Source organism: Equus asinus, chromosome 4, assembly GCF_041296235.1.
Source record: "Equus asinus isolate D_3611 breed Donkey chromosome 4, EquAss-T2T_v2, whole genome shotgun sequence".
NCBI lineage: Eukaryota > Metazoa > Chordata > Mammalia > Perissodactyla > Equidae > Equus > Equus asinus.
In genome coordinates, this window is record NC_091793.1 from 96,072,233 (window position 1) to 96,360,590 (window position 288,358).

General features: G+C 35.9%; 1 protein-coding gene across 4 annotated transcripts; it reads left to right on the top strand.

The window, feature by feature from the left end:
- Positions 1–72,222: 72,222 nt before the first annotated feature.
- KCNJ3 (potassium inwardly rectifying channel subfamily J member 3) lies at positions 72,223–216,103 on the top strand. 4 transcript variants are annotated; one of them, XR_011502817.1, is made up of 4 exons: positions 72,223–73,401; positions 83,873–84,089; positions 145,528–145,633; positions 211,808–211,928. XR_011502817.1 is itself a non-coding variant. In XM_014831268.3 (3 exons), exons 1-3 carry the CDS (start codon positions 72,700–72,702, stop codon positions 212,392–212,394), a joined length of 1,506 nt encoding a protein of 501 aa, XP_014686754.1. In that variant the 5' UTR covers positions 72,228–72,699; the 3' UTR covers positions 212,395–216,103. The 4 variants fall into 4 exon arrangements, 2 of the variants coding, with proteins under 2 accessions (XP_014686755.1, XP_014686754.1); XR_011502818.1 differs by lacking the exon at positions 145,528–145,633 and adding an exon at positions 211,309–211,371 and having other exon boundaries at positions 72,224–73,401; positions 211,808–211,926; XM_014831268.3 differs by lacking the exon at positions 145,528–145,633 and having other exon boundaries at positions 72,228–73,401; positions 211,808–216,103.
- Positions 216,104–288,358: the final 72,255 nt, after the last annotated feature.

Genomic DNA, 288,358 nt, shown 5'->3' on the forward strand with positions numbered 1-288,358 from the left:
ACAATAAACAAAAATCAAGAAAAACAAAACCTTTGAGGCAACATGTATTTGATTAATAATGATGAAGTGGATTCTGGTGCATGAAGATTTTGATGAGAACTATCAAAATTTCACAGTTCTTTCTTTTTATTGATAATTATTTATTTATTTGTTTATATTGAGGTAGCACTCATTTATAACATTATGTAAATTTCAGGTGTACATCATTATATTTCAGCTGCTGTATAGACTACATCATGTTCACCATCAAAAGTCTAGTTACCATCTGCCACCATTCTCATGTGCCCCTTTACTCCTTTCACTCTATTCCCACCCACTTCCCCTCTGGTAACCACCAGTCTATTCTCTGTATCTACGAATTTGTTGGTTTATCTTCCAAAAATGAGTGAAATCATATGGTAATTGTCTTTGTCTGACTTATTTTGCTTAGCATAATACATGCAAGGTCCATCCATGTTGTCGCAAATGGCAATGATTTTGTCTTTTTTAGGCTGAGTAGTATTCCATTATGTATGTACATATATAGACCACATCTTCTTTATCCTTTCATCCATTGATGGGCACCTAGGTTGCTTCCAAGTCTTGGCTATTGTGAATAATGCTGCAATGAACATAGGGTGCATATATCTTTTTGAATTAGTGTTTTCATGTTCTTTGGATAAATACCCAGAAGTGGAATAACTGGATCATATGGTAGTTCTGTTTTTAATTTTTTGAGGAATCTCCATACTGTTTTCCATACTGACTATACCATTTTACATTCTCACCAGCAGTGTGTGAGCGTTCTCTTTTCTCCACATCCTCTCCAACACTTGTTATTTCTTGTCTTTTTAATAATAGCCATTCTGACAGATGTGAGGTTATAACTCACTGTGGTTTTAATTTGCATTTCTCTAATATTTAGTGGTGTTAAACATCTTTTCATGTGCCTGTTGGCCATCTGTATATCTTCTTTGGAAAAATATCTGTACATATCCTCTGCCCACTTTTTGATCAGGTGGTTTTCTTTTTTTGCTGTTGAGTTTTATGAGTTTTTTATATATGTTGGATATTAACCCCTTGTGGGATATGCAGTTTGCAAATATCAGTTCTTTTTGTTTTGTTGATGGTTTTCTTTGCCATGCAGAAGCTTTTTAGTTTGATGTAGTCCCATTTGCTTATTTTTTCTTGTTTCCCTTGCCTGAGGAGACATGATATTCAAAAAGATACTGCTAAGGCTGATGTCAGAGAGCATGCATACTGCCTATGTTTTCTTCTAGGAGTTTTATGGTTTCAGATCTTACATTCAAGTCTTTATGATATTTTGAGTTAATTTTTATTTATGGTGTAAAATAATGATCTACTTTCATTCTTTTGTATGTGGCTGCTATGGCCATACCACCCTGAACGTGCCCAATCTTGTCTCACAGTTCTTTGGTGTCATGTTCATTATCACAAGCCTCAGGTCACTATAATGACAATTAAGACTTAGGATTTGATGTACTGCATTTTTCTACCTGTCTATTCCGTAAGAGTTTTAGGTTGTCCTTCAAATTTCTGGTTTTATCCACAACTCTACATTTTAAATTAAAATCGTACTTTTGAAAAAGAACATAAAAATTAATATTAAAATTGCTAGCTTCCCATTTTTTAATCTTTGCAGTTAATAAGTAACTCAAAGAGAAGTGTTACTAATTATAATTAATTGCAACATTCGCATGGAGTTTAACTGATTTATTAGAATATATGCTTCTTTAGAGGGTGAATCAAATCACAGCGAAAAAATGATAAATGACAAGGACATTTAAAAATGTGAATCTTAGTGAACTCTTAGGATTCACTAAGAAATCACATAATTTAGTGTCATTATTCAGAGGAGCCAAGAGTAGCTATTAGCCCAACACACATTGTCTGCATTTTACAGAGTTCGTTAACATGTAAGTTTCATGTTCATCAATCTGTGCTCATAGAAATGCTCCTTTTTTGACGTCAGAAAAAAAATGCTCCCACATCAAACCAGGATACTGATAATTTGATTACATGTATGTGGAAAAATTGTTTAAGGAAAAGATCAAAACTTCCTTTTATTCTCTCCTCAAAACATGAGCCATGTTTATCCCATAACTTCTGGTAATTCTTTGGCTATCATCTCATATCCTGCATGTTCACTGAAAAATCAAGTTGAGAAGAAAATCTAGCGTTAAATTTTTAGAAGTGGCTGTCATCACTGGGCAAAATGATACCCCCAATTAAATATTTGATTATTTTGTCAAATTGCCTGCTAGAGACTTAGTACAATTTTACACTTCCACGAGTAATGAATTTGAGTATCTGTTCTTCTCCCTGCACAACATAAGTGGGCTCTTCTAGTTTTAAAAACCTTTTCTTTTTTGGGGGGAGGGCATTTTTATGAGAAAACAATCCCTTATTATGAGGCACAGGCTTATGGACAAAATAAGGAAATATATTGTAAACAGTCACCATGCATCTTTATGTGAGAATCATGGAAAGAGCGAGGGTCTGTGTCTCGGATGTGATAACCAGGTGGACAAGACATACATGTGCAAGTCCCTAGGCCTTTTCAACAACTACCCCCTTGATCAAACCATCAGAAACTGTCAAAATCAGTAGCAAAGCTTTATTGTCATTACACTAAAACATTCTGGACAAAAAGTTATTTCTTCTTCACAAAGACAGTAAGCTCCATGCATTCACATGCCCAGTGAACTCCACAAGGGTGGAAATCATACTACATCTCATTTCTGCCCCACTGTACACCCAGAACCTGCCATAATATGTGGCATAAAGCATGCACTTAATACTGGAATATGTGGCTGGATAAAGGAAGGGATTAGTATATGAATCAAATGATAGATGGACTAAAGCATGTTATACTGAGTTAAAATGTCTAGTGTCTAGGCCATATAATGAAGGAAAGGGTAAATTTGAAAACTTATACATATATTTTGCCTGATTCTTTCGTTTGTTAATGACTTCTCAAAATTTGGAGTACACAAACAATAAATTTTAATGGTTTATTTTCTAAATAGAATTGCCTATATAGTGCTGAAAATAATAAAGGTAATTTACAAGATTTCACTTCAGTCAAAATGAAACAAAAAAATGCTTTTTCATCTCCAGGCCAAGGAATTATATTTTGAGGCAAAAGGTCCAGAGACATATTTTAAAATTCACAGTAGCAAAATCAGAAAAGCAAAAACATATATTTAAGCGCCCAGCATTTTTTAAACTTTTAATGTCAGGCATTTTACCTAAGTAAAAACATAACAAGATCCTAAACATCTGGAGAATTAGGTCTACAGATTTTCTTAATTTGGACAGGTTTGGTGTCACTTATTTTCACCTTGTAAATATCCCTAACGGATTTTATACTTTAAGATGTTTTTACCGATTTAAATCTCCTTTCTTTTTATTTCAGGTTATAATTAGTTTTAATCTACGCCTTCATCCTTTATTAAGTAGCTGGACAGATGACTATTTCTGAAGGGATTTCCTAATGTTAAATTGCATAAAAGAAAACAACATTTCAGAGGGGAAATTTCTGGTAGTTAGAAACCTAGGTACGGAGAAACACATTTGTCATTCCTTGTCCTGGAGCAAGGGTGGTTTAAAATTATTTCTGAAATGTTCAGTGATTCAGTCCTTAAGTATTGTTCATTTCTACCTTCTCTCATCAACGTTTACCTTGTTTCAATTTAACTCTATCTACAGCTGAATCTCTCATGTAAAATTAATAATAGTCAAATGCTAATATAGCATAAATAAAAAAGGACAAGTTAAGCATTAAGAAATATTCAGCTGAAAAAAATGAAATTCACTAGCTGTTTTGGTGTTGTGAGAGAATAGTGATTGAGAGTGTTAATCATATTAATTTTGAAAGCAGTTTCCAAAATTTTATTTCTAAAAGCTGGAATGTCTGTCATTGAATTGGAAAAACATTCATATTAAAATTAAACATTCTTTTCCTTACAATTCTACATAACATAATTCTAAAACTTTGACAGAACATGTCATCATTTTTTTCCATTCCTATGCTGTTTTCTCTATACGTGATGCTATTTCTCTCTATATATTTACAAAAACTATCTTTGAAATAGTTCTAATTTGAAACAATTTTATTTAATAAAATATGGAAATTTGGATAATCATACAACAAAGCAGTCCTTTGTGTGTGTATTTCTCTTGCTTGTTCTCTCCCTCTTTCTTCAGTGCATGCTGTACTCTATGTGTAACCGAACATCCTACTCACTTTCACTTAACTGTGTAACATTAACAATTCCTCAAGATCTTTAGAATTGTTCAAAACAATAAAAAGTCGCAGCATAATATTCCATCCTCAGAAATTCATAGTTAGGATGCATCTTATGTGAAACATAAAGTAAAAAAAATTAGATGACAAACTGAAAAGATATGCAAAAATGAAAACAAAAATCTTTATTTTTATATTTGTCGATTTTAGTGTTGTATTTTATATTACAATTTACACAAATGTTTAGTTTTTATGCAGTAAATCTATTCATCTTTTCCTTCGAGGTATTGGTGATATCCTCTATTGCTTTCAAGTTCAGAAAATCTTTATCTAAGGGGCAGATAAAAATATCTAAATATTCTTCTAAATTTTTATACATTTTATTGGTTTAAATTTTTTAAGCTATTAGAAAAGTGGTTTTTTAAATATTGGAAATACTGCAAAGATGTTTTAATGCATTTAATCTATACAAATCTAATAAACACACAATTGATTTTCACCAAATGGGTTTTCATTGCCTGCAACCTGTTACACTTAGAAGTAGGAGAATTTAGCTATTTAATTCATCTGGCATGAATGGTAAGACTAAATATGCAATAGAGTTCTGACCTACAACCTCTGCAGCAACAGGCCTAAAAAGCAAAGCCCAGCTTCTGTAGACCTCAGTGTAGAATGATCGGGGCTCGGTCCATGACTTCCAGCTTCTCTAATAGTTGCCTCCACTTCCAACTCAGGATCAACTAAAGGAATACAAGTGTTTCCCTAATCAAGCACAGAAGATGCCCTGCTTCCAGTTAGCCTACCTCCTCATGCCAACAACTTCTAATCAGAGCATACCTGAAGCATTCTTTTTTTTTTTTTTTCTTTTCCCTATAAAGCTTTCCCACTTCTTTGCCTGCCTTTAGGTCTCTGGCAAACGCAAGTGATGGTGGCTGACTTAGGCTCTGCATAAGTAGCCTCTGTTTGTTCCCATTTTATTCATCTTCATTTATTTCCAAAATGATGTGTATTTTGAGCTTAGATACCTTGTGGATTTTCATTTTCTACCTTTGAAATCAGAATAATATAAAATTATCATGATATGTCCAGTTGTAGATTGGTGTTTCATCATTAGTTTTATGTGGAATTTTGTGATTACTACCAAGAAGTATAGTCAGTCCTTTTTCATTGCCAGACATTTTTCCCATAACATCATATATCATTGCTTCTTTTCCTGTTTTTATATTTCTCACTTGGAAGCCAGGATTCTTGGTTGGGTTTCAGTTCTCAGAATTCCATATCTTTTATCTTCTCTGTCGTGGTTTCAACAATGTGCTTTTTACTTTCAACTTCTGTTCTGTTTTCTCCCCAGTTCATTTGCTTTTATTCTACTCTTATTAATGTTGATTCTGCCACTCTCTTTTGGGATTTCTCAAAACCTTTTATTTCTAGCCCATCCTTTTTGTCTCTCTACTCTCATTTAATTTTGTTTACATCTTACAGATATCGGGACTGTGTCCTTTACAATGTTTTTGAAAATATCAAGCAGAAATCTTCCAAATTTTTTTCTGTTTACTTACGGAAGTAGTTTTCAATCTGCTAGTTTCACCACCAGGGAAATAGTGTATATCTAGGGTTAAGAAAGAGAGAGTCTTCAAGGGCAAATAATTAGCAAATTACCTCTGACTCCTGATTGCACTGGGTTGGTCAAATCTCTTAATTCCTGTTTCTTCATTTTCTCATCTGAAAGTGGGAATAATAACACATATCTGTTTTGGACCATTGCAAATTCTACTTTTGGAGTTAGTTCATAGGATGAGCATGAATCAAAATATTTCCCCCAATCTTTTTGTGTTTGTGACAGTGGTTCTCAAACTTCAGTGGGCATGGAAACCACCTGAAAAACTTGTAGATGACAGATTCCTGGGCCCCACCCACCAGGTTTCCAATTCAGTAGGTGTGAGGCTGTGGCCTGTGAATTTGCTGTATTTGCATTTCTAACAAATTCCCAGGTGATGCTGATGCTGCTGGTCCCGAGGTCCCAGCACCACACTCCGAGAACCTCTGGTGTATGCTTTTTGTTTGTTTTATTCTTTTTGTTTCCCAAAGATAAAGCACATTGTGTATAACTCAGTCCTCTGCTTCTCAATAACTTATCACCAATAATAAAGTTCACAAACTTCCCTCTGCCTCTTGATGTATTATTTTAACTTTATCTTTGTTTCCAGTGCTACTATTTGTTTTGGCTTTTTGGTTACATTCATAGACATTTTAACGAGATGTGTAGAGGACAAGTGTTAAAGCTGGAAAATCTTGTACCGTATTAACTAGGGAGTCCTATATTTCTGTACAAAATTTCATCATATGTAGAAAGTTATTTTGCCTGTTTTGATTGTAAATTCATTGTTACAAAATCCATGCCTTAAATCCAGATAATGATGTATTATAAATTAATACTGACAGATGAAAATGAAAAGTAATTTTTACTATTGTTATTATTTGCCTAGCGTTTTATACTTTACAGTATAGTAACAAGAATGGTTACAAGTTGGTCTCACACATGCAATCTCACTTAATCCTTATCACAAATATATTATTTTGGTTTTGTTTTCCCCATATTAGAAGTGAAATTACTCCTGCTAAATCATAGCACATGACAAGACCAAGTTTACACCCACGGTTTCTAATTCCAGTGCTCTCTCAATCACAGAACAGTGGTGAGTTAGAAATGGGTCAACAACACCACAGAAAAATTAATTAATAAAATATGCCACCCTGTAGCATATTGGGGTGCAGAACTTTACTTACCACAGCATACTTGACTGCTGTCCCCTATAAGCTATCACAGAGGGAACCTCCTAGTGTCTTTTCTTATTTTATAAACCAATTTAACCTTGAACTTTGCATTTTTGGCAGTGAGCACTATAAAATTTGAAAATCATTGCTGAACAATTTGGCATTCATTGTATGACATCCAAAATGCCAGTTAAGACTCTAAATGTGTGGGTGTATTTTATATATAGTATGTACATGTGTGTGTATGCATATATATATATATATATATGTTTTTTTTTTTTCTTTCCCTTTTCTCTCCTTCTGAAAAAGCCCAGACTGCCTGTTTTGGTGGTTTAGCTAAATCACAGGGGGAAGATTACAACACATTAAACAGGTCTGAAATTTTGTCTCTATTTCCTTTAATCTTCTTTGGAACTAGTTCAGTTTCTGTGGCAGAGTGCCTTCGTCCCTTCCTTGCAGGGTTGATGTGGAAATTCCATTTCTAGCCCCTTCTTCTTTGCATTGAGCTTTCTACTGTATAAACATTTCATTCTCTTTCTCTGCGTGACTCATGTAAAGAGCTTTTCCTTACCCGAAATATATTAACTGAAGGTGGAAGTTGGCCTTGCTAAATTATGAAAAGATAGCATTGAAGTTTGGATTTCTGAAGTTGTTTTCACTGATAAATGGGATTTTCAAGCTTTAATGGTAGGTTTTCTATATTAAGCTCCTGGGATTTTTACTATTTGGCTTTTGAGATTGGAAGAGGATGTGTGTTTTTTGTTTGCTAACGAAAGATTAATTTGGTTGCTACGAGATCGATTTAATTCTGCTCTCTGAGCATATTTTGCTTCTCAGCTCCTGTAGGAAGTCGAAAACAGGATAGTGTTCCCTCCCTTACTGAGTTGGCATAGGGTCTCTTGACTTGATATGGAGATGTGCTAGCAGTGTTTTGATTCATATCTCCTAAGCTGAAACTTTCTATTTTTCGGTTTCTTTTCCATTGCTCATAATAGACTCAAGCTGATCATTGAAAAGCACTAATCATAATTTAATTGGATGATTTAATTGCACATAAGCAATGGCAGACTCCCTTTTGGGGTGACGGTAGAGGCCAGTCCTCTCTTCTCTGGGAATCACTCTTTGCAATTTTATTTGTACCATGTGATATTGTCCACCTGACCATGACTTACTGATTAGATTGGGTTTCTGTTGGACTTCAATATAACCTTGAATAACTTGCTTATTATTTTGGGGGGAAGTTTCAAATTAGCTGTTTGAATCATCCAGATCTTGTTCGCTCTTGTGCATTTTCTGGATTACTTTCAAATATACACTTCAAAGACCAAATTGTGTTAAATTAACAGAAGTTAAGTAAAGATAATTTACATGTAAATGGCTCCTGAATATTCAAGACTTGGTTATGTACAAGTGTAAATAGCATGATTGGAGGCTAAAATAAAGTAAATTTTGTATTTGGCATTATGTCTTGACCACAGCAACATTCAATAAACTTTTTTACCTTTTTCAGAAAGTCAAATAGCTCTTGGACGATACTGAAATAGAGAGTCAATGTGCATAGGGACCAAATATGTAGACCACGAAGTCAGACTGGATTCCATTACCAATTCTGCTACTGCCTAGCTGTGTGCCCTTGCACCAGTTACTTTAGCACCCATAATTCAATTTCTCGAAACTGAGTATTGTAGCAGTATCTTACTTCATAAGATTCTTGTGACAATTAAATAGATTAATACACTCAAAGTGCTTAAAATAGTATAATACTCAACACATAGGAAACACTCAGGAAATTATTATTATAACTATAATATTACTATTATGCACCCAGAACTATTTATTCTAGATTTCCCCAATTGTTTTTCTTACTAGACAAGCTTAGGATATGGCTACAATATATAAACATACCACACATAAAATATGGAGTCCTACAGCTTTATTCCAGCATAGACTCATCTGGGAACATTTGTATTATTCAGAATCGCCTCATGATGACAATCTGGTTCCACTTCAATCGAGTTAGTTTCATCATTTTCGAGAATGTGCCAGGCCTACTTGAAACTCGAATTACATTCTCATCAACCGTACAAAGCTTCCTGATCCATGTGCCAAGACCTTCATGCAAGGAAGGGCAAAGCAACACTTGAAAAGAATTTAGCACCATTGCAAAGCTACTTAGAAATATAGCACATAATATTTGGCTGCCGACCATCACCTCTTTTAGGAACCTTGGAAACGGAGTATCACTGTGTCCCACAAGGTGTTACAGCACATATGGTGAATTGCTCTTTATGACGGCTCCTGAGAGGCGATCTGTGTTTGGGTCAAGATAAGTTTGGCTCTGCATTCTCTGCACTGCTCTAGCAAAATATCCCCCTTTACTGTAAAAGGATTTTAGTCTGGGCAATACCGCTGCAACAGAGGGACATAAAAAGCATTATATCAATTTATGTCTCTCTATTGATTTGATTCAAACCTCATTACATCTTGTAGATGTGCATATCATGAATTTTGTACCTCTAACAGCCTTAGGATGTGACGGGTTGTTTATTAGAAACGAATTCATGCTTATCTTTATTCTTCCATTTAGATCTAGGACAATGATATGTAGTTTTTCAGCTTTTGGCTGGGAGAGGAGTTTCCAGGTTATTTGTGCTTGAGGGTAACCTGAAAGGTGAAGTGGAATTGCTAGGCTGTAGAGCAATGACAGAGTATGAATGTAGTTAGCACAAACTACAATCTATACAAAATCTAAACCTTTCCTGAGAAAGTACACATTTTCTATTGCATGGAGCCCTGAGAGGTCCTGCAGCTTTTTCCTTCCATAGGTTTTTATTGAAACATTATATACCAGATACTGTTAACTGTTCTGAGAGATTCCCAGGTGAATCATGCATTCTCTCCTTTTTTAACGTGCTGGTGGTTTAAGAGCAGATCTAGACTCACAAACTATAAATGATAGCACATTATGGGGAAGCTATATGATAAGTTATATATGATATATGATTTGAATACAGGGCAAGGAGAAATTAATTCTGCCTGAGAGCTGAGGTTGCCGGTAAGGATAGGTTTTCAGGAAGTTATGGAGCTGGATGTCGGAGAATAAATTATAGTTTTCCAGGTAGAAAAATGGGGTCAGGACATTTAAAGCAAAGGAAGAAACATGCGTAAATGCATGGATTCAAGAAGAAACATGGTGGGTCGGCCCAGTGACGCAGCGGTTAAGTTCGCATGTTCCACTTCTCAGGGGCCCCAGGTTCGCCAGTTCGGATCCCAGGTGCGGACATAGCACTGCTTGGCAAAAGCCATGCTGTGGTAGACGTCCCACGTAAAAGTAGAGGAAGATGGGCATGGATATTAACTCAGGGCCGGTCTTCCTCAGCAAAAAGAGGGGGATTGGCAGTAGTTAGCTCAGAGCTAATCTTCCTCAAAAAAATGAAAAAAAGAAACATGGCATGCTCGGAGGAAAGTGAGACATCTAAACCAAACATTTCTAGGTTGGAGACTAGAAATGTGTGAAAGAATGATAGTGGAAGAAAATAAGCCCAGAGAAGAGAAGTGGATTGGTGTCTTGTCGCCAAGAGCTGGGGTAGAAGACATGCTGAACTATTTGATTTCCCCATAGGGAAAAAGGGAAAGTTATTTTTTGATTTAGAAAGATAACTCTGGCATTTAGGTCTTGAGGATAGATGGAAGGAAGAGAAGTTCATGGCCGGGAGTTCAAACAGGAGGAGATTGCAACAGTTCATGTGAGAGGTAATGAAGAACTTGGCTTACAGAGTGATATAAACAGGCCAAACAGGAAATGGATTCAGGGATACTTCAGGAAATACAGAGACAAAAAGTGTTGGGGATTGAATATGAGCTGGAAAGAGAAGTTGAGAATGACATCTTGAAGTTTCAAGTTAGGTGGATGACATTGCTACAAACGATGAGAATATAGGTGAGGGAAGAGATAGTATAGCATAGATGAGAATTTCAATATTGGAATGCTAATTTTGAGAACCTGCTGGTGACTCAGGAAGAGGTGACTAATGACGTTTGGAAATATGAGTTTGGTGCTTAATAGTGAGGTCTGACATGAAAATATCAACACATAGAGGGTCATTAGAGCTATAGGAATGGAGGAAATCAACCAAAGAGGCATGCAAATCAAGAAAAGTAAAGTGGGGGCTGGCCCCATGGCACAGCGGTTAAGTTTGCACCCTCTGCTTCAATGGCCCAGGCTTGCAGGTTTGGTCCTGGGCACAGACCTACATCACTCATCAGCCGTGCTGTGGCAGCGACCCACATACAAAGTAGAGGGAGACTGACACAGATGTTGGCTCAGGGCAAATCTCCCTCAGGAAAATAAATAAATAAATTTTAAAAAAGAAAAGTAAAATGACTGCGATCAGAATGATCTGATCTGATCAGATGATTAAAAAAAAAAGGAAAAAGAGGGCCAGCCTGGTGGCATAGTGGTTAAGTTCATGGACTCCACTTCAGCAACCTGGGGTTCACCAGTTTGGATCCCTGGTGCAGACCTATGCACCACTTAGCAAGTCACGCTGTGGCAGGAGTCTCACATATAAAATAGAGGAAGATGGGCACAGATGTAAGCTCAGCACCAATCTTACTCAGCAAAATGAGGAGAATTGGCCGCAGATGTTAGCTGAGGGCTAATCTTCCTCAAAAACAAAAAAGAAAAAGAAAAAAGAAATGCAAAGAGTGGTTTTGACAGTTGAGATGCTTTGGAATGCAATGAACAAAAACCCTGATTCAAACTGGCTTAATAAAGAGAGGAGTTATCTCAAGTGGGAGGAAGTTCATAGCTGGGCTTCTAATTCTGGTCACAATGATTTTTCAACTTTAAACAATTTCTCCAGCTAGCTTCCCTCATCAACACCAAATGGCTGCTAGAAACAATTGAGGTTATATGCTTGGGAAGAGGGAGAGAGAGAAACACTCCCTTAGCCATGAAACTAAAATCTATTTCTTTCAGATCCATAGAACCAACTAGAGCATGTGCCCATCTCTGGTCAAATAACAGTCACTTAGGGAAAAGCCATTGTGATATAGGATTGCCATCACTGACATGTGGTATAGGATTGCCATCTTTGACTAGGAAGAATTAGGATCCGCGAATATGACTGACTCTGGGAGCTGAAAATGCTGTCAGCTTTGCTTGAGTCACATGGGCTGAACTGGGGAGGGGTAGATACTGAACAAAATGGTGGTCATGTTAAGAAGGAGTAAACAGAATGGATTCTACACAAGCAAGCAGCAGTCTCTACCATACCAGTATTCGAAAGGACAAAATGTGGCTTTATGATTACTAAAATTCAGGCATGTTGGTGTGCACTTTACATATATGATCAGGTATTTTTCCTTAGGAATAGTTTTTGCTGTTGTTCTTTCTTAGGGCAGAAAGGAAATAGGACAGTCTGTGGGGCACTGGTACCAGGTTAGTTTTCTGAGAGCAGGATCACAGGGGGTACTTGGAGATAACATCCAACATTTGTTAAATACTTTCTCAGTCCCATGGGTTATCTCAATTAATCCTCTCAACATTCCAGTGAAATAGATGCTCAATCTTGCACAGGATCATATTGCTAGTATGTGGTGGGATCAGTGTTCATACTCAGTTCGCATAATTCCACACATCACAAAGTCAAGATCTATTCCCACCTCTGACACTCCTATCATCATGCCCCTCCTCCACCCATCAACTGCACATGAAACAGGGGCTCAAAAGTTATGTGAGTTGTCCTGTACTCTAACAAATGAGTTGAAGTTCGGGACGGTTTTGACTGAACTCTAGCTGACAAAAGAGGAAGAAGCCAATATGGCTGAGGTTAGGAGAAGGCTGTTGTTAGGTAAACACAGAGTTCCTGCGGCTTAGCCGCATATTTGAGGCCAATGGCTGCTAAGACTAATGCCAAATTGAGGGATGAAAGCCCCTATTCGAGCTTGCATTGCCTCAAAGACTTGTAAAAAATTTTCATGTAAAGAACATAAATGTCTACAGTTGAGAAGGTGGGTTTTGATGATACTGCTCCATCACTAGTTGCCAAGCATCTCCAACTCTGGCTAATTGCCAGCCACGGGCATCCATCCTCTCCTATGGAGGGAGTTATTAAAAACTCACCAACAGGCTCAAACCCATACCAGTTCCCAAATCAAACCTTTTAAAGCACTAACTTGTTATGCTTTCTTAACCTTTTAACTCCCTTGTTTTTGGTAAGACTTCAGTATTTCCCCCACCAGCATTATTTAGAAACTGTAGCACAAGGCGCTTTTCATTTTAGTGTAGTTCTGACTTGGAACATCATATCCTAATGTATGGTGGAGTCTCACATTGTTCCCTGAGTTGCAACTCAATTGCCATCAGGGAGAACCTCTTCTGATATTTTGACCTCTGCCTCATGTTTCCAAGCCTGAATTTTCCTCTGTCATCTATTCATGTTTCAGATCCTATTTTGAGATTCTGTTCCAAAACTTGTAATGTTCCTCAATCTGCCTTTCGGAAGTAGACTTCCTTCTGGTCTCACTAATTATTCTCTCTAGGAACTCGAACCTGACTCCTACTATTTCAACTTGTCCCAGTTCTGAGTAGTGAATGGAGTTACTAAACAGCTCAATTGATGTGTTGACTATTCTAGTTACTCATTCCACCTCAGTAGACAATATTAGGTTAAACCTGGGCTCCTTCCTACACCTGGGATATCTGACAATAAACAAACTGCCCTGCCTCACAGATGAAGACTGAGAGAACACATGTCACTGTCAACTCCGGTGCCTCTGTAGCCTTATGCAGATTTTCGAATATTTCTATAATTCAAAAAGTTTTTTATCACTGATTTTAAAGAAAACATATTATTTGATATGTATTGATGGCTTAATATCTTATTTATTTACATAGAATTGAATTGACTTTTAAATCAAAGCCAGAAAATATACTATGATAATTTTAGGAAGGAATTCAGACCTTACTTGCACTCAGTCTATAATTTATGTGTTTGAAAATGGAGTACTGGTGCCAACCCCACGGCCTAGTGGTTAAGTTGACTCGTTCCACTTTGGTGGCCGGGGTTTGCAGGTTCGGATCCGATGTCTGGACCTACACTACTTGTTGGCCATGCTGTGGCAGCGACCCATATGCAAAATAGAGGAAGATTGGACAGATGTTAGCTCAGGGCCAATCTTCCTCAGCAACAATAAAAGAGAGAGTAGAGAGAGAAAAAAAAAGAAAACGGAGTACTTAGGCAGTTTGCAAAGCCAACACAAATTCAGCCCAGCTTGTACTACTGAAGAGCAGTGACTTTTGATGTCTGTCAGTTAAGCAGTCTTAAAACCAAAGCAAGCTGCAAACTCTAGACCCCTTCTGTAGGACACAAAGAAGAAGATATATTTCCCTAAACTGCTTTGATATTTCCAATCTGTCAATCTGAACTGATGTCACTAATTTGGTTATAGTTTCATCTGTATTAATTCTGGCTTGACAGGAGCTCAGGCTGCAATAACCAGCTCTTCTGCTGTCAGGAGGCCAATTTTTGTGACAATTTTAGAGAAATAATACTTACATAAAATGGGCACATTGTTCACGCAACTGATTGTACTTGATTTGTGTTCCTGTCTCTTTAACCAGGTAAATGTCTGAAACTGAATCCTTTTGATGATTTTCCTCTTTCAGCTCACCATTATGTGCAGGATGGTTCAAAAAGAATCAAATACGTCAAAAAATATATTACTCGTAAGTTGGATATATATAAATATGTCAAAACCAATTTGGAAAGAACAAACATGAATATCATTACACATGTTCAAAACGTATCCTTTGTTTCACAGGGCGCACATCAATGTTGTGATCTAATTCTTCCCAGACCCCGTTTTTGCACATGACTTTCCATGATTGAAATGGATTCCAATGTATGTTTCTGCCTTTCTTTAAAGCTGTGAGAAAGGAGTGTTACAACGTAAAGGTTATTAGTTTATCCCTCTCAGAATCTTGTGGTTTGCTATCTGGGGATTTGGGCATCCACTCTTCAAGGATTTACTATATATATGGGATCTATATGCATATGTATATGTTTTTACTTTTAAGATATATTATTTATCATCAATATCGATGATTACATTATAAAAGTAAAAATTGTTATATTTCTTAACCCCTGTGAGAAGATGCTGAATAAATGTTCATCTTTCTGATTTGACAGACAAGGTGGATAATTCCAGTATTATTTTATTCTGATTTTAAATATGTTACAAATGGGAAGAATAAAGAAGATAAGGAAACTATAAAAAGTAAAATAAATACTGTTTGAGATAATCTGAGAAATTAACACTTTTTCATCCTATGTTGACAGACCTGAGAGGTCTTGAATATGACCTTTCTCAGTAAAAATGCTGATCCAAAAAGTACATTTTAAAATGGATTTAAGTAATAGAAAGTGGGAAAATAGCGTTATTTTATATCACATAGATCATGAATTTGTCACCTTCAGAAATAATGTAGATTAAAAATAAATTTATAAGTTAGCAATGCAAAGACACCTTTGAGGAAAATCATATTTGTCATTAAAATACAGAAGAGAAGTGTATACAATATACCATGATTTATAAGAAAGCTTTGATTAATGGAAATGTCTCAAAATTACTAATTTTCATAAAACTAATTTCATATAACTAAGAGATGTACTGTATTTCAGAAATCTGTGTTTTGGTATAGTAGATAAAACACATGGATTATTGTATCAGAGCCAAGAGAAAAGATGTCTTTGAATCATTTTCAACTTCACAAGATGACTCTAATTATCATATATGCTTTGTTCTTTATTTGGTGATTTGCTTAAGAAAATCTAATATCCAAATTTAATCTTTGAATGACCCCAATGTTTAATCATTGAATATCTTAAAATTATTTTACCTAATATTTACATTCATGTAATAACATGCATGTAGTTATAAAATATGGTTGATTTGTTTAATATCAGAATACAGCATCCCTAATAAGAGAAATTTTTGAAAAAATTACAACGTATACTTAGGAGAGACCAACTCTAAATGTGAGAATAGTCTCTAAAAGCCAAATGAATGAATTTGGCTTTTCATCATGTTCCGTGAAAGATGCACATTTCTAAAACTTCTGTACTAGGATATGAAATTGTGTATGGCTATTAGAGAACAGAAAGTGAGGGGCACGTTAATGTTTAGAAATGGATTTTAAACACACATGAGGCAATTATTATGAACCAAAGCTACCAACTTTGGAAAACTCAGAAAATCTAAAATGTTCTGTGGGAGATCAAAATAAGTGGATGGTTATTGAAGTGTAATGGTAGAAAATGAAAACATAATTTCAGAATTTAAGAAAGATAGTAACAAGAAAAATGAAAGTACTGAAATGCAAATCAGTACTGCACGCTTTCAGAATGTACATTTTCTGTCATTTCTTCTCTCCTAGGGATAGATGCTAAGTGTATGTCACATACAGGGTTACCATAAAATTATCCTGCAAACCAGGACACATTTCATCATGAATGGGAGCGCTAGTGATAATTACTAGAAGGCAAACTGGGACATATGTTCACCCTAGGTGGCAAAGGTATTTTCAAAGAACGCCTAGGCTAAAATTTCACTCCAAATTTGACCAGTGCTATAACTTCTCTGAACATGTTGCTTAGTCTCCATATGCCTGTTTCCCCCGAAGTGTAACAGAAATAATAATAACATTTAGGATTGCTGTGTGGAAGTCTTCCAAAATTACTATATGATTTCCTGATACTACTTTGTTTTGTTGCTGCACAGTACTCCATAGTATTCTATTAATAATTGCACATAACTCATTTAGCCAATTTAGATTGCTTCCAAAATTTTACTGTTATAAACAATGCAGCAATGTCATTGCACTTATGTCATTTCACATACATGATAATATGTTTCTGTAAATTCCTAGATATGGTATTGCTGGGTCAAAGGATATAATCATAAATGGGTTTCTGAACTCTAAAAAGTTTGTTTGGGAGCACATTAAGATATACATTTAATGGTATCAGAGGTAGTCTATATGAAGAGTCATGTTGCATACATATCTGTTTCTGAAATTTCCCTCTTATAATGATTATTGAATCACTTACATGGAGACAATTTCTCCACGGCTTTAGTATTTCATTGCTAAATGATGATGTCTCATTACATTTTTTCCCTGGATTTTTGTCACTTCTTAAACTTTCATTGTAAGCTCTTATTTTAAGGAAGTGTCTGAGAGAATTTTGTGTCTGCGATGGGGAACATGGAATGGAAAAGAAAGGTAAAAGAACATGGCAGATTGGTTGTAGTAGAGAGAAGATGATTTGATGATAACATTAACTGCCTTTTAAATTCAGTTGGAGCATAGAAACAATTCATTTTCCTCCTGCTTGGCAGAATCATTTACACTTATTAAGTGATTTCTTGAGCCTTGCTCATATCCTTCCTAAAATGGTGCTCTCATCCCAATGGTGTGCTCTTCAAACTAAGTGCCAATATCCAGCAGATCACAGTAATTAATGCTAGTTAATTATTTAAAATGAAGCAAACATGTTGAGAGAAAAATCAATATATCATTATTATTACCCAAGCAAACTTTAAAATGCTGGGGCAACCAGAGGCCCTGGAAGGACGTGAGTCCAGTAACATACTTGGCCTTTCTGATTGGATTCCTTGTGACGCTTTAAAGCCTTGTTTTTGAGCTTTTTAAATGGGGTCTGGAGTAACACGTACTCTAAGGCTGGTTTCAATCCACTGTCAAGGTGTGACCCCAGTTGGATCTCTGCAGAATGTCCCATGTATTCAACAAGTCTCTCCACTCTGATTTGTGGGAACTCAAATGACTCCCGACTATATGATCTCTTAAAATTATTCGACTTACAATGACCTGGTAATTTTTCTTTATCTTAAAGATTTTTAAACTCTATGCATGTGCAGATTAATATTTATCCATGCCCTCCAAAACACCCTGTGCTCCCACGATCTCTACCACTTGGTGGTATGCCATATATGATACTCTCTCCTTAAGTGTGGGCAGGACATGTGACTTGCTTACAGCCAAAGAATGTGACAAAGGTGCTGGGATTTCATCGCCATAAATTTTGCGTTATAAAGGATACCTTCTTAGCAGACTAGAAGAGAGACTCACTCTTGTATTGGTTGTAAAGAAGGAAAAAGCCATGCTGTGAACTGCCTATAGAGAAAGCCATGTGGCAGGAAATTGTGGGTGGCTTCTAGGACCTGAAGGCAACCTCTAGCCAACATCCATTAAGAAGCCACAGCTCTCAGCTAAAAGGAGATAAATTCTGCCAACAAGCTGAGGAAGATTTGAAGCAGATCTTTCCTCAGTTGAGACTGTGAGGAGACCACAGTCCCAGTAGACACCTGGATGGCAGCGTGTTGACAACCTGAAACAGGGAAACAGGCTAAGCTGTGCTTGAGCTTCTTACCTACAGAAGCTCTGAGAAAAAAAATGTGTGTAGTTTTAAGTCACTAGCTTTGTGGTAACTTATTATGTAGCATAGAAAACAAATACAGACCCTAATGTGGATTCCTGGAGCTCTTTGCATACCTATCTCCTCTTTGGTGTCCTGCACTGCAAGTTCTAGCCACCTCAGGTATTCCAACCTCTCCAATCTCCATCTCTGCAAGGCATCAAGGTTGCCTGTTTTGGCTCCCCTTGCCTGTTCTGCATTCTAAAAATTGCCTCCAGATTGAAAGTTGATGCAAATATAGGGTTCACTCTATTTGTTTCCCTTCCTGCAGGTATCACAGTTCTGCGCTGCTTGTTGCCCAATGTTTGAACATAGTTATTATGTATTTTGCTCAGTTTTTTGTTTACAGCAGGGTTGTAAGTTCTGGCTCTGTTATTTCCTTATGGCAAGAAGCAGAACTTATCTGCATTTTTGAAAGATACATTCTCTGAGTATAGAATTTTAGGTTGGCTGTTCTTTCTTTTCAGTGCTTTGAAGAAAATCCATGTATTCTAGCTTCCGTTTTATCTGCTGACAATTCAGCTGTCACCTTTGTGGTGGTTTCTTTTTTATCCAATTGTTTTTAAGATTTTCCCTTAGGCATTTGTTTTCAGTAATTTTACTATGATTTTATTAATTTTACTTTCTTCACATTTATTGTGCTTTTGATTTGCATTGCTTCTTAAGTCTGTTGGCTTCGTCTTTCATCAGTCTGAGGAAATTATAAGCCATTATCATTCTTTCTCCTGCCTTGTGCTGTGTCTCCTCTCTTTCTGGGACTGTAATTACACTTATGTCAGACACTTTCACTGACTCTCACAGCTTATATTTTTTTCTGTATTCTCCATCCTTTTGTCACATCAGGTATCGATATGGATGTTTTCTTCTGACCTATATTTTAGTTCACTAAATCTCTTTTCAGCTGTATCTAATTCTCTATTAAACCAATACTTCAAGATGTTAATTCCAGTTACTGTGTTTTTTAGTTATGGAGTTTACATTTGGTTATGTCTTATGGTCCAGTTTCTGCCAGGCCTTTAAATCTTGTCTTTTATTCTTCAAGCATATTAAGTATGGTTACATTTAAATCTACGTCTGTTAATTCCATCATGTGTGCTCCTTGGGTAACAAATGCTGTTAGTGCTCTGCCCATATCTCCTAGGTGTGTCTTTCTACAGGCCCAAGTGCTCTTCTGCCAGCATCTCTTTCTCCCTGCCTTTTCACTTTTGCCTTACCTGTAGGAGCATGTTCGGCCTATGGATGGTGCAAGTTGGAAATGTTGAAGAGGTAATGCCTGTAGAAGTAGCACTCATTCAAGGATTATTTGGAAATTGATGGATAAAAACGCCAGCTTTCTCCCTTCTTAGTGGAGATCACTCTGAGACATATTTTATAATATCTCCTGAAGTTCCCTAGGGAGAGTGAACTTCAGTTATCCTCAGAGGTAATTGGCTCAATAATGCATCTTTTATTAGTTTTCTTCTTTTTCTCTTTCTTACCTCTCTACTCCTCTAAAAAAGTTTCCTGGGATCATATCCCCTCAACAATATTTGTGTACTTGACTCCCTTTTTCAGGTTCTGCTTGTAGGAAGAACCCATTTTACGTTGCTCTCTGTCTCCCTTTGTGCTTTGTTCATTTTGATTGAGTTAGAAGTTGTATGTAAGAACTTAAAGGAAAAAATTGACAGTGTGAATGATCTTATCTTCCTCCAAAGATGATTTAAGCTATTTTTCAGCAAGAAACTCCTCTCTAGAGCAGGGGTTGGCAAACTTTTTCTGAATGGGTCCAGAGGGTAAATATTTTAGGCTCTGAGTGCAATGTGACCTCTGTCACAACTGCTTAACTCTACCACTGAAGCGAAAAAGCAGCCATAGTCAATATACAAACAAATGAATGTGGCTGTCTTCCAATGAAATTTAATTTATAAAAACAGGTAACAGGCCAGATTTGACTCATAGGCTGTAGTTTCCTGACCCTGAGTCTACAGGAACTTGCAATCCCATCTCATCTTAATCAAATCAGACAATAAGATAAAGCTGAGCTTCCGTCTCTGTGAGGGCCAGTATGTTTCTGATTGAGACTTACTCTTGGTAGAATTTTGGGGATCCCATCCAAGGCCTGGGGATTTTTTTTCAGCACCTCTTCCACCCTACCCTTAGCAAACATGGAATTTCAAATTTGGACCTCTATCCTTAGGTGTATTATAAAATCTTCACTCATCCTTTTCAGCTAACTTTTCAAATATTGGCAGGCATCTCTCTGGGAAAAGCAATCTCAAATTCTGCAGTCTGCTCTTTGGTTTCCCTGCTTATTTCTGCTCATGGCTCATAAATCTTCACTGCCTCGGTAACTCTCTAATGCTTCTAAATAAATTTTGTTTTTTGTTTTAAATATCCTGAACAGCTCTTCCAGCTCCTCTCAGTGGGAGAGTGTGTCCATGTTCCCTAGTCTCCCATTACTGGAATTGGAACTCCTATACCCTCCTTATAGTCATTTTGGTCAGTTCCTCTCATTCTTTGAAGATTTCCTATTTCCCTCTTATTAATTCTTGCTTCAAAATTCATATATATGATTCTACCAATACTCTGGCCCCTCAGACACTCGATCTTGTTTCTGCCAGTGATCATGTCCTTCACTATGAATCTACTGCTCACTTTCATGGCCATGTCTCATCTAGATCTTGCCATTATTAGTAACCGTTTCAATCTCAAAGCAATATCTCTTTTTCTAGTTTGTTGCCTCTAGAACCACTTCTTGACCTTTAATAGTATGTTTTGGTGGTTCTGCCTCATCTCCCAGATGAAAGACTTTACTGTCTCAGAGTTCAGTGCCCTCTTTTCTATCTACGCTCACTCCCTTCGTGACCTATTCTAGGCTCAACGTTTCCCCTCAAGGCAAGGCAGGAATCCACAGGAGGGTGAGTTAGAGCAAGGGAATTGTCCACAAACTAGAAGCTGAGAATTCTTTTTGGAGTTGAGGAGTTAGTTGCAGGCTAGCTGTAAGACTGAAAAATGCTCAGAAAAGAGATGGTAAAAAAAAAAAAAGAGAAACCTTGAAACTGGAGGAATTCCTGCCTCAGAAAGGAAGCTTCCTAGACACTTTCTGTTTCAGTGGAAGCAAATTACTGAAATCTTAGGGCATTATTCTGGGATATGAACTGTTTAAACACATTAGGAAGATAATGAACAGACTTAAGTAAAATGAAAATGGTTCTAATTGTTTGCAAACAAATTTCCTTCCTCTTTCCTACTCTTTCAACACACCAACTAATTAAGAAGAATCCTCTTCTATAGTTTTGGCCCTTGGAATTTCCAGTATATTCTATTGAAGATAAAGAAAAATATTGCAGATATTGCCTCCATGAAGTCTGATAGTTACACTGGAGCAAGCGCTAAGTCTTCTATAAGTTCTAACAAATTCTTTCACTGCAACATCTGGAAACTTTTGTTCTAGTTTAGTCCCTTTCCACTACCATAATAACAAAATAAAATCAACCTGTAACTAATGGGTACTGTCTGGAGACAAGAACTATGCCCTTCATTGCACTTCATTTTGCCCCTTAGAGGTATTTATCCTTGTAGTTTTTGGTGAAGAATCTTAGTTTATTCTTGTGAAATTTTGAAATTTTATACACATAGTACCATTCCTTCCACCCTGGAAAAAGTTCTAGATCCATCCAGGCACTCTGATAACTCGGCTGTAGAGTTTTGCCCAGGAATACCGAGGTACTAATTCCTACGTGTCAAGCTGAAGATCCAAAAAGGAATGCAGATTGTAATCTTTTCATTCCATTTAATAGACTGCAGTGTTATACAGAAATGTATACATTCCTATTTCTAAGAAGGTAGGGGAAAATACTAATTAAATCTCATTTGACATCAGACATCTTCTTCCCCTCAGATTCCAATGAATAATTGCCCCTATCATGTCTCTATAGAAAGTTTTTATTATTTAGAAAATTATAATAGACTGGAGAATCTAGCTGGTGTGAATACCTGGTTATATCACATAATAGCTCTATGCTTGAGCCAATATTTAAACTCTCTTTGCCTAAATAACCCCATCTGTAAATGGATTGTGGGGATTAAATAAGATAATTACCTCCAAATGCTTCCAATAGTCCTGGCATATGAGAAAGACAATTGATCTAATCAATCATCATACCCATCTTCATGATCATAATTTTTTATTATCATCAACCTTTGTAAAGAGTAGTTAAAATCTTACAAAAATGTTCATAATATATTAACTGGGAAAAATAAAAATGTAGTATATTTAATGCAGCTCCATAAAATGTGTTAGCAGATAGGAAAAGATTATATAGATATTTGCAGTATCGAAAATAGTTGTTATTACCAGGAATGTTTTCCTAATAATAATGCTATTATTGTTTTATTATCACTTTATGTTGAATTTTGTCAGTGAAAATGTGCAGTGAACTTCCTCTCAGAGGACCTCTAGATCACTGCCCTGATCCTCTGTGATCACCTTGAAAGACAGTTCAATGTCCTGGTGAATGCTGCCAAGTCACTCTGTCCTAGAGCAGAGAGTTTTCTTTGTTACAAAACTGTCTCCTTGTACTGAGCTTAAATCCATCTCCCAGTTATGGACATCAGTTGATTCCAGTTCTGCCTTCTGAAGCTGTACCAGTAATTCTAACGTTTTCAGGGAAACATCCCTCCGCTCTTGTAATACAGGATTTAAAATAAGCCTAATCAAACAACATGTCTGTGGGTGTATATGTCGGTTTTATTCTGAGTTTCAATCTTGAGTAAAAAATAGAGCATTTCTATACAATGCTATGGCTACTTTTTATTCATTTTAAGATTCTAATTTTAATGTGGTTTATAATATTAATTACATAAATAAGTTATTTCAGTGAATCCTGGTATTAAAATATATTACTCTATTTTTTTTTTTTTTTTAAAGATTTTATTTTTTCCTTTTTCTCCCCAAAGCCCCCCGGTACATAGTTGTGTGTTCTTCGTTGTGGGTTCTTATAGTTGTGGCATGTGGGACGCTGCCTCAGCGTGGTCTGATGAGCAGTGCCATGTCCGCGCCCAGGATTCGAACTAACGAAACACTGGGCCGCCTGCAGCGGAGCGCGCAAACTTAACCACTCGGCCACGGGGCCAGCCCCATATTACTCTATTTTTAAATTGAATTTAAATTCAAAACTAAACTTAAATATGCAGTTGAAATATTTTAAAAGCATTTCCTATTATTAATTATGTATGATGTTCATTTTAGGATATGTGTTACAAGTTTCTAAATTATACAAAATGAAGTTTTTTATTATCTTCGTTTTTGGATCTGTAAAAAATATATTTAAATTTGTTTTGGAGCTTTTGAAAGGAGAAATGTTTTTTGGTACAGTAACCTTGCAAATGTCAGCCCAGCAGGAGAATTTTTGGATCTCTCTGAGTAATAGAAAACACAGCTTACTAATCATAGTTATCTTGCTGGTAGGGTTTTCTTTTGCAAACACTGTTATACACAATTCCGAAGATTACTAAATTGCAAAAAGCAGTCATAAATGTGGATCTGAAGTATTTCTCTTCAATTTTTGGTAGTTTATCTTCAACTCGAGTTTTACTTTGGAATATCTTAGAAGTATAACACTGTTTGAACTTAAAATATTATTCTATAAATACAGTGTTTTGCAGGAGTTTATTGTACTTATTGTTCTAAAAAGAGGGCATTTTATTGAGTTATCCATTTTTTATAGGTTTTAAAATTTAATTAACTGGAGCATATTTAAAATGATATTCTAACATGGTGATGCTACTTCTTGCCAAGATTTTGTGATCCTTAAGTCATGTTTAGAGATTTAGGATTATTTTTCCTTCCCCAAACATATAAAGATGAAACAGAGTGAAGAGAAGATAGAGTTCTAGAACTATATTCTCTAACAGTTAATATTTTAAGGTAAAGGGCTTTATTTTACAGTTGAGATGAGAAAATTAAGGGCCATTATTGTCAGCTTCATGATAAAATTATCAGGTGTGAAGTGTTTGTTTTCTATAAGCTTTTTGGGTTTTTTCCCCCTAACTTGCTCCATTATTTAGAATTTGGAAGAAGAGTGATCAAATTATCCAAGAAAGAGACTTCTATGTGTTTTCACGAAGCAATTAACACTTTATTCAATAGACCATTGGGCACAACCGATATTTATTAAGCATCTGCTTTGTGGTAAAATAGGCATTTCCATAAGTATATTTAATCCTGTGGATGAATGGTATGATATCCATTATTCAGATGAAGAAACGAAGGCTAAGGAATTATACAATTTGCCTGAAGTCATATAATGCATTGGAGCTGCAATTTGAACATAAATAAACCTTACCTCTTTTATAGTTGTGGCAATTCCCACTTTACCATGCTGCTACTGTAAGAAGATGCCAGAAAATTGAATTAGTTATGTACAAAACCAGAGTTCATATGAATCATTCCTGATGTAAAACCTTTGGAAATTACACATACTGAACTTGTCTGACGCTCTTCTAAACAATTATAACATGACAATATTTAATGTGTTATACTGACACAAAATCCGTTTTGCACATGGGATTAAAATTGATTACTGCAATAAGTCCATGAATTATGTGGGATGATTATATATTGCTCACATAATTAATAGATGAGGAAATGGATACAAAAAAGTTTCGGGTTATGCATATAGAAAGAAAAGTGTGAAAGTTTTAAACTTCTCCTCCCTTGTATAAAGATTCTTGTATAAAGAATCATTGTATAAAGACCATTCTGCATAACCACCGTTCACCATCGCAAATACAGACGGTAACTTTCTCCTCACTCTTCTCTCTCTCTCTCTCTCACAAACACACACACTCATACAGGTTTTTGACTTGATAACTTGAATTCAGACGTGGTGCCAGGCTCTGTAAGTTTTGTGGTAAGGATGGGCAGAATTTCTTCCCCAGGAGTTATTATTTAAAGGAATGATTATAAGCAAATTTAATGTCCTTTTTGGTTGATATTTCCACCTTCAATTTGTGTGACCACATACACTTTGAAAATTTCATCATGATTTCCCTAAAGCAATAAACTTGAAGAGGAAGTAATTCACCATTGATTAATTTTTATAGAAAAATACAAAACAAAAAACCCATGCCAAGAAATATTGTGGCTTGAGTAGTCATAATATTGTTTGATTGTTCTCTTTTTCAACCCAGTTCTGAATATGGGCACCTCTGTGACAATGTGATGCTGACATAATGTTTGACAGTGAAGGGTGTTATTAGGCCAATAGATCCAAGAGCCCTGAAACAAAACTTAAAAAGGTTTCCTTTTTTCACCTTCACAAGAAAACTGTGGAATGCAAAATGACAACTGTGCCTTAGGCATAATTTTTGAAATTTATCTTTCTTCCTCTAAGAACGATTTTTTTGAACATGCATTCTCAGCAAATATCCTGCCCTTGTAGACATGTCTGAGCAATCCAACTTCTTACTTGGTTCAATAATTCCCTAAAATGTCTCTATCTTATTTAATATAAAAATAATATGATAGGTACTACTATTGTCCCGATTTTCAGATAAGACAACTCAAACTTAAAAAGATTAACTAAATTGCTCAAATTTCATTATAATTGAATGTTTATGTCTCCTCAAAATTCATATGTTGAAGCCCTAATCCCTAAAGTGATGATATTTGGAGGTGGGGCCTTTGGAAGGTAATTAGGTTTATATGAGGTCATGAGGGTGGGGTGCTTATGATGACATTAGTGTCCTTATAAGAAGAGGAAGAGACAGGAGAGCTCTCTCTCTTCTCCAGGAGAACACACAGGTAAAGCCATGTGAGGACATGGCCAGAAGGCAGCCATCTGCAATCAAGTAAAGGGCCCTCACCTGACACCAAATCTGCTGGCACCTTGGTTTTGGACTTCCAGCCTCCAGAACTGTGAGAAACATATCTCTGTTGTTTAAGCCACCCAGTCTATGATATTTCGTATAGTAGTCTGAGCTAAGATAAGTTACATGTTAGCAGATCTGGGACTGCAAATTCCTGTCTTCCACATTTCAGAACCCATGCACTTAACCATTAAAATATAAGTGGGCAAATAGTGTTGTATCTTCTCACCGCTCTGGCTAACATGGTTTTGTTCCAGTTCTCAGGATAAAGAAAAGAAGGGAAGGGATCAATGAAAGCATCTGTTCCACTGTCTACTTTATTTCTGAGTCATTCCTAGAAGACCTCTAGGTATTTGGTACTTTTGTATTCAATTCAGATTTTGAGAGTCCTAAGGCTTTGCATCCTGGCTGCCACAGTATTAAGGTTTTACCAGACAACTAGTTTTCCAGATACAAACTCTTTGTTTCTGGAAATGTATAGTCTACCCCATTATAAATGCTACTTATCAAATTTCAAATGAATGCAAGGTGGTTGCTGTAGATTAAATGTTTATGTCTCTCCATGCTCAGATTAATATGTTGAAATCTTAAACCTCTAAGGTGATGGAATTAGGAGGTGGAGTCTTTGGCAAGTGATTAGTTCATGAGGACAGAGTCCTCAAGATTGGGATTAGTGGGGCTGGCCCTGTGACCAAGTGGTTAAGTTCACATGCTCTGCTGTGGTGTCCTGGGGTTTGCCAGTTTAGATCCTGGGCACGGACCTACACACCGCTCATCAAGCCATGCTGTGGTGGCATCCCACATAGAGGAAATAGAATGACTTGCAACCAGGATATACAACTATGTACTGGGGCTTTGCGGAGGGAAAAAAAAGAGGAAGATTGGCAACAGATGTTAGCTCAGGGCCAGTCTTCCCAAAAAAAGATTGAGATTAGTGCTTTTATAAGAGGCCTAAGAGAACTTGTTCACCCCTTCCACAATGTGAGGACACATTGAGAAGACCTCTAGGAAGCAGGCTCTCACCAGACACTGAATCAGCAGGTGCCTTGATATTGGACTTCCCAGCCTCCAGAACTGTAATAAATAAATTTCTGTGTTTATAATCTACCCAGTTTATGGTATTTTGTTATCTCAGCCGAAATCGACTAAGGCAGTGGTCTTGGATAAAAATGTAGCTATAGAGTTTGTCAGAGAGGATGAAACACAGATATTAAATCAGATGCTATTATTTTCCTTGCAGTTAGAGTCATCCTAAGTAAATTAACCAGTTAATATTTCAGAATGTTGGTAGATTTATGTTCTTGTTTGGGGCAGATTCAATTTGAATATGCATTCATTTGTCACTTGTTAGATTAACAAATATTTAATGGGCTCTTACTATATTCAATGCATTGCAATATTAGAATCATAATGATAATGCAAATATGAAGTCTAATGAGATTAAGAGAAAAACTTAGCAAATATTAATGTCATAAGTTTTGTAAATAAGTAATCTTTTGAATATCTTTGGCAAAATAGGGCAAAAATTATAATAAATGAGAAAATAAATTCTGGAAAATCCAGTGTCTTTATTTTAGTTATGTAAAAACTTCTTTCCCATAAACTTTTACTAGCTTTGCTATAATGCAACACATATATTTGAATTTCAAATTTCATGCACTTTCTCGTGAATATTAATGTGAATATTGCTAAAAAACTTACCAAGATAGGCAACGGTAGGAAAAACGATGAGAAGTTACTGGCTTGCATAAATCTTAGATTTCCTAAGAGTGAATCAAATCAAGGAGAAGTCAGACTCTGATTTGTAGTCTAAGATTTCAAAGTTTAAACCTCACCAACCAATGGAAGAAGAGACACAGGAGTTGATCTAAAAAAAATTTTACAGTGCAATGATACATCAGAAGTTTTATTGGAAACTTTAGTCTCAAATGTCTAAGAGGCTAATTGGGAGAAAAAGAATGGCAAATGTCTTTTAAGCAGATAATAGGGATATGAATTGTGGGAGTGCAGTGGGAATTTTGGTCTTGTTAACCAGATACTCTTCTGCATATGGTGCCATCTTCTCTAAAGATTCCTATAATGAGGAAAAACTAGTGGAGGGCAAATCCAAGATCAAGGCACTGTCAATCCACTCTAATCCTGTAAATGGAAAACACAATTACACAACATGGTACCACTTCCACTAAAAACAAGCTCTAGGGATCATAGATCTGTTTATTGCTATAGTCCCTTTGCTTTCCTGTGCTTCTGATCATCCTTTGCTCTATTCTTATGAGTAACTGAATGCTGAACCTAAGACTTTCCCTCCTATTCCTTATTCTTGGCTCACGTTCACCCTAAGAACATTTTTCTGCATTTGATCTGTTAGACACTGTATCTAAGATAGTGCTTCTGGCCTCATTGCATTTGCTCTTGGCAACTCCGTGTAACCATAATTGGGGGATAAAAACTCACTATTTTCTGTCGAATCCTAATTGTCTGGCATTCTCAGCAACCCACTGCCTTTCCAACCTCAGCAACGCACACTTCCCTCTTCCACTTTCATGCACTCCACCTAAAAATAACCATTATCACAACTCAGCAATATCTCTGAATTCTAGCATTCCCAAAAGAGGATGAAATGGAATGTGATGAGAGATCAACACTTTCGGGAAGGTAACTGAAAAATGGTGGGTCTTGAAGGCAGCAGGTAGAAGTTGATTTGATTTGAGAGATGATTGGGAAAGTTCTGCAGAGTGGAATAGAGATTTCCAGGTACCTATGTGTGCATATCTTTCAGGGACAGTTAGCAGGGACTACTTTAGCACAGGAGGCCAGCCATTGCATTAGATAATGTTTAGAGTGATTAGGAATTAGACTAATATGTGATTGAAGAATTCAAGAGACTAAGCTAAATAACTTGAACTCTGAACCAATTTTCATGTTTTGTTCTAGCTATCTTTCACCTTTTCTCCATCTCTGGCAGAAAAGAGTCATTTCCATCTAATCCCAAACTGCTTTTGTTAAGTACATACTATGTAGACCTTGATACTCAATCTAATTCCACCTTTGAAACATACAGATTTTATTTTCATTGCAATTGTAGCTCATTTTTAAATTTAATTTAATTTTCACCACATCACATGCTTTTATTTCTATGAGTCAGATTTATTTTGCTCCCCAGTGAGGTGGCTACAAATTCATCCTCAGTCCCCTCCTGGGCCTGCTCCATCCCTCTAGGATCCCCAGCACACCTGGGTGTTTGTGGGGCAGAAGCAGGTTGTTGGCTGGGCCCTTGCTCCCTTTGCTCTCTCCCTGTAAGGTCACCTCTCTGCTACTTCATGCTGGGGGTCAGCCCTGGAGTCTACCCTTGTTTCTTGGACACTCTTCTCTAGGAGGGCTCAAAATGCCCCTGGCAGCAGCCTTCTTTGCTAATGAGCACCATTAGTCCCTGCCACCCCATCCCCATTTCTGCCCTGTCTCAGGGAAGCACCCGTTCTCTCCATGATCTGCCTCATCCACCTCCCCTACTCAAAGTATTTCCCTCCTTCCTCACCTCTTGCAGGATCCCTGCACAAAATCCCACATGGAGGGCTTTTAGAAGCTGACCTCTTCTTGATTGGGGCAGCAAAATACATCATACGTTATCTTGTTAACTCTTCTGTTACTCTTGTATTAAAACAAAGAAACAAATATCTGAGCCTGTGACCTGACCCAAAGATCAGTTTGAGTCAGAAATTAGCTCTGACTTCCATGTAGGTTAATGTGATCTGAAGTGGAACTAATAGGAAATTAGTGTTCAGAACAAGGAAGGCACAGGTCCTACCCATCCCTGTGTTGTCACCTGGGAGCTGGGTCTATTTCTGGGCACCTTTCTTAATATCTTAGTTTCTTTTTTCTTGATTGAATCAATATCATGATAGATCATAAACATGCCATAGATATAATACACTTGGATTTTAGCAAGGCATTTGACAATATGATATGAAATGTGGGATGGATGAAAATACAGTTAGAGGAACTTTATTTCTGCATGTACATGTGTGTTTTCACATTGGTAACAGCTGCAACAGAGATTTTATAACTTTCAGTATGGGAACCACATTTTGAAGATGGTATTAACAAATGAAACTTGTCCAGAAAGTAGGCAGACTGACGAGAGCACTTCAAACCATGCCACCATGGAAGGGAGCCTGAAGAGAAGACTCTCTTGGGGAAAAGGAGTTGGGCTTTCTTTTTTCTAGCATGTGACTTCAAAGGACAAAACTAGGACCAATGAGTGAAAATTATATGGCTCCCAATTTAACCTCTAGTTCAAGAAGAACTTTCTAACTATTGGAGGAATCAGAAAGTGAGATGTTTAAAATGTCCCAGTGGATGGTGAATTTCCTGTGACTAGAGGCATTCAAGCAAGAGGTTGATTCCTTGTCAGGAACATTGAAGTGAAGAGTTGTACATCAGAGAGGAGGTGAATGAGAAGACCTTAAGGGTCTTCTGATCCTGTGATATGGTTGTTCTATTTTTTTAGCTTTTTTCTTTTGGAAGTTTTGAATACTTTTTTTAAGCTAAATTTCAAATACATGACCTGTTGGCCCCACATCCACACCCGTGCTCCCACCAGTCTGGGGATTCAGTCACCCACTTAAGCTCACATGATCTCACTTTGGGGTAGATTGCAGCTATGTTCTTTTAAGAAGAAAGGAATTGAGTTGGGCATATAGATTAAAGTTTTTAATTTTGTCTTTTCTCATTCCCCATTCAAAATTATCCCCACTTAATTACTTTCACTATTGAGTTCTTTCTGCCAGACTGATGTTCATTTCCAAACCTGCGAACATGCCATTCCTGCCTGCTGCCCAAGGTGAGCAGGGCTGAGAGCTTCAGGCTTATATGATGTTTTTTCATGGGGCTCCCTGGACGTAGTAGGATATAGAACATAATCTTTAGAGGTTTGATCCTAGCTCCACTTCTTATTAGCTATACAATAATCATGACATAATAGGAATAGTTAACATTTATGGGGTGTTTATGTCAAGCACATTTCTTATTTCATAAACTGTTTGATTTGATAGGCCCAACTCTCAACATCTGAAATGTGCCTTCAAACACATCTCATGTTCTTTTTTTTTTTTTTTTTATCACAGTTCCTATGATAAAGACAAGGCTATTACTTGCATGTTTTGCAGAAGCACAAAGTCTTGTCCAAAACCCCAGAGCTACTTATGGGAGCTGGGATGAAAGACCGCATTCCTTGGCTTTTCTCATCCTGTCACCCTTAGCTTGATCATATCAAGCTCTGCATGCTTATCAGCTGATAGGACAGTCACATTATGGGGTGTCAAATTAATGCCATGCCTGAATTTGCTTTGTTGACTTTAGTTTGAAATGACTGGATCACCGCCTGACGCCTACCAGTCTTTCTATCATCCATGTCTCATTAAGCCCTACCTTTTCTTCACATTTCCCAAGAATTGATTATCTTTCCTTTGGTACCTGAAGTATTACTGGTCAGATCATTGGTTCCTCTTTCAGAAAGTGTGTTCTCTCAGCTGCAAACTCAATAAACAGAGTTAGCTGGTGAATTAGCTTTGTAAAGAAATAGCACACCCTGAAAAAACATAATGCCCTTTGAGGAAGAAACCAGATATTGCCAAATCTGCCTTGCAGGTTGCTAGAGCAACCTTCCTGAAGCCTACCTGGAGTAATTCAGTCAAATAGCTCTGGAGCCACCATTTAGCCCCTGTTGCTATATTGAGCACCTGAGAGAACACAGTGAGACAGGCCAGAGTTGTAAACTTGCACCCAATGCCAGCTTACAAATATTCATACATTACTGGTCTGGGTTTTCTTTCTTTTTTTCTGTCTTTAATTTATTTAAACTAAAAACCCCCAAAAAGCAATTCACCCATTTCTCCCACTCCCTACCTCCCACCTCTGACAAGCACCAATCTGTTCTCTGTATCTATGAGCTTGTTTTTTTAGATCCCATATAAGAGAGATCATCATATGGTATTTTTCTTTCTCTGTCTGACATTTCACTTAGCATAATAATTTCAAGGTCCATCCATGTTGAATGAAAATGACAAGATTTTATTCTTGTTTATGGCTGAATAATAATCCTTCAAATATATATCTATATCTGTATCTATCTATCTATATACTACAATTTCTTTATCCATTCATCTATTGATGGACACTTAGGTTGTTTCCATATCTTGGCTATAGTAGATAATGCTGCAATGAACATGGGAGTGCATATATTTTTTCGAGTTAGTGTTTTCATTTTCTTTGGATAAATACCCAGAAATGGAATTGCTGGATTATATGGTAGCTCTATTTTTAATTTTTTTAGCAACTCTATACTGTTTTCCATAATGTCTGCACCAAATTACATTCCTGCCAACAGTGCACAAGGGTTCTCTTTATTCCACTTCCTCATCAACACTTGTTAATTCCTGTCTCTTTGATAATATCCATTCTAACAGGTGGGAGGTGATATCTCATTGTGGTTTTGATTTGCATTTCCCTGATAATTAATGATGTTGAGCATCTTTTCATATACCTGTTGGCCATCTGTGTGTCTTCTGCAATTCTAGTTTAAACTGCTAGAAGTTCATAGTAAAATGACTTTTGTACTTACTGTTGAGGTGAATTATGATTTTACCAAAATTCACTTAGAGAAGATATTGCCTAGAGAAATATATACTTATGAGTCACCAACTATTTTACTTATCACATTTTATTCTTTTTGAGTTATTACTCCCCTAGATTATCCTTGTAACTGTGAATAGGTGGTTTTACTTTTGTAAATGAGTGACCAGGAAACAGCAAAGCTGTCAGACTGTCATGTCCAATAAAACTTGCTAATATAGAAAAAGTAGGATTCACTGTTATTTTTTGGTAAGATTCAAGATATTGTAGGTCAAAGAGTGGAATTAAATGTTGGCTGGGTAACTTTGTCAGGGCTTTTGTGGGAAAAGGCACCTTTGTAACAGATATGATTTACAACTCTCTCAGATAATCTTAAAACAAGGAGTAATCATCAATAATCTTCCAAGTAAAACTTAAATAAAAATGTGAAGATGAAAATGGGTACATATACTGATTGACGTATAATATGATAATATGTTTTGGAATTCAGTGTAAAAAGTAGAAGTAAAATGTCCATTTCAAGGTAGTCATCTATTTCTGAAGTACAATTGCTGTGTATAAATGAATCCTATTGACTTAAAATTGTTAGATGAGTCCTGATATTGCAACAATATATACTACATTTTTGGAGAAAGATGTCCTTTGAAAAAAATGGATCCCAGGCCACCTAAAAAACCAGGTCCCTAAGAGGAAATCAATGTATTTCTGAGTACCTTCTTGATTTTCAAGGTGTTTGGAAATATTTTAACAAATATTGTGGCTTTAAAGAATTATATAGGCGAATTAAAACATCTTCCTTAAAATTAACCTAATTTGCAGTAAATACAGTCCTAAATTATCCCTTATTGCATCATGAACTTTCATGCTTCTATGACTTTGCTCCTTAGCTTCCAATGACCCTTCAACTCTTCACAGGGTTTGTAAAACCTACATATATTTCAACGAGCAGCCCAGAAGACAGTTCTTCCTGGATACTCTTTATGATTCATCTTAAGAGAGAATATTTGTATTTATTTTTAATTGCAAGAAAATCCTGAATATAATATCCTTTGTTAAGTTAAAACATCACCATGGAATTTCTGTCTCCGAGTAGGATGTGTTGCAGGAAACCAATTCTCAGTCTATATCAACTAAAAAAAGCCAGATACATTACAAATTATGTTTGTAAAAGTGTCAGAGAGCTATGAAAGCAATGGGGAATATATGAACAATAATTGTGGATAGAGGAGAACTTTTCTGAGGTCGGTTAATAATAGCCAGCTAGTTTTGCCTTTGAGAATACTGGTGATTACAAAGGCCAAAAGACCTCTGCCGAGGAAAAGAGAACCCAGAAAAGTGTGTGGTGGTTGGACAAGTTTGAAATGACAAATCTGATAAAGGAGAGATTATAAATGCCATGAATGCATAGCTGGTTTTTGCTACTGAACACTCACTTTTTCACAAGGTTACAAGAGAAATTGGCAGGTCAGGCTGAATGCTTCCAAAAGACAGAGGAAATATCTTATAGTTCCATGATGCTTAGGAAAAAAATCTTCTGTGGGAGAAACTTTGGTTCAAACATGTGATGAAGCTCTCACTCAAAACATTTTCCAGATTTTGAAGTTGCTTGGGGCTGGTGGCAGGAGAGCTGGGTCAAGAAAATCTGAAGTGCATAGCTTGACTTCTCATAGTCTTTAAGGACTGGAGAAAGCTCAGAACTACACTCAGGCATTGAAGCAAATCAGAGGTAGACTAAGCCTTGCTAGTATGTAGCAGAGCCCCTTATCAGCTTAACCAATGATATAGAGGAGGGGACCAATCTTATCTGCTTAACACAGCAAAGGAATATCTTCTCTTATGGAGATAATATCACAAGGAGCTTTTTGGTTTTATTATACATAATATCTGGTCTAAAAATTTTAATAGATGTAAGAAAATTTGAAAATAACCAATATAAAACACAAGCAATTGAAATAAGCTCACAGATGATCCGAATATTGGAGTAAATGGAAATGGATATTAAAATAATTGTGTTTATTATATTAAAGGAGGAAAAGATGCACAAAATAAATAAAAGTGTGGATAATTTCAAGAGATAAGTTAACTTTATAAAAGTGAACCAAGAGAGTAGATCCTAAGAGTTATCATCACAAGGAAAACAATGTTTCTTTTCTTTTTCTTTTTTTGTATCTAAATGAGATGATGGATGTTAATTAAACTTATTGTAGTAATCATTTCATAATGACTACTGTCACCTTAAATTTATATAGTGCTGTATGTCAATTGCATCTCAGTAAAACTGGGGGGAGGGGAAGAGAGATGGAGTCTAATTTTTACCTAAGTAGATCATATGCCTTGCTTTGACCAATAGGCCTTTAGCAAATACAATGCAGCCAAAGATTTGAGAAGTATTTCCACACTAAGGTTTGCTCTGCACCCCTATGTTAATTGCATTATTTACCATATCCAAGACATGGAAACAACCTAAATGTCCATCAACAGATGAGTGGATAAAGAAAATGTAACATACATATTTTAAAGAAAATGTGATATATATATATCACATTTATATATAGATATATAACAGAATATCATTCAGCAATAATAAAGAAGGAAATCTTACCATTCATAACAACAACATGGATAAACCTGAAGGCACTATGTAAGTGCAATAAATCAAATGGAGAAAGACAACTACTGTTTGATCTTAATTATATGTGGAATCTAAAAAAACCAACTCACAGATATAGAAAAAAGACTGGTGGTTCACAGGGGTGGGAGGTGGGAGAAAAGAAAAATGGGTGAAAGTGGTCAAAAGGTACAAACTTCCAGTTATAAGATGAATAAGTTGTGGGGATGTGATGTATAGCATGGTAACTATAGGTAACAATACTGTATTCGATATTTGCTAAGAGAGTAGATTTTAAAAGTTCTCAGCACATTCACAACAAAATTGTAAGGATGTGAGATGACAAATTTGTTAACTAACGTTATTGTAATAATCATTTAGCAATATATACGTATATAAAATCACTACATTGTATATCTTAAACTTACACAATATTATATATCAATTACATCTCAATAAAACTGAAAAATTTAATTAAAAAGGAAGATAAAAAGGTTTTCTCTTTTGCTATGCTGGAATATGAGACCACCATGAGACCACCGGGTTGCCTACTACAGAACAGGAGACCATGAAGGAGAATTAAGATGTCCGATTCTATAGCCAGCCAGCCCCAAATATCTGAATGAGACCATCTGAGACCAGCCGGCTTCAAGCCAAACCATCAGACCCACTGGCTGGCCACAGAGACATGAGTAAGCCCAGTTGAGAGCAGCAGTAGAACCACACGACTGAACCCAGCCCCAAATAACAACACATGGAATTGTGATTTAAGTAAATAATTTTTGTTAAGGCACTAAAAATAAAAAAAAAAGAACCAAATGTACAAAATGTACATTCTAGAAGAAAAAAATATAGTATTGGAAGTTAGTAACTCATTATATGTGTTGAATTGCAGTTTGGACTAAGAAACAGACAGAATTAATAAACTAGAGGACAAATCAATAGACGTTACCTAACTGAAGCAGAGAGAGAAAAAGAATGAAAAAAAATCACAGTGCAAGAGACATATGGGATCTAACAATTATATACATATACAAGATTATATATACTACATATATGCCAGATATTATATACATATAATATATAATAATTATAAAAATTTATTATATATCATAGTATATTGTGATATACTATGATATATTGCAGTATATAGTATATATAGTACATATTATATAATATATGATAAAATTAGTAAAGCATATTATACTATAATATGGTATTATACTAAAATGTTATATATCATATATATATGTATATATACATATCTCAGAAGGAGAGCAGAGAGCAAACGGGGAAGAAGTACTATTGGAAACGTAAATGACTAAGAATTTTTCCAAAATGTTAAATTACATATGCCCATAGATTAAATAATCTTCGTCAACCAAGAATAAACATAAACCAAGCCACACTTAGTTACAACTTGGTAAAATTACTGAAAACCAAAGACAAAAAAGAAAATCTCAGCACCATCCAGAAAAGACACATAGTCAGTAATAAAGCAGACAGCTGGCTTCTCAAGAGGGACCCTGGAAGCTAGAAGAAAATAGAATGTTGTCTTTAAGAATCCAAAAGAAAATAATCATCAATCAAAAATTCAATATCCAATAAAAATATCCTTCAAAATAAAGGCAAAATAAACCATTTTTAAAAAGAGAAAAACTGAGAAAATAATCAGTTTCCTGAACTAAAATGAATACTAAATAAAATTCTTCATAGAAAAGGAAAATAATCCCATTCATAAATTTCAAATGAAATGAAGAACAACAGAATGAGTAAAGTGTGGGTAAATATAAACAAATATTGACAATATAAAACAATTATTATATTTTATAAAATTCGAAATATACCCAGAAATAAAATGTATGGCAACAACGATGAAAATGGTAGAAATGATATAAAGTTAATGGCCTAAGTTTCTAGCGATAACAAGGAAGTGTTAAATTAATATTTCATATGAGACATTGGTATAATAAGGTAGCATTCTGTAATTTCTAGTTTAGTGGTTCTGATAGTCCCCAGACCAGCAGCATTAACATTAGCTGAGAATTTGATGGAAATGCATATTCTTGGCCCCACTGAAGACCAGCTGAATGCAGGATAAGGCTTAACAATTTCTGTTTTAAGAAACTCTTCAGGTGATTTTGATTCATACTAGCATTTGAGAGTATACATATTGCTTGAAATCAAATCAGATATATATTCAAATCAAAAAATATATATTATCCAAAAATAAAAATGTATATTCTAGCATATAATAATGTATAACTAAAAATTAATACAAAGAAAACATAGAATGATAAAAAAAGATTCATCCAAATAAAACGATGAAAGATGGGGAAGGACACAACCTAGGAAGGACAAATTAAAATTGGATTGAAATAGATATATTGTAGGAACGTTAACCAAAAGAAAGTGGGCATTTCCATTCTAATATCAGACAAAGTGGCATTTAGGTCGAGAGGTACTATTAGGTATACAGGGAGACATTTCATAATGATAAAGGACCCAATCCTAAATTACCAAATAACAGATCAAATTAAGTAATGAACAAAGTCAAAAAGAAATTAGAAAATAATTTGAACTGAAAGTCAATGAAGGTAAAAAATATCAAAATAATTGAGGTACAGCTAAATCAGGTATTAAAGAGAAATTTATAGTTTTGAATATCTATATTAGGAAGGAAAAGTTCATATTCCTCTTACATAGGTTGAAAAAGAATAGTACATCCAATCCAGGTAAAATAAAAGAAAAGAAATAATACAGTTAGGTGCAGAAATCAATGAAATAGAAAATATGTATGTATGTATTATAGAGAAAATTAACAAAGACAGAAGTTTATAATTTGGAAAAAATAATTAAACAGATAAACCCCAGCAAGTTTGAACAAAAAAAAAAAAATACACAAAGCACCAACATCATGCGTAAAAATAGTTATATTACTACAAATTTTAGAGACTTCAAAAAGAGAATAAGAAAATGTTAACAACAGCTTTATGTTAATGAATTTGACAGTATATATTAAAAGGACGTTTCTCAAAAGAAAAATACAAACTTCCACAGCAGATAAACAATAAAAAGTCTGAATAGTTTGTATTTATTAGGGAAATGAAATACATTACTGAAAAGCTCCTAACAAAGGAAACTCAAAGCCTGGCTTCATCAATGATGTACTCCAAAATTTTAAGGAAGAAATAGCAAAAATTTTGCCCATAATCTTCTAGAAAAAATGGAAATTTGGAATGCCACCCATCTCTTGAGATGAGACCAGCATAACCTTTATTTAAAACACAGCAAGGATGTTAAAAGAAATGAAAATTATAGATTATCCTTTCAACTGAATGTAAATTAAAACATCTTATCCAATCAAATCTAGGAATACTTAAAAAAGGAAACTACGGGGCCGGCCCCGTGACCCAGTGGTTCAGTTGGCGCGCTCCGCTGCGGCGGTCCAGGGTTCGGATCCCGGGCGCGGACATGGCACTGTTCGTCAGGTCACGTTGAGGCGGCGTCCCACATGTCACAATTAGAAGGACCCACAACTAAGATATACAACTATGTACGGGGCGGGGGGTGGGTGGGGAGATAAAGGAGAAAAAAAAAAAAAAGATTGGCAACAGTTGTTAGCTCAGGTGCCAATCTTTAAAAAAAAAAAAAAAAAGGAAACTACATCATGACTGGGTAGCTTATATTCTGGAAATTCGAAGTTGGTTTAACGTTAAAAAATCAATTAATTTCACTATATTAAGAGAAGAATCAGAAAAACCATATGATCATCGTGATCATCATGATGCAGAAAATGATTTTTGATAGAATTAAACATGACATGTTATGATAAACATATTATAATAAAAGAACAATTTATAGCAAACAGATACATAATGTCTACCAAATAAACCTGCAATGTTATATGCAATAACGAAGTATTGAATTCTTTCTTCTCAGTGACTTGGAACAAGATAATTAAGCCCTCTGTCATTCTTGTAGTCAATATTGTACTGGAGATCCTAGCCAGTACAGAAAGTTAAGTAAAAGGTGTAAACAACGCATGAATTAGAAAGTAAGAAATAAAACTATTATTTTCAGGTGACATGCTTGTGTATCTAGTTGTTCGTAAACTATAAGAATTATTAAGAGAAGTTACAAGGTTGCCAGATACAAGGTACAATGTCAATACAAGATAGAAGGTCAATGCGTAAAATGAATTAAATCTGTATATGCCAGCCTCAAACAAATAGATAACAGCAGAATTTACAATAGCAACTAAAAACGTAAATACCTAGAAATAACTGTAACAAAAGATGTGGAAGATCATTATGCTAAAATCTATCAAACACATTGAGAGAAATTATAAAAAACTTAAGTAGGGGAGAGATATACTTTATTCATGGATTAGAAGACTCCATTTTGAAGTCAAATCTCCCTAAATTATCAATGTATTCAATGCTATCTCAATAGAAATTGCACCATGAATTTTTTGGAAATTCTAAAATTCAAATGGAAATACACAGGTCAAGAATAGCCAAAGCGATTCTGCAGAATACAAACCTGGAAGACTTATACAACCAGTATCTGAAACATTGTTAAGCTAGAGTGATTAAGTAACTGTGATTTTGGTCCAAGTTGGGTAGAGGAGGGCAAATGGCCAATAGAATAAAATAGAATCTAGAAAAACATCTTCATATGCAACTACCTGATTTATGACAACGCAATGTTCTTGGTGTGCTAAATCATTGGATATTCACATTAAAAAATGAATTTTGACTCCATCCTTACACCGTATACAAAACTTAGTTCCAGATAGATTGCAGATCTAAATATGAAAGATAAACCAATAAAGATGATATAAAGGAAAATAAAAGGAGTCATCTTTGTGACCTTAGAGTAGGCAAAGATTTATTAAATAGAGCCCCCAAACCACCTATTATTAAAGGAAAAATATTGATAAATTGGACTACATCAAAATTAAGAATTTCTGTCATCAAAAGACACAATTAACATCATCCTGATACCAAAACCAGACAAGGAAAACACAAAGAAGGAAAATTACAGGCCAATATCACTGATGAACATAGATGCAAAAATCCTCAACAAAATATTGGTAAACTGAATACAGCAATACATTACAAAGATCATACATCATGATCAAGTGGGATTATACCAGGGACACAGGGATGGTTCCACATCCGCAAGTCAATCAACCTGATACACCACATTAACAAAATGAGGAAAAAAACCCACATGATCATCTCAATAGACACAGAGAAAGAATTCGACAAGATCCAACATCCATTTATGATAAAAACTCTCAATAAAATGGGTATGGGAGGAAAGTCCCTAACATAATAAAGGCCATATATGATAAACCCACAGCCAAAATCACACTCAATGGGGAAAAACTAAAAGCCATCCTTCTGAGAACAGGAACAAGACAAGAGAACCCACTCTCACCACTCTTATTCAACATAGTCCTGGAGGTTTTGGCCAGAGCAGTTAAGCAGGAAAAAGAAATAAAAGGAATCCAAATAGTCAATGAAGAAGTGAAACTCTCACTGTTTGAAGATGACACGATCTTATACATAGAAAATCCTAAAAAATCCATTGGAAAGCTACTAGAAGTAATCAACAATTACAGCAATGTTGCAGGATACAAAATCAACCTACATAAATCAGTAGCATTTCTATACTCTAATAACAAACTAACAGAAAGAGAACTCAAGGACACAATCCCATTCATAATCACAACAAAAAGAATAAAATACCTTGGAATAAATTTAACCAGAGAAGTGAAAGACCTATACAATGAAAACTATAAGACTTTCCTGAAAGAAATTGATGACGACATACAGAGATGGGAAGACATTCCATGCACATGGATTGGCAGAATAAACATAGTTAAAATGTCCATACTACCTAAAGCAATCTACAGATTCAATGCAATCCCAATCAGAATTGCAATCACATTCTTCACAGAAATAGAACAAAGAATCCTAAAATTCATATGGGGCAACAAAAGATGCCGAATTGCTAAAGCAATCCTGAGAAAAGAGAACAAAGCTGGAAGCATCACAATCCTTGACTTCAAAATATACTACAAAGCCATAGTAATCAAAACAGCATGGTACTGGTACAAAAACAGGTGCAAAGATCAATGGAACAGACTTGAAAGCCCATAAATAAAACTACATATCTATGGATAGCTAATCTTCAACAAAGGAGCTGAGAAGATACAATTGAGAAAAGAAAGTCTCTTCAACAAATGGTGTTGGGAAAACTGGACAGTCACATGTAAAAGAATGAAAATAGAACATTCTTTTACACCATTCACAAACAAACTCAAAATGGATTGAAGACTTAAAGGTAAGACCTGCAACCATAGGACTTCTAGAAGAAAATATAGGCAGTACACTCTTTGACATCAGTCTTAAAAGGATCTTTTTGGACACTGTGTCTTCTCAGACAAGGGAAACAATAGAAAGAATAAACAAGTGGGACTTCATCAGACTAAAGAGCTTCTTCAAGGCAAGGGAAAACAGGATTGAAACAAAAACACAACCCACCAACTGGGAAAAAATATTTGCAAATCATATATCCAACAAAGGGTTAATCTCCATAATATATAAAGAACTCATACAACTCAACAACAAAAAATCAAACAACCTGAGCAAAAAATGGGCAGGGGTTATGAACAGACATTTCTCCAAAGAAGATATACGGATGACCAATAGACACATGAAAGATACTCTCATCACTGATCATCAGAGAAATGCAAATCAAAACTACACTAAGATATCACCTTACACCCATTAGAATGGCTAAAATAACCAAAACAAAAAAATAACAAATGTTGGAGAGATTGTGGAGAAAAAGGAACCCTCATACGCTGCTGGTGGGAATGCAAACTGGTGCAGCCACTATGGAAAACAGTATGGAGATTCCTCAAAAAATTAAAAATAGAACTACCATATGATCCAGCCATCCCACAAGTGGGTATCCATCCAAAGAACTTGAAATCAGCAATTCAAAGAGACCTATGCACCCTTATGTTTATTGAAGCATTATTCACAAAAGCCAAGATGTGGAAGCAACCTAAGTGCCCATCAACTGATGACTGGATAAAGAAGGTATGGTGTGTGTATATATATATATGTATACACACATACAATAGAATTACTACTCAGCCATAAAAAGGATAAAATTGTCCCATTCACAACAAGATGGATGGACCTTGAGGGTATTATATTAAGCAAAATAAGCCAGATAGAGAAAGACAAACTCTGTATGATTCCTCTCATACGTGGAAGATAAACAAACACATAGACAAAGAGAACAGATTAGTGGTTACCAGGGGGAACGGGGGTTGGGGTGGGTACAAAGGGTGAAGTTGTGTACCTGTAATATGACTGGCAAATAATTATGTACAACTGAAATTTCACAAGGTTTTAAATTATCATAACCTCAATAAAAAAAAAAAAAACACCATGTTTTACTTTTCTCTGGACCCACCAAATGTACGATAGAGCTCTGACCATTTTAGACAGGCAATAAACGTGTGTTCAATAATGTAACATTGAGATTGGGAGGAAATCTTTCAAACTGGATATGCTAGTTTTATTGGTCTCTGAATTAACTTCCCAAAGCCTATTATTTTGTTATAATTCAAAAACAATGCTAGTGTTCTCCAAGTGACCATATAAAGTCATACTCTTTTGCTCCATAATATTGAAATGATATATTTTTGAGTGTGTACTCCACAAGACAAAGGAAAACACAATTTAAAAATATATCCCTGTTTCAAATGATCGCTGTGACTTCATTTTTCATGAGCAAAATTCGCTGATCAAATTTGAATGTTCCATTTGCAATGTTAGGATACGGCAGGAGTACCTGGAGAACTTCCAGAGGATCTCTCTACTGTAAACATTTCTGATAAATATTTCCTCAAAACACCCATAAAACAAACACACACCACAACTGAGATAGGATGAGTCTTTGCACTAAAAAGGAAGCTGTGCTGAAGTGACTAATTGGATGAAGATATATCTTTAATAAGAATTATCCTCAAATATTTAAGTTGCTGTTTTTGGTCCCCAAATTGTGACCTAAAAATAAATTGCTCACTTATCAATAATAATCCATTTAAAACATAACTAGTAACGTTGACCTAAAGGTCTTATTAACGTATCACACAAGATGTTATTTTAGAAGTTATTTTAAAAGCATGAAGAGACAGAAAAGGAAGTTTTTAGTTCAAAGAAACATTATATTTTCAGCACCATAATTATTGTCATTTACAGTGCTGTAAAGCTTTAATCCAGGGGAAACTCATCAGTGGAATATGACTCAGTTTGATCTGAAAGTCCTTGAGAGGAGGAGAAATATCTGCAGATGGTTGCTCATCTGCATCTCGTAATTACAGTATATGTTCATAGTCTAATAAACCTAAAAATATATAAAGACCAATATAGCCAGTCCTCTGAATAAGCAATAACTTATGAACATCTGGAAATGGCTACATGACTTATAATTGAGTAGATAATTTCCAAATCAGTCAGTGAAGTGGTGGCTGTTAATTTCTTAGTCTAAGTACTCCAGTACCACCTAGGCATTTAAAAATCACTAGGCTCATTTAAAAAACTTAATTGAGCAAATTATAATATTATACAATTTAAAATCACTCTGTGTATGAAAATGTACTTCTTGGAGATCGACAACCACATGGTTTGGTGAGCAACCGGGAACACTGATAAAATGATTCTAGGAAAAGCAGACTGGTGGGGAAACAAGTTCTCTTCATATACTTCCTGTAGCTATAGTTAAGCCATAGAGAAAAAAGCATCCCCAGAAAAAAAGATCCAGAAAGTGTCAGTTAGTATCAGCCTCAATTCCAAAGACACTTTAATTTCTGTTCCCTTTCTACTTTAGTTACACTTACCATTTTTGTGGCCTTTGCGGAAAATGAATTGTTCAAATTATTCACTGGGAAACATGACATTCTACAATATGATGGTATTCCAAATTTTCTATTTTAGCTTAGTGTTCTGGGCTCCTGGCTTCCTGAGTCTGCTTCAACCAAAGTAGCTCTGTTTTTACTTATTTTGTATTCTCAAATGCCATCAGGGCTTGTTTTAATAAAGTGTTGTGCTACCAAAGAGAAAGGTTTAAAACCTGCTCTTGTAAGGATATTTCTATTGTAAAGAAGACAGATCAATGCTTGACATCAATAGATGAATCATTCAATGTGAAATTTCAGGAAAATAACACAACAGGCCTGAAAAGTAGATATTTTTTTTGAAAGAAGACTTTCCTGGTACTTATCTACCAGTGTTGCGTTGGAAAGAAACTTTTCAACCTATAGGAAATATTAGGGCTGCTCTTACATAAAGAGAAGTCACACAAATCAAAATAATAATAATTCTGGACTGGGATGTGACTTGATGTTTCTGGTTTCCAAAACTCCAGTACTACCCCTCCCCTAGTTTTTGGATAAAAAAAAGAGAATATGAAGGACTAGAAGGAGCCAAAGCCCCTCCTTTTATTCAGTTGTAGACATTGAGTTAAGCAGGTAACGGTCATTATCTTATTTAATCCTTACAACAACTTGCTTAAGTTGTTAAAAATAGTAGGTACTATTTTTATTCCAGTTTAATAGAGAAACTTGGCCCAGACAAATAGATTCTTCAAAACCTATGATTAACACCGTTCTTTGTTCTAAAGTCACTTCTTTTTCTTTCTTTATCTCCAGGAGAAAATGATACTTGAAGAGAACTAAGGGTGTGGCATTGTGTGAGTAAGCTAGCACTACTCTCTCTCTGTTCATATTTTTCTCAGGAACGTAAAGCATCAGCAAAAATAATGCTGTATATTTCAGTAAACTCAAAACTGAAGTACCTGTTACTTTAGATATACAAATATGACTAAGAAAATTGTTTTCAACTCACTTGGCACTCAATGCTTATGCTTTTCCCCAAGTAGACAATGCTCACGGCATCATTTATTTTGGTGTAATAAGTGGTGCTAAAGGCCTTTTCCTTCAAAAATTGTAAAAGTTCCCCAATTCCATATTTTATGTTATTATGATTTTGAATTTATGCATTACTATTAACCTGTTCTCTAATTTTCCAATTGGTTACTAAGAAATACAAATGCTTGACTCTCTTTCTTTAGAAATAGGTGGGGTTTTTTTGTTTTTTTTTTTTTTTTACCTTCAGGAGATGTTGTCATCACTTGGTATTTTCCCTGGTTCTAAACCTGATAAACGTATTTTGGATGTCATTTTAAAGTAATTTTTCTATCTGACGAAAAACCATTGAAAAGCCTTCATCTGACATTTTGTACTTGGTATTCAAAATATCAGATGAGTTGCTAAGACAGTAATTCTTAAATGTTCTCACTACAGAAGAAAAACGGTAATTATGTAAGGTGATGGATGTTTTAACTAGCCTTATTGTGGTGATAAGTTAGTGTATATAAGTGTTTCAAACGATCATGTGGTACACCTTAAATTTACACAATGTTATATATATATTATATCTCAATATACAGCTTGGAGGAAATAAAAGTACTATGCTTGGTTTCTGTAATTATATATATTTCCCTGGCCAAGTGGTAATGCTTTGTAAGTTATTTGCCTTGATTTCAGGAAATTGAAATAAATAACATCTCCTATAACTTATAATTCATACAGTGTACTAAAACAGCTATTGTTATAGGCTGAATTCTATCTCCCCAAAATTCGCATGGGGATGCCTTACCATTCGTATCGTAGAATGTGACTGTATCTGGAGATAGGGCCTTTAAGAAGGGAATTACAGTTAATTGAGATTATAAAGGTAGGGCTCTAATCCGATGTCTGTATAAGAAAAAAGATTCCAGGGACTTGTGCTTGCACAGAGAAAAGTCCATACAAGGGCTCAGCAAGAAGGTGGCCATCTGTAAGCAAAGGAGAGAGGCCTCCAAAGAAACCAAACCTGCTGACACTTTGATCTTGGGTTTTCAGCTTCCAAAATTTTGAAAATTTCTGTTGTTTAAGCCACCCAATCTGTGGTAATTTGTTATGGCACTTCTGGCAAATTAATACAGGGTTTATTAAGATCCTTATTTGTATAAATAAATCTGGATACATGAGCAAAGTGGACTGCTTTTGGACAGATCAAATTGACAGCTTACCTCTCTGCCCTTCCTCACTCAGCGACTTACTAGACAAATATTTAAGAGCTATGGGAAAATAGCCCATTAAAACAGTGCCCTGATTCTATAAAACGAATAATGTACTTTTTTTCTGTGCATTTTTAGAGGTGGTAATCACAATAATCATCATACACAATTACTGATTGTCTAAAGTATGACATTATATTAGACTCGAAATTCTAATCATGTAAACTCATCAAATATTAGAAAAGAATTACCTGATAATGGGTCAATCCAAATAATTTGGATCATAAAATCTTCTTCCATCTCACTCTCTCTCTGCTTTTACATTTTCGCCAATCCATTCTTCTCACTCAAAAAAGTGATCTTTCCAAAATGCGTTTGATCGTGTCACTTTCTGGAAAACACTTTCAAGGTTTCGCCCATCAATTCAAGATAAATTTCAGTCTCTCGATGTGCCATGATTTCAATCTCGTGGCACAAAGTCTCTTTGCATTCCCAGAGCACATCATTGCACCAGATATGCAGTAATTGCTCTATAAATATTTGTTGGATAAATTGAATAAATCAGTGGAAGAATAGTGTAGGATTCAAATGTGGAAAATGCTTAAAAGAAGTTCCTGAGAGAGATGTTATGCTTATACATTTATCCATTTATCTAGAGTGACAATTTCCATTTCTGCTACCAACCAGTGTTTCTAAATATTAAATCAACAGGAAGCAATTTTCCATTATGAAACCAATGCAAGCTTATTAATAAAATTTTGAAAATATAAAAAATGAAGAATGAGTGGTAAAAAATACCTATAATCATATCATCCAAAGACAACTATAAAATTATTTTAATATAGTTATTTTATTTTTCTTAAATGAATTTATGTGATGTCTACCACTTAAATTGCACTGATGAATTTTTTGTCCTTTTACTCACTGAAAAAAAAACTAATGTAAATATTTTTTGTTATTCCAATATGCTAGTAAACATTGTTTTCATAGTCCAGCCAATAGATGTACTATTAAATATTTTCTTATTGTAGGTTATCGAGTTTGATCAATTTTGTTAGGTTGTAAGCAATGTCTCAGTGAACATCTTTGTATATGAACCTTGTTTCTGCATATAGAATTATTCCCTAGAATGCTATCTCAGTAACTTAATTTCCAGTGCCGAGTCTGTGGACGTATTTTCAGATACTTGAAATCTACTAATAAATTGCTTTCCAAAAGATTTATACAAACATAGACTCCCATGAGAAATGTATATTCATTTCCCTTTAGAACTGGATGCATTTATTTAAATTTGTAAATTTGACAAATGTGAGAAAAATCCATCATTGCTTCCATTTTTTTAAAATATTTTGGAAGCTTTCTCATTGTTTTGTGAATTTTTCTAGTACTTCAAATGACTATTATGACTGCAGAAATGTTTACCTTTCAGATATATGCTTTCCTTTGAATTAGTATCTGCACTTTCCTTTCCTAGTCTCTTTTGCTATTTACTCACATCTTGCTAATAAAGAATTAATTTGAGTATATACCAAGTCTTCTTAGGATCGTTATCATGAATTAGCAAAAGTGACAATTAGAAGCATTATTAACATCAATCATTCTTCCTTTGGTAAATGGAAGGGAAGAGAAAGAAAGTCAGAAAACCAAAGGCTCAGGAGGAAGAGATTGGGCGGCTACCTGAGAAGAATGTCTTGCTGCATAGATGGGTCTCTTTGTTTCAAGATCTGTCCCTCTTTTTCTCAGGATTAGAAATTAAATTAAATTTGGAGATCATAGAATTGAAGGGGACAGTCTCCTGTTAAGTACACTAACAAGGAGCTGATGCATAAAAATTTGAATGTCAAATGACTAATAATCACTGAGAATAATAATTATATTCACCACTACAGGAAATTTTACATGAGAAGCCAAATAATTATTAAAAAATTGCTAGGTCACCATGAAGTTAGAACATGGAGAGTTATTGTAATATCTCTATGGTCAGAGTTCTTGAGCCATGAATAGAATGTAGCTTCCCCTACACTCGGATATACCTGTTATATAGAAACTGTGATCCTGTTTATGGAGTGCTTTTGGCACTTCAACAATTGCCCGTTTGAGCAGATTTTTCCTCTATGCTCACAGCACAGAAATTCACCTCTTGATAACACCGTCTCACATTAGATATGTCAATATTTACAAGTTACAATGTATAGTTCAGCTGTCTGTGATGAAGATGATGATGATCATAATAATGATGATGATGTTAGGCTAAAGTGATGATGATGTAAAACTGTTTTGTGTTTTTCTGCTTTAATCCTCTATAAATAGCATTTACAGTTGAACTCAATAATCACAATCTTGTTTTGTTTTTTTTTTTTATTTATAAGTTCACCGCCAGGATGAGGAGGGAGACACCTCACATTGCTCCCATGTGCTTAAAAAGAAAAAGTCCATGAATATTATAAAATTTCTTTGGCTATCAACACACAGTTGATATATGATATAACGATGTAAGAAATTCTTCTGTCTTTGAATTACAAGTAGTCAGGAGTCTATAGGTAGGACTATTTATTCCTCTGCCTACTTATGTCGCAAGCATAGCTTCTCGCTTTAGAATTCCTTCCTACCAAAAACCAACTGTTGATTTCTTAGTGACTTTTCTTGAAAACTCTCAGATTCTGCTGCATTTTGGAATTCAGTTGCTAACTCAATCCTATATGTCTGCCACTAAAGCCACCCAAACCGCCTCTTCCGTCACCAAACTTTCTCTTCCTGCCTTTCTCTCTGGATGCTGTGGCAGAAATGGATTTAGCTTTCTATTATGTCTTGATTCCTGTTTCCCAGTTTGTGATGATGAGCCTGTCAATCGGTCCCGCACGTCTCTGCAGCGGAAAGACGAGTGCCGACGGAAGCCATTACCCTGGCAGCATGTGTCAGCGAGCGCTTTTAGGAACAGCCTCCCTGCAGTTGTTCTGACTATAGGGCAAGGCTAATGAAGCATCTCCAAGAATTTTTCTTAGAGAAAGAAATTACCTAATTATGGGTTGGAACAACAGCATTACGACCTTGGATCACAACACTCTCTTTATTAATTTTTTAACTACCTCTATGCAGATACCCAGGAATATTGGCCAAATTTTATCTGGTTGATGTGTTTTTGTGCAACTCCTGTATCATAGGTCAAAGAAACTGTCGTAGCAAAATTTGGAGAAAAGGCTCATTATATATTTATACTTACCATCATATTGCAAAAAATGACAAAGATTATTTTCACTTCATTAACTTTGCTGACTATTGACTTCTCTTATTTTTACCTTTGGTTCTAACACACATAAGAAAATTGTTATTACTTGGATAGTATAACAAAAGAAATACCTAAAAAGGTCATAAGACTCTGCCTGCTGACTATTTCAAAATTTGACAATGATGGCATGCCAGTATGAAGATTATGATTGCATAAAGGCAAGTCCAATTCATAGCATTTGATTTATTATTTTTTATTCTTTGCTAATTCCATTTCTGATTATCTTTATTCAATCAAAATTTGTATACGTCTTTGTACAAAAAGATCCAATTTATTTCTGATTAAATCACAGAATCTTAATCTACTGGAACTTCAGAGGCTGATCGTCCTAATATTTGGTATACTTTGGCTTTCTTGCAGGTTGCTCTCCCAGGACCAAGTGAAGCTTGACTCGTAACATAGAGATTACTTTTACATTTCCATGCCATGTATTCTCTGAAAATATACAGCTCAACTGAATTAAAATGCAGCAGGCAGCATAGATTGGTGGTGCGTGAGTATATATGTGTGTGTGCGTGCACATGTGAAAAGAGAAGTGAATGTGTCTGTCAACTAGTGATTACTGTGGTGAAATTCTCTTTCATATTAATTGGCAGCATTTATATTTTAAGATAATTGACAGTTCCTAATCTGCTTAATTACCTGTTTGTTGACTTACTGTTTTAATTAGAAGGACTTAAATTGCAAATAACAGAAAGCCCTGCTTTAACTGGCTTAAAAAAAAGGAAATTGTTGGTTGAGTGTATGCATTGGTGGAAGGGGAAGTGCAGGGCTCAGGCACGACTTCATCCAGAGGTTTATCGCATCATGAGGGACCCAGCTCTGTGTCTCTCAACTCTGTGCATCTTCATATATTAAGTTTTCCTCATAATGACTTTATTAAAATGATTGTAACAGATTTAGTCTGCACATCTACATATGAAATCATCTGAAGGAAGGGAGCCCAGCTGCGACACTTCAACAGTCCTGAGGTTTACTGTTGTTGGACTAGCTTAGAATGAATATTCCTGTCTGAAGCCCATGACTGTGTGAAGGAAATAGGATGCACTGAGTCAAGGTCACATTCACACACCTGAAGCTTGGAGGATGCCCAGGTCATGTTACACACATCAGGAGATGGGAGGCGAGCCAATTTTCCTGGAAGCGCTGGGATCTCTAAATGAAAACCAGGGACTGTTAGAAAAAGAAAAGATGAAAAGAAAATGCATACTGAAAATATAATCAACAAATATAGTTATTTTTAAAAAATCAGCATTGCCTGCTGCAAGAAAAGTCTGTGGTATTCAAACTCTCATTCAATAAGGACTGACATTATTCTAAAAGACATTTTAGCTATTCCTTGTGGTGTCAGAGAGTGGGTGTCAAAGAGGAGTTCAGCGGGGAAGCAGAATGAAGAGAAAGCTGGACAATTTCCCAGCTCTCCTAAGTCAGGTCTTCACAGTATGGCTTCATTAATCTCTTTGAAGTAATTTCTCAGAACATCAGACACACATTGAAATGTTAGTACAAAAATACATTTCAAAGCCAAATATGAATGCTTTTCATACCATGTATCATTTTAGATTAACCATATCTCTTTGATAAAGTGGAACTAGTCCTCCAGGTTTTAGCCAGCAATGGCTTTTGGTAGGCCCAGGAGAGATATTCAAAATATTTAACAACTGCTATGTCATGGGCTTCTGCCAATCACAGTGCCCCCAGCCAAGAGATACACTGCCGGCTAACGTCCCTAACGTCCTTCCACAGGGAACCCTTGAGTAGTTATAGTGAACTCTTAAGATCTAAAAATGACTTATTACTTAAAAAATGCAATTCTAGTGGTAAAAATGGCTGTCACATGGCTTAATATTTGTGAGTATGAGGTCTCTTTCACTGTTGGGCTTTCACTATTGGTCTGAACTTTCCTGTTACAATGAGTAAGCATAGCTGCTGTTTTTTAAATAGATAGTTATCAAACATACTTAAGCTTTTTGACCTAGAAGAACAGATAAATAAACCTCCTAATTATAAATTATTTCTCCTATAGTCCTAACCAATTTTTTGTTTTGTCTTGCCTTTCATCTATTGCTCTTGTTCCAATAATCTGTAAAGATCTGTTATTTTATCTTTTGGGAGAATGCGTTTGCTGAAAGAAAGCCATGTCTTTGACTGCCCTCTACCAATTGTTTGTCTGCATTGACAGCTCTGTTAACTTTAGAGATGAGTGATTACAGGGCCCACACCTGAGATCTACCAAGCCATAGGAGAATGGTCATTTTGTTGGGAAACTCAATTTTTCTCAGAGAAGCACTGCTGGTTACTTCTGGAAAACTTTTTGTGACTGCTGTTCTCTAGTCACCCATAGTTTCCTGATATCGTAGTCACTGTTTTCAGATTCTCCATGGAAGTAAAACCTGAGTCAGGAAAACTGGTCCCCTTGATGGGTGAGACAACATTAGACTTATTTTTCTAACATCAAGAACAAATTACATTGGTATATATAGATCTATTAATATCTTAAATAAAAATCAAAAAACCTTTTTATTGAAATGATTAGAGCTGGATTATTCTTGACTTTAGCTGCTACTAGGAACTGCATATGAATTGTGACCTCCCTTCAGTTCTGAGAAAAATAGAAAAGAAAAAAACTGCTTTGAAGGATCATTTAGAAATTTTATTGATCTTTTTTGTTCTCTTTCTCAGACCAGGCAATGCATTATCTTAAGCATAGTTAAAAGAAGTACATCTTGACCATACTTTAAACAAGCTGAAACCAAAAAAAAAAAACCCTCTTCCTACTGCAACATTTCATACCTTCTTCCTAATTCAGCCCCTTTCTCATTTCTTTAATCACTTGTAATCCCTGGAACCAGTGTGTTACGAGAGAAGAGAGAGTATCGAGTTCGTCGGTGTGATGCTCACTCCCAGACTTGTATCTGTATTCTAGACATACATACTCAACTTCTTGCATTTCAGACTCAAATCCCCAGGATGGAATTCAAAACTTGATCCTCTTGCACTGTTGCCTATTTGGTAAATGCTAGCATCTTGTGGCAATCCGCTATTCCTTACAGAAACCCAGGAGTCCACTCTGACCCCTTCACTCTTTCTAACATCCATGCCCAATCAATTGATAATTTCCTGTCAGTTTCATCTCTTAGTGTACCTTGAATCCATCAACTTTTCATTGTTCACTGCTAGTTCCGTCCCACAAGTCACCTAATCTTCTATATCTGTGCTTGTCCCTACTCATTCAATTCATTCTCTCCCTGATGCCAGAATGAGCATGGAAAAAAACCTCAAATCTGATAAAGATACTCTTTTATTTAAGAGCTTCTAGTGGCTTCCCATGGATCCTAGAATTAAAAGTGGAACAAAAGAAACATACAAACCATTGGTTTTGATGGCACATAAGGTCCTTGATCAGTGGTTCTGAACTCTGGCTTCAAATTATAAATACCTGGGATTCTTTTATTCAAGTATCTCAAGAGAAATTGACTTTACTTTTTCAGTTTTATTTCTGAAGTTCCAGGGACAGAGTCTGGCTGGTTTAACCAGACGTACAGGGTGGAGTGGACAGACAGAGGAGTAAATGGAATGGGAATTCCCAGAAGATTATAGAGTGCTGGTAAACCAATCAGTAGGAATTCCATAACCCAGCTTGAGAAATGTTGGGACTACAATGATTATACAATTACTGTGGTGGTATCCCCTATATATTAGTCAGGATTCTCCTGAGAAATAAAACCAATAGGATATTCATTCATTCATTTATTTTAAGGGATTCGCTCTCATGATTGTGGAGGTTTGGTAATTCCAAACTCTGTTGGGGGAGCCTGGCAGGTTAGAGACTCAAGGGAGTTGTATTTCCAGTCCAAAGCCACTCTTATGGCAAGCCAGGAAGAACCATGTTGCAGATAAAATCTCAAGGCAGTCTGCTGGAAAATTTCCTCCAGCTCAGGCAGGAGGGGGGAGTTCAGCCTTTTGTTGTATTCAAACCATCAACTGATTAGATAAGGCCCATCCACAGTATAGTGGGCATTCTGCTCTACTCAAAGTCCACCAATTAAATGTAGATCTCATCCAAAAACACCCTCACAGAAATGTCCAGAATAATATTGTACCAAATATCTGGGCACCATGGCCCAGACGAGTTGACACATAAAATTAGTTATCACACCCTTTTTGTTTACTTTCTTTGGGTAACCTTTTCATAGACAGTTATAATTGAAGTCAGGGTATACAAAGAGTTGTCTGTTAATTTGCATAAGAATTATAAGGAAATCTTCTCGAAGGACAGATTTCTGGGTCCCTATATAGATTGATGAAATCAGAACTTTTCCCTTAATAAACACAACAAATCATTTTCCTATCTAGTAAAATTTGAGGATAATTTAATCACAGAAAATTCAGGTTTCTTCTGAAATAACCTAATTCTATGGTTGTTATTATTACTTCCTTGGATTGCTTGTTTTACTACATACACAGTGATGATCAATGTGCCTGTTCTCCATTATCAGCATTGCCATGAGTTCTCAAGGGACTGAGCCAAGAGTTTCACAAAGGGTATGAATACAATCCAGAAAAAATTACGTAATCTTTTATTTATTATTGTTGTTGTATGGAATAGGACATAATCCATTACATTTGCTTGGCATGGCATTGGAAAAGTAAACTTGCTTTAAGTTGCTTTCACCTGCCCTGTAGAATATTCTAAATTGAATGATAAGAAAACGGTACCTTGTGGTCATATTATATTCTCCTAAAGAATAAAGACATACATGAAAGGAAACTGTCTTTATTATCTTCTGAGAGTGAATTAGTAAATTTGTATATAAAAGCATTTCCAAAATCTTTTCCTTACAATGCTGCTCACTTCAAAAATTGGTCCAGTAGTGACAAAGTTCAGTGAATGTTTTATACTACGTTGCTTTTTGTAAGTCATGATATGCATTAAAGAATATTAACGATATTGAGAAGTACTCCAGTTAAAAAAATTGTTTTATTTGTTTTCCTGAAATGTCTCAAACTGGTTTGTCCACAAAGCCATATTTTTATACAACATTATTTAACATACTTCTGAAGCATGGTTTGGAAGATGCTAATTTAGCAGTTCATGTCTTTAATTATTCATTCAATAACAACCATTTTTGACATCCTTCTCTGTTCTAGGCAATGTATTATGCTCTAGGACATAGAAATATGAATAATACAGAGTTTCTATTCCAAGAGAAGGCACAGTTTGGAATTTACAGACACATAAATGGATAAATTGCAAAACTGTGATCTAGATATTTAATAGAGGCCTGAACAGGCTGGTACAAGAGGTTAAGGGTTATATTTATCTTCTAGGTAAACTCAACATTAAAAAAAATATTGTTTTGAAAAAACATAATCCTACTGTGAGAAGTGGGAAGAAGAAGACGTTTTAAAGCAGGATAGGGACATGATCAATTAAAAATGCTTCCAGAAGATCACTTGGCAGGAATATAGTGAAGGGGCTTTAGTGCAGAGAGCCTGGTGAGAGAAAGAACAGATGGGAAGTTATTACAATATTTCAGATGAGTGATCCTGAGTTTCTGAACTAAGGCAGTTGCAGTGGAATTGGAGAAGACAGACTAGATTTGATAGACATTCTGAAAAAGAACTGAGCAGAGAAGCTGACGTGTTGAATATGGGGAAGGATGCAAGAAGTGGGAAGCAAAGATTGCTCTAAGATTTCTACCTTGGGATGTGGCATGGTGGCAATTCCAATAACATCAGGACAGAGAGGAAGGACACTGATGTGTCCTGGGAACGGGTTTATTGATTTCAGATTTGAACCCACAAAGTTTGCTGTGCCTGTAAGGCAACAACACAACATATTCAATTGGAGGCAGAAATATTGATATGGAACTCAAAAGAGATCAGGGTTGACAAGTTTACTTGGAAGTCATCAATCTGTAGACAATTGAATTTGGGGCTGTGGACAAGAATATTCTGAGAGCACATAAAGTAAGGAGAAAACAGAAACAAGCCAGGAATCTGGCTAAGACTCTGTGTATAGTACAAATGAATGAGAGAGAGTCCTTGGAGAAGACCAAGAGAATGTAATTCAGAAACATCCAAGGAGAATAAGGAGAGGATGGCATTCTGGATGAGAAGGAAGGAAGGAGTTTCAACAAATGAAATGAGGGATGCATCAGCGCATCCCTCAGTGCTGCATGGAGTTTTGACTTCCCTCATTTGCTTTTCCTTTGCAGTCTCTTTTGTTGCTGGTGTGCTTAGAAGCTCTCCTTCAGAGATGTTAAATATGCACCAATATCATCTTCTATTTGATAGCATTATTTTCTTTCTTTAATTCTTCAATCTAATGGCATTTAATTTGGGGTAAAATGTGGCATATAGGCTTAAGCTGATGCCTGTCTTCCACCCAAAAGTTAATTTATCTGTCTCAGATATATACCACTTCAAAATCGTTCTGCCTTAGCTCTTCTGTCTCACTTGTTTCACCTTCTCCAGCCTGAGTGACTACTGCCAGGACTAACTGGAGGTAGACTGTGACCACCTTCACCACACAGCTTTCATGCTTCCTGCCCAAGGCTTCCTGATTGATGCAGATGAGTGAGAGGCCACAGTTTCTATTCAATGCCAAAATATGCATCAGGAAGATGTGTGTATGTACGTGTCTGTGTGTGTGTGTGTTGGGGGAACTGGAGTAATTAATCTTGGGTCACATTCTTGACCAATCAATGACAGATGTGAGGGAGGGACTGCTAAAGATAAGTTTTTCTGCTTTCTGACTCCAGATGACGTGTTATGAGAACCAGTTCTCTATACTGCCTCTTAGAAAATGGTTGTCTGAGGCGGAATAGTCAGTCAACTCAATTCTTGTGCCCTCCATTGTTTTCCCCCTTCCTTACTTCATTCCCTTTTCCTTCACTCACTCTTGCTGACTGAGATTAGAATCCCTAATTAAGGGGTATCCCATAAACCTTTGCATCAAAATCTGCTTTCCCTGGATCCGAAACTCAGACATTACTCAATAACAACTACAATAACAACATTTATGAAGAACCCATTCTTGCCTCACTGGTTTGGAATTCTTTTATGATACCACAGATTATTAAGTGGGTTTCTGGGTGTAGAATCTGTCTAGTTGATGTCTCTTTGGCTTACTTATTATGGTTATATAACACATTATAATATGAGATTTTCCATTCTCTCCACATTATCTTTTTTTCCAAAATGTTTTTACGTCTTTCTGTTAACGTAAAATGTTACCAATGTATAATGTGATCAGGTGTAATGTGATCCATGTGTAATATCAAAACTATAACTGCATTTCATTCACCATGGGCTTCAAAAGTCAGGAACGAGGCAATAGTTACCAAGTTCCTACATTGCTAAAACGAAGTGCCAGATGTCTTTGAGACGTGCTCAGAGATTATGAAACTGGTGAAGCCGACACTATTCCGTTATCCATTTCCAGCTAGGTATAAGAAAACACTTATTTGAGGTTTAAAACGCTGTAGTGAGAATTACTTTGTAAATAGTTGACGGATTACTCTGTGTCATCCTTACAAGTACCCCAGAGGAAAAGAGGAAGATAAAGCCAAATAGAAGGAATTTCAAGAGAATATTTTGGCAAGCTTGACATGGGTTCTCTGGAGCTTGAGGGACATTGGAACAAGATCTTGAATCACATCTGGAAAGTGGCAAGAAGAGCTCTGCCTGGATAGTGCAGCCAGCAGCCAGGTAAGAGGGCTTTCACCGGCCGCAAGCTGCACTTGGCGGGCAAAGTATCTGTGGGGAGTGGAGCTGGCTGTGAGCCATTTTGGAAAGGACCCCAGGGTGCTCCTGCTAGGAAGGCAAAAGGGGCAGGAAATGTACCCCAGAAGGCAGGAAGCTGAGGGAGGAGTTATAGGCAGCCAGCAAGGTCCAGGTCCATCTGCAACTGGAGGACACAAGCAAGGGAACTCGGAGGGTTCTTGAAAAGAACACTCAAAACATCTTTAAAAAAGAAAATCTTCAGTCAAGGAGGCTAATGCCCTGAAGGTTCAAGTCTTTTGAATTCTTTGTCACTTCATAAATATGAGACAAGGAGGCTCAGGTAATGGTGGATGCCAGTGGCAGGGCAAACTGGAGATGCTGAAGGGGAACGAGGTGGTTCAAAGAGAGGCATTGTCTGAACCAGTACCTGATGGTTGTGTCTGGAGCTCACCTCGGAGACTGTTTTCTCTACGCAAAGTTCCAGTCTGGTAACTCAGATTTTCTTATCACATATTTGGCTACATCCCCAAGAAGACAAATTTAGTCCCATGAGCACTGGGTCAAGGCAGAAGCCAGCTCCCTGCCACCTCGTGAACATAGAACACATGGCTTCTATTGCCTCCTCTCTCTCTTCCACATGGGTTCACAACCTTCACCAAACTAAAGTCATGGCTCCCTACTCTGCTTAAGGAAAGCCACTCGCAGTGATTCCAAGATGGATTTCCTTTCCAAGCAATGCTGTTCTCCGTGATTCCGTAACTTCTCATGTTTATTTGTCTTGTAATGTAGCACCAGCTTTTCACACAAAATAAAAAAAGGGGTAAACCCACACATCCAATCCGTTGTTAGGCAACCAGGCTGGAAGGGTACCTACTACATGTGAGCTCCAGAGGGCCGTGATTCTCTACTTAGCACAATGAGGAATGATTGGAATATTCAAGGAGGGGCAACGACAGAGTGTGTAAATGAGCAGGGATGGTATTTGACCAACTATTTTCTTCACACCTGAAAGAGTAAGGAATATTATATAATCCTGTTCTATGTGGTTAACCTCTTTTTCATTGCCACTCAATCCCAGCATTTTCTCATTCAGTTAATGCTACTTCCACCATTCACCACATTTTTGGGGAAATCCTCTGGTGGTTACTCATTATTGCTGACATATAAGTCTCGGATTGGTCAAGTAATGTAGACTCATTTTTTATTTTTCCTGTTCTGCCTTCTCTCAGGTAATGGAAGGTACTACACAGAGAAGAAACCTCTGTATGCTGCCAATTGTGTCACTTTTCTTGGGTCCTGTTTATGGCTTTCTTGGGAACGGTGTATGGGGCTGCCTCTACTGGACATTTCAGTCTCCAGCTGTGACAGCCCCCACCCCCGTTCTGAAACTGAGATTAAGTCCACTCCATTCTACAGCTAGGCTAGGTCTTCTTTGGCTACCCCATTGCTCAGAAATCAATCTTTTTCAAAATAACTCTCTTCTGCAGTGTTAACACTTCTTCACAAGTGTACCAAAGCATGTTGTGTATACTTAACATTTTTTTCCCCCACAGAATTCTCAATGAAACAGTCTATTCCTTTTTTATTTAAAATTCTATCAACCCTTTCCCACACCAGCACATTTGTAAGATTCATCTATTATATTAGACCATTAGTGCCTGGATGGGGACATTTTGTATGACAGGTAACCCATGGCAGAATTGCTCATCCCTCCATGACTCAGGCTTTGTTGCTGGCTTCTCAGCCTCATTCCCTCTTCCCTTCAAAGGAATGAATTGTCTTTCATGAGGTTTTCAAGTCCCTCAAGGAATTCATTTTTATTAGGTTGGCCTCATCATTCATCCAAATGTGAGAGAATCCCAGAAGTGACAGAGTTTAGCTTGAAGTTTGCATCTCTCCGTCACCCCACCTCCCTTCCAATTCATCTATTAAATTCCGGAAGGTCATGGATGATGCACTATGCCCCACAGAGCCTGTAGTTTCCTCAGCTTTCCTGGGAACACCATGAGAAAAGAGGAAAGGTCTAAGTTGGTGAGGTCCTGTTCCCCAATCCAGCTTCAATAGAGTGAGCTCTGCTTTTATCTGTTTTATTTTTCCTCTCTCACAAGCTTTCTCTTAAGAATGAGTTTCAAGAATTTTATTCTCCCCTACCTCAAATCACAGTTCTAGAGGTGCTTAGGGTCATGAGTTATGTAGCATTGGTAACTATTAACAGTAACCCTGGTATTAGTGAAGTCAATCATAACTTCTTGAAAATAGGTGAATAATATGCAATTTTGGAAAACATACTTTCAATACAAAATTTTTCTCTTCCCCATACTCTCATCATAATAGTTGCATAAAATCAATCTATTACTTATAAGAGTCCATGCTTTTGCAAATGAAATTCTCTTCTTCTAGAATGTGTGTGTAAGGATGTTTCTGTGGAGACTGTATCCATAGTTTGTACCACTGTTTCAGTTCTTTGCTTTCATTTGAGGGATGCCCTGACGCTACAGCTTTTTGCTCTATTTGAAAGGCGTGTACAATTGGAGTTTCAGTGACACTTTTTATAGCACAGCTATTTTGCCTTTAAATAGCACCAATTTAAATGTGTATTGTTATGTTAGGTAGGTTTTGTTTCTAAAGTCACTGTTTGAAATACTCTGCTACTATTTCTAGATTGCTATTTGCACAGTTATTTAATAGCCTGGCCCACCCTTATCTCTGAATTTCAAAATGCTCTTTTTTTCAGTTGCAATCTTGTAACCCACACAGACAAAATAAAAAGTTAATGGCAAAAATGCTGATTTGGTACAGGCCGTGGTCTCTTTGACTTAGTGAGGAAAATGTTTTTAAATGAACCCCAAAAACAAAATCAGGATTACAAAGCCAGGGTCATCTTGGAACTTTGTTGCCCCTCAAAGAACTATTTCAACTTGATTTGAACTTTATTGCCTTATCCAATCCAAAGTCCTCCAAGAAATTTCTCTATTTTTAGGAGTTATTTCTTCCTGCATCTCTTCACCTTTCAGCTCTTGCATGTGCAAGAACCATTGTGGCTCTACCTTATTATCAAGGTGAGTGTGAATTCCAAACACTTCATTGGATTCAAGAACAATCTTCAGGTTGATGAACTTTGTGACTTTCAAGACTTTCACGGGGAGGAGTCACCTGTCAGAGTGGCAGGTCTCCCATCCAGTGCCGACGCCATCCTCAATGTTTTTTCTCTTCCTCTTGTCTTTCTTCCTCCCTGGCAAGGGTAACAAGCAATTTTGGGGGTCTCACCTTGAAACAGTCACCTGTCAGAGTGACAGGTCTCCCATCCAGAGCTGATGCCACCCTCAATATTTTTTCTCTTCCTGTTGTCTTTCTTCCTCCCTTGCAGGGGTAACAAGCAATTTTTGAGGTCTCACCTTGAAACAGTTCCATCCACTTCCAGACGTCCCAGAGTCTGCCCAAACATTTGCCCTTTATAAGAAGTGTTTCGGTGAATAAATCTTTCACCATTTCACTATAGAAAGAATTTAGGGAAGGTTTTGTTTCGTTTTACTTCTAGTAGAGTTTTGTTGTTGAGAGTGCGTGGGAACTATCTTTTTGTTGGACTGGTGAGAAGTGAATTCTTTTCTTATATAAAGGCAAGCTCTTCCAGGGAGTGGAGGATGGGGGGTGGAATGGGATGTAAGTGGATTTCTCCTCTCTTCCCTGGGAAAAGTGTCATGAATAAGAGTGAATGAAAATGCCTATCAGACCACAAAGAGCAGAGCCAGAGTGGGGTACCTTCGGATACAGAGAACATTAAGAGAGTAGCAGGAAATTGGAAGACGCATGTGTAGGGAGTAAAAGCAAGCACAGTCTTATTTCTCTTGAGAAAACACAGTTTGCAATTTATGAAGTTACGATGTTATAAAGGAGGGTGGAAACATTAGAAATATTTTCAATTTAGTTATTGCTTTAATTTCAGTAAATTTCTGTGACTATAAAGTCACCTGTAGGCTAATAGCAAATTAGAAGTTCTCTATGTGGATTTTCAAAAATCATTTAAAGATAAGTTTTGAACTTACTTGTTTTTCATTGACCTTGAAAATTTTTTTTTGCAAGATATTAGGCTCTATGCTTTATGTAGATTTTCTCATTTAATTCTCATATCATACTAGCTCACAGCAGTAGATGTTATTTCTATTTCATTTAATAATGAGAAAAGCCAAGCACAGAGAGGTTAGTAATTTGCCTAAGATCACACAGCCAGAAAAGTCAAAGCAAAGATTCATACTTCAACAATCCTGGGACAGCATCAGAGGTCTTAATCAAGATCTAGAAGTCGGAAGGATTTAGGTAACTTTGAGCTGTGTTTTGAGCCTCGAATGTGTCACTATGTGTCCGTACGATTAATAGAGTAGAATGTTAGTGGAATGTTATCCTAATAACACAATATCTTTTAGCTATTCTTTAATATTTAAAATGTACAATAACAGATTTATAATTACCTTACAAATTTTACAATACATGTTTTTGCCATATTGCCCAAGGCCATGCCCCGTATTCCTCACTGAGTAGAACTGGGACAGGAGACAATATGCAATTCAGGAACAACTAAGGGGCTGAACATCTAGTCACTTTGTGTACATATTACAAAGACTTTATCATTGTGTCATTTGGGTTTGTACTGTGTTATCCGAACTTCATTAGTAATTGTAGTCTCCTCTAAAATTGTGGATTGCAAACTCAACTCCAGAAGAAGGAACACTGCGAAAAAATGACTAAACAAAGAAGAAACATAACTGACACTTTTAGTTTGACTGTCTACTTGATAGCAGAGATTCAGAAATGGATATTAATTATGAAATGCTTTGCATTAAATTGTTTGGTCAATGGTTTTCTTTCAGGAGAATCACAGTAGCATTTATTGTGTGGGCCACTGATAACGTATCTAATTTAATGGCACAATTTAAATGAATTCTGATGATGACATTGCCCTTCATCTATGTTACCTCTAACAATTGGTATGCAACTTTCACAGCCATAGAGGCAGGCTTGTCATTCATTGGTGTTGTCAAGAAGCATAAATAATCACTATGTGACATTTTGACTCAAGGTTTATTTAGTGATGTTTGCATTCTGACATTGACAGAATATGTGAGGACATTTCATCAGCAGCAACTCCGGCCTCACAGAATGCAAAAAAGAATATGCACCCTGCTCTCTGCTGATAGCTGGAACTGAGCTCTGACCTGCCTCTTCCATCTTCTTTTTTCCCCCGACTCTAATTGTCACATCCCTATTCTTTGATTTTATTAAAAACTCACTGAAAGAACTTTCTTTCTACATATGTAAAAAGGTTAATTCATTGTTCTGTCGTTTCACAGCATGTTTTTATTTCTTTTTTTGATCTTTTAGCTTGATGCAAAACAAAAACAATACAGAAATATAAATGTTTAACAGCAAGTATCTGCCTTATGTTCTATGCTTAATAGAGTGCTAGCATCTGTCCACTCTCTCTGATAAAGAAATTCCCTCGTGTTTTAAAAATCTGTCAATCCTGTAAGCTCTGTTTGTAGAACAGACTTTTCAGTTAATAGATAGAGATAGGAGAAGGAAAAACAGTAGCTTTAGAGAATCTTACATTTAATTATGACTTCAATACCAAGATGTTTCTAGAGCCACAATATTATCTACGGGGTCATAATAAATAGGTAAAAGCTCCCTATGAATGAATTGGATACAATTTTTACTTTCAGATCAGTTTTTAATAATATACTTAACTGGAAATTTGAATTGCTTAAGCACCCACTTTGTAAGTTGGAGGGGGGAACCACATAACAAGGAAGTGGGGAGTTTTAATGCATTCCCACTCCACCCTTAAACTAATCCTCAGGGCCTGTCCTGTTCTTTCATGGGGACTATGAAGAGGAGCTGTGGACTACTGAGTAGTCATTAAAGTGGAGGAGTCTATGCTGTCATTTTGCTGCGTGAACTCAAAGCACTTATCTTTCCTGGAGTGAAAAGCTAGATGAAAATTACTCAGAGTTTTCCCTGGGAAAAAACTGGGAGGGATTCCAGAAACGAGTATGTAAAAATGACATCCTAGTCTCTAGTGGTTATTGTCTTTATTTCTGTCATTCTTCTTCACTCCTCCTTTTCCAAATAACCACCGAGTCTAAAGCAAATGGTCAGCTTTGCTGATCCCAGCTTCGTTCTCTGAAAACGTGGACACACGGATTTACTACAGATGTGCTCACCCCTGGTTTATCCCCTGGTTCTTTGTGAGAATTTTAATTTTCATGCTTTTTTCTCTCTCCTTTCTTCCTCCCACCCTTCCCCCACCTTTTTTAAATTCAATAAAGTATGATAAATAGTGGCCAAGAGATTATAAAGGTAGAATTTTTACATTCACATCCACATCCACAGCAAGCAGTAGAAACATTATTAATGAAAAAAACTTAAAGCATTTATGGGCTTTACAATTCAGTTGTCCCAAATTCCTCCACTCTTGTTCATTATTGATGACTGTTGGTGGTAGGATTGGATTAAACCGCAGTCAACCCACAGTGCGCCCTGTTTTGCTCAGGAGCTTTTCCGATGAGGGAAGATGCTGATGTCACCTTAAGATTGGATCCACACATATGGGACTCTCATTGATTTGTGAGTGTACAGGCACTAGGGTTTACTAATCCCAACTATCTCTCTTTGGCGCCAAAGGATGAGGGCTCTCAGGAGCTGAGAAGGAAGACTGATACTACTTCTGTGTGTGACATTTCCCAGGGAAGCTCCTCTGGGGACAGGCATGCAGTTCCCACACATCAGTGTTTCTCAAGCCTAGCTGTGCTGTCGGAATCACCATTTTTGAAAAATACTGATGGCTGGACCCTACACGAGAGAATCTAATGTAATTATCTGGGGTGGAGTCCCAAGGTGATTCTAAGGCAGACCTAGGAACTATAAATAGGGCAATTCAGATTTCAGAAAATTCTATTCATTCTTCTCCCTTCCTTTCTCACCTGGGTCACCTGCCCTGGACATTGAATTCTGTTCCCCATCCCATTGTCCTCCAAGGTCTTTGCTGCTTATTGGCTTCTCCTTTATTCCCCTCCCCAGTCCTATGGGCCACCTGTTCCTCCACTACTCTAATCTCTCCCTCTCCTTCATGCAGTATTAACGCAGCCTCAGTATGGGAAGATGCTATAAGAAATTAAATATATATGTATTCCTACCCTCTAGCAGACTATAATCAAAGATAAGATCAACATGGTCATGCCCTATAACCTCCTAACTCACTAAAAAAGGGATTCATGTGATCGTACTAGGACAAAATGAAGATTTACCCATATATTCATAATCAGTTGGTTAGACTACACTAGTATCTCTATATATTTGTAACAAAACTTCTGCAGCGACGCAGTTCCCACTTCCACTCAGAATTCTACTCGGTCTGGCAGCCATGGAGGTGTGCCACTTGATCTCTCTTCAAGAAAACTTGCCCTTTGACTGGAAGGAGTGCATTTCGCTGATGGCCTTAAGCAACAGCACCTTTTAGTCTGAAGCAGCATTCAGCAAAGTCATGTTCTTCCCAGGCCAGCCCCGAGCCAAGGACAGCTCAGCAGGAGCATTAGGACAAGGCTATCTCTGCACAATGTGGTACTGTTCTAATGGGTGTCTTTTGCTCTGGAGCTCCTCAGTGAGTTGGCCAAGACTTTATCAAATTTGCATCAGAGTCTGAGTGTCTCTACTCAATTCTGCCTCCTCTCACCTTTCCTTTTGTTGGTGTCAGATCAGCATCACAGTGGAAAGGCTCTCTCTGCTTCATCCTGTTCCTATCCCTTTTATCTTCTGTTGGTGTTACTCTCTCAGAAACCTTTTTTCCCTCCAAGCTTTGTCTCAGTATATGCTTTCCAGATAAACTTTACTGACACAATCTGTCAATCTTTTTTAACATGTTTTTAAAAAATTACGAAAGTTGTATCATTATTTTCCAATAGTATAAAATAATTCCAATCTTTTCCAAATACACATTGAAAATAAGAAAGAAAAATTTGCTCTACTATCTCCAAAATGATACTGTTTATATTTTTTCTTCTGGTAATGTAATACATTTGTAAGGTTCTAAAAGATGAGTACAAATTATTTCTTATCTTATTTCAATTATGTAGAAATCTTACCTTTTAGAAATCTTGTCATTAAAAATTTATCTATCTTCATATTTCTAAAATAAAGCCATTTGGACAGAGGTAATTTTATTTTTTATTGAGGTCACATTAGTTTATAACATTACATAGATTTCAGGTGTGCACATTCTACTTTGACCCTTGTACAGACTGCATTATGTTCATCACCAAAAGTCTAGTTGCCATTGGTCACCATGCACAAGTGTCCCTTTATGCCTTTTGTCTGTCCCCACCCCCTTCCCCTCTGGTAACCACCATTCTGTTCTCCATATCTATGTGTTTGTTTATTTTCCACATGAGTGAAGTCATAAGGTCTTTCTCCTTCTGTCTTATTTCACTTAGCATAATACCCTTAAGGTCTACCAATGTTGTCACAGATGGCAGGATTTCATCTTTTTTTATGGCTGAGTAGTATTTCATTATATACATATATATACCACATCTTCTTTACCCATTCACTTGTTGATGGGCACTTAGGTTGCTTCCAAATCTTGGCTATTGTGAATAATGCTGCAATGAACTTAGGGGTGTGGACAGAGGTAATTTAACGCTTAACAAAATGTAAATGATTCCACTTTGATAGGTTTGGAAAACTCACACTAGCTGGAGCAGTATTTCCTAAAGAAACTTATTCCTCTGAGGGCTACTATAGCAATCCTCTTCCTTAAAGTGCCTATCACATTGTGTTAATTATTACTGTTGTTGTTATTGTGTTTTGTTGGCATGATGCTGTCATTATTCCTGACCCGCACAAACCTTGGCATAGTGCTAGGCACATGGTTTGTAAACCATGTGTCTGTTCTATTGAACCAAACAACATTCTTGTACATATTTTGACATCTTGAACTTCATTGGTGTTCTCAGGGGAGAAATCCTCAGAAGTATAACTCCAACTGACACGGATAAGGATAAGAAATTATTATTTTTCCTTGATGCCCTTCCAATGAGCCCTTGGGTCTACTAAAACTATTTTTTTTTAACAGATGTTGAGTTCCAGAAGACTTTTTTAAAAACCCTTATTCTTTTTAAACCAGAGTACTCCCATGTACAGTGCTGGAGTAAAGAGAGGGTTTAAGTCAGGAAAATATTGCTAAATAAATGGCCTCCAAGTGACAATGGCGTTTTGCCTTTCTCTGAATCCTCAGGCAGAGGCCAGGGTTTGCAGCCAAGATGAAGGACTGGATGAGTCATCCGCCGTGGTGTGGCGATGCCTCTGTTCTCAAGTCTGCGCAATCAAATCTCAAACTGATTTCTCCCTTTTCATTTTTTCTTCTTTTTTTGGCAAGAGAGAAAATAACTTCAGTATTCTTTTTTTAGGAGGGTTAAAAAAAAAAAAGGAACACCATCCTATTGCTCAAAATTGCATATAGAATTTCAAAGAGTGACCTCTTCCCAGATATAGCAGAACTGATGGTGGCAATGGGAATGTGTCACTTTTTGAAGCAGAAGCGCTTCAGATCTCCAGGCCTGCCCATCTCCTCATGGCACTTTGGAGAATGGTAGGATTAGGAGTAAAGAAGTATTAAATACAATACCATTTTCACCTGAGAGTAATTAATATTTCTGGCCATACAGACTATTACACGGTGGGGGTCACAGTGGCAATAAGTGAATGACAAGAAGACAGACTCCAGGCACAGTGATGTTGAAAGCCACGCTTTTTTCACAGTTGGCCGATTAAGTCATTTTTAGAATTTGGACTTCTCAGGGCCAGAGGTTCTTTTCTTTTACATTAAATATACTCTTTTCCCCACACTGTTCAGTTATATAATACAGTGAGTGCGTGTGCAAAGTCATGCCTTTTTAGTATAAAACACAGAATCATACCCCTCACTTCTTAAGTTATAGTTATTCATGATATTACTAATTTTGGACACAGCAAATAAGACATTGCCAGAAGTACTTTCTGAGCAGAATAAATATGTAGCTTGCTTTTAACTGAGTTTGTTGTTAAATATAGCTTTGATTCCCATCCCCCCAGCCCCAAGAACTGCATGGTAGTTTGCTTATAGTTCACTGCTCTATCTTTAAATGTTACACTCCAAATACTGTGAATTTTGTAGTTAGATTTTCCAGATTTTTCTGGCTAGGTGGGCTTGGGGGAAAGAGTGTGCCTCTCCTTCCTTTGACCCATTCTGTTTGCAGTGTTTCACTTCAGTTCACCAGACAGCACCTGATTAGGTGGCCTTCTGTCATCCATTCCCCACACTTCCCCCCTGGCCTCGGCACCGTGGAGCTGGCAGCCCTCCAGAACCTCATCATGGAAGCAGCCGTCCTGACAGAGGAAGATGAGTTTGGTTCATCTTTAAACATTTACAAGTGGTCAGACTCAATGTCACGAATAGGTCAGAGGCTCAGTCACATTTGAAGTGTGAGATGATGGCATCCTGAAAAATATTTAACTTATCAGGCAATACTGTTTCTCTAAAAAAACAGAGACCTTGAAAATGGGCAAACATGTTTTGGAATCTCTGCTCTATCTTCTTTCTAGCTGTATAATAGGAATACCTACGGGAAAGTTCCAGGCACGTTGCCTGGCACATTAATGTAGGTTCAATAAATTTTAGTCATCTCTAAAAAGGTATTAAATATTTACCATGTGCAAGGCAAGGCTGGAGAGCTGGAGGTCTGGATAGTAGCCAAATATTAAGAGTTGGATACGCAGGGTGCTGGCCCTTTGATAGGGGAAGTCTTGGTGAATTCTGAGCTCAGACACACTCTAGAAAGTAAAAACTCGCACACTGCAAATCTAGGGAAATGAGAATTCAGAGAACGGATGGATTACTGTTAGGGGGAGGATAAGGTAAAGCTTCATGGAGGAGGCGGCACTTGAAATAAAAGCTGAAGAAATTCTTCCCTTCCCTGACATACCAGTCATGGTGATTAGGACTCTGCAGGGATAGAAAAAAGATATTTAGGGAAGAGGAAAGAAGTTGAGCAAATGAAGTTAAAGTAAGGCATGTTTGGGGGATCACTGACAGTTAAGGTTGGCTCGAGCCGACCCCACTTTCAAGAGAAGGTAGGGGATAATTTTGGAAAGATAGGTTAGGCCATCTTTTGGAGGACCTTAGATTGCCTTTATGAGGAGCAGGGCATAGTAGAAGGAGGCCCTGACTGTGTATTAGGAATCCTATGCTCCTTTCTGGGAACCTGGTAAGGGATGACAGAGCTATATTGTTCCAGACATACATTGTTCTGGATTCAAATCTCCAAGTTTCCACTATCAAGTCTATGACATTGAACAAGTTAATTTCTCTTTCTAGCTCAATTTGCTCATTTGTAAAATGAGAGGATTCGAATAGAGCATGTCTCATGAAGGATAAAATTATCTGTTTACAAATTTGGTTGTTGGAAAATGGTGAAGGTGTTTCATAGAAAAGTGTCTTTTAAAAAGTGGGAAAATTTAAAGGCTCGGAAATGAAATGATCAAATGAAATAATCACAGAACTTTTGGGTTTTCATTCCACTGCTAAACTTATATGGTTCTAAGGAGACAGATCTGGTAATACTACCTAGCACAGTTTGACAGAGTGCAAGACTGAAGGCAAGAAAATCATTTGATTTTGGAGCTAAAATGAAATGAGGATTTAAGGAAGGTTTGTGGCATATTTTAAAGAGAGAAAGAAAATCATATGAGAGATATTGCAGCAGTACAATCAAAAGGATTTGGCAGTGGATTAAATATCAGTTCCAGAGCTAACAAGCACAGGAAGTATTACTTTTTTTGTTTACATGTTCTTTTGTAACCATACAGGTGAGCTGATTTAGTGATGACTTTCAATTCTGTATCACTCAGAGAGAGTTTCAATGTATGTGGAGTTCCTTGTGATGTGGATTGGTACATGCTATTGATCCAACAAATATTTATTGTGGACTAGCATGTGACAGGCAGTGTTCCAGGTGTTGGGGACATGGCAGTGCACAAGACAGACAAAGTCCTACTCCTGTAGAGCTTACATTCCAGGATTTTAATGGAGGAGGAGAGAGACAACAAACAAATGAAGACAACGGCAGCTAGAAAAAAAATGTTGTGAAGAAGATGAACCAAGGTGAGGTGCTAGGGAGTGCCTGAAGGAGCCAGCAACATGGAGCCACAGGGCGAGAGGATTCCAGGTAGAGGGGACAGGTGTAGGGATGGGGGTTACGCCTCGGTGGCTTTCAGGAACTGCAAGAAGCCAGCCTGGCAAGGGCACAGTGAGTTAGGGGAGAGCATTCAGGGACAAGAGGAGAATATATGTGTTAGTTCACAGCATGGGGCCAGCTCCAAAATCTCAACTTGATAGTCCAAGATATAATATTCTTTGCAGCAAAAGTAGTTAATGAAACCACATTCATTCTCTTTTTTTCATACCAACTTTGGCAAAATGTTAAAACTCCCTGTTTTTCAGAGGAGAAAATCGACACTCAAAGATGTTTAGCTACGTGCTCAAGGTCACACAGTGTGTAACTGGCAGGGCCAGGATGAGAATCAGGTCTTATGATTCCAGGCCCAGAGCAGTTTCCACTTCCCACAGTGTCACTTTCCCTTCTTATGTAATCCTAAAGAATAACAGAGTTACTGACCTCTTATCAGAGAGCCTGCAGGAGAGGAGTGGATAATTCACTGTTGATGTTTTAACACAATGACAGTGAAAGGGTCCTCTACTCGTGGCTGACAAGGTGCAGGGCTTGCCTGCACTAAGGTTTACGGGTCCAGAGGTAGAAGGGACTACCTATCGGTGGAGAACTGGTGGAGTGATGATTTCTGACATTCCTTTGCACTGGAGTCTTACAGCAGCCCTTTGCTTTTACAACCCCACGATTTGAAGATTTTTTTAATAAAGTCAATTGTATGTATCTGGCCTGAATGGGATATACCATAAGATACCACGGCATTTTAAAACAAACACGAAATGGTAAATAAGCTGGTATTTACCCTTGGGCGCTATATTAGCTATTTCTGCACTTTGCCCCTCCATTAATTTAACTGCCAGGTCTGGGCCATTAAAATCCAGCCTTCTTCCCTCAATTACAGCCACACATTAACTCTGGACATTCTGAGTCTGTCTAATAGGGCCATTTTCAGGGAGGACTGGGAACTTTCCTACTAGTGTCTCCTCTCCTTTCTGTTCCCATCCGGAGGCCCTCTTTGCTGCTTGCAACTTTGAGTGCTGGACATGCTTTTCTCTGAGCCAGTTGGGATCTTGGTTTATGATGCAGCTGCAAATCCAGGCATCCGTTTAAATGAAAGCCCTAGTTATTGAGACATATTGTACTTCTCTCCTTTCAGAGAACAGCATTTCCTGCTTGCTGGGGGCTTTCTGACTGATGCAGGGGAGCGAAGAAGGAGAGTTGGCTGGCGTTTGGGAGCAGATTTAGAGTTGCTTCTCATTGGAGGGGCTCGCTTTTTCCTGAGCTGCCAGACACTGCAGGCTCAACTGAGGCGCGGAGGTGCAATACAGGCTGGTGGAGCAGCGGGGGAAGGCAGGGACAGGCGGGGCTAGCGCGTCTCTGCAGCTGATCACACGCACCAGCACATACACCACACTCCGGCCGCCCCTGTTCGCGCCTCGCATTTTCCACCGGGGGCCACCGAGGCGCGGACAGGGAGTAGGGGACAGAGGAAGAGGCAAAGGGAAGCACCGTGAAGCAGAGGAAAAACTGGAGCGGCGCTAGTATTTAACCTGAAAGTCAGACCGGCAGCCCGAGGCTCGAACCCTCTACAGCAGCACCGCGGTCGCCTGCTAGGAAAGCAGGGCGCCCAGGAACTCGCAAGTCCCGCGCCCAAGTCAGCCAGTGCTCGGCGCGCCAGGAGCCTTTTGGTGGGGGCAGCGTGGTGCCGTCTGGAAAGTGCAGAGCTTGGGGGACCTGCATTGGCGCCCATCGTGGTCCACCAGAAAAAGTGGGGGCGAGGACAAGAGCCCCGAGCGCAGCGCGAGGCCAGGCTGCCGCCGCCGCCCGCTGCGCCGCCTCCTGCCCTCTCCCACTGGGTGAGTGCTCCGGTTTCGCGCACCGCCGCGGTTCAGCTGCGCGCGGGGGCGGTCTGGGGGCCTTGCAGGGTCCGCCGGAGGGCCCTGGTGGCGCCCGCGGAAACTCGGCGGCCGGCGGACGCCAGGCGGACAGGTCTCTGGAGTCCAGAGAGGGAGACCCTGGGCCCGGAGGGCGTGGGTAGGGGCTGTTGCACCGGTGCCCAGCAGACATGTCTTTGGGCGGGATTTTGGCCAAAAGATAGGAGGCGGGCGCGCCGGGGGGAGCCAGGAGCCGTCCTGGGGGGCGGGCGATCGGGGAGCGGCGGGGAGGGGGGAGGGTCTGGTACAAGCAGGTAGCGCAGCTTCGGCAGCCGGGCGAGTTGGCAGGTGGGGTGGGACTCGCTTGTCAACTCATTAATTTTAAAACAGTCAGTTTGGGAGTGCTGCAGGATAGTCAGGAGGGCTGTGGGAAGACAAGAGGTGGTCCGGGATGCCGGTGATGGGGGAAGAGAAGAGAAGCCTCGAAAAGCTTGGAGGCAAGATTGCGCTTGGGTTCCTGGTCTTCGCATCTCTCCTGCCTTGAGTGCAGGAAAACACTTTTCTGTTTTAAGACTCAGCTGGGAAGAAGGCATCCGTCCCAGGGGAGGAGAGGCGTCGGCAGGGGGCCGAGACCGCCGCTACCTGCCGGGTGCGCCCCCAACCCTAGGCGCTCTCGGTTTTGTCCCCCCTTTCTCCCCCGCCCCCACCTCCTTATTGGTGCTGGTTTGCAGCGCTCGGCTTCTGCGCCTTCGCTTCGTGTTTGAATCTGGCTCGCTCCTCCGTATTATGTCTGCACTCCGAAGGAAATTTGGGGACGATTACCAGGTAGTGACCACCTCGTCCAGCGGCTCGGGCTTGCAGCCCCAGGGGCCGGGCCAGGGCCCGCAGCAGCAGCTTGTGCCCAAGAAGAAGCGGCAGCGGTTCGTGGACAAGAACGGCCGGTGCAATGTACAGCACGGCAACCTGGGCAGCGAGACTAGCCGCTACCTCTCGGACCTCTTCACCACCCTGGTGGACCTCAAGTGGCGCTGGAACCTCTTTATCTTCATCCTCACCTACACCGTGGCCTGGCTCTTCATGGCGTCCATGTGGTGGGTGATCGCCTACACCCGGGGCGACCTGAACAAAGCCCACGTCGGCAACTACACGCCCTGCGTGGCCAATGTCTATAACTTCCCCTCCGCCTTCCTCTTCTTCATCGAGACCGAGGCCACCATAGGCTATGGCTACCGCTACATCACCGACAAGTGCCCCGAGGGCATCATCCTCTTCCTCTTCCAGTCCATCCTCGGCTCCATCGTGGACGCCTTCCTCATCGGCTGCATGTTCATCAAGATGTCCCAGCCCAAGAAGCGCGCGGAGACCCTTATGTTTAGTGAGCACGCGGTGATCTCCATGAGGGACGGAAAACTCACGCTCATGTTCCGGGTGGGCAACCTGCGCAACAGCCACATGGTCTCCGCGCAGATCCGCTGCAAGCTGCTCAAAGTAAGTGTACCCGCCCCTTCCCCACCTGGCGACCGCCAACCTTCAAACGCGGGAATGAACTCACCTGAGAACTACCCCCAGCCCCCTAGTCTTCCCTATCGCTACAGGTAAACTTCCTTTTTTGGGTGAGTGAGGGGCTGGAGGATTGGGCAAAGAGCACAGTTGACAGTTCTGTCCTTTTCCCCCCTCACTCTGGTGCTTTTATTTATATGTCATTCGGATGTGCTGGTATCACTTTCTAGACTAGTAACACTTACGGAGTGGTGTTGGCTCCTGCAGCCCTGAGGTAAATGAATACCGTGTTCTGCTCTGTTCCTGCTGCTCCGCTCTGGAGAGCGCTTTTCATTTGTTGTCAATACACTACTCCATTAAACTTGGGGTACTAAAAGTGAACAGCTTTTATTTTGAAGAAATAGGTGCTGAACTTGCTTCAACTTTCACTTAGGGCTCCCCTCCGCCCCCGCCTCTTTTTTTCCCCTAATAATACCAGTAGGTGGATTATTCCTCTAGACCCTATAACATTAACTAACTCGATCTGTGGTCATGTTTTTAACAAGCACACAGACCCGAGAAGCAGTTAATAAAGTGGAAGGAACAACACCTGGTTCTTTAAAATTTTTATTTTTACTAAATATTTTCCTAGAGAAGTATTCTGTGAAAGCTTGAGTGCTTTTACTGTAGAGCCTCTTGTTAATTTTAATCTTAATTGCCTGTTTCTATGAAATCTTTGTCAATTACAGATTTCACTTGAAGCTTTTCAGCATCCATTAAAGAAGATTGCTTCCTACCATCAGCGGTGTAAATGCTAAAACAAATTGCTGATGGAGTGGTTATCAAAGCCAGGTCCATCCAGTCGTTAGAGGGCACCACTGCAAACAAGAGAAGCCCACTCTAATCACTCACCCAATTAGAGTCTGGGAATGAGGGAGAAAAGCCCAGTTCTGTCCCTGTGTGTCATCTTTTTGATGGGTTTGCCTTAGGTAGTTTCCCAATGCTTATAAATTGAAAAAGATGACCTGAAATAAAATCTTAAAAATTTGTTGAGGTTGCATAGAGAACCATGGCCAGATTCAGAACTTAGCATTAGTAAAATGAAAATCTGATAAATATTTGAGATTTTTGCTTTTGAAATTTCAACTTCCACTCTACAAGTATGTATCCTTTTACACAACCTCAGCTCAAGTTGTAGTTAAAAGTGATCCAACATGCTTTAAAAAAGTTTGGCTCCTGTGTCATTTGCATTATTCATCTGTAAAATGTTACCCTAATTGCTCTTGACCGTGTCACTCAGTAAAGTGTGAGGATGAAAGCAGTTCAGTTGTCCTGTCACTCCACATCACATGCATATTTACTATGCAACAGACATTGAATAAACTAAATTTTGTATAGCATAGTGGAAAATTTTCAACCTGGTTCTGATGTACATGTTCATTAAGATAAGTATGAATAAATAATTTGAGTAGATCATATTCTTTATAATTAACTTCTGTGAACTGCATACAGTTCTTTACTAAACTTAGCATAGTGTGTTATTGACCATTGTTTGAACTAATCGAGTTGTTGGATCAGGCTAAGCAGTTGAGTTATAGACGTGTTCATTGCAGCGGTATTTGCTATATGTGCCTGTTTTTATGAATAGACCAAGACATACAATCTCTCTCTCTCGATTAGGCCCACTGGGAAGATAGGGACACCTTGTTAATAAAGTACAAATTCTCTATCAAGGAATCGGTGTTTATGGGTCCCATTGAGATTCTTACTGAAGAGTAGTTTACCTTATTGATTGGTCTATTGGAAATTTAGACTTTAAAGGTCATTTATTGCTGTTCTCTAGTTTTTCAAACATGTAGTCATTTATTAAAACACATATCTTTTCATGGCAACATATTTTAGATGTTTTTAGACTTTATTAAATTTTATTTTAACAAAGCCAGAAATAATTAGAATTAATCTACATGTCACGTTTTTTGTTTTGTTTTTGTTTTATAAAGCTACAATGAATCGGAAGCACCCAGTGTCTACAATGGGTCAAGACACTGATAATGAGTTTTGTGTATAAAGCCATGTATCACATATACTGTGAGGAGTGTCCTGATTAAAAAAATAAAAGAATTATAGTATTGACAAATTTGGAGCAAGGTGCTATATTAACACAAGGTGATAAAAACGATATCTAATTAAAATAATGTGTATAACCTTCCTATAAAATTCTTTACTTTTGATTTATTAGGAAGATGTAAGTGCCAGAAGTAAAAGTGATTGACGTGGTGTCCATTTGTATTTAAACAAAATTGTAGTGAAATTCTCTCCTGCTTTTTGTGAAGCAAGGAGGTTGATAAGTGGCAGTCCATTATCCAGCCAGCTACTGTAGTTTGCTTGAAATTGACTTTTCCTGTAGCCATGGTAAAGAGAATTCTTGTAGTTCTTGTCATTTCCTTAGACTTTTTAAAAAAGAGTCATGTTTTATCAGGGAACTAAAAACATTCAGTAAAATTAAAGAGGAGATTTACCTTTAATAAGTTACTCTCATTTTCTGTTAGGGACTGAGCTGAAGTGACCTAAAACGGTCAACTATATTTTTAAAAGAGAAGCTCTACCAAAATTTTAAGTAATAATATTTTGACTTTAGTCTTATACATTCTTCTTATTAAATATTATTAAACATATTCAGTTTACTGTTTTAACCTCTGACATTTTAATGTAAGAATTATGCATCTTTAATACCAGGAAATATATAAAATTTTAAGGCAACAAAAATCGTAATATTTAGTGATAGTAATTACAGTCTATATATGTTCTTCCTATTTCCTAATTTAATTTTATTTATATTTTTCTATTGTTGTTTTCTTGTTTGCTGCATAAAAGCTTATGCATCAGTATTAATATGAGCTCTATTTAATGTTTATGAAGCACTTTCTACTCTTGGAAAGACAGTAAGGACGTGGATATGGTTTTTTAATCCTTGCCACTGTGAAATAGTCCATGCATATTTCTTTTGAATTCTCTAAGTTTTGATGGAAATTTTTTTTTATAACTTCTCTGCCTAATTTTTAAGTATGTTGCTCATTTGTATAAAAGCAAATTTTGTTTCAATTCCATTCCTGTCTCCCAAACTTGCACATACTGAAATTTATTTCAGTATTAAAATACAGATCTTCCAGCTTTATGCCTTGAGTGGTTGGTCATTTTTCTACTAAAAAAGCAAGCAGATTAAATACAAATTAAAGGATATAATTTGAAGTTATTCTTGAAAATTTATAATTTTTCTATAAATATAGCTATAGAAAGTTCTTAAAGACGAATATTCTTTCTCTTTTCCTCCTCTCATCTCCATGTGGATATTTTATTTGAATTTTCAATTTATTTTAGTTGTTTCCTTTTTTAGAAACCTCGAATTGAGAGACTAATGAATACCATGGTCATGTTAAGTTACTATCTCATCCAATTGAAAGTTTCAATAAAAATGCCTGGATTAGAGAGTTGAGACTGACAGCTGAGATTTTGGACCCTGTAATTTAGTATTGAACTTAAAGGAATTGGAAATCACACTTACTCTTTTCTACAAATCGAATACTAATGGTTGACTGCCCTAGACTTACATCTTGTTAAGGGAAGATTTAAATAATCTTTGATACATTGTTCAGGAATTTACAAACTTATTATCCAGAAGCCATCATATAAATATACATTTAAATTTTTCTCATGGAAGTATAATTTTATTCCTTTATCATTTTATTCATTGCAAATAGTCATCCTGTTTCTTTCCTAGGAGGTCAGCTGTGCAGCCCGTAACTTGTACTTATTGAAATGTAATGGTTTACAGTAATCTTCTAATGTATCATATACATTATTTTTATACTCTCCTTTTTTATTCTCCATTTATATGGATACTCAAACTTGGATGCTATCTAGTGTCCTCATATGAAGGTGATCAAGTACAGATGCAATAAAAAGCATTGTTGTCTGCAAATACAATAGGCTCTTCATCCTCTTCATATGTCCTAATATTTTGTTAATCCTTCAACCTTAATCCTTTAATGATTCCTGGACCACATGATTCCTGAATTTTTTTCATATGTTTATTAGTTTGTTTTCATTCCATACCTTGCACTCAGATGCAATTATGTTTTTGACTCTATATGACCTTATTTTGTATAACTGACTCTTTTCATCAATTGATCTTGGCCAATTAGCACTTTATTTTTAATCTCAAGGTAATAAGTTACCTCCTTTTTAAAAAATTAAACCCACAGATGAATATCTATTAAAAAACTATTCTTCTAAACATCATACAAGCTGTTAGTAAAAACATTCAAGGATTCTAAGACCCAGTACCCCAGAACTCTTGGGGCTAGATCCTATAATGGTTGGTGAATTTCTTAAGTGGATTCATTATGTGTCTAAAAAAAAAGCACAGTTCCTATTTAGGCGAGCTTTGCCTTCTCTGACACAAGTACAGTAATTCTACAGTAGTTATAGAAGTTAGGTTCTTTTTAAAATCTATAATTATTATTCTTTTTAAAATAGTAGTAATATGTTGTTTTGTTTTTGATTTTTCATATAGTTCCTGAAAAGTACAGGGTGGCTTATGCTCAGGGTAATACAGTATGAACAAAAATGAGGGACGCAAAGCCCCAGAAATAAACAGCAGTAGGTAAGAACAAGTGATCAGAAGCAGCAGGGAAAAGTGTTTGATGGATTCCGGGGTGTTTGGTGAGTAGGAGGGGAGTGTGCAAGTAGGGTTACAAATCCCGTCCACAGTTATTATCAGTTCCGTAAAAGGCCCTCAAGGAGTTAGAAAACTGTTCTTTCCTTTGAATGGTATAAAAGCCTCATGTAATTTATTACAAGATAAATTCCATTCCATTCTATAAGGTACTTTCTTTTCATGAAAATGAACATATTTTTATGGGATAATTAGCTTAGCTTTAAAAAGCTTTTTTTAGACTTGTTGCTGGTCATGTTTTTTCCGTCTGAGTATTCATGGATTTTACACTTAAAGGGTCAAAAGAAATGTATAATTTAATTGTAACAGTCCGGATAAAATTTTACGTCTATACTCTCCCCTACCTAACTTTAATTTTGGTCTGAGTTCCAAAGCCATTGCCTTAACTATTTTGAGTCACAGGGCATTTTTCTTCCTTCTCGCGCTACCTGCTTTTGGCTCATTTGGCTCATAAATTTAGCTTCCAGAATGTACTCTGACCTCATTCCATGTGATTTTCTTTCTGACTTCAGTATGTATTCAACACATACACACACATACAAATATTGAACATTTAAAGAGGAGAAGAGAAATTACAGATAAAATGATGGCGATATGGTAGGAAAGAATGGCTTGCCCTCTCCGTCTTAGCCTCCTTTTCTTTCTTTTCTTTTCCTGTGCACTGGCCCTCAGTGACCCTTTCCAGTGGACACTTGTGAGCGGTAGTGGGGCGTGGATCAAAGGTTAGAATATTATAGAGGTACATTTCATGAGTCAGATGTTAGTGATGTTTTAGTTGAAATTCCCCAAGCCTCCCTCTGAGCTAGGAAAGAGCACAATGGTTATAATTAAAACACAGCTATCGGTTAGAGACATGAGAGAAAGGCGGCAAAGAGATTGATTGTATTGGCGAAGTGTGTCCCTGCTGAATGAATGTGGACAACTGGTCACAAATCTCCCAGGAGGGGGGTGGCCAAATGTAGATCTACTTATGCCAGGCCAGTGCTAAATGTGTATCCCGGAGCTGTGTGTGTCTTTGGATGTGTACTCAATAGTCTTTCATCTGTAACATGAACACTGTTTCATGACCATGATAGTCCCTTCCAGGTAGCTGTGACTTTTGATTCTTTTTCCACCTGTAGTCAGAATTGTAATTGATTATCTTGTAGGCCTTTTTTGGACTCTAAGGGAGTTCAAAGTCATTTGGCATTAGCTGCTTCTTTGAAATTAGCACATGTGACAATAAAATGAGGCACAAGCCTTAAGTTCTACATATATCCATTTGCAGGTAATTAAAATGTGTATAATAGAAATACTACTTTTAAATAGCAATATGTTTGTTAAGAAGAATAACTTAGAAGTTATTGCCACAACCTACATTATACAAAATCATTTCAAAAATCCATGATGTTCTAATTATGATTAATTTTTGGACAGTAAATTTAAATTAAAAAACGTTAAGCCTTAGGTTTCCTCGATTTTTCTCTTAACTCCCAGAATTTTCTATACTGCAATTCACCATAAAGGCTTTAAAATGGCAGAAAGATCTTTATTTCCTTCCCTATTTTCCATGCAATTGAAAAGAAAAGTTGTATGGAAGTCACTTTCAGGTCATAGTGTTTTCAAATTGTGTTCTAAAGTTTTAAGAATTACCAATTTTCTGTGAACTCTTTGTCCTTCCACCTCTTTTCCATGTTCTTATTCATTCAATAGTTTTGTGATTCTAAATGATTGTTTCATTAAATAGAAGTTAACCTTAGTTATCAGCTTTTGAGAAACTTAAATAATTTACGGCATCAATCTTAACCTTTAGCAGTTGTTTCGAATTATTGTCAATCTAGACCATATCTATTTACGCATTTTTATCTAGGAAATGATCATGGTTCTGTGTTCCCTTTGGAATTAGGAAGTTTATAGAGCTAAAGGAGATAATATGGACCATCAACAAACTGCTCTATTAATGAAAGATTTCTTATACCATAATTCTTAAGATGACATAATAAAGAAAGATTAAGTTGGTTTTTATCTAAAATTTTTTGGCCTATTATCAAAATTTCTGGGTGAAAATGGTAATTGATAGTGAAATAAGAGGATTAGAAACCGATGAAGTATCAGTGCTCCTGATTTATTACATACTCAAGCTACAGATCACAGTTTAATTTTATAAAGGCACATACATAACTCTTCTTTTTCCTTTCTGTCTTTCCTTTCCATATGCATGTGTATATCACAGGTCCTTGAACAAAAGTTCTCTCACTTCACTTATACAAGTCTAGAGACTTAAAACTAACATAGACTTTTTTTCCCTTTTGCTCTAGAAAATCTCTGGAATAGCACCAGAATTAGAGAAACCTAGATTAGAATTCCTTGTAAGCCTAGAGTAGAATGTCTGTGCTTCTGAAAATGTATTTGGTAGGCATATGTAGGTTTCTGGAACAACGTAAGTATTTGGCTGAGCACTGATAAGATAACCTTGCTCTCGCCAAGAGATCAGACTTCAAATGATTCCAATGCTCCAAGCACCTGCCTCGCTAAAGCCGTGCCCTGCGCTTTTCTAAATAGAAAGAGCTTTCTGCTTAATTCACAGCGATTACTAGGCTTCTCAGCCTAATACAGAGTCAGAGAAGCAATCAAAAATCAGGAGGTAAGCTGGGGCTGGCCTGGTGGCGCAGCGCTTAAGTTCGCACGTTCCGGTTTGGCGGCCCATGGTTCGCTGGTTCGGATCCCCACTGTGGACCCATTCACTGCTTGTCAAGACAGCCCTGGCAGGCGTCCCACATATAAAGTAGAGAAAGGTGGGCACGGATGTTAGCTCATGGGCCAGTCTTCCTCAGGAAAAAAAAGAGAAGGATTGGCAGCAGATGTTAGCTCAGAGCTAATCCTCCTCACTAAATAAATAAATAAAAATCAGAAGGTGAGGGACTGGCCTCGTGGCCCAGCAGTTAAGTTTACGTGTTCCGCTTCTCGGTGGCCCGGGGTTCAGATCCTGGGTGTGGATGTAGCACGGCTTGGCAAAAGCCATGCTGTGGTAGGCGTCCCACGTATAAAGTAGAGGAAGATGGGCGTGGATATTAGCTCAGGGCCAGTCTTCCTCAGCAAAAAGAGGCGGATTGGCAGTAGTTAGCTCAGGGCTAATCTTCCTCAAAACAAACAGACAAACAAACAAAACCAAAAAACAAAAATCAGAAGGTCAGCATATTGATAGTTGAAATGTTTGATGGTCTAACACAAAGAAGACCTGAGCAATAAAACTGTGGGTATATGTACTGTCTCAGAGTCATTTAAAGGAAGGTTAAATTAGTATCCACAGGAAAATAAATTTCAATGAATATGCAGGGGATTTCACTTATCTGGAAAACATGTAAGCTTGAAAAACATCTGTCAAAGAAATGAGGTATTATTACTTTCCCCGTAGTGTCACATAATAGGTACACTTGTCAACTTTATTTCTGCCAAGACTTGAATAGTATATAAGCATTTTGGAGAGGAAAATAGATATAAGTTTGAGCATATAGAACACATTTAAGATTAAGAGCACATTTCAGAACACATTTGAAGATGCAATGTTTGTATGGAGCATATCCATGCATGTTTAAGTCTAACTTGCCTATACAGGAATTAACTGCTTTGCTAGAAGTAAAATATTTCTTTTTTCAGGTTGGCATTCTCCTGATAGGCAGCCTGTTTCTAGGTCACTTCTTTTCATGGATTGTTGAATGATGAGGGAATATAAAAGTTAATAACTTACTCGAAAGCCTTTTACAATGAGGCACAGGTATAAATAACAAATTTAGTTTTGGGGTACATATATAATCATTAGGAAAATGTATCTTCTTTGGGGAAAATGACCTTCAAATAAAGGAGAAATTGAGTTTTTAAAGAATTATCTTTTGAATACTTTTATTTAGTGCAGAAAACACAGAATGTGGAATAAACGACCCAAATTCTGTTCATTAATTATAAACACTAGAATACCACCTTGTGTTTATATAGCACCTGTTTCTTAGTAGATGAGAGAACGATGACACTGGGCTTTTGTTTTTATTTATTTTTGTTTTGTTTCGGGCTTTTATTTTGTTATATTAATCAATACTTGGTAGACAACTGTGTTGTTGGAATGATGCTGGTTGCATCCATATTTTACTAATTTGAGAAAATTTAGAAACATAGGTGACTTCTACTGGCTTAGAAATGCCTAGTTTTCTCCAGCATTGGTTGTTAGAGCTGCTGATTTCATTTTTTGCCATCAAGTTTTCCATGGAATTTTCTTTCTTGTCAGTAACCGTTTTCTTCTTCTTTTTTTAAAATCTCCTACTCATAAAGCAGAGAAGAAAAATAATCTCAATATTTTCACTGGATTTTTTTCTACACGAATGAAGTTTCTGAGTATCACTAATTACAAAGTAGCCTCTCTGACTAATTCTGCTGTCGAGACTCATTGCAGCAACTGCTGCCATAACTATCCACCACCAATTTGAATCTCTTGGTTCTGTTTAGCCATCGAGGTCATCTTGTTAAACCACATTTCTGAATGTTTTCAGACTCATTTACTCCACATAAAAAGTCAGTGCATTTCTTGGAATCCCGAGAGTGAGGATTTTGTGTTCAAACTACTGCTTCATTGGACAGACTAGGGTTACAGATTCTGTTTTGTTTATTAAATTAGCTTTGCAAAGAGTCTGCTAAAGTATATCGGATTCTTCCAAGCCCCATTTGACCAACAGCAAAGGCCTCCCCCCATAAGTTTTTCTGGATGCAACTCCTTAACACAGCCCTTATTTTACCCGCATCATCATATAAATTAAACTTAAATATTTACTTGTACATGATCCTTATAAGTAGCAGATATGGAAAATAAAATGAAAATAAACAGGAAAAAAAGATGTTTACTTTCATGGTTTGTTAATTAATAGTCATATTTGATTTTCTTTCAGAGTTTTAGCATGCAAGCAGTTTATTAAGTTTTACAATGATTTATGCTGCTGCTGAATGCTATTACCCTATGAAAGTTTTAGTAAACCATAAGGTTATCCAATATAGATTTTTTAATTTGCATTTTCATTAAAAACTTCAGTTTAGCACAGTTTCTCACTGTTTTAAAATTCATAAAATAAATAGGGAAGTAAACAACTTTAATGCAGTTTATTATTAGGAATTTGAAAGCCATTAGCTGACAGCATCCGCTTTTATTTTTATTACGTGAGCTGTTGTGTACATAACTTAATATAACATCTTCACTCTTCTCTTCTAATTTACATGTATTTATTACTTATTAAAAGTCCTAGAAAAATAAATTATTGTGCTTTTCTTTGTAATAGTTCAGCATATCTCTTTTAAATTATGATCAACATTTTTCAGCTTTAACATCTCTGTAAGGATTGCCTACTTATTTGCTTTAGGAGGAAAACATTCTGGCATGCAATGAGTTAGCATGCAGTGATTTATGTCAAGCAGTGGCCCATGTACACTTAGTTCCACAGTTGTTGCTAACAGCCATTGTTGGACCAGGCATTTCTCCAAAGCTCACCAGTTAGGGAATGATAATTATAGTAAGTCGCATATTATAAATAATGCATGTATGTTCCACATGAGCTATGTGGGATTTCGGCCCATTTGCTAGAACATAGCTGCATAATGATTTGTTTGGATTTTCTTGCAGATGATTGATAGTGCAGAATGTTGGCAATGATGTAAATTACTGTTGGACTGCCTTGAAAATTTCAGGATAAGTGGTGATTTCTTCTCTTTTTCTGTGTGCTTGTCTAGTCTCGGCAGACACCTGAGGGTGAGTTCCTCCCCCTTGATCAACTTGAACTGGATGTAGGTTTTAGTACAGGGGCAGATCAACTTTTTCTTGTTTCCCCCCTCACGATTTGCCACGTGATCGATGCCAAAAGCCCCTTTTATGACCTATCCCAGCGAAGCATGCAAACTGAACAGTTCGAGATTGTTGTCATCCTAGAAGGCATCGTGGAAACAACTGGTGAGTAAAAACATAGATACGCCATCAAGTTTCTTTATTCCATAATGACATTATATTGTACGCACAGAACCTGTCAGGAATTGGGATAAATGTCTCAGTTCACAATAATGAAAGTAATGACTTGCCTCTTATTTCTTTGTAACATTAAATTGATACTGCTTTGAAAATGGAGATTTACTGTTGTGATGATTGCATATGTAATGTTAATTCAAGAATACTTACTGCAAGATAAAAAAAGGAAACTGTGATGATTCCTTAGAAATGATTATGTTCTATTTTAATTACAAACTTGGATTTCCTATAATCATATTTTTTCTTTAAAGATTTAAGGTTAAGTACATCCAGTATAATTAGTTTGCAGCCTGAACTCAGAGTGCATATTCTTGCCTTGGGGATGGCGATTCGGGGTGTCATTGACAAATCTTTGATATGCTGCTATGTGCAACCTCAGTGGAAAATTCCCTGTGTGTGTGTGTGTGTGTGTGTGTGTGTGTGTGTGTGTGTGTGTACGCGCATGCGCACATGTGCTAAGCAGCATTTTAATTTCAAAGTGAGTCAAAGTAGATTTCCCCAGCTGAACCTTGACCAAATTCTTTTTAAAGAGATTTCTCTTTCCTTTCTGCTTTGGTATAGCTACACGCTCTATGTCATTCCATAAGATGCAATATAACATTGGCATGCCCCAAATACACACAGTTTGCTACGCTCTGAGGAGAAAGGTTGTCACAGGAAAGAAACAGTAAATCAGAGTATATTATTTGGGGCCTAAGCACTACTCACTTGATTTAGAACGTGCTGGGTGCCTGAGACTAATAATATAATATCGACATAATTGTGTATATACACGTTGTACATGTATGTGTGTATCTTGAATTTTACCTTTTCGACAAGTAATGACAAAGCAAGAGATATTTTAGCTCTCAAATTCTTTTCTACCAATATCATTTCAACAATCTTAAAATGCTAATTATTATGTATAAACTATAGCACTATGAAAGTAACATTGACAATAACATAGATACATCCAAGCTTTATACCAAGGTGGGAGATGTTACATAGTTAGTGATCTCCTACCTTGCTATAAAGCTTTGTCCAGGGAGCAGGGGGAGGCAACCCACTGTAATTTTCCTATACCTGTCACATAACACCTATTTGAAATTTGGGCAAGATGCTTAATAAGTTTCTTTTCTTTCTCTTTAAAGTGAGAACGATGTAATAGCTGTCTCAAAGCTGCTTGTCATATTACTATTATTTTGTTATTATTTGTGCTCCAGTATAAAAATTAAGATTTTTAAGGAAGTGAGTAAAGATTTAACTCATCAATCTATATCTGAAATTTGATTTCTGTGGATTATTTTATGGTTTAAATCCTCCATTCAGTTTTTTTAACTTAAAATTTCAGTGATGCCATAGTGTATTTCTAAAATACCATATATTGATAAAGAATAAAATCAGTTTACAAAGGTTTTTAGGTCAAGAAATCTGTACATTTAAATTTCACTTTTATTCATCTCATTTACTGAAGTAATATATTGTTAGAACTTAAAGAGCAGAGGTTGCAATTTTTATTGATTTATTCCTTATAGCATATGGTTTTATCTTTGACGTACCTACTTTAATTTACCAATTACTTACTATTATTCTAATTATTGACATGAGTGAAGTTTCTGTTTCACTTGACAGCCTTAGAAGTCTTTCATTAGTTTGTTCTATCTGTCCATTTTTCCTGTTTATCTGTATTTTGTGTATATTTCTTAAGAATGAAAACATTTTCCTACAAAATCACAGTGCAATTAAGAGAAACATATCAGGAAACTTAACAATGATACAATACTACCATTTAGCTCATGGTCTATGTTCAGATTTCATCAATTATCCTAGTAATTTCCACCATAATTATTTTTTTCCCCCTGGGTCAACATCAGTTTAAGGATTATGCCCTTCATTCGTTTACTCGTCTTCTCAGTGTCAGGATGGAATAGTTCTTCAAACTTACTTTGTGTTCTTGACCTTGACGTACTTGAAGACAACAGGTCAGGTATTTTGTAGAATGTCTCTCAATATGGATTTGTCTGAGGTTTCCTTATTCATTAATTCTTCTGATTTTTGACTTCTACCTGGACATCTTAAGGGAATATCGAAGCAGTCTGTTTTGAAATTTTACCTATGTGTTCTTGTTGTAACTGGTATGTCTTCATCATATTTCTGAGGATCATGATTAGTAAACAACGTCCTCCATAAGTCATTAGGATTTTGTAACATTAAATTTGTTAGGACTGTAGATTTTATTTTAACATTCTCCCCCCACCCCCCACTTTTTTTAAACAGTGAGCTGGCAGAGTACACTTTCCACAGACAATGTGAAAACTTGACTGGAGACTGAATTTCTTATTTAGAGATTGCCTTTTATGGAGAAGAGATTAAAGTCCACTTCCTCTTAACCTCTTAATTAAGTCTATTTCTAGATCTAATATAGCAAGACAAACAGCAAAAACATTACTCATAATTTATAGAATTTATTTTGTGGAAAATTTATCTGGCATTTTGTTTGTGTATATGCCCCAACTAATTAAATCCCACACTGTTCAAACTCTGTAAAATCTGGGCTATATTTCCAGACCTCCCTGAGCCTGGTAAAAAAATAACATAAACATTTTTTTTATGTCCATCTAATCATTTAAAATTTTACTGAGATTTATTTAACTTCATCTTTAAGGATGTTTCCTCCTTTATCCTTCCATTCACAATAAATTTTACTTTCTCATAATATTTCTTGCTTAGAATAGAACAGATGTGATCTTTTGGGATGTATTGAGACATCAATAATATCGTTTTTCCTCTCATGTTTTTTGGTACACAGCTTTGTGAATAAACATTTACTTGATGTAACTTTCCATCATATTTGGCATTAAAATGCTAAGTTTTTCTTCTTCATTCATGCATTATTGATATTCATTATCTTCTTCATTCGTTGAATGCATGCTGTGCACTCAGAAGTATTTGAAATGCTGGTGCTATAGTGGTGACCAGGACAGGCAGAATCCCTTTCCTCATGGGGATTGTATTCTAATTGGAGGTGGCAGACCACAATATGTATATATAAATATATGCAAGATATTATCAGAGAATAATGTGTCAGGAATAAAAACCAAAACAAAACAAGGTGATGGGATAAAAGAGTGTATCCCAGGCTTCTTTAGGTTGATAGTTATTGAAGGTCTCTCTGAGGTGATGACACCTAGACAGAGACCTGACTGTCAAGAAGCAACTCCTGGACCCGTCCGTCTGTGGGGAGAGCATGGCAGGCAGGGTGGAAGCTAGTTCAAGGGGGCTCAGAGTTGGGGACCAGCTTGATTTGTTTACTAAAAAAAGGTGGAAGTGGTTGGAGCAGAGTGAACAATGTGGAGAGTGGGGCGAGGAGAAGTCAGAGAGGTGGAGGGGCCGTCTCTGCACTACAGATGATTCTATTACACCAGCGGGAAGTGTGGATATTCGATTGCAAAGCAAAGCCTATATTTATATGAAAGTAATAATTTAGTAATCTCACACTGACTATAACCAAAAACAGCCACATTTTTTTGTCTAGTGGGTTGCGTGTAGTTTACTTAAAAATGAGTGATCCCAGTGTCTTGAAAATGCATAAAACTGTAGACAGTTACTACTTTTGTATTAATGGTAATACCCGCCCCATCCCCACCCCCCAGCACACGTATACACACACACACACACACACACACACACAAATGCTGGCTTTACACAGTCCTCTTTTAAGAATCTTGTGATCTCATTTAGTTTTTGCTTCTTCTCATTCCTGTAGTCTCAGCAGGAGTGGGGAGGGGACAGTGATGAGAAATTGGAAGCTTTCTAATCTCCTTGAAAATTTCAGCTTTCAGCTGGGGACTCGCAGTAATTACTTTCTCCTCTTCCTTGGTCCTCGGTGATCAGACTCAGGGAGAGTTGCCCTCCTTGCTTCAAATGAGCTGAATTTTCACTCCCAACAAGGAACACAAGATTTGCCTCTTCATTAATAACCTTTGCTTCTTTGCTCATCCAGCAAATTCCTAAACACAGGTTACCTCTAATTCTTGCTCTCTTTGCTGCTTCTCCCAGGAGAGAGAGCACTGCTGGAGGCAAACAGCATTGCAGATTTGGCTCATTAGAACTTGATGCTTTCAAACTTCAATCTGCTCTCTGCTGCTATTTGGCAGTCTTTTTAATTGTCTTTTCTCTACTCCCCGGCTCTCTCCCTATGGGACAATTCCTCTCTTTACATGCCCCCAGTCCCAGCTGTCCTGTCCTTTCCTTTGCTTATCATCTCTCTACCTATTCTATCAAAAAGAATGTGACACTTCAATTCTTGTACATTTTTTTACTCTCTCTATTCTTTTCCTATAATTATCTTCTATTTCTCTTTCCTGATGTCTGTGGGGACAGTGTCCTTCTTCTCCAAAACCATCTCCTTTATAGCTAGCTGTGTTTATCACACCACCTGTGACTTAAGCTCCAGTGCCTACCATACCTAACACCTAAAATCCCATTGGCTCTATTTGCTCTCAAACATTCCCCCGTCTTTCCTCATGAAAAAAATACAAAACACTGTTATTTGTTCCTTTCCTGGGATACAGAGACACTACATTCTCCCTTTCTTTTTCTGTTTCTTCTAATTTATATTTTCCAGTTGTCCCTTATATCCTGCATTACTGCCCCTTCCTACTCCTCTCTCCTTTAAATGTTTTCTAGATCTCTGCCCTTGCCTTCTTCCCTTTAGAATCTAGATACTCACATTTCATTATTACTACTATTAATGAATTCACAAAGTACCCACAAGTCCACCATTCCATTTATCTCCAGCTATGAAACCTCCCACCAGCCATGGTCTTGTATTGCTATTAATTTCCAGGGCATTTTTCCACTTGGGTGTCACTGTTTTAATACAGAGTCAACTTGTCTCTATTAATGATTGCAATTTTATACCAGACTTCTCCTCCCCTTTCCCCTTTTATATCTAATTAATTTGTTCATTCCACAAACACCTACTGAGCACTATTACAGGTTAAATACTATTCTAGACCCAAGGGGAAATATTTGTTAATGAAACAAAATTCCTGCTCTAGTGGGTACATACATTCTTATATGGGAAACGAGCAATAAAATGAAGAAGTGCCTCATCTAGAATGTTAGAAAATGGTAAGTGCTATGGTGCCACGGAAAAAGATGAAGCAAGGCAAGAGAGATTGGGGCTGTAGGGAGGTCATGGCAGGCTGCAATGAGAAGGTGATATTTCAGCGAACACAGTCTCTTGAGTAAAGTGAATACCTGGAAGATCATTCCAGGTAGAGGTATCAGTAAATGCTACAAGGAGCAGGGTACTGGCTCCTCTTCTCTCTTGGTAATGTCTTTCAATTCAGTTCTTCCTCATTAAGCCCACAGACTAGTTCTTCTAAATCAGAGAAGTTGCTTTAGGAATGGATTTAGTATCTCTAGGATCTTGGTTTGCATGCAGATTTCATCCTATGGGCCAGTAAATTTGCTTACAACACTACTTTCATGATATACTTGTGCTCAAAAATTCCTAATGACTGTCATATCAAACTGTAGGTATTTCTTCCTGAGAAAATTAGGCTACTCTTCTCACTGTAATGTCCATACGCTGATGCTCCCCCTTGACTCATTTATCTGTGATAAGGCCATTTTCACTACCTAGGGTAGCATTTCTGTCTGCATTTCTTTCTTTTCCCACACAACATAAGAGGTGCCTTATTTATTCAGTCTTCCCTGGGCACTTTAGTCCATGTGTTTTTCTTTAATAACTCATTAAAAAAAAAACTCGTTTTTTGCTGTGAAAGGTCTTTTAAATGCATGCTCATTATAGAAAAAATAAAAATACAAATATGCAAAATAATAACTTTGCTCTTAACTTCAACTACTAAACTGTTAACATATTGGTCATTAACCTTTAGGTGTCTGTGTTCAGATGTATTGTTATTATGCTACATGTGCTGTTTTATAACTTGCTTTATTGTATAATATATTGTTAACACCTTTCATGTCAAATTATAATTCTACACCATTAGTTTTAATGGCTTTAGTATGCTAATCTATGTGTCTATCTTAATTTTGTATTACTTATCTCCTAGTCTGGAATTTTTAGTCATTTCCTTTTAATAAGTAAATACTATTATAGTCCACATTTTAATTTACTTGCCACCAACTTTTCCATTTTATATAAATTCCTAGAGATGGAATTGCTGGGTAAAGGGGCATATAAATCTGTTTTTTAATATGTATTTCATATTTTTAAGAGGTATTTCAGGGTTGCTATTCAGAAAGCTGGTACCAATTTACAACTGTATATGAAATTTCCCATTTCCTCATACCCTCGCCAAAAATGGGTATTAAAATTGTTTTTCTTTTTTGCCAATTAGACATTATCTTATTTTTTTAAATTACTAGTGAGGTTGAAATTATCGTGTCTATTAGCTATGAGTTTTATTTCACGAATTCTCAGTTAATATTGCTCATTTTGCTTGCACTTCTTTTAATGCAAAAATGGCTTTTATAATTAGCACTTTATTATGATAAGCCATATCCCTAGTAGTAGGTTAGACTATTATCAAAATATTGTCTTTATGTATATATACATGGGTAATTTTATCACATTCCTGTCATATGTGCTTTATTACATCTCCAAATAAGATGTAAACTTCCAAGAGTGATCAAGGGCTTTGTTTATGGCTATTTATTTTGTATGTTATTAGATCTCAGAAAGTGGTAGATCCCACTAAATGCTTATGATATGTTTGTTATTTGTAACTGATTTTAATAGAGTTGCTCTTTTTTTATAAGCTTGCTTTCTGAGTCACAAATTATTTCCTATAGGAAATCAATCAGTAAGTGCTTGTTGGTTATCCATATTGTATTAGGCGTAAGATAGTACAAAGATGATTAAGGAGGAAGCCCAGAGTCCAGAGGGAGAAGGAAGTTGAGGTAAGTTGAATATTAGCCCTCTGTGCTCAAATATTCTAGGCTGCAGTAGGGGCTTAGCAGAGTGGTCCCTGATGGGTTTGTTCTTGAAGAGGTCTGAGAAGACCCCCCCTAGAGGACATAGCATGAGCTGAGACAGGAAGGTGAAGCAGAAGCTTATCAAGAGGGGAAGTGCAGCTGGGCATTCTGGCCGGAGGGACAGACGGTGAGAATTCACTTTGCTGGAAGAATCAAATAATTTGGTATGGTCAGAGTATAGAACAGGTGGAGGGGAACTGGCTGGAGATGAGTCTATCCCTGAGGCCCAGTTTGGATTTAATTCCGCAGGCAGTAAAACCCTTGAAGGGTTTTAGGCAGGAGAATGCCGTGATCATATCTGCATGATTGAAAGATCCCTCTGCAAGTTGAGGATGGATTGAGTGGGGCTGAGACCGGAGACAGACCAGTTATTAGGCTGTTACAATAGGCCAGACCAGAGGTAATTGGGTCCTGCATGAAATTATCTGGCTCGGGCAACTATGTGACTGTTGAAAATAATGAAAAAGGCCTCTGGTTTCAAAGCTATTATTTGTGATTAAACAGTAATGGGGAAAAAAGGCCCCAGGATCCTTTCCACTGAAGTTCCGCAGGCTACTTAGAAGAGGCAGGGACACCCAAAGAAACAATAGGATAAATTGAAAAAAATAAATAAAACACCACAAACAAGCAATTAACTCTTATTCTTACTAGTGAAAAACAGTTTGAAATTTTCTAATGAATAAATCACAGAGCAGAAGCTCAACTTGTAAATAATTGAGATATGCCTATTATTTTTCTCTATGAATGATTCTACAATATTTGGCTTTATTACTTGTAATTAATCATCACTCCTTAGTGATCTGTCAGAAGATAGTGATGAGCAGCCCCCTAGTGTTATTGTAAATGAGATGGCATTCTCCGGACCATTGGAAATTTTATCCATCCTTCCTCATTGCAGGTTCTGAATTGTTAGCCTGTGTGCTTCCCACACCTGTTATAGCCGAGACCTAAGTTAGGGGCATCTGGTGCACCTCCATGGTTCCCCTGCTCCTGCTCAGATTGCTCCTAGCTTTTAAAGTAATTGCTAGTGTTTCACAAGACTTTCTCCCTTATCAGGTAAAAGTCCATGACACATGGATCTGTATATAATGAACATTTCAAAGTACCCTCCTCCCAATAACTTCTGTGATTATATATTTGTTAAGTATTTATTGCTTCTTAATTGTGATTATTTTTTCTCTTTTAGAGACGCTTTTTCAATAATATGCTGAATCAAAATAAAGCTAAAACTTTTGTGGGCCATGGATCCTTTTATAACCAAAGGCAGCTTTTTATGAGCAATTCCTAAATAAAATCCCACTTTATTATTATTATTTTTTAATAGGCCTTTGTAGAAATTTTCCGTGGACTTCAAAAAATTAATGCCTAAATATTGAAGCATGAAGTAGGGTGAACAACTGTCTTGGTTGGCCTGCAATCCAAAAGTTTTCTGGGGGTGGGGCTTTCAGCTGTAAACTAGGAAAGTGGGATGGTTGGTTACCCTACTTAGCGGTCCCAGAATGTTAGGTAAACCTTCCTCAATGCCTTCTTCAATTAATTGGAAAGGTTGCTTTTTTAATAGTGGAATAGGTCTTTTGAAGCTCATGATTGGGTTTACTCCCCCATTTTCCTTCCTCAGCCTTTGCCAATATTGAAGTCTCAAAAACACATAAAAAGATGTTTTCATGTTTTTTTCTCTGTTATTTTCATTGCTATCTTTTGTAGAATATTTAATTAATACAATCCTTAGCATCTTGGGTGGAAGTTTCTCATTTGTTCTGCAAGACGTTGATATGGGTAAATTGGGGATGAGGTGGAGTGAGGACGGTTGACACTATATTTGTCACAATCTTACCTATGGCTTATGTGAATAAAAGAAGTCAGCAAACCTTATGGATAATTTAGCTAATTGTTCAATGTAGGCATAGGGGAATTGTGATTGGGGAAAGAAGTTTTGGTTAATATGTGGCATAGTCCAGTGACAAGGAACTTCACAATTTAAACATTAGTAATAACTCATTTTCAGAGTTTTTCAAGGTGAGATCTGAGGACTACCTGCATCAGAATCCCATGGGATGTTTCTTAAAATGCTGACTTCTGGGGGGCCCTTGTGTAGACTTACAGTATTAAAGGGTCTGGAGTTTGTGGTCCAGGAAATTTGCTTTTTTAATAAGCATCAAGGTAATTTTTATGAACATTAAAATTTGAGAACTCTTCAATCCATCAACTAGGAAAGCCACTAATATTTATTGAATTAACTACTCAACCACAATATCTTGACCTAATCTACCAGCTTGGCTTGTGGTAAAAATGAAAGAGAACATAGTTCTTTAAATTTCTGAAGTCTTCAGAGATGAAGCTTTGCGTTGATTCAAACTATACAGATCATAGTAGCCAAATGCAGATTAATTTGGGTAGAAAGCAGTGAAAATCAGAAGTATAAATTAAAATGCATTGCTATTCACCATCATAACCAAGAACAAGATGTAATAGCTATTGCAGAACACTGTGTGAAGATGTAATATAAATGCCAAACCAGAATGTCAGTGCCGCTCACTGATGGAGAGAATTCTGATCATTGAAATTTCTACAAATGCATTAAACCAGAACATCATGTGTGGTTATTTACTGTTTCATAGAAGGGAACATCATTATGATTACTGGAAAGTTCAAAAGGACAATTTTCATAATTTTACACTAAGACTCACACTGGCTATTAGTCATTAAGGCTAAACCATTTGAGGGCTTTCTCTTCTGGGGTAAATTTTGTGGAGATTATGGAAATTAAATAGAAATACACTTTTAATAGGCGATGATAATGAATGAGTAAGATTTGAGAGGCTGAGTTTCTATTGACAAATACGGATTCTAGGCCAAAGTTGACATTGCTTCACTCTGGTTAGTTATTACTTTGTTGTTTCTATGCACTAGGCTCTGTCTGAAAAAGAGCTGAGATCATTGACCCACTCAGCTCAGAGAGGAGATTTTAGAACTGAAATTAAAGTGGGAAATCAGTGCTGCTGTTTTTATTGTTGCTGTTAAAAATAAATGATGAATGAGAGAAAATAATATGAAGTTATTTTATAAACTGTGGCATCTTAGTATTTATTAATGGTGGTGACAGAGTGCCTTCACAACACTGAGAAGGTCTTGTCATGAGGCAGGGCAGGAAAGAGGACAATCCATTCTTTGCTGTCCAGGGAGGACTTACCCTAGAGCATAAGCTTAATTGCGTGGATTATATATGGGGTGTATTTGCTGAATGTTTTGTGCCAAAAATATACTCCTAAGCCTGAGAGGAGCTCTAGTTATGATCCATTCCTGCTGCCTCTTTCAGAGAAGAGTGATGTCTGGACCATTCAGAGAGATTATTCGATCTTAAAGGCTTTTGGAGAAATAGCATCTTGGTCTCCCCTGTATTACTGTCAAGCAATTATTCCATATGTCTCTAAATCAATTTTTAATATAATTTAAGCCCCTTATATGTTTTAATTTTATTTTAGATTTCTTGTCATTTAAGGTGGAAGATGTCCTGCCGTTAGTTTTCAGAGCCATCTTTAGTCGCATGTACTACCAAATCGTGCTATACCTCAACATTTAGGTACAGCTAAATCTGGTTCCTCGGAGGGAGAACTTTCTCCCAAATACACGTACTGTGAGGGGATAAGTTTGGGAAGGGGAGACCACAGGGTGTCTTGATGACTAAGGAAGGTTTGGACCTTATGAACTGAATGCATGTCTGTGTGTGTATGAGCTCTCAGCGCTTTTTTTTTTTTAGTACTTTTTCTGCACTAAGGATTTACTTTCTGACTCATGCTTCTGATTCAGCAGTTCCCCAGAAATGGCTCCAATCCTTCCATATTTGGCAGCACTACTTAGAGAATGTAGAGAGAAAATGATGTAGCCTCTTTGTGTGTGTGTATTTATTCAGATTAGCATTATCTGTTCCAAAAATGTTTTAACATGTGTTATCTGCTTCTTTCTGGTTTTGCTTTGCTCTACATTTCGCTCAGTGAGCTTTTTTCAAATATGCTTCACTACCCTCCATTTAAATTTTTATACATTAAATGCAAAGCTTTGTTAAACTTATATGGCTTGTTCTCTTCATTTAGTTAAGATTTTAATATTTTATAGACTGGAAAGTATAAAATGGTATTACCTCTTAAGAGTCCTTCATGAAAAAGTTCAGATGTCATAAGTTTTTAAGTCCAATTTGCAAAAATTGAGGACAGACTTTAGTCTTGAACATTTTTTGTCTATCCTATGCAGCACACTGATGATCTATTGTTTTTAATTCAGTTATTGAATATTGTTAACATTCAGTCTAACAAGCTAAATTTAGCTTATCTTTAAAATATGTCTAAAACGTTACTCAAGGAAGAGACTTAACCTTACAGAGTGCCTTCCTGTGTTCCAGGTTCTACCAGACCAGTGGTACAGATAGCAGATAAGATGTGGTATCTCACTTGAACTGATCATTTAATTACATCTGCCCAATGTGATGTCTTCTTCTGGTTTGGATATGCTTAGTAAAACCTAATATGCTACTTTCAGCTTGGAAGAAGCATATTTCTTCCTTTTCTTTACAGTGGAAGCCATAGTATTATCAGTACCAGAAGAAGTTGAGATGAAGGAAAAAAAGGCACAGTTATGATTTTTTAATCTTAGTTGTCATCTAATTGAATATAGAATTGGGATGATAGAATCATGAATATAAAATGCACCTTAGTAATAATCTAGTTGTAACCCTCCATTTTACAGAAATGGAAACTATGATTCATTAAAGTAAGACAACTTGCCCATCTTTTTTAGAACCATTGGTGGAATAGTTTAGAATATGTTTTTGTGCTATGAGTCTTATTCTGGCACTCTTCTCATTACTAACAATGTTTCAGTTACTTAAATGCATTTCTTGCTTACCTACTTTAATTAAAAATGATGGAGACCATATTTTGTTAAGATACGCCAATAATCTTTTCTATTACTAGGATTTCAGTTTTGGTCAGATCAGCTAGTTGCCTAGCTGAGCAGAAGGGAAAGGCAGTCAAGAGATTTATGCCTTATAAGTATACCTGGTCTTGAAGAACATTGCAAAGTCCTTTTTAGGGAAAATATAATAAGAATGGTAGTTATTGTGATATCCATATTTTCAGTAACTATGTATTAAGCGACCTCTATATATGGAACACTGTGCCAGGCACTGGGGACACTCAGTAAATATAAAGTTCCAGAGTCCCAGCCAACAAAACTCATAGTTGAGTGAGAGATAAAAACAGTTGCACAGGCAGTGATAAGTAATGTAAATCGGGAAATATGCTATGTCCCTGGGGATATGTGAAGGCCACAACCTAGGCTTAGGAAGGATAAGTGAGAGTTAGCCAGGCCAAGAGAGGTGGAAAGAATATTATTGAAAGAGTGAATGAAGTCAGAAGACCTGATGTATAAGAGAAAGAGAAAACCTGCTATATTTAAGGTACTGAAGGACATCATATGGTGGAGGTCGAGCGCGTGTGGGGTCATGGGGGAAAGAAAGGATTTCAGGAGACGATAGTCAAAGAGGAAAGTCTAGAAAATGTAGCACTTTTAAGTCATTTATGTGTTTGCACTTACTTGTTATGAGTAATGGGGAGCCACAGATGGCTTTTAAGCAGGAGAATAATATGATCACAATTGTGTTTTTAGGAAAAACATTACACTGGCTGACATTGGAGGAAGTATTAAGTGGTGTAAAACTGGAGATGAGTCGATCAATTAGGCTTCTGTAGTTAGTGGAAGTTGAAGATGAAGTATCCACTCTGGGCTAGGATATTGGGGAAGACTTGTTGAAAACCAGAAGTATGTAAAATTTCATGTTACCTTTGATGAAGTTTGATGCCTGAAGATGAAGGAGAAGACACTTAAGATGGTGAAACAGCGCAGGCTTTGGGGTGTGAAAATGCAGGGACATATAGCAGAAGAGTTTCTAAACTCAGATTTGGACTGAAGAGTGAGATGTGTGAAGTGGAGTAAGGCTAGAAGGTAAGACTAGAAAGGTATTGGGAGAAGATTGTGGACAGCCTGGGTGCCAGAACTTCAATTTATTAGGCATAAAAGAAGCTATCACAGGTTTTTGAGCAGGAGGGTGCTATGATGTAGTTTGTATGTATGGTCTCTGGACAATGATGTGTAAAATAAATAGCAGTATATAGCGTTGTCTTTCTCATTTCATTGTGTTTTATGTTCATTTTGTCCCTCCTGGGAGAGGAAAGATAGGTTAAATGGATATAATTTGAATTCATTTAGCTTTTGAAAAATGCCTTATGTCAATGCGATAGGTACATATTATGTCAGATGAGATATGCTCAGTGCTTCAGCAAAAATAAATGGTCCTAAATTATTAGTTTTTAACCAAAATTTGTTACAAAAATTTATTCTTTTAAAAGATTATTTAGATACTTAGAATGTTTGTCTTCAAAACATGATCTTTTTAAGATCCACTCCACAGTGATATGAAATATAAAGTGTCAAATTAGAATTGGAATTTAAAAACCTTTTTTAAAGGAAATCTTTGAAGGTATTTGAATTCATTCAATTATACCTTTGTACTCTATAATTTAAAATTAAGTTCTAGATAGCACTTTTGAATCATGCCCCACTTGTCTTTCAGAATTCTGTAAGAAATAAAATTGTGTCTCTGTGAAGAAAAAATAAAATCTCAAAAATTTGATGTATGTTAAAATTAGGTAAATATTTTGTGTGAAGATAAAATGGCAAATTTTAGAGTTATGGAAATTAGTCTGTTAGTGACAATATCCAGTTAATAAGATACTAGGAGTATCTGAAGTTGCAAAATATTGATGTGTGTCTATGTACCCATGTGTCTTCTGATAAGCATTCTTAAGTTAACCAAGAGCTGCTATTATTATTTTGATCTGTGCTGTTATAAGAATAATTTAGTTCAGTAAATGCTGACTATAGATAAATTATGCCCTGTTTTGGAATAAAATACATTTAAAACCAATTTAGGGAAAAAAAAAGTACAGATAAATCTGTTTTTCCTATGGCTTAAGGATTTCTTTTGATGTGTCGTCAAGGTCAGTATAACTTGTTATGTATTTCCCCATCATGAAGTGTTTTTTACTCTGCAAGCAGAAGCGAGAATAGAGTTGAATAACCTGTTGGGAAATGACTTCCCTAACATATTCCATTTCCTGGGATTTTGCCAGCAATTATGTGCCATACGAATGGTTTATTGCCTTTCTGCGTTGACTTGCCATGCCCCAATATGCTGTGGTTTCAAATTGGAAAATGAGAATCTTAAATGGCTGGAAGAATAAAATCTGATGTAACGGATGAAATCATATTCTATATTACTGTTACATTATAGGTGTCATGTTTTACTTTACATTATTTATAAATATAAGTAAAATGTTACATTTTATTTTTAACCTACATATATACCTTTAATGTAGAGCCAGGGCATGAAGAAGTATTATTTGACTCTGAAGAATTTTTAATGACTCATCTCAGCTTTCAATATTTGCCTTGAGAGATTCTTCTGCTGCTTAATGGTCCATGTTTCCAAAATAATTTTCTTAGACATTCAAAAATCTCCTTCAAGAAGTATAACTTCATTGGTAATAATACCAACAACAACCTTTTGTTTTTTTGAAAATCAAATTCTTCAGATTGTTACTGGTTTTGATCACATTTCCACCCTGTCATTCACTAGTCAGACAGTAAGCGTTACTTTTCTTTTCTTTTTTTGTTTTTTTCTCTCCAAAATTGTCTCCTGGAGACTGGTCTCCTACTACTTTCTACTTTTTGTATCTTGCATCTTCCACCAACTACCTGCGGGTTTTGGAAAGATATCTTTTCTTTGAAAGTTTCCTTTTTTTGGAAAATGATACTAATACCTTCTCCACTTACCTCTCAAAGTTATCCTGAGAATTCAGAGATGATATATAGACCGTGCATTGAAAAATTGAAGTCCTGTATAGGAAAACGTCTTCAAACTCATTGTGGCTTTCATTTTTCACTCCCCCAACCCCATGCCACCTTTTTAAAAACATGAACTTTCATGATTCTACTTCCTGTATTTTTTCCTTAGAAATACTTGATTGATTGTCCTGTGTCAAACTTGATTTCACTAGCTTTTGACAATACTCTTAACTTTCCATTTTTATTAACTGTTTTGGTGTAATTACACAGATCTGCCAATAACATGAAAATTATTTTAATTTATGGAAAGAGTATAAACTAACTTTCCTCAAAAGCTGTACCTTTCAGTGTTTACAGAATATTGTAGGTTCTTTTGTATGATTTCTCACATTAAAAGTTTGATTATACTGAAAACTCCTAGAGTGCAGAAGTTATACATGGCATTAATTTTTTTAAGTGGTATTTAGAATAGTCTTATACCAACTTGGCCAGCTACTGTGGTAGAAAGATTGCTGAGTGAGAATCCAGTTCTGCCCCTCACTGGCCATACTATCTCTGCCAAGTCAAATAATATTGTTGAGTAAAATTTTCTTTATTTACAATATATGAATAGTATTCCTTGTCCCAGTTTTTGCTAAGGCAAAGGGAAATTAATGTTTTGCAAAATGAGTAAGTGCCATAATTTGTAAAATATAATGATTTTGATGAATGAAAATGACTTAAGTATCATTTTCTCGTGTCATTTTCATCTTATTAGTCTTTAATTTATGTCATCGTTTCTCAATTATGTTTCTTTAACTCTTCTGATTGTATCAAAATTCCAATAGTATTTTGTATCATTTTGCATATAAGATTAGTAGAGATACATCCTTGGTTATTCATTGTGACCTCACTTTTTAAATAATAGTGTAGTTATAGCCACTAAAACCACTTGATGTTGCTTATCCTTTTTAGAAAGAGCCTTGTGGCTTACTTTTATCTACCTTGTTATGTGCTTATCTTTATGTATTTTAAAATACTCGGTTCTGATGCTGGGGTAGCCATATAAATGTCTGGACTACTTTTTATTGATGTCAGTTTGGAAGAGGACTATCTAAAAGATCATATGTTCTCAAAACTTTTGTGATGTTACGATAAACCTCTTCCCTATTAATTTACTAAAAGTTTGACCTCACTTTCTGGGAATTTATGTGGTTGGTTCTTGGAAGCACTCTTAGTAAAATGATTCAGTATTTGCAGAGCTGACTTCCCTGATGAAAAATGTGTTGCATAATACTTCAACCTGCTGATTTAAAAATGTGTCAGGTGTTAGAAGAGATTGGGCTGTTGAATTTGAGAGAATTAGCACACTCAGTGATTAAAGGCGTACACTTCAGAGTCAGATTGACTGGTTTTAGAGTCTATACTCCATGTATTATTTGCATGATTCTGGGCAAATTGATGAACTTCCCTTTCTTTGGTATCCTCATATGTAAAATAGAAGTAGAAATTATTCTTATCTCTATCTTTTTCATTTTGGTGGGGTCGGGGTAGGATTAAAGTAACAATATTAAAATAAGATAGTATAATGAGTGTACTTATTTTAGCACATCATCTAGTACTTAAAGGTCACCCAGTAAATGTTACTAATTGTTATTATCATCAAATTCATTAATATTGCAGAATTCTTAGTTTAGCTTGTTTGTGAAGACTAATGATGTATTAACACATGTAACATATGCCAATTTCCTTAGACTAATTCTCTAAAGCTATTGTCCAAGGAGGGTCCCTTATGTGAAATTACAATGAAATTTTATTAGTAAGTACCAACAATGAAGGCTTCCTCCAGTTTTAGCATGTTTTTAATTGACAAGTACAGGTTTAGTGTTAACTAGAATGAATTGAAAATTGGATTTATTTATGCCATTTTGGGAGGATAACATCCAAAATTTATAGTTTTTACAATCAGTGTTGCCAGCCAGCTATAGAGGAATGCTATAAAATGGCATAAAATGCTAACAAGAGTAAGGGGCTTTCCTTTAACTGAGTAAGCCATGATCATTTAATTAGGTTCCTTTTGAACTGATCGGTGAACTTGAATGTAGGATTCAATGTTCAGAATATCCCTCTTAGGGATTATCAATAGCTGTGTGTTTAACTCCTATTTGACTTAGTCCTTTTCTTTTTCATTCTGTTACACTATATTTTTGAAAATGTTTTTCAATAGTGTAATCATTTTATAAACCATCAATGATAAAGCATTATATTACCCTATGATGACTGACCAGAATGTTAATTACTGTGACTTCTCATTATCAATGAGAAGCAAGGACTGGGGACTAACACACTACATATCTAGAGGAAGACAGACCTGTATAAGTCAGTTTTTAACAACAGGATGAATAAGAATAATTAATGTTTTATTATAAAGCAAATTTATGAAATCGTTTTAAATCAGCAAGCTTGATTGATATTTGCAATATGATTTCTCCTAAATAATATTGTATGAATTAGGCATGCATTTGGTTGCAAATAGTAGAAAATCCAATCAAGAGTGGCTTCAACAGCTAGAACTTTAGTTTTCATTTGTAACAAGATGTTCAGAATCAGGCAGCCAGGCTGGTCCAGCTTCTCAAGGATGTCTTCAAAGACCCAGACTCCTCCTGCCTTCCTGCTGTACCATCTTTAACAGTTGTCTTTCCTCCTAGTGGTCAGGATGGATGCTGTACCATTAGGCATCATTTCAGAGTTACAAGCAGAAAGAAGCGGTGAGAGGAAATGCCGAGGGAGCTTTCTACTCTAGCTTTCTAGAGAGACTTTGATGTTGTTCTCAGGAAAAGACATTTCCCAGGAAATACTCTTTCCATTGCATTGGTCAGAACCTCCTCTGACTCCCTTGCCCCAACTGGAAGAGTTTTAGGAGCTATGCATAATTTCTTCAATTAAATAAGGGTTTTTTTCTGATAAGAGTAATGGGAAGGGGGAAGGAATAATCCCGGAAAAAAAGAGGTCCTTGCTTAGCAAGTTTTAAAAGTTATGTTAATAAAGCAATACAATGAAAAGTATTGCTTTTAATTGAACTTTCTCTTACTTAATAATTTTAAAATGCAAATAATCAAATGTAAGAGTTTTATATTTCTCCTGTAAAAAGCTGATGTGAAGTGGGAAAAATTAGTGGTAGAAGAATATTAGGGGCCAGCCCCGTGGCTGGGTGGTCTTTGGGTTCCCACGCTCCGCTTTGGTGGCCCAGGGTTCAGATCCTGGGCACGGACATGGTACTGCTCCTTAGTCCATGTTGAGGCTGCGGCCCACATGCCACAACTAGAAGGACCCACAACTAAAATATACAACTATGTACTGGGGGGATTTGGGGAGGAAAAAAGGCAGGAAAAAAACCCCCAAAAGATTGGCAATTGGCAACAGTTGTTAGCTCAGGTGCCAATCTTTAAAAAAAAAAGAGTATTAAAATTATTCAGTCTCTCGACTTGGTGTTAACGTATATTGCTTTTTAATATGGAATAAGGCTAAGGTATAAGAAAAGAAAAGCAGCATCAACTTTTTTCATTGTCTCATTAATTTTGCAGCTATAAATGTTAAAGCCTATATAAAATATTATAGAAATTTCCAATTTTGTTTTATCCTTAATTGTGAATTCATACAAGGAGCATTTTTCTGCTAAACATATTCTAGTCTGAATCTCATCACAGATTAAAAATGTCCTTCCGGTAGATGATTCTCCATCTACAATATATTGTTAAATCACAGCCTCCAGTAAGCTACACTTATTCCCTCCGTGAGGTGTGGGGCAGTGAGCCTACCAAAACCTGAAATCACACTTAAAAAGTAATTTAGCATATTTTGTTTCTAAAAAGAGAAAAGCCTGTAATTCATTTCAACTCTGTGGTGTGAATCATATAATAATAGAAGGATGTGGAATAAATAAGTACCCATTAGAGGCAGGTATGGTTAAATACCCCGTGTTTGAGGTCAGGGAAGCCTATTCAGATGGAGTCGTTTCACTAGGGTTTTAAAAGCTGAATAGAATTTTACCCAACACCAAGAGCAAAAGCTTGAAGGAACGAGAAAATGTGGTGTGATCTGGGTACAGTTATGGGCTCTTCTGCAAGGGACACAAAGTGAGAGATGGGGTTGCCGGATCAAGAAGACATTCAAATAGCTCCTTTGGGATTAGCGGAATTCTGAGCAGTTTTGAAAATTCATATTTATATGGTAAAATTTGTGTGTTAAAATTACCAGCTTGCCTATCTTCTTTGTGCTTTCTGCCAAAGTTTCTATGCTATTGACCTGTTATGTGAATCAGAGAATTTACCTAGTTAATACAAGGAAAATCTTTTTTCTAAAATACGCGTCTTATATACATATTTGAGTTGTTCTAAATAAGCCAAGTACCTTCTCTGGGTATCTTTTTAATATATGTAACTACTACTTTTTGTTTATAAAATTAATTATTGCATTTATGTACTACTGTCCCACATAGGTGGTGTCATACGAAATTACCTTTTTAAAGAGGGAGATGGCTGAACAGATCTTGCTCTGGGAAAAAAAGAAAGTTTTTGTCTGTCAGTACTTTTTGATATAAAACAATTCGATTCGCTTTTATTTTTTTTTTCTAGTGTAGTGAGGGGATTCCTGGGTCAGCCCATGCATTCTCAGATAAACATTTTTTTCTACTAAATGAGTTTGTCAAGATGAAAATGCTAGTTCATTTTAGTGGGTCTTTGTGTAGCAAAAAGTCATCATAATGCTCTACTGACATGTATTACTGGTATGGTTATGATATATTGATTGTAATGTGCCAGGAAAGAGGCCAAAATACACTTTTTGTTGCTCACGCCCTCCCTGTGAGTTAGGCATTATTTTCTCCTGTTTGTAGATGAGGAAACAATCTGGGAGTAACTTGCCTTTTACATGTCAAAGTCTCAATTTAAACCTGTGAAATAAGCCAAAATGTCTACTTAATAGGCTAAAAAGTGCTACTAGTACAATTTATTCATTTTTGCTGCCGTTATGAATCTGTTTATAGAGGTACATCTGGGTAAGAAGTGAGTTTTACACCTCGTCTAATTCTGCACATCCTTGTATTTGAATTTCTAAATGTCCTAGATATCCCAGGACAATTTTCTCGCTATGGAATTTGTCATTGTTTTCTAATTAGCATTGCATTTATGGATTTTTCTTTTTCTCAACCCTCACTTCCTTTTCTTCATGGCAATCCGTGCTTTTCTTACCCACTGGTTAGATAAATGAAAGACAATTGCGGACTTCAATGGACCCTTTAGAAACAGAAAAAGATTTTACAGGGTCATATTTTGGAACAGGATTCAAAAGATTTGTGGCTTTAATCATTTTTTTCCTTTATGTCACCACTTAGTTTGAAGTTTTTCCTGGACAAAATGCCTGACTAGCATCCCAAGTAGGTCATTAGCTGTTCATTTCTGGCTTCTTTGCATTGTTCCACTAACTGCCCATCAAAATTCAATGTGTAGCTCTGGGCCGGCTAAAAACAATCTGGCAAGCTATCATTCGAAAGCATGCATTATTTACAGATCACTTGAAAGTTCTAGGAATTAATCAAGGATGGAAAGTATAAAAACACATTTAGCTTTTATCAGCCATTTATTTTAAAAGTGGAAAATAAATCAGATGTTTAGTGCATTTCTTGGAAAAGAGACCAAGTCTGCCCAGCACAATGTTGGAAAAAGCAAACAAATAAAAACTTTATTATTGACTTTTGGGTTAACTTATTGGTATATATGCATTTTGTTTTTCAAAATTGGCTTTCCTTTATATAGACTTAGAGATGAAACCAGCCAGTTTACCTATGGTTAAGAACCCGTTTTTTAGTATCAAAACAGATTTGCCAGCAGATTCTATTTTACCTTTTCTTCAAATTGCAAGATTGAATTATTTTTTTAAGTTACTGTACTGGAACTGTTACTGAATTCGATATCTACCCTTAAATCTAATTCCCAAGTGATTTTTTTCTTACTCTATAATAATTATAAATTTGAATTCAAAAAGCATAGATTTTTACTTTCTGCAAAATTACTCTCCAGAATTTTGCTTTCCTTGAGATGTAATAAAGATTTCAGTGAATGGTCAGCTTTATTTCTGTTTTTCCTTAAAGAGATAAAGAATGGTTTTTCGCAGGAAAAGAATTACACTCCTGAATGTTTTCATCATTTTAATTTTAAGTTGAGGCTCTCTTTTGGATGGCAGAAGAAGCGTGAGTCAGTGACATCCACCTGCGTTGTCTCAGGTGAATGCTTATGTGATAGGGGATTGCATGAGAATTTTCTTGTTACTTTGCATTTTAATGCTGGCACTCCAAAGCTGAAATTACTAAGTGATAAATGCCTCACATCATAAGGATGTGCTGGATACATTCATGTAGGACTTTCAAAAAGACAGCAAAACTGGTTCAGTGACTATGAACCCCCATTGCCAGCTTCCAATTGGAAGGGAATTGTTGAGATTTACTAATGCAGAGTGTGTCGGCCTGTTGGGGAGTATGTTTTCCTGGAGCATTTCTTCATCTTTATCTCATAGAAGATTGAGGAGGAGAAAGCCTAGTGAGAGTTCCTAGGAGAAGTTGACATGTGTTTGTCCCTCTTGAAGTTCAGTGAGCGTAAGTGAATATAGAGAATGCCAGAAGATCCAAGTTGTGTGGGGCCTGAATCTTGTACAGTAGGGCACAATATTACTTTTGCAAATTTTACAGACTATTTGACTATATGAGTGCATTGCTAAGGCCCTTTTCAGAGATTTGAAAGGAGCCCATGCAAGGGACCCTAAGCTTCAACTTCCTTATCTTCCTGATAAATCCACCTCTAATATAAACTAATATTTACTTCCCACTTGCTGAATTCATGGAAATTCATAGAAATTCACTGGCGATACTTGAGATGACAGAATTCTGCTGGTTTGAAACAGCTAACATATCCAGCATTTTGCATGGCAAAGATGCCTTAATTTGCAATAAGCTAACTGCATACCAGAGGATTAGCTGGGAAGTAGCTGGGCTCCTTCTACCTAGAGGGGAACCCTCCCTAAGACGGCTGCATGCTGCAGGGGAGGACACTCTAACATTAAGAAAATCTGAGATGCTTCTCCATGGTCTGGATCTGAGAAAGGAGTCATTACAGCTCCCCCAAAGAAGGTGAATCAGTGAAATACCAATCATAAGAAATTGGGAGGTGCCTCAGAGTCACACACACACACACACACAGACACACACACACATCCCCTGTAAGAACCAACAACTAATGATTGCTAGAATGGAGAGCAAGACCACCAGCTTGTGTTAAACAAGATAGAACTAGAGAGGTGTCAGTGTTTCACTCCTCTATCTCTAATTGCCACTCCCACTGCCCTTTCCAATTGTGCAGAACCAGCAGATGGAGAGAGAGTGAGGGAGGAGATGGCGGGAGTGAAGGATCAGACCACACCCCCCTACTGATGTGGAGTAAAAACAATTAAATTTGAGATTGGAGTTTGCTTTTAGACAAGACTGAACCATTTGGTAGTCAAAGTGAATTGTAGCGATCCGTAAAGGGACTGTTCTATACCTGAAAGCTACGTGAAAGTTGGGATGGTGTCATTCGTTGAAGAATCGAGACCCAACAGAGCGAATGGAAAGGCAGAAAATAGAGAAAAAGGAAACTTTTTTTCTGTTCACATCAAGTTCAGGCTGCTCAATAAACAGGTTTCATTTACGTTCAATCAAGTAATGGTGACGGCTTTAGCTCACTGGACTTTGCATCCACGTTGTGGGCCTGTCTCCAGGTCGCTGGAATGAATATCTTAATCTGTATTCCTGTTGGCACAAACCCCCGAGATTGTAAAACTATCAACGGTACAGGGTAAGAGTAGGTTTATGTGGCGGCTTTCCCCAGACATGGAAGGAAACACTGGAGTACACTTTGTAAAATCCTATGTTATTTTGTTTTCATCTGGGATATAGTTAATTAAATTTGCTTGAATTATTGATGTTGGTACAAAATGTTTTTGAATACTAAGAAGTCCAATTTAAAAGTGGAACTAAGTACACAGAGAGACATTTCCAATAGTTCTGAAAATTTAGTTTTTCCTTTATATGTTATCATAGATGGGTTCCTTTAATTACCATTTTACTATTTATTTCCTTCAGCATAGTCAAAATTTCTGAAGAAAGTCATCATTTGTATATCTTTCACTCTTGTCCCCCGTAATGTCTTTTAACAGAAGCAAAAGAGAACTTTTGGTTTTGAGTGACAGGCCTTGGACTGTTCCATAGAAAAATATTATGGCTTGGCTTAAGCGGTTTTAGCTTGATCCTTCTAATCTGATATAATAAAATATGTAATAAGTTCAATTTTTGAATTTTAAGTTATAATTCTTGACTGTTAGAAAAAGGCTACTGTGTTTGTCTTAATGTCCTGGGGCAGAGTGTACACTGTATTATGGCATTAGATTTTGGAAACTTGAAGTGTCTTCTGAATCATTCTGGAATTTCTCTTTCCTGTGATCCTTCATCTTTCTGGTTGCTGTAAACTATATCCAGTTTTCCTGAACTTATCATACATTATGTGGTATACAACTCATAAGATTAATTATTGAAGCTCTTGATGCAGCTCATTTTAATGTCTAGAACCTGAGCCTATTTCAAAACTAAGAGCCACTCCGAGCCATAAGAAGTATCTTCCCATCTCGCCATCGTCTCTTGCCTTTTTAGAATGGGAGAAAGTGACAGGGACTCACTAGTCCTAAGTAAAAAGCAACAAAACAAAATGGAAAGACCTACCACTGGGTTCTGCTTGCGGCCACCCTGGGTTACCATACCACCTACCAACCCTGAGGGTTTACAATGTGTATACTTAATGAAACAATAGAAATTGTAGAGAGTAATGAATGTGGGGAGAAAAGAACAGACTCTTAACTCTTAAAATTATATATAGGAAAGAAAAAAACTCCAAAAACTTCCATGCAAGCAAAGATGGAGTAACAGGGACAAGGTATACTCTCCCACCTAAAACGTCTAGAAAAACCCAAACTATATTGAACAACAATTTTCTGCACGTTGGATATCAGACAAGGAAGGGGCAGTGATCCCCAAGAGACTAGAAATAAGTGAGATGAGCTCTGTGACTTCTCTAGCTGACTCCCTGCACAGTTTTCCAGAGTTGAGTTGACGGAAAGAGCTGGGAGCCCAGAGAGGTCAAAGTGGCTATTGCTCACGAGGTAGAATCCTTGAGAGGAGAGAGGTGCACTGAGAAGGAACTTTGGAGATCCACAGAGGTCTACAGTCTTCAGCTCACGTGCGTGAGGACACTACCCAAGGCTAGGGAATGAATCACTCAAACGGATTAGAGGGAACAGTAGCTGGAAATTACACAAAGCCAGGGAGCGTTCTTGTTCACACCAGTCAGAGTGGAAAACCTCATAATTCATGGGGCATTGCAAAGAATATTCAGTATTGGGAAGAATGTACCAAAAAATATGCAGAAGAGTACTCACGCTAATACTTCAAGATCCAATCTGCCATATTGCTTTGACAAATATGTTCTTTCTGCCCTTTTTTTAATATTCGGGAAATAATTGAGAATTTTCATTTGTGTTCGGCAACTGACGAATATGGCATTGTGTCATATAGTCATATAAATGAGTTTTATTCTCTGTAAATAGAGATGAGAAGCAGTGAGGTGTAGAGATGGAAAAGACTGGCTGATGAGAAGAAAATCTCTTTATCAATGTGTCTTAGGATGAAATGAAATAAAAGTGGATAATAAGGGTTTCCTGTAGTGAAGCAGAAGTTGAAGTTGATAAAGTATTCACCTATGGTATTCCTTTTATTAATTTTTCTCTTTGGAGTGTTTTTATTGGTGGTGTTTGTTTTTATTCATATATTAAAAAGGAGAAAGTAAGAGATATTTATTTGTCTTGTATATTAGAGTTGCTGTCTTTAGTGGCTTATATGTTATTAAAACACAGTCCTTATCAATGATTTTATTTTCCTCTGATACACTGCATAAGCCCATAGCCAGACTGGGTTACATCTGTGCTTGTTCTCGCCTAAAGCACAAATAGAAATTTATATTGTTTTCTTACCTTTTAGAAATAAAGCAAATAGCTGCTATATTTCTCTCATTTTTCTTTTCATTTCTTGAGCAATCTAGTATTACTTCTGATATTGGGGTGCTGAATAAAGGGTTATAGTCCAGTTTTTGTTAGCCAGTTTAGATCTCTCATACAAAAACTGGACAGGATTTGCAAATCATTTTCCTATAAAAAGTCGTATGACTTTTTTGAGCATATATGGTTAAATGCTCATACTTCCTAAACAAAGCCAAACAAACAAACAGCCATCTTTACCCTTACGAGGGTTAATTGTAATGGAGACCCTTCTGAGATTACGTGTAGTAACCAGTGTATTGGATTTTATCTATGTATGTGGCACCCATAGTTTTTAAATAATACTTGGTATTTCTTTTATTTTTATACCAACACTTATATAACTTGGAGATTTAAATAGAAGTATGGATTTTTAAAATTTCTCTTGAAAAATGAGATTTGACAATACCAAGCTTGCTTTCTAGCGTGAAGCTGAGTAGCATTGGTTCCCTGTACCTGGGGCATTCTCTCGGCAGATTCCCACAGCCCTCACACGGTTGGCTTCACTCATTCATGTTATCTGCTTGGCACACTCTTTGAGTTTGCAACCTCTGCTTTGGAAACCAAAGCTGCAGTCAGCAAGTACACTTTCAGATTCAGCCTGGCTGTAAGAAAGCTGAAGACTGAAATCTTAAAAGCCAAATCTCTTCGATAGAAGTGAAAAGCTAATGGGAATAAAAATCTAAATTCAACCATTCTTGAATGTGCCTGAAATATGTTTTACTGAAGGATATCCGTGTTTCTAGACTGTACATTCCCACATCTAATGTCATTAATTACATCTTGTCTTCCATTTTTCTTGCTGAATGCTATCTTTAAATTATCAGTTTTCATTATCAGATCTTTGTCAGTGTGTTATTAAAACAGCGGGAGAGATTTCCTCATTGTTTTTCTTCAACTCTGCACTGTCATTGGAAACTATTTTTAGTAATGGCTTCTGTTATTATTTTCCTGATTGATCATATGTTCCCTGTTGTTGCCAACGGTTAAAAAAATACCTCCTGGTCTCTTGGAAACTAGCTCAATACAGATTTCACCTCCCATCCCACAAACCAGTATGTTCGTTTTTGTTAATAGAATTTTAGTAGTCTATTTAATGGAAACGATTCTTCATTAAGGAGGATGCTTTTGTTTTCTCCTTAATACTTTGTTGCTGTTGTGGTGACGGAGGCTTTTTTAGAGAGAAATTCTAGAACTCTGATGTCACGCCCTAGATGAGACTTTCCAATTTTAGCATCTGTCCCCTTGGCACATTTCCTGGTGTTGACAGTTGGGTAAGAAGACACCCCTGGGTTTCATGAAGTCCTCCTGCTACAGATGGTGGGTTTTGCTTTTAAAGAGTCTGCTTCAGCACTGACTTTTTCTTCTCTTTCCTGTTTTTTTCGGTGAAAGTTTTATATAATCAAAAAATGACAAGCTTCTCATGTAAACTCTTATAAAATCATTTTACTGTGGCACATGATATGAAATCAAAACCACAAATCCTGTATTGGCAGAATCTATCGGTTCTGGCTCTGCATTCTGCCAGACCGAAAATAATACAAATTGTGAGTAAGACCAATGCAAACCACTTCGGTTATTTTTCTTGTGCTTTTGTACTGGGTACCAAAGAGCTGAATGTTTTACTCTCTAGGACATAGCTTTCCAGAGAATCTTGTAACAGAAGCTATTTAGTCTGTGTCTCTGGGCATACTACGTCCACGCTATCTGAGAAACACAGCTTTTAATAATCTGAGGAAATATTTATTGAGCAATTACTATGTGCTAGCCCTTATTTTAAGTGATTTTCTGTATTATTTAAATGTCTCATCACCTCATGAAGTAAACACTTTTATCACATTTTACAGATGATGAACCTGATTGTCAGAGAGGTTAAGTAACTTCTCCAAAGCCACACAGCTTGTTAGTGGTGCATCTGAGGTACGAACACTTGCAGTCTGACTCCAGGCCACATGCTGGTAATCAGTATGCTGTACTGCATTATGTGATTATTTGATTATCAGTATGCTGTACTGCATTATTTGATTATTTGATTATCAGTATGCTGTACTGCATTATATAATTATTTGGTTATCTCCCGGATACACAACATACCCCTTTTGTGCCATGTTTGCCTGATAAATTTAATGCAAACTTTCTTACAGAGAAATAAAAATATATCTTGTTTAGCTTTGCTATATGATTTTTCAGTGCTGTGTTTTAATCAATGTTTTGTTCCTTTTTAGCCCCCTTAGGCCTTTTTTGTTGTTGTCTTCCTTAAATGGGTGACAAGGAGTCAATTGTGTTAAAAATTGTTAAGATTGAATTGTTTAAATCTTCTGCTTATGGAAGTAGGTAGAATTGAATGAAAACTTGGGGAAACAAAATTTCCAATATCTCTGGGGAAAATCGTAGCTGAAAACAGAACTTAAGAGTATTGACTTGAGGTTTAAGGTGGCAAGTTAAACATGTGAGTTTAGGTCCCCTCCTTAAAATGTCTGTGCAAAGAAATGACTCCATAAGAATCCTGGGAAGCGGGTAAGGGTCCAATCCCGAGAGAAGACATTTTGATGAATTTCTAAAATGTGTTACACAAGAGAAATATGGGGTGAGGGAGAAGTCAGAGCAGAGAAATTTGAAATGCAATAATTGAAGTAGAGATTTTCTTCAGAGCTAAAAGACATTGGAATTCACAAAAAAGTTCTTCCCCTTAGAAAAGGCGATGCACAGGAATACTTGAAGACAGTCTTCTGAAGAGTTGGTCCACATGGCCCCTCTGCCCCCGGCTGGCTTCAGTGTTTATACCCTGATCAATCTGAGAGAACAGTTGGTTAGGATAAGTGAGAATTTCCTTGTGTGGGGTTGGGAGAAAGATGATGTTAGGATGGACTGGGAGAGGAGCAAAATCAAACCCACCGAAACATCAGAACTGCACAATGATAAATCTGAGGTGCGTTCCTGTTTGAAAGGGGCTCTTAGATTAGTTTATAAAACCCAGCTTTATGATGCTTAAAACGACAGAGAAAGTTCAGTGAGGCAGATGGATAGGAAAAGATACGCCATGCAAAAGGAACTCAATGATTAAAAGAAAATCGGGTAATATATAATTTAGAGACTAACGCCTTAAATCTAAAAACAGTTATTAAAAGGTCCAGTCTACCAGAAGATAGTGCTGAAACCTTTTAGCCAGTAAACAGAAGAGACTCAAAAAACAAATATAAAATAATAAAAATTATATAAATACAAAGGCAACTTGACAGATCTACAAGATACTATATTTCTGTCAAAAGTAATACAGCGAACAACCACAAGAAAATGTAAGTGGGTATGGAAGATATTACTCACAAAAATTAGCAAATTCAGTTTATTACACATGTTGTAAAATGACTGCTGCACCCTACTGAGAAGGACTTTTTATAGGCTTGTAGGATATTTGCAAACATTAAACATACCTTAGGCCATGGAGAAAATCCACAAACATTTCCAAAATTGATGCTCTTGTGGGCTGCATTTCTTGCCACCATGGTATCGATTTTGCATACTTTTTCACCCTCTGGACGATATCAGAGTTGTTTCTACTTTTCAGCTATTACAAATAAAGCTGCTATAAATATTCGTGTACAAGTTTATGTATGAATGTAAATTTTTACTTCTCTAGATGACCAAGAATGCAATTGCTGAGATATACAGTAGTTGTATGTTTAGTTTTTTAAGAAATTGCCAACTTGTTTTCCAGAATGTACCATTTACATTTCCACCAACAACGTGTAAGTGATCCAGTGTCTGTGTCTTTGCTAATATTGGTGTTGATGCAATTGTTTATTTTAGCCATTCCTATGGGTGTCTCCTTATGGTTTTAATTTGCATTTACCTAACGGCTAATGATATTGAACTTATTTTCTTGGGTTTATTTGCCATCTGTATATCTGTGTATCCTTTTCAATGAAATGTCTATTAATTTCCTTTACCTATGTTCTAACTGTATGTTTTCAATTGTTGAATATTGAAAGCTCTTTATATATTCTAGACACTAGTCCTTTGTTGGATGTGTGATTTGCAAATCTTCTCACCCAGTCTGTAGCTTGTCTTTTTATCCTCTTCATAGGGTCTTTCATAGAACCTTTCCCTTTATGAATTTTGCCCTGGGTGTCAAGTATAAGAACTCTTTCCCTACCCCTAGATCCCGAAGAGTGTCTCCTATTTTTTTCCAAAAGTTATTTATTTTTACATTTAAATCTGTGATCACTTTTGAGTTAATTTTTGTAAAAGATGTGAGATTTAGGTCAAGGTTCATATTTTTTTTGATTGCCAACAGATGTTGAATTTCTCTAGAACCATTTTTTTGAAAGGCTGTCTTTCCTCCATTGAATTGCTTTTGCACCTTTGTCAAAAATCAGTTCAGCATATTTGTGTGGGTTTATTTCTGGGGTCTCTGTCTGTTTCACTCATCTGTGTGTCTGTCTCTTTGACAATACCAAATAGTCTCAATTTCTATAGCCGTATAATGTCTCAAAATCAAGTAGACAGATTCTTCTCACCTTGTTCTTCTTTTTCAAAATTCTTTTAGCTGTTCTAGTTCCTTCGCCTGTTCATATAAATTTTAGGGTAATCTTATGTCTATAAAACATCTTGCTGGGATTTTGATTCCAATTTCTTTAAACCTATGGATCAATTTGGGGGGGGGGGGAATTGACATTGCTTCTATTTTGAGTCTTCCAATCCAGGAGCAATGTGTCTCCCCATTTATGTAGATCTTCGATTTATTCCATCAGCATTTTGTGTTTTTTCAGCATACAAATCCTGGATGCATTTTCTTAGATTTACTCCTTACTATTTATTTTTTTTATTAATTGTAAATGGTGTTGTATTTTTTGTTCGAATGTTTATGTCTAGACATTCAAATAAAAATATAGAGAGAAATTAAATAGATTTTTTTAAAAATAATTATATTCTACCTTGATATAAATTGAATGTTTGTACCCTCCCCAACCCCCATCAATTCGTATGTTGAAACCTAGTCCCAGTGTGATGATATTTGGAGCAGGAGCCTTTAGGAGGTGGTAGGTCCTTAAGATGGAGCCTTCATGACCCAGAGTGACATCCTTGTGAAAGAGACCCCAGACAGCTCCCTTGTGAGGACACAGCAAAAAGATGGCCATGTATGAATCAGAAAGCAGGTCCTCACCCGACAACAACAGACTTACTGGTGCCTTGGTCTTGGACTTCTCAGCTTCTAAAACCGGAGGAAATATGTTTGTTTTTTTATAAGCCTCCCAGTCTATGATAATTCTGTTATAGCAGCCTGAACGGACTGAGACATACCTGTAACCTTGCTGAACTTGCTTATTAGTTCTAGGAGGTTTTTAAATTTTTTTGTAGATTTGTTGAAATTTTCTGCATAGAAAATCGTCATCTATGATAAGGCACATTTTTATTTATACATTTCTTTTTGATGTGAATGCATTTTATTTTATTTTATCACATAATTGTACAGGCTTGAACTTCCAGCGCAATGTTGAATATGAGTTATTGGTTTGCACATTCTTGTCTTATTCTCCATTTTAAAGAGCAGCATTCAGTGGTTTAACATTAAATATAGTATTACATGTAATTTTTTGTAGATATTACTTATAAAGTTGTGGAAGTTCCCTCTCTATTCCTATTTTTCTGAATGGTTTTATATGAATGGGTATTGAATTTTGTCAGATACTTTTCCTGCATCAATTGATATGATGCAGTGATTTGTCACTTTTAGTAGGTTAATGTGGTATAGTATATTGATTGATTTTTAAATATTGAACCAGCCTTGATCCCTGGAATAAACTTCACTTTGTCATGGTTTATAATTCTTTCTATATGTTGCTGAATTCCGTTTGCTTAAATTTATTAGAGATTTTGGCATCTATACTCATGAGTCCGGGATATTGATCTGTAGTTTTCATTGTACTGTCTTGTTTTGGTATCAGGGAAATACTGGCTTCATAAAATGAATTGGTGAATCTTCCTCTTCTATTTTTTGAAGGGGACTATGTAGAATTGGTGTTAATTCGTCTTTAAATGCTTGGTAGAATTCTCCAGTGACCAACCTGAAGACTCTATTTGGGGAATTTTTAACTAGGAATTCAATTTCTTTGTAGCTATAAGACTAGTCAGATTTTCTGTTTCATATTTTATTTAGTTTGTGTTTTTTTAAGGAATTAGTCCATTTTATCAAAGTTGTTAAACTTTTGTGGGTAGAGTTGTTCATAGTATTTCCTTATTAACCTCTAATGTCTATAGGGTCTATAGCTGTATCGCTTGTTTTGTTACTGATATTGGTCATTTGTATCTTCTTTCTTCTTTTTTTGTTAGACCTTTGATAATGGTTTGTCAATTTTATTGATAGTTTCAAACAACCAGCTCTTTGTAACATTGATTTTTTTAGTGTTGTTTTTCTGTTTTCAGTTTAATTGATTTATTCTATCTTTATTATTTCCTTCCTTCTTGTTGCTGTGGGCTTATTTTGCTTTTCTTTTACCAGGTTTTTGAGGTAGGGTGTTAGATTATTCATTTGAGACCTTTCCTCGTAATCTAATGTATGCATTTAGTGCTATAAATTTCCCTTTAGCATTGCTTTAGCTGTGTTGGACTAATTTAGGTATGTTGTATTTTCATTTTCATGCAGTTCAGTGTACTTTTTTGATTTCTCTTGTGACTTACTCTTGACCCATGAATTATTTAGAAGCGTATTGTTTGTTTTTCAAGTGTTGGGAGATTTTTCTGTTATCTTTTTGTCACTGATTTCTGGTTTGGTTCCGTTGTGGTCAGTGAACATGCCGTATGATTTCAAATCTCTTAAATTTGATGAGGGTTTTTTTTTGGTGAAGAAGATTCACCTTGAGTTAACATCCGTTGCCAGTCTCCCTCTTTTGCTTGAGGACGATTAGCTTGGAGCTGACATCTATGCCGGTCTTCCTCTACTTTGTATGTGGGATGCCTCTACAGCATGGCTGATGAGTGGAGTAGGTCCACGCCTGAGATCTGAACCCATGAACCTGGGCCGCCAAATTAGAGCGTGAAGAATTTTTACTTACTCGACCATGGGGCCAGCCCCCTGATGAGCTTTGTTTTATGGTCCAGAATAAAGTATATCTTGCTATAGGTTCTGTGGGTACTGGAAAGGAATGTATATTCTGATGTTGATTAGTGGAATATTTTATAAATGATGATTAGATCCTGTTGGTTGATGACGTTTCAAGTTGTTCTATCTCCTTCCTAGTTTTCTGGGTAATTGTTCTATCAATTGTGGAAAGAGAGGTTTTGGAGTCTCCAACTATGGTTGTTTGTGTATTTCTCCTTTCATTTATGTCAGATTTTGTTTCATATATTTTTCATCTATGCCATTTTGTACACACACATTTAGGGTTGTTATGTCTTCTTGGTGAATTGGCTCTTTTATCGTTATTTATTGTCCTTCTCTGTCCCTGGTAATTTTTATTTCAGTTATTGTGTTTTTCACTTCATTTTTATATCTTCTATTTGTTTGTTAAGACTATTTTTTTCATTTGTTTCAAGTGTGTTTACAATTGCTCGTTAAAGCATTTTTAAGATGTTTGCTTTGTATTTTTCCTCAGATAATTTTAATGTCTTTGTCATGTTGGTTTCGGCATCTATTGGTCGTCTTTTATCATTCAGTTTGACACCTTCCTGGTTCTTGGAATGACTAGTGGACATTTTATGAGACTCTGGACCTTATTTAACCTTTCTGGTTTAGCTGGCTTCCTTTGGCACTGCTTGGACAAGGGAAGGTGCAGTAGAAATTCAGGTTCTCACTCAGCCTCCATTGACACGGGGATATTCTCCTTACTGCTAGGCGGGGTTGCGTATTCTGGCCCCCTACTAGGCCTTTACTGATACCTCTCTGTCTGGGAGGTGTAGGAATGCCACCTTACTATTCCCCAATGGCCTCCACTGACTCTGTGGGCAGAAGAGGGTGGCGTGGTTACTGGAGAAAGTCTCATCTCTTTAGCAGACCTTCTCTGACACCGTAGCGACAGGGAGTGGTGGGGAGGGCACATTGTTACTATGAGTTGGGTGTAGAATTCGTAGTTCTTGTGTTCAGTCTTATGTTGTCTCCACTGCCACAGCAGGGGAAATGGTGGGAGGCCCCTACTCAGTCTTCTCTGAGACCTCTCCAGTGGGAGAGCTGGAGTACTTTGGAGTACAACTAGGTGAGGGTGGAAATCTAGGTTTCCTGCTTGACATTTGCTGGTCTCAGTGGGTAGGGCCAAAGTTTTTTTTGTGGTGTTTGACTGGAGTAGAGCTATTATTACCTAAAAGCATTCTGTCTTCCTGGGCTGCGTTTTCCCTTGTCCTTTGGCTAGAGAGAGCAGGCTTTTGTTGGGGCTTTTCATGTCAGTGCCCACTGATGATTCTCAGTTGCCAGTTCTTTTGCTCCAAGTCTGGGATATATATGAAGCAAAAAGAAAACCCAGTGAATTCATTACCATGTCTTTGGGCCTGGACATCCACTGCTGTTTTGCCTTTTTCTCTCCAGGTGTCAGTCTTCTTATGTTTCCTTTATATATAATTTCCAGGGTTTTTAGTTGTACTTAATGGGAGGAACAGGGAAAAGTATATCTACTCTATCTTTTCACAAGTGGAAGTCTCTTTTAACTTTAATTATTTTATTTGCAAAATGTATATAATTAATCTATTAGCTGGTCCCCTACCACAGAAATTTATGAAATTTTTGATTCTTAGACAAACATGTACTAAAATGATAAATACATGTAGTAATGTTATTCTCATTGTCATTACTGGTGGTAAGGATATGTATACATACATACATATATATGATATATATGTATTTGAAATTTGTTTATTTTGAAGAAGAGTCACAAGTGAGTGCAAGAAAGTTCACACAGGCTTTTAAAGCTACATAGGAAATTAACAGGCACCAACTCTTCCCTTGGATGTTTTCTTGCTATAACTTCCTGGAAAATCATTTGTGAAATATATTTCCTAAGTTATTACACCATAATTTTATGGACAGTGTTTTTATCTATATGAGCAATAACAGCACGTTGCGTGGATCGCAGTAATAAAATCTAGTCTGCCGTTGTAAAGTGACAGTAAGAGCTTCTAACAGGCAGACTACTTCCTGCTGTTGCTATTGAAAGAACAGGGAAGCCCCAGAACATTACTTTTGTTCAGTAGATGGAGCATACCAAACTCGCAGTACTTTTTCATTGCATAAACCACTTTAGAGTTGTACTTTATAGTCTGTGAATTAAGAAGTGAATTGAAAATAATGCCTCTCTTGAGAAGTCAGTATTCTACTTGTCATAAAATGCATACCTCTTAAGCTGTTAACAATGATTCCTTTCACTCATTTATCAGTGTGATTAGGGCTATATTCTCTAGTCCTTGTAGAATTATTTGCAAAATAGAAGAGTTGTAGGAGATAAGACTAAAGAATTCTTGAGGGGGAAATTGAGAAAATTTAATTAGTATTCTACTTCACTTTTTATCTTTTTGCTTATGTGTATATATATATACACATAATATATACACATAATAATAAAACTTGTGTAACAAGGTATATTTTTAAGAAGAAAACTAATGTCCAGTATTTTTTTGTTGCTGTGGACCCATTAGGGAAGAAAGAATCTAATCTGTTTTCTATCCCTGTTCTGGGAAAATGGGGGTGAAGTGGTGTATAACATTAATGTTTCTCAAAGTCTGAACTGTCCTCACACTACTGCCCATCTGCTCTCACCACAAATAAACAGCTTTACAATTTCATGCCAGTTCAAGATAGGAGAAGGGAAAGGTTATTGCTCTAATTTGAAAAGGACAAGTAGTCCAACATGGAGGTGATTTCTCAAGAGAAATGGACTGTAGGTCTTAGAAATAGCCCTTGAGCCCAGAACCCTACAAAGCTTGAGAGGAAGGCCAGATGTTTGATGGAATGATATATGGCTATTGGAGCTGAATATCAAGGACCATGGCTTTGGGAAATTAGGTGAAAGAGTCCAGTATCCAAGGCAGGAAAGCAGTTCATCTTTGAATGAACTACGTGGGCTTGGTCAGGGAGCATCCCCATAGTGACCAATTCTCACCAAACCCAAAGTACTTCTTCAAGGTTTATGGAAAAAATATGCCTCCCTGGGAATTTAGTAAAACTCTAGAGGGTTTACTAAAACTCTAGGGGTGGCTGCCCCTACCATCTCCCACCCCAAAATGCAATACATGACTAAGTTAGAATTTCCTGTCATCCCTATGTGACAAGAAGAAACAAACCATATTAAATTATTTTGATTTTTTTCAATTTATGAAATAAGACTTTTCTTCCACTTGAATGCCATTCATGAACCAAATCCATACCTTTGCACACACGCCTAGTAAACAGTATTCTTTAAAAACAATGCGACTCCTGTTTTTAAATCAATTTAAGATAGTTTGCCTGTTTTCTTCCTCTTTCTCTTTCATGTGCTAGCAACATAGTGGCCTTTCAAGTAAAACTTCTGTAAAAAAATATAAATATGTTGGCATCTTAGAGGAATGATAGCTCATCTTGATTGTCCCCTTTAAGAACTGAAAAGTAGAACGTTACGTGGGGGTTCTCTATTAGAGGCTGGTTTTTCCTTTCAAATTGTTATGGAGTATGATATTATCTATCGAGAGCAAATGAAGAAGCAATTCTCCATGACATTTCTAGGATGCCTGCTGCCCTTTGTCCTATGCCTTGGAACCAAACGCATCCAACTGTAAGATCTAGTTTTAGAGGAAATACGAATGAATTGAAAACTATCAGTTGTACATTGATTGACAGATTGATTAGAAACTTATACTTTTTTTCACTCAGATGTATTAGGAAAACAGAATAAATAGTAACTTGCATGCTCAAGAAGCAATGATAAAATTGAAATTTTTCTTTTATTTTAACTAAAATCATCAGTGAGAAGACAGACATACTAAGAAACTCAAATAGTTTCATATGATCTTAGAAGATTACACATTTAGTAAATTTACTACAGATGTGGCCTTATTAACAATTATCTGTCGGCTACTTGACTTTTCCCTAGTTTGATGGTGAAAAATGAAATGGTTTGCAAAGCATTCCACCAGTTTCAGCTGAGCAGATTCTTTGTAATAGAGAACTATTACTACTTTCATTATCCAACATTAGCAGGAGTCATTCTCATTTCATTTTTAAAATCTGCGGATGCACTGCATAATGAGAATCACTGCTTTTATTTTTGGTTGGAATGGGCAGTAGTGGGGTGAGTTGTGTCAACACAGAAGTCAAGCTGTTCTTATAGAAGCTGTTAATTTCATGTAAATTATCATTTAGGAATTTAGCCACTGAACAGTAAATAATAGATTCGCTGACAAGTAAGAGACCTTTCAAATGCATTTAGTTGATAGCGAGTGACCCCTAAAAATTAATTAACATTTTTCTCACATATCTACATTTATAGCAGGCTCATCTACATGTCCATGGAAAAGTTGGATTTGCTCAAAAGTTTCAGGACATCTGCTTGGTCATGGTTCATGAACGTGGTTAGCTTGCCAGCCTCTAGGACTTAACCATAGTTCTTGGTCAATCTCAGCCTTCTGCAGATATGCTGTGGACAAACAAGCACAGCAATTCTTGGTTGCATCTGATTGTCCTCAGGTGCATGAATGTAACTCGAAATGGTTGAACTCGAAATGGTAACTCATCTCAGGAGCTTGTAACCCAAGATATTTTGTCCTTTGCTTTTCTGTATTTTAAACTATGCTTGAATACTGATTTTATCACTTAATTTTAATGACCTTGGCAAAGTAACATAACTCCTCTGGATACTCATATCTCTTATCTGTAAAATGGGAACACATTATTTCTGAAGGGGTGGTAATGATTATATATTAACTACTAAATAAATATTAAATCACCTACCATTGTGTGGACTCAAAACCATGATAATTAAGATTAAAATATTAGTATACACTGTAAATGTCTGATGGAAGGAAGTCTAGGAAATATGAATGAAGCAATTATGTCCTCCAATTATGATGCTGCATTTCCAGAAGTTATCTTTTTCTCATATTTCTCCTCTTGAATAATGTTAAACAGTAGACCTGTGTCAATATTATGTGCAACATATAAATGAAATAGGTTCACGTAGAGAGATTCTTTATATTTTACTTGAACACAATTATATTATACTGCTATTATTAATCATGTGGTTAACAAAGCCTTCATTTTAGCTTCAGCATCTATAGAGTCTGAGCATAAGCTTTGCTAATTTACGATGGTATTGTACTACCATTTATTGCAGATATAAATTAAAATATATATTCTGAACAAACTTTCAGATAAAATAAAAGGTATGTAAATTATGGAACTTTAAAAAGTTAACATTTGGGGCTGGCCCCGAGGCTGAGTGGTTAAGTTTGTGCACTCCACTTCGGCAGCCCCGGGTTTTGCTGGTTCGGATCCTGGGCATGGACATGGCGCCGCTCATCAGGCCATGCTGAGGCGGCGTCCCACATGCCGCAACTAGAAGGACCAGCAACTAAAATATACAGCTATGTACTGGGGGGCTTTGGGGAGAAGAAGAAAAAAAAGGAAGATTGGCAACAGTTGTTAGCACAGGTGCCAATCTAAAAACAAAAAAGTTAATGTTTCATCATTACTTAATACAATGGTGACTTATTGCAAACTGATTAGAATTCTTTCTGCTTTTTTTTCCTCCCCAAATTCCCCCAGTACACAGTTGTATATTTTAGTTGCGGGTCTTCTAGTTGTGTCATGTGGGACGCCACCTCAGCGTGGCCTGATGAGTGGTGCCATGTCTGCGCTCAGGATCTGAACCAGCAAAACCCTGGGCCGCCGCAGCGGAGTGTGAGAACTTAACCACTCAGCCACAGGGCCGGCCCCATGATTAGAATTCTTTATCTATGAATTTTTATGAATTCTTATCTTTAAATTATATCATTTATTGGAATAGGTTCTGAATTGTGGCATAATTCCATTGTTTTATGTCAGCCTGGCATAAACAGATAGGCAAAATAAACAACAAAAACCTATGTTATTAATTTATCTTCAATCTCATAGCTGCCTTTTCCTCTTATACAACTTTATCAGAAAATGGAACTAATTAAAGATATGGCTTTGATGTACCCTTGGGATTTTTTATCAACTAGAGGCTTTTGCCAGTTTCCCCTTCATCACAACTCTTTCCTCTATAGATCATGAATAGAAGGAAAAAAGTTGTAAGTTGTCTAGCTAGAGTGGCAATAAAAATCTTAATAATTGCCTGTATTTTCCAGTCAGAAATGAGTATTTTTCACTTTTGCCTTCAGTGACAGGGAATAACTTCCTTCAAATAAACTTTGAAAATATATATGTAGGACTTGGCAAATTGAGCTTTGTATATGATCGTTATAATGGCAAAAATATTTATTGTCCGTATTGCTTTAAAATTATAACATTTGGAGGAATTTTTACTTTCCTCATTTTTTGAGATAGAAGTTTAGCTTGTTGACTTTCAGCCTTTGTTCTTTTCAGATATGTGGGATAAATTTCCCTCTGAGATACAGGCTCCCCTCTAAGGAAAGCTTTAGCTCTATCTCACAAATTTAGATAATATAGTTTTTCATTAAATATAAAACGATTTTTTAACTACCATTTTTAAGCTAGGGTATATAGAACTTTATTTCGTAATTTTCCAAAATATGTGACATTTCAATTTAAACTTTATTATTAATATTTACCTTAATTGCTTTGCAGACAAAAAACATAGCCTATAAGATTTGCATCCTTTGAGCTATGATATACATCTTTTTTATATGCTCCTTTCTGTGTATTTATTACGTTTCACTGTGAAAGGTTGAAAGACTAAAACGGTCTCTCATAGTATGTAATAAAATCATAGAATTATCTCTTTCAGAAAAAAGTAAAAGACTTCCTTGTTTGCGTCTGTTCTATTAGTTTGCTAGGGTTGCTTTAACAAAGTACCACAGACTGGGTGACTGAAACGACAGCAATTTGTTTCCTCACGGTTCTGGAGGCTGAAAGACCAAGATCAAAGTGTCGGCCAGGTTGGTTTCCTCTGAGTTCTCTCTCGTTGGCTTGTTGATGCTCATCTTCTCTCTGTGTCTTCACATGGTCTTCCTTCTGTGTCTGCCTGACCTAATCTCTTCTTTTTACGATATCAGTATTATTGGACCAGGGCTTACCCTGATTATCTTGTTTTAACTTAGTTTACCTATTAAAGACATTATCTCCAAATACAGTCACATTCTGAAGTGTTGGAGCTTAATGAGGACTTCAACATATGAATTTTAGGCGGACTCAATTCAGCTCATAGCATCTATTAAAATTACTTTTTACTCATTTAAAGAAATGTAGCTTCTTTTATTTTCATTTCAATTAATTTTTTCTTAAATAAGTGTCCATGCAAACGAAACGGCTTGATAACCGGTATCTTGAGTGCAGAACGAAAATATTCTTGAATACAGACACATTTGGGTGTATTCAAATTGAGATTGTTTTTCTTTTAAACTGTACTATTGTCAATATAAAGTAATACAACAAAAATCCACAGTTTTATTTTGCAGCAACAATAGCAAGTTGGGAAACGTGATGGCAAAAATCACGTTCATTTATAAAAACACCAGAAACTACCACATGGACCATAAAATACATACGGCTAAATCTAAGACTATAAAATATATATGGCTAAATCTAAGAAGGAAGATATACAAAACATAGGAAGCTTTATAGAAGGATATAAATACCTTGAATAAATGGAGAGAGACATGTTTCTAGTTAAAACTCTATGATGTAAAATAGTAGTTTACTAAAAATAATCTATTTTGTGCATCCTTAACTATAGGAATAGGAAATATTATGAAACTTTGTTTGATCACCATAATAGCTAACCACCAGCCTTTCCTGAATACTTACTATTTGTAAGTTCCTAGAGTTTCTCAAATACACGTTATTTGTTAGACCCAAACATTTCTCAAATATTTGCTCTAAGATCCTATGTAAACCTTTGTACTTCTTTATACTGTGGTCTCTTCAACTGTAAAACTGGGATAATTATTCCATGAAGTGTTAGGAGGTTTGTAATTCTATTAAACTATTGGACATAAAGATATAGAACTCTAGATAAGTAAAGGAAGCTGTTGATAATATGACTATATGCAGATTAAAACTTTGGTAACATGAAAACATCATAAATAGGGTTAAATGATGAATGGCTGTCAGAAAGAAAGCATACATGAAATGTAACAAATTGTAATGTCTAAAACATTTACTAAATGTAACCAATCAGTATATGAGATAGTTTAATAGAAGTAATAGTAAGCAGTTTTTATATACCAGTTATTGTCCTAAAATGGCAATCCTGTTTGGTTGGTGTTATTATTGACCTCAGTGAAGACCCTAATCTCCTCTTATTGGGCACAAATTTTGTCTAGTGAATTATAATGTGATGACTGTTGTTTTTGTAGCAAGCCTTTTTGAGCTATTGAAATATTTTTTGTAATGGATTGCTAAAACCATAATTATGAGGTCAAAGGCCAATAACATGACAGCTCCCCACTGCTTTCAATATAGGTTATACCAATTATACTCCTCCCTAAATGGATTGTAGTAATATTTATTAATAGCAGCTTTTCTGATTGACTTGGAGCCATTTAGAAACAGCATGGCATGTTGGCTTATTAAAATTGTGGTGACACTGACATTAGGAAAAATGTCTCGCTTATTTCATTTATTGTTTCTTTGTTTACTGTTGCCTTTACCCGAATTTAAGATGGTAAGAAATCATCTTAATTGTAGAACTTGTTCCAGATCTTAGCACTGAGTCATAAATGCTTTGTCTTTCACCCAACTTTTAATTTCCACTGGGAATTTTTCTTCTCATACTTATTCTGTTTTAGCAAGCTACATTCCAGAGTATAAATATATATATATATATATATTTGGTTTATTTTAACCATGTAAATGGCTTCTACTTACAGTTTCAAAATTACATCTTAAGAATATGGTGTATCTGACAACTCTGAAAGAATGGGGGTGGAAAAGGCTTCCAGAAGCTACTGCAGAGGTGAAGGAGAGGAAGGACTTTTTGGCATTAATATATGACATCATTCAGTTGAAATTTCCAAAAAGAATTTTTATACATTTACTTCAATTATATAATACATAGGTTCCCATTGATCTATGAAATTTGCCTTATCTTTTCTTTTAAAAATCTTTTTATTTTGAAATAATTTTATATTTACAGAAACTTTAGGTAAATAATACGCACTTTCCACTTAAACTTCACCTTGCTTCTCTTAATGTTAATATCTTTCATAACTGTAGTATAGTTGTCAGAACCAGGAAATTAGCATTAACTCAAGAATTCTTTATATCTTACTTGAATTTTACCAGTTTTCCCACTAAGATCTTTTTAAAAAGTAAACTTTTTATTTTAAATAATGTTGGATTTATAGAAAACTTGCAAAGACTAACAAAGTTCCTTCCTATTTCTAGTTTGTATCATAAGTAAGTGTTGGCTTCTATCAAATACTATTTCTGTATCTATTAAATAGTATTTTCTTTCTCTATTCTATTGATGTGCTAAGTTACATTGATTTTGGGGTATTTAATCAATGTAGCATTCCTTCAGTAAACCTTGAATAAACTTTCCTTCAATATATACTGCTATATGTGGTATATTATCCGTTCTATATAATGGTGACTTCAATTTGGAATTTTCTTAGGATTTTTCCTCTATTTTTATAGGATATATTAGTGTACTATTTGTTGATGTAAATGTAACAAATATATATTACATATTTTATATTGGTATATTATATATTTTATACATATGTATAATATATATTGCCCTTGTCAAATTTAAGCCCTTTTCTCTGTTTGAAAGGATATAAGGTTGATATTATTTCTGCCTGAAATGTTTGATAAATTTCACTAGTGAAGTTCTCTGGAGTTTTTATTGTCGCAGGTTTTTTAAAAAACTTTTTTGAGGAATAATTGACAAATAAAATTGTATATAAAGTATACAACATGATGATTTGATATCTATATCTAATCATATATTTACACACAAACATTGTAGAATGATTAACAAGATCAAGATAATTGACAAATCCATCACCTTACACAGTTAACATGGTTAACCTTTTTACTTCGTGCTGAGAATGAAAGTTACTTTCAGCAACTTTCAAGTATACAATACCATATTATTTACTATAGTCACCATGCTGCACATTAAATTCTCAGAACTAGTTTTTCTCATAGTTGAAAATTTGTACCGTTTGAACTAAATAAACCCATTTCCCCCTCTGGCAACCAGCATTCTATTCTCTGTTGCTATGAAATTGGATTATTTCACTTAGCATAATGTCCTCCAGGTTCATCCACGTTGTTGCAATGGCAGGATTTCCTTCTTTTTTATGGCTCAATAATATTACATATATAACATACATACATATATACGTATATATGTATATACATTACATATATACATATATATATTACATGTATATAAATATACATATACATATATATGACATATATATACCACTTTTATCTGTCTAGTTATCCAATAATGAAGGACATTTAGGTTGTAGCAGGTTTTAATTGCAAGTCTAATTTTCTTTGTCAGATATAGTACTATTCAAATTTTCTGTTTTTTCTTCTATCAGTTTTGGTCAGTTGTATTTCCAAGGAATTTGTCTACTTATCCTAAGATGTTAGATTCATTGATGCAAAGTTATTTATAATATTTTTGTATTATCTTTGTGATATCTATAAGATCTATAATGGTGCCTCTCTTTTCCTTCCTATAATTAGTAATGTGTATTTTGTCCCCTTTTTGTTCCTTAGTCTTGCTTGAGATGTTTCAACATTTTTAAAGCTTTTCAGAGAATAAACTTTTGACTTTATGAGATTCTCTAATGTATGTCTGCCATTTTTGTCATTGATTTCTTCTATCACTCTTTTTTCCTTTCTCCTACTTCTCTTGAGATTGAGTTACCATATTTTCTTAGCTTCTTGAGATGAAACCTTAGATTATTAATTCTTGCTTTTTCATTAAATTCAAAATACTACCTGGTTTTCATTCTGACAATTTTTGGCACGTAGCGTTTTTTTTTTTAGAGTTTTGTTGCTAAACTTCCAATTGTTTGAATATTTTACTTAATCTGATATTTTATGCATTTACAAACATCATTCTGTTTAAGAAATTCATACCAAAAAAGATTAAGAATACCTGTGAATATATGTAGCCACAGAAGTTACTCAAATTCAAATAATTTTACTTTTTAGTACAGTATCTAGATTGTTTCACACCATGGTGAGCATTTTATGTTTATTTATAAAACTTGTGAGGGCAAAGATAGATATTTTATCCTAAGATTCTCGTTTTTATTACAAACCTGTTTTTCCTTGTTATTTGATATTGAATCAAGACTAACACATTCTTTATTGTTTCTTAAGTTTACACAGAAATAAAATTACACAAAAGGATTGTAAAAAATATAACAATTAATTCCATCTAAAGGCTGGAATGATGGATTGGAGAGTTTGGATTTGGAGTTGGGTTCTGATATTAGGTAAATTAATTAAAATTTCCTGAACTTTTTCATCTGTCAATTGGAGATGATTAATATAGATATAGAGATATGGAAGATTCTATCACAAATGTGCTACGTTTTAAGTCTGCTATTGTTCTTCCACACCATCTGTCCCTACAGATGTCACAATGAGGATGTTCTCTTTTTACTTTCATTCTGATGGCCTTTAGTATTTTTACGTTATGGTTCCTGGATTTTCACGCAGGTTTGTATCTTTACGTAAACAGGATACCTGGTTCATGCTTTCTTAGTTGTATTAGTTGACCAATCCTAGAATAGAATCACTGACTTCCTCCTGTCAGGTCAATAGGAATTTCATGTGTAGATATAGATGCTGCCTCTATTCTACAAGTTTCTGACATTTTTCTTTTGGTATACGTGCAATAGGACTTGTTACCAGTACAAGGAGAGTTAGTTGTTACCTATGAATATAAATAATAATGATGGTGACTGCAGCAATTGTCACATACAGGCATACTTTGGAGATATTGTGGCTTTGGTTCCAGACTACCAAGATAAAGTGAATATGGCAATAAAGCGAGTCATATGAGTTGTGTGGTTTGCTAGTGCATATAAAAGTTATGTTTACACTGTACACTGTGGTCTATTAAGTATGCAATAGCATTATGTCTGAAAAAACAATGTACATACCTTAATTAAAAAATACTTTATTGCAGGGCTGTCCTGGTGGCATAGAATTTGTGTTCGCATGCTCTACTTCAGTGGCCCGGGGTTCACCAGTTTGGATCCTGGGTGCAGACCTAGCACTGCTTATCAAGCCATGCTGTGGCAGGCATCCCACATATAAAATAGAGGAAGATGGGCACAAATGTTAGCTCAAGGCCAGTCTTCCTCAGCAAAAGGAGGAGGATTGGCAGCAGATGTTAGCTCAGGGCTAATCTTCCAAAAAAAAAAAAAAACAGAAAAAAATACTTTACTGCTAAAAAACGCTAGCCATCATCTGTGTTTTAAATGAGTCATAATCTTTTTGTTGGTGGAGGATCTCACCTCACTGTTGATGTCTGCTGACTGATCAGGGTGTTGGTTGCTGAAGGTTGGGGCGGCTGTGGCAATTTGTTAAAATGAGACAACAATGGAGTTGGCCACGTCAATGGACTCTTCCTTTCATGAACGATTTCTCTGTAGCATGCAATGCTGTTTGATAGCATTTTTACCCAACTTTTTTCAAAATTGGAGTCAATCCTATCCAACTCTGCCACTGTTTTGTCAACTAAGTGTATGCAATATTCTAATCCTTTGTTGTCATTTCAACAGTCTTCACAGCATCTTCACCAAGAGTAGGCTCCGTCTCAAAAAAACACTTTCTTTGCTCATCCATAAGAAGCAACTCCTCATTCGTTAAAGTTTTATCATGAGAGTGCAGCAATTCAGGTTCCACTTCTAATTCTGGTTCTCTTGCTATTTCCTCCACTGAAGTCTTGAGCATCTCAAAGTCATCCATGAGAGTTGGAATCAACTTCTTCCAAACTCCTATTAATGCAGATATTTTGACCTCTTCCCATGAATCACGAATATTCTTAATGGATTCTAGAATGGTGAATCCTTTCCAGAAGGTTTTCAATTTACTTTGCCAAGATTCCTCAGAGGAATCACTATCTATGGCAGAGCTAGACTTATGAAATGTATTTCTTAAATAATAAGACTTGAAAGTCAAAATCACTCCTTGATCCATGGGCTGCAGAATAGATGTTGTGTTAGCAGGCATGACAACAACATTAATCTCGTTGTATAGCTCCATCAGAGCTCTTGGGTGACCAGGGGCATTGTTGATGAGCAGTAATATTTTGAAAGGAATCTTTTTTTTCTGAGCAATGTCTCAACAGTGGGCTTAAAATATTCTGTAAACTGTGTTGTAAACAGATATGTTGTCATCCAGGTTTTGTTGTTCCATTTATAGAGCACAGGCTGAGTACATTTAACATAATTCTTGAGGGTCCTGAGGGTTTTTGGAATGGTCAATGACCATTGACTTCAACTTAGTTACCAGCTGCATGAGTCCCTACTAAGAGAATCAGCCTGTCCTTTGAAGCCAGGCATGGACGACTCCTCTCTAGCTATGAAAGTCCTAAATGACATCTTCTTCCAATAGAAGCCTGTTTTGTCTTCATTGAAAATCTGTTTAGCACAGCCAGCTTCATGAATTATCTTAGCTAGATCTTCTGGAGATCTTGCCACAGCTTCTACATCAGCACTTGCTGTTTCACCTTGCACTTTTATGTTGTGGACATGGCTTCTTTCCTTAAACCTCATGAACCAAATTCTGCTAGCTTCAAACTTTTTTCTGAAGTTTCTTCACCTCGCTCAGCCTTCATAGAATTGAAGAGAGTTAGAGCCTTGTTCTGGATTAGGTTTTGGCTTAAGGGAATGTTGTGGCTGGTTTGATCTTCTCTCCAGACCATTAAAACTCTCCATATCAGCAATAAGGCTGTTCACTTCCTTATCATTTGTGTGTTTACTGTAGTAGCACCTTTAATTTTCTTCAAGAACTTTTCCTTTGCATTCACAACTTGGATAGCTGTTTGGCACAAGAGGCCTTCCTTTTGGTCTATCTTGGCTTTCAACATGCCTTCCTAACTAAGTTTAATCAGTTCTAACTTTTGATTTTAAGTGAGAGATGTGCGACTCTTCCTTTCACTTGAACACTTAGATGCCATTTTAAGGTTATTAATTGGCCTAATTTCAATATTGTTGTGTCTCAGGGAATAGGGAGGCCTGAGGAGAGGGAGAGAGATGAGGGAATGGCTGGCTGGTGGAGCAGAGAGAACACACAAAACATTTATTGGTTAAGTTCGTCATCTTATATCAGCATGGTTTCTGGCACCCCAAAGCATTTACGATAGTAATATCCAAGATTACTGAACACAGATCACCATAAAAAGTATAATAATGAAGAAAAAATTTGAAATATTGTGAGAATTACTAAAATGAGACATGGAGACGTAAAGTGAGCAAATGCTGTTGGAAAAATGGCACCAATAAACTTGCTTGACACAGTGCTGTCACAAACCTTCAATTTGTGAAAAACGTAATATCCGAGAATCACGATAAAACAAGGCATACGTATGTATTAATTGCCCCCTATATGCAAAGTTCTATCTTGAGTACTTTATGCTTGTTATTTTATTTTTCAAAACAACCCTGTATTGTATACTCAGACACTGATATCCTCTAGCCTAACTGTAACTCATTTGATAATTCAGTGAATGTAAAATAATTCATATTTTTTATATATTAGAAATCTATATATTATATTTCTATAAAACTGGTGCTGTAAATATTTGTATTTTCATAGTTCTACTTTTATTAAATGTGCTATGTGGTATAAGAGAACAAAGCTCTTTCTTTTCAGTCCAACTTAATATTTAGCACAAAAGTAAAATTTGTGAATTTTGACACCCAAGAAATTTGTAGTAGAAAGAGCACGGGAGGTTTATATGACCTGCCCTCCACCCCCACAGGTCTACTCTGGGGAACTATATGATCTTGGAAAAATGATAGAACTTAACATCTCCAGGCATCTGTATCATTCCAAGCTAAATAGGTAAAAAGAAAAATGATGGTGCTAAATTCACAGGCCATTAGAGATCCATTAATAATGAATTTAAAAGGTACTTTTAAATATCAAAGCATTATATAAACATTTTCACAGCAAATGTGTGTTTTTCAGAGTGAAATGCGGCATATTAGTAGATAAAATATAAATTAAGAGTATAAGTCAAGACATGTTGAATGCAACAGGATGTTCTTTCTCTTTCTCTTTTTTTTGGCTCTTTGTAGATGAGCAACTAAGGAAAGCTGCTGAGTTTGTATTTGTGAGCAGTAGAGCAGTAAAATAAGTGAAGTGAATATTTTTGGGAGGAAGGTTTAGCATTGCGACAGCTGGTTCAGGCTGTTCCCTTATCAGAAGCAGTGCTTCTAGACTATCAAAAGTAGGAACAGGAGCTGAAAATACAATTTTCACTCAACCAAGTGAAACTCCACCGTTTTTCTTTCCTTATATTCTTCTCTATATCTCCCAACTTTACGAATGTGCACATTTTGGCTTTTTCTCCCCTCCACATGAGATCTTATTATGTAGTATGAAATAGAATGAAGTTTCTATTTCATAAGCTTAGTTATAATCTCTGATTTTTATGACATCTTTAAAAATTCTGTCCTTAAAATTGGAGAAATACTCAACATTGCAAGCTTATTGAACATGATCTCTATTAAGTGAGGTTTCTTAATTTCAGGCATTTTATAAATCTCTTGACAGCAGAGAATCTCTTGACAATTACTTCCTCCATTTCAGCTGAGTGCCTGTGCAGGGCTTTTGGTGGAGAATTCCTCAGAATTCCAAAACAAGGATTGTTTTTAGTGTGGTGAGGATGGCACTTGGTCAACAACATTGTTCAGAATTTATACCAAGTGCTGACTTCCAGAGAATCATAGATTAAATGTAATGGAATACAAATTAAAGACCTAAAGCACACAAGGCAGGAATGTGAGAGCTGTGCCTAACCAAGTGTATTTGCATACTCATGTTGCATGTCCCTGGAGGAATTGCAATCTTGGACAACAGGTAAAATGGGTTAAGGGAGAAAGCTGCTTTTTTCCCATGAAACAAATGCTGATCCCTTTATTGGATTAAATTAAGCTGAATATACAGGCTGACAGTTTAACTATTTTACTCGGGAGCCCAATTTAGAGGGAAAGGGTGCTTCTAAAGTATTTGTTTTGACAGCTCTTTTTTGAGCTTTTTCTTCCAGGCATTATGCTTAGTGATTTCAAGTTTGCAGCTTACGTTGTTTGGACTCTCGGGTTGGCCCTGGGGCCCTCTGACAACAGTTACACTAGTTTCCTAAGTGAAGAATTAAAATGGATGATGGAAATTCTCTGGTTTTGCTGACTCAGGAACAGATGGTGCTCCTAATCCTTCTATTAAATGCCCTTTTAGAATGTTCCTGTCTGTAGCCAACCCAGAACAGGTCTCATGGCTGTAAAGCACAGGTTTATGTGGAATTGGATTGAACCTTGGGACAAACTCACAGCGCTGGAACACTGATGTCAGTTCTTAGTCCTTTGTAAAGTTGAACTGACACTTCAGTCTGGTGTTTGGACTGAAGATGACTTTCAGATGCACTGGAAGGATGTTGCCCTCTTGATCTCCATGTGCTTCTAAAGGTCTGCTTTTTTGCCATTTGAGCTGGTTCTTTTTGCAGTGTACCTAAAGGCCTTCTTCATATTGGTTTCAATTCAGGTTAATTTTATTTATAAAGTATTTCAGGCATATGTGTAAGAAGAAACATTTGTGTATCCACTATCCAAATTTAACAATTGTTTTTACATTTTGAAATATGTGTTTCAGATTTTGTGTTTTAAAAATACAGATTGCTAAGACCTAACTGCACTTTTCTTTCCACTTCTTTCTTACCCTCAGGAAATGACTATTTTGAAATGACTTGTGTTAATACCATGCACTGTTTTTTATTTTCATTTTATTTGTATGCATCCATAAAAATAAATTCTGATCATTCTATTTTTAAAATGTAGGTAAATTATATCATTTGCAACTTGCTTTTTTTTTTTAACTTCTCTATATGTTTTGAAAACTTAGATTTTGTTCCTGCATTTAGCAACTCTATAGTCTTGCATGTTATGAATAAAGTGTTCATTCACTGGTTGTTTATTGAGAGGTGGTTTATTTCCAGTTTTACGTACTACAAGCCTTGATGAACTGAATGTCATTCTAAAAGTTTCTTTAGATGAGAGAGTTTTGCAAGGCTACAGAACGTTAAAAGAAATGCTGGATGGTAGGCAATGTACATCAACAGATTTTCGAAGTGCTATAACGTGTTGCCAACTTGCTCTCCAAAGGATTGCTCCAGTTTACACTCTTACCATCCATTCAAGAACTCTCTAAAAGACACATCCTAAATGACACTTGGTGTTATTAGACTTTTAAAATTTTTGGCTAGTCTAGTGATTTAGAAATGATATCTTGTCATTGTTTTAATTTATATTTCTCTGTTTCTAGTGAAATTTAACCTTTTCTCATAAGATTATTAGTTATTTGATTTTCTATTGAATTACCTATTTACTAATTTGTAGGTATTCTTTGATTATTTTGGCTATAACTGTTTATGAGATATATGTTCTATAAGGATTTTCTTCCAGTTTTTGGCTTTAAACATTTATAGAGGAGTTTTTGTTACATAGTAGATTTCAGCTTATTATTAAATTTATTGGTCTTTTTCTTTAAAATTAGTTTGCTTTTATTTTAGGAATCTGTTCTTTTTCTGATACTCCAAGAGTGTTCTCTTCTATTTTTCTAAATCTTGTAAGGTTTTATTTTTCTGTAATCCCTTTTGAATTCATTTATCTATATTATGTGAGGTAATGATTTTAACTTCATCTTTTTCCCATGTGGACAGCTGACTTTAATAGAAGAAATGGCACACATTTTCTTCACCAAATTGAAAGGCCACTTTCACCTTTACGAATTGCTGTTTCTACTTTATCTGCTTTTAGGCTTTCACTTCATCTCAGAGGTCTGTCTGTCTAGCCCTGCACCAATACTCCGCTATTTCAATTTCTAGAGTTCTGAAATGAGTCATGATATCCTGTAGGACATACATTCCATTAATTATTTTTGGTTGATCTTTCATGTGATTTTAGGATCAGCTTGTCAAGTTCTAGAAAAACACTTGCTAGAGTACTGGTTGGAATTTCATTGAACTTTTAGATTTACTTGGAGAGACTTACAATCCTCATGATATTGTAATCTTCACAATATTTATTGGAAGGAGACTTGCAATCTTCATAATCTCCCCATCCTAGGACACCCATGCATATTGAATAAAATAGATGATGTTCATTGACTTTGTTCCTATTCTGTACTTTAAAGGGAATACTTTGTTTTTTATAATTAAATGTGAATCGGATTAATTCTTTTTTAAACTTCCTGAATTGACTATATCCGACCCTGTGAGAATTATGTAAACTGTGATTATTTATGATACTTGCTTTTGTAAATTTACCTTTTGTGGGGCAGAAAAATGGTGCCTCAAAGATGTCCTCGCCGTTATCCTCAGAACCTATAAATATATTACCTTTCATGGGAAAAGGACCTATGCAGATTTGTGAGTTAAGGATCTTGAGAGGGGGAGATTATCCTTGATTATCCAGGTGGACACAGTCTCATCACAAAGTTTCTTATAAGTTAAAGAGGGAGGTAGGAGGCAGAGAAAGAGTTGTAATTGACAGTAGAGGTTGGATTGATGTGGCCACAAACCAAGGAATGTGGGTAGCTTCTAAAGGCTGGAAAAGGCAAGGAATGGATTCTCCCCTAGAGCCTCCAATAGGAATTCAGTCCTACCAATACCTTGGTTTTATACTTCTTACCTGCAGATGTGTTAATAAATTTGTGTTGATTTAAGCCACTGTTTGCAGTAATTTGTTACAGCATCAATAGGAAACAACCTTCTGATGAAATTGCTTTGCAAGGCTCTGATCTGATTCAGAGTGAGGAGGAAAGTACCTTTAATATTATATATCAAATAACAAATTTTATGTCTATAAAAAAAGTTTGTTATTTTAGTGAAGTTGTCCAGGAGTAGAGGCATTTAGAGGAAGTTCACTTTCACCAATTGTGCATCCATCATGGATCCACAGGTCTCCCAGAGAGTGGGCCAGGACTCAAGCCTGGTTGAAGACAAGAGAGGCAGTCATTTGTGATAAGGGAGTTCTGCACTATACATTTGAAGACCTGATAGTCACTTATTTATTATTTGCTCCCAGCAAAGCCCGTTCATCTCTTGGGAACTTGGTTTCCTTTTTTTTGTGCAACAGATTTTATCATATCTCCTATCTCCAAGGTTTATTGGGAGAAACAAATTAGATCCTATCTATAAGCTGTCAAGTGATATCCGGAGGGATATGGTAAGAGGGACTCCACTCTCTGAGGCCTACATAAAGGGAAATAGCATTGGAAAGAGGAAACAATTGATAATCAAAATGAATGAGATCCCTGCTAACTGAGGCCATTGCATACATTGGATACTGACTTGAAAATATTGTAAGTAATCTCCACTGGTTATTGAGAGGGCTGGGAAGCTTTAGGTTATTTGACCTAGAGAAAGAAAGCAAGGTAGGGGTGGGGACCTGTTCCCTGCGCGGGGTCTGCTGGAAAGTGCAAAGCATTCTCCATTGCTACCTTAAATCATCTGAGCAGGCCAGTTATTTAATTTCTCCAAGTCTTAGTTTCTTCATTTGTAACATGAGGACAATTCTAAGGCTTTTCAGAACTGTTGTGATAATAAAATAGAATCATACAATGAAAATACCCAGTCTGCTATATTTATATTTGTAACTTTAGAATTCACATTTCTGACAATTTTGTGAGAATTTTGCCTAGTTATTAAAAGCTTAACTATGTTAAAGTCTACCTTTTTAATTAGTTTTATATACTGCTAACAGAATGAATCTAGTTTCTTGTCTGTGGCTATCTAATGAGGCTTAGAAGCTAATGCAGTGTCCAGAAGAAATAGATGGAATCTTTGACTCCCCTGTTGGATTTCCTCTATGTGGCTTTCTGTGTTTGTCCTTTTTAGGTGGTTCGGCATGGGTCTAGCTGCAAGGAGTACCCGTATTTCTTACTAACGTGAACATGCATTCATTTCAGTCATTTCTTCTGCTGTTGGTAGCCTGGAGGATCTGAGGTAGTGACGATCATCTTATGTAGCCATTGATCATCTCTTTGGGGAGAGAAGGAGATAGACTTCCCTTATGAGAGGAAGAGCTGAAGATTTGGAAGTAGGTGCTCACTTCAGGGTCTTCCCAGCAGCTATGGAGAGCACAAAGGAGCTGGAACCCAGAAGAAAGATTGGTTACAGAGAAGAGGACAGCCAGGTCTTTTCTTCTTTTCTACTGCGAGGAAGTGTGGGATGGTAGGAGCTTGCATATCGGGAGACACCAAGAATCAAATCCTGACTCTAGCTTTGAGCTTTTTTAGATGCTGGATTTGGATGAGTGCCTTCTCCTTGTATGATCTCAGGTTTCCCTGTCTTAAAATGATGAGGTTTGAGAGGCTGAATAGAGGCAAGTGAGATTTACCTTTAGACCTGGTGCATATAAACTAGATGTTAAACCAAAACCACATCCCTTCTCTTTTTCTCCTCTGTTGTGCAGCTGCTAATTTGAGGAGGAATTTTTTTGAGTGTATGCTGCTTATTATAGCCTCTGTCTAATGGTTTATAGATTAGGATATAGCTAGTGTACAGGTATCCCAGCTGAATTATCTGAAGCTATCATTCAACCAATGAGCTATTCTCTTTTTCCTCAGTTGTGGCTTCAATGTTTGTTGTCAGCTCTCTACATCATTGACTTGCTTAAGTATGAAACATGCTGTAACTATCTCAAGTATGGTTCTGGGCTAAAAGAAATACCAATATATATCGCATATAATACCAATGTAAATATCAAGAGTAATGAAAGTATTCATTTATAATGGAGGCTAAGGAGTGAAAACATCTCTAATTATAAAATGCCCTCCTCCCTTTTCCCTTCAGGGTTTTTAGTTTGATCAAGTTATACTTGATCAACCTGCAGAATCTCACACCTGCTCAGGGGTCAGCTCAAGCCATGATGTAGCCATTTCATGACCGTAGAGGCGTTTGTATAGATCACTTACTTTCCCTGCTGTGTCGCATTTTACAGTGGCAGGAAAAGTTGAATACTACATATGGCCTGGCATTTGCTTGAATAATTAAAATAACAGCCACTACTCTTATTCCTTTTACCCTAAGGATTATTTAGGCAGAAAGTTCCATTTTAATTGCATTTTCTTCTAACTTCCTTGAATGAGTTTTGATAATTTCTGAAGTTGTCTACGCTAACCTCCATCTATACAAGCCCTCTCTTGGTTCGTTGGATGCACAGTATTCTCACTGTTTAAGAGTCTTTGTACATCTGTTTCCTTTTCCTGGAATACCCACTGATGCTCCCCACCCCCAAACACACACCCACATGCACACTTTTGCCTATTTAAATCCTTATCAGCATTATTAATATTTTGGGTTATATAATTCTTTGCTCGGGGGTTGGGGGTGCGCATGGGGGCTGTCCTGTACACTGCAGGATGTTTGCAGCATCCATGGCCTCTGCCCACTAGAGTGCCTGTAACATCCCTCCCTGTCCTGACAGTCAAAATGTCTCTAAACTCTGCCAGATGTCCCATGAGCGACAATCTCACCGTGGTTGAGAATCACTCCTTTAGAGCTCTTCCCAGAACTTATTTCCTTATTCAGGAAGACGTCTCTTATCTCCTAAAATAACTTAGTTCCCTCCACCCTTTGTTCATTCTCAAATCAGCCTATCCTGTTTTTCTATCAGTCAGTTTCCTTTGTAGCACTTATCACAAATAAAATTGCAGAATGAATGTTTATTTCGATGTTTTGCATTAATTCTTTTTCCTGGAATGTAAATTCCAGGAAGGAAGTGACTGTTGCTGCCTGATTTTGCACTATATTCCTGTCACCTAGCATATTGCCTTGCATATAACTGGCCCTCAATATGCATTCATAAATTTAAAATGGTCTTTGGTTTGGGTTCTGTTTATTTCCTACTATATAAAATTAATGTTTTTGCAATTAGTGATTCTTTGCTATCATTAGAGTCCCAACATTGAGTTTTGTTATGGTTGTTGTAATAATCTTTAGCCCTGTGGTTCTCAAACCATGTGCCAAGGTGCTCCAGTGAACTCATGAGGGCTATGGAATATTTTACATTTTCAAGGAAAATGTATTAACATCTGCCATTCAACCACTAAACTCCTAGCTTGAGTTAGTTCAGTTTCAACTTTAGATGGCATTATATTACTTTTGGTGATGTCATATCTTTTTGAAGCTGGGTTTTTTACAGTTGCAATGATACAAAAAAGAAAAGAAAAATAAGAAGAATCAATGTGGAACAGAAAATAGGGGTTCAAACTGATTCCAGGACTTGAGAAATAGTATGGTGCCAAAGAGGTATGCACATGCCATTAGTAAGCAACTGGTTATTTTAAAATGAAATGAAACGCTATTTTTCTTTTTATTTATGTTACTAATTTTTAAAATGAGTACTAAGTTGTTAATAACATAAATAATTACTAAGTTGTCTGAATCTAACTACTTAATGAAAAGAACAAGTAGATATTTCTTTTGGCCAAGGGACTAATGAAAAACATTACTAAGTTGGTAAGGGAGCAATGAAGAGCGAAAGTTTGGATATCTCTGCATTAACAAATTTAACCATTTCCATTCTAAATACTTTCTTTCTATAAATGCCAGTTTCTAGTTCCTTAAGTATGTAGTAACATATTTTCATAGGTCTGACTGTTATACATTTATGATGTGATGCATCGATGTGATTTATAGAAGAATAATATGATAAGAAACTTAAGATGAATATACGTTGTGGGTTTTCTTCTGCCGTTACGCTGATGCTCAATCCTCAAAGAAAATAGGATTGACTTTGGAGGATTTTCTAGGTTACTCAAAATAGAAAGAAGACATTTTAGTAAAAATGATCCGTTATTATTTGTATTTTTCATTTTCATAGGGATTCTGTCTCCTATTACCTGCTAAACTAAGCTCTTATCTTAAGTATATGGTAGACCTTATCATTGTATCTCCCAGAGCGTTACTAAGCTACGCATAGGTTATTAATATCTCGGCTGTATAAGAATTTATTTGAAGTAGGCCTTAACTGTCACTTTTCATTAAACTCCAAATCTCCTTGGTTTTTCTTTTTCAATAACTTTCACTAAATTTTGCCATAGATTGCATAAATGCCATTATAATTAAATCAAATTTATTTCAGCTGAAAATCCAAATCCTATTTAATTGCTGGGACATTCTTTACATTTGTAATGAACTCTATATACCAGTGCTCACATTCTTTGCTTGTATGAATTACTGCAGAAATGAGTGGAAGGGAAGCTTTATGAACCTTAAAACTATTAATAAACTTTGCTTATTGGTGTCATTTCTCCATTGATAGTTTTAATGGAGAAGTTTTCAGTAGTAAATTCAAGCGTTTTAAAAGACTTTTTCAATAAGGTGATTATATCTTCACACTTGTGTTATTACTAGTTCTGGAAAAGTTCTACAATGATAACATTAAATTTTAAAATGAGTTTCGCACCTTAACCTAGGAGACAAGTAGTCGTTTGTAGGAAATTCAGCAATCTGCAATTCTCAGTATTAAGCATATTTACAAAAGCTGTATAATAAACTTTCTTTTGCTTTCTCATGCACTCTTCTTTGTTCATATCTTTGCGTTTCACTGTTCTCTCAACAATTCTCTTTGAAATTCCAGATATTGTGCACCAAACTAATTTGTTAAGCATTTATCACTGAGACTTCTCGGAAAGATGAGTAGTGTTCATGTTGGTGGACATCTTCCTACGCCTAAATTCTGTTCCAGCACAGCTCTTAGAAACTGGAAGCGACATATTTGACAGATTGCAGGATCAGAGAAATAGGATTTTTCTTGCCTTCTTTTTTCTTTTTCTCTTTCTTTCTTGCCTACAGTGTTTTATAGATGTATTACTGGATAGTATCTTGATCATTTTGTGCCATTGCTAATTAGATGATTTCTCATTTAAGCACATTATTTTCTGTTTATTTTACTCATTCCACTGCTGATTATTTTAAAAACATTGTTTTTGTTGTTGTTTTGGAGTATTTGGGAGGTAGTGAATTAGAGATTGGTTAGCAATCATAAGGGGCCATGGAGATCCTCTAACTTTCATTAACTGGTTTATCAGAAGCATTTTTGTTATTCCCTCCACTAGTCTCTGGATAACAGCTCTCTTAGAGCAAAATACTGAAACCATCATTTTGAAGGTGCCAACACAATTTGATATGTGATAAATTTGTAATAGTTAAAATATTAAATTTTCTTTCATAAACAGTAAGTCTCAAGAAGATAATTTTAAGAACTATTTATTAAAAGTAATTTGTTCAGAAGATGAAAAAATATATACTAGTGATGCTATCCCCCACAAAAAATAGGGCTTTTCAATAAATGATATTGGGACAAGTAAACAGTAATCTGGAAAAGAAGACAAATTCAGATCCGTACCTCACATACATGAAATAAATTGCAAACATATCAAATATTCAAATATAAAAAATGAAAGTACTAGATAAAAATATTGAGGAGTTACTTTATAGACATGAAATAGTTCTGCGAAAAATGAACTTGATGGCTGTGAGAAGGAATCTAAAGGGTGGGATAGCTGAAAAGATAGAGGTGAGGGGGCATGGTAGGACCGACCCAACCACGGGAGTTGAGAGGTAGTGTATTCCAAAGGGTAGAACCCATTATACCTTGAGCCAGTTATCAAGCTGTTGTTCTCCATTGGAGCTGCTATCAGCTGTGTCCAAAATGGTTACAATGTTTTGAGAGTGCAACAGAAAAGGAACAAACACTGTTCAAGAGGCCAGTGGGCAATGTTGTTGACAGACGGCGAGACCATAGCCTTATATTGAGGTCAGGGGTTGGACTCCTCTAATCCTTAGAGGAGAATTAACACTAACAAAGTGGACTCCGAGAGTTACTAGATACGGGGCTTGGAGCACAACATTAGTGGTAGCTTCACACAAAGGGTAACTTGTCACTAAGTATCAGAGTCATATACTAGTTTGAATTTCTCTTGCTGATGTTTGGGATTAATTAGAGAAACCACTGGGGTCGTGGACGTTTAGCCTCACGTGTGTTGGAAACAGATGCAGAGATGGAAATGAAACAAGATCTGGTGTTGAGACGCTGAAAATATATAAATCGATACTGAGAAAGATGACTGGTTTTGAGTGAGGCCATAAGGCAACATTGACATTAACCAATTGTCTATAGTGAAAATTTGAATTCGGGGAGAAATCTAAACAGAGATAATTTTTTTTTTAATAGTTTGCAAAGATGCAGAATGTTTCTGTATTTTGTATACTGAATAATATACTCAGTGGATCAATCTCATTCCCCGATTCCCTCTCTTTACATTTATTTTCTCCCTGGGATAGCACATTGAAAAAAAGAGAGAGAGCAAGAGACAAAAGCTGAGAATGACTATGGCTGACAGTTTCTTATCTCATTTTTTTAATTTGTTGTATACTGCTGGAATAAAGAAAATTCTAATGTTCAATTTGTGGATATTAAAAAAATGCATCACGGAATTTGGAATGATTGAAACCTAAGTAATATAAAATCTACGTTAATAGTTGGTTTCATTCCTGAAATGTGATTTTTGACAGTACGATGCTGCATGGTCATCTTAACCTTTTACTTTCTTTGTTACTTTCCCTTCATTGGTGGGAAAGAAAATGTACTTTAGCAAGTAAATAATTTGTCTAAAATATTTGATCAATTTTAAACATTAACTAAGAAAATCAGAGCAATCTGAAAGCTGAGAATCATTCTGAGTTATTATCCATAAACCTCTGCTTCCAGAGGCCATTTCTTGTAAGCCTGGTCAGAAATGGTGTTGACAATCTTTTCTATTCTTCCTGCCTTTACCAATCTCAGTGTCTCAAAAGTTCAGAAAGTTGTAACAATTCAGGCTGTGCAGTTAACCAAGTATGATGAAATATTTTCTTAAAAATACTTTTACTAACTCAATATTGTGTTAAAATAATATTTCCCAGTTTAAATTTACCTTATTATCATTCTGTGAAAATCACTGGAATATTTAGTGCCTTATGATGTATAATCCATCAGTCTTTAGGACGTGGGGTGGCAATTTCCAGTGAATAGGTTGGGATAAAGCAGTTAAGTGAGTTAAGCATGGGACCTAAAAAGAGATCCTCCATTAAGAGTTATCACATTTTGGGTTAAGTTTGCGCGCTCTGCTTCGGCATCCTGGGGTTCACTGTTTCGGATCCCAGGCATGGACCTACACACCGCTTATCAAACCATGCTGTGGCAGGCATCCCACATATAAAGTAGAGGAAGATGGGCATGCATATTAGCTCAAAGCTAATCTTCCTCAAAAAACTATAAAAGGTTATCACATTTAATATGAGGAAAATAGCATTTTAACTATTGAAAATAACTTTTAATTTATATTCATTGCTTTAATTATTGCAATACATTTAGTCTTTGCTTTTAATATATAAACACCTCTTTGAATGGTTTATTGTATTTCCCCTAAGCATGACACCATGGGATTGCTTTCTTTTTGATAACTGCTGAGATTAGCACCAAAATATGATTGTTAAGTGTGTGAGGGGTGGTTGTCAAATCTGGCATTTCTTTGGGCCATGGACTATTTTGCTAGGTGGTTGGGTTAAATGTGATTCTGAAAATAGGAATTTGGGGGTAGTTTAAGTGCAGCTTTGGGAATTTAGGTATCTAGAGTTTGGGGAGAGATTTTATGATCCAGAAGTGAACTTCACCTTTGGATTACTCTTCAATTTTGAGCAGATCTATCCATGGTGCTGCCAATGTGGGAGACTTTCTCTCCAACATTTTAGTGTTATTTTAAAATTCAATCTATCCCTTTTTTAGTTTCAAATTTTTCCTTTTTGCCCTTTTAGAAGTTTGAAGGGTTATTAAACTGATCGAACGTCTAATATTCATACTTGAGAGCATGTCTTAGTAAGTAAATTATGCCTGCTAAACACATTTGTGTAGTCATTATGAGATGTTACATTATTTATTTAATACTCAGTCAGAGAATGAGTTTTTAGATACAAATTCATTAGTCTTCAGCTATTTTTATACTTTCTATACAACTATTAATACTACAAATGCATATTTGCTCAAGTGTTTTTCTTTAATTCTATCCTTTCCTAAGAGTCCATGTTTCCATTTATGACATCCCAGTGAGCTGAAAAAAAGTCATCAAATGTAGTGTTGACATACTAAGTTGTCCAAGGATGGATATTCATCTCGTACTTTATTGTTTGAAAAACTTAGTATTAACGTAATATTTTAATCACTTCCAAGTAGACTGGCTATCATTTGCCAATCGTAATTTGCCTCCAGCACATAATTTTTGAAATGACACAGATCCTCAAAATGAAAAAACTCACTGGTCCAGGACAAATGCTTTAAAGGAAATTTTATCGAGTAGAACTAGTTCCCTCAAATAGAAATAAACTTCCATGCCATCAAACTCTGCTTCATTTCATTTCCAAGACCAGTTTAACAGCACTTAGGTAAAAGAAGGTTACACTTATTTGCTACCTCTTGATCACTTGCATTGCTTCGGTGTTTTAATGTAGTGATTTATGGTCAGATGGGTAAATTTAACATTTTACAGCAAATATTTATATACATTGCAATATTTATTAGACTCTGGTAATACAAATATCTAAGGTATGGTAGTTGATTGGCTTGGCATTTTATATTCAGAGCTGACTGGTGTTATAATTTCTTGCAACATTTTTGGCTTATTTTAATTAGGATTTAATTATTTAATTATAGGATTAATAATTAGGATTTAATTCTTTAAATTAATCATTATAAGAAAAATATTTACTTTTTAGAGCAGTAATGTGTTTTCATTGGTTCAAAGACCAACTGTAGTACTAAAGGGGAGAAAGTATTTTGATCAAATGGTTAAATCAGGTGAGAACACTATTATTAACGGTTGATGGAAAACAAGCACTCCACTTAAAACCAGTTTTATAAGTAGTATGTGGAAGCGATTCTGTAATATACGGGAAAACATAGAATTCTGAACATGTTAGAGAAGGGGAAAAGGCAAATGCGGAGTTATTTTTTTTAAAGCATGATTAGCCTTTTCGGATGTCGCTTATTTTTAGCTTTTGCAATGACCATGTAATTAATTGGGTGCTTTTTTATTTATTAAATTCAGAGAACTCGATGCAGTTATTCCTCTATTTTTAACCTCTCTTACTGAATTTTGTTTTTGCTAACTGTTGTTTCTTTCAAGATAAAAGAATTGCCTTCTTCATAATATTTATTGAATATCACAGAAAATTGTATATCTTTCCAGGTGGGTAAAATTTTAAAAATCATTTCAAAACAGCTTGGTCAATTTCTTTCACTCCTTCGGAACTAGTCTTTTGCAGAAGGGTTTTTGCTGAACCACTCATCTATGTTATTTATAACATATTCCTGTATCACAGTGCTGTTTGCTTAGCAGAATCGAATATCTATCTTTTTCTATGTTGGATGTTTTCTGAATATATAAATATCTTTATTTTTTTCTTTCCTAAATGTCACAGACTGCTAAAATGTAAAAGATTGAGTTTACAACACATTTTATGAGATAAGTAAACATCCAAAACAATCAAATAATACTATTTCATTAAATATACTAATTAGAACACATTTTTTATAAATGTCATTATGTAACACAGCATTCATTTTAGAATCAAGGGAATTCAGTGTATGTCCCTTTGGAATTTTACAGAGCTGCTCTACTAAACACTTGGACATAAGTAATTGCATAGACCATTAAAAGGACAAGACCTTAGACCAGGACAACCTTGGCAGATGGAAAAGAGCAAGGAGGGAGGGAGAGAACAGAGGTTAGGTAGACTCGACTTGTCCAGGAGGCAGGCAAAAAGTCCTTCCAAAATAGTGAGGTTGCTTTTTTCTTATTTTATTTGGGTGTTCATCGTAGCATCTGTATTTTTCAGAGCATGAGCATTTTTAAAAGGACTTCAGGAGAAGGGCTTCTCACTGCTTCTGCTCTTTCCCCCTCAAGGTTCCCTTTCGCACTCTCCCTATCTGCCTAGAAGTTTGGCAAATAGTTGAGGAAGGAGCTTGAACAAAAGAAGCCGTTCACTATTGGTCATGATAAAGACCCACAGGTACACATAATATATTGGTATACATATTAATGAATTAATTTATAAACTATTTAATTAAATTTAGTGCATTTGACGCTGAAGATTTCAGCAATTTCATGGTAATTTTGAAACAACAGTATTTAGTCAAACAGGTCCTTTCCATTCTTGAAATTTTCACATACCTAATATAGAAAGCATTCTTTCAATTACATGATCATATCTCTGCAATGTGATTCAGTAAGAACAGATAAATGCTTTAAAACTTATTCTTGATTGTATTGAATTAATATCTTAGTCCCACTGAAGGAAAGATATATATCTACCATGTCAGTAAAAAAAAGATTACTATGATTAAATGATAATAATCCCAAGAAAAGATGACAGTACTAAGCATTTTGCAGTGTTCCAGAAGATTATTGAAATTTTATCTTTTGTCTTATGTTTTCATGTTTCTTAGCAATTTATTGGCAATAAAAATAGAAAAAACCTCCACATTAAAAAAATAATTTCAGCAAAGTGGAATTATGTTCTGGTGTTCTATTTTAAAATGACATCACACATACCAATCACTCAGTTTCTAAATGTTCCAAAGAATTTCTGCCAGTCTCGTCACCCAATTTTCAGATACACACACACACACACAAGTCATCAAATTGGAAAGTTGTGGTTGAGACATGAGTTAAATTTGTCTGACAGATCAAAATAATAAATCCAGCCTGAAAACATCTCTTCATACATAATACACATAAATAGAAAGGTTTTGTGTAAGTAGGGTCTTTTCAATCAGTTTTCATTAACAATATGTGGATTGAAGTGCAATAGGTCTGGTTATTTTCCTATGACTACATCATATTTCTGGACATTGTGAATGTGTGTGTTTGTGTGTGTGCGTGCATGTGTGTATGTGTCAAATTTAAGCAAATATTCTTTAAAATCTTCCTTTTTTAGTGAACATCACGTGTGTTTCTTGGTTTAGCCAGGTTGACTTTGTCTTCTGTCAAAAATTACTGACCCAGTGCAAGCCGTACAACCATCAACAGTCCTTTGAAATTCATAACTATCATCCCTCTGTTCTGTCGCTTTGAAAAATTCTATTTACCTTTTGTTTCTATTTCACTTTTTTCCCTCTTCTATTCCCTGCCAAGGACCTGATGCATTTTTATAGCTCTGCGTGGTGTAGGGTATTGGAAAGTGGCAATATTGTTAGTTGAATCAGTAACCCGCCCTTCCCTCACTCCTACTGTTTGGTATATTCTGTTTAAATATATGGGACTTGAGGAGTGTTTTCACTTTTTAAATATGTTTTCTTTCTAAATGCATTCCTCACTAATGCTGTTTCAAAGGATTAAAAGATGTTTTATATAAACTTGCTGAATTTTTCAACTGTAGCTACTCTGAGACAATTTTCCCAATTTAATTTACAGTCTAAGTTGACAAAAGAAAACTGAAGGGAGAAAGGGGATTGGCTTTCGGATAACGTGTAGGAAATAAAGCAGCAACATAAAGCCGGAGCTTTAGTAACAAAGAACCAAAACTAACTCAATGGGCCACTTCATTCATAAACTCTGTTCCCTGCATGCCAATTAGCAGATATTCCCTAGTTTGTTCATTGATTTATTCTCTCTTCATTATTCTTCACAAAGAAGAGGAATAACCAGAAATCATAAGATACCAGGCGTGATACCTGTAAAATTGTGTTGTCTGCTAAATCTTTATTAAAGAACCTTTATGTCTGCCTATACAATTTGATTACTTAAACACTAAAGATTTCTTTACAATTTTCACAACCAAGGGCTTATTTTGTAATTTTCACTGGTGGAACTTATATTGTGAAGAAAATAAATTTCAAAAAATATACTTAGTAATAATGCATCTTTTTTCGTTAAATAAGTTAGTGATCACTCACAGCTTTGACTAGTATACTGTTACCAAGATTACCGTATGGAACTGAGATACTTAAAGGGCAAAACAAAACAAGAAATCAAGTTGTCCTTTGAGACTTTTTCAAGAGTAAATGACAGATTTCTATTTGGTAATTTTTGTCTCGTAGACCGAAGTCTAAGACTAGGAAATGTTTTCTGCAGTATGATTCAGAGAGTGTTGTTTTTGATGATTTAAAACATTGGGCATCTTTTAGTATTTTAGCCTATTACGTTAGAGAGGGATTTATCATAAAGTTAGATATGGATAGGTTTCCCTTCAGACAATTAAGTGCTGTGTAGACAATATCATAGCTTTAGGAACGGAGAAAATTTTATTTCCTTATTATCATTGATTTACTTCATCATCATAATATGTATACATAGGCCTCTTTTGGAGAGCAATAATCTTCCTATGTTTTTGAGATTGGGGATATTCTCCCTTCTCTTCTTTTCCTGTGGCAAGAGAGAAGTTCATGACAAAAATCTCTTTTTCTTAGGTTCATGAGGAAGTAGAAAAGCTTACAATTTAAGGGCTTATGCTGAGTCATTGGAGAAGGCTAAAGCTTTTTGACCTTACAAAGGGTAACACTCTAAATTTTAGTTTCTTCCTCTGTGAAATAGAGATGATAACATGCTTCTCAGTGAGTTGTCATAAGGATGAAATACATGTAAATCCCATAGTAGCATGTTTGGCAAATAGTAGATACCTAATAAAACACAGCATGACTTCTTCTAATGAAAGAAAAATTATTACTAATTCATTAATGAGTTATTCTATTCTTATGTGGGTCAGGGAAATCCCCAGTGTGTTGACCATTCATGACATTGTATGTTTTCAGGATTGATTGAATGCAGAATGATTTGAGAAGTTTAACTATGTTGGTTTGGAGTGAGTTACTTCAGGCCTGGAAGTAGTTTCTGCAGACCTTTGGCAACAGAATTATTGATAAAAATAGACCACACTGGATGATGCTTAGGTACCTGAAGATGCTCAAGATACTTGCTTCTCTAGCATGGGAGCTCCCACTAACAACCCAATGGACTTAAGTACTCGGTGACTTTTCTGGCCACTTCTTAGAGCTGATATCGTGAGTGTGACATTTGAATAATGCACTGCTTAGGCTATCTCCCACATTCTCCAAATTTGCTCTCAAAACTCGAACTGCCAAAGAGTTTGACTCTTCTGAGTGACCTTCTAGTTTAGGATTATGATGAAGTGTTGGAATTTTATTTTCTATGTTTTCAAAATATGCCTCAGTACTATTGTCTTGTGAGGAAAAGTGAGTTTTCCTGTGATATTAATACTAAGAAATTAGCATAATAAAATTTAAAATTCTATATAAAATAACATACTATATGTAATATATAATAATATATGGTATATAATAATAATAAAAGAATAACTTTTACTTATCAAATATTCACTAAGTGCCATTAAATTCCAGGAACATGTTGAATAGATTCAAGTATGATGATTGTATAGTTCTTGTTCCTGAGGGGATCAAATCCCAGTCAGAGAGAAAGAGATAGGAGATAGGAGAGAGAAGAGAGAAGAGAGGAGGGGGTGGGTGTGTGTGTGTGTGAGAGAGAGAGGGATGTGAGAACACATATTCAAGAGTAATGTGATAAACTCACTAAGAGAGTAGTATATCATATTCTGTAAGGGAATACAGAGAAGGAAGTGCCCTACCTTAGAAAGGTCAGGAAAGAATTTCCTCATGAGGAAATATTTCAACTGGATTATGAAAAGGAGTTTTTGCGGCACACAAAGGAGTGATTTTATCAAAGGGTTAGAAAAAGGCACAAAGGCAGGAGACAGCCTGGCACATTCTGGATACAATAAACATTTCAGTGTGGGAGAAATATGTGCGTGTGTGTGTGCGTGCACGTATGTGTACATGTTGTAAGAGAGCTTTGTGTGTTTCAGGTGATATGACTGCTGGATACTGAGAAAGCTGCCTTTCTCAAATGACCTCATTGTTCCTGTAGGTGATGGAAAACCATGCAACAATTTTAATCAAAGGGGACATAATAAGATTAACGTCGTAGAAATTGACTGTCCTCAGTGTGAAGGATGTTAGAAGAGAATGACTAGTTATAGTGAATAGTAATCACACAGACAAAACAATGGATGGGGTTCAGATCAAGGCAAAAGCAGTGGGGACAGAACAGAGGAAGCTGATTATTAGTGAAGTGGGTTAGCTGGAATCAGAGGGGGCAGGCCCAGTGAAGGTCATCTGAGTTCCAGCTTGCACGGTCTCTCAAGTATGGGGTGCAGGAAGTTTGTGGTTGTGATGTTCTTGTTTTATACATATGTATTATACATATATGTTATACCTGTATATGATACACATATATTTAGAAACGATCCCTCAGGCTTTCTTTTTGAGCAGTAGGATGGGTATGAATAATTTCTAAATAGCAATGATGCTTGTGGTAGGCAGAGTAATGGCCTCCCAAAAGATGTTCATGTACTATCCCCAGATATCTAATTATGTTATGCAACATGGTAAAGGGGAAATAAAGTACTAGATAGAATTAAGATTGCTAATGAGCTGATCCAAAATTAAGCAGAGTATCCTGAATTATCTGGGCGGGCCCGGGGTAATCACAGAGGTCCTTAAATGTGGAGGAGAAAAGCAGAGATGTCAGCATCAGAGAGATGAGAAGTGAGAAAGACTCAACTCGCCATTGCTGGCTTTGAAGACAGAAGGGGGCCATGAGCCGAGGGACTAAGGCAATCTTTAACAGGTGGAAAAGTCAAGGAAACGGATTTTCCCCTGGAGCCTCCAGAAAGGAATGCAGCCCTACCAACACCTTGATTTTAACCCAGTGAGACCCATTTCCAGTTTCCGATTTTCAAAACTTTAAAATAATAAATTTGTCTTAAACTACTAAATTTGTGGTAATTTGTTACAGTGGCACTAAGAAATTAATTCACCCCTGGAACATGAATGACTCTTATGGCTGTAACTTTTTCTGCCATCTCGTGCTCAATTATTTACATGAAGATTACAAGTGACACATTAGTATCACAACATCATCCATAACCATTCCAAAGAAGCCTGAGCTTTGAATTTTCATCTTTTGTTGTTAGAAAAAACAGTGTCGGAAAGAAAACAAGAAGTGGCACACAGTGAAACAAAGATACAGATGCACGAATTAGCCACGGGGAGTCTGTTTAGAAATTTCTACTTAAGTAATACGTGTTTGAATTACTGAAATGATAGTGGAATTCAATGGCATGTTAAGATCTTAGCTTCTAATTGGCTTACTTCTTGGCTGCTAATGATACAGTAAGATAAAAATAGATCTTACAGGGAGAAAATCAACATCTGGATACTTCCTACTTGCTTGAAGTGTTTAATAATTTATTTACTGTAGCTATATCTAATGCATATACAGTTTAATGATATAAATGTTGAGTACCTCTCCTACTATACCTACCTTACACTTAGAGCTCAATAGAGACTTAATGAATTCAATTGCTTTTATTCAGTGTTTTCAGTAGGTCAGGCTAACAAATGAACTGGTCTGTGCTGCTGGACAGAATGTTCAGTCGCTTTGAGTGCCTAGAAATGTTCTGAACTGGGTGCACTATTCTTTGTGCCTCTTAAGCTGTTCTTGTGATTGTTTGGCCTGCTGGTGTTATTGAAGTAAGTAAAATTATTATTTTATTTGTGGTATTTTATTCGTGGCTTCCTCTTGTTCATGTGGGTAGTAATTATTGGAAAGTGTTATCTGATGAGCTCATTTTTGCTTGGGAAGAACTATGGAGCCAGAATACCTGGTTAAATGTGGTTCTGCTGCCATGTAATTCTGGGCTTATTTCTTATCTTTTCTATGCCTCAGTTTCCTTGCATGTAAAATAGAGATAATAGTGATGCCTATCTTATAAGGATGTTGAAAGGATTAAATGAGTCAATCTATTTAAGATACTCAAAACAGTGATTAGATTATAATAGGTGCTAAATAAATGCTAGCTTTATAATTATTTACCTTACAAGTGATTGAAAATAGGTGAAACATACATTTTGAACTGTTATGAAACATGGCATGCATATTCATATTCCTAAAAATTTCACACACACATGCGCACAGGTTTTCACCTGCAGCATGCATTTTATAGATCATAAAATGGAGGCAAAATATCGTGATAAAATATCTAGTGATAAAACTGTGTTGCCAACTGCTTGTCTGATGTCATGCATGAGAACTGATAAAGTGTTCACTTGCAAGCTGCCTCAGTGAAAAGATTTGGAAGAGAGATGGGGTTTCTTCTCAGTATTCTATTCAGATCAAACCACAGAGAATCCCATCTTTATTTTATTTACTCTCTCTGTTGACCTGGGGGTGTAAAGATAGCACACGTGAATAAGTGCTAAAATTAGATTACTTCACACGAAATTTCATATTTCCTTTGAATGAAGAGCTCTGCATTTAAATCATGAAAGAGTACTTTCAGTATGTTTTGGAGAAGAAACACTCAGAGGCAAAGTTGGAGCAATAAAAAGTGACTTGGATCTTAATAGTGTTGGAATAGTCAAGGGTATTAAAAGATCTGTACCTGCGACCTGCAGTAGATTTAGCATGATTCAGAGTTTTCTTTGTTGCGCTTTAGTAATGTTCACAGATCTATTCCTTGTTGGTTGGATTCTTTGTTTCACTGAGAATGAGACAGAGGCAAGGAAACATAGGGAGATAGTTTCCCATGGGGTAGTAAGGGAACACTCCTTAGTATTTGTGTTTTCTGCCACCACTAACATCCTGGATTAACCACAAAATTGGAATATTTCCATGTTTTATTTATTTTTTTAATTTATGGAAGATACTATGACAAAATCACTGTTTTTGGTGACTTATAAATATTAACTTGTTAAATCCGCATAAAAACTCTATGAAGTAAGCCTTATAATTGTCCCCATAGGGAAGAGAAGACAGGCACAAAAAGGGTAAATAACTTGCCCAAGATCTCAAAGCTACGAAGTGGTGGGGTCAGATTTGAACCCAGATAACTGTATACTATATCTTTCTGAACTACAAGAGACAATGTTTCTTCTCTATAAAAGAAAGTCACTGGTACCTATTTCCATTATTCTATTTAAAAAAAAAAAAAGATCAGTTTAAATTCTACATGTGCTGCAGCCTTAAAATGTATTTGGATTACTGCTATTTGATGGGATTAAATGAGAAAACAATTTCTCAAACACATAATGAAATTCAACATTGATTCATGAGAGATTGATGAAAGAGTATGGTATTATTTGCATTTTATAAACTTTAAATAACAATATAACTTTTAAATTTTTCTTGCTGGGAGATAAAACTTGAGGTTTATAATATACCTCATTTAGATTTGAAGGAAATGCTTTAATGATATATCAATAATTGTGGAAAGAGTAAATTTGGTTTTCCAATTGGTATTGTTACCAAGGATTTTCAAACCGTTTAATATTTAAAAGTTCTCATTTATCACAGAAATATTATTTATGACCATTTCAAAACTGGACAAACTTTAAATTTAGCTTATCTATCTGAGCTAAAAAGCTATTGCCGTTATAGAAAAGCGAAAAACCCTTGAGCGGAAAGTGGAGACGACTTTTGTAATAAAGATTCAGGTTAGCCAAAGAGAGTAACTGAGCCAAAATGGAAGATAAAGTTCCTAAAAGACAAAGTGGTGTTTAAAACTCTGTAAGCTAAATAGTTAAGAATGTTCCCCAGTTGTGCTGCCTGGGTTTGTGTCCTAGATCTGCGGCTTTGGCCAAGTTACTTACTTCTCTGAGTCTGTATCCCAGTTGATAAAATGAGCACAGTAATCGTAGCCACCTTGTAGAATCATAAGAATTAAAGTATTTAGAATAGTGCCCACAACATACCATGTATGTTGTGGCATACATGAAACATACAGGCAGAGGAGGAAGAAGAGGAGGAGAGCTTTACTGGCTAGTGATCCAAATGTGCTAAATAGTAGCTAAGACAGGGCAACAGTATGTAAGTGAAATATTACTCCAGATGTAGCTGCTGACAACTGTTCTCTCGTAGAGAATATATGCTGACTAAATAAAACATATAATTTCATGTAAGCGGTAAAGACGTGCAATAAAATCATTGCATCAGTTTGCTCAGGCTGCCATAACAAAATGCCACAAACTGGGTAGCTTAAATAGGTGGGATTTATTTTCCAACACTTGCAGAGACTGGAAGTCCAAGATCAAGGTGTCAGTGGGTTTTAGTTTCTTCTGAGGTATTTCTCGTTGGCTTGCAGGTGGCTGCCTTCTCACTGTGTCCTCACATAGTGTTTCCTCTCTCTGGGCTCATCCCTGGTGTCTCTCTGTGTGTCTAAATTTCCTCTTCACATAAGGACATCAGTCAGATTGAATTAGGGACCACCCTAACGGCCTCATTTTAACTTCATTACTTATTTAAAGTCCTTATCTCCATATATAGTCATACTCTGAGGTACTGGGGGTTAGGACTTTAACGTAAGCATCATGGGAGAACACAATTCAGAACCTAACAGTCATATTTGAGTCAATCTAAGACCAGTGACCATGTCTGGACCAATTGTGAAATGTCATCATCTCTTTTTAGTGTCTCAGTCTTGAAATTGATGGTTATCTGTCTTTCAGGATTACCTGTTGTGATATGAGCATCGTCTCCTAAGGAAATGAATTGATTATAATATAATTACTGTGCTCACTCAGACTGAAGCTATTTTAAAGGGTTCCAGATCTGATGGAAACTTTTGAAAGACAGTTTTGACTCCATAGATTTAGAACTGAAATGAGCCTCAGAAAATTCAGTGTTCTGTCTGTTTTTACCTCAATTAATTTTTGATGAAGTTTTTCTCCCCTCACTTTGAGAACTGAGGGGAGAAAGTCATAAAAATTTCCCTCCATAGACCCCTGGGAACTAAGGGGATATTGAATTCAAGCCAGGCATTTCCTGAAAAATTTATAAATATTTCACTCATTTCTGAGGCATTAGACAATGGATATGAGAAATGTTTTTTAGGATCAATTGCATTATCCAGCAAAGCTATAGAATTAACCATTAGTTATTGGAAATCATTTATGAGAGGAATGAAATGTCATTCCCCGTGTTGCTTTCAGTCAGTCAAACTATTTCGTAATGCTTGATGCTATTATATTTTGTACCACTGAGATGCAGATGTATATATATATATAGAGAGAGAGAGATATGCAGATCTACATATATTCAAGACTCCTCCGTTATTTATTACCTCTAGTCAAAACAAAACAAATCAAAACATTTTCTGATGACATCAGGATTGCTGTGCATCATTGATAAAAGTATTATCATAAAAAGAATTTAATTTTAGTCAACTGAAAAAAACACCATGGTATATCAGAGAATAATGTTCATGTTTCAGAGGAAGCAGAAGATTTAACAGTTATGTTTGCAAATGTAAACCAGAGAATATAAATTTGTTATTTTTGAATTTAGTTTACTATATGACTTAGAGGAATCTTGAGACATCAAGTGGGAACATGCTGGTAATGGATGATATTGGTTGACTTTTTCTGTTGAAATCTTCCCAAAAGTGTTTTTTACTGCCACTAGAAAGAATACGTCAATTTCAGTTAAAAAGTATAATGAGATGAAAAAGATTTCTTTTTATGGTTGGAGAATGAAGGAAAACAATTTTTTTGTATTGTGATTTGGAATTAAGGTTCCACTTCATTCTGCTTGTATTTTCTATACTGTCAAGTATTATTAAGATTACATTGTCTTCCTCTCATTGTTGTTCCAGTTCCACCATTCACGAATGATGCTTTCTCCTAGGATTGTTTCTAAACAGTTGATTTTCAGTAATTTTTTTTTCTTTTTTGCCCTTTTCACTCTCTTTTTGCATAAAGACTTTGGTAAAATTTCAACGTATCTTTAAGTAGCTACTTTGTACCAAGGATTGACTCAACCCTGTGTGCTCTTCCCTCCCTGTTCCTTCTCCCTTCTCCACAACAGCAACCATTGGGTGCTTGTGTGAAACTCTAGAGCACTAGGAAAGAAGTATGAATGTGACTGCAAGTATCACAAGGGTGTTTATTTACCACTTCTTATTCTTTAAGTTTTCTCAAACTTTCTCAAGTACAATTCTCATAATAAGTAGAAGTGAACAGATGGAAAAGCCGTATCTAGGTGGATTTAGATGTAGATAAGTGTGGCGCAGCTTACCAACTATTCAACCTGTACTGCTCAGTTTCCTTGAATCTACCTTGTGCCCTTCTGCATTCATGTACTTTTGTCATGATTTTCTCTCTAAATGGAACACAACTTCTTCCATCTCTGCCTTTTGAAAAGCTATACATCCTTTGATAGTCATCTCAAGTATTCCAACTACGATTCCCTGGTGCTTTCCAACTAAATGACATTCAGTACTTTTTTATGACAATAATCTTACCCTTCCTTGTAATATAATCCAACGTAACTTGTGCTAATTGGCCCAAAACTTCTTAAGTAGAGGGAAGAGTGTTCAAGAAGAGACCTGGGCATTCATCCACACCCATTTCTTCCGTTTGGAAATTTAAGGAACGGAGGGGCTGATATCGCCAAAAAAGTGCATGAAAAATGAGATGAGAAGAGGTGCTTAGGCAGATCCTTGAAGGTAACTAATATTTAAGATACAGAAAAGGAGGCCAATAAGAGAAAGTAAGAAGTATACACGTAGCACATATCTATATTCTTTACTGATGTATAAAGTAAATATAATCAACATGAGTATAGTTCACCCAAAATGTGCACCTGGCAAAATGGGAACATTGAGAAGATATAATAATAATAATAAGCAAAAATTATTGCAAATTATTGTATCCAGTGGCTTTTTGGTAGATAGGAGTTGCTTAAATATAAACTCATGAGCTCAGCAGGTGGCCCTGGTGTATACCACAGACTGCTGGTATTCTAGAATTTGCATTGAGGTGTGGTACTGCTACAATTGAGAAAAATGACAGTCTTCTTATTTTGCAGAAGAAACATCTCACTGGATAGAGTTTTCTTGTGTCTAAATGGATGTTTTGTCATTTTGTCTTATTCATTTGATAGTTACTACTGTTTGTCTCCTAGCAAAAGTAGTCTTTTAAATAAATACTGATGGGAAAATCTGAGATGGGTAGTAATATTTATTGTAGCGTGTGTTTTGTATGGTCACACATCCTATTTTTTAAATATTGATTTCAAATATATTTATGTTTTCTGCTATTAATATTGCTGTAGTTTTATGATGAATGAAAAAATATCAGTATGTGGGTTCAAGGTGTTTTTTCAACTCAAGTGAGAGAACAACTATCTAGTCAGACATATTTGAAAGGATAATTTTCCAGAAGTGAGGTAACATGGTGCATGAAAATTGAGGAAATTCTGGAGAAAAAAATGTTACTCAAAATTTGCCGCGGTGTGGATTTGAGAGTTCTAAACAAAATTGTGTTTTCTGCTCTTAACTCAGAGTTATTTGGATTCTCACTCTGAAGTTTAGTTTTAGGGTTTGAGAAACCTTTAGGAGATGGTCAGTAATGTGGTAATATGAATGTAACTTTTGCTATTATTTGTTGCTGTGTTATATTGATTTCATAACCTTTAATTTGATGAAGGCTCAGAGATTTGGTAGCTGATATTTTTCTTAGCTGTATAATATTGCAAGAAAAAAAAGCACAAGGATATTTGAGTATTAGATTTCCTTCTAACCAACAAGCCCAGAACTTACCATGTACCTAGGGCCTAATAGTAATCAGACTAAGCTTAAAGTGAAGAAGATAGTGGCCACTGGGGAAATTAAACCCACCATCTCTTTGAATTTACTTTGTTTGTTGGAATATCATGGGGCTTTTATGTGATGAAAATGCTAAGGATATTTACTTTATCTCGGAATCTGAATTGTGTAAGTTTGCTTTATGGAAGGTTTTATTAGGAACTAGAGGAACAAAGAGAGCTCAGAAACTAGAGTCATTTTCTTTGGAAAATACTAGCTGACATGTTATGCTCTTAATAAACTCGACAGAATAGGTATTGTAGGAGTCCACTCTGCCTACTGAGATAGTGCATTCAAAAGTGCCTTGAAATACACAAAGCACCATTCAAAAGTTAGATGTTGTTAGTTTTTTAAATGTAAACTCTTCCTGGCAAGACTAGGAGGTAGCCACAGAAGATACAGAGATAAATTAATTTCCTCTGTATTATGTCTTCAGTGTTATAGATGTGTATTTTCACCAACGTATTCCATAATTGTCATCTAGAATCTAAAATCTTTCTTGACTTTCTGTCCAGAAATGTGTAATTTTGATACTAAAGTGCCTAAATAGGAAAGTCTTTGCATATTCAAACATGAATAAGTAGATAGAAGAAAGTTCAAAGAAGGTATGATCGAGAGAATAAGGATTTGCAACAGAGACATTTGGAACAAATTGGATTACAAAATGAACACTAATGTGAGCAGGGTTCTCTAATAAGAATGTTATTAATAATACAGTCACGTGCCACATTAAGACGTTTCAGTCAATGACAGTCTGCGTATATGACAGTGATCCCATAAGATTAGTACCATATGGCCTACGTGTGTAGTAGGCTATACCATCTAGGTTTGTGTAAGTACACTCTATGTTGTTTGCACAGCAATGAAATCGCCAAAGGATGCATTTCTCAGAATGTATCCCTGTCATTAAGCGATGCATGACTGTACTTTATAATGTTTGAGAAATTCAGAGAAATCAAGTTTTATCAAGTCCTAGAAATAACAAGCAGCTGTTTTATTGCATTTAGGAAAAGAAGAAGACAACTGATCTGATAAGTTTCATAAGTACAGCTCTCACTGGGGGCATGACTTTGATGACAGATAGACAGATATCAGATACTATTTTAGCAGAAGGCCAAAAATAGCACAACTTTCAACGTTGACCAAATTTTTCAAAGGAATAACAGAGAACTAAAAAGATATCCTAGAATATCTATTTTGCCATCACAGGTAATGCAGTCACGTGTAGAACAAACTTTAACTTTAGTAAATCTTACTCTGACAACCAAATTACTAGGGAAAGAGAGCAGCCGATACCAAACATCTCTTGTACCCTCTTCTGACACTTGTGATGATTTCCTAATTATATTGTTGCATGAACTTCAATTATCTCCTCCACTTGCTTTCATTACTCCTCTTACATACTCCTTCTGAATCTGACACTCTCAAATTACTCTGAGGTTTCCCAAATGAATGATTAATAAGGTACAATGATAGGTATACTAATGTTTAACTATATTGCTTTGCTTTCATTACTCACTGTAGTTTTGTTCTAAGGTTAATGCTTTGAAAAAAGTTGCCCCTCCCTTCATAATAATCAAACAGGTTAATAAAGGTTATCATAAAATGTAAGAGATTCCTTATTTTTGATAGCTATGATTTTGGGTTATTTTGGGGTGAATTTCCAATTAGAAGGCATATGTTTTCAAATCCATGTACTTCCAGTGGGTGTGAGGATCCTAGGAGGGAAGCTATATGGAATGTACAGCGGGAGTTGAGTGGGTATCCTGAGGGGTCTGCCAGAGAGATTTTGTCCTTTCTACCAAGAAATAGGGTGGTGGGATAACCCCAGCAAGGGGAGACGGTGATCCTTGAACTCAGAAAAGAAAGAGATTATTAGTATTTGGATTTCAACAGCTTTAGTTAAATAAGACTTGATATTATCCTCACATTCCTCCTCCTCTCCTCTGATCTACTGAGCCAGAAGATGTTTGGTCACAGAGGCTAGCAAGAGGAGGTGGGGCCTAGGGGAGGAGGTGGGGCTTAGAGAAGGGGCAGGGCTTAGAGAAGGAGATGGGGCAGAACACAGGGAAGAATCAGAAAAGATGATAAGTCCCACCCTCACTATTGGCTTTTGGAATTTGTCGGTCATGCCTGAGCAGGGAAAGTATTGAAATTTTAGTTGGTTAAGATCAATGTTTTAGTAGCTTAAAATACATACTATAGGAGCCATCCCTGTGGCCTAGTAGTTAAGTTCGGCACACTCGTCAGTGACCCAGGTTCAGTTCCCCAGAGCGGACTTACACCACTCATTGGTGGCCATGATGTGGTGGTGACCCATATACAACATAAAGGGAGATTGGCACAGATGTTAGCTTAGGGCGAATCTCAAACAGAAAGAGGAAGGTTGGCAGAGAATGTTAGCTCAGGGTGAATCTTCCTCAGCAAAATAATAATAATAATAATAATAATAATAATATAAAAACTGCTTGTTAATTTCTGAAAGTGGTTTAAATCTAAAGGATTTGGTCAAAAGTTGCCCAGGGAAGAGGAGACTAATTTTGGAAGGCTATGTTAAAAAAATAAAGTTTTTTAATTCCTTATTTAACCCTTCTGAGTCCAGCTGTTCTGCACGCTGATTAAACATTCTTTACCTCCTTTAATTCTTATAAGATAAATTCTATTATTATTACCATTTTAAGGAATGTGAGTCCAAGAGAGATTACAAAACCTGTCTGAGCTCACACAGCTAATGACTGGCTAAGCCGGATTTTGAAACTAGACTCTGACCAAGAAATATGCCCTTTTAACCAATACAGACAGGTGTCAGAACTGGTAAAATAGGAAGGTAAAGAAGCTTGACTGTGGAGAGCAGATACTGGCAGGTGGTATAGAAGCTCTGAGGTAGATAAAAGGCAAGAGAGTTAAAGCAAGGGGTTGAGAAGGAGGGCATCAAAGCAGAGACAGGCACACAGGCACAAGGCCCATTTTCTTACAGCCAAGGATGGTGATTCAAGCAGAAAAGACCTCAGATCCAAGGGTTAATCAGCAAAATGCCCAATAGAATGTGGCATTCTATTCGTGGTAGTGGCCAGCAGAATTCATTTATTCCTGCAAGAAAAAGATATTAAACCCCTATTATGGGCCAGGTTCTGTATTAGGTCCTGAGATTACATTAGTCTGAAAAGCAAATGAAGGCCCCCATCCTCATGCAGCTTCTTCAAAAGGCAAAGTAGACGCAGAAGTGGTACTTTGTTCAACTGTTTTATTTTTTATTTTTTAATTGCAGTAATAATGGATTATAACATTATATAGCTTTCAGATGTACATCGTGTGTATTTCGAATTCTGTGTAGATTACATCATGTTCACCACCCAAAAGCTAATTATAGTCCATCACCTCACATGTGAGCCTAATCACCCCTTTTGCCCTCCCCCCACCTTCGCCTATGGTAACCACCAATCCAATCTCCATTGCTATGTGTGTGTTTGTCGTTGTTTTTATCTTCTACTTATGAGTGAGATCATACAGTATTTGACTTTCTCCCTCTGACTAATTTCACTCAGCATAATACCCTCAAGGTCCATCCATGTTGTCACAAATGGCCAGATTTCATCATTTCTTATGGCTGAGTAGTATGCCATCGTGTATAAATACCACATCTTCCTTATCCATTTGTCCTTTGATGGGCATCTAGGTTGCTTCCAAGTCTTGGCTATTGTGTATAATGCTGCAATGAACATAGGGGTGCAAGTATCTTTATGCCTTTGTGTTTTCAAGTTCTTTGGATAAATACCCAGCAGTGGGATAGCTGGATCATATGGTAGATCTATCCTTAATTTTCTGAGGATACTCCATACTGCTTTCCATAGTGGCTGCACCAGTTTGCACTCCCACCAGCAGCATACAAGGGTTCCCTTCTCTCCACATCCTCTCCAACACTTATTGTTTCCTGACTTGTTAATTATAGCCATTCTGACCGGAGTGAGGTGACAACTGTTTTTGTATTTCTAGTGATGAGCATAGGACTTCCCAGCCTTGGGTACATACAAAATAGTTTTCAGATCTGCTTCCAGGCAGTCCACCAAGGTCCACCTGTGCTCCCTCATTTCTTGCAGTTTGCCAAAATGGCAAGGCCCTGGTAAGTCCTTTACCTACGCCCCTTCTCAGGACTTTTTATGCAACAGGTGATTCTGAAAATGAGGCAGTGCATCCCAGGAATGTATCATTTAGTCCTCAGCTATACTTGGTCTCCCTTGGGGCAGAAGAGTAGCTTGTTTACTGCCTGCTGTAAAAGTAGCTAATTCTCTAAGCTCAGGGCGTCTCTCTGGTGGCACACCCCACTGCACTTGCAAGCTCCACATAGACATTCGATCGCCCTGTGGGATTTGGGGCTCAGGAGACCAGCACAGCTGTGCTGACACTTCTGCTTCTGACTTTGCTGTGAGTCATAAAGTTCATTGCCCCTGATCCGGGAGTCCTGGGTCTTCTGTGATAGTCCCTGGAGCTGTGGCAGGCTAACTTATTAGCCCATATAGTTATTTCAATGTGAATTCCCCTGCTTCTAGCTCTCCTTCTCATAATCACACTTATTTACATAGGGTAAAATTTGAAAAAATCCTATTAAGAGCAATGCAGACTTTTTCCAAATCAGTCAATATTGTATTGGCCTGGAGAATCATTCTTATTTTGATCATCGTCAAGGGCAAAGGCAGAGATTTTTGTGGCCTCACAGAATGACTGTCTTTCTTTCTTTCTTTCTCTTTTAGTTATTTGTGTGTTTATACAGCCATGACTATTCTACCTAAAAATATTAACTTAGTTTATCACGCTGTCAACCAACCTCAACCCATTGGAGTGGAAAAATGTCTCCTGAACACGGTCGTCTTTCATGATTATAAACAAAGATCACAGAGGTGGGAAGAAGATGAAGGAAATCTTTACCACAAACTCCCAGCATAAATTTGTGGAAGGGAATTAAAAATAAAACCATTTTATTTAAAATGAAAATGTAGAGTTGTACAAAATACAGCATTGCAAATGTCTTCTTTTCTGTTTTTTTTTTTTTTTCTTTTTCTTCTCCTCCAAGCCCCCCAGTACATAGTTGTATATTCTAGTTGTAGGTCCCTCTGGTTGTGCTATGTGGGACGCCACTTCAGCATGGCCTGATGAGCAGTGCCATGTCTGAGCCCAGGATCCGAACCGATGAAACCCCGGGCCACCGAAGCAGAGCGTGCGAACTTCACCACGTGGCCACGGGGCCAGCTGGAAAGGCTTCTTAAATGGCCAGTTTTATGGGAACAGAATAAATTCAGGCACCAGGCTGATTCAAGATCTTTTTCCCTCAGAACATAGTCTAATTTCTAAGGATTTATATCATGGTGCTTGAAAGTAAAAGACTTATTTCTTGGGGAAATAAGTGAGTTAATGAAAAATGCAAGTGCGCGTCATAAGAATTATCTTATATTGGTAGTTTGCACTGCATTTTCCCTCTCTTTGAGGTGGCCCAATGCCTGCAATTTACTTTTCACCACCTTTCTTTGCTTACTGGAAAATATCCACTGATGACTTTGAATCATTTTGAATCATCAAAGGCGACTGCATAAACTCAATCAGGATTGTGCCTTCTAGGCACATGCTTATCAATTTATGATGAAAGCTGGAAACTGCAAGCATATATCTGAGCAGATGAAACTGAGAAACACTGCAGTGTTTGAGTACTCTACCTTTTAATGTCATTTTAAAAATATGATTTTCAGGGCTATACTATACCACAAAAATTCAGAAAAATATAAGTGTTTGACTTTACCTTCGCTATGTGGTCTTCAATCCTTTTTTATATTCCTTACACACATAAAGTTTTCTAAAGTGATTTCAATAAACAATCTGTAGTTTAAAACCTTGTAACAGATATCTTCTGAATGAGAGCCTTACATCCTATAATATTTATCATCTTAAGCCTCTAAAATTTTAGGTTTGCCAAGTATTGGCTACTAGAAGATTCTTTTAAATACACACACACACACACACACACACACACACACACAGAAGGAAGCTGGGCTGGGATGTAAGTTTGCAGAGACTGGGGACCCATGTTTAATATATATGTCTGTAAGCTCAGCAACTAGTACATGGGCCCTGGCACTTAATAAATATTTGTTGGTTGAATGAGTAAACGAGTGAATAGTACTTGAAGAAATGGCTATCGATTGAATATAGGTAATTGGATTTAATGCCTCTAGGCACTCATATTGCAGATTCTGAGCCCAAACATTATGGTAATTCTTTTTTTTTTTGCCCTGAAGCAAATGCCTTGCTATTTTCGGGGACTGTAATGTGCTCGCTTGCAGCAGTATAAGTGGAGGTGTCTGGAAACTCCTCAAAGCCAACCTATGAGGAAAATTGGGTGTTGCTGAATTGGGAGCTGACATTTCAAATCTGACTGAAAGAATCAGATTAATATATTCTATAATTTTATATCTTGGGATATTGAGTAAGAATTTCTGTTGCTTTATTGATAGGAAGCTGTTGTTCAGATAGAGTTGTTTTTTCAGATGGGAAATAATATATCTTTTGTTGTCCTTTCTCTTTGATATTTTTATTTCCTGTAAGAGAACTGATTTTACTTCAAAAACTTTTGTTCTTATTCAGTATTTCATTTCAATGTTCTTTAAAACATATCTGCCAAGAAAAATAATTCACCTTCTTGCAAAATGTTAACATTTTCAATTTTAAGTAAAAGCTACCTTGCCAACAGTGTTATTTCAAAACGTTTGATTTGTCATGATATGTTCAGTCTATTTTTAAGGTTCTCCAAATTGAATTTTGAAGTTGGTGCTTGTTCCAAGTTAAAGCAGTGCGCAATATGTTGCAGTATGACTGAGTGGAGGAGAGAGAGATCCAGGAATAAATATATCTAGAAGAGCCCTCACAACAAAATTCTCTCTTTTCGTTTCCCCAGCAAAGGAGATGAACCTGCCAAATGGCATCTTGCCCTCAAAGTCATAATGAATCTCATTTATGAACAAGTGTGATCATTACTTTTGATAAATATTTCCATTTATGTGAAGCACTAAACACTTTTGAATAATAAGTGAATCATGTGACTTCACATTCTTTTCAATCAAAGGTAATTTAGTGCCTAGTTCTTTTGATATAAGCGTGTACATGATGCTCAGGGCGTAGTAGGTATTCAATAAATATAAGTGAGCAATGAAGTATTGAATCCATAAAAGGTTGTCCAGTACTTTCCCTATCAAAGAACAATTGCATTGTACTGTCTTCTTTCCTAATCCCCAAACTATATGCCAGACATGGTGTAATGGGATGTAAAAATAAGTAGTAAACAATGTTGCAGCCATCAAGAAACTCATAGTGAGTGACAGATGCAGATCTGTAATACTACGGGGGAGATGTTACACTGGGCACTGAGGAAGCTTCCTCAAGGAAGGCTAACTTCTTAGTAACATTTGTAAGTATCTTGGAATAGTTTGATTGAAACTGTTATTTTGAAGGATCTACTTTTTGAACAATCATACTTCCCTTTTGTCATCTCTGTGAAAGCTTTATTTTAAGTTCAGCAAACGAGCATGTGTTGTTGAACAGCAACATGCATGTCCCTTGTCACAAATCAGTGCTCTTCAGTAAATGACTTTGATTGATATCATGAATCTTTACTAGATTATATTCAGATTTATAATCTTAAAAAAAAAATGTTGGTTTCATCTATGCAGAAGCTGTTTTAATTTTAATTTTTTTCTTCTTATATTCTGTCTAAGAATACATATTCTGTTGACTCTCTTGTTCCTTCTTTAAATGGGCTTGTATACAATTGTGATATAATTCCCACAGTTTTAGAGGAAAAAGAGTGTTTTATAAAACTAAAGATTATAAATCTATAATCTGTCACCTAGAAAAACAAAAATCAAGTCAAATTATCTCTTTGAAGCTGAAATTATATTTTGCTGCCTATAATATGTAAGTGTATTACTTGTGCTCATATATATGCATTTATGTGTATATGTTCGTTATATAAATATAGTGCTTATCAATTAGTGGGCAGTCGATACTTAAAATTAATTCCCTTTGGCTATTTCACTATTCTAATGTAGTGATATTTTTATGATACTTTTTATAAATGTTTAAGAAGCTTTAAATGCTGAAACTTGTTTGGTTTTTTTTACCATCTTCATGAATAACTTTTTTTCTATTTAAAATTTTTCAAGTCTTTTAGGTTATTAAGGACATTTTTAATTAGCATTCCAGAGCCAATCTAATAAGCTAAAAGCCTTTCTTTTCTGCTTCATATTGATTTGGTACTTGTCTAGCTGAAGTAAATTACGAGTGGTATTTTTGTCTATATACACTTGAAAAGCAGGCCTTTCTGGAGTCATAAAAGATAGCTGTTGCTTTATTTTTGCATTTTTTTGTCGGGTGTTTTTCTTTTTATCCTCCCTGTTAAATCGGTGTGGAGCCTAAAGCATCGTTACAGAGTAAGGAAAGACTTAGAGAATTGGATTTCTACTTGGGAAATTGGATTTTGAGGAATTGGATTTCCCACTGGAGTATGAATGACAGCAACTCAAACTCTAAGGGAAGGGCATCCTTTGGAATATGCTTGCAGGCTAATTCACAAAACCCTGGACCATTGCTATTTCTTACCAAGTTGCAGATTTTTTCATTGGCCTTTCGTCTACAATCAGTTGCATAACATGAGTGATGGATTAAACAGCAAATTATGTTGAGTGTCTTAACAAAGGTTGTGATGCAGGGCTACATTACGTAATCATGTGAGGTTATCTGAGAGAAACAAAGGAATTGGAGTCTGTCTTTAAGGTACAAGATCTATTGTACAATAGGGGCACTAATTCTAGGAATGGCACTCGTGAGATACAGTCAGAAAAGAAGAAATGCTAAGCCAGGTAGACACTGAGTAGAACTTCTGTGGATTTCTCTGGCTGTAAAAAATCCCGCAGAGCGTCTTCATACAAAAGAGAAAAATGCAGTTTTTCCAATTATGTGGTCTAGACAATGTTTAAGTATTCCAGTTACCTGTCTTTAGTATTTTCTGTCTGTGATTTCACTGATGTATTGACATCATTATTTGTTTTGTGTCTTTTAAATACTAACTACCTTGTTCAATGAAGTAACACCTTTTTGTCATTTCTCAGTTGAGGATCTTGGCTGATATTTTTCATTAAATGCAGGCAAAACATTCAACATCTGAAGAGCTAATACAGAAGTCTGTGTTGTTCATTAATTTTTGAATCACTGAATTCAAATTATGCTTTAAAATTTCCTTTCTGATAATAATTATGAACGAATGCATTATATAATTGGGTTGAATGGCTTGATGCAGACACCATTTAAAGTAGGTTACCAACTGATTACCTTGTTAGTTTTCTTGCTGTTTATTACTTTCAATTTGGATGGATACTTAAGAGTCACAGAATATATTTATTAGGAGGAACTATAAATTCATTTGTGTAAACTATGCTTTTAAAGATAGAAAATCTTTTTCAAAATACTTGCTTCAGAATCTGTGACTCTAGCTGGCTGAGTCCATTCTATTCTGGACCCATTCTTGAGCAGCCCATTCTGCTGTAGCATTGCTGACCAAAAGGCCGTGGCACACGGCTGTTGAGTATTGTCTAGCAAAGGGCTCACCTGTGCAGAGTGTGGGAAGAAGAAGAGTCTCAAACTAAATGTCTAGATTCCTGGCCTCTAGAACGAATCTGTCTGTTATTCATGTCATTGAGCATTGACTGAGACATAAAAGGCATCACCTAATGTTCTAGTTGCTTGGTGTAGAAAAGTGGCTGTCACTTTTCCAGTGCCTAAGCATTCCAATTACATTCTATGGATCATCTTCTGACTTCTTTTCTCATATATAAAGTTGAATACTAATGTGTGGTTGTTTCACAAAGTTGCTGTGAGATTTCAATTAGATAATGCATATTTTTTAAAAAGCCTGAAATTGGATTCCACAATACATGCACAAACATACATTTAATTACAAAAATAAAGCATGAAATATGTTCCTTGTTTAAAATTTCCGATCACACAGAACTCTCTATAAAAAGTGAAATCCCTCCTTCCCAGACCTCACTGTTCCCAGTTTAGTTTGCTGTCTGGTGTTTTTAGACTGTCCATGCATACATGCAAACACATTTGGTTTTGTTATTCTTGCTGTTTTTAGCATTATTATTTTATAAAATGGGAGTATATTTTATATATATGTATGTATGTACATTTGCATGTATACCATATTACAACTTGCTATTTTTCCTCCGAGTTATAATGTGCACATTCTTCCCTATATACCTTATATGATGATTTATTTAACCATTCTCCTTAGATTGAACATTTAAGTTGTCTCTGCTTTTTAAAAAAATGCTAAATGAAGTGGCAACAAATGTGATTCACTCATCCTAATGCTCAAGTTCCAATATTCATGAACTTTATTCTTTTTGATTGATTTCTTCCTGCCCTGAACCTACACTATATTAATCACTGCAACTTTTTGTTTGTTTTGATATCAAGAAAGGTTAGTCCTCATTATTCTACTCTTTTTGGAAATATCTTGGCTGTTCTGACACAATTTTTCTCACAGATGGACTTTAGAATCAACTTGACAAGTTCTAAGAAAATAAGAAAACTTGTTGAGATTCAATGACTGTTGCACTGAATTTTAGATCTATTTGGCAACAGTTGACATGTTTAAAATATTGAACTTTTTATCTAGGAACCTTTGAATTTTAACCAGGTATCTCACCTTTGGCATAATGGTGAGCAGGATCACTGTGGCTCGAGAACAGACTGTGCATGGTGTGTGTGTGTAGGCACATGAGTGCGTGTGTGGGTGTGTGCTTTATATGTGTGTTGGCATGGGGAAGGAACAAGGTTGACTATGTAAGATGGTGAGTCTCAGGATTTTATAAATGATTCTACTAATTTGTGAGAGGGTGGTGGGAAAGGGGGCAGGGAAGGAGAAGCCAATGATCCAATCAAGTCCAAGATATTTCCAAGGCTCTGCCTGTTTGATTCAAATACCCTCTCTTCTTTACCTTGAACAGCTCAAAATCTGAATCCTATTGTCTCTAGAACTGTTTCCAGACTTCTCAGAATAAAAGCTCCTTCTTCATTATTTGACCCCGGTCTACCTTTACAACCACATTTCTGGTTCTTCTCCAAGTTTAGGTTCTTGAGACCTGGTATTTCTTCCTGTGTATGTAACCTGCCCTTTGTCCCCTCCCTGGGTACTTTGCTCCTTAGTAAAACTAACACTTAATTGATACCTAATATGCATCAGGCACTGTTTTCTGTTCTTGGGATTTATCACTGAGCAACATAAAAAGTCTCTTCTCTCATGGAGCTTACATTCTATTCATAATATATAAGAAATTATATAGTACATGAGTAGGTGCTAAGTGCTAAGGACGCATACAACAGAGCAGAGGGGGATCAAGTTAGGGTGGCTTGTAATTTTAAATAGGATGGTCAGGACAGAGACAATGAAAAGGTGACATTTGAGAAAAGTCTTGAAAGAGGTGGGGGCATTAGCACAAGTATCTGGACTCTACAGTGAAAAGATTGTTTGCGTTACCCTTGAAACTCAAAAAGAAGTCAAGAGACTATATACATACTGGTTCATTTCTGTATGTTTGTCTGGTCTTCAGTGACTTATTTTGATCTAGAAGTTTAGGTCTTTCCTGCCTCCAGCACTGAAAAGTTTCCCGTTAATATCTTTGAATATAGCTTAGTTTGTTCTAGTTTCTTCTACAAGAATACTTGGAATTTACTTCCTGTAAAATTCAAATAAAATGAGAGTAAGCGGCCAGCTTCTTTCAATTTGTGAATTCTTTATATAAAAATATGGATGTGATTTTTGGGGCCGGCCCCGTGGCCGAGTGGTTAAGTGCGCGCTCCACTGTGGTGGCCCAGGGTTTTGCCGGTTCACATCCTGGGCACAGACATGGCACCGCTCGTCAGACCATAGTGAGGTGGAGTCCCACATGCCACAACTAGAAGGACCTACAACTCTGATGTACAACTGTGCTGGGGGGATTTGGGGAGATAAAGCAGAAAAAAAAAAGATTGGCAATAGTTGTTAGCTCAGGTGCCAATCTTAAAAAAAAAAAAAAGGATGTGATTTTAGAGGCAGGAGGTTTTAGATTTTAAGCAGTCCTAGGAAAAAAACTATTTGTTGAATGAAGGAATGGGAATGCGTGTATAGGTTTGCCTTCCATTCTCTTTCCCCCACATCTACTGTGTTTTTTGTAGCTTTTCTTTCGGTGACTTCCTTCTCCATTTTCAGAGGTCTTCTTATGTTTTTCCTCTATGTCACTAATTGTCAGTTGTTAATTCTTCTTTTTACTGCCTTCAATCTGGATTTTAATTGAGCTTCAGTATTTAGAATTTTTCACATTTTTTCCTTATTTCTGCCAACTTATTTATAGTGATGTATCTTGTTCATCCTAGCTTATCTTCTCCTTCTGGCCCATTTGCTGGTTTTGTAGAGCTTGACCCTGTTTGACAACACCAAACAGTCATTTTCAAGTTGTATTTTGAATACTATTTTTAAAATGTTTTCTTTAATATTGTGCTTTTCCATAGTGCTTTTAGAGGAAATTTTGCTTTGTTATGTAGATTATGTTTTAAGTGAAAAATATAAAAGCCTAATTGGAATATGATTGTACAAAGCAGGACACTAGATGATGTATTTCCCATCAGAGGAGCAAACTCCCGTGGCCTTCCCGTCCCCAAGAGGCTCCTGGAGGAGGAGGGGGGTGCCCAGCAGGTGTTTCAGAATCTGTCTTAGAGAGTCTCACCTGTTGTTTAAGCCTCAGATGTAGAAGATGAAGTGTGGTATTATCCCTGTGTATGGAGCCCCATGCCTGAGTTTAAATTCCATTTTTACCAGCCATGTCAGCCGCATGCCCCAGGGTAAGTCCTTTACCTTAACCTAGTACATTACTTGGGCTTCATTTTACTGATGTAGAAAATGGAAATAAAAATGCCACTGACTACAGAGAGTTATTGTCAGGATTAAATGAGCGGATATATGTTAAATATTTAAAAGAATGATTGGCAAATAGTAAGAACAATGTAAGTGTTAGCAAATTTGTTCATAATTTTAGTTACTATTATTTATACATCCGATAGTTTTTATTTTGGTTGTTTCTGTTTACTAAACTTTAAAAGAGAACACATATATCAGTTGTTGGCTTTTGGTACCAGGAAGGAATTGTGTTTACCCATCTCAATTTTCCCAAGCTTCTGGAATATTCCCCCTTTCACATTACACATAGAATTAAAAAAAAAAAACAAAATAGAACCCCCCCACCCCCAAAATTAGCCTTAGCCCCATTTTCTTAGTGTGTCTTCATGTAGTTTAGATCTGTAGAGCTGTTGCTTTGGCATTTTCTCCTGCTCTGGCTATGTGATTCTAGAACTGTAGATTTGAGTCAGGAGTAATGTATAGCTGTCTATATGTGTCTTTGATGAAGGAACCTGCTACTCATTGTGTGATGTTTCCAGGGTTTTAGAGTTTTTTCATCAGCCACTCTCCTCTTGTACTGCACCTTTAGCCTTTTTCTCTCAGTTGTCTATAGTGATGTAGAAAGTGCTTATGGGGGCAGAAGAGGGGTGTTCATGTGGGAAGGCACATTCAGTGTGGCTGGGGTGAGGGATCCTGAGCAGGCTTGTGGCTGCCTGGTGTTCTGGTCCCTGCCCTGACTTGGTTCTGTTATCTCACCTTAGTTTTCGATTAATATCGCCAGTTTTTGCAGGCGTGTTTCTCCATGGTGTTTGTGAGCAAATGGAGAGCTTCAGAGAAGGATTAAGAAAATCTGGGTGATATGCTCTTAATCATGATTTCATCGTTCATTCTTGAACTAAATTATTGTATCTCTTGAACCGTACCTTCGAAAGCCTAGGACTTAAATTCTAGCTACTAAAATACATACTTTTACATGAGGGAATGATAACTTTTTTTCTCTGTCATGGATTTGAAATCAGAATGAAAACAATTAATTAGAACATCTCATTCACGAGATGCATATGGAAATAAAGTGATATTTTGGCGTGGAAATGAAATGTAGTCAAGATTCAAACTCAAGTGTAATACAAAATGAGTAACTAATGCTAATTAGGTTGTAGGTGAATAATAATGTTGTTTTTTGATACAGAAAATTATTCTAAGTATTATTTTTTAACTGAAGGAAAAAAATTAAAAAGGGCATAAGAAAGATCACAAAATCCAGGAGTTGTGATGGTATCTTATTAGCATTTCAACGTATTCTATATTAAGATATTCACATATATTTTTTAAAAGCTTCTATATTTCTAAGAAAGATTTCAGGGTTCTGAGGGCTATTTCAAAATTTGGAGGACTGGAATTTTATTAGCTATGATTTTTCTCATAAAGTTGATTTTTTGAGCACTGTTTTTATTTATAAAATAGTAAAAATAATACCTGCTTCAAAGGGCAGTTTTTCAGACACAGTGAAAGATAATACATGAAAAATAGCACAACATGGCATGTAACACAAAAAAAGGTTAGTAAACATTTAATCCAGGGGTACAAGCTTGTGGGATATCTCTATGGAAACAGTTGTAAGGGTTTCAACTTAACTGACAAGTTTTAGCTGACATGTAATCAAGTAAATTTACTGTAGAGCTATTTCTGATGCTACATCACTTGCTTGACTTATCAGTCACAGACTTTATTTTCTTTTTGTCCATATTTGCAAAAATGCTGTATTTCCAGATAGTCTAGCCTATATTGCACATTGTTGTAATGTGGAGAAGTAGTCAACTGAGTAAGAATGAAAGAGAAACCATATTCCTCCATATTCTCATGATAAATTTTCTGCTGTATTTCTCATCAGATAATAATAGCTCAGTATACTCTACCATGACAAGTAAGTGCCAGGTAGCATGCAAGGTACCAATTACATAGCATCCAACCATGCAAAGTAGGTATTATCCACATTTTATTGATGAATAATCCAAGGTGGAAGGAGTTAAGGAGGTTATCCATGTTCATATACTAAATAATAATTGTGTTCAGGTTGAAATCTGCATCAGTTTGACTTAAAGCCGCGTTTCCAACTGGAGGAATGCTGCCAATGTTTAATGTGGTCCTAACCTTTTTAAACATTAAACATAAATAGCCTATAATACAAAATATTTAATATTATTGTTTCCCACTATTACATCATTTGAGTTTTTCTATATTTTAATGTAAAATTCTAGAGTCCCCAAGGTACAAATGAATTATATTCATTTCCAAAATCCAATTTTGGAGCATGAGGATAATAAATACAATTTAAAATTATCTTTAAAGTTGACAAAAAGCAAGTATAATCAGAAGGGAATAAAGAGGTGGATCAAGATGTATAAACCTGCAAAGTCCTTCTGCATACTTTGAAGGACTACAGTGGAATCCTGAGCAGAATGAACAGTTTTCCTAAATCCATTCAGCAATTGAAATATGCATGTAAGTGACGTGTCACAATCTATAGATGTGTGTACGAAAAGGTGGATTTAATAACTGATGAAAGATTTAAAAAATAGGGGTGAGTGTGCAGTATTTTGTACAAACCCTGACCTAACAGACTAAAAAGAGGGCTAAAAGGAAGTAATGGGAATTTAGGGGAGAATGATTACCTCCTGCATTCATGACGTGGCACCGTCAGTAGGGTAGCTCTATTGTTGAAATGCATAAGTGGGTGGATAGGAGCAAATACTTGAGAAGGAGTAGCACCAACTTGATCCAAGATGAGGTAGAAGTCTTGTGAAGTTACCCATAAATAGGATGTCTGTAAGTCATGTTTTTTTATTTTTCTGTTTCAAAAAACATTTCAGTAACGCTTTGAAATGATTTTAAATTTGTATTTTTCTCTTCCCGGTTAATTAGTAAATAGTAGTACAGGGATCATTTCAAAGTGGTCACATCCTATGAATTACAAATTGGAACACAGCAACTAAAAGATTGTATTTTTACTTTGTAAACTCTTGGCATCTAGATTTCTGGAACTCCAATTAAACAGCTATAACTGGATTTAAATTATTTTTAATATTGAATCAACCTCCTTTTAATTGTTATATTCGAATGATATTATGTGAAACATAGGCATGTTACAATTGAATAAATAGTTTTTTTTAAAAACATTTATGTATTTTATGCAAATTAAAGAGAAAGATGATCAGATTTGTCAAATTTAGATGAAGTGATTACCAATTTAGAAAATAAGACTGAAAAATTTGATGTTTAGTGAGTTATAAACAGAATTACATAAAATAGACACAGGAAATTTACTACATAAAATGCAAAATGTTCAGATGCTTTTAAACAACAGCAACATATAGAGGAGTATAGCATAGTAGTTAAAAACATGCTCTGCATCCATATTGAGTGGTTCAAATCCTAATTTGGCTACTTTCTAGCTAGTGTGCCTTTTATGAAGTATGAGGATATAGTCAAGGTTTTTTTGGAAGATGATTAAGAGATATTTAAATAGAATACGATTATATCCCATTCAAAATGCATGTCGTTTCCCTCAAGAACTGTGAAGGTTCTGAGGTTTGATTTTACCCTACTTGCAAGCCAGTGAGGCAGCTGGCCACGGTTACATGCATGCTGGCAGAAAACACAAGACTCCTGGGTCAGAGACAGGACTTTATTACTCACAACACAGCAAGCAGCATGAGCATCAGCATATTTGTCTGTCCCCCTTGCCTCCCAAGTCCCACTGGGGCCATGCAACAGGCCCAGATAGATGCTACGTACACAGTGGGTTTGTTTCACAGCTGAGAGACCCAGGGCCAAGTATTCTTTGAGCAAGCAGAAAACATTCTAGCAAATTGCAAGAGAGCAGATCCCCCTTCCACTGGAGAGCAAGCAGTTACGTGGTTATCACGCTCCGGTGGACTTGGCCTACTTAGTTGCTTATGTGAATAGCTAGAAAAACTGCTCAGTATCAGGAGATGGATAAGCTTTGCAGTCTGGCATACTCAGCAAGAACATGGAGGGATGCTTAGAGCCCTGGCAGAATGCCTCTCCCAAAAAGCCACTCCTTAGCCTTACACGTTCTTAACTGTACTTAAATTTTCACGAGTGTGCCACTCTGTGGGCCACTCTGATTAATCTTATCAATAGAGTCTAGACCTATATCAATTCAATTTGTCTCATACAACATGTAATTAAAACTACTGTCAACAGGATGGAGCCAACCTGCAACATTGACTTCAAAAAACAAGGACCCACAGAGTCCCAGACTCAGCCAGCTGAACAAATCCCATAAACGTCAGTGTATATACTTTAGAAAGACACGTCACGTTAAGTCTCTACATCAACCTTTCCTTTTTTTTCAGAGGAATTAATCCAGGTACAGTAATGCATAAGTGAGTGCACGGGTTCCACTTTGGTCTGAAAGAGGGATGTGCAGGACAATACTGTCTTCCGTAACAGTCCTGGCCACTGGGTTGAAATTGATCTAAATACCTTCTATATCCACAGTGGTATATGGTTGATAATTTCAGCTAAAGCCAGTCACACATTTCTCACCACCTTTTCTAGTTGGATGGCTCCCATTGTTGGGATAACCATCCCAAACCTGCATTTGCAGTGAGTCATTCATCCCTCCTGGGAACTCCCCAGGTAACTAAGGGTGCCGCATTCCTGAGAGACCTCCACAGTCCTCTGAGAGCTACATGATCTACTAGTGTTGTTTACTTGAAGGCCTCTTATGACTACTTCTTAGGTGCAAATCAAAGCAAGTTACAGATAAGTTAATGTCTGGCTTCCCCAGTAGTGCAGTCCCAGGGGCACGCATGATGCCCTGGAAGGAAAGTGTTCGTTGCAATTGTTGTTTACTCCAAGTATGACCTACATCAGTTGGGGACATAGGTTAACACTTTAATATGGTCTCCTGGCCAACTGGTAAATCTTAGGTTCCCCAATTCCAATTCAGCCTGTCTCTTTAGAAGTTCGCCTGAGGGCAGTCAGTCTGACCTACAGTATTTGTTTACCCTACCTGCCAGGTGGCAGTCATCCATCCCGTGGAATGACCCAGTGATACAGATGGAAATGAAGGTGGTTAGACAATTCCCAGATACTGACAGGCATTTTGCATGTGAGCTACAGGAGCTGGGGCTACCTAATGTTTCTGATTGACTTCTTGATAAAGTTATAGAGACTGGCGATCAAGTCATGATCACCATTTAGTGGGGAATGGCAGATCTAGGAGTCATTTAAATTTAAGCAGCTTGCTACCCTTTGGGAGAGTGTACCCGGATGTTTTTCTTTGTGAAGAAAGCTCTAGAGTGGCTGTGAAAGACAAAAGATCAATAATGTCCCTCCCAGCTCTGTACATCCTGAGTTCTATGGTGTTCCTTCCCCAGATGTTGGAGTTGTTACTCTCCCTGTTCTCCCACAAAATCAGTATATACACTTCCAGTAGCTATAAATGCACCTTTTCTCCAGTCATCATCATCTCCATGCGTTCAGACCTTTCTTCTAGAGTGTCAGATGCAAGAGGGATAAGGGCATTTTAATAAAATTTATTGAGATGCATTCTACCCCCCATACACACTTTGCCTCATGTGGGTCTCTGTCATGGACTCAGGGATCAGTGTACTCAACCTAGTCATCGCTATCTTTATTACCTGGGGATCATATAAATCCAATACAGGAATTCAGGTGGTCGAACCAGAATTAAGTTTGAATTCCATTCACTACCTTTTGGCCAGGCTGCTACCCAGAAGGAATACCTGCCAGCTGGCCTGAGGCTGTTGTTAGGGGGAAAAAAAAGAAGCATCATGGCCGGGAATGGGAGGATGGAATCCCAGCGTTTCAAAATAGGTCTATATAACTCCTCAACCCTGTGATCCTGATCATTACTCAGGAGGTGGCTAAGAAAAGATGGACTGTTTGGGGGAACTGCTGTATTTAGTGACCAAACTGCCTTTACTAAAGTGTATGGATCAGAGTGAAGTGGAGTCAGAAATTATTTTCAGTGTATTTTTTTACAGACCATGCTGCTTCTTAATGACATCAGCATTTAAGGATGGAAAGTGGCTTGAAATGTGGAAAGTGGCTTGAAATGTTCACTGAATACCTTGACTGTTGGCCCAGTGCTGGGTGGCCTTTGTAACAAAAGGTGCACCATTGTTGGAGGGTAAATGGGCAAATGGTCTGGAAAGCTGAAAACTTGACACACCTTAGTTTCACAGGCCACAGTGATGTGGCTGGGTTGGCTGATCAGAAAAGACTAACAGTGGCTTCATGCTCCCCTGCCAGCTTATCTCCCTGGATATAAGCAGCCCTAAACACTGCAGGTAGCCCCCTCCAGGGGTAAGCACCTTACCACATAGTGGAGGAGGAACAGCAGGAAGAAAACCTGCAACTCCTGATAAATCACCCAGTTCTTTCTCCTGATCTCACCAGTCGGATAAGTAAGACCAGGTGAGAGGGATTTCCCCAGTAACTCTGAGGGATGAGCTCTTCATTTCAGTAGGCAGGAAACTGGGAAGAGGAGAGAATGATCTCATCTACAACAGTGCTGTGAAAATGACTAGGCTAGAGAGTCAGCTAATTACATAAGATAATCAGGTTAATTACCAAATTGAGAAGCAGAGTGAATTGTCTACGAAAGCAATTATCAGAAACACTCATACAAGTCTGAGAATAAGTAGCGTTGGATCGACAGAGAGTAGTCAGGCTCTTGGTTTCAGCAACTTCTACCACGAAAAGCCTTGGCTTGAGATTTTTCCTGTATTCACTGGTTTTCCCTTAGAAGCAGACAGGTCAATTGTATCTGTTTAAGAACTTCAAACTGAGGGGCTGGCCCCGTGGCCGAGTGGTTAAGTTCGCGCGCTCCGCTGCAGGCGGCCCAGTGTTTCGTCAGTTCGAATCCTGGGCGCGGACATGGCACTGCTCATCAGACCACGCTGAGGCAGCGTCCCACATGCCACAACTAGAAGAACCCACAACGAAGAATACACAACTATGTACCGGTGGGCTTTGGGGAGAAAAAGGAAAAAATAAAATCTTTAAAAAAAAAAAAAAGAACTTCAAACTGAAACCCAAAGCTATATTAGCTGTGTAGTCACACAGAGCAATAACAGGCTTCGTAGAGTAGTGTCTTATCCATGATGATATTTTATTTTTGGCTAATACTCAAAGAGCTGATATTGCATACCTAGTTTATGCAAGTTTTTATACCTTTGTTTGAATCTTTATAACCAAATAACATTGCCTCTTTCACATAGTGCAAATGAAATTCCACATCATTGAAAATTTTATATATATGTATGTATGTATACACACATATGTGCGTATATATTGATATATGCACAAACATGCACATATATATTTATTTTGCTTACATTTTTGCAAAATTTAGTCCAGTACCACATATGGAGCATTTATATGTGGAGCATTTATATGTGCAGAGCACTAAATATGATTTTAAAGATAATTAAAACTTGTTCTCTACATTAAGGTCAAGGAGTAAGAAAAATAGGCAAGACAAGGGCACATTAAAAAACATCCTACTAGATAGGGTATCATAAAGGTCAATTTTTAAAGTCTTTGTGAAATTAAGAGATCATACCCCTAAAATAATACTGTCATAAGAATAGACAGAATAGTTAGTCAAAGCAGAAGATCCAGAAATACATTCAGCATATCTTAAGCCTGGCTTTTCAAATCAAGTTTTATTTTTTAAAAAATCAGTAAATGGTACTATAGAAATTGCTTTACTATTTGAAAAATATTCAAAAATATACTATATTAAAGTCTAGAGTAATTAAAAAATAAAAATTAAACCAAAATTAACTAGATGGTGTTGCCCACAGCCGCAGAGGGCAAGGAATGACAGGTAGCACCAAGGCTACTTGGTTGTTTAAGCAATCAAAGTTTATTGATAAAGGGAAGCAGAACAAGGAGCAGGGATAAAGGGGGCAACAAATCGGTACTTACAACATCCACACCACAATCAGCCAGGGAAGTCCCAATAGTTTGTACGGCGGGTGGGAGTGCCGATTGTCCGGGTCTGAGGCAAAGTGTCCTTTTCTCAGCGAGACTTCCAATTATTCTATGCCTGTAACTCCCTTTTATCCCAAGGTTTCTCTGGGTTCCAACTCAGGGGTTTAGACTTTTGGATATTTTGAGTTATTTCTTCTTGTTCCCACAGATGGGGTGTTTTTATCTTTTTTGTTCCCACGGATGGGATGTTTCTAAAGTCCTGTCAGGTGCCCGTCGGGGTGGCCAGCCCAGACAAGGAACATGATGCAGGACATATGTTTTTGTAACTTGTGCCTTAGAGTCAAGGCCAAAGTCAAAGGCCAAAGTCAAAGGCCCCGAGGCCAGACACATTCCTTTGTGTGGGGCCCAGGCCCAGTGTCCTTGGAAGGTGGGGGGATCAATGAACTCTGTACAGATGGAAATATAATATAAACATTTATTTTAGCTCAGTGTGGCTAAGCCATTTATTAGATCAGCAAAAAGAAACTATAATAGATAAAGACTGAGATCTAAATACATACAACTTTCTTTCCCAGCAAGTGCTTTGGTCTCAGACTCTTATACAATTTTGTCAGAATAAAGACATTGTATTCGCCGCCATTCATGGGTAGTCCTTCCACTAGTTCAAGTTAAAGGTTATTTTAGGGCATATTGTTGCAATGTCTCTTGCATTCTCTTGTCCAGAAAGGAAGTAGGATGATTAGGTTCGTTCCTGTGTAGGGCAAAGCCTGGATAACTTTCTCCACATTTTATACTTATCAGATTTATTGTGTACTCACTATGTACCATGCACTATTCTAAGCACACTATAAATAATAAGTCATTTAAACCCAGCCATAGTCTGATTGACACTGGTTTCAGGTGAGGGACCAGAGTGGAGAGAGGTGTAGTGTACTCATTCCGAGTTTTGTGGTGAAGAAGTGTGGTTTGAGGATATCTAAATCTTCTGGAATGCATGGTCAAAAGAGAGATGGGACACATGGTAGATGTTAAGTGACAGGCTGGGTTAAATGTGGTAGAGATGAGAGGGCAGTGGCTCTAAATTGGTTCCATGTGTTTTTGGAGCCCAGCTAATGAAGCAGCTTCCTCAGGGTAGATGAGTGTTTGGGGACAGTTTTCAACTTTATTTCAAGCCCCTCCAACACTTCATTGGACAGTAGCAGCTTTGCCTCCCTTTGGCTCCTATCAGCTAATCATGAGCCCTCATTCCACCATACCATTGTCCCTTCTTGTCCTCTCACCATGAGTTACTCCAGCAAGCCTTCAGTCTTCAGAAATGTCCAGGTAAGAGGAGATTTTCAGTGTGCTTCTCAGCCATCTTAGTGAAACAGGACTGAAGAAGAATTGCAGGTGTGCAGCAGACACTAACAGCATTTTATCCAATTCTGCCACACTTTATAAGCCTGGGCAAGGGGCTGCCCCTATTGCTCAAAGTTCTCTTTAAAATAAAAAAAATTCCTCACAGCCTCTTTGGGTTTTCGGGTTGTTCTCCAGCTGTCAGTTCTTGGGCAAAGGAAAATGTCCCCATCAGCATCCTTTCCTACTAAATAGTGACAATAAAATAGAAACTTCTGTAAGAGGAAAAAGATCTAATTTGCTAAAAATACACAATACCTTGGAATAAACTTGAAAAGAAATATTCAGGAACTATTTTAAGAGTACTACAAAAAATAATTTGGTGGCATTTTTTTATTCCTTTGATAAATGCTTGTTGACTGATTACTATTCAAAAGAAAATTTGAATGCCGTTGTCCTGGATAAGAAGAATCAATATTAAAAAGGTAAAACTTTGCTCAAATTGACCTCTAAAATTAGTGCAATTCTAATCAATAGCCCAGTAGAACCATTTGTTAGTTGAAAAAGAAGAGTAAGGACAAAAATTATAACATATATATATACTTTTAATTTTAAAGCAATCTTTAAAAAATCTCTACCCACACTTTCCTAGTGTATCATGACTGTTCTATTGTGAAAGCTGCAGAATCTTTTGAATTCTGTTGAGAAGACAAATTAGAAACTTTCTGAGGTTGTTTCATATTCCTTGTAGGATACTGATTTCATGGTAAGATGGTGGTTCTGAGTCTTGAAGGTAACCTCCTTTTTTCAGACTAACGACTTTTTTTTAAACATTTAGAGATCTTTCTGTTTTCTCATTCTTACAGGCTCGGTACAATATTGGGAGTTGATGTGGGCGCTACAATAGTTTGTTTAGATTTATTGTGGTTCTCCCATAACCAGGTGAAGAGACATATGACACAGACACTGACGAAATTGGGGAAAGGGCAATAAAAGCTTATATGGATATGATGGATATTAATATTATATTATGGATATGATGGACGTTAATAATAACCTTAGTTACCATTTATTGAGTGATTCCTGTATGTCTCACATATGTTAGTGCCTTACATACAGCATCTCCACTAACCCAGGCAACATCCACAACGTAAGTATTATTATTATCATTCCTGTGTTTTCAGATGCAGGAATTGATGTTAATAAGGAATTGATGGTAGCTCGTTAATCCAGATTACACATCTAGTGAGTAGCTGGAATTCACACTCTTAAGCACTGTGTTGGATGGCTAAAGGGTTTTTTTCTTATATTTAGTAGTCAACACGGGCAATTGCATCTTTTTTTTTCTAGCCTATTTACCCTCATTAGTAACCAGCGTGCAGCCTGGCACAGCAGTCTTTTCCAAGTGAAAACCACAGGAAGCCTTCTGCAGCCTCTACTCAAAGAGTAGCTGACAGGAACCCTCCGCCCATGACCTCTCCAAGATAATGCGTGGTTTTCATGGTCCTCTGAGATCTGCTCCACCTGCTCTCCACTTGTTTCTGGAATCATGGATCAGTCACCTTTCCATTGTCTGATTCTTTCCAAGGTCTATTTGGCAGCATTTACTTCCATTAGGATCCAAGGTTTAATCCATTTTTTACCCTTTTTCTTACATGCTTTTGCCTACTTCAGTGAATTCTGATAAAGCATAGGTTTAGATAGATTAGCTAATTTGCCACTGTTCAAGACAAATTTGTTATTATTTAGGATCAGTTTTATAATTTTCTCAGCAAAATATGAAGTAACATGTATTTGATGTTGATCTCATCTGGTAAACTGAATCAAATTTTACATTAGAGATTGAGATATATAACTCTTGTTATTGATCTTGTAAATTCAACCTTTTTGTCCTAAGGACAAAATGTTAAGAGTTGAGGGGGCTTGAGTTACAAACTCTGATGGTGTCAGCTGGCATCTTCCTCACATATAAAGAACAATGCATTATACTCCTACTGAGTCAGAGATAAATGCATTGTCCTTATAATATTATGTTCCAAAATGGCGTTTACGTGCCCCAGATAGTCACAACCTGTAGCTTTTAAAATGTGTATGTTAGGGGGCCGGCCCGGTGGTGCAGCGGTTAAGTATGCACATTCCCTTCTCAGCGGCCCAGGGTTCGCCGGTTCAGATCCGGGGTGTGGACATGGCGCTGCTTAGCACGCCATGCTGTGGTAGGCGTCCCACATACAAAGTAGAGGAAGATGGGCACGGATGTTAGCTCAAGGCCAGGCTTCCTCAGCAAAAAGAGGAGGACTAGCAGCAGTTAGCTCAGGGCTAATCCTCCTCAAAAAAAAAAAAAAAAATGTGTATGTTAATCAACTGAGTGTATTGTCTTCATATTTGCCACTCCTGGGCAATTACTACATTTCTCTTTAACTAAACAGTGTCACCAATTCTGGTCTCATCACATTCTCTCCTATCCTGTCATTACTTCCTCAAAACTTCTGTAAAGATTAATAGCTAATACACATGTTTTAAAAGGTGTAGTTTTCAGTTTTCAGTGATTGCAGTTTTCAGTGATTCCTCTTGTTTTTTACTTGATTGTGTGACTTTGACATAAGATGACATAGCTCCTTCCCAGGGGACAAATGTAATTCTATGAATTACTAGCAATGCTTTCAAATGTGTAAGCCTAATGTAAGGAATAGGTATAATAATGGTATAAGTCACAGTGTATCTGTAGAGTATAAAAATAAAGCATGTTAAGGGAGGAAATCTCTCAGTATATTAAGTTGATAAAAATTATTTCTGCTCACTTTACATCTTTTTCTTCTACAATTATCTCAGTAAAAATGCCTTCAAAGCCTCAGGTGAAAATATATGATCAGCGATGTTATGTGCATCATTGTGAAAGGTGGCCGCCCAGGAACTTTTTAAGATCTTTTTTAAATCCTAAGAAGAAAGTGGTAGCAAAAGGATTTATTGTGAGATAGGCAATTTAACAAAATACTCGGAGAGCCAGAAAGCAATTCTGGAAAATATCACAGCCATAAATAGGTAAGACAGTTAAAGCAGACACCGCGACTGACACAGAAGCGAGGCTTGTGTATTTACGGCATGTTGAATGTGCGGAAATAGCTACTCCTGCCCCCAAGAGTGAGGCAGATATGAAAGTGGGGTTGCCTAATTTGTTTGACTTCTGTTCAATATAAACATTTCCTTTAAAGCTATATTTCTGTATAAATTATTTTTTGAATCTTTTTTTCCCTTAAGGAAGAGGTTCATTGTAGCTTCTTCTATGTATGTTTTGAATTTAACTCAGTCCTAAAAAGGTGAATAAACATGGTTATTAATTCTGCTATAGAGAATACTCAGGAATTTAAAAAATCTTGACAACTAATTTTCTTCCAAAGTTGCTATATTTTATTCAGTTCTTTATTTTACCTCCTCTTTTTTTTCTAAAACTGCATTAGACTTTAATATTGATTTTACAGTTAGCTTTCAACAGTGTCCTTCTTTGTAATTTATTTATAGGTTTATTGCATATGCCCATGTTTACCAAAAAGAATCAATGCTGCATAGATGGAAAATGGATGAGTCAACTCAGTATTGACCTTATGTGTATTTGTACATAGGCTTATGTATGAAGTACACGTGCATTTAGACTAGGGAGAGATCTCTTTCCTAAGTGTCTTCCTTATACCCTGTATCTCCTTCCTTCAGTCTATAAGGCCCACACAAGCAGACTCCCTGACTTAATTCTTAATATTCATTGCCTCACTCCCTGCCCTTCAGTCACACTAGACTCTCTACTGTTCCTCATACTTGCCAAATTTGCACCCACCTCAGGGCCTTTGCTCTTACTGTCCTCTTGCTGAAACCCTATTCTGCCAGATATTTTCACAGCCTCCTTTGGTCACTTTACTTACCCATTTGCCCATCATGGAAGTGTTTCTTGACACACAGTGTATGAATGCATGCCCCATCACACTGTGTTATTATTCTTCAGAGAGCTTATCACTACCTGACATGATGTTATTGAATTATGTTTATCTTTTGTCTCTCTTCTCATTAGAATATAAATTTCATGAGGGTTTTCCTTTGCCTGGCATACAGTAGATTCTCAAAATTATTTATAATTGAAATAATGAAGGAATCCTTTATGAGAAATTCAGAATATTTTTAAATGTAAGGGATTACGTTAGTTAACATAAGCAAAAAAATCCCTTGTAAAAGTAGCTACAGTAAGTGAGTAAAAATTGCTATACATAATACTACTTATATATCACACAGTGTGGAATTTGGATGAATGAGATACCTAAGCCAGAGAAGGTCATTTTCTAGTTGGAAATAAAAGCATGTTCACAAACATTATTAAAGATAGATGAGTTGTTGAAAACATAAAGCACTAACAATTGACTATGATAAGTTATACACATGGTTTTTAATAACTATAAATAATTATGTATTGGTAGACTCTATTAGCAGTATTCTTTCTAACTTTGGGTTATAAAGTCATAGAAAATTTTGAATACATCACCAAATGTCATAGTAAATAACTTTTACCCCTAAACTTTCAGTTTATGTAAGTCTTGGGAAAAGCAAATTTCCCTGGCATCATGTTTTCATGTAAATGTGGATAATTATTGTGTAGAAATGTTCTAAAATATGGATTTAAAGTGGAGTTTAGAATTAGCCCTTCTATCCTTTTTTGCAATTGCTCATTGACCTTAGTTTAGTCACTAATCATAGTTTCACATCTAAAAGATAAGCCTTGTGAGAGATTTTAAACAGTTCAGGACTTTGTTTTTCTTCTGCTGACAAGTCATTTGGCCCTGAGGCATTATGTCGTATCCATGCCAGTCCTCAGTGATAAAAGTGATTAATTTGAGGAAGCAAAAGAATACTACAACCATTTTGGTGCATTAATTGCATTCAAGGTACAATCTTTTTCTTCCCCCTGATAATAGGAACCTGTTTGGTTTTCTTCACATTAATTTCATATTCCTTTTTCATTCTAATAATAACCTGCAGTCTGCAGGCTTAATCACGATAAGCAGTCTCAAATCACTTTATATCATCACAGTGTTGGATAAACACTTCTGATTTAAATTTCAATAATTCTACATTAACAGTGCTGCTGTGAGCTTTAGATGTCTGATGGAAATTCTGCAGAGGGATTACTCAGTAATTATTGGTTTCATTGAGGTTTATGTTAGAGCGGCAGTTAGGCTGTGCCAGAAATCCAAGCCCCAGAGAGCGAGGCAGGCCAAGCTTGCATGATCACTGCTGTTCACCTATTAGATATGTCATAAAAAATGAAATTAAAGTCTCTCTACTGGGTGATCAAACTGTCTAAAAATCTCATCAAATTTTAGAATCACGGAAATTTAAAGATGGACAGCTCTATTAGATTATCTCATCAACCTCCTACCCTTCTTTTTCTCTTGAGGGACTGTTCTCTTAATGCCGTTTTTGATTATTTCGTCTAGTCTATTGGAAATGACTTGGTCCGTAAGACTTTTATACTTCCCCCAGGAGAGCTTTCCCTGCTCCAATAGATTTCATTGTTAGGAAGTGCCTCCTCATTGCTAAATCTTTTCCCCTTTAATTTCATGCTCTTCTCTTATTTCAACCTTTGTTTTACTGTCCATTTGTTTCTATAATTTATATACAGGCTGCATCTCAAATAAGTTTTACATTTATCCAATTGAGATTCAAAACGTGGGCAACAGAAAACTTATGAAAGGTAAACCTTGGTCAACCAAAGTTACGTTTATTCATCAAGTAAGAAATGGCCTTATTTCATGTCTGTTAGAAACTGAGATAGTTGTTTTTATATAATGTTTTCCCCATGTTGTTATATGAAAATACTTAGCTATACTCAATCATTCAGAGATGTTTGCACCCGCTTTTCCCTTTTTGGTGGAGGGAGAGTTGGAATAAATACTCCATTGACATGTGCTGTGGACTAAATTCCTTCTCTCCCCCTAAATTTCTATGTTGAAGCCCTTACCCCAATGTGACTATATTTGGAAGTAGAGCTTTTAGGAAGAAATTAAGGTTAGTTGAGGTTATAAGGGTGGGGCCCTACTCCAATAGGATTGGTGGCTTTATAAGAAGAGGAAGACAGATACCTTTCCCCGTGTACACTCAGAAGGAAGGCCATAATGAGGCCTGTTGAGAAGGTGGCTGTCGTAGGGCAGAATGAGCTCTCTCCAGGAAACTGAATTGGATGGCACCTTGATCTAGGACTGCCAGCCTCCGCAACTGCGGGAAAATAAATGTCTGTTGTTTAAACCACTCAGTCTGTGGAACTTTGTTGTGGCAGCCCTAGCAGACTAAGACAACAGATATCAAAAGATAGAATACGCTTTTATCATACCATGTTTGACTTTGGGTTCTCCCAGCTTATGGGGGAACAACATATCCTTCTTCAGTCTCTGAAATCCTTCTGAATCATGGGGCTTGCATTGGAGTTAACATTGAAAATATTTTCCCGGAGATGACTAGTGAAGGAAACTAGATAAATTAAAAAATAAATAAATAAAAGGGACATAAATTAGCTCTCTATATCCTATCTATGACCAGCATTGTTTCAACAGGAATGCCTGCTTCTCCATCTGGAAAGCAGAATTGCCATAGCGTCATTATTACTTAGTTTTATTTAGTAGTCATTTTGCATCAGACATTTTGCTAAATCTTGTACATGTACTATCTCAGTTATTTCCCACAATTCTAAGTGCTGTTTTTAACCTCACTTAGCAGATGCAGAAAGTGAAGCTTAAAGAGAGCCTAGGGAAAGTCATGCTTCTAGGAAATGTCTGACTCTAAATCGTGCCTTTAACCACACTCCTATGCTTCCATCTTAAACTTATTTTTTAAACTTTTTTCTTTTTAAAATAATAATGACTAAGTGTGTAGATATTTAAGAAGCTATATTTCTTTCTCTAACTTCTCTGTGATTACATGCACAGAATTTTCAGAACTTCTGAAAATCATAACTGTAGACAAAACACGACAGATGCGTTTGACATTTTGTTTGTTTTGTTAGAATTCAGTAGCATGCTGAATGGAATAGAAATTCCATCGCCCATGAGCTTTAGTTGCAAAAGCCTTTGTTTATCATCTTGTGAGATTCTCCTGCAGGCCTGAGAATAGGCACAGAGATTGCCAGGCAGCGCTGGCAACAGCAAGGTCACGGAGCCATTGTTGCACTCAACAGCCTATAGCGAGTGAATGATGTGGGCGGATGCTGAGAATGGGTCCAGAAAGAACTCTATTCTAGTTGCATAGACAAGCAAAAATTATGAAATATAAACTTTTTAGTAGCTTTTTATGTTAAAGCTTGCAAACAAACACAAATGTAGAAAGGATGTTATAATGAATTCTCATATATGCATCCCCAGATTGAACCAACATTAGTGAAAAATAATCAATGCTTAAATTTCCTCTTTTTTTCTTCCCATGGAATTTTAAAGTCAAATCCTTGGCATCGTGACATTTATCACTAAATAGTTCTGTATTTGATTTTTCAAAATAAGGAATTGTTCTATAACCTTAATACCATTATCATACCTACAAAATTGTATCTAATACTGAATTCATATTTGAATTTCCCAAATTGTCTTTAAAAAGTCCCCTTATATTTGGCATGTTCAAATCAGGAACCAAATACACTCTACTTTTTGCATTTGTTGTGTCCCTCCTTTTTTAACTTTCAAATTTGAAATAATTTCAGAGTTATTGAAACATTGCAAAAATAACACAGAGACTTGCAAAACAGCCTTCACTCACCTTCACCTAATGTTACCATCTTACATAATCATAGTATGATGATCAAAACGAATAAATTAGTATTGGTGCAGTATTATTAACTAAACTATATTCTTTATTTTAATTTTGCCAGTTTTTTCACTAATGTCCTTTTTTTCTTCCAGGATCCAAAGGACCCCTTCTTTTATATTGAGCCCACTTTCCCCCATGCCCGCCCCCATCATAAATTTGTTACAGAAACCAAAACAATTGATGGATAGAATGTCCTATGTTCTGAACTTATCTGACTGCTTTCTCCTGGTGGGCGTTATTGAATATGTACCTGTATCTGTGTATTCCTGACAACTGGAAGTTATATCAAAATATTTTATTTGATTTAGTTTTATCTTTTTGACAGAAATATGTTAAAGCTGCTGCTGTGTACTTACTGTGGTATCCCATCAGCACACACATATATCCACTTCTCCCATTTGAGTGATGGAGATAGGTAGGGGGATACAGGTGGTCACAGCCGCGTTATTATATTGTAAATTTCCTGTCAACTTTCTCTTTATGACTTTAGTATCCATTCATAATCATTGCCTGAATCATTTCTTTCGTTTGCAATTGCAAAATGGTGGTGATTTTCTAATTTTATTATTTCTTTTACAATGTATTAGCTGGAATCACACTGTAAGGGGAAATTTTGCCCTTAACAACTGGAGTTATTTAGTTCCGCTGTGTATTCGTTGGCTAGGGCTGCCATAACAAATTACCATTAACCGGGTGGCTTAATAACAGAAATTTATCTGTCACAGTTCTCGAGGCTGGAAGTCCAAAATCAAGATGTCAGCAGTTTTGGTTTCTCCCGAGGTCTCTTTCCTTGGCTTGCAGATGGCAATGTTCTCACTGTGTCCTCATGTGGCCTTTTCTCTGTACTCATGAATCCCTGGTTTCTCATTCTCTTCTTATGGGAACACTAGTCATATTGGCTTTGAGCCCCATGCTTATGACCTCATTTAACCTTAATTCCCTCTTTAAAAGCCCTGTCTCCAAATACAGTCACAGGCTAAGGTGCTGAGGGTTCAGGCTTCAACATATGAATTTTGAGGGGACACAATTAGGTTCATAATAGCTTAAAATTTAATTTTCTGCTTTTAATGATCAATTTTTGTGGTAAAGTATTGGTGTTCCAACTCCCTCCAATGAAAACCAGAAATTTTATTTTTCTCTTTTATTTTGTTTGTTTGAGCACTCTTGTCTCTTTATAGCGACATTTATATCTACCGATAGATATGTTTTTAAGTATCTTTATGAGCTCATGGATTTTTATATATTTAGTGTTTCTGTTCATTGTACTCACTGTTCTTTTGCAAGCTAAAATTCCCCGTCTCTTATCAGTGTCCTTTTTATACAACCCCATTAGACTTTGACAGTTTTCTTGTTTTTCAGCACAACAAGACGTCAGAAACTCATCTTGTGCATTTCTTAGTCAAGACCTAGAATGAGCCAATTCTTCAAAAAGCCGAATATCCCTTTTTTGTGTGTGTGGAAATGGTATCGCGAGATCGTATTTTGGACATAAGAGTCAAATCATGGACACTATTTTCTTGAAGTGCATTATTTTCATGGGCTGATGGCTAGGCAATTGACTGTTAGAACATAGTATACTACAAAGGTTTAGAAGTTGGAAATTTTGCTAAGCAGTATTTCCCCTGTCTTCCTTCAAAAGCAAGTTATCTACAAATCATTTTCTGCACAGTAATTTAACAAGATTCCATGAGTTATATCTTGCACCTTCCTTGGGATGGCTTTCTAATGTCAAGAAAGCAAACCCTGCCTCAGAAGATTACAGTGACTGAATGGAAATGCTAGCACCAAAACCTTTCCAAAAAAGAAAAAGAGAATATGCTAATTTTTTCAAACAAACGTGCATATCTCTGTCAGCAGAACTACACCAGAGACTGCAGTCCTGCTACTTTCTTATTTTTGGACTTGGAACACCTCAGCATGCCACTGTTACCTTTCACTACCTTCAGTACACTGCTCAAATGTAAGAATGTTGTACTTCCCCAAAACATTAAAAACAATGTAGTAGTGAAATATTTTTCTGACTCTGTATTTAGGTTTGGGGTAGGACTTCTGCAGATGTTTGCAAATGAAACTGAGCAGGTTTTCAAATATGTGAGGTGAAATAAGTCACATATGAATGATCACTTACATTTTTTAATATGTGAAATTAAAACTACAGTACTAAAGGAGGTATTCATAATGCTTTCATCTCCAATCTGTATGCCTCATAATTTTCTTGAACCACTGGGGCATTGCAGCACTCTAACTGACTTAGCATAACATTTTAATACATTTTATTCAGTTTCTCTTATTGATAAAATGAAATAGTGTATGTGGCATATACTAGGTGAACTGGATGCATGACAATCTGTCCATTCATTCTTATCCAGAAAATAGTTATCTTTCCATTTACCTTTGCTTCATTGACAAGAGGAACTGTAACCAGTTTAGCCAGCATAGCTGATGCTTTATATAGCAGTGTTTTTGAACATTTTGCTGTACTAATGGACACTATGTTTGAATGGGAGCAGAACATACCTATTAAATTATAAGAGTAAAGCTCTACTTGCTTCAAGTAAATGAATCATTGTTTTAATTAATATACTAATAAGACATTTTAAAATATATATATACTTTTTTAAATTGCCAAATTATTAAAATGAAGTGTATTTTCTAAAAGTATCAGCACCTGAGTGTACAGCATATTAAAAAAGAGTTGGATAAAATAATCTGGTGTAGTGAATAGAAAAGCAATTTGTAGTACTGTAATTATAAGTGCTTTTAGCTTGACTAAGCAGTAGTTGTCTTTAAGGTAAACTTAACATTGAATATTTTATGAAAATTTCAAAATTTGGTTTTTTTCCTAACATGAAGCATATTATTTTTATGAAGTACATGATCCCATTATATCCATTTTTTGACTGCTTGGAACTTTAACAGATATTTCTAATAATTTATATTGCAAAATAATATTAATACAGCACTACAAAAAGTGTGGTATATAAATCATGTGTGTGCAACATTGAGTTGTCCTTTAACCATTTACTGTTGTACGTTAATGTAATTATATGAGTAGTAATCGAAAGAGAAAAAGACAATGATACAACATGGAACAGTTAACATTGTTTCAGAATTAGAGCATAGAAGGGAAAAAGAAAAGCCACGGTAAAGTAAAGAGGACCGAGATACCATGGAAACTTCCCACATCCTCTCTTTCCACGTCTAGTCAATGGTCAATGTCCAGTGATAACCCTGGATTTTGTTTGCTCAGTCTTTTAGTCCCTCAATCCACAAATATTTTTCAAGCATTTAATATGTGGTAATCTTATAGATCCTAATGCCTCAGTATCTCACATGTAATCTCCTGTTTCTAATGTCACTGCCTACATTAGCCCTCAGATATTTCCACTCCTCGTCTTATATTGCTCTTCTCAATCATGTAAGTTACATGTGTATTTCAAGCTCGGTTCATATTTGCCTCTTCTTGAGTGGTGTCCCTGATCTCACCCACAATGCCCAATGTTAATTAGTTTCTTTTCTGTTATCTCAATATTTATACTTGCATTTCTTGTTTCATTTATATTGCTTTTTTGTGAGGTATTTGTTTATAATTTTGTCCTCTGTGATCTCCATGAAGTCAGGGGTTTTGTGTCATTTGTTCATCTCTAGCCTCATGATCTTTTAGTGTTTGGCGTAAAGGAAATACTCAGCATATAATTGCTGAAGGAATGAATGGATTTTTGAAGAGCTATTACCTCTTTGAAGTAAAAGCTATTGGTGTGCAGTATGTGGCTTCTTTGCTTTGGTTTTAAAGGGATGTGATTTTGAGAAGGGTCTGTTTGGCCTTAAATTATCCTAAACTTGAGAGTATATCACTGTAATATTTTTATTAATATTTATTTCTCAATATACTCACGCTGGTCTCCTTAAATATTAAATATCAGCTCTTCATTTCAACAAAGATTTGAGTCTCTAAAATGTATTAGACGTCAAGGTCACACTGCACCAAATATTCATCCTTTCAAAGAGATTTAAGTCCAGTGTTCATTCAGGGTCTGCCACTGAAATAAAACCAGTGAGCGATCTGTGAGAAGCTTAAGATATACCTCTTGCTTGCAATGATATTCTTTCTATTGAGAAAAATATAAATTCATTTACAAAACAGGAAAACAATGTGCATTTTCAAAATCATGAGACGTAGACCATAAATACACATTATTATGTATGGAAATTGGGAAGCAGACTCGAGCCACAAGAAAAGTATATTTCAGGATCCAGATGAGAAGATGGCTTATACCAAAAACACATTTATAGCTAACCTTGTAGGGGATGGAGATCAAAGCAACTACTGTAAACTGAGTATTGGAGTAGAGTCTTCTCGAAAGGGCTGTAGTAAACCACGTGTGAAGCCCTTTTATGGGAAAATAGTCATATGAATTATTTGGTGCTAGCAGTCCTGTGCAGTCTGTGTAAGGAAGACCTTTGAAAGGGAAATAAAACAAATCTGAAAGGGAAGTGATCTCTTACTAGGTATGTGACACATTTAAAATCCTTTGATGCTTACATATTTCTCTTAAAGTTTAAACTGCTTAGTATGGCTTCATGGTTCTCTGTGACCTGATCACTGCCTACTTATTTGGTGTGTCATCCCCCGCTTCCTTTTTAGTCATCTATGCTTTCGTGATCCATAACTGGTTTTCTTGAATACATTTCAAGTGCTTTCTGCCTCCCCTCTGGGCATTCTGGCGTGTAGCTCTCTTGGCCTGGACCAGTCTCCCACCCAACTTGCCCTTTATTTATCATTCTTCTGTGTATTATCTCCCTTACGAGAGTCTCCTCACTTTCCCTGACCTCTAATGACCAGAGTGGATGTGCCAGTTTTGTGTTCCAAAAGTGCTTGGGATGCAATTTGTCACACTTCACTGAAATGTTGTGTTTAAAAATCTATTTTTTGCTAGCTTCTTACATCCACTAGAGTGGGGAGTAAGCCTGCTTTGCTCACCAATTTATATTCAGTTTCTAGTGCAGTGCTCAATACCTAAATGTTTGAATGAATGTGTTAATGACATAACTAAAATATCTGGAGAAATGTTAAGTAGCAAGCAGCAATTTCAAGGAGTTAGTCACAGGAATGAAGGCTCAGGACCCCAAGGACCCACGCAAGATTTTTCAGTAGTGATCACCTATTACAGACAAGCTTAATTGTACCTTCACACTCCACCAAGAATAGAGGGATGGGATAGAAATTTTAGTATTCAAAGATCAGTGGTAAAATTACCTAACATGAACTCACTATTCCTTTTGTTGAAAAAAATCCTCAGTAATACTTCTATTTACTGGTCTTGTAGCATGAGCATGGTGCATATTTATTTAACTTAGAAGGGGGAGTCAGTGAGAAAGAGAGACTGAGGCTCTGACTGACTTCCCTATGTCATCCTTGGCCACTTGGTGGCTTGCTACCTAAGATTCATGAGTTGTTTTTTGAGGGCTAAGTATGCACTAAACTTAGCTAATCATTAGAAAGGGCACAGATGAATGAGAAATAGTCTTTTCCCAATGGGATATGAGATATTTGAAAATGTCCATGAAGAGCAGCTCAGAGGACAAGCATTTTGGGCAAGAACAGATTTTTTTCTGAAATATTCACTTTGGCTTTTGAAAATTTTTAGATACTTTAAAGTATTTAAAGCGTTTTTAATCTTTATGTTATTTTTATTTATATGAAAACTATATATAGTTTTATTTATATGAAAGGGAATTTGGTGAAGATATTAATCATTTACAGTGCCAGCTCATTGAGTTTTGCTTATCTAATTTAATTTTGCTAATTTAATTAACAAAAAACTATTTCCACATAGATAATTTGTTAAGATTTGTCACTAAAATTTGCTTTTCAGACATAATGTTAAAGCTAATTTTATATTGAACTAGAAATGAACACGTGGATACTTTTGAATAGTTGTTTCTCTTTAACAAGAGCACCCCAATAATCAGAGTATTTAGATTGGATATGATGAGTTTGAGCAACACAACTTGCTCAAAAATGCTGCAAAATGCTTCACAGTGAATGCAGAGAGCAGTAGTTCTGTTCTGCATATTTTGATCATTTTATTTTCTGGATAAACCTACTCGCATATGTATATATGTCTAAGTGTGTGTTTGTGTGAGGGAATATTTTCTGCAACTTCATTTTGATTTCAAGTAGCTGGACTGCATTTAACAGAATTTCAAACTTAATAAATTTGCATATATTTGTATTACAGTTCAAAAACAGTGTGCATGGTTTGGGGCCTCCCAGGCATCCTGTAGAGTTTCATTTTCAAGCGCAGGTTAGAGTACATTTGTCTCTGTTTCTTTCATCTGTCTGTTTAATTGAGCCTCTAAGATCCCCATTTCCCTTTCTTATTGGTACAGTCTATTCTCTAAGATGACAAGCTTTTGCCAAATCAAATCTTTCACTCCTTCCAGTTTAATAAATCTGCCTTTATTTTCCTTCATTTTCCCATTCTGATAGTATAACGTAAGCATCTCTTTTAATGAATTTATATCCCCTTTGATTTGCTGAGAAAACCTAACTCCTGGAGGCAAACAGTTCTAGAGATAGGCTTTTATTTGGCTTCTGAGTTTTCTGGCTAGCGATAGCTTTTTTTTAATATACTTCCATCGAAGATGTTCTCAAAAGGGCCCCTCATTTTTTTTGACTTGTGTGTTGATAAAATCCACCATCATTCTGTGGCTCGGTGCTCTAACCCAGAAATTTTCCTGAAGACATCTGAAAGGCGATATTTTCCTACATGAGCTTAACGGAAGTTCTGCTAAATAGGCTGTGCCATGTTAATGAGACGATCTCTGCTTGGAGAGTATGAAGAGACCGTTGTCCCTTTCCAGGGATGACCCCTGTTTGAAATACAATTTACAGCAGGCTGTAAACCTCTGGGAGCCTCACAAGCTAGTGATATTCAGAGGACACAGGGTGGAGGGGGAGGGGTAAAGAAATTGAAGACAGACTTGTATAGGTCCTTTCTATAAGTCTTTAGAAAATTATCAGTTTTATTTAAACACCTGTGTTTAAAAGATTTCATGCATAGCTAGGCTTTTACTATATTAGTTATATCCAGTGTAATATATTCTAATCTAGTATACCTTAATAGACATTTATAAACATAAACACATTTCGTAATCATATGGTTCATTGTAAACATAATAATTAATTTTTTTCTACAATATAACAATGATTCTAATGATCAGATTCTGGGAGAGCAATATATTTTCTAAATCAGATTTTTCATTCTCTAATTTTTCAAAATTCTAATTTCTGATTCAGTAATGAATTCATATTTCAGAAAATATAAGCAAATTCTGTTAGAAATCTAATAGTATGTTACGTATAATAAATTAGAGTGTGTGTGTATATATGTATATAAAATATATGATACCATGTTTGATTCAAGAACATGAGTTTTTTTTTTTTTGCTTTTGTTTTGAGGAAGATTAGCCCTGAGCTAACATCTGCCACCAATCCTCCTCTTTTTGCTGAGGGTATTGGCCCTGAGCTAACATCTGTGCCCATCTTCCTCTACTTTATATGTGGGATGCCTGTCACCACATGGCTTGATAAGTTGTGTGTAGGTCGACACCCTGGATCCAAACTGGCAAACCCCAGGCTACAAAGGGGAGCACACAAACTTAACCACTGCACCACCAGGCCAGCCCCTCAAGAAGTTGATTTCTTGAATACATTTCTATACTCTATTACCTTCATGTGAAAAAGGTGACAGGAGTTTGACATTTGCATTGCAGCTATGCTAAAGTTAAGTCCTGGAATATTAAATAAACAGCCAGACTACAATGACTCGATTCTTAAATCAACTACGTTTAAAATTATATAGCCTGGTTTTCACAGGATCACTAGATATGTAGGTTTCACTGACAAGAGCTTCACGTGAAAACGTCGTGCACCTGAACCTTGGAAAACCTACGCAAGTGTTTGGAATAGATATTACAAGCTTTAGATAGCCTACTGGGACCCTCCCTGATCTCAGCCTTGCCTGCCTCCTACATGCAAGGGCAACCAGGACAGAGAAGAGTGGATTCCTAAATGCTGGGAGGGGGAAGGGTGAGTAAGAAGTTTCCAATATGCTAAAGATCCTCAGTTTGCTGAGTGGGAGAGGAAGGTTGGCATTTCTGGGTGGGGTTTGTCAAGACTGGTCAGGGGATTTGAAGGAATCAGTGATTTAGTACTGTCAGGGTTTAGTAATGTCCCCGTGGGATGGCAATGAGAAGAGCAGTCAACACAGACCCTTACCTCAAGTAAAACAGGGCTGTTCAGTTCTAATGTGAAGCAGAGGGTTAGGTCATAGGTGTCACACCCAAGCTGTTCCCTTGAGTGATGCTCCCTCTGGCCAAGGTAGGAAATCTCTTGTTACTCTCTCCTCTTGTCCATGCCTTTGGGTTTGTAAATCCTTATATCCTTTCGAAACCAAGAACTTTTGCTCTATATTGCTAAATATATAGATTTAGAGGTAAAATACTGAAAGTTTTTCAAATAACAGAAAGTGGAGAAATAGAATTCACAAGCAATTTACTATACCAAAAAAAGGTGGTATGCCACTTATGTTCTTATATGTAATAGATTTTGTATAATATTTAGGTCTAAATTAATAAACTTAAAACAAAAACTCCATTTAATAATATCCTTTCATCCACCATACCATCTTGGTTCTGTTACTTGCCTCCTCACCCTGGTAAGGTAAAGGTTGAACGTAGCTGATAGGACCTGAGAATAGGACTGAAACCCAAATATTATTTTAAAAGGACAGTAAAGAATGATACAGATGGCTGTTCCTTTCACATATTCTGATAACAACCAGAACTGTTAATTAAAATAAGGTGTAACTCAGAATGTAACTTAACCTATACCGAGAATTACATTAATCTGGAAAGTTGGATAAGATCATAACTCTCTTCATTTTAAAGCAAGGATTTAGATAGTATTCAAATTATCTGGTCATTGAGCCCATGTTCCCATTGCACTTTTCTAGTGTTGACATCATCTATAAACTAAATTGTGTCACAAAGTGAAAATAGGCAAGGCTGGCACATGTCCAGGAGCTACTCTTTTGTACCTCAGTTTCCTTCTTTGATTCAAGTTAGTGTTTTAGATTACGTTTCCCAAGGCCTCTCTAACCAAAATTATTGTGAGTTTCTTTAATTGCGCTATTCAGGCAATAGGGTTATTCAGCTTACAATGGACGTAATTCTTTGTCTCACCAAAGCTCTTAATAAAGTACATTTTCTTTGTGTACTTTGTTCTCATGTTCCTGGAAAAGAAGCAGTGAATTATGGCTGTATTGCAACACATTCCTTTTGATTATAGGAAAGTTAATGGCTTCCATTAAAACTATATTTTAACATCACCAAATCAGGTAAGATTATTAATACCTGTTTGTTCAGAAAGGAGCCCCAGAAAAACAGTTGCATTAAGATGCACATCGTGTATTTCAAGCTCAGTGTATTTAATCTGATTAGTTGGCTGAGACCCAGTCAGTGCTCTGTCAGCAGATCAGGAGTAAAACAAAGAAGCTATAATTAATGAAATTAATGCCAGATATAAAAACTTGAGATTGGAGGTGACATTTTGGTCATAACATTTCCTTTGAGCTTAACAGAATGGAGAGACAGTTTAGTTGGAAGTAATTGTTCTTAGTTTAATGGCAGATGATTAGATGAGGATGGTTATTTTTCTCATGCTACTGGCTGCTAGGACTGTAGGTTGGCAGGCATGATGGCACAAAACCATCAGGCAAATTTAATCAGAAAGTTCAGAAAATAAAAGGCTATGATTTAATTTACTATTTTTATCTTCCCTTTCCTAGGAGAAGTACAAGTAAAATTTCACAGCACGTTTGTCTTCATCATTCTAACAATACCAAATTGATGGTTGCCAGTCTTTCTCACCTTCTAAATCCAGTCAGTGTCAAGTCTTGTTAAATTTGCTGCCTAACTATCTTTTTGATCTTTCCCCACAGCTCCTTGTTTGGCCATTGTCTTTTACCACAACTTCCCAACCAGTCTACTTGCTTCCGTCTTGCCCTGATCAGATATTTTCTCCACGGAGCAGTCAATGCGATTTCTGCAAAACGCTATCAGACTGTGCCACAGCCTTTGATAAAACACATCAATTACCCCCCACTGAGTGGACTAACACATTTTTTTCAGCTGATAAGTACAGTTTCCCTTCAATATACAATATCAAATACTCCTTATCTGATACAGATTCTTCAGCATCCCAAGGAAATAGAGAAGTTTAACTTTTCACTATGGAAATAGTTTTATATAATAAGATCTTGGTCCCTGAAAGCAAACATTAGTAATAATAGTAACAGTAATAAGAGCCAACATTTACTGAGTCCCCTATGAAAGAGAGAAATGGAAATTGGGAGGAGGAGTTCTTAGGATAACTGCCAGGTGCTGTGGAAGGCTCTGTTGTGGTCTAGTTTTGGGTCGAGGAGCATGACCTCAGATTAAGAACGGTGTTCAACGGGCAATTTGTATGGATAAGATGGGTACTTAAGATGAAGTAAGGAACGCCTATAAAAAGTATGCAGAATGTGTAAACTCCTTTCGTAGTTAATAAATATTAAAAACAGGTGAATTATAAAACAGTATTGCCAAGGCAGTAAATCTTTTTAATTGTGCATGCAGTCTTAAGTCAGTGGGCCTTACTTTGATTATGTTATAGCGCTTTGCAGGTGCAAATCTAGGTAGGGATGGATACTTACCTAATTTTGAGGGTCCTCTTTAAGAAAAAAAGAACACAAAATTATGAAATCAAATGTTTGAAAATAGAAAGGACCTGTGCTAGTGAGAGTCGCTGAAACTTCATCAGGATCATGTTGAATCCACGTCTCTGGCAGATTGAAGTTTTGAGTGTTTACTTTCTGTTTCTCTTGGAAAATAGTCTACCTGTTTTTCCCTTTCTCTTTCGGTGATAGGAACATTTTTCCATTAAGATTCTAGCATATTCTTATAATACTCCTAGACTTAGATCTTATATGATAGTACTTTATAGTAAGCTCTACTTCTTCCACCATTTATTAGATATTATATACACTTAAAGAATTGATGTCTGAAGAAAGGTTAAGAAAACGGTATGTATTGCTTCAGGGAGGAAGCAGATTAAAAAGAGCATGATAGCTTTTAAATAATTTCCAGATGTCAGCGTCAGAGGGAATGGGGCCCTTATAGATGGTATAAACAATAATGATGGTTTCAAATTACAGAGGGGAAATTTTCTTTATATTTTTACAGAATTATTACATAATTTTATCTTTGTGGAAACTTTGACATTAGATTTAGGTTTTGGAAATAAGCTCAGACTACATAGAAAATATACCTATTTCTTGTCTCCATTCATTTTGTGGAGATAAAATTTAGGCACAGTAAGACAGAGATGCCCATTACACTTATGTGAATAGGCTAGATATTGCCTAATGTCATGAGCAGGGTGTTTAGAATATACAAATTTAAGAACAACAAAGTAGGGTGTTTGATTATGTGACTTCTCATTCCACCCTTAAAAGTAATTTTTTTAAAAAAATGATTTTTAAAAGGTTTTAAAGTCCCTTTATTTATGACTTCATTAATTACAATAATCAAAATTTTAAAACTGTTAGAGAAGAAAACAGATTTGGCGGTAAATCTATATATCGCAATAGGGTTTTTTCCATCATATACATTATGGTAGATAGGTCCAACTTTATGGCATTTTGAAATGGTTGAAATGTGGCATATAAGCATAGATAAGGGCTCTTGAGATGTGGAATAGTTAGTTAACTCCAAGAACAGAAGTAACCTGCCTCCATCACTTAAAGCTGTGAGGCCTTGAGCACGCTACTTAACTTCTCTATGTACTGGCTTTTGGTTTTTGTTTTATTTTTTTCTAACTTTTTAACTTACTTTTTATCAATAGACTTTATTTTTTAAAGCAGTTTTAGGCTCACAGTAAAATTAAGCAGGAAGTACAGAGTTCCCATACATTCTCTCCCCTGACACATATCTTCTATGACCCCCTACCCTCCCTTACAGCCTTGTTCACCATCAACATCAAGTCCCAGTGTGGTACATTTGTTACAATCAATGAACCAACATTGTCACATCATTATCAACCTAAGTCTGTAGTTTACATAAGAGTTCACTTTTTGTGTTGTACATTATAAGTTTTGACAAATGTATAATGACATGTATCCACTATTGTAGTATCATACAGAATAGCTTTACTGCCCTAAAAAGCCCCAGTATGCCACCTATTCATCCCAAAACCCTTATAATCACTGATCTTTTCACCATCTCCGTAGTTGCCTTTTCTAGAATGTCAAAAAGTTGGAATCATACAGCATGTAGCCTTTTCAAATTTGCTTCTTTCACGTAGTAATATGCATTTAAGCTTACTTCCATGTCTTTTCGTGACTGGATAGCTCATTTCTTTTTATCACTGAATGATATTTCATTGTATATATATTTACACCAGTTTACCCATTTACCTATTGAAGGACCAGTTGCTTCCAAGTTTTACAATTATGAATAAAGTTGCTATAAACATTCATATGGAGATTTTCATGTGGACATAAATTTTCAACTCATTTGGGTAAATACGAAAGAGCCCAATTGCTGGATCGTTTGGTAAGAGTATGTTTGGTTTTGTAGGAAACTGCCAGGCTATCTTCCAAAGTGACTATACCATCTTGCATTCCCACTAACAATGAATGAGAGTTCCCATTGTTCCACATCCTCACCAGCGTTTGGTGTTGTCAGTGTTCCAGATTTTGGCCATTCTAATTGGCATATAGTGTTATTTCATTGCTATTTTAATTTTCAGTTCCCTGATGACATATAATTTGGAGCATCTTCTCATATGATTAATTGCCATCTTTCTATCTTATTTGATAAAGTGTCTGTTTAGATCTGTTGCCTCCTTTTTTAGGTACTGGTTTATCATCTGAAAAAGAAGATAGTACCTATTCCACAGGGATTTTGAAAATAAAATAATTCCTTTAAATATCTTAGCATAGACTGTAGAATATAATACGTATGCAGTAAATCTTAGATCATAATATTGTTATGGACTATCTATATACTTCATAATAACATCTCTGAAACAAAACTTTCTCCTCCCACCCCACCCAGACAACCAGCTTCCTTTCCCATTTTTTAAAATCATTACCTCCAATATCTTCCTTTTGATTTGGTGTAAAATATTTCTATTGTTCTTGTCTCAGCTCCTAAATGCAGACAAATTTCTGTCATTTTTCTATGAAATTTTTGTTAAAAGACATGAATTAGTGAATGAAACAGTGTCAAAATAATTTTTGATGTTTTTATGTCAGTATATATAAGAGAGGATTTAATCATACACAGTTCATGTACTTTTCTGGTCAATCAAATGAAATATTATTTTGTTAACTTCTGGAATGTTTATTAGGCAATGTAAAATACTAATTTAAATACAATAACTGCATGACATTAAGCCATTTTCTAGTCTTTTTTTGGTTTGTTATTCAAAAAGTCATATATCCAAGGATAAAGATCACTAGCTCAAAGTCTATTAAAATTGGTAGAATATATAAGAATGCAGTTTCTGATTATGAATGACACACAAATTGATACCTGTGGATATATATGGCCACAAAAGGAACCTCTTCTTTACCAATTCTTAATTCTATCTTGTAATTCCTAAGTGGGCATCGAGCCAAGGAGCTTGATTTCCAATATTCCAAGTCAATTAAGTCACTTGCCTTTCCTCACTCCTCTCTCCCTTCCGTGTTTAGACTTTGGCTATATTGTTTTGTAATATTAACAAAACTTTGAATATTAGACAGTTTTATATATTGTATATTTTAGCATCATTTGTAAGATAAAAGTAATTCTGTTCATAAATGTCAAAACATTCTGCAAAGATATATATGATAAAATTTCCCCAAAAGGTCAATAGGCTTGTTGAGAAATTTACCTTTAGACCCTGACTCTCCACATTAACAGAATGCTTGTAGACAGATCATTTTTCACTTTAAAACCTGGGAGAAAAATCTAAGTTGCCTTAGGAGTTGAGCTATATTTTAGCATAAATTTACAGAGTTTGGTTATCATTTCCTTTCTGAAAAATGTCAATTTTAGTGAAGTTACTGGTAGCAACTCATATGCTATTTGCTTCAGCATTTTCGTATCTTTGACTTTTTTTCTTTAAGTGATTTTTTTTTTAATTGAAGTAAATTAAACTACCGTCTAAGGAGACGAGAAACCATGTAGTTTCAGGAAAGTTTTTATAGTTTGACTTTTAAATACCTGTTTTTGTCATAACAGAAAATTAAATTAGTTTGTAACACTTGTATATACATGTTCAAACCAATCATTCACTTTTCCTTATGTGCTAAAATATCATATATTTGCGATTACTACTGTGATGTGGCTTTTTCACCCTAAAATAAAAGACACTCAGTAATCATCCCCATAAAAGTATAGGGACTTTATTTTTCATTTAGGCTTTATAAATAACATCACAGCAAAATTAGAAGCAAACTTCTCTGACCTTTTACTGCAAAGCATAGAATGAGAACAACTGCTGAATTGCAAATATTTCTTCAAGCTCTGTTCTAAGCCTGCAAGCAAACAGAATGTATTTGAATTTCTGCCAAAGGAGATGTTAAAAAATAGCTATAGTTTTTGATTGAAAAAGATGTAGCAGACTATATAAAAAGTAAGCCTCATGAATTAGGGGGAAAATAAATTTTAAATTGTCGAGTAAAAATGGATATATTGCATTTTATAAGATGAGAAGTTAGAGTTGCATAAGGGATAGGAATCTTACCAAAATTTTAAAGTTAACTAGAGATCAGGTATTCAAGTGTATCAAAATATCAATTAATTTAATTATCATAGGGTTTAATGGCTAAACGCAGATACATCTACCCTCTCTAGTAACTGTATCTAGGCATACATCTATCTGTGTCTAATTTCGCAAAAGTGTCAGGAAAAAACTAACTGGTCATCACTGAATGCAATTTATCAGCAAGTGTGTCTAGCTTCTTTGTACAAGAGTTATTCATATTTTATATAGTGGTTATATATAATTTATTTTGATATTCTTTTCTCCCTTACTTCACTAATCAAAATAAGAAGCTCTTAGTATGGCGGTTTCAAAGTCAATTTTTGAGTTCATTAGAAGAACTGAATAATAGATCATCACCTTAAAAGCATAGAAAATAATCAAGATTGACATATTACAGACATATATTTCATTAATAATTATATCCCTTGCGTTTTTGTTGGTGACAATCTCTACTGGTGATGAATAGATTGCTGATGGGTGTGGGAGCTCTGACTCCTTCTAAAAGTTGACTTCTCCTGCCCTGACAGCTTTAACCTTTCCTTTCTCCCTCTTCCTCCATCCTTCCTACTGTCTCTCCCCAAGAATGCATTGAGCATCTAATACCCGGCACAATGTTGGGTACTATTGATGCCAAGGTAGATGAGAGCTCCCTTAAGAAGCTTATTCTAACTGATACATATCTGTAACTCTAAGGAATAAACAAATAGGAAATGTATCCTAAAGGTACAACTTGTGCCTTTGCACAACACAAGGTGTGCAAATGTCTTTCCTCACCCCAGAATGTGTGTTTTTCTCGCATGGTGGATATGGACTGTGTGGCAAACTACTACTCATTTTTCAAGACTGTGTTTAAACATGGAGGTTGAGAGGGTTGATTCTTCACTCCATTGCCATAGCACCTTGTAGTTCAGCACTTAGAAGAGTGCCTGGCAGAAAGGAAATGTTTAACAAATTAATAAATTTCGAGTGTTATTACTAATTGAAGTTAATTGTGTACGTCATTAAGATATTTACAGTGCCTAGTGGGCAAGGAATGTGAATGTGTGTGCCTGACAAGTTGATATATTTAAAAGACAATAAATTAAAATAGAAAAATCAGGAAAGACTTCATAGAATTATGATGTGAGCTTTGAATATAAGGAATTAAATAGGTGGAGCGATGGGAGAGGATATTTCAAGCAGTTGAAACACCATGGGCCAAATAATATGCATGGAAAACAGTAGTAACTAATGGGAAAGTCATCCGTTCAAGAAACTGGAGCAGAATAACACAGAGATTGAAAATGCTGCTCTGGAACGGGAGGTCTTGAGTTTATATCTTGACTCCTGTCATCTTTTGTCATGTGATGTTGGACAAGCTACTTCCCCTCCTGATACCTTGGTATCGTTTCTGTCGTATGAGAAAAAGAATAGTACATACTTCATAGAGTGCTGGGTAGAATTGTACAATAATGTACATAGAGGAGACAAGATCTGGCATATACTTTTTACTATGTGTTGTGGTTATTGTTATTAAGATTTTTTTAAAGAGCTAAAACTGTAAGGATAACTTAGAACTAGATTTTGAAGGAACTAGGAAGACATGATGGTAAATTTGGGGTTTATTTTTTATTTCTTATTTAAATTTTATGTATTTATTTTGTTTAAATATCACATGTTCAAAAGTTACTAAGCCTCATCTCCTAATACTATCACATTAGGGGTTAAGACTTCAACCTGTGAATTTTAAGGGCTCGCAAACATTCAGTCCATAACACCACACAAAGTGGTCATGAATGATGTTGTAAAACAAAGTTTTAGGAATATCTTGGAAAACAGGAATTAATATAAGCATTTAATTATTGTAATTAGTATGTGACACTTTTAAAAAGTTGACATGTGCGTTCTTACTTCAGACAATATTTCAAAAGTTCTTCTTCCCTATGACGAGGGATAATCTTCCCCAAAATAATTAAATTCCAGCATTATCTAAAAATGTTTTGTTTTCTTTTCAGCTAAAAATTTATTACATTTTCCCTTTGAAAAATATCTTTTCTGATGTTGATCTTATAATATGGGATATTTCTCAACAACAACTGGGTTACATTATACCTATACCAAAAGATATTTTGGAAGCTAAAAATCATATCTTTCCAGGATGGATTTAGGTGGCATGAATGGATTTAGGCAGGTATTGTTTTGATTCTGTAATTGACCTTGCAAGGAAACACATTTTAATACGTACTATGAAGGAAAAGAGAAAAAGGTGTGCCGAGAATGGAGCATTTACACTGTTAGGTTAAGGGAATGATAACTAGTTGAAAGTGTATTGGGCGAATACTGTAATGCTGCTACGTGAACTGAGACTAGAGAGCTGAAGGTAGTGCCTTATCATGCAGCAGAGGAGTTAGCTGTATTTTGAGGGAAGTAGTTGCTACTGTAAAGTTAGTCACATGTGTCCAGGGCAGACCAGGTTGGCAGTGCTAGCCCTGACTCAGTTTATACTGTGTGTAACAATAGGTCTTTCCTCATACTCCAGATAAGTATAGACAACATGGTCTATATCACATTAATAAAAAGTAACAAGGTGAAATTATTTCATTTGCTCTGACTTGATTCTGCAAAGTGAGGTGATCACTAAAGAATTGAAATATCTAAAATGGAACTCTAATAATAATAATGATTAATAATAGATACTAATTACTGAACTTTATTATTTACCAGGTAATATGGGAGAGCTATTAAATAGATTATATCATTTATAATTGTAATCACCTTATAAATTATATATCATTTATTACTACCACATATTATAGCAATCAAAGTTTAGATAATTTAAAGAATATGCCTAAGGTCTTACTAATAGTATATGATTAAAAGAGCAACAATCTCAAGCTTATATGCAAAGCCTATGTTCTTTTGCTTAATATTACCCTGAGTCTCTTAAATATATTTTCAGCAGTGTGAACATGAATTCTCTGTCATATTTTTCTACCTGCCATTAACCCTCAGTACCTGCACTTGTAGTCCTTCTGAGGAGTCTAAGATTTTGCTTTATTGGTCATGGTTAAAAATCTATTTTCCTCTCTTTTCTTCTTTGGGGAACTTAGAAATCTAAAGCATTACATTTGAAATCTTTATTGCTAAATTTCTTATTGACTTTATTTTCTAGCAAATATAATTGGGTTTTTTTCCTTTTACTTATTTATTTATTTTTTTAGAATTTTGTGAGCTAGCTTGAGCAGTAATGGCAAACTGATATCTGAGAACACATTGTAAGACCAAGTGCTTGTAAATAATAGAGGATAATATTGGGTTGAATCCATGCCAGAAACTTCTTCTTCTCTCTAAAAGTCTGTCTGAGCAGAATATGTTGTGCTTTAAAGGGATTCCATCTATTTGGAAACTGGTTTCTGGGAGCAATTTATGTATACTTAATAGCTTTGCAACCTATATCCCAGAAGAGCCCGATGCCATAACTTTAGTATTATTTTATTTATTTGTTTATTTTTTTGAGGAAGATCAGCCCTGAGCTAACATCTGCCAATCCTCCTCTTTTTGCTGAGGAAGACTAGCCCTGAGCTAACATCCGTGCCCATCTTCCTCCACCCCACATGTGGGACGCCTACCACAGCATGGCTTGATGAGCCATGCCATGTGCTCACCCGGGATCCGAACCGGCGAACCACAGGCCACCAAAGTGGAACATGGGCACTTAACCGCTGTGCCACCGGACTGGCCCCTACCTTAGTATTATCGAGCAATGGTGTACACAGTGTCTTTATGTTTTATAAACAAGATAAAAAAAAGCATCATAGGCTTCCTCAGAAAGTCTATAGTTTAAATTTGGGTTCATCTCAGTGTAACACAACAGAGAGCATGCAGAGAATGCCAAGTAAGCTTTTCAGTTGTATCTCAGGAGTAGGATGAAATTTTGGAAGTACTTTAGGCAAGAAACAGCTACAGACCTTATCCAGTAATCCCCAGGACAATATGTAGGGCAGTCTAGGAAATTACTTTGTAACATAGCACATGCTATGTATGCTAAGCTATTAGTCAATTCAGTTATTAAAACCACTGCCAATCTGAAGAAAAATTAGACAAAGAGCATATATTGAAGGAAGGAAAACAATACGTTACTTGGCTAAATTTTTCAGTTGTGTGTGTGTATGTGTATAAATGAAATGTGTAGAGTAGTCATATAGCCTGCATTTAGGGACTCTTCTGGAAGAAAACGACCAATATTTATTGTGTGTGCAATTTACACATATTACTTAATTTCAGTGAATCTTCACAATATCCATGTGAAATCAGTAGAGTGGGCCTTAATTTACAGATGATGAAACTGAGGATTAAAGAGATTTAGTAGTCTTTTCAAGATCACACATTAATTAGTGGTGGAGCTGAGATTCAAGCACCTTCCTCAAAGAGTTGTGAGGATTCAAGATAACATGTAAAAGCTGCACAGAAAGCTACTTGACCCAGAGTAAGGCCAGTAGAGGTATTATTCTTATTACATGGCTTCTTTGAAGGAGATTTGCTTTTTTTTGCTTTTATTTGGTGCACACATAATAAAACACAGCCATCATTATAGGCGAATTCTCTCTCCCCTCCTCCCTCCCAGCAACTTCTATATTAAGGTTTAGATAAAGCCTCCGCAGTGCACAGGTTATTGATTTCTTGATATTTTCTGTGTCACAGCATCTGGACATTCCCCTTGGCCTTGGTTATATTGTGTTTAACCATCTCGTACCCACCTCATGTAGGTGACCTCTGCACCATCTCTGACCAGGAGAAACAATAGAGAACAACTGAGTTAGAGGTATTCTGAAAGGTGAATTGAGGACTTGTCAAAAAACAACTCGCTTTGCCGTTTTCACTTAAAAAGCTTTCTGACTTCTCATTTGAATGAACGTTCAATTCAGTTAAAGAGAGAAACGTAATAGCATGCTGTAAACGCAGACTCAGGAGAGGGAAAAGTGAAAAATAGAGGCTAGGCTTCTTTGCCTCTATCATTTTAGATTGACAGACTGAAGCTGGAATAAATTAGATTAAGCAATAATATATAGCCTTTTTATTCATGATTCAATGCACAGAATAAATCTTTTTTTCACAAACTGTTTTTCCTCTGAGGATTCAGAAGTCCCAGCTATTTCCAGTGGCAGCATCTGTTGCTTTGCCAGTTTCCACAGAGATGAGCTCGTGTTGATTTTCATCACATTTGTTCAAGTCTGGAATCTGGTGAAAGCATGCAAACAGTGGCATTGCCAATTACAAGGTGCAATCATATAGTCCCCTTTGAATAATGGTCTTCACCTGTATTTATTTTGATTAAATGCCATTTGCGACTATAAATCTAAGCATGTATTATTTTAAAATAAGTTGGCTTAGAGTAAGAAATATCATTAAGGTGAAGCATTCTAGAAGGAAGAATGCCATGATAGATTCATGTTCTTAGAAAACATAATTATATTTTCTTTAAATCTTCTCAATTGAAATCTGTATTTTATTTTTTTCAACACTATTTTGGGATAGCTTTTGTAAAAAGAAGTAGCTTTTCATTTGCATCTTATCTAAGTACATTGTCTAAACTGCAGATTGACCATCATAGACATTTTCCTGTTGTCCAGCTTATAGTGCTTCCGTGTCATCCATAATGTTGATTGCACATTAATATTCTGCACATTAAAATTCTGATATTCTGAAACTAGATTTAAAACAATGATGTTGTTGAATTGGAAATATCTGATATTTGTGTACCTGCATCCAATGAAAATGTAAATGGAACAGCAAAAGAACAAACAAAGGTTGAAGAGCTGGCAAAGGTTCTTGGTATAATTAGCAAAATATCAAAGTGGATTTTAGTCACTCACCTTGCTGCAGGCCTTTTTAATACACCCCAGGTTTCTACACTTAATTTCCCCTGCTATTAGAGATACGGAGGTGGAAAATGTTGTGAAACCCTAAAAGTTGGGAATATATGTAATGTATCTTTTTCTATATTTTTAAATATTTTGAATGTTTAATTGTCTGACCGTTTCAAAAAAGAGAATTGCTATCTGATATCTAGTGATTTTTAAATTTAATTTTCTAGATTACTAATATGCGACAAATAACTAATATGTCAGCAATCTCCAATTATGTTAATGCATTATCACTAATTTCCAGGAAGAACAGGAAATGCACGTGATCACTGCAGAGGGATAAAAACAGCAGTCGCTATTGTGTATTGCCTGAATACCAAGCACTATTCTGTGCACTTTACTTACCTCAAACGCTCAATCCCCTTATAAGAGAGGGTATTGCTATGTCTACTTGGTAGAAGAGAAAACTGAGCCTCGGAGAGCTTTAGGTAATTTTTACAAGCTTTTAGTAATGACATTGGCAGCCAAATTCATATACTTTTCAGTTATACAAAGGTGTTGCCTCATTAGTTTGCTATGGCAGTAAGTGAAGTTAATTTCATACAGCAGAATAAAATCCCCGCCTTACTTTTCAATAAAAAATCATCCACTTGTGTTTTAGTAACAATGCTTACAGGTGTTTGTATGTGAACAAACGTCTGAAATACCTGTTTCTATTGTAGACTCCTAGCACCTTAATGATACGTGGCCTGTTTCCCCAAAGTGAAAACATTATAAGATTTTATTTCCTCCATTTTCCCAAGTTTCTCTAGTTCTTTCCATAGGTTCTGGTAACTACATTAGAAACAACTCAGGGTAAACTTTGGGACTAGCAGTGTGGTATGTTATAAGGGTAGACAATAGGGACAGAATTTTGATTTTTATTTTCATATTCCTTTCCTAATGTAGAGAAAAATGTCACTAAAATAAAATGGGCTAAGATGGCGATAGTAATCAAATTTAGTTTCAATATTTACTCTATTGTTGTTAGAAATAATTGAAGAAAGTTAATAACTTACTTCAACTTTTAATTTATACCTGCGTTTACAGTGATCAAAGGACAAACCTACAAGCCTATGTTATGAAGGTAAACACTGAGTTATACTGACTATGTGCCCTCACTTCAGATAATTCTACCTGCCAGCAATTTTCACTGGAGAGAGTTTTTAAAATTAAAATGAGGTTGTAAGGCAAGTATTATCACATGACAGTAAATACACATTTATGATTTTTTTTTCTTAAATTTAAATTAATCTGCTGGACTGGAAAGATACATGAAGAATTCATGTCAGTAATTGCTTTTGGAGAGAAATTAAAGGATACCTCTTTAGCTAATAAAGGGTATTATTTATTTGTGTTAATATTTCGTATCTTAGTGGATAGGAACATCAACATTTATTCTTTATTTGAAGTACTTTGCCAGATCTTTAAAATTCTTAAAATAAAACCAAGTAAATATATCAGGAAATACATTTTTGAAAATCTTTTCAGAATAAGTGCTGATGTGTAATTTTTTTCTCATGAAATATTTAGTCAGAGGCTAGAAAGTTATTTGAAAATACAGAATACTACTGTGTATATGCCCTTAAAACTTACAAATTGCTTTTTAAACTCATTTTGGTATCTTGATATATAACTGTTTTGCCGGCTATTCCTGATATAATATTGATTATTGAAGACTGATATTTGGTCACCAAGAGATGTCCACCAATACAGGTAACTTGATAAATTGTTTAGAATCAGATTTCCAGCTAAAATCATAGAGACGTCATGGCAAAGTAAAACCAGCAACAAAACCCCATAAATTAGAAGAATACCACCTTTTCTCTCTAGCTTCCTAGATCTGTGACCAAGGAAGGTCAAGAGATTTAATCTCTCTGAGCACTGTTTTCTTTTATCTTTAAAATGGACATAGGAATGTTTTCTTACCAGGCTGATCTTGAGGATTAGAAGTACTATGGAGAGGGGCTGGCCCCGTGGCCGACTGGTTAAGTTCACGCGCTCCGCTGCAGGCGGCCCAGTGTTTCGTTGGTTCAAATACTGGGCGTGGACATGGCACTGCTCATCAAACCATGCTGAAGCAGCATCCCACATGCCACAACTAGATGGACCCACAACGAAGAATATACAACTATGTACTGGGGGGCTTTGGGGACAAAAAGGAAAAAAATCAAATCAAAAAAAAAAAAAAGTACTGTGGAGAAAGTCCCTAACACAATGCCTGAGATGTGGTAGGCATTTATGTTTTATGTAAGTTTCTTTAAAAACTGTCTGGAAAAAGATGGTATATAAGTGATAACGTCTGATTCTCTGGTGATATATAACTATAATATCTATGAGGCAAGATTTTGGAAGAATTCAATGAAGGATCTAATTTATCTTCAATAAAGCTTTTTAATTATTCATTTTCTCCTAATTTTAAGTGTTGTATGTATGATTACTAGTCCGGGGGAAAAAGATAGAATATCCCTTTATCCAAACTATTCTGGGCTTGAACAGAATAGAAATTATTTATAAAGTGACAGAGGGAGAATTGTAATGAAAGAAGAAAAGGTAGAGGAAAGTACTGAATTTTGCAACTTACAGAAAATTGTACTTTTTGACTAATATAAAACTGAAATTTGACATCTGGTTTTAATTTATTCATGTACTTCCAGTCTTCGCACAATGAATATTCAGAGGTTGACTGATTTAATAGTAACTCAGTCTAAATATATGATTTATGAGGAGAGCACAGTTGAGTAAATCGCAGTGGCAGGAGGTGAATGATAACTAAGCAACATTAGTATATAAATAGCAAATTTTACACCTGATATCCAACATCCAGTTTCAGAGATTCCTATAGCAGAAACAGAACTTGAAACAAACATTGGCCCGGATTACTGATTTTAGTATATGGATTTCTAAAACTTAAGCAAAAGTTCATTCTGGCCATAAGAGTCCAGAAGAATGGAACTACCACAATGACTTTCCATTATCCGACATAGAAATATATTCTACTTTTACTCATTTAGCAAAACCTTGGGATAGTTATCTTTGCTCTCATTTCTAAGAGCCAACTATTTTTAAACATTATATACACATTGTACATTTCTGTCCATGTTGTTTTATTTTATGAGCACAGCAGTCCTGTGAAACAGGTTTGGTGTTCCGTGCTTGACTCTACAGAAGAGGAAAGTGATACTCAGTTAAGTATCTTTCTTAAGTTTACATGGTAGTAAAGTTTGGATTCAAAGTCAAGTTTGTTTCATACATCACATTGCTTCTTGAATGATGGAAAAGGATTATACGATTTCTCCGCATGTCTCCTTATAGAGACATATGTTCTGAAATCATTCTATGCCATTTTTCCTTTTGGTTTATGAATAATAAACAATTAATTATGCTGTGATATATTAGCCTCCAAACATGATCAGGAAAAGTGCTCTGTGGTTTGCACTGGAGGAAAGTATATGTATCAAAGCTAGTAAGGTGTTAAAACTTTTAACATATTGTGTTATTCAGTTTACTCAGAGAAACAGTCAAGATTAAATAAGAAAGTAAAATGAATTCCTCAGGTCAAACCAGCTTTACGTGTGCTTCTGCTAGGCATGATTTTTCAAGGATTTTCTTTTTGCTTCTAGGGATGACTTGTCAAGCTCGAACATCCTACACTGAAGATGAAGTTCTTTGGGGTCATCGTTTTTTCCCTGTAATTTCGTTAGAAGAAGGATTCTTTAAAGTTGATTACTCCCAGTTCCATGCAACATTTGAAGTCCCCACCCCACCTTACAGTGTGAAAGAACAGGAGGAAATGCTTCTTATGTCATCCCCTTTAATAGCACCAGCCATAACTAACAGTAAAGAAAGACATAATTCTGTGGATTGCTTAGATGGACTAGATGACATTAGTACAAAACTCCCATCTAAGCTGCAGAAAATTACTGGAAGAGAAGACTTTCCCAAAAAACTCTTGAGGATGAGTTCTACAACTTCAGAAAAAGCCTACAGCTTGGGAGATTTGCCCATGAAACTTCAACGAATAAGTTCAGTTCCTGGCAACTCAGAAGAAAAACTGGTGTCTAAAACCACCAAGATGTTGTCTGATCCTATGAGTCAGTCCGTGGCTGATTTGCCACCAAAGCTTCAAAAGATGGCTGGAGGAGCGGCCAGGATGGAAGGGAATCTTCCAGCCAAATTAAGAAAAATGAACTCCGATCGATTCACATAACGAAACACCTCTTTAGGCATTATTTACTGTTTGGTTTAGTAATAGTCCAATATTTGGCAAATGAGGTAATCCTCTCGAAAGAATCTGAGAGGTACATTTCTCCCCCAGTCATATTTGCATATTTGAGAACCTTTCCTTCCCAAGTATTGCTACTGTGCAGAAAGCAAAAATTGTGAAGGGAGGACATCATAAGGAAGTTCTTATTAATGGGCATGTATTATCACATCAAGCATGCAATAATGTGCAAATTTTGCATTTAGTTTTATGGCATGATTTATATATGGTATATTTATATTGTATATTCTGGAAAAAAACAAATATATATATATATATATATATTTAAAAGGGTGGTACTCTCCACATTTCTAACATATATATTAAGCCAAACATGAGTGGATAGCTTTCAGGGTGATAAAACTATATATATATGTGTATATATATATATATGTGTGTGTATATATATATACATATATATATCTGATAAAATTGTGATGTTTTGTTCAAAGTTGTAGTTCTTGTGCATGTTTACTTTATTAGGTTAGGAAGGCTTCTGGCATTAATTATTAATACCAAATATTTTAGCCTTAAATTATTTGTCATTTTAAAAATCTGATTTAATGTTTTTTGCTGTTTAAGGTCCTGGGAGGTTTTCAATTGTACTTTATATGAGGGAGTCACACAAATCTGTGCTAATTATGGCCCTTCAAAAATATAACCATTATCTATTTAACTTGTAAATTTTACAATCTACCAATACGCTGAAATTTTCTTATGATTTTTAAAAGTTGCTAGTACTGGGGGAGAATAAACATTGATTAATTTGAGAATTGGTCCTTTGCTGGACTAAAGGCTGGAAATCTGTTTTGTATATGATCTAATCCAAATATGAGCTCTGAACAAATGCTGGATCATTGTACTAGTCAGTAGCCAAGTTATATTGAATATATCAGAATTGCGTGAAATTACATAATTAATGGTCCCTGTTTAAAACTGAGTCAATTGGTAACACTTTCACTCTTTTTCTGGAACTTCTGTCATTTTACAAACCAATAATTGATCCCTGAGGAAACGCAACAATACAATGAAACAGATGATAAATATTTGTGCTTAAAATATGTATGTCTAAATGAGCCTCTTTTTTATTGCTGTTCTCTTGTTAGTGGCATTTGTTGTAACAGGAAAGACTTTTTTCCTCACCTGGGGAACCTCTCTCATCCCATGCCTGTCATTCAGTTCAGGAAGAATGTTTTGTATATATCTGAGAGAATTTAAAATTAGATGAATTGAAGCTATTTTACCCATGTGGTTTTTTGTTTGTTTGTTTGTTTAGTAAACGTTGATGTTATTGTTGTCTTGGATCCCTGGCCTACCAAAATAATTTTAGCAGTATATTTTTCTAACCCCAAAGTTTGATATTTATTACTCTTTAGTAGGAATCAAAACTATTGCTCAGTAGAACAACTGCAAAATAAAGATTTGGAATGCAGAGATTTTTATGAAAATTTACAAGTGCTTCTTATCAAAATATCATGGATTTTCCTATAAAACTTATTTGGGCATTGCAATCTAAGTCTGTCCAGAATTAATCTATTGCTCATTAATATGTAAATTCTTAGTGGCTGATTTGAGCTCTCATCATTTCCCAGTTTTTTAGCAATCCTGTGATGATTTTCTTAATGGAAAATTATTACATCAACAATTCTATCATTAACTACAACAATACCTTCTGGCTACCTCTGTATCAACCAAATTCTGTAGGTGCAAACATATACCAGGGAATTGTTGCCGGCAAAATGATCAACCTTGAGCATCCATCCACTGTGAATCGACCTGGTTGCCCTACCCCCTGATCTCCAAACTTTCTTACTTGCTGGGTGTAGGAAATGAAATAGTAGCAGAGGCGGAATGAGGTCATGGGTACACGCTATATTTATTATCAGTGGAAGAAACTGCATAGATCATTTAGTCCAACCACTTAAAACTAAGTAGAGCCATAATTTAATTTGGAGAGTCATTTTAATTTGTCTTTGGTACCAAGGAGAAGATAAGACCAAAAACAAACTCTCCAAATATATTCATTCATTCATTCATTCATTCATTCAACAAAATTTTTGCATGCCTTTTATGTCCTAGACATTTTTAGCTCCTGGGGATTGGACATGACTAAATCAGAGGTCACTGCCCATTTGAACACTGCATATCGGTAGGAGAATGGGGACGGGACACTGTGGAGGCAGATATAAAACAAGTGAGATGATTTCAGATAGTCAGAATATCAGTTAAGGTAAGGAAAATGGATAACAAGATGGGAAATGACAGGGTGGAATAAGAATTGATTATTTTAGAAGAGATGATTGGCTTAGGGAGGGGATGATATTTGAATAGAGACGTGGATGATGAGAAAGAACAACTGTTAGCAAAATTAATTTTTCTTTTACCTTTTCCACATGCTGTTCCTTTATCTTTTCCACAAATGTATGGGAAAAGTATGACTTCTGCATCTAATTGCAGTTTAACACATATTACTAAGTTGATCATAGGTCCCAGGTTATCCGGGAGAGTTCCAGTTTATACCTGTTGTACCTGTGTAATCATTAATAGCACTCTCTTTCACTCTTAGAATGTCCTGGTTTGGATGATACATTATATGGTGACTCTACATTTTTGTTGAAACTAATTAAATTATGAAGTCTGATATATTTGGATAAAAATAAAGAATTGCTTTTTCTTCTCCTTTTGCTGATTTTTTGGACACTGATCGTTCCAAGCTAAATCATCTCAATTTCACATATTTCAGCTCAGAGGACTTCTTATCAGAGTGATTTCATGTAACATTAGTTCAATCTGCACATGACATGTTTTCTCAGGAGTGAAAAGTTATGCATTTTATTGACTGAATACAAAGTAAACCTCTGGTATTTCCATTTCAGGGAGTTGTAAGAGCTTAAATCAAAAAGAGTAAAAGTCAACTTAAGCTAAGATAATTCTCAACTCACCAATGTGGTGACTATTGGAAAGCAAAACATAATGTGTCTATTGAACTGAATGACTCTACTTAACAACTGGAAACTAGTCTCTTTTTATGGGATTTTCATGGTATGGCTCCTGTCACGGTAAAATATTTCAGTTTATTTATCAAAATGCTGTAAATAAAAGAGATACAATTATTTTGATAATGCTTATAGTCAGTTTAAATATTCATTCTCAGCAATATGCAAAGACACTTTTGTAAATACATACAAATTAAAAATAAGAATATTTTATCATTTATTATTTCTGAAAAATTCTGCTGCTGCTTTAAATTCTTCCATATATGGCTTTAAATACTATGAAAAGTATTTAGTTGTCTGAATACTCAAGAGCCTCTTTGTCTAGACAGGATGGAGCCACAATGGATTATTTCTACCGGAGGAAGAGTGAGATTATGCAAAAGGTGGTTTACATTCTATTTGCATCGTGAAAAATTTCTACCATTCTATACTATTGAAGACAGTTCAGCTTGACTACACAGCACATCTGTGAGCCCTACTTCAGAATTTGTGCTTGATTTACATTGTACATATTCAAATTACCATCAAACTAATTGCATTGTCTAGCATGCAATTTATAATTATTTAAATGTACAAAGTCATTTAGGTTACAAAAGTATAAATTTATGTATTGAATACTGCAAGTTCAATTTTATAAAGTCTATATTAAACTTTCAAAACGTGAATGGGTTTAATTTTTACAGTGTGCTCATCATTTTTCCACTTTCTAACAGTTAATTGCATATCTTAATTCAGTTTGTTTATCATAAGACTCCTAAATCCTAAAAGACAATGATTCAATCCATCACAAGTTGTTCCTTGGGGTTACTTTTTCTTTAGCTCCTTATTGGTGAGATGCTTCAGCAATATGGAACCTGAATTTAATCATGCAGATTACTTGAGACTTGCATTTCTTCGAGGAAGCTTCATGACCACCTTACGCTTTGCTGAATCTATGTTTCAAAAGCCACAGTAGGTAAGGCAGACAAATACATAGTTTTCCTAATTTGTTTTAAATATCAAATCACCTTTTTATAAGTGTTCAATTACTTTTCATTACAGTGTTTCAAGGGAAAAAATGTGTTCCTAATTTTTGGCGAATCATGTATGCATGTTCAGTCAAATAAATATGTAATGTACTCAGCTCCCTGGCACCTCACAGAATTAATTCAAAAAGCCAAGTTTCTGCAGCTTCTGGCCCAGTGGAGTTCAAAGAAGATGGTCCTCAACATTCAGTAGAACTTTTTTTCCAAATTCTGATTTTTTTTTTTTTACCTAAAATGTTGTCTTGAAATCATGGCTGTTTCAGAATATTTGGGCTGTGTATGCTCAATGGCTGCTGGAGACAACAAATGTGGTAGGACCCATTATCTCCTCATTGCTTACTAAGAATCGCATCCATAACTCCTGCTTATCCTTCCCCAGCACCGCATGTCAATCACTTGCATGGTGACTTGCACATGTTATGTGAATCTTCACAACAACCCTGCATAGTAGATGGAAAATAGATTATCCTCATTTTACACTTGAAAAAATGGATTTTCCGAGAGGCTGTTTAGTGGGTTTTTAATTAAATTCACTAACAGGAGTATTGCCTGCCCTCTGTCTGAGCTCTTCTATTGTTATTTACATGCAAATCCCTAACCTTTCTTATAGTGACTGCTCCTTCTTGATTTTCCATTTGCAGGCATTATCTATTTGCTTTTCAACTGTGGTAAATGAATATTTAGCTCTATTTCAATTCTTGCTACCCACTATACTCCAGCATATCCACCCTACTCTAAATTTCCAGTATTGTTATATCATATTTTTAATTAGATTAATTATTAATGTTTTCATTAAGTGCTATCACAATTGAGCCCATATTTTTTTGATCATTTTCTCATCCTTTACAGCTTTTCCCACTAGAGTTGATAATTATCTTGTTTTTCCTTTGCTTATTTATATTTATAGGGCCCTGCATTCTAAATAAGATCTTACCCTTGTTACCAGAACCAAAGTGGGTTCCCTCCTGGCGAGTCAAATCAGACTCTCCACCAGAAGTAGTTGTCTCCCAAAGTAGAGTGTATTTGCAGCAAATAGAAGACCATGTGGAATCCTTTCCAAAGTCATGGCGTCCCCCAACAAGGGGAAGCAGGGACCTTTTATTTCGGAAGGGGAATGAATATTCAAAAGGGAGAAGTGGGTATTCGCTTGCACAGACTCATTTGGAAAACATGCTTCCACCTATACTGCATCATACACTGAGGATAATAAGGCCTAAACTCCTCCTGGAGAGATCTTAGCATTAAAAATAAGGCAAAAGTCATAGGCATAGCTCTTGTGGTGAGGCTTGGTCTGATTCAAGGTGGTTGGTGATTGCATCTCTTTAACATCACAAAAGGAAAAAAACAATTTGGAAAAACAATTAAATGCTTCCAAACCCAGCCTCGAGTTCCTCAGGGCAATTAGTCAGTGACACTTCATCCAAAAATAAACCAGTTTTCTGCCAGGGTGTGAAAGGGTCAATCAACAAGTTGAGTTGATTAGAGCAAAGGAAAGGGTGCTTTTTCCCTACCTCTTTCCCCTGCTGTCCCTTTAAAATGCCTCTACTATTTTTTCAGTGTTTCTTCAGTTTGAGAAGAAAGGCAGGCTTGAGTGTATTAGTTTTCTGTCACTATTATAACAAATTACCACAAATTTATTATCTTACAATCTGTAGATCGAAGTCCAACTTGAGTCTCACTAGGTTGAAATCAGTATGTCACAAGGGCTGGGTTTCTTTCTAGAGGCACTAGAAGAGAATTTGTTTCTTTGATCTTTCCAGTTTCCCAGAGGCCACCCACATTCTTTGGCTTGTCACCCCCACCTTCCATCATCAAAGCCAGCAAAGTTGAATCCCTCTGTGTCTTTCTTCCAGAGTAGCATCTTGTTCTGATTCTTCTATCTTCCTCTTCCACTTTAAAGGAGCATTGTGATGACATTCAACCCACCTAGATAATCAAAATTAATCTCCCCATCTCAAGGTCCTTAATTTAATCGCATATGCCAATCCCTTTTGCCAAGTAAAGTAACATATTCATAGATTGCAGAAATTAGGATGTGCACTTTGGGGACCATTATCCTGACTACCTCACTAACCTTTCTTACTTGTCCTGTTTTATATAAAAAGAATATAATTTGAACAAAATATTTGTGTCTCCAAATCTAAGTATATTTTTGTGTAGATTTGAAAATCAGGGCAGGTATTTATTTTCATTTTCATTAACGACATCCTTCCCCAAAAAGAAACATATTTAACAAGACATTATTTAATTATTCTCTTAGGAATCTATTTTTGTCATAGTTTGTGAGCAAATGTCTGGCCAGGTTTTATTTTACAGTGCTTCACAGAGAAGAAAAAAACAAACAAAACAAAATAAAACAAAATGAAACAGTTTTTCATGAAATAGATTGAAAATAACATCCCTAACTTCAGTGTTCTGAATCTAAGCTTGTACGTCAAATCCACTTTTTCTTGGTTAGCCATTCCACTCCTTGGTCTTAAAACAATAGCAAAGGTGGATTTAAGTTTCAGTAGAGCCACCTAAAAACTGGTGTCAGTATTTGTTGGCAGAAAAATATTACTCTGCCACATGAACACTTAAGATGTATGAAAGCTTGTGACTTAGAACTAATTTTAGAAATCAATTCTATTGTATTTTAAGCAAATGATCAATGAACTGTATGCAGAGAGTTTGGGCAGACTCGTGGGAGCTGGCACTTTGATCAAAGTTTAAGATTCAGTGACTGAATGAGAAGGGTGAATCAGAAAATGTCACGTAGATGCAGGTTTACTTTTGTAAATGAACCTCTCCCAGTATGCCATTGTCATAAGAATGTGAAGTCTGTGAGATTTGTGGTTTCCTTTCTTATTAAAAGTTCCTAAATAAATGATTATTTTTTATTATCAACTTTGATCTCCCACCCTTCTTCACTGCCTAAGTGACTTCTTAGTTTCATAAAGCAATTTTTTATTAAAGGAAAAATTGTGCACAGAATAAGACAATTAATTATATTATAGACATATTTTTGTAACCCTGTATAGGTTTGAATTCACTGCCTCTCACTTTCCCTATACATAAAATTTATAGCATGAAATTACATTACATTTTGAGATTCATATTTCACATTATCCACAACTTTTCTGTGACAAACTGTGAAATAAAACCTGGTCAGACATTTGCTCATACTTTTTTGACTAATATAACACTCATGTTTAATGCAGCCACTTTCCATCTTGGCTGACCTACACAGTTGATATTCAAATATAAAGAAGATATTAATTGGAAGATATTTGGTAAACTGAGATCAATATGATGACAGAAACATACAGTTTCTTACAGAAAGTAAGGATTAATCATAAACTTTAGGCTTATTAATGCACAAACTAATTATTGATGACCAGGTTTTTTCTTTTTGGAGGAAAAACATTGCTTTGGGAAGTATGCATTACATTTAGTCTTGAAGAGAGTAGTTTCCGCTCTAGATGAGAATTAAAATGTTGATTACAGTTAGAATAGAGCACAATCTGTGAATGATGATTATTCACACCAATAATCTATTCTGAACCAGTAAGTTATTTTTTAGTCACTGGTTATACATTTTATTTGGTTTCTTTCCCCCCACTGATACGTTCCAAACTGTCAAACATGCCTTTTGTATGGGGGAGCCCTTACTTGAGAATGATGGAATCAATTTGCACCATATGTAGAATCTGTACCACCTGTTGTCCGTTAACGTGAACTTCCCGGGTGTTCATTTCCAGTTTGAAATTAACTACAATGTTGAGATGTCCACCGAGACTCATCAATTTAAAAGCTTCAAATCAATAATCACTTGTTTTGTCGATTTTGTGTACCTACTATGTTGTATGTGTTATATACACTTGAATTATAGAAGATAATAATGGGAAAGGAGCTCCAAACTTATTAGAGATGATCGCTAATTAAAATATGGTGTTTTGAAATATTTTGAAACGTAACTGCACAAGATACTCTGGGCGCACCAAGGAAGAAGGTGATCCAACTCATAGCTGATATGGGATTGGGGTGGGATTGAAAAAGAGGGGAAGATCTTGACAACTATTTTGGGTAAAGGATACTGGAATTGTGTTTTCAAAGATTTGAAGAAATTACGTAGGTAATGACAAGAAGGAGAAGTAAAGAAAGCAGTGTAAGATTCATGAAGTTTGGAAAGCATATTATGTTTTACAAATATAAGTAGTTCAGAAAGACCAGAACATCGGCTGTGAGAAGTTGATTAATATGGGAGATAAATGGAAAGGTAAGTAGAGGCCCATTCATAAAGGATATTATAACCCACAGAAAATAATTGGATTTTTATGTTGAAGTCAACTTCTAAAGATTTTAAAGGGATAGTGGGATTAGACACGTATTTTAGAAAGTTCACTCTTACAACATACACTAGGGATAAATGAAACTCCACCATTTTCATTTCATTGGAAATGATATATCTTTCATTGAACTTTACTTATAGCTCTCATCCATCAGAAAAAGAATTTATGAGGCTTAAAAAATGTTATAGGAGAATATGAATAAAATGGAGCACACAAGAGAGATGAGAAAAAAAGCAAAACATATATTCTAACTGCAAAAGTTAATATAGATGCTATAACTGAATGTGATATTTCACTCCTGGCAGATAAGAAAAAAAAAGAAATCATTTTATGTGGTACCCTTATCTGAAAAGGAGAAAGCCAACAATTCCCCGAAGAACAACCAATAATTTCGCATCTTTTTAGATTTCATGAGACTTTCACAACGTCTCTTGCCTCTACCTCTGCAATCAAACACTCCAAATTACCTGAACTGTTCCCCAAAGGAAAGTGTTATTTGAAAGTTTATTTCCTCTTTCCTTCTCTTGTTACGTTCAAAAGCATTAAGTTTATTTAAAGAAAGATGGTGAAATGTAAACTGTGACGAAGCAAAGATTTAAAAAAAACCATTTTGATAATGAGTCACTTGCTAATTAAGAGGTGAGTTTGTATCAGGTCCACGTTTCAGAGGAATAACTCCTATTCATCTCTAATCCAAGATAGAATTTGAAAAAAAGAAATACCCAGTGGTGGCACATGGAGTCATCTGAAAGAATTTATAGACTTTCTGTTATTTGAAGTATAATAACTAAAGATTCACTGATTAAATCACTAAAATTTAAAATGTATGTAAATGTCTTTTTTCAAGAATTACTTGCATAGGAATAAAGACTTGATTATTGTCAGACATCACTCTAAGAAATAAATATTCAAACATTGATCCTTGCCTTCAAGCTAGGTGTTCAGCATTGTGACCCATCACTGTAGACCACATGTGGACTGATATATAAGTGACATACTTTACATCCCTGGAACTGTGCCAGCTTTGATGAGATACAAATCAGAGTTGCTCCTTTACAATTCTAATTTATAGCCAATTTCCCACATCTATGGAAAGAGAAATAAAAGCACAGCCAATCAATGGTATATATCTTGGTGTCCCCAATATCATACAGATCATTTGGAATGTCAATAGACATTGAACTGAATTGACAACTCTAATCAATCTGGAATGATGGACACAGATACAGTGTATTTTCTGAGTTGGTTGGTTGGGTTAGACATATGTCAACCTCCATGGAACTCTAGTTTAATTTATACCTAGTGAAAAATTAAATAAACATGGCAGGCATTTTGGACCTTATTAACAGGTTTATTTTCAATTTTCTTTCAGAAGAATTTCTCAATTTAGAGGGTCTCTTGGAAGGAATTCATTTCTGGACTTACTCGTATGTTTACTGGCAGCTGACTTGGCAAAAATCAAAAGGGGAACAACTGAGAAGTCTGACAATAAGAAGAAACCAGTCAGCCAAACTCCGTCTCAAAGCAGTTTTTAAAAAAAATCTAAACTGCTAGATCACTAAGCCCAGTATTTGCTTTAATTAGTGTGAGAATTCATGCCTATTCAATGCATTAAAATTATTGGATCACGGTTTCAAAATAATAAATGATCTAATATATTTTGGTGTACGTATATTTATACCTATTCCCAGAAATTTTGAAATGTGAAAATTATGTTCTTGGTTTGAGAGGGAAGAAAGAGGCTACAATTATTGTTTTAGATGCTTTCACTCACATGTATAAGTGTTTCAAAATAAATATGCAAGTGCTAAGAGGATACGGAAAACAGATAAAAAGCTGAGATGATTTTTTAACTTATTAGGAGGACTACTTTTGTATTTATCTATAAATGAGACACTCAGGTCATAGAATAATTTCAATTGAGTCTAGAGGAAGAAACTAATTACAATGGAGAAAACTCAGTGACTCTATTCTGCACCAGGCCTCCATGTAAACAATCTAGATGGTCCCAACAGTTTGCTTCAAGCTGTGTCTTGATTGTTTGTCAACAATTCTTTGCAGTAAACAGAAGATATCTTATTTCTCAAACGGTAGAACCATTTTCTTTTCCATAGTCATCTTCCAAACAGAAGTTAGTCCTATGCCAGTGAGGACATATTCGGTATTGAATTACATCAGATTCTCTTCCAGAACTATGGTACAAGGAAACACATTCCCTAGATAGTAGTGGGTGTGCAATTACCATCCCAAACTCCTGCAGAAGGATTTAGATACAAGCCCATTTTACTCTGCCTTAATCTGCATTCCCTTCATGTACAACACAATGATAGATGCTAACATAGAATATTCAATATTTGAATTTTCTGCTGCGTTCTATTTTTCTGATAAAGTCTAATTAAACTGACTCTTTTTGATCTTCCACCCTTGGGTGAGAAATATATGGTCATGCTTATCTCTGAATAATTAAGTTATGTATTATAATGACCTACTATAACAGTAACTATAGTACTACTCAGAAGTAATATGATCAAGATAAGTAAGAAATATTCCTTTCCTTGTGGCTATAGGATTCATAGCAGCTGCGTCTTCAAAACCAGCAATGGAGAGAGAGACAGGTGCTACACTTTTTATGTCTCAGTTACATGTCATTATCTAAATCCTATCACCTTTGCCATATCCGTGACGTTTAAGCAAGCAAGTTTCTGCCTACACTCAAGGGTGGGGATTACATAAAGGTATTAATACCAGGAGATCAGGATCATATGAAGGACATTTTTCTGTCTGTGATGGAGACAATATCAATTCTAAATAGAATTTAGCGATCTGAACAGATATACAAATTCCCCAAATTCTGGGTCAATTGCTGGAATATGTCCGCTGCTGATTTCTGCATCTTTAAAAAATATCAAATGTGCAGGACTCCACATGTAAACTTCCAGGTGGCTCACCAATTACATTTTTATTTAATCCTAAAAACTTTTCAAGATTTCTAAAATAAGCTGAAGAAAAGATGTATACCTCTGAGTCAGATCTTACCCATGATATTCAGTGAGAAAATAGCAGTAATTAGGAGAGGTAATTTCCTATTTGTCCTTAAATTAATATTTTTCCTTCCTAACATCAATTATAAATATGTACCTCTTCTGTTTACTTGTATATTTATCCATTTTCTATTTTACTCTTTTTTTTCTGCTGTTTAGATCATTTACGAAGAATCTGAGATAGCTTTTTAAATACAATAAAATTGTAAAATTTAAATAAAATTATTTTAAAAGAAATTTAAATAAAATTATTTTAAAAGATCAAACATAAGAGTATGGCCAACCTAAAAAGACAGAAAAATTAAACAGAAAATATGTAACTTAAAATGTCTTGCATTGTGTTTTAATTGGGCTGAGACTTTGGGCTGACTTGTGCAGGCAAAGTGATATGAGGAACAATTATTTCTTTTATTTTTATACAGAAAAACTCATAGGAAAATATGGCCTTATGTATTAAAGTCAAAAATCTCTAGATCTAGAGTCAACATTTCCACTCTTCTGTGTATACACTAGAGAAATCCGGACACATCCACACCAGGATACATGTAAAAGAATATTCACAGTAGCATTAAAAAAAGACCCAAATGTCCTTCAACGGTAGAAGGGAAAAATAAATTGTTGTAAAGTATATACAACTGAATCCTATAAAACAATGAAAATAAAGGAACCAGATTACATATAACAATGTGGATTAATCTTGCAAGCATGATTTTGTATAAAAAAGGAAAATTTTTAGAAGAGTTAACTTCTCACATGCATTTTCACAAAGGACAACTTGGCAGATACCATGGATGATGTCATCAAATTCTGTCTACAGCCCGTCTAGAATAACTAGGCTTGTGTGTGGCTTTATCCTGTAGCCTCCCTCTGTAAGTAATAAAACATAACAACCGCCACCACCACCACAACAATTCAGCACTCTCATTTGGATAACAACTTATACAAACTCAGCAAGAAATGTGATATTACATTTCCCATGAAAATGGCCAATAAGAAGATGGCAATTTTCGCACACATTCATAGACTAAATATTATCCTACTTCCTAAACCAAAATGTCACTTATCTCTTATGTTTTTAACTTTTTTGGTATTTTCTATGTAAGTATTTAGATTATACTAATGCCTTTATTAAAAGGGAATAGTTTATCAAAGAATTGTTTCTTTGATAATTTAGGCTTTTCATTTCCCCCTAAAATCTTTTCCTACAGAAGTAACTCCAATGTGAACATAAGCCTGTGCATACGAGTCCACTCGATCTTTGAAGTCAACAATTCTTTTCAGCCAGCAAGCACTTTTAAAATTGACATCTACAAATATATCTGCTTGTGGTAAGGTCAAAGTACAATTAAGTTTTTAAAAGTACAAATAAGAGCACTGATTATTTCACTAGAGTTTTTTTAAAAAAGCAAAACAATCTTTGACTGTGGCCTTAAAATCTTCATTTTTCTGGGTGGAAGCAAGGCAACGTTTTCTGGTGTGTGTATTCCAATTGTGTTGAGAAAAATTGTTGAAAAAATATTCCATGTACATATTTTAGCTTCTGAGATCAGTTTTTAAATCTGATACGGAAGATTTAATTTGCAAAATTGACTACAAAAATTCATATGGAATGTATTTAAGACAATGTCTTCAACAGTGTACCTCAAAATCAGCAGGATTTTTAGGTAAAGCTGATTGCAGAAAAGTAATAGTACTTAATAATTTTGACATTTGCATTCTTAAACCTTTTTGATGAAGTAAAACTCTAAATTGCTGGCACAATTGCATCCGGTTCTCCATGGAGTGATGTCTTAGGCAGTGCAGTAAAAAGAGTAAAAGAATACAATTGAAGATGACAACAAGAATGAGTGGGGATATATATGTAACATTCCAATAATGTGGGAGGGAAAGTGGTTTTTTATTCAGCTGAAATGGAAAACATGTAAATAGAAGCTATATTAAGAAGTGAAATGATTTTGTAACAGGGGCCTGAGGCTGCAAGTGCCTCTGAGAGTTAAGGCCTTGGGAAGAACAACACCGTTTGCCTGTACGTTTTGGACTGCACAGTTTGAATAATGAAACAGGTGAGAGGAGAATCCTTTGTTTCAAAAGATGATTTTCTGATTTGACAGTATATGTAGGAAGGAGAATTATAATGCAGTGAATCATCAAGATAGAAAAGGAGATGAAATTACAGATTTGAAATGTACTGCCCTGGTGAACCTAGGATGGCAGGCAAATACCAATAAACGTCTCAGAATATAAGTCGTCTCTGGCTAATTAGTTTTTAGTTGTCCCAGCTCTTCAAGAAATAGGCAGTAAAATTTTTGTTTTGATTTTTGTGTTTTAAGAAAACAAATCCAACCAAGTATTACCTGAATAATGTAGGAAATCATTATTCATCATCATCGTTGTTATTATTTGCGGAGACCTCTCTATGTACCTGGCATAATGGCAACTCTTTTATGTGCATTTTCTTCTTTTTAACCCTCACAAACATTCAATGGGATAAATGTAAGTATTATCCTCATATTAAAATGAAAATATTGACACACAGAGGCATTAAGTAGCTTGACCAATGCTCTTTTAAGGCAGGGAATGGAGTGAATGCATTTCCTAAATAAATACATATTACAGAAGACGAAAACACCCAAAACAGACAAAAAATATTTTCTCATAGAGTCTATACTGTAGTGTTGTAAATACAAGAAATAAAACAAATAGGTAAAATATATGACATGTAGATAGTGATAAATGCTATACAGAAAAATGTAGGAAGGACAATAAGAAGTGTTAGAGTGGGCACACAGGAAGGCCTTACTGAGATAGTGATTTCTTTGTTAAATTCTTTTTTAAGATTGGCACCCGAGCTAACATCTGTTGCCAACCTTCTTCCCCCACATTTCTTCTTCTCCCCAAAGCTCCCCAGTACATAGTTGTATCTTTTAGCTGTGGGTCTTTCTAGTTGTGGCATGTGGGACACCACCTCAGCATGTCTGATGAGCGGTGCCATGTCCACGCCCAGGATCGGAACCCACAACACCCTGGGCCGCTGAAGCGGAGTGTGCAAACTTGACCACTTGGCCACGGGGCCGGCGCCAACTGAGGTAGTGACTTTCAAATAAAGACCTGAAGGTGGTCTGAGAAGCTCTTAGAAGGGAGAACATTCCAAAATGTGGGTATATTGTCAAGGCATGAACATGTTTAGTGATTTGATTTCAAGAAATAGCAAGGACAATTTAGCTGGGGATGACTGAGATGAGTGAGAGAAAGTCAGTGAGGCAATGGGAGATGGTGGTGAGTGGAGAATGTGTGGAATATTTGAATAATTTTGGATTTTACCGACAAGGAATGAAAAGTTATTGAGAGAATTTTGAACAAAGGAGTCACATTGATCTTATTTACTTTTTAACATGATCACATTGGCTGCTGTATTGAAAGAGATTGATAAGGGGCATGACCAACTCAGGAAAGTCATTTAGGAGGTGTTTGCAATAATCCAGACAGGAGATACTAACAAAAGAACCATGGAGACAGCTGTGGATTTAGTGAGAAGTGTTGTAGTCTGAATATTTTTGAAGATAGCTGACAGGATTTGCCGGGACAGTAGAATGCAATAGCTCTCATAATTTTAAGTCAACATATAACAAACCAAACTGTCTATACATATTTTGTAACCCTAGTTTGCCTACCAAAGCATCATCTAAACGATAGCTGTCAAATAAGACTCAGATATAAAAGAAAAAAGAAAAGAAGAAAAAGTTATTTGCAAAGAAGTCTGTAAGAGAGGTACTGGCTCCCTCCTCAAGAAATATCTCAGGTGTTTAAAGGAAAAAAAAATCCACAAGAGCAGCAAGGTTATTGATGGAAATCAGTTGTTGATGGACAGCTGCAATTTCCCCACGTGATTATATTTGCTAGGCTTACCATAGATTTTCACAGATTAGCTTTCCAAAATTGGGAAAAATTGTTTTTCCTTGGAGGAAGTTTCAGGAAAAGCTGAAGGACTGGAACTAAGTGGAGATGGGGTGTCGGTTTGGGAGAGAAGGTTATTTATTTATTTGTTTACTTACTTATTTACTTATATTGACTTATCAAGGGACCAAAGTTCTTTTTCTATTTTCTCTTTCTCTGACATGGGTTCTGATGCTCTGCTCACTCCAAGTGGAGGCAGAACAATGTGTCAGTTTTCTTTGATATAACTTACCTTAGCTGGTGTTAAGTAGACCAATAGCTGTGAGCTGTACCTGGAATTTGTCTCCATCCCCGGGCTGGTGGAGGCAGCCCTGCCGCACCGCGTGGCATGATTTGTGCTTCAGCTGACGGGCTGAAATCCATCTTCTGCAAGTTCACCAAACTGTACACCGTGCTCCTCACCAGATGGGGGTCCCTTTTGTCTAATCGCTCAGGCCAGAGAGGGAATTTTTCTCTAATGTGTCTTTACAGAGAGAACTCTTTTTCTGATTCTCACAAAAGCGCTGTATTGCTGAAGTTTTGAAAGTAGTATCGTATACTCCAGCATGGCTGATCCTAGATAATAAACCAGTATTCTTGTCTTCAAGTTCATGTCCACATTTGATGAAAGAAAAAGAGTGCTATACTTGTGATATTCTAAAAAATAATTAGGAGAAGCAGAAATTTGCTTTCTTAATACATAATTCCTGTTAACAGAGTTATATACAGCTAATGAATCCACCCAAAAACAGATGAGTTACGTAGCAGATAATCAGAGGACTCCTGATGGCAAACTCAGGTAGTAACATCAATAAACATCTCATATCTCCGCCTTGAAGGAGTCCTGTTGATTAATCACAGGTATGTGCAGACCTCTGGCTGGAGAAAAATTTTAAGAAATGAAGGCTAAAGTTTTCCTCTAAAGGAGAGAAAAATCTTACTTTTTCAATAAAATAATTGCCCATTTTTATGACTGAGCTGCTGTTCAGAATAGAGAAGTGATGGATAAGATAAAGAAAGTGAAAAAGGATGTCTTGGCTGTCAGCAGAGACCATTGTTATTAACTTATAATTATTGGCAGGATACCTAAAATTGTTCAAAGACATTTGGGAAAATCCAAGAACTCAAAAATTTCATATTGGATTTAAAAGGAAATCAATTCTCCATCTTCAGCTGATGACCTAAAGGTAATTATTGTGACGTATTAGATATGACTTTGAGCCTTAATATTTTGGGTTCTTAATGCTATTTTTCAAATAGCTAATACAGTTTCATAGTATAAAATTCAGAATTTACAATAGGCTATATAGTGAAAATTGTATCTCCTACACTTTTCTCACTGAACTGCTTTGTTCCTATCCCCAGAGGCAAAGACTATTGCCAGTTCATTTTTTATATATCCAGAAGTGTTCTATATGAGTATATAATATGTATGAGATTATACATATTAATCACAGAATATTCCAGAGACATTTTATGCAGCTTGAAACATAGAATTTCATAGGAAATTGTATGTGCACACACACTCACATGTTTGTGTTTATATAATTGTTTATAACTATATATATATATATATAGTTTATTTTTCTAATATCTTGTCTCCCATACATGGTAGCATACTACAAACATACAATCAGTCACCCAAACCTGTCTCTTTTTTCACTTACTATGTCTTGGAATACACCTGTAAGGTAAAAGTCTGGCACTGGTTTTGCTGGGTCAAGAAGCGTATGTGAATGTTATATTTTGATAGACATTGTCCTATTGAGCTGGGTAGACTTGGCACTTATATACATTATCACCTTCAGTGTTATCAACTGGCCTATTGGCCACCCACCCTCACCTATACAATTGATTATCAATTTTATTGTACATTTTTCAAACTGGCAGATGAAATACAAGTGCAGTGCAGTTTTAGGTTGCATTTCTTTCATTATGAGAGTGATTAGGCATCTTTCCACATTTTAAGTTTCATTTATTTTTTTCTGTGAATGTCCAGTTTATAACTTTTGCCCATCTTTCTGTGGAATCGTCTTTGTCTTAGTTCTCAATCTTTACATCTTCCTGTGGAAACAGATCTGATTGTGTGCATGGTAAACCCTCCTACTTTTCTTAGAGTTCTTCCGTGGAACTTCAGTTTGAACTTATCCTATTTCGCACAAACACACTTAAATTGTTGTCTGGTGTAGCAGATTAGATTCTTTGGGAAGCGTTTAGTGTGAGATGTTTATTAAGGAGTATGTTGGGCATTCAAATCTGTGGGAGCAGCAGATGGAAAAGTCAAGCTGTGATGCAGGTCCCAGGATAGTTTTGCTGACTTCACACGGAGCTCTGGGACTTAAATGCCCCAGAGATTCCAGGCCCATATGTATCTTCATTGATCAAACACTGGATGTAGTCACTTACAAAAGGAAATGTCATTGGTACTTTGGAGCTGAGGTGACTCGTGTTTAGGCTGAGAACTGAAGGTGTCTGTCCACAGCATGGCCAACATGAGGGGAACAAGTCCTTCACTGAAGGGGGATTGGAGGGGTGCACATCACAGTGTCCATGACTGTTGGGAACAGATCCCTGATGAAAGCCTGAAAATGGGAATTATTTCTGTCGCTAATTGTCCTTTGAAGTGTGTATGTTTCGTAGTTAGTGTTGAGTAACATTTGAATCACATATACACATTGTTTTTAAACATTTCACGGGGTACTGAATTTGTTTCTTTAAGGGAGCTCTCAACTTTTTTTTCTAAATGTATTAGCAATATTGTTAAGAAGCTGGGAGTCTTCAGAGTTAGGGCAAGATTAGAAAGTTGTTCTGTTTAGTTTGGACATATGCAGATACAAATTACGGTGAGGGTGGGTTTTTGTAGCAGATTTTGATCAGCATTTACCAGTTATGTCAGACCTTGGAGAGGGGGTTTTTTCTTCTCACTTAAAAATATTTGAATGTGTCAAATTATTAAAGTTATTTCACAACTTTGAATAAGGATGCATAAAATTTAAAACAAATTAAAAATAAGGCCATATTAAAAATACTTGAAAAGAAAATCAGTGATAGTGTTGGAGACAAATATGACTAAGAAATTGATGAAAATATATGATTATATATCAAGAATAATTATTCTGCTTACATTATTTCAAAATAATGAATTAATCAAAATAAAGATGTCTTTATTTCACTGTGAGGTATGTGGGAATATGTAATTTTGTTTTTTAAGTATTTTAGTTTTAAATAGTTCACTGTTTTTAAAATTTACCAAAATAATATATCATATTTACTGCATAATAGATGGATGTTTAAAAATTATGTAAGTTTAATTATTTAAACGGCCACTTTTACTAGCAAAATATCATAGATGGGCTAATGATGCTAGAGGCTATAAGGATCTGAATTCAGCAGCCACTTGTACCTGTACTATATCCAAGCTAAGCATGACAACTTCCTAAGCTTTGAGAGCTACGCAGGCTTCCCGTTTCTTAACAATATTGTAAATAGATTTAGAAAAGGAATGTATAATCCACTTTTGCACAGAATGATTAGATACCTGACTATATTTTAGAAACATTTATTTGTATATATATTGCAAAAAAATATACTGGAATGGGTTTAGCAAAAATTGCCTGTAAATTAGATGGGAGGATAAACCAACTAAATGAGAGGAAAGACTTTGCAATTTCTAGAATTAGCAAGGTAAGAAATCAGTGAAAGTGATAAGTGGTTTGGCTACAGAACTAGAACAAGAGTAATGAAAAAGATATATGATTGATTAGAAAGTGAAAAAAAGGAAACTTGGTTTCAAAAATATTTCTACACACATCAGTTTTGGACTGTCATTTTTTTTCCTTCAGTTGATTAAATCAAAAATCTATTACTCTTGTCCGTCAATATTTCATACAGCGCAAATAAAAATCAACAGAATGTCGTAGCTAAAAGGGAACAAGATTGTAAAACTGATGAATTAAATACTGAAAATAGGACTTAAAAATAGCTTTGGTGAACAATGTACTACATTTTGTTACAAAGGGCAATTTTAACACGTTTTGGCATAATTAATGCTTCCATAGCTCAGGAATTGCTTGGCAGGTCTCTTAATTCCATTGTGGTTAAAGCTACAAGCTCTAAATATAATGAAATTTGCCAACCAATTTTATTGTATGATTGGATAGCAAACAGAATTTAACTCTATGCTTTTTCTAAGAGACAGGAGTCAAAGACACAAATAGATACATAATGAAAATGCCGCCCCAAATACATCTGGAGTAGGTATATTAATAATAGGCAAAACAGACTTTAAGGCAAAACACTTCACCAAAGATGACAAAAGGCATAAGTCATGAGAAGACATAACAATTTTCAGTCACAATGACCTAAAAACATAAACCTAAGATATATAAAGAAAAATTAATAAGCTAAAAGAAGATATCAATAAATTCATAATTAGAATTTTTTAACACACATCTTTCAGTAATTGATTGAAAAATCAGACAAAATTATTAAGGATATTGGAAAAATAAGATTCATAACAAATTTAATGTCTTTATGTAGAATATTGCACTACCAAAAAAAGCACACTATTTATGCTGTTTAAATACACTTGGATCATTCATAAAAGCAGATCATATACTGAGTCATGAAGCAAGCATCAACAAATTTCTAATTACTAAAATTAAAGACTCTGCTCTCTGATCATTGCACAATGTAGCGGTTAACCAATGTCAAAAATAACTTTAAAAAATCCATATATTTAAAAAATTAAGAAAGCACTTTAAGTTGTCCATGATTCAAAGAAGAAATTATAATCAGGATAAGATAATATTTGAATAAAACAGTAACAGAAATACTACCTATTAAAATTTGTAGAATGCAGTTAAAGCAAAGAGAATTATATACCTTAAATGCACATAAATATTAGAAAAGAAAAGAATTAAAATTAATGAGCTAGAATATCTCTCAAGAAGTTAAACAGCAAAATAAATCCTGAGAAAATAAGATGAATAAAATAATAAAAATAATAGTAAGAATTAATGAATCATAAAGCAAATTAAAAACAGTGGTGATTAACAGAGTTAAAAGTTTGAGAAGTCTGGCAAGAATGATCAAAAAGAAACAAAATACACCAAAACAACATCAGGAATAAAAAAAATGAGTATGACTACAGATGCTGCAGTCAATACAAGGATAAGAAAGGATATTATGAACGTTTTATGTTGATGCCTTTGAAAATTTAGATGAAATGGAAGTTTTTACTAGAAAATATTTCAATTACCCAAAGACATAGAAATGCATTTAAATTGTAAATAGTTCTACAATTGTTAGAGAAAATAAACCAATAAATAAAAATCTTGTGACAAGGAAAACTTCATGGACAGATGGTTCTCTAGTAAATTCTTTTGAACAGTCATGAAATAAGTTTATAAATTGTTAAACAATTTCAGAGAATGCAGAATGAAGTCCACTCTCCAAATTATTTTATGAGACTTGCATAATCTTAAGAGCATATCTAAAATAGCATTTTCAACTTTGTCACTATTTTAATGAAAAAAATTTCCCCTGTCTTTCCTCAAAAGTAATGTCTTTATGATTAGGAAGGGCAGGCAAAAATGTTGTTTGATTTTTAATTGTCCCTCTCATTGACCCAAGCTACAACTTTTACAATGTGTGTTGCAACTTAGGAACAGATGGTGTTCATAATCATATTTCAGTTCTGGACACCGCAAAGGAAGGTGGGGGCTATCAGATTGTGGCCACTTTGAGCTGATACTGGCTTTTAAACTTACTGTCTCTCTGTATCCTTATGATCCCTGATAAATAAATATACTACCTAGTGGTAAAGAATGATTAGTTGCCAAAGACCCAAATACTTTACTTAACACTTATAACATTTCATTTTTTGTAGAATATTTTTGTCAACACTGACATCTTAACCCAAGCAATGAAGATAATAAAGAAAACACAACTATATGTCAGTAGACATACATGAGACATATATGAGAAACATAAGAATTCCTTTTAAAATCTGAGAAAATGAACAAATACCTGTGCCTGAGTACCATGTATAAGAGATTCATTCTTTTTCAGTCTCCTAAACAAAGGGTAGACTTTCCTAGTGGCCAAAGGAGCTAAGGAGAGTATCTACACCATCAGAGAATGCATCTCACAACGTCCTATCTCACAAACAACTCTACCAGGGCTCAAATATTTTAGGGCTTCAGTCATCAAAAGTGAATAAAATATATAAAATATGATTCCTTCTCCAAGGGGTTTGCAGATAACTACAATGTATATGTAATATACTAAATTGGAAAGATGGTATCTAGGGGATAAGACATCCAAGACTGCTTCCCACCAACAAATCCCCACAGAAAATAAAAGAAAGGAGGTTGTAAGTAATACTACCCACAATGGACAATTCTCTATATTTTGATAACACAATTTAGGACACATCTATTTTTTTTCCAGTGTATTTCATTAGACTTTTATCTGATTTTTCTAGGCAAAAGTCTAAATCACCAAATATGTAATAATAAATCTTTTGAAAAGATGCATTACTCTAAATGTACTGAAGGTTATTATAATAAACTCTATCAAATATTTTACAGAAATATAAATGTATTTTTATCGTATTTCTCAGATATATAAGCAAATCTTGCTTGGTAACTTTCAGGAATTATAATTTCCTTTTTTACCCTTTTAAATTATTACCTTAGTGATATCTTATAGGCAAAAGGATACATACAACTGGTGTGCAGGGAACCAAAATATATTTCTTGAAAGGAAATAAGTCTCAAGATAGTAACAGCAAACATAGATAGGAAACAAAGGTAATAGATACGGGATTTTTGGAAGCAGAGTTGTATTCAGGTATAGACCTCTAAAATGTATGGAGAAATTGTGCATAATTCATTTAAATCATGCACAATCTATTCTGCAACACAGCTCTATTCTATCACAAGCTCATGACATCACAGAAAATACTTCGTGTTTCTGTGCTAAATTCAATGATAATGCTTTGGGCTACACATGGAATTTGGTTTTTAACCCTTTGTTGAGGTACATTTTAAATGCGTAAAATTCACTCATTTTAAACATTCAATTCAATGACATTTAGTAAATACACAAAGTTGTGCAACAGTCACCTAATCCAATTTTAGAACATTTCTGTTACGCCTAAAAAGATCTCCCCTTTGCAGTCATTGATTTTTCCCACCCCCAGCTGCAGGCAATCACTGATCTTTCTGTCTCTGTAGATTACCTTTGGACATTTCATATATGTAGAGTCATAAAATACGTGGTCTTTTGTGTCTGAACTCATTCACTTAGCATAATATTTTTGAGGGTCCTCCATGTTGTAGCACCATACGTCAGTAATTTCTTCCTTTCTATTGCTGATTAGGATTCCATTGTTTGGATATTCCATTGTGTTTATCCATTAATCTGTTCATGAGCATTTGAGTTGTTTCCAGTTTTGGACTACTATAAAATAATTTGCTATAAGCATTTTCATATAAGTCTTTTTCTGGTCCTCTGTTTTCATTTCCTCTGGGGAGAATTCCACAAATAAATTTGCTGGTTTGTATGTAAACGTATGTTTAACACTTTGAGAATTGCCAGTTTTTCAAACTGGTTGCACCATTTGAGAGTCCCAGCAGCAAGGTATGTGGGGTCCTATTTCTCCATCTCCTTGCCACACTTACTATTGTCTCTTTGATAATTATCATCCCAGGGGATGTGAAGTGATATCTTATTGTGGTTTGATTTACATTTCCCTAATAGCTAATGACATTTGGCATCTTTTTATGTGCTTAGTGGCCAAACATATGTATTCTCTGATAAAATACCAATTCCAAATTTTTTCTCATTTTTTATTGGGTTAAGACTGTTTTTGTATATTTATGATACACATATTTTTATCATAGTTGAATTGTAAATATTTTCTCTCAGGATATGACTTGCTTTTCATTTTCTTAATAGTGTCCTTAGAAACAAAAGTTTTTAATCTTTATGAAGTCCAATTTATCATGTTTCTTTTATGGACCATGCTTTTAGCGTCACATTTTAGAAATTTTTGACTAATTCCAAGTCATACAAATTTTCTCTTATGTTTTCTTATAAAAAGTTTTGTAGTTTTAGCTCTTGCATTTAAGTCTGTCATCCTTTTTAGGCTAATTTTTGTGAGTGGTGTGGCAAAAGGATAAAAATCTGCCTATATATATCTTGTTGTCCCAGAACATTTTCTTGAAAAGTTCATCTTTTCCCTATCAAATTGCCTTGTCATGTTTGTGAAAAGCAATGTAGCACAAATATAAGGATTTGTTATTGGATTTTCAAATTTGTTCTATTGATTTACTAGTCCATCCTTAGGAATGACCAGACTGTCTATATTATTGTAGCTTTAAAGTTAGCAAGTTCTCAAAGTGGATGAATAATTTACCACAAATCATCACATGAACATAGATAATCTGTCTATCGATGGAATAAATGCAGATTAAAATAATGTTAAGATTCAAATAAATTCTTATTAAACTAGAACAATGAATTAATGTTGTAAAATCAAGTATAAAATTAGACTTTGTAATTTCATGTTTGTGTCTACACCCTGCAAATATATTTGAAAATGCTTGTTTGTATTTTAGCAAGTGTATTGTATGAAAATAAAAAAAAAAGACTCTCCCAAGCAACGAATAAAATGATGATTAACATACAGAATACCACAATGTCAATAAAATGAGACGAAAGTGTACTCTGTTGGAAATGGAAATACGGTATTAAGTTGCATAAAAGGAAAATAGAACAGAAAGAAAGATTAGAGCATTTTACTATATTTCTTTCAGTAAATGACAAAGATCAGATATAAATTTGGTGTGATTAAATAGCTTTATTAGCCTCATGTTTGTTTATCTTTGTAAATTTAATTTTCACCAGATGTATTTTTTTCTGCAAAATTCTCCAAGGACATAATTGTCACACACAAGCATATATTTTAAAATAGTAACATAACTTTTGAAAAATTCTCTTTTTCTGTATGTGTATGTGTGTGTGGCAACCAGTTGTAACATGTGAGCAATGGAACCAACAAAGAAAATACTTCCTAATCTTATTGAGTAACAGACTTACAGACCTTAACATTTGTGGAACAAGAATTTGGGGACAGGGCTACAGATTTTAGGCAATAGCTCAGATTTATAAGTCAGGAAGACAAATCAACTACCACGAGGTCCTAGAGAATCTTTTCTAAACAGTAGCCCTTACATTTTTAATGGTTTCATTATTTTTTAATCTTCCATTTCTTGCACTTTGTGTCACTCCATTTCTTACCTTTCGATTTACTCTCACTTTTATCTCAGTTTCACCACATCTGTTCACCTACATTTCTCCTTCCCTCACCTCTCCTATTGTCTCCAGACTGTTATTGCTGGAGTGGGATTGTTTTTGGAGTGAAAGATGTTACTGTAGATTAGAGTCTCAGCCTACAGAGCAGCTATTGGCAAGAAGCCCAAAGGAAAAGTAACATGTGAAGGATGTGTCCTGTCTGTCCTCAGAAGCAAAGATAAACTGTTAACTTTTTTTTCCGACTGTGAAAAGAAAGACCAAGGGCTAAGTCAGTGCCTTGAACAAGAGATTCCAGACAAAGACCTCTGTGGCAGTGCAGTTTACTCTCCAGCCTCCCACACACAGTACATTCTGAGATGCTTTGCGCAAAAGCTCAGCAGTCTGATATTAGGAGTTTTCAGAAACAGCCATTAAGACATAAAATCAGATAGTCTTTTACTGATCAAGGTGAATACCTGTATTGTTCTCCAAGTAATGAGTTACTGCTAAGAAAGAGGGAGCCAAATATTAATGGCTCATGAAATAGCCATTATTTAAACAGTCTTGTACAAACACATGTTGTGTTAACTGTAATTTGACGCTGGAAATTATGATGTGCTCTCTTATTTTTTAAGACTTCTTTTTTCCCTCCTGTAATCATCCTATGGCCTGACATTTTAGCTGAGTCTTTTGCACTGTTCTAACAAGTAGATGTAACCTGTACTCCTTTTCCATTTAGGTCATGGAAGTTAATTGGCATCATGCCTATTGACCTATTAATAATACTAGCATGCAAAGGGTTTTTTGTATTAAACCACACTGCATTCAATTCATGATACCTGTGGTTTATTATACTTTGTAATAAAGTTGTAACTATAGGAAGAGTGTTTATGGTCTTTGTCTAGCAAAAGAAAAAAATTATTGCCTCACCTCTTTATGTCAATAAAAAAGAAGAGAAAAGCATGATAAGTCTTCCAAGTGTAGCCTTCACAATATAGTTGTAAATAATTTGGTCTCCAAATCAATGCTTCTGTCCGAGAGAAACCATGATTGCCTTCTGCTAGCAAATTTAACAATAACCAACAACTTAAATTTTGAGTTGTTACACCACAAAATGTGGTGAGATCTCTTAAGGCACAAGTCTGTAGTTATTTTAGTGATTTGAATGTTTGCTTTTATCAAATAACTTAAAATTTTTAAAAGGTATGGTTTTATTGATTGCTCTTGCTGATTACTTGGGGGTGAATTCACTGCTTTGGGAAAAGGATCATTTGATAGACTTATTTTTCCACTCATTTATAAATTTTAATAAGTCAAACATAGTAGTCATTAAAAAAGATTTAATTGTAGCCATATGAGATTATATAAGGGAGTTCCCTGGACATATTTTTGAGTTAGAAAATGGCCAGTCTCCATTATTCTATATATGTATAGGTGGACATGTGTGTGTGCGTGCATATGATAAACACATGGCTCTATTTATGTTTCCATCAGTACAATGAATAATATGGAAAGACATTTAATCGTTTTTAACAAGTAGGGTGTGAATAAAGGGTAAAATATAGAGTGAAAAAAGAGAAGAGAAATAAGGAGGAACTTAGCAAAAAACAAAAAGGAAGAAAAATACTGTCCTAAAGTGAAAACAATTTAGTATGTGGTTACAATTATTCATTCTTGTAAGTTAAAATATATATGGACACATACATTAAAAACAAAATCATTGTATTTTTTATTTAAAATGCTGAGATCAATCAATTGAAAAAATACAAACTAATCAAATTAATTTTAAAGACTTGGTGAGAGACAATTTCTATGTAAATAATCAGTGAAAGACAGTGGAATTCTTCTCTGTAAACCTTAATGACACACATGGGGTTGTACTGTGTATACATTTCACAATCAATAAAGAATATTTGTTGGGAGAGCCCTGGTGGTCCAGTGGTTAAGTTCAGTGTGCTCCACTTCAGTGGCCTGGGTTTGGTTCCTGGGCACAGACCTACACTGCTCTGTTAACAGCCATGCTGGGCTGACAGCCCACATATTAAAAAATAGAGGGAGATTGGCAAGGATGTTAGCTTAGGGCAAATCTTCCTCAGCTAAAAAAAAAAAAAAAAGGAAAATGTATTGATGGATGATTGGTGAAAAACTTACTTTAACTACTAGAGGAACTCCATAAAGAAGCAATTTAAAAAAAAATTATGTATTATTTTTAATTTGGGGAGGGTTCTTTAGTAGGCTGCCCTGGGAGGGGAATTCTAGGTCTTTGATGCCTTGATCTGTACAAAACAGAGTTATGTGTCACTTAATGACATGAACATGTTCTGACAAATGCATCACATCATTAGGAGATTTCATCATTGTGCAAATATCACAGAGTGTACTGAAGGGGAACAAAATTGGCCAACCCAAAATATGACTCTTTAACAAGAGGATTATTTTAGGCTGATTATTTTTAAGAAGCGAAAGACAGAGAGTTTTTCTTGTCACCTTCCCTTTAACTGCTTAAAAAATTTCAGATAAGCAAAACCTGTCTCAGGAAGCAAGCTATCACCTTAGCATAACATGAACTAGGTGGTAGACAGGGAGGAACCTAGAAAAGCCTGTTTGTCGGGTTCCCCTCTGTGTTCTTCTGTTTCTGTGTGGCTAAACAAACACTTGTTTTCTAAATGTTTGCTCCTTTTCACCTACCTGTGATTTGCTTTCCTTATCTTTGAAGTCACTGACTCTCCTCACCCCCAAAATTTTCTTTTGTCTTTAGTTGAGGATGGTATTTAAAGTGAGAGCTTTGGCCATTTTGGCAAGTTACTTGATCTTCCTTTATTTCTCCCATGTATAGGTCTTATTAAACTTTTGTTTTTCTCCTGTTAATTTGTCTCATGTCAATTTAATTCTTTCACCAACCAGAAGAACCTAGAAGGGTAGAGGAAAATTTCTTCTTCCCTAAAATACTTACACAAACCAAGATGGTATTGCCTAGGCTGTATGGTACTAATCTTACGGGAACACTGTCATATATGTGGTCCATCGTTGTTGACCAAAACATCATTATGTGGAACATGACTGTAATAACCATATTATTGTTATTCATAAAACACTAAGAAGGAACTTAGGATTTGTTTCAAGCAGGGAGAAATAGAGTGTGAGAAGGGAAGTGGTCATGCAACAGGACCCATGAGGCTGGGTTCTGTGGAGAAATGTGACCAGAGAAAAATGCCCAGCAGTGAGGAGGCCAAATAATTTTTAAGAATAATGGTAGATGCAAGCTTTTCTGATAGATAAATATCCTTCACTCAAAAGCTTCACGAAAACTTGCTATGCACTAAAAACTTGGGATGCAATGATTTGGGGAAAAAAAGAGGAAAAGTGATTCAGTTGCTTTCTATGTCAGAGTTGTAGAGCAGAAAGAAAGTGCCCATGGAAGGAGGGGTTGTAGTCAGAATTAGTGTGACAGAGGCCTGATTGGTAGTTCAAAATTGCCATGAAAATATAAATCATCAGAATTTTGCTTATGTTTTAAGGAAAACTTCCCACTGCTTCTGAATAACACAGGAAATCTAAATCATCTCAAAGCCTCAACCAGGTAATTTTGAGTTTGCATGTTGCCTTGCATGTTCTTTTCATGTTTTCTTATTTTTGTTATCACTGTTCTAGTTCCTTTGTAGATGGCCACAGCCCACAAAACGACCAAGGGGAACTTCATCACCGTTGTAGCTTTGAGGTCCGTATGTCAGTGCCATTGCCCAAGGTTCTCAAAATGCCAACTTTAAAAGAAAAGTCACTCAATCTATTGTTCAGCAGCATTAACATCACCTGAGAGCTTTTAAGAAATACAGAATGTCAGGCCCACCCAAGACATACTGACTCAGAGTCTGCACATTAGCAATGCCACCAGTGTATCCCATGTACATTAAAGTTTTAGAAGCACAGCCCTATAATGCTGATAGGCCAAATTCATTGTGCTCTATGCAGAAGTGGGATTAAATGCTAATATCCCCATGATTTGTCATCTGGAGTCTTGAGGGTTGTTTATGCCTTGTGCCTTTTGTAAAACAGCTTTTTATTTTCAGCCTAGAGTTTCTCTGTCCTTAAGCTTCAGGCACAAGTTCATTGCCCCTGCTGGGGAATTATTACCCAAATCAGGCACCATGCTATCTTCAGCAGTCCTTTATAAATCTCCCAGGCACCCGCACAAAAATCCTTTCCCTAACATTTTTTCAGGTTAAAAAAAATTCTTCCCTGCAAATAACTCCTGTTGGACTCATCAACCTTTATCAGACAAGCCTGAAACAAGCTGAGTCAAATTCTTGTGATACTACAGTCAGTTATAAAGAGATGTATCACAGTGGTTTGGAACAGAGATCTCTAAAGGTACACTGCCTGGGTTTGAAGCCCTGCTCTTCACTTACTTTCACTAGGATCTTGGTCAAGCTATGAAACATCTCTCTCTGCATTCCCTCATCTATAAAATAAAAATAATTGTAGCATCTAGAAATTAATTGAGTTGACCCATATAGAGTTTTTAGAAAATTTCCAAGGATACAGAGCATTAGATAATATTAAGTATTAGAAATGTTATGTATTAGATAATGTTAAATGATAAATATTAGATAATATTAATGTTTTTCTAGCACAGAAGTAACATGATTTAGTCACTAACAGTGACCACTTTTCCCTTTTCCACTTTAACACTCTGTAGGTACTTCATACTAATGGAATAGGAGCTGGTGGCATCTGTTTATAAGAAAACTAGGTAGTATGTATTGAACTTGTAGGGGAGGAAGAAATTTTCCTTTACCTTTGTAGATTTTTCTGGCTGGTCTAAGAATTAAATTGACATGAGTCAGAATAATGGGAGGAAATCAAATAAGTTTAATAACATGTATACATGGGAGAAACTTAGGAAAACTGAGTAACTTGCCAAAATGGCCAAAGCCACCACCTTAAATACCATCTTCAGCTAAAGACAAAGAAGGATGTAGGGGGTAATGGTTTTGGACTCCAAAAGGAGAGAGATTTGGGGGTCCAAAAGAGAGGAAGGCAATTCTCATGGAGATGGAAAAGCTAATGTTTGATAAACAAATGTTTGCCATGCCTTGAAAAGACAATGGGGCATGGAGGGGACACTGACCAAATGTATCTTGCTAGGTTCCTCCCTGTCTACCCCACGTAATTCCTGTTATACTATAGTTATCCATGGTGGTAGCTCCTTCCCGGAATAGGTCTTCTATCCTAAATTTCTTTAGGCAAATAGAGGGAAAGTCAAAGCTTCTTCCTGAGTCTTTTGTTCTTAAAAATAACCAAGCCAAAGAGGCACATTTTGGGGTAGTAAATTCTGCTCCCCTACAGACTTATTCCCCCAGATCCCTAGATATTGAAAACAATCACACGATCACATCGGTTGACTAAGCAATAAGCTAGCCATTAGTGTATCCAATTAGAGTATGAGTGGTAGCTGAGGGCCTTCATGCACTCATATACTCAACAAATATTTATTGAGCACCTAGTATGTGCTATGATTATGCTAGTGCCTAGGAATACAGTGATGAAAATAATTAATTCCTATCCTCTAAAGTTATCTAGTTTAGTAGGTAGATAGGTTTACAAATTAAAAATTATAAAGACACTAATAATAATGAGTATAATGTACAAGATGAGATGGGAAAATGGTCAAAGAAGATATTTGGTTGATTTTCAAGAGGAACATAGAATGTCACAGAACAGGCAACATTAATCTAAGACTTGAAAAAAGAGTAAGATTTTTCTGGCAAATAAGTTAGGTTGAGTATTTCAGAGAAAGAACAACAAGTGAAAAGATGGTTCTGCAAATGTGAATTGTGCTCTGGAGACTGCAAGTAATTATAAATTTCTGTGGCATAAGGTTTGGGGATGACAGTGGTGGGAAAGGGGGCTAAATGACAAAGATTATGCATGCCATGTAGCAAACATGAAAATTTATCTTTCAAGTGATGAGGACCACTGAAGAGTTTTGACCAAAGACATGACTTAATGCAGTTTGTATGATGAGTCTTTCTGGCAGAAGTGATGACTAGAATGGCTCAGGGACTAGGATCCAGTGAGGCAGCTATTGGGTATTCAGGTGAAGGATGATGAGTTCCTTGTTGAGGGAAGCTAGTGGGACAGAAGAGGAGGGATTTAAGAAATATGTAAGTGGGAGAATTTTCTCAGCCTCATGATTGCCTGGGTGTTGTGAATGTGGACACACAAGGAAAGAACGACTCATGTTTTTAGCTAGCCAATGTTGAATAGATGGTGGAACTGACATAAGGTACTAACTTCACTTCGCCTCTAGATGGAAACATTCAGCATTGTGGATGACCTTTACTCTAAAAGGTCACTTCAAAAATGCACAGGAAAGACCTACTCGAGGAAGATTGTTACCTGCCATTTCTATGTCAGAACACATTGATACAGCTTATCACATTAATCATCACATTGAAATATCTCTTGATAGCAAGACCTTGGAAGTATAAACCACACGGGCACATTTAGGTCTGGAAGAAATAAGCAGGAGAGCTCCGCTTCATGAAAAGGAGCAGGTTCTACTGGAGGGTGGGGGAGTGCGGGTCAGAAAGGCAAAAGACTATACAAATAGATACACACACACTGTGAAAAGTTGAGACCGAAATGAGAGCAGAAGTGACGAGTAAATTAAAACTCATAAGAAAGCAAAGGACGGTCAAAAAGATCTCAGCATTTTCATACTTTGATTGTGGGTCTGTGCTGATTAATTAGGCAAGTGAATTGTAGGCAATGTATAATAGTAATAAATAATACATATTTATAAACTCTATACAAAATAGTATAATACTATATGATATCAATACAACAAAAATATAATGTATTATGCTATAATATTTATTATAAATAACATAATAAATATATAACAAATAATAGCAATGTGGATATGTTTATAAGAACTAGCTACAATTAGCATCAGTTTGTTAACCAACAGTATTGCATCTGTACTACGTTGTCACCAAAGAGAAATACAAGGAGAGCAAGGCTGATTTCTCTCCTATGAGTCTTAATACTCAATCATTTTTCTCCATTCTCTTGTAATATATAGTTTTAAATATTTTCTTTTTATGATTTTTAATATACAGCTTAGCTGCTTCTTGATGCATGAAAAGTATCTCAGGAAATTTTTGAATACATTTGCCTACCCATATACAACTAAATCCAGAAACATTTGTTAAAGCCTGACTTGTAAGGCTCCAGAATATTAACTACGTAACAAGAATGGGTGATAAATAATGAACTGTGGTTTTTTGGATACATTAATTAGCTTTATTAAAAATGCTATACTCAGTAGTGAGTTGAATTACTTAAAATTCATGTGGGCTACTTTACTTACTCATTAAACATTTTATTCATGTCCTTAAAATTGCTTATGGTAATCCCTGCACCTGGCATGGGTGGTTTCAGGAACTTGAGGCATTTTTCAGTTGATCCCAGCAAACCTTTATGGAGCAATAACTGCATGTTAGATAAGAGGGCACAGAGATCAGACAAGGTCCCTGAGCTCAGGGAGCTCACAGTTAGATGGCAGATATAGATAACGCAGTACATAATTATAACTCAATGTGTAGGTGATGTCATCTATAAGGACCAACTTTATGATCGTCACCATAAATAATACAGTTATTGATTAGCTCTTTTGCGTCAGACGGTATACATGACATTACCTCTAATTATCACAAAAACCCCTCAAAGCAGGTTTCGTTTTGCCTTTTATAGATAAGCAAAAGGCAGATTAAAGAGGTAACAGTTTATTAACGTCTTATGCTGCAAAAGGATGGGTGGAGTCAGGATTACATTCCGGGGCTAGTTGGCTGTTCTCACAACTTCCTGAGCTACATGTCACTCTCTAGTCCATGAATCTATTTTTCAAAGCATAGTGATATAAAGGCAGCTTATAACTTATAATAACTTTAAAATTATTTTCTATTATACATGTCACTCTCTAGTCCATGAATCTATTTTTCAAAGCATAGTGATATAAAGGCAGCTTATAACTTATAATAACTTTAAAATTATTTTCTATTATCTAAATAATTTCTATGTAAGTGATTCACTAAAACAGCTATATAGAATAACATAAATGCTAGATTGTTTACCAATAAATTGTCCCTACAATGATCTACTGTCTACTACAGGAATCGAAGGCTTTGTCTTGAAGGCATTTTTCAAAGCTAAGGAGCTTCCTTTGGTGTCTTCCTATCTTCACTGGGATTTGATGAGCTACAGTAAGTCTGCCCCTTTCAAAATTTCTTGGCTTTCAGAAAATGCCTCCTGTGTAATGTGGAGCAAAGCAGGACATAAAGCCCTACAGCTACATGTAGACAGCTGTCAGAGCGTTGAAGAGGGACACAGCCAACGTAAACTGGCAGCACAATCATTTGGCACTATAACTAAATTCATCAGAATTATATTCCCAAAACTATGGGCTGAAAATGCATAATACCTTGCTAATTTGAGACAATAACATGCAGATGATTTTTAGTTATATTAATTTATCTGAAGCAATGCAATAATTTGTTATTTGAAGAAAACAGTCCCCTCATAAGCTATGTTCACTTTACCCCATTTTGGTTTGAGTTTCTTAGGTGTTTGAATGGTGCAAATTCCTTCTTTACACCTCTCTGTTTCACTCTGTGTTATTCAAACTTGAACAGAAAATTTCGCTATTTGAATATACCCTAGTCACTATCATAATGATAGCTAGCAGTTTTGCACTGGGCTTGTCAACGTGTGAGTTCCCAGCTAGTGGCCATTCCTCAAGGTCAGCTAATATTGGATAAATGGGAACATTCACACACGTTTGATGGGAAGGTTCTATAACAGCCTTTCTTGAAGGAAATTTTTTAATATATTTCAAAAGTTAAAACATACTTATCCCCTAAGATATTTTCTTTGTGGGAATATATCTAATGAAAAATATGGAAGAAAGCACGAATAAATAAGGACAGCGATATTCATCAAATAAACACTGACAGTAAGAGTAGTTGGGAAAAAATACATATTTATCAAAACTGAATGATTATTGTTAATATAAATGATACTATTAATAATATTAATAGTGCCACATACAAACTAGCCCTTTAAAGATGATATCACATCTAAGCTATACAGTTACAGCATAATGATGAATGAGGCAAAGATTTTTGCAGTCCAATAAAATTTATACTTAAAAATATATATTTCTTCAATAAAAAGATGTTACCAGTATCTTTTCAAGTACATAAGTTAGATCTTATTCGTACAGTCAAGATGCAGAACATTTCCATCATCACAATTATCCCTCATGTTGTCCTTTTAGAGCCAAACCCACATCTCTCTTTGCCCACCCTGTCCCTGACCCCGGTAACTACTAACCTGTTGTCCATTTCTATAATTTTGTCATCACAGAAATGTCATATAAATGGAAATAAAGAGTATGTAACCTTTGGGGATTGGCTTTTTTTCACCCAGAATTCTCTGGAAATTTATTTAAGTCATTGCATATGTCAAAAGTTTGTTCCTTTTGCTGCTAAGCGGTATTCCACGTATGAATGTAACACAGTTTATTCACTCCTTGAAATACTTCTGAGTTTCCCATTTTGAGCTATCATAAATAAAATTACTAATGAACATTTATGCACAGATTTCTGTGTGAACAGAATTTTTATTTCTCTGGGATAATTGCTCAGGAGTAAAATTTTGGGGTCACATGGTAGTTGCATGTTTAGTTTTTTAGGAAACCACTGAACTATGTTCTGGAGTGGTTGCATTCTTTTACATTCCCGCCAGCAATATATGAGTTACCTAGAATTTCCCCCTATCTTTTGTTTTTGTCCCCATTTTTTATTTCAGTCATCCTGATAAGTGTGTAGTGATATTTCATTGAGGGTTTAATTTGCATTTCCCTAAAGGCTGAGGATGTTAAACATCTTGTCATGTGCTAATTTGCCATCTGGATATCCTCTTCAGTGAAATGTCTTTCATATCCTTGTCCATTTTCAAATTGAATTATTTTTTTTGACAGCTGAGTGTTGATTGTTCTTTATATATCCTAGACAATGGTCCTTCTTTGAATACAAGGTGTTCAAATATTTTCTCCTAGTTTGTATGTCATCTTTTCATCCCTTTTACAAGTACCTTTGCAGAACAAAAGTTCTTAATTTTGATGAAGTCCAATTTATTGATATTTCTTTTATGGATCTCGTTTTTGGCATCAAGTCTAAAAACACTTTGCCTTGCATTAGATCCTGAAGATTTTGTGATTTGTTTTTATCTAGAGGTTGTATATTTTTGATCGATTTGAGTCAGTTTTGTATAAGGTTTGTATAAGGTACGAGGTGTAGGTTGGAATTAATTTTTTAGCATATGGATGTTCAATTGCGCTAACACTGTTTATTAAAAATGCTATAATCTTTTTTTACTGTAGCTATATAAGTATTGAAATTAGGTGGATTGAGTTTTACCTCTCTGGGATTTGCTAAGTTTCCTGAATCTGTAGAATTGCATTTGCCAAATTTGGAACATTTTCAGCTACTATTTTTTCAAGTACTTTTTCTATTATTGTATTGTATTTTTTTTGATTATTGTATTTCTCAGTATTCTGTATTTCTAAATATCCATTTTTTAAAAATTTGTATCTTCTATTTTTTTGCAGAGACTTTCTATCCATTTTCTGAGATTCTACTTTTTATTTTGTTCAAACAAGTTCATAATTTCTCCTTGAGCATTTTTATGATGGCTGCCTTAAAATTTTTGTCAGATAATTCTAACATCTCTGTTAGATGTTAGCATCTGTTAGCATCTGTTGAGTGCCTCTTATCATTTGGTTTGGGATCTTCTCAGTTCTTGCTATAATGATGAGTTTTCAATTGGAACTTGGATACTTTGTGTATTATGTTATGAGGCTCTGGATCATATTTAAAACTTGTGTTTCAGCTGGCTTTCTCTGACACTGCTCTGGCAGGGAAACAGGGCCCTTGTTACTGCTTCCTGGGGATGGAAGTCCAGGTCCCATATTGATCTCAGTTGATACGAGGTGAAAGTGATAATCCTGGCTCCCTGCTAGGTCTCCACTGATCCCTCTCTGGCAGGGTAAGTGTGAGTGTCTCATTACTACTCCTCATGTTCGCTTACTACCCCCATCGTGGAAGCTGGCCTCATCACGATTGCGTTGAGGTGAGAATCCTGACTTTCCACTAGGATTCCTATGACAGCACTGTCAGAGTGTGGATCGTCACTACTGCTAGCTGGGGCTAGAAGCCCAGGTTCCCTGGGTGGTTTCCACTGACACCAAGGGTCCTCATTTCCCCCCAGGGTGGATGAAAGTCCCACCTTTCTACACCGTCTTCCCTTATATCATCCTTCCCTCCCCCCAGCCCTGCCCAGGCAGGAAGATTGGGCTGCTTCTAACAGCCTATGGGTAGAAGTCTACGTTCCCCACTCCACCTCTGCTGTCATTCACGGAGACAAACCACAGTTTTTTTTCATGTTACTTGGTTGGAGTAGAGCAGTTATACAGTTATTGTCTAAAAGTTTTCTGTCTTGTGAGGTTGTTCCTTTTCCAGTCCTTTGGCTAGAGAAAGCAGAATTGTTGTGGGCCTTTGATTTTTCTATATTCTTTGCCCTTTCTCTGTTGCCAGCTTTTTCATTTCCATGTCTGATGTATATGAAGTAAAAAGAAGACCCAGTAAACTCAAGGCCATATCATCCTTTAGTTTCCAACGTCCCTCTCCCATGTGATGTCTTCTCTCTACCTTTAAGAGTCTTCTAGGTCTATTTCGCGTATACTGTTCATGTTTTTAGTTCTACTTAGTGGAAGGAATAGGCAAAAGTATGTCCAGTCCTCCTTGAAGCTGAAGTTCTATGAAATTATTTTTTAATATGTTTCAGATATAATTGGTGAGTTAAAATATTATCGTCATCCTTCAAAAGTATTGCATTTTAGCTTTTATTGTGGAGAGTTCCTGACATTTGCAAAAGTAGAGAGAAATCTATAACACTCCCATTATCAACCATTTGTTTACCCTGAGGTTTAGCTAACATAGAAAACTTAGGATAAATATTTGAGTTTTTCCTTATAATTACAAGTTTTAAATGTGTTGAACTGATCACCCAGCACCCTCCAGAAGGAAAAATAAGGGCTTTAAAAATTTTTTGGTATCATCACATGATTTAATATATTTGATGTGATTCAACCCATTGCAGTTATTTTTCTTGTTACATCTCAAATTATCCTCTTTGGACAGTGGAAGCCGAGCTCAGGTTGATTCCTTAGTCCTTTTAACCTGTTACTGTATTGATAACTACTCTACAATTTAGTAGCTTTAAACCATCAAGCATAGTTTCTGTGGATAAGGAATTGAGGAGCAGCTCAGGTGGGTGGTTCTGGGTTGAGGTCTCTAAGGAACTTTCGGTTAAATGTCTGTCTGAACTGCAGTCACAAGAAGACTTGAATAGAAATGGAGGATCCATTTTTGAGTTGGCTTAATCGCATGATTGGCATGTCCCTGCTGTCCTGTTAGCAGGAGGCCTCAGTTCCTTGCCCTATGGGCCTCCCCAGTGATCTGTTTGAGTGTTCACAGGACATGGTGGGTGGCTTCTCTGAGAGCATATCATCTCAGAAAGAGCAAGGCACAAGTAGCAATGTTTTTATGCCCTAGCCTCTGAGCGCACACACAGTTTTCTCCAAATATACTATTGATTACATGGCTCTACCCTCTTCGATGTAAAGGGAACTACATAAACACATGAATACCAGGAGATGAGGGTCATTGGTGACCATTTTGGAGGCAAGCTATCACATATCTCTTCAGTAATCTTTGAAAGCATCCTTACTTCCTGGTATACCAAGAGCTTTCAGGCTCACTTTTTGTTTCTTTCCTCAGACATATTGATTTTTACATGGTACCCTGATTTCTTTTAATAGGGAATATTAGTCATTAGAATAACGATCTAATAGTTTAGGTCATTTTCCCATTTAGTAGAAAATAATGTGAAATCATAAAGATGGTAGAGGTATAATATGGGTTAGAAAAGAAAATTATAATACCCTTTGACTTAAGAAATATAGGTTAGCTGAATATTTATATTCAGATAGAAAAGAAATTCCATGGTGAAGGATCAAATCTGTAATTATTTATACTAATATATGGTAGGATATTTTTACTGAACTCAATCTTTATTTTATGATGCCTTATTTTTGTAACTGTTAAATGATGTTTATTCAACTTAATTTTATTTCACACCTAGATTGATGAGAATTTTATCTCAAAGGACTGAAAGATTATTACACAATTTCTACCTAAACTTTATTTTCCAGGGTGTTTCATTATCAATTTCTAAATATAGAAGATGATTCTTCAACAACATGTTATTACTCGTTAAAATGTCAGAATATAAATATGGTATTATTCACACATTGAAACTAATTGAATTACTTAGTGGGAGCCTGATGTTTGAATGAGGGATAAAGTAGAATTTTTTTTTTTTTGGTGTAATAGCCCACCACGGCTGACCATTTCTGACGTTTTGTCACAGAGGTGTAACTAACATCAGCATGGAAACTGTAATATTTTCCATCTTGAGTTCATTTTTAAAGTAGATTTATGAAATATCATAGCCAATAACTATGGGCTCCATATATTGTTATTTTTTTAATTCTAGGTTTACAAATGAATTCTCTGCGAGCTCCACTAAAGCCCCTCCCGGTGTGCATTAACCTCTATCCCCCCCTACTCAGGGGCATCACACTTGGACAGGAAAAAATAAGACTTTTTATTTAAAGATGATAATAAGACATTGGAAATTGAAATTAAGTAATACCTCATAATAATATTAAAAATTGAAATATTAAGAAATTTCTACCCTCAAATCATAAAATATTGTGGAGATAAATTAAGAAGACCCAAGTAAATGGAAACGTACTGTGTTTGGGGCTTAGAAGAAAAAACGTGTTCAGATATCAAATTCTCTCCAAAGTGACCTATCGAATCAATGCGATCTCAATTTCCTGACGTTTTTTGTAAGAAATTGACCACTCAATTATAAAAATTATATGGAAAAGCACCAGAACAGCCAAAGAAATTTAAAAAAAGAAATAAATTGAAGAATACAGACTATCAGATTTCAAGACTTGCTGTAAATTAAGCCATTTTCAGAAAAACAAAAGCTGAGACAATTCAAAGCAGTGCCGTTCTGGAAAAGGAAAGACATAGACATCAATGAAACATAAGACAGAGTCCAGAAATAGACCCAAATATATAAATTTATTAATTTTTGACAGTTGGGCCAAATAAATTCAAAGGGAGAAGAATAGTCTTGTGACGAAAGTATGCTGTTATAATTGGACTTCGATCTGTAAAAAGAAATGAAGCTTTACCTTTACTTCACATTACACGCAAAATTAACTTGAAGAAATAGATCTAAAGGTAAAACAAACTGTAAAAATTTTAGTTAAAACATAAGAGAAAAATTTTGTACCTTGGTTGCGGAAAGGAAACAACATAGCACTTTATAGTCACTGTAATGTAAGTGGAAAACGCAATGTCTTAAAACCGTATCTAAAATTGGCTCCATATAAAATGCATACTTATATGTACATATGTGTATGTTCACACATATATGTAAGGATCTATCTGTGTGTATATATTATTTCCAAATTTTACTTTTTTCAGTATTTCAAACAATGCTTCATCTAACATCCTTTATAACACTCCTTGTGTACATGTTGTGTTTCCCAAAGGAAAAGGACTACCAGAATTGCATTTGTTTATATGCATTGCAAATATTTTTCTCAGACTGTGGATTTCTTTTTAACTTTATAGGGATAATGTTGTTTGCCTTGTTCAAAAAATAAAATCTCTCTGCATTTTTGTCATAAAGATACTTTCACATATATTCTTATAAATGTTTTGCTTTTTACATATAGGTATTTAACCCATCTGGAATTTATTTTTGAGTGTGGTGTGAGGTAGGCATCTAATTTATCATTCTCCATATGGAGAGCCAGTTGTCCTAGCATCATTTATAGGAAGAGTGCATCCTTTCCTTGCTGATGCGTAGAGCTGTTTTTGCCAAAACTACCTTCCAGAATATTCAGAGGTCTGTTTATGCCACATCCCCATGAAGTTTTCATGTCCTTTACTAGTCTCTCTATTTTTTAGCATAAATATATATTTAGGTAACTCTACTCTGAAACCACATGGTTTTAATTAGTCAATAAATTTGGAAGTCTGTTGGATAAGTTCCTGTTATTTATTACTTCTCAAAATTGTCATGGCTACCCTTATGTTCCTTTATATGCCTTTTAGATAGCTTGTTAAGTTTCATGGAAAACCTTGCTGATATATTTTTTTGGATCTATGTTGAAATTTATCGGTTAATTTGGGAAGAATTATTATATCTCTAATATTGAATTCTTCCATTCAACGAGGTATTTCTTATTCTTTCTTGAGTTATTATCTTGCCTATTAATAATGTTTTAATTTATCCTTTAAGATGTTGGATAACAATTGATATCCTTATTTCTAGATTGCTATAACAATTTAGATATTTAGAATAGGATTTTAAAAATTCTATTACCTAACTAGTTCCTGGTTTATAAAATTATCAATTTTTATGTATAGATTTTAGAGCTGACAGTATTGCTGCAACTTATGAATTTTTATGATTTTTTGTTAATTGTTTTTGGATTTTCTGTGTTTAAAAATCTATCATCTATGAATAATCACAGTTTTGTTTTTACTTTCAATCTTTAAACCTGTTTCGTTCACTAATTAATTGCATTGACAAAATATCCTCTTGATTCAGTCTTAAAAATGTATAATTCTTTGAATTAATTAAGGAAGTAATTCCTTTTTTTAAACCCATTTTTATAATGTAGTTCACAGCACTCTCCTTTAACTACCGTCTTTAGTTATATCTTTTTTTTTATTTCTACGTTACATTTTTACTTTTTAATGAAGCATGACATATACACTAATGATAAGTGTATGACTCGATGAATTTTTATGTATAGATATACCCAATTTTCCAAGTAGTTGAATCAGTTTAAACTACTGCAAGAAACACAGGAGAGTTCTAGACGTCTACATGCTTGACATACACTTGGTATCATTAGTCCTTTTAATTCTAGTCATTGTGATGACGTATAGTTTTCTCCTGGTATTACTTTGCATTTCCCTGATGACTAGTGATGTTGCAAATATTTTCACATGCATGCTGGATCATTTATGGATTTATTTTATTCAAGTACATTTATTGAATGTCTGTGACTTTCCTTTTCATTCTCTTATTATTGTCGTTTGATGAACAGGGATTATTTTTTATTTTTCTTTTATGGTTAGTGCTTCCTTTGTCTTGTTTAAAAAAATCTATTACTATCCTAAGGTCATGAATTTATTGCCCTAGATTTCCCTCTAGCAGCTGTTTGTTTTCTCTTTGACATTTAAGCCTAAGATCTATCTCAATTAATTTTTATGAATGGTTTGAGATAAGGGTCAAAGATTTTTTTAATGGCTATCTAATTGACTGAGCATCATTTTTTGGTAAAGACTCTTCTTTTCACTGAATTGCAGTGGATTTTTTTGGTTATAAATCAAGTTACTGTGTATGTGTGTCTATTTATAGACTCCATTCTGTTCCAGTGATTTATTTTTTAAACTTATGCCAAAATATGGTTCACTATTGTTTAGATGAGCAATACTGAGTCTGATCGTTTGTCATAATATATTAGAAAACAGAGGTAGCTGATTATTATGTTCAGACTTTGTTTCATCCAGATATAAGTTTTAATAGTTTTGAAAGAAATGTTATCAAGTAAAACAGATTTTTTTTTTTCAGATTATAAAATAGAGGAGTGTTGATAAAAGAAGAAAAACCTTAACATCCTTGGTGGCCTCAGGCTGAGCCCAGTAGAGAGAAATGACACAAGAAAATCATTCTAGAAATTTGGAGTTCTGAGAGTTACAAATGTCTGTACTAGATTATGTATTTGCTATGCCTTTCTATCTAATATTTATTTTTTGGAACTGTGCAATTGGAATATCTCTTCCTCAGTTTTTAATGACTTCTATGCCAAGAAATGTATAACATTTTAGAATAAGAATAACCTCTGAAACGGTCAGTTTCAATGCTTTTTTTTGTATGTTCTGCAACACATTTTCCATTTTGTGCTATCTACAGTATTAATAGCTATCATGACCAATAGGAAATTCTCTACCTCCAATAATTAAAATGTCATGTTTTAAGAAATAAGCCTCTTAGAGAAGTTCCCTTGGTTTGATACTTAGAAGGTTTAGACACCTCTAAACAGTTTTTTTGTAACATTAATTTTAAAATTATGGAAAATTATATAACGTACAATTTACCACTTTTACAATTTTAAGTGTATAATTCAGTGGCACTAAGTACATTCACATTGTTGTGCAACCATCACCATCATCCATCCTCAGAAGTTTTTCACCTTCCCAAACTGAAACTTCACACACGTTAAACAATAATTCGCCAGTCTCCCTTCCCCCAGCACCTGGCCACCAACATTCTATTTGAATCCTCTCTATGAATTTAGCTATTCTAGTCACCTTATAAAATGGAATCATACAATATTTGTCCTCTTATGACTGGTTTATTTCATTTAATATAATGTCTTCAGGTTTCATTCATGTTGTATCATGTGTCAGAATTTCCTTCCTTTTTTCAGGCTGAGTAGTATTCTATTATACTTTATGTGCTACATTTTTTTTTTAATCTATTTATCTGTTGAAAGACTCTGGGACTGCTTCCACATTTTGGCTATTGTGAATAACTCTTCTGTGAACATTGCTATACAAGTGTCTGCTCAATCCCTCCTTTCAATTCTTTTAGGTATATATTCAGAAGTAGAATAGCCGTACTATATGGAAATTCTGTGTTTAATTTTTTGAGGAAGCATAATACTATTTTCCACAGCAGCTGTACCATTTTTCATTTCCACTAGCAAAGCACAAGTGTTCCAACTTTTACACATCCTCACCAACACTTGCTATTTTCTGGGTGTTTTTCTTCTCTTTTTTGATACTAGCCATCTTCATGGTATGAAGTGTGATCTCATCATGGTTTTGATTTGCATTTCACTAATTATTCATGATGTTGAGCATCTTTTCATGTGTTTGTTAGCCATTTGTATACTTTCTTTGGAGAAATATCTATTTAAGTCCTTTGCCGATTTTTAAATCAGGTTTTTTGTTGTTAAACTGAAGGAGTTTTAGTATATTCTGGATATTAATCACTTATCACAGATATGATTTGCAAATATTTTCTTGCATTCTGTGGGTCGCCTTTTCACACTTTTGATAATGTCTTTTAATGCACAAAAGTTTTCAATTTTGATGAAGTCCTACTTATCTATTTTTTTCCTTTTTTGCCTGTGATTTTGGTGTCATATCCAAGAAATTCTAAAGAGTTTATTTAATCATACTGAAAAACACATATATTATTATAAAGCACTGTGGAAATCATTTGAATTTCACTTGGCATAAATGTAAAACGTGGGAGGTAAGTCTCACTGAGTCTTTTTCAACAGAGAAGAACAAATAAAACTCTTGTCTGCTCTTAAATCTATCCTAATCTGAGATGCAGGCATTAAAATCAATTGGTAGTGCCTAGTTAGGAGACGATTATCAAGATGGTCCAGAATGTGCATTTTGTGTGTGCATCTGTGTGTATGCGTTTAAATTATTTTCAAAATGTGGAGACAAAATTGTTAAAAAAAAAAATCTTAATAGAAAATTGAGGGGCCGCCTCCATGGCGAGTGGTTAAGTTCATGCGCTCCGCTGCGGCGGCCCAGGGTTCGGATCCTGGGGGCGGACATGGCGCCACCCGTCAGGCTACATTGAGGTGGTGTCCCACATCCCACAACTAGAAGGACCTGCAACTAAGATATACCACTGTGTACAGGGGGGGTTTCGGAAGATAAAGCAGAAAAAAAAAAAAAGAAAAGAAAATTGACAACCCTCAGAATATGCTTGTTCATGTTTAAGTATCTTATTCTGCTGACTAATTATATGCAAAGGAATTCATCAAATCAAAGTTTGTCGACATACCTGAGCATCGATGGAGTTATCAAAAGCAGATTTAACAAAATACGTTGAATATACTCACTATGGTCTCTTCTAGAGGAGACTCTTCTGTGTTCAGAGAATGAAAGTGGTGCTATCAACATGTTTCTTACCTTTCAATGTGGTATGGAGCAGTAATGGTGGCTTAGCATATTTGCCATTATGTTAATCTATCAACAAACATATAACACAATCACACATTCCTCTGAAATGATTCTTTTAATCTTTCCCCTAATAATGTCTTTAATTTTCTTAAAAATTGTTAAATATTATGAAATCAGAGTTAAAAACAATTAAGCACCTTAGGACTTTAACTTATTACATTTTATATAATGTTTATACATGTTTAAAGAAATTCATGCAACAACTTAACTGTGTTTAAAAACATCATGAATTTATCTTGCTAAATTTAAACGTTAATATTGAACTTAATGAAGGATGCTGTGAAAACAGAATCATGGCCCGGACTTTTGGCCCGTTCATAAGCAATGTCCTTATATAGGTATATTATTTCAGCATCACCAAATTAGATATTTTTGGTATAAGCATAACACACATTTATGATACATATGTAGTACTTAATAAAGATAATAGTATTCTAAATCAGATTATTTAAAATGTTAGATACAAAGCCTACAAATGACCAGTGAACAGTCATCGTCATTCTCCTCTAAGTGTATTTTTCTCTCAGTCCGTAATTCAATGTATCTCATTATCAGCCATCTGTTAAATTAGACTCACTTATAATTAATGTCATCTCCCATCAAAACCTCCTACACTTAAATAGAACAATGTATAAAAAAATAGATCTTTTTTTTAATAAATGGAAAAGTTAAAATTTAGAACAGTATACAGAGCATCATTTCCTGTTAGAAGGTTGCATACAAATTATATGAAATGAATCAGAATGGCATGAATCCTCTCCATGCTTAACAGTTTAGACACAAATGGAGGTATGATAACTCCTTACACCCACTGTGTTAATGTTGGCTTCCAGCTCATATCTCTGCCTGGGGCACCCAAAACTCTGTGATGGTGTTAATAATAGGGAGAGAAGTCCAAAAACAGGCCACTTAGACTCTTCCAAAGTCTTACACAAGATGGCAGAAGGTGACTTTCCTGCTCTTAAGTTTCTAATTTCTGGGATTTATTTTCTAGCAGTGAGTTCTGGTTTACTGTTAGGACAAAGTGGACGTATAACCACATGATTTGTTACTTATTTTCTTCCTCTCTACCAACCACTCTGTCACTCAAGAAAATGAAAATGGTGTTAATAAAAGGAAGAACAATATTAACAACAAATATTTTACTGAGCTCTTATTATGTAAGAGCATCGTGCTAAGAAGTTTACCTTCATTATCTTATTTTGACCTGAGAAAAGTATTGCTTAGAAAAAATAAATGTTAAAGCTATATCTAAATTTAGGAGTTTAGATATAGATATAAAATCTGATTTTGTTAGTCTGTCATAAAGAAAAGTCATAAATATCAACCAAATAGTATCAAAGAGTTTATGGTTAAAATAATGTCTTCAAAACCACTGCTGTTCCTATCCTGAGGCAACATTCTAAGAGTCTTTCGGTTTTAGTTTCTCCTGGTGATTTCTTCCCCAATTATAGATAACATTATTTTACCTCCATTTCTTAATTCATCAAGTTCAGACAATACTTATTGACTGCATCTTTAAAAATAATGATTTAGCTCATTTTACCTCCTCACATCTTGTCTTCTCATCTTCTCAATATTTGATGGTTATATTATTATTTTATTGGTAATGATTGCTTATGTAACTTTAAGTATTATAATTGTATTTTTATTTCTTGTTCCAGCCACTTTTTACAGTATTAATTGACTCCTTGTTTTTGAATATGAAAATAATAATGCCTCTAAAATTTTTTCTCTTTTCTTCTCTCTTCCCATATACTATCTCTATTCATCTTAATTTTACATTGTCAAGGTAATTAACATTATATTACATCTTTCATCATAGCTGTATCTTTGTCTGTATCTTGGCTCCAAAAACTGAGAATGATTTGAGAACATTTTTACTATCATTTTGATTAGGCAAATATTGTTCATCACTTGCATGCTAGAGTTCAGTTTCATTCTGTGTAATGTCATTGTCCCTGCCCAGTGCAGTTAATCCACAGGTAGATCTTCCATTTACTGCATCCTCCATCCCTCACTTCAAACTCCATATACCTGCTGATTTAGAACCTCGATCCTCTCTTGGGTGTTCACAGTTACACGCCCCATCTCTTTAGCATCCATATTTATATCTTCTAGAGGTTTTGAAAGTCTTGTCCTATAGTAACCACTTGTTTCCATTCTCTTTGCTGTTACTGTTACAGGTTTACTTCTTTTCTGTAACTATCCTTTCATTTCAAGTGGGTTTTGTGGGTGAAAGGAGGGCAATGCGTTTACTCAGTCGTCTTCAAAAGGATTCAAGAAAATTGTAACTCTGCTCAGCTGTCTCTATTGTCCAGACTTCTGTTCTCTAAATAAATATGGCAGTGATGGATTCAACAGCGCAACTCTTCTGCAGTCAAGTCTAGATGGCACTGGATCTTTTTCCAATGTCACTCTTCCAGGAAAAGTCAAAGAGGTTGGGTCAGGCCTTAAGGTATCATGTAAACAGGTAAGCTATACACTGCAGGAAGTCTTCCTGTGATGTGAACGAATAACCCTATAGTATTCTTTCCTCCTCCTCCTTCTTACTGTCTCACCCAAGGAAGGGGGCTTAATTCTCATTATCATCTTTACAACTAAGAGTAGTGGTGGGTTTCCAATTATTGTTAATTTACTACTTTTTCTTGCTTAGGGAGACTAGGAATACAAGACCAATGCTATTTTATGCTTCAGGTATAACTGACCACTAGAGGCTCATTACTTTTTTACTGATAACAAGGCATGAACACAAGGTCACTATCTTTTATTAACCTTTCAGAAAAAAAAAATAACCATAACAGATTCTATATTTACTTTTTTTCACAGTAGGCAGACATGGTGTCACACACAGGGCACTGAGATGCAAGGAGCGATGGTGGCTTGAGGGAAAAGCAAGCAAAAGGAAGACGAGAAACACCAAAGCAGGACAGGTGACCTCTTCTGTTCCAGAAGGAAACTAAGATCAAAAAAGATAAGCAAAACTAAAAACAAAACAAAATGTCCAAACAGGCTGGATTCAGACATTTAGAGGAGCCACTCTGATAGGTGAGCGCTTAGGGCTGGGCAAAGGGGAAATGATGTGTCTTTTGGCATTTGGGCAACATTACTTGGAACCAAATTTAGGTTTATGTTCATTACAGGGATGTCCCAATATAGATGAAAGAAAAGTCAGAATATGATCCAGCACTTGGAAATGTTCAGGACAAAAGGGGAGAAGCTCTTGTTCTTTGATCAGCATACAGATTAAGATACTTGAACCAGGAAAGTGGTGAAACTCTGGGCAGAATCTAGTAACCAGAGGCCAATGTTTCCCATAGCGTCTAGATTCTCTTAAGCTGTAGATGCTTCACTTTAACCCATAGGATGACAGACTGCTTCCAAATCCTGCTTGTTCATGGCAAAAGGTTTTCTAATGCTCGACAGTCCTGTCTGCTTTTGGTTTATGGGGTTAGGCTGAGAGAGATGTGGACTGGTAATTTGCGTTTCAGCTCTTACATAGTTAAAAACACACTCAAATGTGATTGAAAAATTCTTCTTTAAATTTTATCTGAATGCCTCATGCTACTATTTTATTCCAATTTGTCCTTTATAACCTCTCTACTGTAAATTCAAAAATCAATCCTTGACCATGCAATGCTTTTCAGCAGCAATCCACAAGGACAAATCAGACACCCCCCCCTTCATGTTCCATAAACCCCGTATAAAGGCAGATATAAAGGTGAATGTGGCACACACAATTCTCTCTCTGTCTATTTTCTTACTTTTTTTTTCACATATCACATTAAGCAACATCCAAAAGCATCACCAGAAAATTTGCAACACTAGGGAACAACTTGCTTCCTTAATGCTAGGAGAATCTGTAAGATACAGAGGGTGAAGCTAGATATGCAGGATGATTTCAGTCTGATGAACACACAAGACTCTACCAGTCTACAGAAACCAGATAAATCTAAAAGTTTATCAAGAACCGCTTGGGTCCAAGCCATCATTGGACTAGATGTATTATCTGGTGCTATCATTCAACTTTTTAAGCATCTCCTAAAAGTGGACTTAATTATGTCGAAATGGGGTTATCAAATGTAAAGTATCAGATGTAAACTGAAATTTAAAAATTGTATGGAGCTTGGATAGAACACATGCTACAGGACAAAAGCACATAACGTAACGACACATTTTAAAAAATATAATTTGATGATTTCTATTTAAGTGTAGCAGCATATGTTTATGAGAAAAAAATGGAAAACCGACAGAAAGAATATCAGAAAGTTTAGAACCAATAAGAGAGTTTTTTTCTTCCTATTTTTTTTTTTTTATCCTATTGACATTTCCAGGGCAAGAACTTGCATTGTGAAATTTTGCAAAGAATTCCACTTCTAGGAAGCAACCTACATCGGGACTAATGTTTAAGAACAGCTTGAGTTTTATAGGCGAAGGGAGGTAAAACTACTTTAATAAAGCTCACCCTGCTGTTCTTGCTGATGGTACCTCCTGCAATGCATTCAAACTTCTCTGTGTGCCAAATGACTGTGGTTTTAATCCACAATCATTAAATTGTGGATTAAAATTTTGAGTTTTTAAAACTCTAGAGGCACAGAGCTTATGACTACCGAATACAACAGAAGAATTGTGGTGCTCCACCTGGGAACCCAGTTATCTCTAAGATCTCCATGTAATTATGTCTAATTGGTCGGCTTGTGGACAAAAACAAAAATGTTCTTTTTATCAAAGAGTATTTAAAGAACAGATTTCTGAATTGAAATTTAGTGTTTTGTTTTTGTGGACACTTATGGTATGTGCTTAAATTAGTATGAAATTTTCAGATTAGTCCTATAGCAAACTTCCAGAAATTTATAAACAAACCAGTAGAAACTCTAATTTTCCCAGTTAAAGTCAAAACTAGGGATAATGCGAGTTGATCAAAGTGAATAGAGAGGTCACATTTCATAGTCACCCCAAGATTTCAAATTTAATCATTCTTACCAGCATAAGATTTTATCTTATATTTCAACTAAGATGAATTTATAATCCATCACAAGTGACACTTTTCCTATTTACTCAGCCTCATTATGGATCAATAAACATTATCAGTTTAAACACATGCATGTATTTGATTGCTCTTTCCTAGAATTAGGCAGATGTTGCATTTCAACATGAGAAAAAATACTATTGATTATCTAACACTTAAAATGGTTTTAAATGATAATGAATGGCATGTGATTCTGTGCCCTTTGATGGTTTCAAATATAAATAGGCAATGCCTCTTTACTTGATTCAATATTTACGTTTATTTAGCACATAAGGCTCTTGAGTACAAAATACAATTCTTTGGTAATTTTACCTAGCAAATAGTAGATTCACAATTTATTGGCCATTTGGAATTATTTCTAGTTCTTTTGTTTTCTGATATGTAGACAGGTTGATATTGTGGTATAGTGTATGCTTTGATTTACCCAGAATACAATTTCTTTTAGTCTAACGCTAATTTACCTTAATTCCTCATCCTGGGATCCTATACTAATCAGAGATCAAAAAACAGGTTGAGCTATTCTGTCATCAGCTGTTCAAGGTGCTCTTAACTCTCACTATAACTCTGTGTTAAGGGGGGGAAAGGCAAACATGAAATAAATTAAGCAAAAATACAAAATTTTAAATATAAACTAAAGGTATAAACTCAGACATTGCCTATAAATCTTGAATGATTATATTCTGACAGGTATGAAGAAATAGTGCATTTCCACAGTCAGTTTCTATTGTTCAAATGTCTGATCACACATATCAAGAGAGGCACACATTTGAGAAGTAGAAGAGAGAGTATGATATAAATAATTTGTTTTGCTCAAATACCTGTATCATAATGTTGTGCTTTCTTTTGTTAACAATATAATTTGATGTTAAACTATTATGTGCTCACAATTGATTTTATAAGGTTAGAGGTAACTTCATAGTTAACAAGAAGTTATATGATAACACAGAAACATATTTTAGTAAGTTTAAGTGGATCTATCTCTTGAACAGAAGTGGCAGTCTACATTATAGTGGATTTCATTTACGATATCCAGTTATGCTTATGGAACATGGGTCTCACCTATCATATTTTGGTTCTGTTACTGAGTCTCTAAGAAAAATTTGACAAGTCACAGACATAGGGAGAATTATATTTAAATTAGGAATTTTTAAAAAGACAACTCTCATCATTTCTTTGAAAGGAAAAGCAATATGAAGTCAAGATTAATAAGTGTAGGTCAGTGTAAACACTGGAGGTCTTGAGCCGTAATCCCTGGGTTCTAATCTTAGCTACACCACTTAATAGCTATGTGACCCCGGACCAATTATTTACCTGCTCTATGCCTTATCTCTAAAATGGGTAGAGAATAGTATCTATTTTTTGGGTTATTGTATGATTTAAATTGATCATTGATATAAAAGCTCTTAGCGTGGTGCTTGGTGTAAGTTGTATTATACAGGTGTTCCTTCTTATAGTCATTAGTATTTATTTAAATGAACTATTTTTTTATGTTGCTGTAAGATGACTCCTCTAGTTTGTGTTTAGTGGACTATGAATCTAAGTGCAGATAACAGATGTGAAAATCTTTATTAAAGAATTAGCACTCTCTATTATTTAACACCTAGCCTGATCCACATGCTTTTGACACCTGTGTAGCCCTTGCAGTTACTTAATTTCATGATAAGATTCTATGAAGAAAAACTTCTACCCCAATCAATCTTCTAAAGTATCAGGAAGCAGAACTCTAGTGTTTTTACAAAAAAATGAGACATTTCAAATGCCATTCCTCCTTTCCTGCATACCACCTAGTTTACCTACGCCTCTCCTTGTCAGTGAAGGTTGAGACTTTGTTACATCTGTTGCTAGGCTTTTGTACTCCATGTCTCTGGTCTTTGATTGAACCCTATGTGTTCTCTGTCCCATAGAAAACTGAAAAATTACATTTATTCTTGGAATTGTTAGCTCATTTTTCAATCTTATACTCAGCTCAAATGAACATCTTTCTATTATAGGCCCCACATTATAGTTTATTTACTTTTAATAATTTATTTATGTATTTTATAACATATTATACATTTCATTTCAAGGAGCTATTTCAATGTATGAGCAGTTAACATTTCTAAATATTGTTGTTTAGAAATGATGAAAACTATTTAAAAGTTACTTTATATAAAACACACACTCTATTGTCTAAGTGCATTACTCCAAAGAGAAATCTTAAGGAACAATAATAAATTTTCTTACAATTTTAATGATAATAATAATTTTAATAATAAATAATTTCACTGTAGCAATATTCTTGATAAAGAAAAGAATTTGTACTCTAAAAATCGTAATTTTGTAAATGGATTGAAATGATCTTTACCTGGTTCAAAACAATACTGGTTGGAATCACAAGAAAATTACAAATCTTAAGGAATTTAAATATTCCCTCATCCTGGTCAGTATTTTTTGCTTTGTTTCGTCTTGCTCTTCTATTTCCCTTCAATGAAGAAGCAAGTGGTCACAATGTACTATTGAGACTCTCTTCCATGTTTATCTGGGACTCAAGGATTGAGAACTGTTGATTTAGAGGTGAAAATTTCATCAGGAGCCAATTGCATATGGAAGAAAGCAAATTGGACGTCCGTTGAAGTTTAGCCTTAAAACAACAAATCCCAGAGGCATTAAAATCTCTCTGTTCTTCCCATTCTTGTTTCCTTTTTCAGTAACACCTCTGCATAGGGTAAGAGTAAACTTTACTTCTCTAAGATTCAAGGTTCATTTAGATATAAGATAAACGCCTCTATGACAGAAGACTCATTATTGCTTTGAAAGTTTGTCAAACAATTTTTTTATGGATTAATAATGAGGTAGAGTAAAAAAATGAAGGATTTGTAATTATGGGGGTGTCTTCAAAAGTCATTCTGAGACTCCAGTTTTACCTTTGTAAACGCCCAAATTTCATTAGCCACAATATCAATAGTCAGACTTCACATATAATCTCGCCTATGTGTTTGGTCTTTAATTCTTAGTATTTATTTATCACTTTCTACATGATGGAGAAACCAAAGGGCTGAAGATGTTCATAAGCGTGCAAGCAAGCTAGTCCATAGCAACAATATGAGGACTCAATACCATAGGCAACAGTGGGACAGGCATGAAAATAGTGACATGAATAGTACATATTTTAGATAGCGCTTATTATAACTCGAAGGCAGCAATTCAAATGTTTTATAACCCATGGTGCATAGGCTTGAGAATAAAAATAGATGGAGATAGAAGATATTGATTTAGCTGGTTATTTTATGAAAACCCAAATTAAAGAGGATGTTTAGAGAGAAAGTAGCCAGTCACAAAATTGTGTCACAGGGGAAAAAAAAATCACAGTTCATAAATTAGTGGCTCAGCAAGTGGGATCCACATCAGAGTATGTGAGTTTGAATCTTTTTTCTGCCACCGACTAGTTGGATGCCTCTGGAAAAATTATTTCACACCTCTGTGCTGTGTTATTTTCATCTCTACAATGGGGATGATAATAATAATAGCAGTTTCTTCATGGGGCCCTTTGAAGATCAAATGAATTAAGATCTATAGAGTGCTAAAATGTCTATTCCTTGTAGGTACTCAGTGGTTTATTGTTATTAATTGGTGGAAAAAAATGAAGAATTAGCTAATTAGAAAAAAATGAATGTATAAGGCACAGGCAAAACTTAAGTGACAATTAACATGATCAGAGCACAGCCTTGTTTTTGCTTCATTTAATCATCACCTTTAAAAAAAATAGATTCGGGGGCCAGCCCTGTGGTCTAGTGGTTAAGCTCTCGCACTGCGCTTCGGCAGCCCAGGGTTTTGCCTGTTCCGATACTGGGTGCCGACATGTCACCACTCATTAGACCATGCTGAGCCGGCCTCCCACATGCCACAACTAGAAGGACCCACAACTAAATTAAACAACTACATACTGGGGGTTTTGGGAGAAAAGGTACAAAAAAAAAAAAAACAGATTGGCTACAGTCGTTAGCTCAGGTTCCAATCTTTAAAGAAAAAAAATAGATTCAGAACCATTAAAAAAAGAGTCACATGTGATAGATTAAAGGTGAGATCTTTTTCAATCAAGATTATTTAGTTCAATTCTTCAGTTTTGATATTTAGTTCAATTATTTAGTTCATGCAGATCAGAGTCACAGGAAAATTTATTACATATTTCAAGGTTTCTCAAATTTTGGAAAGTTTATGAATATACTGTTTCTTCTCTTGTCTCCCTTAACCTTCATAGTTATTTTGCCTTCTTTGTTTCTCAGTTTATTTTTGATTATTAACACATTTTAATCTCTTCAAAGTCATCTCATCATCTCCCACTAGAAAAAGTTATTTTTCCCTGCAGATTGCCTTCAAGATGAATTTTATATTATTTCATTATTGCCTAGGTACTTGGTTTTACTTTGGTCTGTCATAGATGATATCCAAAGTTAACTCTAGGTTATTATATAGCCTATTCAAAAAGTATCAGGTAGATGGTAGGACCTGCTGTGTCATAGTTCTTTGCTTTTTTTTGTGGGAGCTCTATCTGAATCAACATGCATTAGTTTTCATACAGAATTACAAATTCCCTGGAACAATTTTAATATAAATTTTTTTCCTATTTTCTTTTATGATTTCATATTATGATCTGCATCATTTAAACCAAGTATAAATAAAGCAACTGTTCTGAACAAAGCAGACAAAGGAAGCAGTTGCCTAGCAACAGAAATCACAGAACAGATCCTGAACTCCTACTCAGATGGAAGCTTCGTACCCCAGCTTGGTGGTGAAAGTGTTTTTGAGTATCCATTCTCTCACCGTGCAGGTCCCTTACACTGGGAGCAGAGGCAGCTTTTGATCCCGCTATTACATGGAATTGGAAATTAATAGCCTTCAGTAGCGTTTGTACCATTTCTTTGAGGTTCATGAATTACTGTATTGAAGGTGATGAATAAGTTACATGCCTGACATGCTCATACTTTTGTTTTAGAGCTGAGTGACTATGTACCTGAGAATTATTCTGAATGCTCATGGGGTGACCATATGGGCTGAGCTGGAGATTAAAATTCATCTGAGTCTGTGTGTGAACAGATCCAAAACAAGCACTGGGACACCCTAGAAACCAAGTGAGCTTGATGTGCCCATATTGAGAATGCTGTTGTGTACAGCTCTGGGAATTGCATGAGGATTGGTGAACCCATGCAAATTTCAACTGATTTAGACTCTAATTCACGTCATAATTCCCTGTGTTTGAGCATAGGAATCTTCAAAAATGATGACAGATTTTGTTGTCTTGCCTTCTGTGTGTATTTTAAGTTTTTCTCTAAAATTAGTATATTGGGGAAGACCAGTATATTTTTAAATTATTTTTAAATTATTTTGAGATGGTAAGTTAAGTTTTTAATTTCTTCATGGATGTCAGGGGCACACATTTGGATCAATCTTAACTTCTGTTTCATTGTATAATATCATCATTTGTCCTTGCAAGACTTTCTGCATTTTATATATTTACTTAGCTTGCAATATTTTCTGAGAGCCAGCTATATGTCTGGTTATCTCTCGTGTATAAATCAAGCCCAGTCATTGAGGCCAAATCCATTGGCCAGTTCATGTATAGATTCAGGGTGGATGAGGTCAAAAGGCCCTCCAAAATGGGCAAACTAAATTTAATTCAACCCATATGTACTAACCTGAGTAGACTATCATTGAAAGAGATTATTAAAAATGCAGCATGAAGTGTCACTTGTAAGAGGAAAGGATGTGAGACCACAGAAAAAAGCGAGAGACAAAAGAACAGGAGCCAAGGTGTTGGGGGAGACATGAAGAGAGTGTAAAGTGAAATGAGGTATGTGACTGAGGACCTAGACCACGGACCAAGTTAGGGAAGCAGTACTTGATTCTTAGTGAGGACTGTCTATGTGGATATAGGGGGAAAGTTAGTGTCCAAAAGTACTATGCTCCAATTGTACCAGGTGCTGTGTTCCAGGTTTTGACGACCAAGTAAATAAATAAATAAATAAATAAATAAAAATGGTCACTGCTCTCAAAAGTTCATAATTAAATGGGGGAGGATGAGCATATAAATAAATTATTCCTATAAAGCATAGTAAGCGCAAGAACAGAGATGTTCCCAAGGTATATTGCAGAATAAAAGAGAGTGGGGAAGAAAGCTCTGCAGCAGGAAGTTCTAGCCAGAGTAAACTTTGCTGAAATCGGCAACATTTCCTATCAGTTCTGGAATAGTTCAATTCAGCATGCAAATAAGGAATTTCCAGGTATTTTTCCACAGAGATTCAGTATGCACTGGATAGCAGTGTCTACTTTCCAAAGACCTGGCTTCCCACGGTTTCTAGAGTTCCATCAACTACTGTCAATTGTGTACCTTTCCTCACCTGTCCAATCAGGACTAGTTTAGGACTTACCCTCTCAGAGCAGTTGCCTTTCTCGCTTTCTAACATAAATGGGCTGCATTCTTTCCCAAAGTTCTCTTTCATTTCAATAAAGTAGGTTCTTTAAAAGCCTACAGCAACTATACAAAAGTAACACAGATTGTCAACAGTTTCCAGGCACTCAACTGAGTGTTCTCTTTGGTTCTGTGATTGTTTTCACAGTTTCAAACTTGCTGTGAAATGAAAACATACATAAAGCTAGACTGAAAAACCTATTGGAAGTGGCCAAAGTGATATTTATTTCCCTGTCGCCTCTCTAATTCGTTGTAGTGAAATGAATGTGATCAGCATGGGATTCATGGCAGGTTGGTGGCTCATATGATAGATTGTTCCAATCTCTGCCTACATAAGTGAAAGTTTCTATTTATTTCCTAGACTAGTCCTGCTTGTCTTCCACCTTCCACGTTGTTTTGGAATGCCAAGTTCATTTGGATTGAACGTTAGGACATTTTCCTATTCATAATTGTTTCTTCTTTTCCACATGACATATAACATTAGAAGGCACCAAAAGCTCTGTGTGTAGAATGGAAGTTAAACCTAAGACCAGTGATACCAGAAATTATTCAGATGGCTGTGAAAAAATATTCTTCCTTGAGGAGTAGCAGGGTGAGAAGAAAAAGCACAGGAAATTGAAGAATTAAAATTGATGTTTTTGGCTCCATCATTTTCTTACCATATGGCTTTGTTAGGTAGTTGAAGATATCCCTTGCTGAAAATTTCCAATGCTGAAAAAGTAGAGTAATGCCTTGCTATCAGTTTTGGTATCAGGATTAATTGAGACAAACAGAATTAAAGGGTTTGGCACATAGCAAGCCCTCAACAAATGTGGACCCTCTCTCTTTAGTTTCCACATTTTTTGTCCTGATGTTATTAGTCTTATTTCTTTTCTTTTCTTTTCTTTTTGTAGAGAGACCTCAGTCTTTTTTCCCCCCATGAAAGATTCGCTCTGAGCTAACATCAGTTGCTAATCTTCCTCTTTTTTTCTCCTCAAAGCCCCAGTACACAGCTGTATATTCTAGTTGTAAGTCCTTCTAGTTCTTCTATGTGAGCCACCATGACAGTGTGGCTACTGACAGACGAGTGGTGTGGCTCCGTGCCCAGGAGCCCAACAGGGCTGCTGAGATGGAATGCACTGAACTTTAACCACTAGGCCATCAGGGCTGGCTCTATTAGTCTTATTTCTTGACAGGACTTGATGGTTTGGACATATCTAATCATCAATGTTAATTTGTGAATTTAAGCATTGAGCGTTGTGTCATCTCTGCTCTAGTGAAAAACTACCTGCTGAAAGATTTACATCCTGTCGTTCTAAATTTTGTGTGGCCTAGTGGACCCGACACTGAGGGCATCCTCCGAATTTCTCAGACTCCACTCTGATAGCTGGCAAGTCGAGTGTTTTTCTTTTTCTTTTTCTTTTTGGGACTTGATAATCATCTTCTCCTTGTGCTATAGCATTTACACATAGTTATATCTATGACAATTACACTTAGCATTCAGAATTCTTCCTCCTACAACATAGAGAGAGGCTGTTAACATCCGAAAAGAAATGGATCAAACACTGAGCAAAGAACTGGGAGCTGGGGACGTGTCCTCTCCTGAATTTTGACAGAGCTGTTTGGCTGCATTTGTATTTGTTAATTTGTTTTTTTCACCAATTCCTTTATTACTTATTCTTCAATTGTTTAATGAATGCTGGTTATATTCCAAATGGCCTTGTATTTGCCAGGCTTTATGTTACAAGGCATAGACCATGACTTTTGCTTTCCCATAATAACATACTTAGCAAGAAGGCTTACACATGATGATTAATCAATTCTATTGAAAACAATTCTCAGGAAGGAATTGCTGTGATACATTTACTTTAGCATTTTCTGTCTGTCTGTGATAGGATGGTCAAAATAGGGGAAAGGAGATGGGGTGGTGGATTTTGTTAATATAAAGGCAATAAGTTTACTTTTTTCTATGTTATATGTATTCATCTTTTATTATTAGAAATCAGTCACATATATTGCAACAGACTCTTGCCACATCTTTGCCATTTCAGTATACCATTGACATTCTTTAATAAATAGCTGGTTCAATAATTGGCTCTAGAACGCAAGGTCAGATTGCTTTGGGTTCTGGAAATACCCTCAAATGAATTTGCAAATAATAACAGTAAATGCCAAAGGATGAAAAGATCAATAATTGACCATATTAGGGCTAATATAATATAATACAACTTAATTACCTTTTCTCTATATATAGATTGTGATGTATTTTCAAAATATCAGTTCCATTACAATTTTTTTGAAAAGTGCCCTATGTATGGTTTGAATCAGAGAATAAATATCAGAATGCTGATGGATTTTTAATTTAGGTGTTTTTTTTAAGCTACAATGAAGGCTATATTCTGGATCTTATCACTTACTCATCTAATTAAAGTATCATTGGTATATAAATTTTAAAGAATAACAATATTTTATAGCACTTTCTAGTGATTCAGGTAATTCTAATTCTTTTTGTAGATGATGAAATTGAAATTTAAGGACTTTAAAAAGATTTGTTGTATACAAACCCAGGGCTTTGAAACCTAAGTATCTATCCACAACCATTCCATCGCTGATTAGATGCTGTTTTCTACCATGACGCTGATTTATGTTGGGGCTATATAAAAATGTAGATTGTTTTGTAAACAAGTACATAAAAATAAGATCTGGATTCTGATGCCTGACATCTACACCATTTGTTGAGACATTTGCATTCTTGCTTCCAAATGCATACACAGCCCTTTGTCTACAGCAGTGCCTCCCAAAGGGACGTCTGTAGGCTGTATACATCAGAATCACCTGGGATGTCCCAGAAGATGAACATTTGAATAAAAACCAAACTGCCTGAATCAAACTCAATGGAAGAAGGAGCCTAGGAATTTATAATTTTAACAAGCTTCACTCATCATTTATATGTACACCAAAGTGGGAGAACAGTTTCTAAACTATTGTGCCATTCCTCCAATATGGGAATGTAATTCCAGACACTTCTGATTATCTGGAGAAATTGTCCAGTCGTGCAGGGCATCTAGGTGTTGAGAGTTTTGCAGCACAAATAATCCTCACAGGAACAGTAGGTACTTGATAATATAGCACAATACAGTCTTTTCAAAGGAAAAAGAGATCCACGCAGAGCAAGAATGTGATGCCTCTCCAGGGTGAAATTGGGAAGCACATTCTTGGGAAAAACGATTTTCTTTCAAGGGTGATCAGTATTATTGATACATGTAGATAACAAGCATATGTGCAAATTTGAGGCTGAAATCACAATCCAATTTGTAAAAAATGTTTTACTTCTCTTAAAAAGCCAGTAGGTAATAAAATGAGAATTTTCCTATAGAGATATAGACAGTATCATCCAATACAATGCTGAGCCAAAAGGCGAGCCAAATATGGAATTTCAAATTTTCTAGTAGCTACACTATAAAAAAGAAAAAACAAGTGATATAAATTTTAATAATATATTTTGTTTAGCCTACTATCTAAAAAAATTATAATATCAGCATGCAATCAATATACCAATTATTAATGAGATAGTTTACATCTGTTATTTCACCTCAAGTTTTCAAAATGTGATGTGTATTTTGCACTTACAACACATCTCAGTTCCAACTACTGGTATATTGAGTGTTCAAGTCACATGTGGCTAGTGGCTATTATACTGGTTTGTGCAAGTCTAATAGAAAGAGAAGAGTTTTGTTCAAATCTTGTACTTACAAATTCTGTGTCTGGTGATATCCATCAAATTACATAACTTGAGAGCTGTAGTTTTCTCAGCTGAACAAATATAAGTCAGGAATAATACATAATATATACCTTATAAGACTGCTGTGTCAGTTACCTTGTAATCTGCAGGGTACCAGTTATATGTATACATGTATATGCTGGAATTCTGGTTATTAGGAATGACTAGAAAAGGAAATTTCTGTCATCTTCAAGTTTAATAAAAGATGAGGTTGTGTTAAGACTGTCCAGGTAGTTAAGGGCACAGAAATACTCTTTGCTGGGTATAGAGATGACTGTTATGAGCTTAATAACAGAATTACAGTTTTGTTTTTCTGTGCATGAAGGTCCTTTATTTTTCCAGAGCAGGGCTATAAATGACAGAACAATAGTATCTGCTGTACACCTACTCACACCATCAACCTGTACTTTTGTTCATGAGGGACAATAAAGATAATCAAGAACAACCCAATTTCTAGTGACTTATTGGGCAGCTTAGTTATTCATCAGCATCCCAGATCTACAAATTGAAGCACTTCTATCTTAAGTGATCACTTCACCTGGCAAAAGCTTTACCTAAAATGTCTCATGTTTTGGCTACATAACACTAAAGAATCTCATCAAATTATTTTAGGGTTCTGTAACAAATATGGAAAGTGTTGGCCTTCTAGCAGCCATATCTGAGAAAATTCCATTTCTTTAAAAGGTGAGGTTGTTTCTGAATACAAAAGTATTAGCCATGCTTCAGTGTGTTCTGGGATTGTATTCATTTATAGCACAGTTTGTGTCACCAAATGAAATGACAAAGGGATAAAAGGGATACTTATCTTCTATTTAGGTATTTTATGGAGGGAAAGAGAATGAATTTTAATGTGTCTTATTTATTTATTTACAGGGAATATGTGCAGTGCAACAAAAAATGTACAAAACAAAATATTAAAGCAGGTTTAATAACTACTTATTTATTTATTTGTGAACTGTAAAGGGACACATGAATGAGGAGATTCTGAGAGGCTTGGGTTTTCTTACTTTGATTTGAGAAAAATTTTGAGACTAAAGCTATAAATATCAATTTTTCTTACACTCAATCTACTAAAATCCATGGCATTTTTGGCTGAAAGAAAGTGTTTGCTATGATTTTGTTAATCAATGCAGGTTGCAAGTTTCTGATGTTTTTCAGAGACAGTCCGGGAGTTTGCTTTCTCTTTAAAAATTGAAATTATGTGTTCATGGCTTACCATATTTTTGCTTGCTTATTTAGTCTGCAATGTTCCTTTTGGAGCTTTGCATGTCCAAAATAGTAAAGCAAATGAATATGCCTTTTGTTTTCAGCGGAACTATCTCCAGAGTTAATTGCCTTTAAGTTCATTGTTTTGGTTACTCTTCCCCCACATGTCATGTGCCATCGCTTGGCATGATTTAATTTGCCCTTCTCAGAATATGAGACCCAGACAGCGTGTACAATATTCACAGCGAGGGTTAGAGACACCTTGTTGAAAGCAAAACAAAGAGCTGAAAATAGCAAAGCCCACATCCACTTTTTCTTTTTCTTCACTTCTTTTTCTCATTAGCACAGATTATTTTCCAGAAATGGTTTCTTACCAGATGATTCTCTGGCAAACATCTTTTTAAAGTTCACTTTCTCCCTCTTGAGCTAGTTTTAATTTAGGATGGTTGGGAGTGTTAATTATTAACACTGCCCTGTTCAGATACCTCAGCAAGCATCTTCTGAGAGTGAACAGGAGTCTGGTGCTATGGTGGGGTTTGTGTAAACAAAACAGTTCACCTTAAGGCACAACCATCCCTGTGAAGCTTATAGCAATAAGATATTAAAATGTAGGAATTCGTAAGGGATATCCAAAAAGTATATGAAACAACATATGTGATTAAGAGAACCTAGTCTAAAAAACCATAGTTTCTGAAAAAAATCTCTTGTTTGTATGGGGTTCAGACATTACTCTCAGCAGATGTCTATGGCATCCTTACTATCCATGAAGCACTGTGTTAAAACCCAAGAAGAATAAGAGGTGGTCCCTAAATTTTTATAGATCGAGTCTGGTGGAGGGAAATTTACATTTGAAAAATTTCAGTATTACATAAGAACTATTTAATAGACTCATAGCTGTGATTCTCGGGAAGCTAAAAGATGGGGTCACTTTTCCCTGACTGGGGAAAAAGAGTTCAGGGGAAGGCTTGACTGAAGAAGTGATACCTGAGATGAATCTTGAATAATGAGTAAATGTTTGCTAAATAGACAAGAGCAAGAGAAGCATTCCAGGCAGAAGAACTAGCAGAAGAGAACATGACTCATTCAGCAAAACGTGGGATGTTAGAGGATATATGGGAGTATGTAAGGACAATATAGACAACAGATACAGGCCAGATCCTGTAAGGACTAGATTTGCTTGCTATATTTTAGAATTTTATCTCAGTGGCTCATTTAAAATAGGAGATTATTACAATTAACTTCTTTATTTGAAAAAACACTCTGTTAAGCAGTGTGAACATTATATAGGCATAGATGAGACTTAGAGGGGGTCCAGATAGAAAACTATTATAATGATCTAGGTAAGAGATGAGGTGGGCACAAATTAAAGAAGTAGAAGTGAAACTGGAAAAGGGGATGGATTCTAGAAATATGCAGGAGTCAGAATTGACAAAACTTATGTCTGAAAGGATATGGGAATTAAAAGAAAACAATGAATTAAAGATAACTCCTATATTTGAAGGTTGGGCAACTGGTTGAATGTTCATTCCACAAACCAAAAACCTAATGTATAGGCACAGAGGTAAGTTTAAGATATGGTGTGGTTGCTATAGCTTATATTCTACTTTGTGGTAAGTCTTATTGTAGGAGGAAACTGAGCCATGTCTTTATAAGAAGTCATAAGGGGTCCTAGAACTAAAGACTCATGGTTTGCATTCCAATATGTTCCTTCTGTGCTAGACCCTCATACATTACGCTGTGGTGTTACTGAGCGTATTTCTAAAGAAGTCTTGGTTCAAGGCTGCAAGTCCCTTCTTCCCCTGCTAGCTTCCAGTGATTTATTGCAGGTTCAAGCTCTGTTTGTTGGAATTGCAAAACAGTTGGACTGAAGTCACATATTTCACTGAAGTAATAGAAAATTGGAATCCAAGAGGTGATTTGGCAGAATTATTGGAAAGTTGGTGGCACAATTAATGTGGTAGTAATTCATTCTAGAGCCCCTGAGACTACTGGAATCTACTGCAGAGTAAGGGACAAGGCACTAACTAGTCTTTAAACTGCAGACTCAAAGACTCAATCAGGGATTGATAAAACCACTGAAACAGCAGAGGGCCTGGTCATTGAGTCCAGTTGATTTGGATGATGTTTTTGATAGCTCTTCCTTCCTTCTAGAATGGGGAATAAAATAATGCCATTGCTGTATGTTCCCCTGAGTAGGTGAGTACATTTTATGAATTTATAATAGTATTGTAATCTCCAAATCTCTACAGACAGTCAGGCTCAGAGAATTTTTGTGATGAAATTGTGATCTTGCAAGCATGCCGTGTAATATGTATTTTTTAACGGGCCTAGAGACAGTTGAATTAAGAATCCCGTGGTTCCCTAGGATAGAGAAATGAAACAGCTGTAGAAAGATAGAAATGCTTTTCTAATACTCTGTGTAGTGTGTGAATCCACCTGCCCTTTTCAGGCAATTTCTCATCTGAAGGTGGTCAGATGTTGCATGTGCTCAAGACAAGGTTTTATTACATTACTTTAGACAAAATTAGAAATAAGCCACTTTTATCTTTGGCATCTAAATCTGCACTTTTTCCCTGCCTTTCCCACAGTCACACTGGCTGTCCTCCCACCTCAACCCCTCCAGACACTCAGTATTATACTCCTTTCTTATTTTCTCCATCCTCAGTCTGTCAAAACTTCTTTCAAGAAGGAACTGGATAAACTCTTTCACATTAGGGTTTATCTTTCTGGTCAGGCTTAAAGTGTTAATTCTTTTTTTTTTTTTTTATTGACCAACTTTTCCTTCAGCCGTAGGAATGAAATGTTTCACAAGATGCCAGCAAGCAAAGTGGGTGATGGGAAGACCACTCTAGTCATCTGTCTTGGGTCTGCCTACCATCACCATGTTCTTATTAACTGCCAGCCTGGGAAAACACCTGCTCTCTGCCTCTCTACTTTTGCACCTAGAAAAAAGGAGAGTATGCTAAAAGTAATTCAGACATCCAAACTGGCTTCCTCACTTCCTGCTCCTTCCCAGTGACCGATGGGGTATTCTAAGAGATTTTCCACTGTTAGATCAGTTCTATTCCTTTTGTTTTGCTTTTATTTATTTATTTATTTTTGCATCAAGCCTAATACTGAACTTGTTCTCCTTTCTTCTTTATACATTCTACAAAATTCTATCCCTTGGGATTCTTTTTCCTTCTAAATCTGTTTCCTCTTCTCATGTACCCAGGCTCCCTTCATTTAAAAAAATTTTTTAATGTACTTTAATGCCCATTCCTACAAGACATCATGAACTGATGAGAATAATAACCAACAAGGACAAGTTTCAAAGAATAACCCCTCTGAAGCCTCATACAGGGCTTTCCCAATGTCCCACATACCCATTTCCAAAGTCATAGAATTTTCTTTTTCCTTAGTTCAGTAAAAACAGTTCTCGAATATCCTGAAAGTTGTATGTGGAAAACACAAAATTATTGATACTATTCCTTAACTAAAAATTAGAAAACAAAAAAGCAAAATAGAAATGCTTTATTTATTTATTTTAAAGGTGTGCTTTTTGGTGAGGAAGATTGGCCTTGAGCTAACATCTGTTGCCCATCTTCCTCTTTTTGTTCTCCCCAAAGCCCCAGTACATCATTGTATATCCTGGTTGTCAGTCATTCTAGTTCTTCCATGTTGGGTGTTGCCACAGCATGGCTTGAGGAGCAGTGTGTAGGTCTGCGCCCAGGATTTGAACTGGTGGACACCGGGCTGTCAAAGCAGAGCATGCTAACTTAGTCACTCGGCCATGGGGCCTGCCAAAGAAATCTTTTAAATGGTAAATTTTTAAAGGAGGAAGTAATAAAAATCTCCATAAATAAACAAAGTTAATACATATATTTTCTTTTACATTTTCATTTAAGAAACATATCAATCTAATTTCACTGATTGATTAAGTCAATTATCTACACTCAGAACAGCCTAAAGTTTTTATGAAGGCATCATCAGAGGAACATGAATGTGGATAAATATGTATTACTCAACCAAAAATAATACAAGCAATCAGTAAACAACTTAATACTTTTATTTACTTTTTAGTTCATAATGTAAAGATTTTTCATAACAAACTCATGTCACATGGATGTCTTAAAAATATAGAAATAGGTATTTATTCCGAGTAATTAACTATCAGTGACAAAGGTTTTAGTCTTCCCTAGTTATCCTCCTTAGATCCATTTTTTTCCCTAAAAAATCAGGTATGCAAGGAAGCCAGTGCACATGGTGAGTAGGAGGGACAGGACCAGTTCAATCCAAATGCAAAGTGTCCCCATTTGCCCCTCTTTGAAGCTGAAGTTAGTATAGTTTGAGTGGTTATTTTCATCTTTAAAATGCATGCCCAGGAGACCTAACATAGTTTGTCTAGATAGAGAAATTTTCAAACATTTTTATGCCAAGTTATTTTTCCCCTATGATTGTCAATCCCAAATTCTCATCAAAAATTCCAGAAAAATGACTCCTCAGAATTTAGCAAAACCTAATTTCTTTCCAGAGATCATTAGCAGAGCATTCTGTGGACTTAATCAAGGAAAGATCTCATCTGTAAAGCGGCATAGTGGGAACGGCCACCTTCCACCTACCCTAATACCTCTTACAATAACTGATTCTGAGAAACCTCAGGAAATGGAGGAAGGAGAAACCTCAAGCAAATAAAGATGGCTATAGATTATGCAGCAGAAATTGAACAGCCTTCTTCATTAGAGAGTCATTACCTTTGAACAGTGAGGGCTAATGGTGGACACAGCATGACTTTTGGACTTGTCACCTGCTCCAGATATCTCATGAAAACGAACTTTCTGACCATTGATCAAGAAATATATGGAATGTTTAAAAGACTTTGACTGGGAATAACTTAACTAAGGGGCTATTTCTAGAAGTGTGGGGCAAGGTTACAGATGCCAACCAGGGATAGTGAGACACCCAGGGATGAGGCACAGCCAGGAGCTATTTATCCTCCATAGGCCTAAAGGGACAAGGGGAGTGGAGTCCAGTGGAATTGGGGTCTACAGAAGAAGGTCAGCCCTACTGTAACTGTGGTCATGGAAGGATGTAGTCACTAACGGCGCTGGTACTGTGAGCAGAGGTGAGGAGATATAGTTTGCCCTTCTCATGCTCTCTCTTCTTTTCTCTGATGTCCTATCAGTGGCTTTTATTGTTTGAGTCCAGCTGGAACTCTGAAAGCAAAAGAGTGAAGATGCACAGTCCACAGAGGTCAAACTCTTAAATTATAAAGCAGGGCACAGAAAGGCAAACCCTGGATTATGGTTTTTTGGGAAAAGAGAATAACAGAGAATAGCTGGCATGTTTGTACTACTGTTATTCTCATTTTGAGTAACTGAAATGAACTTCAGGGTTGAAGGCAGTATGTTTGCTAGGAGAGAAAACTGAGAAGTGGGAAAGGCATTTTAAGCCATATGCTTTCTTCTTCTTTGGAAAAAAACTCCCAGATACTCCTTATTTCCATTAATGTTAAAATTAATTTTTAAGCATTATAAAGGTAACAAAGAACAATGTGATTGTCATAAAAGAATTAAGCAAGGCAATGCATAAATGCAAATCTCCCTTTCACCTAACCTCTTCATTCATTTATTAATTCATAAATTCATTCATGCTTTCATTCTCTCAAGACATTTTATTAATAATAGCTGACATCTGTAAATGATATGTGTCAAACAGACTTCAAAGTGTTCTATATCTATTGAATCATCACAACATTAAAAATAGGTGCTACTATTACCCCAATTTTGCTACAAAAGGGGCATGAAATTTAAGTAATTTGCTAAAGGCCATAAAGCTGCTAAATGACAGAAGTAGAATTTGAACACATTTAGGTCGATTCCAAAGCTTTAGTTCTTAACCAACATGCTGTGTTGTGAGAAACAGAAGTTTATTGAGCACCTACTATGTGTTCGGGACTTTTCTAGACATTGAAGATACAGGAATAAACACAATAGCCAAAGTTTCTGCCTCATAGAACATATATTCCAATTGTGGAAAAAACAATAACCAAATAAATCAATACACTTATAATACAATTTCAGGGAGAAATAAATGCTATAAATAAAAATAAAGTTGAATAAAGAGCCAGAGAGGGTGTGGGGCTATATTTTAAACAGGATAATTAGGGCGCCTTTTGGTAAGAGAGAATATTTGAGCTGAACTGAATGTTGTCAGAAAGATAGCAAGGTAAAAATAAGGGGTGAAGAAGCTTCCACACAGAAGGGGCAGTAAATGCTTTAAGCTTTAAGCTGTGAAAGAAAAATTAAGATCAGCGAAGGTGTGAAGGAACACCAATTGGTAATAGGCACTATATGCTATTTATAACATTTCAGGTTCGGTTCTGGGAGTTTTACTAATATTAACATTTCCTGTCTTACAATCATATGAACTTATTGTTATTATCCCTCATTTACAGATAAAGAAACTGATACCCAGTGTCATGCAACTGTGAAGGAACTTGAGGCTCTAGACTTCAAACCTGGGCAGTATGGATGATTTGATGATGCCGAAATGGTTCTGATACCATTCTGGATTGATCCTGTAATTCTTTCATGTTTTCTTTCCAACTGCTTTGTCCCATTCAAAATTTTTATAAAAATTTTCTCAGTGCTGTATTAGCATTCAACTTCTTATTTTAATTAGCCATATTTTACATTTGTTTTTGTTCTTTTTTCATAGCTTCCTCGCTTTCTTTTATGGATGGACTTGGGGATAGCATAGATTCTGAGGTTTTCTCTTGCTGTCCTCATTGTCTTTCCATCTTTTGATATTTTTTTTCTTTTTTTGTGTGTAACTTTTGGAATCTCTCATATGGATTTCTCCAAAAGTCAGGTGAACTTTGGCTGCTCATTTTAAGAGGGAGGCACCAACAATCTGACTGGAGGTGCTGGGGTAAGCAGTGGGCTTCACACCAGGTTGTGGAGGAGGTAGGCCAATTTCTTCCTTGAAAGACATCCACATTTCAATGCATAGAGGTTTTTACTCTGGGGACATTCAATTTTTGCTGGGATAGATAGTGCCATCTCCCACCTGATGGGAGTGGTGAGGGAAGGATGGATATTTGGCTGCTGGCACTCCCGAAAGAGAATGAGGGCAAGACGCCGTGGTCTCCCAGCTCAGTGGGAAGACTTTTACAGCTTTTGTTTTCAGCCCACTCCTAACCCTACTCACTGTGAATGTCCTCAAGTACAGAGATTCTTTGGATCAACTTTCCCTGTTTCACAATGAGGAAAAGAAGTGTGGGGATACAACCAATGGAAATTCAAGAAATTCAGTTCATTTCGTTAACTTGTTCATTTAACAAATATTCGTTGAGCACCTACTTTTTGTCTGACACTTTTCTAGATGCTGGAAATACAGCAATGAAAAAATGGATACACCTTTAACTGAAAGTTCTCTATTGCTTATACAGTTTCCTTCTTTGTTTTTCTTGTTGTTGTTTTAAGATTGGCCCTGAGCTAACATCTGTTGCCAATCTTTTTTTCTTCTTCTTCTTCTTCTCCCCAAAGCCCCACAGTACACAGCTGTATATTCTAGTTGTACATCCTTCTAATTCAGCTATGTGGGATGCCGCCTCAGCATGGCCTGATGAGCAGGTGCTAGACAAAACCCTGGACAGCCAAACCTTAGCGCAGGAACTTAACTACCTGGCCACCGGCAAGCCCCACTTTTTTGTTTTCTTTAAACATTTGGTCGGCATTCTATCTGTTGTGGTGGTAGTTGTACAAGGTATGAGATGGAGATCCAACATCTTTTAAAAAATAACAAAAGTTTCAATTTTATGTGTTGAAGATTTTTTTCTTGTTTTGCTCCTTTCAGATTGGGATCTGGCTTTAATTTCACAATATGATTTCTGCTTGAATCACTCCAGGAATACCAATTTTATTAATTTTAACATAGTCTTCTCTTTCCTGTATTAATTCTGTTCCTGTGGATTTAGTTTTTCAGTCTGTTGAGATTGATTAGTCTCTGATTCCATTGCAACATTCTCCCAAGGACAAGCAGTTGCTTTTGTCTGTACATAATGTGGAGAAGGGGCTAAATCGTAGACTTTTGGAAAGTGGTGTCTGTTTCCAAAGCTGTCAGGAGTCATGCTCTTTATCAGTCATAGTTTTTGATTATAGTAAAATTCTCAGGTGATCATTTGAGAGAGGGTCTGGATATGCGGCAGAGTGCGTTGGATGACTTATGATGGGCACTGCCCGGATGCTCAGGGCTAGCATCAATGAGCACTCTGGGAGTATCCTGTCAGGACTCCCACTTCAGAGATTAGAGCCAACTCCTTTAGCTGGGTCCAAGTTCTCGAGTCTGTGACTCTGAGAATAAGGAGAGCTATATTTAATTAATTTTATTTTGACGACATCTCATGTTTACCAGCCTTCATTTCCTCTGTTCCTGGTTCTCTTGAGGGTTCTGTTAGGAGAGAAATGTGTTTTGTTGTTTTCTTTGTTTCTTTTGTTTTCTTCTTCTTTTTTTAAATGCCTCCGGCTTCTGGTTTCTGTTTAGAGGAATATGTTCTGTATTTTTGAGTAGACTTTGCTCTCAGTCTGCAGTCATCTGTGGTAAATCCTTTAGAATATCTTCACTCTCTTACTTTGCCAATGGTGTTATGTACTTCAGATTTTGCTTTAAAAATATATTTATTATGTAATTTGCCATGGATTTGAGGAGGGAAGATAGGTTACTGGAAATTTTCTCTTTCTTTCTCATATATCTTTTCTTCCTCTTTCTGCACCATCACTTATTCTACTTGCCGTTTACCTTCAGCTATGATTTTGAAGGTATGTATTAATTTTGGTACTGTTTATTTTTTAACTCCGTATTTAACATCTTTGAGAGTTGTTATCCAAATTGTTATGACCAAATCATAACTTTCGTATTATATTTGTTCTCTTTGAATATAATTGTTTATTTTTGCTTTCATTTTAAACCATATTTGCAAATCTACTTGAAAAAGAAATATTCAACAACTTTTAATCATCACTGTCTTATTTTTTTTAAACCTAAGTTTGAGAATTCTTTTGCATTGATGAAGTGAAATTCCTGAGTTCCCTCTCCCCCCAACTCTGAGATATATATGTTATTATCTTAGAGAACATATTTTCTCTCTAAGTCCTGGAATTTCTGGAAATGTTCAAGTATTGCTTTCACACACAAAAAAACACTTGGAAGTGTATAAAATTATATGAACGTAAAACAAATATTTCAACCCATATTTCTGCATTGTCTTCCAGAATTTCTTATTGATTGACAGTTTGTGTCCTCACTGGCTATCCACATGTGTGCTAGTTAAATTCCTTTCTTAGAAATATAGCTGGAAGTGGTAGAGGGAAGGTTGATGTGCGGATCCGCTAGCCAAATTTCCGGGTCTCAGTAGGCATCTGAAGGGCTTTTCCTGCACCTACTGTTTGGTCCTCCAGCACCCTGAAATACTGGAGCACTTGGAGACTAGAATCCCCGGGATGTCAGAAAGCTACTTCCCGGTGCACACCTACTCACACAGAAACACACACACATGCCTTGTCTCTCCCCACAACCAACCCCAAGGGGTTAGAATAACAATCACTCTACAAACAGAAGTACTAACTTGGTTTGGAATTTGGGAATCAATGCCCTGATGACCTGAGAGTTATAATCCGTAGTATAAAAGAATAGCTCTCCATCTTCATATCTTATAGACAGCCTGTTTTTCTTAACTGGGTCTGATATCTTTGTAGTTGGCAGAAAAACCTGCTTGTATTTATTAGCAGTTCTAAATGTCAATGGGTATCTGCTTTCTCATTTTACCTTGTAGGCTTTTCAGGAATAGTTGTGAGATATTTCATCATGGATGCTTGCCAGACACAGCTGATTCACTCCAATACCAGTACTTTTCTACCGTAGACTCTTAAGGGCTGAGCATTTGATTAATATTGACATTTACCCTGCATCCTTGTATTACCTCTATATAGTGCTAATGTCTCTTCAGGTTTGGTCCATGAAACGAAGCTAAAAGATTGTCTCTATGCTTGTACTATTCCTTCAATTCTGTCAAGATCACTTGTTATTTGAAAAATACATTTAAAGAAAAAATTTGCTGCCCTGGACAACAGAGTGGCTCTCACAGAGGTATTAGGCAATCTTAAATGCCTCAAAGAAATGTAGTGGCCAGTTCCTGGCAGAAGCACAACATTTAAAAAATGATCCATTGTATTTTTATTGATAATAAATCATCTACTTCTATTCATACCAATTCAGCTTGGTGAAAAGAACATGTCTTTAAGGACTAGTTTGTTTACCCCTTGCAAAAAACATTACGGCTTCTATTATGTTACCTTAAATAAGTAGATTAAAATGATGTAAATTATAAAACTCAAGCTTTTATAATGAAAATATAAGAAGATAAGTTATAGATGAAAACATAATCAAAGCAAACACAATAAGTATATTTTATATAGGCTTTTACATTTATCAGAGGTCCTTGTAAGAATTTCAATTTAAAAAAACAAATTTTAATATAATAATATTAATATAAATTACTATGCTATTATTGCTTATGTAATTATGGAGGCTTAATTTCCTCAGAAAAAAACCTATAAGTAATATAGAAATACTTATAAAAATGACAATAGTTGGCAAATTACCTGAAACTTTTGCTAACTCAATTCTCCCAAGCATTGTGCATTTTCTTTTTTTCCCCTCATCAAGCAAATGTGTAAACTTTTAAAACCAGTTTCAAAGTACACATTCTTTTTTATAGTATAGTAATTTGAATGGAAGTTAGTTAAAAAAAAAAAAAACATCGATAAGAACAATTTTCTCTAAGAAGCATAGAGGCAGGTCACTATTGTAACTGCTGTCGAGTGGATTGTGACTCCTAGCGAGCCTGTGTACAGCAGACTGAAACCCTGCCTAGTCTTTTGCACCATCCTCTCACCTTCTGAGGCTATACTGGACAACGTCTGATGCTATTCTTAAGGTTTTCATAGCTAATTTTTTTGGAAGTGTGTGGCCAGGTCACTTTTCCTAGTCTGTCTTAGTCTGGAAGCTCCACTGAAAACTGTCCACCATGGGTGACCCCTGATGGTATTTGAAATACCGGTGACACAGCTTTCAGCATCACAGCAACATGCAGCTGCCACAGTATGACAACCAAAAGATGGGTGATGTGGTTCCCTGACCAGGAAACAAACTTGGGCTGTGGCCGTGAGAGTGCTGAATCTTAACCACTAGACACCTCAAGAAAAAACAATCTAGTTAGCTACTGTTGCATTGTTATTATGAAAATGATAGAGAGTTCTGGGTGGTATACAGGGAACTTCTGGACACTTAAAATATTCTGGAGCCTCATTAGTATCCGGTAACATGATTTCTAAATACAAGAAGGACAATCTGGTACCATGAAAGGACTGTGGAATGCAGGTATCTGGAACCTCTCTAAGAAAATTAAGGAGTTTCTTAATGTTATAGAATCAAATACAGAAGAGTTTGAATGGGCTGTGCAAATTATAACACTGATCTAAAATGTGATAATAATATCTGTCATCCCAATTCGACATTCTCTTTGTGTCACAAAAAATATAAGGGCAAAGTAAAGACTCAACCAAACAAGAATGTTTGTTTGAAATTCCTTAAGATGGTTTGTAAAACATTAATAAATGCCCTGAAGAAGCCAGTTTAGTAGCTGGAATGTAATATTATTTCAAAGGCCACAATAGATGCAATGGTCTTCATCTTACAAAGCAGATTCCATTCAGAATCTAACACAGAGAGAAGTGGTTTCAAATCAAATCATGTTTAAGATATAGTGTAAGGTTTAACAAATCAAGACAACATTTGAATCTGTCTTTATAAACTCAAATATATATTCTGTGTTAATTCTATTTGGATATCTGTTCTTCACAATGGGCATTATAATGGCAAATGCATTTGCAATGAACAGATTTTATGATATACTGTGTATAAATTTTTAGTCCTAGGCATGCTGACTTCTCATCTTGTTTGCATACAGAAAGAGGAAAAACGTTTCAAAACAAAATGACTGCTTAGTCTCCATAACAATTATATTTCTCATTGTAGATTCATAAGTCTGCATTTTATTTTTACACATCAATGTCTGAAACAGTGACTGGCATATAATAGGTGTTCAATACGTATTTGTTTATTTCATTTTTTGGTTGTTTTTTGTTTCACTTGTCTATTTCTTTTTGTGTAGAATACTGTAATTCTTTAGTTTAAGCTGGAAGTCTCAAGTAGCCTACATGGAGGCACATTGACATGACTCATTTTTTGAGTTGCCAAAGTAAAGGGACTGACCTTAGGCAGTGCTGAGTTCAAGTTAAATGCCATCTTGGGGAGATATCTTTTGATTGTCAGTGATGTTTTCCTAGATGATACTATTCATTTTTCTCGGTGAAAGGACAACTGGACACAGTAAGTAGAGGGAGCATGGTTTAAAAGTTTTATATGAATATTCCTCCATAAGAAGTTAGTAACTCTTGGGCAAATGGAAGGTTCATATCAATGTTCAATTATATAAATGAAAAAATAAAACCTGGACATAATTTACTCCCCCTCCCGTTCTGAAATAACACAAAAATGGACAAACTGTGTGATACAATGGTTTCCAGAAAGCAAACATCAATGAAAGACAGTGATCTCTAAGTGATGGAAACAAATGTGTTGAGCCTCGTGATTGTATTAACTTACTCCTTTGAGTTATCAGGCTGGGGAACAGGGAGGGGATACCCAGGCAAAGGCCAGAGGACTCCCTGAGTTGAGCAGATGAAGATAGACTTCACAAGAAAAGGTATAGGAGAGTAGACAGCTACCCTTAGAAAGAATTCCAGAGAGCTGTAGAAAGTCCCCTCAAGTATTCAGATGAGTACTAATCAATGAATGCATGTGAGAAAAGTTCCAAAGGCTGAGAAAGAACTTCCCAAAAGGATTAGAGAGAACAATGACAGGACATCCCACAGGCTTAGAAGAGTACCCGCTCCCAGCAGGAAGATTGGAACACCTCATGATTCATAGTACAGAGGATGGAGAACTCATAAAGGCTTTGTCTCAATAGTAGACTGAGCACTGCTCTGCTTCTGTCTAATAAACATTAAAAGCAAGATGCAAAGGTTTAAATGCTTTCCGACAAACTTAGTTTTGTCCCAGAAGAAAAATCAAGAATATGTACAGAAATACAAAAATATTCAAAACTCAATGAAGTAAGATTAATGGTTTCTGACATCTGCTCAAAAATTACTAAAAATGAAAACAAACAGGAAAATACAAACTATAATGAGGAGAAAAACTGACCCTTAACTGACAGAGATGTTAGAATTAGCAGAAAATGGCATTAAAATGTTATAATTGCATTCCATTTCTTCCAAAATTTAAGGATACATAGGAAAGATATTGAAAAAAAGCCCAAATCAAACTTCTAGAAATGAAAACTACACAATATGAGATGGAAAATAGACTGCATTAATAGCAGATTAGATATTGAGAAGAAATGGTTAATGAAATTGGTGATACAGCAATAGAAATGATCCTAACTGGAAAAAAAGAGAATAAAAACAAACAAATGAAATGAACAGAGTGTCAATGACTGTGGGACAACTTTAAGCAGCTTAATATATGTGTATTTGGAGTTCTTGGAGGAACAGAAAGGAAGGAAGGTGGAGGGTCAGGAAACAAAATGCTTGAAGAAGTAGTTTCTAAAATTTTCCCAAATTTGATGACAACTGTAAACCAATAGATATAAAACTCTCAATAATTATTGAGAAATGTGATGGACACTATACCTAGGTAAATCATAACAAAACTGCACATACCCAATAACAAAGAGAAAATCTTAAAAGAAGTCATAGATATGTTATATGCAGAGGATCAAAGATAAGGATGACAGATTACTTGTTGAAAACAATGCAACAACAAGTACATGTCTATACAAATACTTAAACATAAATACTCATAAAAGCTTTATTTGTAATATTCCTAAACTGGGAAAACACCTGAATGTCCATAGGAAGGCAAATATACCAAACTGTCCTATATTCATGCAATGGCATACTACTCAGCAATGAAAAGGAATGGGCCATTGATACATGCTACAACATGGATAGATCTCAGAATAACTACACTGAGTGAAGAAGCCAGACCAAAATCAAGTATATACTTTATGTTTCTATTTATATAATTTCTAGAAAATAGAAACATATCTATAGTGACAGCAAATTCTTAGTGCTGGCCTAGGGATAGAGTGGAGGGTGGACAGGAGGAAGCCATTGAAAGAGTCCCAGGGAAACTTTTTAAGTTGATGAATATTTTATTATCTTGATTGTGGTGATGGTTTCATGGGTGTAGAGATTTGTAAAAACGTATCAAATTATATAGTTTGAATATGTGCAACTCATTGCATGTCAACTATAATGCAATAAAGCTGTTAGAAGAGGAAAGTGATTGAACATAATGGTGGAAAAAAATCACCTCAAAGCATTTCCCCAATGTGTATATATCACCAATGAAATGTCAATAAAAGTTAAGCCATTGTTGGTAAATTTACTTGTTAAGAAAACTGAAGATTTTTAAATTGTCAAAACATATAAAAATATAGATTTATAGAATAAAATAATTTTATAGCTGGGAACAATCTTAGAGAGTACCTAGTTTTTAATCCCCAATTCTTGAGTCATAGATTATAGAATTTAAGAAAGCTGAAAGGGACCATGTGGGACAGCATATCTATACTTAATACAATATAGATAAGGAAATGAACCTTGGAAGCTTAATGATTTACAAGAAAATACTCCTGATTCTCAGTGTAGAACTGTTTCCATTTTTATCACATTGTTTCAATTCATTTGTATATCAGTCTCTTGTGCGTTTTTAATTATATTTTTCTCAGAACATAATAGTATACATTGGCATTGATTTTTGTCTCACTTAATAAAATTTGTTGAATTGCTATCATTTGTCAGTTGGTGGAAATTTGAATGATTCATTTGGGGGCACATGATAATTTCAGCAAGTTATGAAATTTTCTCACTACTTTCATGTGACCTTGAACTTCACATTCCTAATGAAAAGTCTTTTTGGAGTTCTTTTGTCTTAAACTATTTGGACAGCCACAATTCTTGGTTTAGCCATTCTTATCTGGCCCTATGACTTGACCTCTTGACTGTGCAAGAATCTCAATTCTCTGTTTCTGCTTGCTCCTCACTTTAATTTATAGCTGTGAGATGGATTTTGCTAAAGCTTTAATTGTTCCAATCTATTGCTCAAAACCTGGTAGAGATCTCTTGTTTCTTATTTTGAACGTTACATTCTCACTTGATATTAAAGAACTTCCATATTCAGGCTGAAATTATCTTTATAGCCTTCTTTATTCTTACTCTTCTTCAGGTATTAAATTGGATGCTTGTATTTCCTTGAAAGAAAACACCAGACATTTATTTCATGTGTTTAGAATATTCCTCATCTTGATATACCCTTGATGAGACCTCAGAGTCTTGACATTCCAGCTTAAATACTACCATCTACCATCTCTAATGTGTTGCCTGGGCATAC

Coding starts and splice junctions, on each gene's coding strand:
- KCNJ3 (XM_014831268.3), top strand. CDS start 72,700: ATGTCTGCACTCCGAAGGAAATTTGGGGACGATTACCAGGTAGTGACC. Junction 73,402..83,872: donor TCCGCTGCAAGCTGCTCAAA/GTAAGTGTACCC, acceptor GTGCTTGTCTAG/TCTCGGCAGACACCTGAGGG. Junction 84,090..211,807: donor AGGCATCGTGGAAACAACTG/GTGAGTAAAAAC, acceptor TTTTGCTTCTAG/GGATGACTTGTCAAGCTCGA.